We start from the raw sequence: 288358 nt of genomic DNA on the forward strand, positions 1-288358 counted from the left end.
CTTTGAGCTGCCCATACTCACTTCTCAGCATTTAAATTAAAATCGGCCTTTGGCCCCTGGAGTTTTAGATTCTATTTGTCTACAAGCAGTCACTCAACATTGAGAAAGTCATGCCTGAGCTTTTCACGGTCCTTGACATGAGACTCTCACAGGCATGGTGCCCTTCTAACTAACTATATCTACCAGCTGAGCGACTTGCAATAAAAAAGAAACCTGTGGTGGGGGGACGTTTCTTTGGTTGGCAAAGGAGTGCCCCTCCTTACTCTGCAAAGTGGGAAGAAGAAGGTCCCCCCCTTCTCTGGTTCAGCCTCCTTTCTCATCTGTGTCGGTTAGAACAGATGCTGAAGAATCCGCCAGTGATAGGTTTTGCTTTAGGAGTTAGTTAAGGTGTGTTAGGCCATGACTTACTTAAGCAGCCCAGGTGGAGGAACTGTATGAGGGATCGTGTGCTTCAAGGAAAGGTTCTGGATTCTGGACACGTTGTGCACAATTGCAGTTCTGTCGTTGTGGTCTGGGTCTGGGTCCTCTGAAACTCACAAAATACCGTGGCCCATGAATCTTTATCACCGACAGTATCTCTGAAGTTGTTATAATGATATGTTCTAGTTGCATAATGAAGAGTCTAGTTGCTCTTTCCCCGAATTAGAGGGAAAGAATTTGCTTTTTCTTCTTTTTTTTTGGCTGGGAAAGACTTGCCCTGAGCTAACGTCTATTGCCAATCATCCTCTCTCTTTTTTTTTCTTCCCCAAAGCCCCAGGACATAGTTGTATATTCTAGTTGTAAGTCCTTCTATGTGAGCCGCTGCCACAGCATGGCTACCGACAGCTGAGTGGTGTGATTCTGCAACCGGGACCAAACCCGGGCTGCCGAAGCAGTGCGAGTGCCGAACTTTAACCACTAGGCCATCAGGGCTGGCTCAGAATTTGCTTTTTCAATTTGCTCTTTAAGCTCCAACCCCACAAGCATGAAATAGTCACACATGTTAAAAAATACTGCTGTTTAATTTTCTAGTCATGTACTTTAAAAAAGCCGATACAATTAGATTTTATCCCCATCTTCTCAGATCTGCCCCTGAGACCACCCCAAAGCTATGCATCTTAATTTTCAGCACTCATATATATGGAGGAGAAACTGCTCAGAGGAAGCACGTGAGGATTTGTCCCGGTGGTGGGCACACCCGAGGGTCCCTGGGTGTCCAGAAAAGTGAATGCAACCCTGTGACGTTCATGGCTGACTTTCTGCCCTTACATTCTTTTTCTGTGAGGAACAATATGATTACATAGCACTGAAAACAATAAACAGAAAAACTTGCCCTTTTCTTTCTTGCTCTTTCCATGTATATTTCCATTCTTACTATTGTCCACACCAGCCGACCCATTTATACCCATTACCCATAATGGAAAATGGTTCTCTTGCCATTTACTGATCCTTACATTTAAATACAAATGACAGACTCTGTAAAACAGCTGCAAATAAGATACAATGTTCATCGATACAATACGTTCCAACCACAGGTATGTTGAGCACACTAGCAATCCCTGTATTTTATTGGAGACATTTTATTGAAAATGCGAAAATAGGAAATGTATTATAGCCTAAAATAAATTACATAACATATACAGTACATATTTATATCTTTAAAATATTTTTTGTGTTTAGGTTCTTTCAGTCTAGGATTTTTGACTAAATCAAGAATTTAGTGAACCGTGTCCATGATTTTTTTAAAGAAAAAACCCGCTTTCCAAAACTTAGAAAAATATACTGCACTAAATGGATTTCAAATGTGTCATTTCAGGGAATATCATATAGTGACTTTGCTCTTGTTTATAAAATGTCTTGCTTTGTTGTGTGGCGTGAGAGGGGAGTACCGAAATTCACTCTGGATTACCTGTACCGCATGGTTAGGACTAAGAACGGCAGACCAGGTAATAAATCTACTTCAACAGTTACGATACGGCAACCTGGCGTTAGAATGCTAGATTATGACTTAAAGCTTCAGTTCCCTTTAAAAACTAAAATGTAAAGTTAGAATGCTCCATTTCACTTGCTCTAGTGCCATCTTCAGGAAAGGTGAGCAAAAAACAAGCCTTCAGGGGAAGTCATGCCAAGGAGGCTGAGGTGTGGAGATGCGCTTTTGGGACAACTTTAAAAAGTTAGCTCATGTATGTATACGGCAGGGCATGAAAAGCAAGCGCTCGCTCAAATCTAGGAACATGTGAGGCGAGGTGAAATGCTAGCGTTCGAGCGTGTCCGTGCGCTACTCCCATGGCATCTCAAACCTTCCTACGGGAGATTATTTCCATCCGCCCGTCCAGCACGTTCCCAAAGCCATTCCTCAGTGTGAACGGCCACTTCGGGCTGTAGCCTGTCGCTGACCCACGGCACATGGGTAGCAGACAGTTTGTGACTCCAGGGTGGAAGGCCACTGGGGTTACATCTCTTTGTACAGCCATGTTACCGGGAAGCCAATCAAAGAAAGCTGAGTTGATTCTTAAGAGATGCAAGGGGACCGGGTAAAGTCCGTGGCCTGATGGGCAGTGGTGGCCGAGGAGTGGTGGATGGCACAGCCTAGTCCTTTGGTTCCAAGTGGAGATTGTCCGAGGGAGGAGGAGACAACCTGGACTATGAGGCAGCGATGTCTTCTGAGATTTCATGAAGCAGGGGCATGAAGTCAATTGTTCTGTTTGTTTTTACAAAGCGATGGCAAAGACCATTCTTTAGGTCCCCACATCAGTGTGAGCATACCCAGTATGCCAGAGAGTTTACCTGAAACCTTTAGATCAAGGCCTCTTTCATCACCAAAACAGAAACAAAACCAGAAACAGAACAAAACACGATGGGAGAGGAGATGATGCTAAGTGTCATCTCAACGTCCCTGCAGTGCCCAGGCGTCCCGTGCCTTATTCATTTTCCTCTCTCATTTCCACGACGTCTGTCCCCTCCTCCGCTGGAGGTATGTCTGTCATCGCAGAGTCTTCCCCCTCAGCGGCTGTCTCGTTCTCCTTCTTCTTTTTCTAGACCAAAGAAGACTCATCAGCATGGGGCTGTGACAGCAACACAGCATAGTGGAGCCAAGAGCAGGCAGAGGCTCCTCGGGTCTCAGGGGGCCTCTGCAGACCTGGGTCTCGTTTATGGTTGGGGTGACCTCACTGAGGCTGCATCTTAGTTCAGCAGATGCCTTTCAGATCTGTTACTCAAGCACTGGCTGTGCGCCTGGGACTGTGTTAGGCACTTTGGGGGATGCCGTCTCCCACCTCCTGCCTGACAACCCTCCCACATGCCCTCTGGAATGCACGGTGGGCTGATGGAAACCTGCCTCTACCTGAAGACACCACTTCCCTGCAGCCCTTTCCAGCGGTGGCTGTGCTCTCGCCCCCCTCCCATCCCCATCCCTCCTCCTCAGGGCCCAGAGCATTCCTTGGGATCTCCTGTTATCGGATCTTCTTCCCCACTAGGCCAGCCCCAGGTTTGCCGTCATTCTCTCCCAACCCGCTTGTCGCCTGTCCTAGTTCCTGGTGCCTGCACTGCCACGTTGGCTGGCCTGCTGTAACTGGCCTCTCCATGCTCGGACCTCTTCTCCTTCGGGAATCAGGTTCTCCAGTACCACCCCCGCCGCTCGTGGGCTCCCTGGAGACCTTGTCATATCAACACCTCAGCACCACCCACAGGCCAACTCAGGGACACCATCCTCCACCTCTAGTGGTCTGGCCCCGCTCCAGGACCCTGCCCCCACAATCCATGGACCATCTTGTCCCCTCTCCCCTCATCCATCAGCTTAAATGAAATGCTCAATAATTATACTCACTTCCTTGCTCCTCTTTTCTTTCATCCCATTTGCCAGGCAAAATCCCAACCGTGGTGAGGTCCAAATCTTGCCCATTTCAGCCCCTCCACCCCCGACCCGGCGGCCACGGCTGGGGGAGCCCACACTGGTGCACCCCAGAAATCCATGCTTGGACCTCTTCTCTTCTCTGCCTCCACCCACTCCCTGGTTAATCTCATGCCTTCTCTGTTGAAGTAAGCAAGATGGGGCTCCTGCTCCCTGAGTATTCATAATCTTAGAAAGGAAAGAAATATATCCCCCAGTAATTAGATAACCCTGCAGGATAAACTAATTACATGCTAACAGGTATGGGGTACGTACATACTGTGTGTGTGTGTGTGTCTGTGTGGTGGGGGGTTAGGAAAGGCTTCCTGGAATGGGGTGGGACCTGGGGCAGAAGGGGGAAAGGATTTCCAGAGGCAAAGAGTGGGGAGAGAGTGTCCTGATCACCCAGTATTTTCTAGATTGTTTATTCCTTAGCAATAAGTCTGAGTTTTTAAGGACTTAGGGGAGGAATTTGGTTGCAAGGGGAATCACCTTTTCAGGATTTTCTTAACACGGTCAAAACTATTATTTAGTTTCTACATTTTTTTTAACTCTCTAGAGGCAACAATAGGAGACAGAATGGTAGACATGTATCCTTTCAGTTGTCTCTCCTGAGAAATACGACTGCCTTTTGAAGCAAAGCAGAGTGTAAGGAATAAGCTACGTGATAACCATAAGGGATCCCCTTGTTATTAACCCTGACCAAGGGCTGAGCAACTTCGGCTGTGAGGATTGCGTGATGTGGAGTCATGGTGAGCAGTGCAAGTCCAGCTGAAGGACGAGATGAATGTGGGGTATCACCACCATCATCCCCCACTGGGGGCCCTCAGGGAGCCGCTCAGGTCTCCCCACACCTGGGATGGGGCTTTGCAGCCACGGCAGGTGTGCGGTTCTGTTGCCACATCTTACCTGTTTCCGATAGACGTAGCATGCTGCTATTGCGACCATGGTGGATTCCCCCACAAACCCCGCGAGGAGGGAGCCCACGCCCAGGGTGGCTCCGTGTACCCTGGGGATAGGAACACAAAGGCCATTTGTCTGTGAAAGCCACACCGAGACACAAATAGAGTCAAAACCCAGCTAAAATCCAGGAAAGGTGTAGACACCAGAGGGACCAGACAATCGCATTCGAGATCTGCTGGCGAGCACTGCACCTAATGGTCCACCTGCACGGGGAGGGGACCTGGACTCTGAGCTGAGCCATCTCCCACACCCGCTCCAGGTCTCAGCTCAGCTCAGAGGACACTGGGAGCTCCTGTAAACAAGGGTGACGCCCTTCCTCCCTCTTATTTTTCACTTTCCCATGCCTGCCAGGCCTGGAAGGTGCTCAATGAATATTGTATATGGGCATCACCTTGAAAGTACTTTTCTAGAATGGATCTCAACAGCCTCCCACCTAGTGCTGGGGAGAGAAACGAGATGTCACCCTGCATTCCTAATTCTCGACATGCTTGAGGATTTCACAGGAAGAAGCAGGTTTAAACTTCTGGACAGAGTACTCAAGTGTCAGAAAGACCCACAGCCCCACACCCCCCGACGACATACCCCAGGTAGGGCAGGACCACGAGGCTGGTGATGAGGACGATGATCCGCAGCACAGAGCTGGGGGCCAGGACAAAGGTCTTCTTCAGTGTCATCAGCCACCCGGTGAGATGGGCCCTCACAGTGACTGAGGGGAGAGCAGAAGGCTCGTCAGGCAACATCCTGCTTCTCTTGCCCTGCAGCCTCTGGCCCCTGGGGCCCTGGGCCACACATCGAGGTCCCGGGTTGGCTGGCTGGGACCCAGGCCTTGCTGCTGCTGCCCCAGGCTGCTCACCTCATCTTCCTGCCAGAGCTCCTGATCCCTGCGTTTGGGCCTGGGGTAGCCCCATCCCCACCTGGGCTCCTACCTCATCACAGCCCTTAGGGTCTAGATGGTAGGTTGTGGCAGCTTCCTTTCTCCACTGTGACCACCTGCTCCTGGGACAGTCCTGTCCACTCCCGCCACCTCCACCCCCAGCCTCAAGCTCTATCATTCCTCGCTAGCAGAGAAAACTCTGAGAGAAGCAATCCAGTTTGACTCTGGGTGAGGAGAAAAGCTGGACTGGAAGCCCAGTCTTCCCCGCTGACAGCCTGGGGGAGGCCAGGAGACTCGAGGCGTCGGTGAAGAGAACGGAGCTGCTCTGCTCTCACTTCTCTATTTCCTCCCCAGCAGTCCCTGACCACCGGACAGCGGTCACCTCCCTCTCTCCTTCCCCGCAGAGCGCCCGCCCTTGTTTTGATATGTCGACATTTCACAAAGACCTCGTAACATATTCTCTGTACCGGGCTCCCCGTCCTGATCTGTGGACCACAGGAGGGCGGGGCGCCCGGCCTGAGCGCAGAGGAGGGGCTCAAGGGACGGAGTGTGAGTTACTGACTGACTCTGGTTTTGGGGGGCAGGACACCCGGTCAGTAGGAAGTGCCCTGAATGTTTAGATGTGATCTGAAATGGGGAGGGGTTTAAAGAAACGTGAGGCCAAGTCCTTTATCCCACGTGGGGCAGCCCCAGGCAAAGACCTTTGGAGGGAGAGGAAGCGCTCCCTCCTGGGGTAAAAACATGTGTCCAGGGTGCATTTGGAGGAGAATCTGCTGTCTTCCTGGTCTAACAGTATGCCCTGCCTGCCCCAGGGTGGAAGCATGGTATGTATGAGACACAGACACACACTGGAGTTTGGCCAAGGGAGAGGGTGAGGGCACACAGGTGGAATGCTAATCTGATTGGCCCAAACCCAGCAAGCTGCCAAGATAGATGGGGCCTGATGGCTGTCTTAGTCTGTCAGGCGAGGAATGGGAGTGCAGAGTAGATTAAAGGCGAGTCCCATCCTAGTCCTAGCTGGAGTCCTCTGAGACCTCCAGCCTCTCCTCTGAGTCGAGACTGGGGAATGAATGACATGTGCCCTAATCTCCAGAGAGTGCAGCCTACTCTAGGCGGCGTCACTTCCAAAGCTTGGCCCCTCCAGTGCTCCCCGACAAAGACCAGACACCACCCCATGGCTGTGATCTTCCGATCCTCCATTTCTGCCACAGCCGGGAAAGCGACACCCGAGAGACCCAGCCTCCAGCAATGCTCGGTGTCTAAGAGCAGGGGCGGCTGTGACTCAACTGGGGGTGGCACGGGGCTGGCGATGCACCACTGGCCTGGCCTTGACTAGCTCCATGGCCCCTTTCTTAACCTAATTGTGGTTTTGTAGCTTCTGGCTTCTCAGCTGAACAATTTAGGTGGATTGTTCTGGCAATAATGTTTTGAATAGGCAATGACATGCACTTGGTACAGAATTTAAAAAGTGCAAAAGGGAATCCAGGACAAAGATCCTCTTCCCAGGCCTGACTCTCCAGGCCCTGGTCCTGCCTCCCAGAGGCAACCAGTCTGGTTACCAGTTTGGTGAGTTACTTCTAGAAACAGTACATAGACATGCAAGCACTTACCATAGACTTATATAAATAAATATCATATACAGATATACATATATATGTGTGATACATTTGTTATAGAAAAGGGAGTATACTAATTAACCATTCGGCAGCCTACTTTTCTCATTTAATCCAGAACCACCTCATTCTTGTATAGAACACCTCATACTACTCTATCAGTTTGGGAATTTTCAAACTGGCTTCTATTCTGGCTATGGGCCTTTTCCTTTCTGGCCATTGCCATCTGGCCTCACCTCTGCCCTCGGATTCCCCTTTTCTCTATCAGTCCTTCTCCTTCCTTGTTTTAGCAGTCTACTTTCTTTTTTATTTTTCATTTTACTTTTTAAATTAACATACCATAAAATTGACTTCTAAGTGTACAGTTCTAAGAATTTCAGTACATGCACAGATTTGTGTAACCACCACTACAATCAGGATACAGAACAGTCCTATTCTCCCCCAAACTTCTCATGCTGTCCCTTTGGGTCTACTTTCTTTTTACTGTGTTTGCAACCGTTGTCCTTTAAGAAACAAATTATGCCTGTTTGATTCATTTCTTGAATTTACAACCTACTGGATAATGTCTTTGCATCTTTCTAATATTGTGAAATTTTACATTTTTGCTTGGGACGGGATTGCAAACATTTCCAAAGAAAGAAGACTGAATTGGGCGTGAGAGTAAATAGGGAATTTTTCTTTCATTCTGTTTTTCCTTACCTGGAACCGGGAAGAAGGAGAAGATACGCAAGGGGACGACACAGAGTTCTGCGAAGGCAAAGTCCACTCCAATGATGTCTATCAAGATTTTCTCAGAAACGTTAGGGGTCCAGAACATGACAAAACAGAGCTGGGGGTGGGAAACAGTTGGCAGGTTGTTAGGAAAAGGCATAAATGAGTGAAATGAGAAAGTCAGGTGTTTCATGATCCTGAGGAGCTAGGGAGAAGGCTGAAACTGCCCCATGGGGGGGTGGCACACTTGTCCTCAAGCTGCCACCACCCTGCTTCGCTCTCACCTGCCAACACAGGCCCTGGCCCATTTGCCACATGTGCCCCAAAGGGACGCCGGCAGTGGGGCAGATGTGGCACACTTCTGAGCGGGTAACCGGGCCAGTGAGGGAGACCACTGTGCTCTCGTGGAAGGCTTCACTAGACTGCTAAACAGCTCAGTCAGTTCAAGGTGAACGTGTTTATTAATGTAATTTTTACAGCTTTAGTCAAATAATAAAAAGTGACCTGAAAGCATTTGGAAGTATGTAGAACCACGCTGCATCAGCACATCTCATGAAAAAGGAAATAGTAATACTTAGATTAATTACAGGCCTGGAAGCTTTTCAAGGTCTAGTTAAGAGAATGAGAGACAACAGCCACAAAATGTGGAACTTTGGAAAGCAGATGAGCCAGTGGTGAACTGATGTAACAGACTCAAGAAAATGGAATCTGAAACTGACAGGGGAAGGTGGAGCTGCCTCCCACCCTTCCCCTCCACACAGATCAGGGAAGGTGGCGACAGGCCTTTCTGGAAGTGGAGGTGGAGGCAGGGCCAGAAGCAGGCAGGTGGAAACTCTAGCTAGTAAGCACTTTGTCCACCGTTCCCCTCGCACAGCTGGTGACTATGCCTCCTCGAACTGGGCAGGGTGGTGGAGTTTAGTCTCTGGACAAAGTAAAACCAGCACAGTTGAGGGCAGAGTTACTACAAAGAACATGGGGAGGATTAAGGGGAGGATAACATATCCAAGGTCCCAGCCATCTTCCTCTATTCAGCTCCTGGTACACAGGAAACTAGTTGATTCCCCCTCAGGCAGGATACCCAGAGTGGTCTTTGAGGAATCTCACCAGCACAAAAGAGAAGACCTGAAGTTCCTGAAATTAGAGGCTCCTAATGAGGCAGCCCTGCTAGACGAGCCACCAGCGAGGCCCACAGGGGATAAACCTCACCCACATGTGCACAGCTGCCCGTCAGCTTCTAGTGCCCCACCTATAAAAATGAGGAGGCAACCAGGGATCACCAGACTTTGAGGAAGGCCTCTAAGATGAAGAGGCTAAAACAAACAAAGAGAAAAAAGCTTGGAGGAAAGAGAGACAATGCAGAGAGAGAGAGAGAAAGAAAACTTTTTCCCATTGATTTCTCAGAGTGATGGGAGAAGATACTGCATCCGTGAAACAAGAACCGAATGGAAATGTTATAAAAAAGACATTTAAAGAACAAGAAAGTACTTTTGGGAATTAAAAAGATTAAATCAGAAATGAAAAATTCACTAAATGACAGTAAGATAAAGTTGAGGAAATCAACAACAAAGATAGAGCAGAAGGACAAAGATATGGGAATTACACGAGAATGGATTTAAAAACTATAAATAAAGGATGAGTCTAGGAGGTCCAACATTCTAATAACAGGAGATCCAGAAAAAGAGAACAGTGAACATCTGAGAGCTGAAAGATACAAGTTTTAAGACTAAAAGGGTCCATCATGTGGACGTGGCATAGTGGATGAAAAAAGACCCATTGGGCATGGGGTTGAACAATACTGGGGGCAGAGACAAGCTTCTAAGAGCTCCCGGCTTTAGACAGCTAGAAAGCCAGCATTGAGAGAAGACATTGAGCAATAGGTTAGGAGGGAAAATGATTTCTATCCTAGAACTTGAAACCAAACCGTTAATCAAGTGTTTAGAAAAAAGACATCTTCAGATGTTCAAGGCCTCAAAAAATTTACCTCCCATGCACACCTTTTAAGATACCATTGGCGGTATAACTCTGCCAAAGCAGGGAAGTCAGATGAAGAAAAAGGAAGATATAGGATTAATCATGAGAAAAATGCACAGGGAATTTCTGGGGTGGGGGTAAGGGGAGATCCCAGGAGGGCCGGGACAGGCTCATAGGTCAGCTGATCCACACTGGAGCTGGTCGGAAGGCTCTGCGGGACACTTCTTTGAGAAGGTGAAACAGACAGGATACCTAATGTGTTTGAACACATGAAAAGGGATTTCTGCATGAAGTGAAAATGTGGGAATAAATTAGTGGTAAGTACACAGAAGCTAAAATAATTATAATTAAGACAATGATTAAGTCCAGGGAAAACGAAACATTTTTTAAGAAAGTAAGGGAATGAAGGCTCAGCTGTCAGAGTTTACTATAGTCAGAATCCATCAAGAGTTGAAGAGGGTGACTCTCGGAGCAGGGAAAGGAGAGAGGGCAGGTTGGGAGAATGGCTATTGTTGGTAACGATCCTTAGAAAACTAACTTTTTAAACTTTGCGCATGTATAATTGATTAAAAAACCCTGAATTTAAAAATGAAATGATACCACTTTGGAAGAGAATCTTAAAAACATGCCAGTTCCATCATATGTTTCTCTCCCTCTCTTAGGATGCAAGTGACTTTTCTCTAAAATGAAAGTGAATACATTATAAAATGATTTACAGTTGTGTAAAAACAGAACGCTGACATTTTAGAATATAACATCCTTTAGGCTTTGGGTCAATTAAGTTTCATGGAATTTGGCTGGTCCTATCTACTCTGCCATGTTGAAATATTTTTTAAAATACCTTGGAGGATCCATTATAAATATGTTTCACTTTATAAATGTGATGGAGCTTTTATTCTATCATGAACTTTTCAGCATCTGGGAGCAGTATCCCACTGGTTTTCAAAAATGACAGAGGTACTATCATGAACCCTAATGCCTGATGCCACTACTCACACCCCATCTTTGACATGAAGAGAACAATATTTCTTTAGATCTAGCAACTCAGAGCTCAGAGACTTTATCACCTAGTGGCCAGGACAAGTGGCCCTGTCATCTTTTCCCACTGCAAAGCTGCCGGCCTGAAAGGGTGAGACATCACTCACACCTATAGCCCAGGTATGGTTGCAATTTCATATCATGACTTTAAAAGGACACTGAGCATGGCACTGGGACACAATGGATTTCCTGGACAAAGAGATCGATCATCCCTCCTTCCAAATATTTTCCATAACAGTAAAACTAAAGAATGAAGATAAGTGAGCACTGCCCCAAGTCTGGACTTGATTGGGGCCTTAGGACCTATGGAGGGTAAGTCATCCTGTGTTTCCTCAATGGTTGGAGTACGAAACCTGGGCCACATTCCACTAAAAACTGAAGCTTCCTGGAGAATCACTGGCATGCTTTATTTATTTGTAGCCAGCGATTATCTGAATGTGAGATAATGTCTCATGCTGCAATCTCTCTGTGCTTTGCAACATCACTGTACAATGGCTTTTAAATTATAACAAACCAAGGAAAAAGGAGGGTATAATTGCATGTCAGAGAGGATGGTGCAAGTCAGCAAAGCCAAATTGTCCCTTCTGGCTTCTCCACGTGGATAAGGTTCACCTGGAGGGTTTTTCCTGCCTTGGAGAAGATGATGACTGACCTTCGGAGGAGGGAGTCTGATATGAGGACACAAGGATAGTGAGCATGCACAAATCATTGAAACATTTACATACATATCAATTAACCTGGGTGGATGACCACAGTTATGGTCCCTTGAAAACAAAATGCTCAGGTTTGGTGGATCTCTAATAGAGGTTCCCCAGAGGATGGCTCGATGTTCCATTGCTGAAATTCCACAGAACAATTTGACTTGGCACCACTAAACCACCCTGTTCTCTGTCTGCTCTGTCTGTGCCCAGCGGACCCGAAATGCTCCTGTCAAGGCCACAGGCCACTGAGGAGCTTCTTCGGAGTCTTCAGCCACGCACACCTAGTACCTAGATTGGGTCTTCCGCAACAATGAAAGTGGAAGCTGTCAGTCTGGTCTGGGGCTTGAGCATCACAGGTAACTATTTAAAGGGAAGGAATACCACAGGTATTGAAGCCTCCTTTCTTTTTCTCCTTAAAGTTTCTGAATTCGACTCTTTGCCTTTGCCATGCTTCCAGTATGAAAATGCTCCTCGCCTTCCAGCAAGTTCCGAAAAAGATGACTATTTCCTGCGTTGCCCAGAAAGGAATACATGCAACTTAGAAGGAAGTATATGGTGTTGGTTAAAAGCTGCAAAACGTATTTGCAGGTCGACGTTCCCTAAGAAAAGTATTGAGCCCTCACATAAAAATCAGACCAAATTTAACCAGTCTGTTTCAGAAAACAAGAAGCTTTAGAAATTAACCTAACAAAGAATATTTCAGGAAAAGTGTCATCTAATGAGTTCACCCAGAGTAGTCTTGACTCAGAACATGCCCTCCCGGTTGACCATGACATGCTGTGTTCTTCAAATATTTGCAGAGCCTAATGATATTGACTTTTCCAAACCAGAACACAAACCTAATAAACTACTGACAATGAACATGATTTGTTCCTCGGAGCAGCTGCAGGGTTGGGTTTTCTGCTGCAGAGCCTGCTGTCAATATTATCTCATTAGGAAGCAGCCAGCAAAACAGAACAACCCACTCGGTGTCCAGATCTTGGTTTTTCTATTTATTCTCTAATGAAAGAGCCCAGGGCTTCTTGGAGAAATGGCTTATTCTAGGACTAGGGCAGGAAATATATAAGATGATCAGCCTGGGGTAATATGTCAGAGGATGCAAGAGCCCAGCAGAAAGAGCTCCCAATGGCCAAAGCTGGAACAATTTGAGCAAGTAGTAGTGAATTGTGACCCACAGTATACAATCAATACCCCTGAATTCATACTGATACAAATAAACAAATAGGGAGAAATCTCTTACACAGAATTCCAACTAATTTATGTAGATACTCCCATCTCAGGGAAGTGGAACACAGCTCCCCACTGCTGAAGTGTGGGCTGACTTCCTTCCAAAGAGCCCACAGTATGGAAAGGGGGAAAAGTACCTTTATGGTGGAGAAACCCGGCAAACATCATCTCGGCCAGGTGATCAAGGTCAACATCATCAGTGATTAAGTCATGCTGATGGCATTACTCTTGATAAGATGCAATGAGAAGGGCACTTGACCTATGTGGTCTTCCCCTCCAAAATCCATAAGCCAGCCTAACCACGAGAAGAACCTCAGACAAACCCAAATTGAGGGACAGTCTATGCAATACCTAACGAGTATTCCTTAAAACTGGCAAGGCCACAAAAACATGCAAAGTCTGAGAAACTCTCCCAGACCAGAGGAGGCCAAGGAGACAGGATGACTCACTGTAAAGTGGTAATGTGGATGGGATCCTAGCACAGAAATGGGACATGAAGAAAAAGCTAGTGAAACCTGAATAAACTATGGGGTTTAGTTCACAGAACCGTACCAGCGTTGGTTCCTTAGTTGTGATGAACGTACCACAGTAAAGTAAGATGTGAGTGAGGGGTGAAGGGTGTGTGGGAACTCGGCAGTCTCTTCACAATGTTTCTGTAAATCTAAAATAATTCTAAAACAACAAGGTTATTAAAAAAAGACGACGACAACCCATGACCCGCTCCTCTTTTGTTTGACAGACTGTTTCTTCTTCTTCTGAGGACCAGAGCTGACCATGAAATTTCTACTTTGAACTTTGAAATGCTTATTTGTATTTCAAGATATATGCATCTCTAGGAGAGTGTAGATCACGCCAGACAAACCTGCATTTGCGATCATTGGTATTCTCTTTTCTTTAATTGTATTAGCCTCTTTAGAAACCTTTTCTTCACAATCTTAATATGCAGTTTCCGGTCAGTATATGTGCCCCAGTCACATTTCTCATGATGGTTTGGTTGGGCAGATCAATACATGATTTAACATCTTCCTTAGAGGCAATCGTTAAGCAGGCTTCAACCCTATGCAGCGGTTCTGCGTTGGGGGCAGTATTTAACCTTTCATTTCTAAATCCCTATAACAATGAACTAAGTTACAACAGTTTCACCATATATTAGAATCCCCAAATAGGATTATAGTGTGCAGAAAGGAGGAAGGAAGCCCCAAACCTTACAGAAATAACATCCCTGCGTCTAAGATGCTACAGTCTGAGTCAGTGAGACTAGAACCACAGAAAGGGCTATCTTTCCCAAGACTTGCTTCCTCACCCACAGAGTCTGTTCCTGACCCACCCTGGGACAATCCAAGTCTCTTTCCCAAGAGTTTGGGATTGGAATTTGAAGAAGCCAGTCGTCTCCGTCAGCATTTGAACTCAGAGACGTGCAAACCCAGCCACAGTGAGACAGCCATTTCTGCATGTCCTGAGAGGATTCCATTCCACAAAGGAACATTGACTAGAGCTCTGGTTTTGACTTAATTTCCAGAAGCTGTTGACCATGCTTTTGAGGAACTCACAAAGCTGTCTCCATTATCCTGAATAATCAGGCTTAGCAGTAAGTCAGAGATTCTAATCCCCTGCAGTTACAAAAAGTAAAATACATACAGTCGGCCCTGGGCATCATTTTTATTTGGAGCTTTTACTTAGAAAGAAAAGTTCAATATATGTTTAATGGGTTTAAGTCTCCACTGGGTAAACCAGTAGTTAACCCTCAACAATACCACATACAGGAAGATGGTTACGAGCTTGGCTCTGGACCGTGACCTTGGTGAATACACTGATTGACATTGTGGTGCCAGCTCCTTAGTGCATCTTGGGTGACCACACCACTGGCACATCTGTGGCCCATGATGTGGAGCCCGAGCTCTGTACAAAATGCTTCTACCGGGCTGGGCACAGTGATTGTGATCCATCAATCTTAGCTATCATTATCGTAAAGGTTTCCTGGGGCTGTAATAAAATGTCAACAGTGGAGTCATCTATCTGTAAGTGGTGAGATGAGGACTGATTTTATTTTCCTCTTTGTACTTTTCCCTGTTTTCCATAAAGAGCATGTATTCTTTTTTCTTTATCAGAAAAACATTTTAAAATAAAAAGGACCCCTGTATCTGTCTTCCCAGATAAAGTCAATCTTAATATGTGTTTACGATAGGGATGTGAGAAGTCTTGTTTCAGAGGGAAGACCAGCTTTCAGAAGGTGATTAACAGCTCCGTTTTCACAGCCAGCGTCTTGGGAAACCGAATCCCATGTCACTCCTGAGGAAGGCACACTGATTTGATTTGTGTTGGGGTGCAGGGGCCAAAACAAGGCAGGACATTATCAGCTAACATGCACGCCTATCTTTCTGGAGTTTTCAGAGAGAGCTGATGTAGACCTAAGGAACCTTTCGGCCTTTTGATTCTCAGCATCAAATTGCGCTGGCACTACTTATGTGGTGGGGGGAATTCACGAAGTTTTGTGGGTGATGGTCAAGACTGCGGCTTTTACTCCGAGAGAGACGGGCGCCATTGGAGGTTGTAGGTGGAGGAGTCACGTGGTCAGATTGCCATTTTGACAGGCTCTCCCAGGCGGTGTGAGAACGGACTGTGGCGGGCAAGGGCAGAAGCAGGGAGCCCGGTGAGGAGGCTACTGTAACAATCTGGGTGAGAAACGCTCTTAGACCAGCGGGACGTGAGAAATGGTCAAATCTGGAGGTGTTTGCTTTTAGCACTAACAGGAGGTGCTGAGGGACCAGCGTGCGGCATGGAGGAGAGAGAGGGATGCCATGTGAGTGAGTGAGCATTTCTCTCCCCTCAGGCTGGAGGCCGGGCTGCTCTCTGGGGACCCTTCTGGCCTGTCTTCCCCACAGGTTCTCACTCTCACTTGCTAGCTCCCACCTGAGCTAGATGGGGTCATTTCTAAGAGCCTTCCCAATGCTAGCAGTGGTTCATGAGAAGTCACCACATCCCAAATGGAATGGCACAGCATTCCATCACGACTGACTCTTAGAACCCTGGTGATTCCTAATTTTAAAGAAAAAAAAGTATGCCGTTCTATGAGAGTGGAAATGCCAAAAACACAGACATAATATATAAAAGTGGCCAGTGAGCCCAGTTTCTGGGGATCAGCATTGAAGAGGGCGACAGGGAGCAAGCCTGTAGTAACTGCCAGAAGAAATGGGCTGTTGTCCTGCAGAGCTGCCACTCTTGGGGACTCTGACTCAGCCTCTGAAGGGTGGCTGAGAGAAAAGCCACGTGGGCGGCCACAAAAACCAAGGGACAGCCCGTGAGAGGGTGATGGGAGAGGACCACATCTGTGTAGGACAAAGTCAGAGGTAGGGAAAACCTTGTGAGGAAGGATCAGGATATTAGGATAATACACAGTGAGGCGATGCGGGGGACTTATGTGAGGTCAGGTGCGCAAACATTTTAGTCGGCTGAAAGGGATGGAGTACACTACCTCTGTTACTGAGAGAAACAAAGCTTGGTGTTCTGTTAAGCTAGGCAGCTTGGAAAAGCACATTACAAAGTGTTTATGTGGCACCTGATATTCTCAATGTGGCTTGTTGACAGTCATAATCATTGCTACACATCTATCTGGAATGCTTCCATAAGGGAGTTGATGCAACCATCAACTGTTATGGCACATTCATGGTAAAAAATGAACATTTTCAGATGTAGTTTTTAAAATCAGATTTTTTTTAAGAATATGAAAACTGAATCATCCCTGCTATCATTTAGATTCAATGAAACTGCCCCAAACACACCCTTCATGAGAGCACTCAGTGCGTCCTTCAGATCTAAGGAGACTAAATTCTTAGCAAGGCACAAAGGGTTGATTGAAAGAAACAATATACTTCCAACAGCAGAGGGCGCCACACTCCAAGCCCGTAGAGGTGCTGCGGGTGTCCAACTTCTGCCAATTCCATCTCTCTGCACAATGTTTCTTTCCTAGTCTTACTTACCCGATTTGAAGAACATTTGGAAAGTTCCAACCCCAGCTTACGTTTAGCCTTTACTTTTCTTGACTGTTAATAGTCAAATTGGAACTTGCTGGAGGCTGGGGACGGGGGGGATGGGAAGTTACTGTTTAATGGGTACAGAGTTTCAGTTTTGCAAGATGAAAAGAGTTCTGCAGATGGATGGTGGTGATGGTAGCACAACAATGTGAATGTACTGAACTGTACTCTTAAAAATGGTTGAGATGCTAATTTTTATGTCAGGCGTATTTACCACAATTTAAAAAAATTGGAACCTGCTCATAACACAATACGCTTATTCATTTGCTAACTGTTTTAAGACTGCACATGTGGATTTGGACTGTCATTCTGAGGGCTTAGGTGGAGTTTGGGGGACCAGTCTTAATTGTTTTAATCTCCCTCGCATTGTCCCGAACAAACCAATCGACCCCTCAGATCTACAACATGGACTACTGCGTGATGACTTAAAAGCAAGTGCGGGATTACTGAAACTTTGGGGGGAAGTGAGAGGGGAGGGCAGAGGGGCAGTAGGAAGGAACTGACTCTCATCAGTTACTTTTTATACACCAAGAGCTTTCCATAGGTTATTTCATTTAATCTTCCTGATGACCCCGGGAAAGTGGCATTATTTTTTGCTCCTCCACCGAGGAGGACACGAGGGCCTCGAGGAGCTGTGATTTTCCCCAGGTCACCCCATCGGTAAAGAGTGGGGCCAGGATTTCAAAGCCAGCCTTGGGGACTCAGAAGCCCTGCTCCCCATATATCCCTGGGACGTCTAAAGGGGCGGTTTCTTGGTACGCAGCACACTGGCACTGTGAGGGGCGCCAAATGAGCAAGTTTTGAACTCAGTTTATTCACCTTTGGTGCTTTTGTCTCCCCCCATGCACAAGAGAGTCATTTTCTTCTCCTGGAGACTGTGAACAATGGGAGGGCAGTCTGGGGCGCGGGGGTGGGACAGCCCTGCAGAAACAAAGCCACAATCAGGCCGTTCTTGTTGAGACACAGGGTCAGCGTGGTACCGCGGCCGGAATAAGGCCTGTAGTGTCCGCCGCTGAGTGACAGCTCGTGGGTAAGTTCAGCCACAGAAGGCGAGACTGGGTCTCCATTCTCAAGAAGCAAACTTTAAACTCTGAAAACAGGGCCGCCCAGACAAGGCCCCGTGGGATAGCAGCTTCTTACTATTCATCAGCTCAGATTTTGCAGCTTTCTAGCACACAACTGAAGGACTCAGGACTGACTCGCCTTACTGAGCTGCAGCTCTGAATAATGGGACACAACAAAAGAAAAAGGAATTCTTGATGTGCGTATCAGATGTTGAAACACTAACCCATGAAGCAGCAATAGAGGAGAACTGACGTGCTGACTACAGCAATTGAGACACTATCCATTACATGTGGAGAGTAGATGGGGATGGGAGCAGAGGAGCTCATCCTGAATGGCAAGATGCAAAACTGGCCCTTAACTGATGAAGAAGTCTCCTAACTGGGGAAACTGAGGCAGTGACAGGCAGTGCTGGACCAGACTCTACCTGCAACTTGTAGGCAGGCATTTTCCTTCCCTGAGACTCTACCTTTTTCTGCCAGCGGCGCCTCAGACAGCTGCTCAGACCTTGAGAGGAGCAGGTGGCCGGAGCCTGGGCGCTGGTGGGGATCAGGGGCCTCATAAATACTGACCTTGTCAGTAACCTCGCTGTCCTTCAAAGGTGGTGCTGGCTCGGGGTGGGGGGAGGGGGAGAGGCAGAGCGGAGTTCCTGTTTATATCTTTGGGAAGGACTTATCTAGTGTGAACAGCATAAAAAGTATTTTAAGATTAGCTGAACCTCATCGAGAGAGATTATCTCAGCGTGTCACAGAGAAATCAGGTGACCGTGCAGTTGTTTCTGACTGCTTCCTTCTCTGATGCTGCCAGTATTTGCTTTCTTTGCCTCCTGGGAGGGTCCCTCTGAGGCCTGAAGTTCTGAAGCTTTAGGACTAAAGTATTTTAGATACCAAACATTTTCACCTTAAATTCTGCAGTGGCCTCCACTCCTCGATAGCTTGTATTTTCCTCCTGGCCTCGAGGGCTCTGGCAGGCAAGGTGCCACGGAGATATCCAGCTGTGTTGCAATTCCATGCCTGATTTCTCCAGATCACTCAGTTACCCTCTCCACTTTCCAGCAGCCTCCAGCCTAATCCCTCCCAGACAAGGCTTATCTCAGGAAGCTGGGGACCAAGATGAAGGAAAGCCTCATTGGATGGAATTCTGATGGTCTAGGAGGAGGTGGTCGTTCACAAGCAAGAGAGTGACCAGGTCCTCATCGAGTTCAGGGGGTACTCATGGTGAACTCGATGTACTCACTGGGTTCATGGTAACCAGGGAAATGAGAAAAAAAAAAAGGATTAAAGAAAACGGATTTCAAAATTTGTGGAAAAAAGGCGAGTATGATCTAATAGCATCAGAGATTCTGGAAAGCTCTCAAAAGAGAAATTCTCCCTCTACAACTAGAACAGAGGAGGAGCACAGAAGGCACCTGAAGATGTCATGGTGGGTCCCCGGCGGCTAGCAGAGGGCAGGCGGAAGAGAAACGTGCCTGGGAGTGAGGGGGTGTCTGTGGTCTCCCCGCCTTCGTTTGCCGGCTCACAGGCTCTCTCTTACTGAGTTCCCGGTAAGCCCGGAGGAAGTCTAAGAACTGCCTGAACTCAAAGGCTTGAAACCTCATGGACAAATAAGATCAGGAAGACGAAGCCCGAATATACTGAATGGGTGAAACTGCTAAGATCAAGAGAAAGAGCTTTAAAAAAATATGCTCAAAATAAGAGGAAAAAAAGGCAAGAACCGCCAGGGGCCGGGGGTACATTCCAAACCCTCCTCTGCAGCTGCCTTCTCCATGAAGGAGGGTCATCCTAAAACTGGGGTGGGTGAGCAAACACGGTTAAGAGGGATTTGAAGACCAAAACTGATGAGAGGGAGCAAACCATTTTGTTATAACTTGAAATGTGTGGAAGGCTCAGATCACTACCTTGTCTGTAGGGAAAACAGGCATAGATGTGGCGGAGAAAGCAGAGAGAACTGGGGAGATGCCAGGAGCCTCAGGGTTGACAAGTATCCTGAAGATGGATTCTAGAAGGGGCCAGACCCTGACTGTCATGAGAACATGGCCAGCTGGATCTTAGGGTCCTGTGTTTCACATACTAACAGTGCCATGTGGCTAATTTAAAAAGCCAGTGTAACCTTAGGCTGCATTAATGAAAATTATGAAGTCAAAATTGGACAATTCTAGTCCACTAGATTCAGCTGAGGTCAGAGCTGGTGGGCAGTTTGTGCCCCACATTCTCAGAGGAGCATTGAGAAACTGGAACAATTTCAAGGAGCAGAACCAAAACCCCACAGGCTCTGGAAGCTAGGCTGTTAAAAAGCTATAAAAATGGGGCCGGCCCCGTGGCTTAGTGGTTAAGTGCGTGCGCTCCGCTGCTGGCGGCCCGGGGTTCGGATCCCGGGTGCACACAAGCTGCACCGCTTCTCCGGCCATGCTGAGGCCACGTCCCACGTACAGCAACTAGAAGGATGTGCAGCTATGACACACAACTATCTACTGGGGCTTTGGGGGAAAAATAAATAAATAAATAATTAAAAAAAAAAAAAAAGCTATAAAAATGGGCTTCAGTTCTTTGAAGGGCTGCCATGTGGAAGAGGGATTAGATTGACTCCATAGCAAAGAACATAGATGAGGATGCCCACCTCATCATCCCTCGGTCTACGAGATGTTACATTCTATCTTAACCTCCTCTTCCTCTCCCCAGGAGTCCAATTTTAATTGCTTCTATAGTTTTGATTCTACAGTGACGTGCTGATTCCTGCAGCAATCTGTTATTAGTCTGTTACTAAAAGAACATGCTTTATAAATGTATTCATTCAAAAAATAATTACTGAGCACCTGTCCCATGCCAGGCACCATGCCAGATGCTGGGCATACAAGGGTGAACAGGGCAGAGATGACGTCTGCCCTGATGGAGCCCCCATTACTATAGAGCGCTACATGTCATGATGGGAGACTTGGGCATGGCAGGGCAGCTGGGTTGGGGAAGGAGGCTGACAACATCTAAGTTGGTATCTGAAAGTAAGTCAGAGTCACATAAGCTGGACAAGGAGGGCAGGGAGAGGGTTTCAGGCAGAAGGGACAACATAGGCAGAGGCCTGGGCTGAGAGAACAAAATGGTCCCTCAACTCCAGGTGCTTTGTGTGGCTGGAATGGAGAGAGGGAGGACACTTGACAGGCCTTGTACTACTTGTTAAGGGTTTGGGTTTACACTGGCACTGGAGAGCCAGTGAAGGTCCTTACACTGGCTGCACTGGAAGGATTGGTTTGGAGAAGTGTGTGGAGACCCATGAGGGGCTGTGGTGCCAATTGAAGGGGGAAGCTATAGAGGCCTGAAATACGGACATGATGGTGAGGAATGGAGAAGTAAGAGGTCTGAGAGGATTTAGGAGGTGGCTGAATAGGACTTTGCTATTGAGTGGACATCAGGGCGAGAAAGAAGGCCGGGCCAAGGATGACACCCAGCCTTCTGGCTTTGGCAACACCAGGCAGATGTCTGTGCTAGTCATTGAAATAGGGAATGGGGAGGAGAAAGAGCTTGGGGGGGGGGGGGCGCAGGTCATGAGCCCCATTTAGGACAGGTTGAGTTGTCCATGCCTGTGGGAAACTGAAGTGCATCTGTGCAGTAGACAGTTAGATGTTTGGGCCTGAAGCCCAGGAGAGAGAACTGAGTCAAAGATACTGCTGTGAGAATCAGCCAAACATGGCAAGGGAAGCCATGGCCCTGCAGGAAGACGGTGTCGGGAGGGAGATGGGAGGTGGCTAGGACAGAATTCTGAGGCGCACTTGTAGTCAGGAAGAGGGACCTCCCACCAAGAAGCCTGTGAAGGAATACTCAGAAGGGAAGAAGGAAAACCAGCTGAGGATGGTGTCACAGAAGCCCAGGGAAATGAGCATCAAACAGGTGAGATAAGAACGGGATGGTGCCCACTGGAGTTGGGGCAGCGAGCCAGTGGGGACCAGGGCAAGCTCTATAAGGAGGTAACAGGTAATGGTGGCAAGAAGGCAGATCAAAAGAATGATTTTGGGAAGAAGCTGGGCCCCTCCCTCCCCGAGAAAGGAGGCTATAGGCCTGGAGTGGGGGCAACAGATGGCCGTGGTGAACCGTGCAGGAAGGGGGGTGCTTTCAGGTAATTCTCTCAAGAAGTTTGGATGGCAACGAGAGGAGACATGTAGGGGGCCTGCCAGACTAAGACATGATTTTTATGTTTTCTTTAAGGCTGGGAGCCTTGAGCGTACTTAAAGACAGACAGGAATGAGCGAGTCAGGAGAGGTAGATACCAGAGAGAGAAAGAGAAACTGAGGCAGTCCCTGAGCGGAAAGGATGGATAAAGCAGCACAGGTGGATACACACTGAGATCTACTTAAACACGGAGGGGTGTGTCCACCACAGGCCATGGCTACACACGCACAGGGAGCCCTGGGCTGCTGGACATTCTGCTGACATGTGACTGTGTCCCCTCAGAGGGGCCTTCCCTGATCGTCCCGCCCAAAATGGCATCTCCCACCCTCCTTCCCTTTACTTTATTTTTCTCCAAAGCACCTGTGACTACTTGTATCAGGGTCATAATGGCCACCCAAAGATATATTCACTCCCTAATCCCCAGAAAAAGTAAATATTTATTACTTTATATGATAACAGGTGTGATTAGATTAAGGATCTTGAGATAAGGTTATCTGGGGTTGTCTGGGTGCGTCCTAACTACCATCACAAGCATCCTTATAAGAGAGATGCAAAGGGAGACTGACGCAGAGCACAGAGGAGGAGGAGATAGAGAGAGAGATCGGAGTGATGTGGCCTGGGAATGCCCGCAGCCGCTGCAGCTGAAGAGGCAAGGGGCAGATTCCCCTCTAAAGCCACTGGAGGGAGCACGCCCTGCTGGCACCATGATTTCAGCCCAGCGGACCGAATTTCCACTTCTGGCCTCTAGAACTGTGAGAGAATAAACTTCTGTTGTTTTAAGCCAGCAGGTTTGTGGTAATTTGTTACAGCAGCCACAGGAAACTAATACGCTACCCAACACCACAGTATGTTTATCGCCTGCCTTCTCTATGAGATTATAAATTCCGTAAGAAAAGAGACTCTGTGTGTTTGTTTCACTGTGGTAGGCCCAGAACCTGGTCCCTAGCAGGGGCTCAAGCATTTGCTGACTGACTGCGTGAATAAATATGCACGTGCTCTCTCTGGGGAGCTGTGCCTGTAAATTGAGAATCCCTACGCATCATCAACGCCCCTGAAAGTGTCTGTTCCATTGCCCAGGCTTTAGATAATTTTGGCAATGCATACAAGTGTGGTTTAAAATCTTTCCTTACTGGCATTTCCAAGATTTGGTTGGTGTGTATAGAGATATCAGATGTCTAAGGCAGAGGACTAAATATATCAATTTCTCTTTCTGTGCTCTCTGCAGTTTGTGAGTAACCGACATCTCCGAATTAGCAAGACAACTGAGGGCTGGAGTGAGTGCTGTCTGCACCTGGGGGTGGGGGCTATAAACAGGAGGGTGTACGGGACATCTGAAGAGCTTTCCCAAGCCTCTGGGAGAAAAATGGTGCACACATCTGTGTCTTGTGTATGCATGAGGTCCATCTATAGAAGGTATGTATAAATCTATCAAAAGACTGATATTTTAAAACACTAAAAAAAAATCCCACGGAAAGTTGGAAGGATATTTTATATATACATAAAACTAGAAAAATTCATAAAATTATTCATTGGCATCAAATATACCAATGGCCGTTTATTCACACAGCCAGCCATCTTTTTCTCACTTGGAATCCCGCGTGTCTGGGGACTACCCAACGACGAGAGCTGGCATTCTTTGCTTACAGCATGCCAGGCACCAGACTAAGCTCCTGTCCCTTTGAAAAGTCTTATACGGTGGGTATTCTTAGCATGCCTGTGTGGCAGCTGGAGAAGCTGAGGTTGACAGTTTTAAGTGACCTTCCCAAAGCTACTTCCCAGGTGGGGAGTGGTGGAGCCAGGACTTGAACCCAGGCCCCGTGGCTTCAGGGCCCACGTCCATTAGCACCATGCTGTGTGGCCCTGAATTCAAGCTTGAGCTAAATCTCTTTCCCTCGCCCCTCCCCTCCCCTCTCAAATCAAAAACCACGCAGAGGACAGTCAAGTGCCATGAAAGCCCCACGGCCATTCGGTGCATCAGAACCGTCTCCAGTTCAGAGGGGTCGGCTCCAGCGTGGGCACCATGGCTCTCTGGAAACTTCTTGGTTTTGTTCTGTTTTGGTAAGGGCCAATTCATTCTTTAAGCCACATGGGCTAAGAGCTATCTCTCAGGGAGGATGAAAGACAGGCCCTTGAAAACGGTCTGGCACCTGACTAATGGGGAGTAGGTGGTCCAGGCGCCACTATTTGCCACACGTGCTTTTTCTCAACGTCACACTGTGCTTCTTTCAGGCTTGCCCTGGGCTCGAAGGCATGAAAAGATCCCCAAAAACTCTTATGGCACAATTCAAACGTGTTTAGTTCACTGTGCCTGAACGAGTGGGCCGTCTGACCCAGAGCAGGAAATGCGGTAATAAGATCAAGAACGTTTTGAGCAAAGGCCATGTATCCGTTGGCTAAAGGCACCTTTACTTTCCAGGTCACTTTCTAAGTCTGCCTGCAGGTGCAGGAGACACCTCAGTGCTGGGAGAGCTAAACTACTTCCGTGTGACCAGTGTATTTTTGATGGTATTTTTTGTTCCTGGGTCCGATGGTCTCCGGCTTCACTAAACATACAAAATGACCATTTAGCATACCAATCGGTGTTTTATGTCCTCACTGTGCTCATTTCCACACTGCTTCATCTATTTAGTTTTTCTTGAGATAATTTACAAAAAATGGGATGTTTTGCATGGGCTTTGCTGGACTCCCGACATGTCGTAACAACGTAAGCCAACAGGACATCAAGAGTTTCAGGCCACCAGGAAGGTGCTCAGGTTCAGAGCCCAAAGACCGTGGGAGGTATGAGCAGGTGTGGAAACGGGAAAGCCAGGAAGCCACGAACGCCACAGCCTTTGGTCCACGCGTCTTACCGTGACTGCTGTCGGGAGGGTCTGGACTACGCATCTGGTCAAGCTGGTGTCTGGGTCCTACACACTGTAACGTGCCCTCCGGGTAAGAAGAAAAATGCTCCCCAGACTGGTTCTGTCTTTAGGCTGAGACTAATAAAAATGATTTAAAAAAAAAACCCACAGAGAATCATAAAATATAACTCCTGGAAGTCTAGGATTTAATCCCCACTGAGTTACTTTGCCATTGTGTGGAACAACAGTTCGTGACTGCCATCTCCCTCCGACAGATCTGCTTTCACACAAGAGCCTCAGGGTGGAGCCTGGGACCCACAGCTTCGATGCCAGACTGTGGTCTGGCAGCACTTTGCACGTGCAGGATCCATGATCACACTTAACTTCCCTAAGTGGCAATCAGGCCTCTTCAGCAGGCCCCAGGGAAGAATACGGTGTCTTCCCTGTGGTTCTCTACCTTGTTCAGGTGGCAGCCCCACACGTGTTCTTTGTAGAACGCAGGTGTGTACTGACACATTAAACTGAAGCTACATAATTTTTATAATTTTGTGCCAAATCAGATACCATTTATAAGGCTCAAGTAAGAAGCAGTAGATGGGATCAAGGTTTTGAGACAATTTGGGGGATAAAGACAACTGGATGAAATACTAGCAACCTAATTTGTTCCCTGAAAATCGGGGACATGTTTTGGCCTTTCAGTGTTAGTAGTGACCGTGGGCTCTGCAAGGGCCTGGCTGAGATGCATTGGATTATTCAACTAATGGGAAGCAGAACAAAATCAAAAAGTAAAGTAACCTAAATCTAACACCGGTACTTCCAATGGATGCTATGAGGCCAATAACCTCCTCACACACACACACAAAAACCCCATCAGCAAAGATATAATTAAGCACATACATTCAGGTACAGTGCTGACCTGCACAAACAATATTTCTAAGCAAATCCTACACTCAGATTCTCACATGGAGAATCTGGAAATAGTATAATAGAGACGTTTTATGGAATCACTAAATGGAGAATTTAAAAAGAAAGTCAGGGGCCGGCCCGGTGGCGCAAGCGGTTAAGTGCACGCGCTCCGCTGCGGCGGCCCGGGGTTCGCTGGTTCGGATCCCGGGCGCGCACCGACGCACTGCTTGGCAAGCCATGCTGTGGCGGCGTCCCATATAAAGTGGAGGAAGATGGGCACAGATGTTAGCCCAGGGCCGTCTTCCTCAGCAAAAAAAGAGGAGGATTGGCGGATGTTAGCACAGGGCTGATCTCCTCACAAAAAAAAAAAAAAAAAAAGAAAGTCAGTCAGTTGAATAGTTAGGTCTGGTTAATCAATCCATGTGGCCTTAAATGATGACACGAAGATGCTTTCTTTCAGAAACATCAGTGTATGAGTTTGCTGGGGCTGCTGTAACAAAGTACCACAAATTGGGTGGCTTAGAACAACAGACAGTCATCATCTCACAGGTCTGGAGTCCAGATCAGGCTGTAGGCAAAGCCATGCTCCCTCTGAAGACTCTAGGGAAGGATCTGGCTTCCAGTCCTCATAGGGCGTTCTCCCTGTGTGCTTGTCTGTGTCCAAATTTACTCCTCTTATAAGAGCACCAGTCATACAGGATTAGGGGTCCACCTTACCCAGCGGGACCTCATCCTAACCCTATTTCCACATAAGGCCACATTCTGAGGTACTGGGGGTTAGGACTTCAACCCATAACAATCAGAATAGAAGATTCACGATTGAGTGCAGATTCATAATTTCCCTTTTTACCACCCATTGACATCAAAAAGCAAGGCTCAGAAAGATCCAGAGTTAAAAACTATTTTAACTTTTTTTAAAAGGACATGGCATAAACTGAATCTGGGAGTGTGAAGCCAATTCTGGAGAAGCCTGGCGAGACTCCTGCCCCACACCCTCTTCCTGAACAGGCCAGTTCACCAAAACCAACCTGTGGAATGGCCTATTTGGCCAAGTAACAATTTGTCAAATTTACTGATTTCTTAAAAACTTGTCTCTTTTTAACTCTTCTAAAGTTTACAGCAATTTGTACTAGGAGGACTGGCAGGGCCTCGGAGGGCTGTGAGGGCTCCAGGGGTCTCTGGGGCCTTCACATTCTCCCATCTGTCTGTACCCACCTCTGCATCTTTCTCTGACTCTCAACCTCCTGTTTCTTTTGCTGACCCAGTGTCTCTCCCCTTCTCGTCTGAACTGCATTCTATTCTACTCCACCTTTCTGACATCCAGTCTCTCCTCTTTCCCTGATCCTTGCTCCTCCCCTCCTGACTCTCTCTGAGTTCAGCATCCAGAGGGCGCTGGGTATGACTGTGTAGGTTGTTCACTGCACAAAAGTGTCCTGCCAGCTCTGCCTGCCAAGATCCATCTGGATGGATGCCCATTTCCATTTGTAAAAAGGGGACTGACAAGGCCTCAGCAGCAGCCAAGCCTGTGCTTTGCATGGATTCTTCTCCACCTCTCTTGCAGCTGAGGGGCCCCTCTCTTGGCACCAGCTCCCCAAAATTAGAATAGCAGGGAGCTTAAGAAAACACCAAATGTTCTTACAATGCCATAGTGAAGTGAAAATGGAAATTGGTCAACTAAAATCATCCAAAGCTGTTAAAAGCTCCCTGTTTAATATGATTTTCTATGAACTTTAGAAAGAGTTAAAAAAAAAAACATGTTTGGCCTAAGTTGAAAGGTTGGTAGATTTAGTAAGCTGATCCACTGGTTTCACCAAACTGGGCTAGCATCCAGGAATAGGGAGGTCCATTATCTTTTGGGACACTTCTTCCTCACCAAAAGGACTGTCGAAAGACACATCCCACCCCGGCTGGTGGTTTCTATTTTACCACCAAATCTACAATACAGGAGGGAGGGAATCATGATAAATCCCAAGGGGTGTGCAAGACGCTGAGTTTCTGTACATTTAGTGTTACCAGTTCCTTTCCCCAAGAGGAAGGAATGCTGTTCCTGTGCCCTTATTACAAGCTCATCGCCTCCACCCTCCCGTCCGTGATCACCACGATCGTCTACTAGACAAACGCAGTCTTTTAGAACATACTATCATTGTGCTTTACAGTCGGTCACATAAATCATGGAGACCATGCTGTTTGCTTCTGCCCCCAGCACCAGCCACAGCCTTGTTCTCTGCGGTCCCGCCTTCTCCCGCACAGTTCTGATGGCCGCACAGTTCTGATCGCTGGTTGGCTACGTTTTCTCCTCTGCATGGCCACTGATGCAAGCTTCCATGATGCAGCACACCCTTTGAAGCTGTTCTTCCAAATCCATTTAAACTGTATCTATTTTCGAACTGCGTGATCCTTCACCCCAAATAGCAGCTTGTCAGGCTGCAGTCACCTTGCTAACCCTGGTTTGCATTATGTCTGCTCCCTTGTTGCTATTAAGGGGATTAATTTTTTTTTTTTTGGTGAGGAATATTGGCCCTGAGTTAACACCTGTCACCAATCTTCCTCTTTTTGCTTGAGGTAGATTGTTGCTGAGCTAACATCTGTGCCAATCTTCCTCTACTTTATATGTGGGACGCTGCCACAGCATGGCTTGATAAGCGGTGTGTAGGTCCACACCTGGGATCTGAACCTATGAACCCCAGGTCACCGAAGCAGAGCACGCGAACTTAACCACTACACCACGGGGCTGGCCCCGCAGGGATTAATTTTTATCTGACAATTCTCCCATTTTGAAGCTCATCTTTTGGATGGACTAAAGCTCCCCCTTTTCTCAGCCTCACTCCCATGAGATGGTCTAAGGAAATCAGTCCGTGCTTCCCTGAGCATTCGTAAAGGCAGCTCTGAAGGAGGGAAGGCAAGATGCTAACAGGAAAATACTTCTACTTTTCTACTCTGCGCTCCTCCTAAACCCATCTCCTCTTCCAACTGGGTAGAAGACATTTGCTTCTTTTCTTGAAGCCCAGTGGTTCAAAAAAACTCCTGGATAAAAGCGTGAGGAAAGAACCAACTTTTGGAGTAGGAGATATTCTAAATTTAAATTGAAAGTCTATACTAGAAAATAAATAAATATGTGCACTGTAGCATGCTGAAATATTAGTCTCTTATAAACTGTCCAAGGTGACACAGCCGGATCCAAGGCAGATGCTGAACCCAAAATGTCAGGACCTGAAGAGTGAGCCCACTCTGATGGAAAGATGAATTTTTGTTCTGGACAGTACACGTTTTCCTTTGAAAAGCAGTTAGCATCGTTGGGTCATTGAGTGTTTGCAGGATCCGTGGCGTCAGCTCTTCTGAAAGACCCAGGGAGAATAGCTAGCTTGCCCCAAGCAGCTGGATGCAGGACAGTGCTCCAATCCTAGACCATGCAGAGAAAACTGTGGAACCACCAAAAGCTCGTACTTTGTATGTAATATCATCCACTGGAATGGATGATATAAACACGAAGCGTGCTGCTCTTGACTGTTTCCATGACCTCTGCTATGTTGATTTCCTGACGCTAAGAAGTTTTAAAATTAAAAAAAAAAATGAAAATAGTCAAGAGATTTACTCTTAAAAGCTTTGAAAGTAGGATAAACTGAGCGTAAATAAGAAGATTCTCTCTCACGGGGTGGGGGGTGTCATTGGTGGCGCCATTTCTGATCCTTATCTCATAGTTAAGAATAACTGATTCACATGTTTATTAACCATTTATTGTGCACCTTCTGTGTCAGGCAGGATGCTAGGTCCTGGAGATAAAAGGTGACTAAGTACATTCCCTGCCTTGAGAAGTTCAGAGCCTACGAGGAGCAGCAGATGTAAAGAAGGAATACGAGAAGTGCCATGGAAAGGTATGTACATATTACAGTGACAGCTTAACATCTAATTTAGAAGAAAAAAACAACACTTACATTTTTTCTATGCATCTTTTTTTTAAAAATTTTATTTATTTTTTCCCCAAAGCTCCAGTAGATAGTTGTATGTCATAGCTGCACATCCTTCTAGTTGCTGCATGTGGGACGCAGCCTCAGCATGGCCAGAGAAGCGGTGCGTCGGTGCGTGCCCGGGATCCGAACCCAGGCCGCCAGCAGCGGAGTGCGTGCACTTAACCACTAAGCCACGGGACCGGCCCTCTATGCATCTTTTAATGACAATTCCTCTAGCCAAGATGTTGGACCAATCGATTGAATCATGATAAGGATAATGTATGGGAGACACTTCATACACAGCATACTCAAATACTACTGTTTTTCGTGTTGAAGAAACCCCTGTTTCAAGCATGGCAGCAAGGGCTCCAGGATGGGGGCCTCAGGGCCAGATAGCCTACTGGCTGGAAACAGGGCAGTTCAGAGGAAAAGGCCCTGGAGAATGAGCCCAGAAGGCTGGCTTCCAGCTGGTTCCATTACTGGGTGCTTGGGCAAGTCACCTATCCTCTCTGAGTCATTTCCTTTTCTAAAAAATTATGGGTTTTGACTAGTTCAACCTCAAGTTCCTTTCCAACAAAGGATTCTGAGTCTCAGTTTCTATGGTGATAATCTACCCTGAGACAGTTCTAGTTCCAGATGGTTTTTAGATCTAGGATTAGAATAATTAAACAAACAAAACCTCTACATGGGAAATCAAAGCATTTTTCTAGATCTTAAGTGGTTATCATTTCAAATAAACTTGTTGCTCTTGTTTTAGAGGTACAGAGTATTGCCTGTTAGCTGAAGGAGAGAAGGAATATCCTGAAACCCAATCTGGTGAAGTTCTCTATTGGACTCAACTATAGCTGTGGGAAGATGTTTAAATGGAGCAAAGGAGATAGAGGAGGTCAGACCCCAGGGTGCAGAGCCAGCAACAACCCAAAGCTTCTAGCTTTCCACGCTGATGAGGTCCAAGTCACAGAACCTGGCATCTGAATCAACTCGACTTTCACCTTCCAGTCATTTAACACAGTCTCCAAAAGCTGAGGTCTATTCTTGGAATAGAAGCCTTCTCTGTTTTTCCTAAAATCCTCTTAAACAGTTTCAAGGTTGTTCAGGGTTTTGTTAATATTTTAGGGAACTATGGAAAAACCATAGAGAGAAATAATGCAAACAGGGGAGCAGAGTTGCCTGGGGTAACCTGTTCTGACTCAAAAAGGCATGCGATCAGCAATTCCTCCCCCGTGAGGTGGCGCCCAGTTTCATGAGGGACGGACTGGTCAGAAGGGCTGGGTTGGGGTGACGGGGTGGCTGAGGACACAAGGTCATGACTCGGGTGGCAGAGGTGTTCTGTGATGGACTATTTGTCTCGTGCTGCTCTTGTTACAATCTATTCAGGTGTTGGATCATTGGATCAAATATTAAGCTGTGGGCTTTGAAAAAATATCCATTAAAAGTTTAAAACAAGTGTAGGGCTTGATTTTAAAGGACCGATACCAGGACGCATCAAGCTGAATGGTTCTTGTGATCCTGGCAGGAAGGACAACAATTGCTGTGTTTCTGTCATCAGCATAACCCAACACCTTTCACTGCCTCAGGTCCTTGTGATCGGTCATTATGATGGGAACTGCACACACCCAGTCATTTCTGTAACATGCTTATACTGTATTATATAAACGGAGAATTTCTACAGGACCCAACAGGAAATGTGTGGCCACAGCAAACAATGAAAACTGAACTGAGTTCAAAAGACCCATATTTCTTTTTATCCTCTTCTCATCTCTATCTTTAGAATCCAAAGGGCACAGTCTATAACGTAAGGGTGTTTATAAATTTTATAAACAACCTTAAATTATATACCATGTGCTTTGGATCATAGAGCATGTATTTTCTCCATGTTTTTTGAACATTATCTTGTGCATGTGAATTACCCATGGGAGTGGATAAAGGAAGGATGGTGCTGTTTATTTAAGGCTGTGCATGGAGTCACCGATGGCATTGTCAATGCCGCTGTGTTATCCACTTGTGTTCACAGCTGTATCCTTGAAGAGGGCCCAGGGCTTGGGATGTAGTAGGTGTTCGATAAGTATGTGTTGAATGATGAATAAATAAGTGGATACATCAGCCAGATGTAATTAGCAAAGGAACTTTTACCGGGGAAAAGGAAATATCACCAATTGAATTTGGAAAAGGGGCAGGGATGGTTGTACAGTTGACTCTGGATATTTAAAAATGGGCTGGAAATTATCTAGCAAGACAAGAGTATTATTAAATTTGAAGGCAAAGTCTGCCATTCTTCAGCATTTAAGAAGTCCCAAGGAAACTTGACCCTTTATTCTTAGATTCAATGACCTCCTCGAATAACAACCGTTCATATTTTGGGAAGAAAATGTGTTGAAGAGGCTGTTCCTTAATCTAGTATAACATCACATTTTGCAATACCAGACCTCTCCCTTTAAAATGACTTTCCCCTCCTTTCCAAAAACAAAAACAGAGAGAGAATGAGAAAAAGGGAGAGATGGCGAGAGCGAGCGTGTGTGTTGGTCCGTCTCCTTACCGTCAGCGATAAGGCCATGCAGATGAATGTGAACTTCTTGATGTGGGCTGCTGCGACTGTGCTGCTGCTGTTGGCCAGCTTATTGCTGGGGTTATTCTAGAGGGAAAGAAAAGGACAACGATGACTGGCCTCCGGTTACCCTTGGCTGACCACATGAGCATCTCGTTTCTGTTTTACATGATGCGTCAGAAGTCAAGATGTCAAGTGACAGCCTGGAAGACGGCTGTCACGTTAAGTGTCTCTCAGACAGCTGTCAGGTTTCTGGACGTGAACATTAACCAGAGGGAGCTCCGGAGTGAACGCCCGGCAGTGTCTCCTGAATCCTCCCCTCCCCTTCGGGCTGGGCGCCCACCCAGCCCAGTTTAGGGCCTCAGCCCGGGTGCTCCCCCCTGCGCACCACAGACATCTCCCTGAATACCATGGCCCTGCTCGTTGACCTACAGGGCCCTCTCCTCCCCCTAAATGGACTATAAGCTCGACTGGGCATTCAAGGCCTATTGCCCTGACCCCGACTCACTTCCCCGCCATACCTTCTTGACCTGTATCCCAAAGGGAAGCTCTTGCTCTTCCCCTGGCACACTTAGAGCTTTCCCGTTTCTGTGCTTTTGTGTATTCTTCTCTCGTTGGATCTTCTGATCTCAAAAACACCCCTCTCTTCAAGGCCCACCATCCTCACAGCCCATCTGTTCCTTAAAGTCTCTCTGATCTTATACTTCCAAACTGCCCCCGGGCCCCCGTTCCTGTACGGTCCACCACCCGGGAGCTCTCTGCAGGCAGGTAGGGTATCCTGTACTCAGGGGGCCTGTGTCAAAGCCCCTGTGAGGTGTGCTCACTCTCTGAGATAAAGGACTGAGTGTTGCACCCTTCTCTTTAGCTCCTGCAACTTGGCACAACACTTCTTGCGTAGAGAAGGTGCTCAAAAAGCCTTTGTTAAATCAAGTTTTAAGCAAATTGGCTTGGCTGTCCTCCTACACATCCCTGAACCTGAGGCTTTGCTGAAGCCATCCTGGTGTCACTGCTAAGTATGCCCATCACCCAATCAAAACAAGTGCCAGGCTCTTGCCTGTGACAACCAGCAGAGAAAAATAACCCCAGCCTTGTTATGGATCCAATTAGTCCCAGAGATGACTAACAAAAATCACCCCTGAGTACCTGGCTCCTCATCCAGTCTAAGGAGAGCCACCCAAGCAGAGCTATTAGAGGTTCCACTTGGAAAAGAGCTTTGATGGTTCCTTTACTTCAGAGGCCAAAGAAATCTCTTAAATCCCTTCCCCTTATAGATGCCACCAGCACAAACCTCTGAATGGGTTTACCTTTTCTTAATTCCAGTCTCTGAAACATATCTGCTTTTCTGAGTAACAGGCTGCCATAGCAAAGTGCAGATCACAGGGAGTGGGACATCTCCCCCTCTGTACCCACCCTGAGATCTGTGAGAGTGGCGCCCTGGTGGGCTGAGTGACAAGGCGGCCAGGCTGCAAAGAATCAGGCAACCTCAAAATGCAACCGTCACCTCTGGTGACAACAATGTGCCATAGCGCCTTCAGGTGCACTTTTATTTTTAAAATACCAAATATTTCTGCAAGTATGGTGGGAATAAACTAGCTTGTATCATTAGATTAGCATCTGGGTTTTGTTTTGTGTGCCCAATCTGCTTAGAAACATACTCTTTTGCAGATGAGAACTGAACATTAGAGAGATCTGGTACTTGTAGAAAACTCTCCCAGTCCAATATTTAGCTAGAACCCTCAGAGTTATGCAAGAAATTTTGAATCTCTTCTTCTGGAACCCACAAAGAGGCTAAGGATTTCAACTGTCAATGCAGCAAATTCTGGAAGTCCACACGGAGGTGTCTAAGATTTGGGTGAATAGATGGCATTCATATAAATGGCCTGGAGCAGCTCAGTGGAATGCTTGGAAGCAGTGGGTGAGGTTTCAAAAGGATTCTGAGTAACTCCAGCTTCCGGCTAGAGATATGTTCGTTAAAGGAATTTTTTCGTAGCAGCTAACCTCTGTGATCACGAATAAAACAATGTTTTTCTTGGATGCTCCTGTTGAAACTGTATAGGGTAGTATTGTTAAGTTTTATTATTTCAAGGTAGCCAAAAACAATTTCAGAGGAGACTTTCATAGCCAGGAGGTTCTGAAACTTTAGTATCTGCTATTCTCATCAAGTTTTCTTATATAATCTGGCATATTATATATGCCAGAAATTTAGCAGGAAGACTTATATCCATTTTGGTTTTCTAGGATTTACTTCTATATACACGTTCCTTGAAATGAAAACAATGATTTCTATCAGTAGATTGGATTAAACCCATTCAAACACAGACCGTCAGCTGTCTCCTGGGAGTGACTCACGACTTCTGAAGTCCACTCTCCAAGTTCTGTGAAGCAGGACTCAAATGCATTTTTCAGGAGATGCTCTGCATCCTGATGTTGCAAGTGAATGTTTGAAGTAGGTGGTAGGTCCAACTAACAGCCTATTGGGGAAGTTCCACACTCAGTAAAGAGTTCTGGGCACCACCACTCTCTCTCACGTTAGGCTGTGTGGTGGGAATCCTTGAAGGGTTTCGAGGTGAGGTGCTGAGCATGGGTGTGGGAAAAGAGGAAGGTGACGGTGACACAGAATAGCATGGGGGATGGGTGGGTGTGGAAGGATGCCGTGGACGGGGAGGTGTGAGCAGAGGGGTTTGTGCTTGCAATGAGCATGCACACTAACACGTAAATTCCGCCTATGGGCCGCAGGTGTAGAGAAGGAGGTGGACCCACAGTGGACGATGTCTTTCCAGCCTTTATCCTCCATCTGCACCTCATCCCTGTCAGAGATGCTCAGGGGGTGCCCTCAGGTCAGGGCGCTGGGTGGAGGGAAAACCTCTCCCGGGCCCCCACTCCACAGGTCTTGCCCCCTCCCAGGAGCCCACAGACAGTTTAAAGGGGAGCATTTCAGAAGCTGGCAGGTGTGAAGGAGTAAGATAAGCTTACAGCCTGTGGCCTGGCCTTGCTTTGTATAGTTTCCCTGGGTTTCCTATACCCGTGGGGTCTGGGTGGGGGTGGGGAGAAGGAGGGAGGAGGGAGGCCAGCCTTAGCCAGCCAGAACCCAACTGCCCATGCTGCCAGACTTGATCTGCTGGGACCCCGGCAAAGAGGCTTCCTCTTCTCTCCTCCCAGGGCTCTTGTTGGGATAAGATAAAATGGCATTGGTGATGGCTTTGAGCTAGTTCTATAGCAATTCGAGACCAAACTTGTCTTCTATCAAGAGTACAAGTGGCAGGTTGGGTGCTTCTTTCCTATTTTTCATTTAAAAACACTGCACACTATCTGTTTTGGGGTCTCTCTTACTACTTATTTGTTTTAGGATAAAAGTCTACAGGTTCAAATAATTAAGAATTAATCAAATTGACATTTATGGAATGATCGGTGGGACAGCCCTGACCCAGCCATAGGCTACAGGTCTGAGGGGTTACGTGCCTCCCTCGGCCGTGTGAGCAGCTGCAGGAGGACAGAGCAGCTGTTAGCAGAGGCTTTCAGCTGGAACAAGTCTGCTGCACCCAAACCAACCTGGACCCGAGCCTGCGGCACAGACAACTAGAGCGTGCACGTACCACAGCACACAGGAAGAGGGCCGTAAGCTCGTTAGCTCATGTACACAACTTCCTGTCTGTACCTTCACCTCTGCCATGAGGTGAGGAAAGTATTAGTTTAATTTAAAAAAAAAACAAACCACAGAAACAAAATCCAACGTATTAAAAATTTTTGAGAGTATATTTTCCCTTTTGCAAATAAATACTGTCTCAGTAGGAATAACCTAAAGGTGAATATCAGTTTGGAGAAACATTTTAGAATCAGCATCAAGGTGAGCTTCAGTCGCCTCTGCTATTTTCTGAGGGAAGTGTTCCACAGTTAGCTGCAACATCCCCAACACCACATTAACCTTACAAAGGGAGGGGAGATGGAGGAACACAAAGTGCTCCTCACCGGAGATGCCTGTCTATCAAACGCTCATTTTCAAAAGTGTGTTTAAGACACCACGACGCACAGGTTCTCACCTTGTCAAAAGCAGGGTAGACAGCGCGGATTTCCGTCAACCAACCATATGGCATGTGGCCCACGGGGTACGTGGCTGTCAAAATTGCCACTGCCTACAAGAGGAAGAGCCAGCAGAGTGAGCGTCGGCATCCGCAGAGAGCATTTCCAGTAGCTGCCGCTGGCCGCGTGGCAGAGCAAGCTGTCTCAGGTGCGGCCCCCACTGACAGATCACTCCACACTGGGTGACAAGCATTGGCCAGCCACAGGATGGCCTGGGAGTGGGAGAAAGGGGCAGCACTCCACCGCGCCCCTGGGAGTGGGTTGTGTGGGCCCAGGGAGGACACCTGAGACCAGGAAGCTATGGCTTGTTTTACACGAATCCGAGAAACAGGTTCAGGTGGCTGGCTCAGAAGCCAAGATTCCAACCAGGTCCACCAGACTCCAGAATCTTTGCTCTTTCCATCGAGCCAAACCCAACCCTCTCGTCTGGCCCAATTCTTGAGGCTCAAAATGTGCTTTTGAGCCCTCTCTCCTCTCCGGAGGGTCTTCCCTCAGGATCCACCTCTACGTCTGCATGCTGTCCCTCAGGGTGGCTGACGGTATGGGTTTGTCGATGGCTTTATAGTACCATCCTTCTAACTCAACTCATGTCCAATCTGTTCCATCAGCATAGCCCAATTTTGATTTTTAATTTAAGAAAGCTAAATAAAGATTTCTTACAGGAAGCCAAAAATGTTCTTTCATGAAAATGAGAGTTTCTTTTCTTATGTGAATGCAAGGAAGGAAAAGGAAAACAAGGCATCTAACCCTACATTTTGGCAGAGTTCAACTCCCTAACTAGCTAGTAAAGGAGGAGTACAGGCTTCATCTATTTTAATTAACGTAACAGTGATGCCAGGAACATGAGATAAGTCCCCAGCTGGGTGAAGACACTACTGTGAGGAGTGGGGTGGAACAAAAGAGAGTGCTGGAATCAGGTGCACACGGACTCAGACCTCCCCTTCATCACCTACCAGCTGTGTGAAGCATGAGCCCTCTCAGCCCTCCCTTCCCCTTCTCCAGCAGAGCCGTGAGACTAACAATACCTACCTTGCAGGGTTGGTGGGAGTCAATGAAATGTGCATTAAGGCCGACACATTAGACGATTGATAAATGCCAGTTCTGTACCCCACATGCTGTGTCTCTATGCCACTGAGGTCGATTTAGAAACATTCCTAATACATAATTTGCCTTGTTTTTCTAAGGGGAAGATGGAGTTCTAGCACACGGGTGATAGGGGTCACATACTTTTTATTGGGCAACATAAACTGACGTGGGTAAGTGAAAAAGCTGTGGTATTATAGAAGCCATGCAAAATGACATTCATGAGTCAAAAAACAAAATCCAGGAACAAACTGAGGCAAGAAGGAAGCATTCTGCTCGTGATTTATGGGCCTCTTTTTCCCAGCCAACATGAGCTGCTTCCCAGGACGTGGAAACTGGCAGGAGACCCCAGGCAGGAGACATGCTGACAGCGCAGTCCAGAGCCATGTGTAAACAGGAGGCCCTAACGAGCAGCCACCAGCCTTCCTGAAGGATCAGCAGTTCCAGAGACAGAATTAATTCTCCAGAGGGCAGCGGGGGAGGCAACAAATGAAGTAATTCTATTTGTTCATACCATACTTGAAAGATGGAAAAGATGATTCAACTCTTTCTTTGGAGTAACTGCCAGTTTCCAGATAAATTTCTGGAGTTGTGAGTGAGTAAATAATGGGGATCCTCATTTGGAGGAGGCAGATTGCCAAAAATCACAAAGCCATGATGGGTTGCGTGGTATATGCAGAGGTGAGAAGAAAGAACAGGTGAGAGTAGGTGGATCAAAATGGAGGCACCTGCCCTTCCCCCTCTGGGTATTTCCACTTCTGCTGCTGCCCCGTGGCACATTCCATCGTCCTCTGCAGCTACAAGGAGGAGGCATCATGCTGACTCCATGGACAAATGGAAAGGCTGTTGGGCGGATTAAAGAAAATCTGTGTTCTAATTTTAGCCCAGCTTCTTGCTGGTTTTGTGCCCCTAACCTTGTGGTTTTGCCTCAGTTTCCTAATATGATCAATGAGAAGGATGAATGAGATGTTTTCTTCCATACTCATAAAGATACAAAATTACATGATTATAAGTCACTGAATGAGAGCCTCATGGCTTCCTAGTGTGAATGCGTCACATAATTTAATATCACAGCATTACTTGAGCCCTCAGGATGAATTGGAAAAAAATTTGTAATCTACCTCCCCCATCCCCAATCTTTACAAGGTGACTATGAGTGTCTACATGCCCGGAAACTGCCCTACCTCCGTAGCTGCAGAACTGCCACCAAGGTCCCGGGAAACAAAGAGGTTGACAATAGGCCTACTGATTCTCTGTGTAGCCAAGATGAGAGCCAAAGGCCACCAGAAGCTCAGCATCTTTCTTACTGTTGCATCTCCCTGCATCAAAAAATGGAGATAAAAGTTCACTGAACTTGAGAAGCAGAATAGAAAAACGAATTCAGAGCCAAAGCCTTTCCTTTTGATGTCAATCATGAGTCAATTTACTATACTTAAAAATAATATAGGGAAAGTCTTTGTAGACAAGCCAAGTTGAATTAAAGTAAAATGTACAGTCTTATTAGAAATTAACTAGGACAGTTGGCAAGCTACTGTGAAATCAAAACACACATTTAAGCTTGATGGATCCAATTATTTTCCAAAAAGGACAACTCTAACCAAGGCAGAACCCAACTCCATGGCCTGAGAAACAGGTTGGAAATTAGTTTTTGTTTAAGTCATCAAACTGACTGGCTAGAAGCCAGGCCAGTAAGAGGTAACTCTTAGAAGTAAAGAATTATTATAATTTATTTTGGAATCAGTCAGCACACAAATGAGCTTAATTATTTGGGCACTGTACAAATCTACTATAGCGGTTCTTACTCTCAAAGCTCTAACAGAAGTCATGTAAATGTTTAGAAGCATAAGCAAAATAAAAGCATGGTAAAGAAAAGGCAATTTACTAAGAATTCTACAGCAAAGATGTGTGCTATCTTTAAAGCCTATCTTTAAAGGCTTTCATTATTTAACTATGCTTTTGATTCTTCATGAAGGTAAGAGTTCCACTGTGGAACCTTCTCAGCCACCTTAACTTATTTCTCTTTGCTGGTGGCTGAATGTTAAGAGATGGATTTTTATCATCAAGACCAATATGATGTGGTTGTCCTAGTGATGGAAATAACTAGATCAGATTTTATCGATGGCCTGACCTTGGATCGAGGTGTGTGGTCAATACAATTATTGCTGTGACATGATTAAAGTAGCATATGGTCAAAGGTGGGATCAGGGGGTGAAGTGTGGTGATTTATTCAGACATTATCATGTACATCTGCCTTATAGCTAGATGGAAACAAACCCAAATGATGTCTAATACCCAAGGGTAGAAAAGATTAGCATACATATAAATCAGACTACTTATACTTATGATGAAAAGGATGCTTTGGTCATTTGCGTAAGATTATACCTTGCTTGCGTCTTATTCAACATTCGATGCACCTGCCAAGCTCTGCCTCCATCAAGGAGGCATTTCAGACCACATCACTATCTTCCTTCCAGCTTCAATGGCTCTTGTGTTCTCACAGCAGTCTATGTGTGTCTTGGATTCATGTCTAACTGTTGCTTCTGTGTTGGTCTTATCTGCCAAATGGGATGTAAAGCTGCTGGAGGGTGGAAACCATATCAAAATTTTCTGCGTCGCCCTATGGTACCTAAATGCTCTGCTCACTCCATAGAAAGTACCTGAATGAGCAATTGAGATTGGCTAGTACAGAAAGTATGAACAAAGCCTGGATCACTGCTGTGAAATTAAAAATAATCAAATGTGAATTCAAAGGAATCATGGGTCCTAAAATCTTTGTTGACTTATAGAATAACTAATTTTCGGACAATAGAGAGTAAAAAGAGCCATACATATTGCATCTACTCCTCGGCCTGACATGACTCACCGTGCCTCAGTCTCCTCCTCTGGAGATAAGGAGGCTGGATGGAGACCTCTAAGATCTTTTCCATCTCCAGAGTTCATTAATTCTCCAACTGTCTTTCCCTGTGGACAGTACTTGGCACTTGGCTTTTGGGTACGACATCCTAGAGCACCTGCTGATTATAGTGACTTCTCATTTCACATGGGGTGGGGTAAAACTTTACTCCACTGGAATGTACAGACAGGCTGTCAGTGAGTTCTAAGGACATACCCCCAGCTCTGGTCCACTCCTGTCGGGGATGATGTCGTGGATGTTCTTGTAGTAGCCCAGGCACAGGGTGGTGCAGCGCACAAGGGCACCCATGTACAAGGAAAGGATCGGGATGAGCAGGGGCTCTCGGCATTCCAGGTGACTGTGAAGCAAAATGGCTACAAAAACGACCTGAGAGATGGGAAAACAAGAACAAGTCAGAGGGGAGAAGATGGAACCCATCGATAGAAGCACAGCTCGACCTCTTGCACCTGGATAAGACAGATCTCTGAGCGAAAACCTCACGGCTGATGAGAAAGAGAACAGAGACTTGGGCTACAGCTCAATGCTGCTCTCGTAGAATTCAGGGTCATTTGAAATTCACTGGAAGAGCACACAATCATTTCGTTATATCCACCACTAAGATTATTTTAAGGCAACTGCACATGTGGCTAAGGTTATCATTAAAAAATATCTAGAAACTTTGCCTCCCCAGACCCCAAAATATGCAAAAAAAGTTTTTCCCTTTTGAGGCTGGATACTGACGAGCATATGAAATCCACACCTGAGGACCTAAATTACCTTCCACAAAGGAAAAAACAGTGGTGATCAATGACGGTATAGAGAAAAATGGACATTAACATCTAGAAGATGGAATTCACTAAAAATGCTGCAAAAGGCACAAATGTTAATTATTATAAAACGAGCTAAATTAAAGATATTAACTTATAAAAGTGGAATAGGTCGAAAAAATACGTAGTCAAGAGGGATTGAAATAATAAATTGTCAATCTCCATTGAACAGTACAGTCTCTAAAGCAAAATTAACAATGTATTTGACCTCCTGTCCTGTAGAAATAAGAGAATCAGCCCAGCCGCAGAGTCCTCCTGGGATTTACACATCCAGAAGACATTGAGGTGTACTGAGTGCAAAAGCAAGGTAATAGGGAAGGGGGATATTCTCTGAGCTACATCGACCTTTATAGCCAAATATCCATGGAATGAGAGAGAGGCATTCAAAATATACCACCACTGAGTGATCCTGACTAAAGGAGGCTTATCTTGATCACTGCACCATCAAGCAATCAGTGATGTGAGAAAGTTGAAAGAGAAGCTGGAGACTCACTGAATGAGTACATTCCATTGCTGCAGGGGACACAGAAAAGCAGGGCCATCCAGAGAGACTCTTCTGAATGAAATAAAAGTATTTGATGCCAGAGGAGGTTCGCTTTTAGCACAGACTGACATCTGTGCCTGGCTGTCATTCTCAAAGCCAGGAAATGAGACTGACCCTGTCACAGATGTCTTCAGGGGAATGCAGAGGACAGAGGTACTGCTCGGCTGTGTGGACACAACCAGGCTGCCCGGAGCACAGGCGACACTGAGTGGACACAAGTTGTGTGGTGCTCACACTAATGCTCACTGAGGATAAAGTGGAGCCCAGTGATGGAAGCAAAGGTGCAGGAGTGTCTCTATGCCTGTTGCTTCCCAGGGGTACAACTGGAATGTATTAACTCAAGGATCTGGAGACCAGCTGGGGGAAGCCTTGTTAAGAACACACTGTGTTTGGAACAGAAGATTGAGAGTTTCGTGATGGAGCCAAGATGCCCATTTATTTCACTAACTAATTAGAGGCCTCCAAGGTACCCTAATGTGCAAACCCAGATTAGTATGTCGGCAGCAAGCTTAACATTTGACATCAACAACCTATGGTGTAAACTAAGATGATCATGTTTAGAGACCGAAAACTCGTTGTAGGAAAAATGAATAAGTGAAGACCAACTCCTCCTCTGCCAAGTCCAGGAAGGCTGCCGGGGCTTCAGGACAGCTATGCAAGATGAACAGGACTAAGGAGGAGAATCTGGACTTGAAGGGAAAGAGAGACACGGGCAAAAGAAGAGCAGGTGTGGAGATGACAAGGAGATGGCCTGATTTGCAGAGTGGGCTATGGCGGGATGGAGGGAGGGCAGGATGTGTTCAGCCAGCAGTGCTCCCAAGGCCAAAGTGAAGATTTTGTCAGCTTCCCCTGTATTTTTAAAAGCTTGATGCTATGTGGTCCAATACTTATGATAGATCTTACATCTTCATTGTGGATTGTATCATTTATCAATTTAAAATAACACCTGGGCCTTTTGCATTTCAATCCAGAATTATGATTTCAAATCTGATATAGCCATCAAAAACGTTGGATTCTTTTCTGAAAGGAACCTACTATCTCAGTGGTGAGGACCAGGCTTGTGAAGGAAAGAGGGTGGTGGCTCTGGGAGAGCCAGGCTGTGGGGTGAGGGAGGGTCCCCCATGCGGAGTGCTGTCTGAGCTGGGACCTACAGGCTTGGCAGGAGCCAGCAGCGGGTGGCAGGAGTTGCTGGTAGGTGGGGAGAACTGTGGCAGAGCATTTCCTTCTGGGCAAAGGGATCCAGGCCAAGACCCCTAGCGGGAGGGGGCTTGGCCACCGAGGCCCTGAAAGGAGGCCCTGTGGCTGGAGACCAGAGGGCGAGGGGACGAGAGGAGAGTGCAGGGCTGGGCAGGAAGCAGGACCCACAGGTCTTCAGCACCTTGCAGGCCATCACCTCGCAGGATTGTGGCTTTTTATCTCAACAACATCAGGAAGAAAGGTTTTTAGGCAGGGGGTGAAATTCTGAGAATTTCACTGAGAACAGATCACCGTGGCTGCAGTGGGGAGGGACGGAGGAGAGCTAGTGCAGACTGGTGAGGCGAATCAGGAGGCAAATCTAGTTCCAGGTGGGAAGGGTGATCCCTTGGACCAGCGCGGGGGGGCAGCAGAGGTGGGGAGAAGACGACAGATGAAAGATGTATTTAGGATTAAAATCTACATGGCTGGTGACGAAGAGGGACGCTCCTAGGGTGGTTCCCAAGTTTCTGATCAGAAGGTAGTGCCAGTGATTCATTCAGAAATGCAACCATTAAGATCATGAAGATCATGGACTGAGGCTTAAGATGCCTTTGAAGGATCTGAGGGGAAATATCACAGAGACATTTAGAGAGCTCAGAGGAGAGGGCCAGACTATAGATAATAACTTGGGGACCATCAATCATGTTATAGATGGTATAAAGCTAGGACATGAATTAGATTCTTCATGAATAGAATACAGAGTGAGGAGAGGGATGGGTCTTCAACATTTACATGTCAACAGAGGAGGCTGAGCCTTCAGAATTAGAAGAAAAACCAGGACTGTGGTGGTGAGAGCCAGCAGGAAGGAGCATGTCACTGAGGAGGGAGCAGTCAACAGCGTGAAGAGATGCTGCGACAGCCAACAACTTAACTGAAACTGTCCCCTGGACTTAATGGCACGAAGGTCACTAGTGAGAACTAGTTGGGTGAACTGATGGGGGTAGAAGTCAGCCTGGAGTAGGTAAAAGAATGAAAAAGAAGTGGAAAAATGGAGACTGTGAATGGAAACCACACTTCCAAATGTCTGGCTGTCAAGTAATGAGAGAGAGTATTGTAGCTAGAGAGTTGCGTGGGAGCCAGAAAAAGCTTCTTGTTGTGCTAAGATGGCAGATATTTGAGCATGTTTACATGTCAAAAGAAATGACCCAGGGAACAGAGAATGGATCACTGATGACTTACTGAATAACGTTCCCGAGAAAGCGGGACAGGACAGGATCCAAGGCACAGGGTGAAGAAGTGGCCCTGGACAGAGGAGGTACACCTCCTCTCCTATAATGGGGGGAAACAGAGATGACGCAAGAGTGTGAAGGTAGGCCTGTAGGTTTGGTGGCCAGAAGTTGAAGAATTCGGTTGCTTCAATTTTCTCAGTGAAGTGGGAAATGAGGTCGTGTGTTGGGAAGAGTGAGGTGGGTGGAGACCCTCTGAGATCCGTAGCTACCAGAGTCAGGGAGGTGAGTGATGAGACTATAAATTCATAGCTTGATCAGTTTGTCCTGTTGCGTAACTTTTTGCAGGAGCACTTGCTCCCTGGGTCCAGGTTGGTGAAGGGGGCACCCCATGGGGTGGGTCAGGATTGGGATCTTGCCAGAAGGCTGAGGTGAAAAGGTGGGAGACCAGGGGATTTACAGTAGAGCAGTAAGATCACTGGACTGGGATCTTGGGTCCCATACCTGGGATCAACTGACTTCAAAGGCAAGAGCTGATGACAGCAGAAAGGTTAAAGGACTGGGGGTCCCGGTGAGGTCCAACAACCTCAAGAGAATTCTCATTTTGATATTGAGCAAGCTAAGAAAGTCCAGGTGATCATGAAATAAAACAAAAACAGCACTATTTTTCATAAATCCCTTGGCAATCTGATTGGAATACATGGCTATTAACAGTAACGGTGGCAAACAAAAGCATTGCACGTTTGAACCAAACCAAGAGCTTTTTTGTAGTACTGTGTGAAATCAACTTGCTTAGTAAAACTTTTAAAAAATGAGAGTTGCCACTAAAACTCAAGGCATTATAAACAATTTTCATTTTATCATTGGTGATTACTTGCTAGCTTTCTATGCCAAGGTGGTATATCAAAGGACTGCCTAGGATCTACTCCTCGTTACCAAATTTGGTAATTCACAAATGCTCTCAAGTAATGAGAGGAATGAAGATGGGGTGGGGGTGGGGTAAAAGACTTAAGAATAAAAATCGAATTTATTCCCCCAACCAAACTGTGGTAGGAACTCAGAATGGAAGGTTTAAAATAACTGCTTCACCAGGAATAGCCCCAGGCCAGATGGCATCTAAGTCTAGCTGCCATCACTCCCACTAACCAGATATGCTTAGCGTGAATTTGCGAGTTCTCCCAACAGGCAGGGGCCAGGACCAGGTTTAAAACTGAGAAGGAAAATGGCTGTAGGAGTACTGGCAGAGCATTTTTTAAGGATATGGTTTCTTCTACCCTTGGATGCTTACTATATTTATTTTAGGCAAAGTTAAGTTTTTTTGCCTTTAAGAAAAACATGTATCTATAAATGCTCGCTGAGTTGCTGATGCCAACGCTGAAAATGAGAAGTGTTTCCTTAATTCCAAATTAACTGATTAGAGTGAATAAGGCAGTTTAGTTCATCTCTCAGAGGATGAATTAAAAGTAAGACCTGGACAAAAATCTCTAATAACTCACCAAGAAAATTAACAAAGATATACCAAAGAATGATATTAGCTAGTATTCAGCCACGTGTACGTGCACGCAGACACACATAGTGTTTGCAGGAATTAATTTAAATTACTTTTAATAGTGATCCATGGAGTAAATGCAATTAATTTGGAAATTTAATTCTTGGTCTTTAGGGAGGTACTAACAGTTTAACAGTAGATTATTTCAAAAAGGTGGCTAAAAGACTAGTGTGTACAATAGGAAAAAACTAGGAAGAAATGCATGGAAATGTTCACAAAATGGAAGTGAGAGTGGGGAAGGGAGCTTAGAAAACAGTCTAACTTCCTCCTCCATGAAGATTCTCCCCAATCCCTGAGTGTAGGGACTAAGTCTAATTTATAGACAAGAGGAATTAAATTAATTTTCTGCTGAAATTTTTCACATGGTGTCCTTGGTGGAAGAAAGGAAGGAAGGAGGATGGAAAACCAGGGCTGGTGCCAGACCGCAGGGAACTGGACTCAACAGAACGTGCAATGTAGCCCTTTCCAGACAGCATCCGACTTCCTGGTTCTTTTTAAATGTGGGGAAATGACGTGTGAATGGCAGCTTTGCATGGCAACAACATGAGAAACATTTAAGAATAATTCCTAAGAGCTCTCTCTAGAAGCGAGTGACAGACCATGTATTGTTAGGCCGCACGGAGGGCCAAGCGTATAGCCAGCCAAGTGCACATGACCTATGACCACCCAAAAATGTATTGGCTGTGACTTCATAGTCCTTTCACATGCAAGCTCTTTAAAAACAAAGGTCAAAACCTCTGATACTAAATTTAAATTCCTACAACCCTCATCCTAGCGAGATTATACATACTTGTACTGCAGGAGGTTTCGTTTTCTCATTCCTTTAAAAACTCTTATTGAAGTCCACATTGGATTTGGGTAGCACAGGAATGCACCGCAGAGTGAATGAATGCAAAGGAGGCAGAGTCGGTTCTGTCACTCACCAGAAAGGGGCTCTGAGGAGCTCTGACCGACACACAGACCATATTTACCTGAGCTATGACATCTGAGATGGAGGCACATCCCACCAGGAAGCTGTATTTGTGTTTTAAGAGAATGCCAGCATGGGTCCACGCCTGCCAGAAAGAAAATAATTTGGCATGAGATACACCTTCAGGATTATATAATGTCTGTCATTATGATTTACTGTGCATTCCTGAAATAGACTTTATACCTCCAAAAACCTGAGCACAGGTTTGATAAGTCTCTGGTTGGTAAAATTACTGTAACTTGGCTTGGTGACTAGATCCACGTTAGATTTTTGAGTGGAGTCAATGACTGCGCAGTATTTATTTAGTACCAATTATATGCAGACTGTGTAGTTGTTAGGTTCATGCGCCCGGCAGGAGATCTGGGTGAATACCAGAATGGAGGAAATCCACTCTCTTTCTCTTTGAGCAGTCTGCATCACACAGCAGCAGCGTCCTCCTTACACGAAGCAGGTTATAATGACTCTAATTTGGTTCTGAGTTATTAGTCATTAGAGGTTCTCAGTGACTGGCTAGGGCTCTACTATTTCCTTCTCTGACACTTTGTGCCTTTGAGGGAAATTAAGAGGGTGGTCCTATAAGGGGGGCAGACAATGAAGAGCCCAGGGGAGGGCAGGTTTGAAGTTCATGATAGGATCTGTTTAAGGATCAACCTTCTAACCTTTCAAGATCTGGACTGACGCAGCAATAACATTTCATCTGTGCTAACCACAATCAGCCAAGTATGATTTATTCCCTAGGTCTGTGTCAAGACTTTACATAGCAGCTGCTACCTCTGCTTCCGTCCTCAGCTCAGGTCTCCAGGTACCAAATGTGAAAAGAAATGCAAACTGTAGATAACACCTGCAGAGAGTGGCCTGTGGGCAGTCTCTGTTGACCAAAAGCCATCTGGATGATAAGCTCTGTGGTTTTCAAATATTGTCTCTCCAACCAGCATATCAGGGGCATGCTGCAGGGGTGTGTGTGTGTGCGTGCATGCAGGTGTATGTGTGCGTGCATGCATGTGTGTGTTTGCGTGTGTGTAGGTGTGTGTGTGCATGCAGGTGTGTGTGTGTGCATGCAAGTGTGTGTGTGGAGACGACCTGCTCTTTATAAATGTTCATTATTTTGGCTTTTATTAGTAATCTCTTACTACTGGGTCTTTGGGGAGTTGATAGATGAAACATGGAAGAAAAGGGTGCCACCACAAATGTTCCGGTGTTATATTGAGTTTTACAAATTCTCTCATGGCAAATAAACAAAGCTGAAGGGAAGTGGAATACAGGGCACTTAAGAGTCTGTGATTCACTTTCGGTCCTGAGGTCCCTGAATTCACTGTATAATTGTAATTCTTCTATGTGTTCACAGAGTCCCAATACAGATGGGAGGGCAGGCAGTAGAGCAATATCATGGACTCTGTCTAGGAAGCTGGGCTGTAACTTTTAGGATGTGAAAAAGCTTGCTTCATTCAGGTCTCTAACTGAGTTGAAGGCACTATGGTACCACCGCAGGCCAGCATGGGTACCGTGGGGAATCTGGTTCTATGGACTCCATGCCCTTTGCCTTTTTTGAGGTATGTGTCAATTACCACAGTAAATACACCCAGCGATAAGTAAGAAAAAGAAAACCCAGGTACAAGTGTCTAGATGGCCAAGTCTTCCCACCTAAAGTGATGTCATGACAATTGAGAACCAGAACCTTCGCATCAAAACCAAGAGTGTGATATTTAAGGCTACCATGCAAACCAGTAGAAAGCTGTCAGAGATTCAGTGAGGCCGCACCCCTAACCTAACTACAGGCAAACCGAGACTTCTGATTACATTTGAGAAGATGGACCACATATGTTTTTACCTTGCCTCATTCCTCCAGGGATTCAGGGCGGCTGCCTACCTCAATACAGACATTCACTTAGCTCACGTCTAACAGATATAACACTTGAGGTAAGGGGTGGTAAAAAACTGTACAGATTGACATATTTTTAAGTCTCCTTCCAAGGGTAATTTAAAATGGAGCCCAAATAAAGGGTTTATTTTCCAGCATTGGACATTAGAAGAAATATATATATATTTATTTATTTTTGTGTGAGGAGGACTAGCCCTGAGCTAACATCTGATGCAAATCCTCCCCTTTTTTCTTGAGGAAGATTGGCCCTGGGCCAACATCCGTCCCCATCCTCCTCTGCTTTATACGGGATGCCGCCACAGCATGGCTTAGCAAGCAGTGCATGGGTGCGCACCCAGGATCCAAACCGGCGAACCCCGGGCTGCCGCAGCAGAGTGTGCACACTTAACTGCTGCGCCACCGGGCCGGCCCCATAAGAAATATTTTTTTGGCTAAATCTCTTTTATATCCATAACACAGATGAATAGAGAAAAAGCATTGTCTGAGAACTCTTCAGTATCATGACCAACAATTTAATCTATGGAAGTGAGCTACGCTTAGTTAATGTGGTAAAGCTGGTTATTAAAGTGATAAAATCCTAGCAGTATATTCTTTGGGTGCTTTTACCACACAAGTGGTAAGTTTATCAGAAAGCCATCCTGATCCCTTGATCCTGAATATATCAGAAAAGAACTTTATATTTGAATCAAAATGTTCAAATGGGCTCTCTTGCTTCCCACCACATCTTGTGGCAAATACAGACAATTCTCATAAATAAACTGACCAGATGGACTGGTTAAAAGTCAGTGGTCAATTGGAACCCTTCTGCACTGCTGGATGTAAAATGGCACAGCTGCTGTGGAAATCAGTATGATGGTTCCTCAAAAGGCTAAAAACAGAATTATCACATGATCCAGCACTCTACTTCTGGGTATATACCCAAAAGAATTAAAGCAGGGACTCAAAGAGATATTTTGTACATCCATGTTCATAGCAGCATTATTCACAATAGCCAAAAGGTGGAAGCAACCCAAGTGTCCATTGATGGATAAATGGATAAACAAAATGTGGTATATACATACAATGGAATATTACTCAGCCTTAAAAAGGAAGGACATTCTGACATATGCTACGGATGAACCTTAGAGACGTTATGTGAAGTGAAATAAGCCAGTCACGAAAAGATAAATACTGTATGATTCCACTCATATGAGGTCCCTAGAGTGGTCCAATGCATAGAGACAGAAAGTAGAATGGTGGTGGTGCCAGGGGCGGAGGGGAGGGGGAACAAGGAGTGTTTAATAGGGACAGAGTTTCAGTTTCACAAGATGAAAAGAGTTCTGAAGATTCAAAACAATGTGAATGTATTTCATGCCATTGAACCGTACACATAAAAATGGTTAAAATGGTAAATTTTGTTATGTATGTTTTAGCATAATTAAAAAAAAAGGCAACCATCTTCTCTACTCACCATTGCATCCATGAAAGGGAAGGCAGCAAGATACAGGAAGGCCCTTCTCGTTTTGTTCCCCACCGACTCATCCACATGGTGCAGTTTATTGATAATGTAGTAGCCTAAGTCACTATAAGCTGCAAAGGGTCAAAAAACACATATGGCTACACTTAGAAAAAGTTATCTTCATATGCTTTTTATCTCATGGTTTAAAAAACAATTTTAAATGCAATATGTGTCTTTTGTAGAAAAATTAGAAAATTTAGATGAACAAATAGAAGAAAATCATCTACAATCTCATCCTTCTATCCAGAGGGGGTCACGGTTAACACTCTGGGTTCTAATCACCCAGTTCTTTTATGGGGGGGGGTGTGGTGGGTGAATGTGGGGTATGCATGTGTGTCTTACCATAAAAATGGGATCACACTATAGATATACTCTTTTGTAAATCATGAACATCTTTCGATGATACGCTTCCACATTGTAATGGTTGCACTGAATTCCTTTTTGCAGGTTTACTCAGCATCAACTTACTCAATCTCCCATTATTGTCCATTTAGGTTATTTCCATTATTTTGATATCATAAAAGAATGCTTAATGGATAGGTTGGAAGCTAAATGTTTACACATATTCTTAATTATTTCACAGAAAATTTCTAGATGTTAATATCCCTTTTCAATAAAAATGTTAAAGCTAGCTTTTCACCACTTGACATTTCTTTTGTTTCATTTTTTGAAAGAAGGGTGGCAACTTTGGGTATAGTCCTGCCCAGTGGAAATATGATATCTCTGAGGTGCTTTTGAAGTCCCTCCAACATTGGGATTTGTGACCAGTGTGTGACTGGAACATAATGGCACTTACCCAAAATGTACCAAATGAATGTGTAGGTGCCGGATAATAAAAAGGAAGAAAGAGAAAGGTCTTCCTAACGAATTAGCTACATTAGGTATTATTAGCAAAGATTAAATAAAATATTAAGCTATTTTCTACCTCATTGGTACACGTTTAGACTATATAGGAAAATAATCATCTTTGTGTTTTTCATAGTGTTTTACATAGTGCTTTAACAGTAGTGTTCCTGCTGTTTTCATTCTTTTATAAATATAAATATTAATGTACTTGACAACTACAGGAACAGCTTTGAAATCAGAAAGGAGATAGAACACAGTGAGAGTCCCACTTTACGTGAAATAATAAGAATCCCTCCTCCCATTTCAAAGTTTGGGGATGACTTATTACCACATTAACTGGGAAAAAGAAATAACTCTCCATCCTTTGTTGGGATTAGTCTTGAATTGTGGGAATTTTGAATCAAGTGAGGTCTTCAGGATGACATCAGGGATATTTAAATGCACAAATGGGGGAATCTCAGTGGGGGCAGAGGTAAGTGATTTCCAAGGGAAGGGCGCTGGATGGGCTAAGACATCCAGAGAAGAAGGGGGTGGGGGAGGCAAATGCAGCAGGAGAGGTCCAGGTCCTCTGAGTGGGGGCAGAGGTGGAACCTAAAAGGTGAGGTGCCAGGTGAGAAACGGTGTCAGGTGTGGAGTGCGGCTGGACCAGCAGAGCCACCGAGGCAGCAGGAAGAGAAACCCAGGAGGGAGGGGGACACACGGCAGAAAGAGAAAAGACGTGGGAAGGTGGGATTAGCTAAGGCAAGGGGACAAGGATGGAAGGAGGCAGCTGTGATGTCCCTGTCTGGATCAGAAGGAGCACAGCCGAAAGCGGATTAGAGGGGCCTTGAGCTGACCGGGGAAGGCAGGCAGGGAGAGCTCCAGCCCGCCTTTGCAGCGAGGTAAGGAGAGCAGTGGGATGTAAGATAAGCCGACAGAAACACAAAGGCAGGATGAAGCTGTTACTTTAAATCTACAAAGGGTCTACTTTGGGTGCCGAACCTTGGAAATTTTGTCTCAAAGTTTATTGTTGCTGCGGTTTATTCATTTTCATCCAGTCAGGAAACGTTCACTGAGCTGAGACCTGCAAGGAGACAATTCTGACCCTGGCCGCTCCACTGTCCCCACCCTGGCAGAGGCCGCTGGCAACGGTCAAGGCAGCCAGGCTGGGTGAGCAGAGCAATGCAATGCTAAGTGCAGGAGCCCGGGCTGGCTATGAATAGTTCATGAGCTAAGATTCCCTGGTAAAGGTTGGAGTCGATATAAAAAGCCGGCTGAGTGGACCTGACCATGTGGCCAAAGCTGGGACTGAGAAACTGGTGAAAGGCCGAGATCAAGAGGGCGGTGTTCTGGGCTGAACTGTGTCCTCTCAAAATTCCTGTGTTGAATCCTAGCCCCCAGTACCTCAGAATGTGACTATTATTTGGCAACAGGGTCATTGCAGATGTAATTAGTCAAGATGGGGTCATACTGGAGTAGAGTGAGCCCTAATCCAATATGACTGGTGTCCTTCTAAAAAGAGGAAATCTGGACGCAGAGATAGACGCGCACAAGGAGAACGCCATGTGAACGTGAAGGCAGAGAACAGGGTGACGTGCCTCCAAGCCAAGAACACCACAGATGGCCAGCTACCCGCCAGAAGCCGGGGAGAGGCCTGGAACAGATTCTCCCTCACGGCCCTCAGAAGGAACCAACTCAGCAGACACCTCCATCATCCAGCCTCCAGAACTGTGAGACAATAAATTTCTGTTGTTTGAGCCACCCCGTTTGTGGTACTTTGTTCCGACAGCCCTAACAAACTCAGACAGGCTGCTTCTGAGAAAGGGAGAGCGTGACTTTCCTGTGAGACTCTGGGGTAGTGGCAAGAAAAGATGGAACATATGAACTCGAGCAGGCGAGAGCAAGGCGTGCCATTTGCTTGCGTGGGCTGGGGGGGGGGTGCAGAGATCAATAGAGATAAGCTTCTCTACCCTATGTAAATACACCCACTTATTAGAATATTTTAACTAAAACATAAAAACGATGTGTTTATGCAGAGTAATGAATTGTAAACACTCAAGTCTGACAGGGTCTGAAGGAGTGCGGGTGAGGAGCCCACCCAGCTTTCTCACTCCGCCAGCATGCGCCCCCCTACCCCCACCTCACTTTTTCCAGCCTGCAGCTCCCACAGGGCTCTTCTTGGGTCCCCAGGTTCCAGGTACTTTAGGACCTATAGGCCCAAGGCTACTTTTGTTTCTTTTTACTTCTTTTCTTCTTTCAGCTACTAGAGGAAAAATCTGGAGGCCAAGGAAAGAGGCTTTTTCTCCCCATTTTTCTTCTGGTCTGATGATAACTACTGTACAAAGGTTGCTTCCACCCTGTGAGGTTCAGTGTGAAATCCCAGCAGCTGTTTTTCACCCCTCTCTCCTTCCCTCCCTCCCCTCCTCTCCCTCCCTCCTGGGCCTGGAGCTGTTTCTGGCTGGAGCTGTTGGCTGGGGTGATTTGTTTAAAGTGCTTTGCATAGAGTCCATAATTACCAGGCTAGCTGCCCTAACAGCATTTAATAACCTTTGAGTTCTATAAACTGCCTTACCAAGATTGTTCTGAAACAGCTTCTATTCCTTATGAAGAGCAGAAAATTAAAAAGAAAAATTAAACAAGGTTTTTGAACAGATATAAAGGGATTTCCTGATGTAGCCACAGCAGGGGCACATCGACCTGACCTGTTCACAGGTAGACAGCTTTGACCCTGCCCAAACAAGAAGAAACCAGAAGGGCCATTCAAATCCCTAGCTCCTCTGACCTCAGCCCACCAGGTCCAGGGAGCCTTTCCAGAATCAGTGGTTCTCAAGCTTGGTCATCTAGCAGTTACTAGCACTTGTTGCAAAATGCCACGAAATATTAATATTAATCAAAACAAGTCTATATACCTCTATTTTCCCATAGAAATTGAGAAGAAAGCCCTCCTCCCATTTTAGTCACAGGACAATATGTATATTTCCAAGAAGCAAATTTGAGAACTCTTGTTCTAATTCAAATTCTCAAGTTCTCATGCACAAGTACTGTCGATTGTCCCACTATCTTCTGTTTATAGGCTTTTCACAGGAGCAGGTAGCTTCACCCCTCTGTTTCTAACGTATCATTTCCAAAGTGTGTGTGTTTGTATGGCTGATATTTAAATCAGTTCAGCAAATATGGTTGAATGACTTATAAGCATCAGGCACTGTGCCAACTAACCCAGCTGTGAAGAGGCTGGTTCCTTGCATGAGGGCTGGTACACAGACATATGATATACTCATCTATAATCTACACCGGGCAACATTTATCTGGAAGATATGCAGATGGCGGTGCAAACACTGCCTAGGCCTTGGAGAGATATTATAACCCCTGTACAAAGAAAATAGAGTAAATGTCAAATTTAAACACAAGAACATAAATTCTACCTCATTGGTATCAAGACTCGGTAGAGTGGGGTTCGTAACAATTTATGGGACAGTATCTGCTTCTTTCTAGAGAACATGTCTTACTCATCTCTGAATTCCAAGGATCTAGCCAGTGTTTGCCGCGTAGTAAGTGTTCAATATATACTGATTGAATAAATGCATGAGTCTGTAAGCCCCCCAAGAAGTGACTGGGGTAGACTGCAGGAATGTCCCCACTTCTTCTCTCCTCCTCATATCCCCACTCTGCAATGTGACTTTGTAGCTCCTCCTGTAAAAGTTGGAGTCTATTTCCCTACCCCTTGACCCTGGACTGGCCTGTGATTTGTTTTGGCCAGTAGCGTGCAGTGGCAGTGATGGTGTGAATCTGGGCCTCAAGAGGCCTTGTGTGTCTCTGTCGTCTCACTGGAATATAGCCACGGCCGTCTAAACAAGCTTGGGCTACACTGGTGGAGGATGCGAGACTATGTGGAAGAGAGCTCAGCTGTCCCAGTAGAGGTCATGCAGACGAGCCTACAGTCAGCTGACAGCCCCTCAGTGAGCCCGCCAAGATAGCAGAGCCTCCTCCTGACTCTTGCTGACTATAAAACCACGAGCATAGCCACATCCAAAAGAACCACCCAGCCGACCCATGGTCTGGTGAGCAAGAATAAATGCGTGTGTTTTGAGTCACTGAGTATTGGTGGTTTGTTACATAGTGATAAATTACGAGACTATACTGAAACTGCCTGTTCGTTCCTGGCACCCTTGTTGGTTTAAATTATATCAAATTGTATTAAGTCATCCTTTACACGGCTGGTTTACAATCCATGAATAATGGACAAGTTTGTTGACAAGGGAAGACTGGCAGACAGAACCACTCTAGAAATTACTTCTACTGCTCACTGTAGGAGCACAAGAACCCGCAAAAGTTTTGTTCCCCTGTGCTCTGTTGACTGCCCAGGCTGCTTGGAACATGGAACAGTCCTTACGGGTCATTGTTGAGAATAAACGTGTAAAGAAATAAAAAACCCACAGCAACGGTTTCTATACCTATGTGAGTTAGGAGGTCGGGCAATACTAATTTCCATGCAGGTGAAATCAACTTGGACCCAAATGAAACCAAATACAAGGTCAGCAAGTTTTCCTCTCTTTTACAGATTAATTGAGGGAGAAGTAGGATAACACCTGCACCTTGACCGCTGGCCTAAATTAAGGTCTGGTGGTGGCAAACCCCATGCCCTGCAATTTAAAAAAATGATGTCTCAGAGACAAGTCCATGACAAGAGTAGTGGGTACAATTTAGCTTAAAAAGGAACACTTATGGGCAGTTGTCCAACACAGGCCAAGAACAAAAAGCCAGAAATACTTCCATCGAGTATCTAGAGCCAGGCTATGGGGCACATAGAATAGACATGAACTATGGGGCCAGTGGACCTTCTAGATTTCAAGTCTGTCAGTCCAACACAATTCCAAGTGTCTACTCATTTGACTTCTTGCATAAGGTTTTGGGGTGGGGGTTGCTGGCTACATTTTCTAGAGCTCTTTCCCTCACAATCCCGACCATGCATTCCAGGGGAACTGCCTGTATGGTCAGTGGGGTCTGCTCTAGCCATGTCTGGGGAAACTAATAACCATGTGTATGTCTCGCAAGGAAGGAGAGGAGAATGCCTGGCTCACCAGTGGGGTCCAAAAAGACAAAAAAAAAAAATCAGAGAAAATGAATATGAAACATAGGAAGAAGAATTCTTTACAGAAAATGTAACGAAAAGGACCCGGTAAAAGGTTCTTTCCTTTATTGGGGCAAGCACCATTAACAATGGGTGACACTATAAAAGAGCTTTTAGTGCTCTCTGACCTATGCCTATTTCAAATGTCCGACTATGACCCTTTCACTCTAAGGAGCTACATCTGAAACCGGTTTTTCAAAGCTGGAGATGCTCACATTTGACATCCTTCTAAGTGAAGAAGAGCCTCCAGCGATTGGTAGATTATTAGTAGATACTGAAAAGTATGGAGTGTCAAGGTTCATCCACAATGGGAAAAAAATCTAAGATAGAGAAGATCATGCTGGAAATCAGGATTTCTCTAATGCCTGGAAGCATCAGGGAATACACAATCTATGGGAAAAAAAATTCTTAAAAGTACCTAACCAAGGCACTAGTTCAGAACCAAGGAGATGATGCAGAATGGTAAAATACATCTAACTTTTCTAAATATTAAAAATTTCTTTAGAGACCATGAGGTTATAAAGAAGCAAATAAATAGAATATATAGATCTTTCTTGGTTAAAGCTTCATTAGACATACTTACATGAACACTACAATAAATCTGCTTTATTCAATATGGTTGTCCCTGAGATGTCACAAAAATTCCCACTGGTGTCAAAGGATCTCCAGGACACTCAGATACAACTGTAGGGCTCACTGCATAATGCCCTCCCTGCCTGGTCCTCTTTCTGCATTGTACTTCCCTCCTCCCCCTCCCTCTCTCTCCTCCTCTCTTCCCCTTTTGCCATCAGAGTTGTCCACTGAGCTCTTGTACAGTCTCAGGCTCCACACCTCCTTCCCCTGTTATCTGCCCCGACCTAGCACAGGGCATCCACTGTACCTGTGACATTCAACACTGAACTCTTTCTTGCTTTACTTTCCCCCTGATTTATAAATGCGTGGCTACTGTGTGCCTCCCACATCTTTTCCTCACCAAGAGCTCCCTCTTGTCTGTTTTCTTGCTGTCGCTCTGCTCTCTCTAGTCCAGGGGTGGTTTTTAACTCCCCCCATTTTGACTTTGGTTTGCCTCTACCATCTCTCAAAAGCTCTCACTGGCTGAAAACAGCTTTTGCCAATGTTTTTCTAGAAATCAGCGCTGAACATGCACAACTACATCTACTTAAGGAGAAGGGTGTATCAGGCCCCCATATCCTTTGTACCTCTCTCAGCTCTGTTCCCTTCTTTTGATCAGTAGGACCTGGAATGACATGCACATACTATTTGTCCAATAAATATTTTGTTGGACCACTGCCAGGACAGATGGGGATGGGATTATTTTAAAAGTGAGTTAAACAAAGGACAATTCTGACTCTCACCCTCCTTTAGTCAAAGCCCCCAATATTCAAAGCAGGAAGATCAGCTCTATTAACACCAGTAGTGGATCTCTTTACAGTTAACATTCATATTAACAACATCATAAGGGAAAACGGATGGATTTTATCAGTGTTTGAGAACATCTAAAAAGAGAAATACATTCATTAAATGTACAGAAGGCATCATGCTGGGAAAAGTAACTAATATTGTAAAGAATAAAATGAATAAACAGGTGAGGTGGGAAACAAAGCAAACAGGAGCCAAGAAGAGCTGGCCATGAAACTGAAAAACACACAGAACGCTGGAGTGGTGTTAAAACCACGAGTCTGATGCCAGACTGAATTAACAGAAATGTAATAGGTGAGAAGAGTCACCATTTGGAATTTTATATGGTTACAGCAAAAAATTAATTTAGAGCACTGGGTCAAATTCTCGACTCCATCTTATATCAAAGATAAGGGAAAAATTAGAGTTTTGCTGAAATACACCATGCTTTCAGAGGCAGTTAAGAGATGACGCACTCCATGAGCCCTTTCAGAACCAACCCCCAAAATAAAGACTCTTCCCTCTTTACGCTCTCACATGTCCTTATATAAATGCCATTGAAGAGTTAGAAGTTCTTGATCAAAGAAAGAAATTCATTAAGGCAATGGGGAAATAGCACCTAAAAAGCAAGTTTAAGGCAATTAGACTAGTTTTGCCTGAACAAAAGAATACAGAGAAATTAAGTTTCAAGCCTAGACGACTCAGGTTCATATTTCCACTCCGTGAGTTAAGCATGGTGAATATGTAATATACGGCTTCCTGCCCTTACTGCAGGCCCCTCAAAAGCTGATCATGCAGGGAGTATATATTCATTTCAGTATCAGTCCAAGCGGATATAATTAGGAAGACTGCCTGATAGCATACAACGGTTCCTCAAGTCAAATGTATTAGGCATAATTGCTTTTTTGGTTGATCAATGTCACTGTTCCCCTGTCACCAGCATAGTTATCCCAGAGCTGACCATTTACGTAGAAACCTAAGTAGCTGTTTTCAGCATTACTAAGACGTGAAAACGGATCGAAGAGTCTAGTGTAGGTGACACACAAAGTAGAAACTGATGTGGAGGGATGTTGACTGACGGTAGGAGAAAGTGGGGCTGGAGCAAGAGCAACACTCCATCTGGAGCTTCTGGTCAAGATTATGGGAAACAAAGAACAGGCAAGATCTGGGTAGAGAAAAGCTTACAGAATAACTAAATAAGGAAGGAAGAAGGTGAGCCAAGATGCCCAATGCAGCAGAAGGCAAGAGAGAGAGAGATTCAACAGTCAGGCAGAAAACTGAAATGAGACCAACAAACTAGAAGATGACAAGTTATTAAAATCTGAGTTTTAAATGTTCAAAAGAAATTGATATGTGCTTTCTTAGCAATTGCAGAAAGCATGCTTGGGAAAAAGAAAAAAGCTATAACTGTAAAAATTTCAAAAGTGATAAAAATGATTATTAAATATATCTTGGATGTAGAACTGTTTTGATTCAAATTTAAGATTTTATGATTCCAGGGGCCGGCCCCATGGCTTAGCGGTTAAGTGGTTGTGCTCTGCTGCTGGCGGCCTGGGTTCAGATGCCGGGCGCGCACCAACGCACTACCTCTTCGGCCATGCTGAGGCCGCGTCCCACATACAGCAACTAGAAGGACGTGCTACTATGACACACAACTATCTGCTGGGGCATTGGGGGGAAGAAAGATAAATAAATAAAATTATAAAAAAAAAAAAAGATTTTATGATTCTGTTTTAAAATTGAAAAACTTAGAGTTAACTTAGAAAATGATGTTGATTTTTATTTCAATGACCACAGGTTCCTCACAACAATTTCAGTAACACAGTACACTCAGCTTTTTTCCTCCATAATTACTGAGAGCTAGTAATTAGCTGTTAGTCCCAAAGTCTTATTTAACCATGACTAAAACAGGGAATGTGAGGTTTACTTAGAAATCCAAATAAAAAGACTAGTAGCTCAAGAGAACTCATTTACCTCTTTAGACAAAAATTTATGTGGACCTATTCATTTCATGTATGGAATTTTCTCAAATACTAAAACATCTTTGAAAATGGCCCAGATCAAATCTGGCTGCAGAAGTTTTCTTCGAAACTCAGTGGATAAGTTAGTATTCAGGGCATCAGCTGAGGGAAAGAAAGGCTTCTCCTCTCTACCCCATGCCCTGAAGCTCCAAACCCAAATTAGATGATCAATAGCAACACTGTGGCTGAATATTTGGCGCACCAGTAGCATCATCTCTTCCACACTGTTCTTAACACAAAATTCTCTGCTACATTAAGAAGGAAAACCACAAAGGCCTCACTCCATTAACTTTTAGACTCACAGTTATATGAGTAAACATTAGCTGCCATCTGAATACATTGTCCATTGTTTGGGTTAATCTTCTGGCTCCTTTATTCGACACTGACATTCACGGTTCTCATACAACCAGTGCCAATTTTAAGGTACACAATGGATTAAGAAGTGTCGTCCACAGGTTTTATGCAACTGGGTTCAATAGATGTGCCACTCAATTTTGACACCAGGTAAGCAGAGCTGTTTCGAAACCAAGTTCTGAAATCATGCCCTTGGGGTTTTATCACCACTGAGAAGGCAGCAGAGGGAGAACTCCAGCTCTAAAGAAACATGCTTTTCCAAGGTCTTGGTGAAACTGTAGGCAGTCACTGTCTGTATAATATAGCTCTTATTTTTTCATGGAAAGAACGTTACACAAAGAGTATTTAGTCTCATCTTTGAATAAAATGGAATAATGAGACTCTAAAATAAGGTAATTTTAATACATAAAATACTCTGACATTTGTTATGACTGATAATAAACATTAATTCTATACAACAATCCTATTATTATTCTTAAGATTAAATGAGTCTGTACAATAATGCATGTCTCTAACAAAAGCACCTGCCATTTTGTTGACCTTACCGAATGCTAATTCTAGATCTGATCACCTATTAATGAAATCTCTCCCTCTCTGACACCAGGTTTGGGAATCAAAGAAACAAAACTACAGCTTCCCAGAGAAAACACATTTTCTTTTCTTGAGCTAGGAGCACAAACTCCATTCCTTCCATCCCTTGAAATTTTCATGAGAAATATTTGATAATTATTGCAGAAGTCACTTATTATAATAAATACATTCAGATAAATTAAAAGGAATAAGAAATTACCAATGCTAGATCTTTAAGTGATGGTCAACAGCCTTACCTATCAGGGTGTGAAAGATGGCAGCGATGGCCCCAGCCACCACCATGCACAGGACAGCTTTGGTCCTGTCTCGCTTGCTGTTCACAAACACCAGGCCCACATTTTTAAAGTCACTCATGGGACCTGTGAAGAACTTCATTAGGGAGTACGCCAGCCCGTAGCTGGCCAGCATTTCCACTGCATCTTCCTTGACAGCAGCAATGCCCCGGTTCAAGGCCTGCGGAGGAGAAGAGACAGCCCACAAACAGCGTTAGAAATGTCGTCTCAACTCTGGAGAATCACATTTCCAAAATAAAACTCAGTAGATCATGTTTCTATAGAAACGCTAAGCAGCTTATAGGGTAAATCTTACTGTAATTTGATAAAGGTTATTAGTTTTCATTTTCATCCATATTAACTTCAGTTTCAAATACCTTCTTGTGGGGGAGATACCTGTCCATTGGGGTTAAAGTAATAGAATAAAACCCAACAAGCATATAATGTTAATATCAGAAAATAATTCTAAGAAGTTCTGGTTAAAAACTTAACATGTTAAATTTTATTTGTAGGCTGAATCTACATAACAGTAACAGGCATTCTGGAAATGAGTCAATCACTTCATATGGAGTGGGTTATGGTTTCCTTTTTCTTTAAGGAAGGTGTGTGTGTGTCTGTGTGTGTGCATCCACATGCATGCGCACACATAACCTGAAATGCCTTGTATGTGTTATGTAGGTATCCTTCACAGCATAGAGTGAGTTCTATGCTATGAGAAAAGGTACTGAAGGAATTTAGTACACCATCAGTGGATGCTATTCACCTGATTCTTACTGTATTTTAACTTGAAATATATTCCTGAGCTCTGTGCAGACAAATATGAAAAGAAAACTTCAAACCAAATACACTGTTTCTGGATAATCCTTGCTCAAGAAGATGCAGTCATAGACTATTCTGATTATTTTAATCATCCTCCATGAGGGACCCTCTGAAGTACTGGGAGGCTTGTCAGGATGGCATTTCCAAACTAACTTTCCCATCTACTAGACAAATAAATTACACTGGAGATGGTGGGAACGGATATCCAGGTGGAGAGAACTTTACTAAAAATATGTCTCCAGAACATTGCTTCTGAGCAGTTTTAGGTTCACAGCAAAATGGAGCAGAAAGTACAGAGAGTTGCCATGTTCCCTCTGCCCCAACGTGCACACAGCCTCCCCCACTATCAACATCCCGCCCCAGAATGGTACACGTATTACAATCGATGAACCTACATTGATGCATCATTATCAGTCAAAGTCCATAGTTGACATTAGGGTTCACTCTCAGTGTTGTATATTCCAAAGGTTTTGACAAATATATAATGACATGTATCCACCATTATATAGTTGAACATTCTATGCAAAGCACTGTTAGCAAAAATGTATTTACAGGAAAATACCAATGTGTAAAATGATTTTAGAAAAATCTAGGGGGCTAGCCCTGTGGCTTGGTGGTTAAGTGCGCGCGCGCTGCAATGCTGGCGGCCCGGGTTCGGATCCCGGGTGCGCATCGAGGCACCACTTCTCCGTCCATCCTGAGGCCGAGTCCCACATGCCGCAACTAGAAGGATGTGCAGCTATGACATACAACTATCTGCTGGGGCTTTGGGGGGAAAAAATAAAATAAATAAAATCTTTAAAAAAAAAATAAAAAAAGAAAAATCTAGATTAAAAATGTATCATAGCTGTCGAGTTTGAGTATCATTCTTCTGACAAAGTTGGTATTATATAAGCTAGTTTATGACAATGGTTTCCAATTATATCTCTAATTCTCTTTTCCTTTTTCCAACAATAACTTAAAAAATTCCATAAGAACCTTCTCAGCCTTTGCAGAGCATACCTGCCATTATGCCATCCTTAGAAACAAAATTTCCTTCTACCAAAGCTGATCTAATACCTTAACACCCTAAAGCAAAATAAAAACCAACTCCCTGATGATATTCCTGTGTTCAGTAGGCATATCGAGTCAGAGGGCTCCTGCTGTGTGTCAAAACTTCTCACTTGATAATCTTCCGAATTAATTTCCTTTTGAACTTCTATAATGGATGCTGTCGGCGTCCCACCCAGATCCCCTTTACTGGGCAGTGCACCCATTCCCAGGGAGCCACACCCGACCCCCAGATAACATGCAGCTAATGCCTGGCTGACACAGGCCTACAAAAGATCAGCTCCTCTGCTTCAGTGAGGGATCGATCTGGTACAATTCACGCCCCAGAGGCTCCCCTGGGATCAGGTGGAAGCTCGTCTCCAGTGGAGACCACATCCTTGCTTTTCCTCACTGCCCACTGCTTCCCTCTCCCCTTCTCCTGAGAGCACTCGCTCAATAAATCACTCGCACAAGAATCCCCAACACAGGTTCTGCTTCCAGAACACCCAACTTAGGACAACTTCTAATCATCTTTCTCTCAGACACTGCGAAGAGCGTATGGTGTGTCCTTTTTCCTTCTCATCCTTCCCAAAATCTATGACTGTAAATTGTTTACTTTTTTATTGCTAAAATGTTTGTTCAAATTTAAATGATATGTATTATTTAGCACAAGTTGAAAAAGCATCTAGGAGGGCAGCAACATGATGTAGGACTAGACTTTTTATGTGTCCTGTTGGCAAAGCTTGTTTATCCTTTGCTAAAACGACATCAGCCCTGGCTGGGGCATCCACTGCAATGCTTTCTATTTCCACCAACAGTTCCTTGATGGAGTTCTACACCCAGGGCTGAGGCAGGTGAGAAGAAAGAAGGACAAGGGAATGATGGCTCTGTCAGCAAGACTGAGTGTGAAAGCTTCACCGAGCTCAACAATTATGATAATTTGAGGGAAGAGCACAGGGTTTAGAGCCGTGCAGACTTGAGTTGGATCTGCTTCCATCACTTAACTACTGAGTGGCCTGGGCCAAGGTACGTATTCTTGCAGAAATAACCCAACTGACCTTAGATTGGCTATAAGTAGTGTGCAGGGTGCCAAGCACTGACTGGCCTAGAGAAGGCACTAGAAACCAGGATTTTTGTCTATTTTGTTTACCACTCTACACCTACCACCTTGCTACATCATAAACACTAAATGTTTGTTGAATGAATGAATGAACTTGGTATTTTCTACCAGGAACTTTAAGGTTCATACTAATTTTTATGAACTTAAAAAAAAAATCACATTTTGATTGTAAGATGTTATTACTTATAAAATACACTATTAATTTAACGTTTTTAGTGACCACATTAAATGTACACCATGAACGAAAAAGATATCCTGATTTCAGGAAACATTAAAATGCAAGGAAAAAAGAGCTTTAGAATTGAGGATATATCCTATATTAACATTATTAGTTTTTTTACTATTCCTATTTGTAGCAAGCATTTCTCCCAATTTGTTCACATCTTAATTTCATGATTTTCTTTTAATACCAGGAATATGAAGTTATGATGTAGATGATCAATCATTTCATGGAGTTCCTTTCCATATTTTGACTTTGCCATTCTTACCCATCCATAGATAAGGTAATTTTGTTCTAGTTTATGATTTCATTTGCACACTTAACTTTTTAATTCCTCCTGGAATTTATGCTGTGAGATATGGTTTAAAATTAATTTTCTCAAAATAGTTTATTTCTTCAAAATCAATTTGCATAAAACACCCATTGCCCACGTATTTGTGATGTTTTCTTACCCACCATTAGTTCTTATATGTCCTCGGGTACCTCTTATTTGCTTCATCTCTGTCTCCATTTGCTTACCCTATTGTTCTCCATAGCATGTTCATCGCCTGACATTATGCTGTCTATTTACTTGTTATTCGTCTTATTGTCTGTCTTCTCAACCTGAATCTAAGCTACAGAGAACTATATGGTTCACGTTACACCCCAGGACCTACAACATGGTAGGGGATCACAGGATAGATGATCTATAACTATTTGAATGAATGAAGTAAAATGTACACAAGCAGTATAAACATTTATTGTGATAGGTACTGAAGAAATGAAACATGCTACTGAGCCAGGGACTCATAGGAAGCTTAGTCAGATGGATTAGACGAGGAAACCCCTCCAAGGAGGTGACATTCGAGCTGGGATGAGGAGAATAAGAATGAACCAGCTGTATGAAGAGCTGGAGGAAGGTACAGGCTTGCAGGAGGGCTTGGTGTTTTTAAGGAATAGAAAGGAGGCCAGTAAGAGAAGTAGAGAGGAGGATAAGGTGAGTTTGGAAAAGTAGGCAATGCTGAGGTCATCCCAGGTCACGTGAAGAATGTGTGCTTTGTTCTACAAGCAGTGGAAAGCCATTAAAGGGTCTGAGCACAGGCAGGACCGAGGCTCATGCTGGCTGTGGTGATGGAGGTGGACTGGAGAGTGAAAGGCAGAAGCAAGAAGCCAAGAGTTTTGTGGTACTCCAGGTAAGAGAAGGCGATGGCTTGGACTAGGGTGGGATAGTGGAGAGGGAGAGAAGTAGATTATTTGAGAGCTTTTTGGAGGTGAAATAAATGAATCTGGTGATGGACTACATGGTGGACATCAGGAAAAGGGAGAAATCTGAGCTGACTTTTGAGTTTTTTGGCTTGAGTCACTGGTCAAATGGTATATGTAGCTATTTACGGAGATGGTGAGACTGGGGAGAGAAGGTTTGGGAGGAAAAAGCAAGAATTCCACTTGGGAGCCCCTTACTGGGTTTGAGATACCCAGTAGAATTCCAAATAGAGAAGTCAAGCATAGTAATTGGCTATGTGAGTTTTGAGGTCAGGGGAGACATCTGGGCTACAGACATACATTTAGAGGTCATCAGCATCTAGACAGTATTTAAAGGTAGAAAACTAAACGACATCATCCAGATGGAATATAGATAGGAGTCCAAGATTCAGCCGGTAGCACTCTAGAAATAAATATGAACACATTAAGGATGTGGCAAGCCTTCCGTGTTATACCAGCATTGTAACTATACTGTAGTTTAGTGTTAATTAGCTAGCCAGTGCTCTTCTGGCCTTGTCGCTCCCAAACACTGCTGCATCTCTAGCCGAGACCAGGAGGAACAGCTGCAGAGGAATAGCTATGGTCTTGAAATTCAGCTACAGAAGTGTCTCAGCTATCTTCGGAATGAATTAGGCCTTGAGTCAGAGTTCTGTCCCAAGATAGTCTTAAGTACAGAGATTCACCTGCTGTTTAAAGGCAAGTTTCTAAACTTTCACGAGCTTCCCAAAGTAGAGACACTTTACTTTAGGTTAGGGTCAGCTCTAACAATTTTCCAACCATTGTAAATATGGAGTTGCCCTTCAGGCACACCCTAGTTCTGGTCCCAGATGGCGTGGCTCAGGGCCCTCCTCACACTTCAGATCAGTGTTCTCTATGCTGTGGACACTCAACAATGTGGAACATCTGACTTAAGAACGTATCTGGGTTCAGAGGGAGTTTAATGGGTCCTACATGCCTTGGTATCTCCCAGTGTTGCAAGTTCCTGGTGTTCTGTTGCCTGATTTTTTGTCCCCAGAAAGTTAGCAAAACTACAGGATATTAAAAAGTAAAAAAACACAATCTCCAGGGAAATGGTTAACAAATCCCACAGGTGATCTCCCAGGTATGAACGGTCTTAGATCTTTAAACCCTAAAAGAGATCCTGACATTTCAAACTTGGGCTCTAGAGACCAGAAACATGTCTCTATTGCAGACTCAGATTCTTCACACCAAGAGTCACCAACTCACCTGCAGCCTGCCAATCACTTCATGCCAAGGTTAACAGCAAGCATTCCTTGCTAGCAGGGAGGAACGTTGTATCCCCTGAGGAACAGGTCCAGGAGGTGTCCCCTCCACCCTGAGAGCAGGTCTGGTGCACAGGCAGCTTATCTCCTGTCTGGGAGATCTGTGAGGCTCTCTCTGTTTCTGCCACTGCATCTGTTTTAAACTTCATTAAAGTTGGCACTCTCTCGACTCCTCTCTACCTTCTCTCTCTCAGCTCCTCCTGTCTGTCCTTCCTCAATCCTCTAGCCTACATTTCATGGTCATCACTTTAACCACACCCCTGTCAATACCCACATGTCGTTGTTTGCAAATCTCTGACCTTGGATTCATGCAATTATTTACCTATTCCACTCATCTATGTTTATAGACTTCTACTTGGGCTTTAAGAATGGCTGGAATCAAATATACAACAACATGGACTATTGCCCCTACCCCCGTCTCCATCCTCAACTGGGCTGTTAGCTGCTGTTATCCTTCCATCTCTCCCATTCCCATCTCTCAGTATTCCTAGGCTGCCTCATTCCCTGTTACTCAGCAGATAACTTCACCTCTTACTTCATCTGGAACATGGAGTCCATCAGGTAGAAACTAAATTTCTTGTTGCTTCTCTCCCTAAAACAAACCTCAACAAAACACAGTTGTCCCAAACTCTTCCTCACCTCCTCTCTCCTGTTAGAATGGAAAGGCCAGTCTCATCTGGCTGAGGTCAGGCGAGTCTAGGGTGATTTACCTGGTCTCTGCATTTATGTCCCTCCAATCTTGTCAGGAGCCACCATCTTCCTCTCCTGCTTGTCTGATCTTTGCTACTTGACTGGCTCTTTTCCATCAACATTTACACATGCATAAGTTTCTTCCATCTTAAAAATAAACCTTCTCTTGACTCCTCTCTTCCTCTAGGTTCTGCCCTCTTTCTCACCTTCCTTTCATAGATAACTTCTACAAAGGGTTACCTGTTCTCATTATTTCCACTTTTGTTCTTCCCATTTACTCCTCAGCCTGTTGGAATAGCAGCTCCAAAAGTGCAGAACCTTATGTATATTCCAGAACTACAGCTAGAACATGGTCTGGTCATATTACAGGTGGTCAACAAATTACTTATGCGAATACACCCAGTGAGTTCTGGCTTCTGTCTTCCCCTGCCCCACATATGCTCTTCCTGCTACCAAATGGGCACTTTTCTGTCCCCATCTTTCTGACCCTCAGCAGATCTGACCCTGTTGGCCACTCCCTCTTTGAAATGCTCTTTCCCCCTTGGCTTCAATGACATTGAGGTTTCTAGGTTTTCCTCCTATCTCTTCTATTTCAGCTCTTTCTCCTTGATGGCTTCTCTTTCTTTGTCTCTTAAATATTGGTGTTCCCAGGGTTCTGTCTGGGGCCCTCTCCTCTTCTCGCTCTCCACTCTCACTCAGCGATCCTACCCCCTCCCACAACTTCAATTACTTTCTGTCTGCTCAGGATTCTCAGATCCATTTCTCCAGACATCTCTTAGGCTCTAAACCCACATATCTCCATTTGAATGTCTGACTGGGACCTCACACTCCACATTTCCAAAACTGAGTTCACCATCTACTAGGCTACTAGGGTTCCTGCAGACGCGGCTTTCCTCTTGGGTTACCTGTTTGAATGAATGCATCCAGGGTTCCCACCCAGCAGTCTGAGGATCTCCCTGGATGCCTTTTATCACTCACACCCACAGATTTCTTGGTCCCATCCACACTCCTTCCCTAGTCATTCTTGAATCTGTCCAGTTCTCTCCAGCCCCACCTTGGGTCAGGTCACTAAAGGTCTTTCTGTCTCCACTCCCTCCTTCCGTCCACACTGTGGTCAGATCACAAAAATCTAAATTCCTAAAAGTGCATCCAAGGTGCTTAGGGCTGTACCCTGTTCATAGACCATGGGTTCCATGAACATTGCTCTAAATGTCTATAACAGCGTCTGGCACATGGTTAGAAGGCATCCAATAAATATCTGTGCAATGAAAGAATCATTACAAAGGCCATTCAGGATCTAACCTTGTTTGTCTCTCTGTTCTCAACTTTCTACACTTTCCCTTGTACTGTGTGCTTTATGAGGCCTAAACTATTTGCAGTTTTCTGGATATACCACCCTCTCTTTCATCTAAACACCTTTGCTTAAGCTCTTTTCTCTACACAGAATCACCTTTACCCCTGTCCCCACCCCTTTTACCCGGTAAACTCCTAATCGGTTTAGGAATCACATTTTCTGGGAAGCTGTCCCCTAAGCCCAGCCCCTCCTCTGTGCTCCGCAGCAGCCTGCATGGACCCTGGACCCATTACTGTGCTCATCAGGATGCACTGTGGCTGCGTGTTTACTTGACCGTCCATCTCACCAGGCTACCTGGGGCAAGGATTGGGCTTATTTGTCACCAGTTTTCCTACATCTACTCAGCGCAATGCCTAACGAAAATCAATACATGAACAAATGAATGTGTTAACTGTAACATACAGCTTATATCTGAGTGTTCATAAACAAAATCCTCCAATTGTAGGTTTGGTTTTCTGGGTAAATAAACCTATTTTTGGTAGAATCTATGTATTTAAAATATGCAAAGTGATGGCAATAGCACTGTACACCTTCTTGTAGTTCTGATATTTTCTCAAGAGACAGGCAAGGACTTCCACTGCTATTTCTACTGTCACACTGGGTACCCAGTAGGTATTGGATAAAGTTGGCTGCTTAACTGTAGACACACAGGCATAAATAGAATGCGACATGATTAACATCGTAAGTGTAAAGCTTAAGCAAATATTTTTTGCAATTCCCTTTCTTTCATGTCCTTTGGATGTCAACTGGGATACAGGACAAACTGTTCCCCTGTGGAGTCAAATACTGTAACAGAAGTTAGCTGCTGTGAGAAGAAAATCAGAATTTTATATTCAAAGGATAAGAGAACCTTCTCTGCCCAGGCCCTGGAAAAGCTGAGAGAACCCTGCTAAGAGCTAAGTGTGCCACTGACAGATAACCAGGGTGGCAACACCAAATTCCAAAAGACGGTGCTTGTAAGGGCAACAAGGCATTGAGAGAGATGGCCACGCAATTCAGGAAATGCCAAGGGCCGTCAAACCCTGGCCTTGTAACTGACATTCATGGCAACAAGGTAAAAAAATGATCACATTGCTCATATAAAAATGCCTTTTCAAATTCTTTCACAAAAAGGTGTTGAATTGGAAACTGGTATTATTCTCTAAAACAGCAAGAGATTATTATATGAAATGCTCAAAGTCCTATTTTTTTACTTTTAGAAAGATGAATACTTCCTTCACTTGCCTCATCCTGGATTAGAAAAACCAATGGGACACAGAGCTAGGTAATAATTCTGCCTTGCTAGACTGTCATCTAATCTCTTGGAAAAGAGACTACTCCTCTGTCTACAGTTTCAACAATCCTGTTACACCTTTTATGACATGAAGCAAACTCACTATTGTTGCAAAAGAAATATAGTTTAAAAATCTTTCTTGGGGCTGGCCCCGTGGCGTAGCAGTTAAGTGCGCGCGCTCCGCTGCTGGCAGCCCGGGTTCGGATCCCTGGCACGCACCGAGGCACCGCTTATCAGGCCATGCTGTTGCGGCGTCCCATATAAAGTGGAGGAAGACAGGCACAGATGTTAGCCCAGGGCCAGTATTCCTCAGCAAAAAGAGGAGGATTGGCATGGATGTTAGCTCAGGGCTGATCTTCCTCACAAAAAAAAAAAAAAATCTTTCTCAAACCCAAGGTCTTCAGAAAATTTACATTTATGGAAATTCAGAAGTACACGTGTAGGCAAAGCTACCTACGGGAATAGCTTCTTCCAATGACATGGTTTATCAGTATCTTTGGATTTCAATCCTCTCAAGGAGTTGGGGCTCCTGTAATTTTCCACTGTTATTGTTCTGTTTGTATTTTAAACAGTGGTTTAGGTTAAATTAGAACAGTTGTCTTCCCGGTAGTTTTCCAGCCATATTTTATTTTCCCAAGGATCTATACCCCTCTAAATGAGACACCCTTGCTCTGTTTAGCTGGAGATGGAGCCAAGGACTTGACACCCACACATGAGGTTGTGGTTTAAAGGGAGCCAGGGTAAAAAGAAGCCAGGTCTCTTTAGCAGTCAAAGTCATTGCTCTGGGCAGTGCTGTTCATATTTAGTGCTTTCTGAAAACCTGGAGACAACACTGGGCGAGTCCAAAATATGACATTGTTTTCTTCTGTCACTTCCCACACCTGGAGAGGAGTTTCTATAAAGAACAGAGACAAACTACCAAACAGGTACAAAGTCTGGCCAACTCAGTTTTCTCCTGTTGGTTTCCTCAAGATTTCAGAGGAAAGAAAAAGCATTTTATTTTTTGACCTCTTAATCTGGAAATACGTAAGTCTATTAAAAGATGTATTTTACCGATGTAGGACCCTCCTCATATCTTATTTATCTTTCATTTCAACATGAAGCTTATTCCTCTGGCTAATTTAACTTTAATTCAAGACGGTGGGAGGCATGACAAAGAAAAAATATTACTGTAGAATTCTAGTGTATTTTAAAAAACCAAAGCTTCCTGTGCCATTTAAGAATATTTTCTTATTCCTCACCTTGATCTCACATCTTTACTATTACTGGAATTCCCATATTTCCTATACATTTTTTTATAATTATAAAGTTATACCATCCTTACATGATGATATTTCTTGGTTAATATCTCAAGATCACATCCATTCCACTTCTGAACTGAATTTAAAATACTGATATTAAAAACAAACAATTCCTGGGCCGGCTCCGTGGCTTAGCGGTTAAGTGCGCGCGCTCTGATGCTGGCGGCCCGGGTTCGGATCCCGGGCGCGCCCCGAGGCACCGCTTCTCCGTCCAGCGCGAGGCCGAGTCCCACGTACAGCAACTAGAGGGATGTGAACCTATGGCATGCGGCTATCTACTGGGGCTTTGGGGGAAAAAAAATGACTAAATAAAATCTTTAAAAAAAAAAAAAAAAAAAAAAAACCAATTCCAGGGCCGGCCCCGTGGCTTAGCGGTAAGTGCGTGCGCTCCAATGCTGGCGGCCTGGGTTCGGATCCCGGGCGCGCACTAACGCACTGCTTCTCCGGCCATGCTGAGGCCATGTCCCACATACAGCAACTAGAAGGATGTGCATATGACATACAACTATCTACTGGGGCTTTGGGGGAAAAATAAATAAATAAAATTATAAAAACAAACAATTCCATAAACAGTAGTCTGGAATAAAAGATTAACTCTGGGATCTGAGGAGTCTTTTTACTAACTCTCATACTTTCTCTCTGCCTACATACTTACACGCCCTGCTTACACACATACTCTCTTCCTGCTTAGTAACAGGTTTTTTTCTTGATTACGCTAGCACCTTAAATTTGGCTGTGGATCACTGAGCGGCTCGGAGGCTCCGTTCCTTTTTCTGACTCAACTGTAACATTCAGATGCGTCATCCATTGCCTTCCACTGACATTTATAAATGTATTTATACCAAGGCAGGAAAAAGTGAATGCCTATTTGCATTTGGACCTTATGAAACCCAATGACCACAAGAAGGATGAAGATGAAAATACCTTAGCAGCTAACATTTACTGAGTGCTTGCTTTGCGACAGATGCTGTACTAAAATCTTCTCCAACAACTCTGTGAGGGAGGTACTATTATTTCAAAGCTTACTGGTGAGGTAACTGGTACCTGGAGAGGCTAAGTCTCTTGTCCAGGGTGACAGAGAGCTAGGAGAAGAATCCAGACATCTTGACCTCAGGGTTTAAGATCCTAACCACCACTCTATCAACTGAAACCAAACCCTCCTTTCACTTTGAATGAGATATCGCAGTTGGTGCCAAATGCTTACTTTAAACAGAGAGGATTAGATGATCAGACCAAAGAGAATTTTTAGATAAAGACTATTTTTATGAAAAATTCCAGAGATCCTAAAGTAAAGATTATTTTCTAAACAGTACTGTGTAGCAAGCACTCCAAGTGTGCACATGGAGGATGAACGGATGGGACTGAAGTCATCATATATCTGAGCCATGCCAAGGAAAACAGGAGAAAAGAAATCAGGTCACCTATGTTCTGCAATCCGCACTACACAGCACGACGATGAAGACAAAGGAAACCTGTGAACACAGCACCATGTGGGCTGTATGGCTAAGCACAGGCACCTACTCCAGCATCACCAGTGTGGTAGAAATGCTAAGAGGCTCGCGACAGGGGACTTCTAAAGACGTGGACAAGAATGTTTATGGGCTTCTTTTATACTTAAGATAATGCATCATCCCAGTATCTTTAACTTGTCTGACGTTTTTATTCACTTCTCAGCTGTGGGATTCATTTATTTCTGCATGAGGTTTAGCTCTGACTCACTGCTGGGATTTAGATGACTGGCACACACTAAGTTTTGTGAAAGATTTCTAAAGGTCTGGGGCTTTTGATCTGATTGTTTTTAGGAGGCGAGTGAAGGGCGTCAAAATTAGTCATTAAATAGGTTAGTCCATCCAGCCCATAGAAGTCTACACCGTGCCCTACACACACATGCAAACATGCACAGATGTGCACACACACACTGAGACAGGAATCCCAACAGAATTTGCATAGCCAATATTTCATGTGATAAAGCCATCTTTAGTGTGTGCTTGCTGTGTATAAGTAGGTTTGTCATTACCTCCCCATGCTCCCACTTCTATTATTAATTTAAATTATTGACCCGATTTACGATATTCTAGGTGAAGTAAAATCATCTCACTGAATATGCTGTTTAGAATACAATACAAGTGAGGACAGAGGGTACTACTGCAGCACAAGCAAATTAGGAAAGCGTCAAATGGTGTCATTGATTGTAGCAGGGATTTAAGAATTATATACCCTGAATTTATTTTGTCTTTACAACTATAACCATGCTTTATGCCTAATATTTTTCACCAAGAAAACGGATCCGATAAAGTAACAAGCTACAGAACGATGTGGATAAAATTAAAGTGCTTAGAAAATTTCTAGACTAAAGAGAGAACAAATATGATTTTATCACTTACTATTTCTTATATATAATACATGAGCTAGTAAATGCACATGCTGAGCTTCATTCTGTAAACCCAAATGCACTATGATTCAGGTTTGAATTTTTGAAAATTGGAGTTGGCTGAAGAGCATCTGGCTCCAGCCCCTTCACCTACATGGACGAGGAGATGAAGGGGGCCCAGTGAAAGGAGACATCTGCATCCTTCTCCACTTGGCCCTCGGAGCCCTGGAAGGATGCTGCAGCCACAGAGGCATATTTGTTACAGTATACAATAATTCATTCAAGAAACATTTATGGATCACATGAAGAATAACAACTTCTCACATATGCAGTACAGCAAAAAAAGAAAAAGAAAAAATATACGGCCTTCACAGTACTTTATTGATTTTATCTAACAATGCTACAACAACAGTCTAAGTACTGAAAATTTTCATTTTGTAAGAAAGGAAACCGAGGCTCAAAGAGATTCCATGACTTACCCCAGGTTCTTGGTTAATAGACAGTGCAGCCCAAGCCAGAAGCCAGTGAGACCATTAGCCTGGCGCTCTTTTGTCCTTCAACACTAGACTGATGATGGTGGAGGGGTGGGGTGGGATAAACACGTCTCCACTATCAACAGAGCAGGGGAAGGGGTGTTATTTTTATGTAATGGCTGCTAGGTTTGGGGAACTGAAGCACCCTGATAAAAAAGGTATGTTAGGTTGAAATAAAAACTTCCTAAGGCTTTTCCCTTTGAAAGGTGCAGGCCCCCAACATTTAGCGATGCTGCCATAGGTGGCAGAGCACAGGCCTGCTCAGCCTCCACCCTGCAGTCTGGGCGAAGAAGTCCTACAGGACAAGCAGCTTGGGAAAGCCCCTGGACCAAAGTTTCCAGGGAGATCTCTGTGAGCACCTGGGAAGGGCATCTGTTAAAGTAGTATAACCCCAATCACAGCCCTAATGATTCCAAACAGGGGAGGATCTGTGATGTTGTCCCCTCTGCCAGCGGGACAGTAATTCTGGCACCACCTGACTCCAGAAATGTCTAGGTCACGCCCAGTGCTCTTTCAGTGGCTCCAAGATACCATGTGAAATCTTCCAAGTGTGCTGGGCTTGGGGTTTTTCCTTAGTTTCTGTTCATCTTTCTGACAGTCGAAGGCTAATGCAACTGTCCTGGTACAAACCGAGAAGAGACAGTGAAGCTCCCCTAAAATACCCACTGCTCAAATGAGGCTATTTAAGCCATTGTAAGTCCTGTGAGATTCCCACCAGACTAGAGACCCCACAGCCAAAAGGAGTAATATATAGTACAAGTACTAAATCTTACCATTTGAAATTGAAATTATTTTAAAGCATCATTTAGGAAAATATTAATATAGATGAGTAAAAGAATAACTCTCTAATTAAACTCCTTATTGTATGTTTATTATTCAAAAATAATGTGTCAAGAAAAAAATGAAAAGCCTGTTTTCCTTCTTTGTTTCTGATGGCACAGTCTGTGTCTTATTAGACTAATAAATTTATTAGACCAATATTAGACTAATAAACTGCCTCTCTCCCATTATAAGAGAGACAAAACTATAAAATTCTTGGGAATAAATTCAACAAGGAGTATAGTTCCTAAATGAAGAAAACCACAGAATTTTCTTGAATTTCATAAAGTAAGACCTGAATAAAGGGAGGGGCACACTATGTTCCTTGATGAGAAGACAATGTTGTAAATATATCAGAGATCTTTCTGAATTCGTCTGTAAAACGGAGTTTCAATCAAAATTCCAGTGATTTGGGTTTTCATCGGGAGCTGATAAAATAAAATGATTTTCCACTTTATATGGGAGAAGAACCAAGAAAACATGATAAAGGAGTCTAGTGAGAGGGCGCTTCCCTCACCAGATATTAGAAGTTACTAGAGAGAAGGTGACTCAAGAGAAGAAATGGTAATGGAGCATATCCACATGAAAAGATGCTCTACCACAAGGGTAGTCAGGGAAATAAAAATGGAAACAAGACTGCCATTAGGACTGGCCCGATGGCTTAGCGGTTACGTGCGCGCGCTCCACTACTGGAGGCCCGGGTTCGGATCCCAGGCGCACACCGATGCACCGCTTCTCCGGCCATGCGTCCCACATACAGCAACTAGAAAGATGTGCAACTGTGACATACAACTATCTACTGGGGCTTTGGGGTGGGGGGAAGACTGCCATCAGATTAAAAAAATTAAAATGACTGATAAAATTCCTTTGCTGGGGAAGATACAGCGCAACGGGAAATTTCATACAGTATTGGCTAGAGTGTAAACTGCTATAATCTCGTGCAAAAGGAATATGTCAAGAGATATTAAAATTAAAAGTGCACCAACTCCTTGATCCAGTAATCCTCCTTTAGAAATCCACCCAAACAAAACAGAGTTGTAGTACATAATATCACACATACAGAGATATCATTAAAGCGTTCTTTGTAATGGCAGACAGCTGATGACAATCTGGCTGTCTGGCGATGCGGAAAAAGCTAAAAAATGATGGTGCATCCATCCAGGGGAATGTTGCACAGCAATCATCAAGTGTGAGGTGGAACTCAATGTATCGAACCAGAAAGAAGCCCATGATACAGTGTTAAGTAGAAGTAAGTTGCACCTTAAGCAATACAGTGTCTCCTCTACTAAAAAAATAAAAAGGTAAGACCCTCAAAAATGTGCAAATATATTTGTACGAGCAGAGAGAAAGTTGGAGAGTGAGATATACGAAACTGTTAATCCTGGTTATTTTAGGAGAGGTGGGAATAAAGGGGCAGGAAGGGGAAATTATTAACTCAACACACATCTGTATTGTTTTACTTACGACAAAGAGCATATGTTACTTTTACAGTTTAAAATTTTAAAAAAGCGCAACTTTGTCAATGCACACACAATGAACAAGATGCCTAATTCCTGGGGTGCAGAGCCAAATAACCACCCCACAAAGCAGTTGTTGATATGTTACTGGCATGCTTTTCACAATCACTTATGATGACACCTCTTAGAAGAATTCCCTCTGTCATCTCACTTGAAAAATGCTGTGATTTCTGACAGTTTTGAACACAAGGATGAAAACTAGAAGTTGTGTGCTGGCCAAAAAGACAGTGGTACGTCTCCAAAATCTAGACCTCTGGGCATGAGAAAAGAGGACTCCTCTCTCTGGTACCTCATCCTCCTGCTGCCGCTGGGTTAAGCCCTGCATGACTTACGTCCACCCTTTTTGACTTTGGCACCTAATCATGATTTGTTTACAAATAGGTAAAATAACAATTATAATGCGGTCTGCCTAGAGCATAAAGGCAATAAACCCTGTCTGCAGGGTCAGAGAAGACCTCTAGAAGTCCTGTAAACTCAACAGGTGATCAATGCTCCCCTTGGTAAGACCCCAACCTGTGAATTTCCTCGCTGTGCTGTCTTAATCCCAGCTGAAATGCCAGCATCTTCCTCTTATCTTCTGCCCATCCTCTGAGAACAAGATCAAGGCTTTTGTCTTCCAGAAACCCTTGTCTACCCAGCCTCAGCCACATGATGGCTCCTGTCACAGGTATTATCATCATCATTTATTTATTCATAGAACTATTGCATTCATTCTAATCTACCTCGTGAATATGGCGTATTTGTCTGGCACCGTGGTCAAACAGACTGTTCACTTTCTATGGCCACCATGTCATGCACATTGATCAATAAAGAGCACGATGCCAGGCAAATATGCCACACTCGCTGAGTATATCTGAATCTTCCTTTACATCCCTCACGAACCTTAGCATTAGGGGCTCGTATGAATAGTTACTCACTGATGAACTGTCGTAAGGATTAGGGCACTTTTGTAAGACAAGGAGGAGGACGGACTCAAAGAGCTGAATATGGAACCCGTGGTGGTGGGGAGACGGTAGTTGGAGAGAGCCACACAGAGGGGCTACCACTGAACAAGCGCTAAGACATGAACACCGCGGTACAGCTACCCAAATTGTACAGAAAGGATAATAATTCTAATTGATCAAATGAGCGGAAAAGGAAACTTGAGAAGAGAGGTGTATAGAATGTGCCCTAAATAGCTGTGCAAAAAGAAAAAAACGTAGTTTGGACTCTTTGGGCATAACCACATCTAAACTCATTTGGCATTACGTCTGAGAGCATTTATATAACAGCTTAAGAATCGTTCCATCCTCAGTGTTGGAATTGTTTTACCAAGTTTCACTCTTGAGCTTCCTTACGGCTTAAATGCACTTCTTTGAAAGGAAATTTAATATCCTCAGAACACATTTAGGTCCAGTTCAATTATCCTAAACTTATGTTGTGCTTCCAGAGTGGCAGTGATGAAAAACCCAAGCTCCTTTTCTAGAAATTCTTTGAAGTGTTCAGCATTTTGGCTTGATAACCTCTCCTTAACACTGAGGAATAAACCAAAGTAAACATTCACAAGTTAAAATGTATTAAGATTTTCCCCTTGGTCTTTCTAAAAAACCATTTCTACAGAACAAAAGATGTTTTTCCATAATTACTTACTTCTGTGTGAAGATGAGAGTACAATCATCTTTTTAGATAGAATCTGACATAAACTATTATATCACCTAATTTCTAATCCTCTCAAACATGTATGGAACTTAAGACTAATCCCACATGAGTGTTCTGCATGTTCCCTTGGCTGATGCAAAAATTGAAGAATGCAAAGAGAAAAACACGATCAGGGAAAAACAGGAAGTCCCAACTTTGAAAAACACTCAATCCACCTTTGATGCAAACCACAAAAAGATTAGACAACTGAAGTATTTGTTGACATTGGCTGTAAATTTTGAAAAGGGATAGAACCTTAAAATATATCTGGAATGAGACTCAAATCACTGTTTCACTTGTTCTTTTCTTTTTGTAAAATATATATATATATATTTTTTTAATTGAATAGGCAGTGAGATTTGCTTTTTTTTTTTTTTTTAATTTTTATTTACTTATTTTTTTCCCCCAAAGCCCCAGTAGATAGCTGTATGTCATAGCTGCACATCCTTCTAGTTGCTCTATGTGGGACACAGCCTCAGAATGGCCGGAGAACCGGTGTGTCGGTGCGCGCCCGGGATCCGAACCTGGGCTGCCAGCAGCGGAGCGCATGCACTTAACCGCTAAGCCACGGGGCCGGCCCTGTAAAATATATTTTAAAGGAATTGCTAAGTAGAAATCTAAAATTATTTTCATATTTATCCCTGTGTAGATGAGCAGAGTTGTAAGAAGCTCCAAACGTCTTCAAGTACCGTCCTCACCGTGTATAGGGGTCTGTGCTGGGCATTTTCTCATGAGTTATCACATTTCATTTAATCCTCCTGAAAACCCAGCAAGGTAGACATCTTAGCTCTTGTGAAAGTAGGGAGACTGGGGCTTACAGAGAAAAATAATTTACCCAAGGTCATAAAACTATTAGTTGCAGAAATGAGACTTTGGCCTCTAAATCCAGCAAAGGAAGCTGGAAAGCATGTGGCCCATCAATTTAGATCTGAGTTAGTGCTGTGTTATCTTGGGCACATGACTTGACCTCTCTGAGATTCAGTATCCTCAAAGAGGAATGCTCACCGCAATCTGTCCCCTGTAGGGCAGATTTTAGGATTAACTGAGATTATGTGCATGAAAGTGCTTCGTACCAAAGGAGGCAAATCATTCCCCTCTCTTCTTCCGCAAATGTGAACACTAGGGATACCCTTGTTTGGATGTCTGCACTGACCTAAACCAGAGGCCTTGGCACATCAGGGACTCCCAAGACACCCCTGGGACCTGAGGATGCAGTTTTGGTTCAGGGCAGACTAAAAATTAGTCCTGAAGACCTGTGGCAGGTCTAAATGTGTTCTGGCATTTACTTGCTTTTTAGAATAGTCATAGGCTGTGGAGAGATTCAGGCCAGCATTTAGTTCCTTGATCCTCTGGGCCACGCCCACATGGCCCCTTCGTGTGGTCTGCTGGGGTGTGTGAAGGACCCTAACTCTGGGTGGATGGATGAGCTCAGTCTTCCAGAAGTGACTATGTGGACCCCAAGTGCCTGAGATTTAACAACTCTCCCGTCGGTGGGAGGAGAGGAACAGCAAGGAGAGGAACCGTGGCAGCTGCTTTGTGATTTCCATAAAAAATGCAAAGATACAGGTTCAGTGAAGTAGCTCCGAAAGCATCTTCTATACCAAGTCCCTCGCTGCCTCGCCAGGCTCCTCCAGCTCTAATAACCCCTTTCTGCTTCTCGTTTTCTTTTTATAAACATGGTTCCCTTGCTAAAAAAAAATGAGTGGAAATTGGTTTTGGATAAATTCAGCCACGCAGTCAAAAGCAGTGGTAGTTAAGCAAAATCAAGCAAACTTCTCATTACTCAATATTTACCCTCATTAATCCGACAGCTTTAGAAGGAGATGTGCACAGTGTGTGTAATGAAGCTCTGGTTCTACATGTTCAGAAGCAGCTTTCAGTGATACGTCATTAAGTCAAAAGTCTACCCAGGCCTCTAGCTGGGGTCCTCCCAACCCTTACCTTCCATGCCAGTGAATCTCCGCCACACAGATGCTCATGGAACTGCTCTGTCTGGCAATTGCTTGATTAGGAAGTATTTGTTCAGTATCTATTATGTGCCTAGTGCCACGAAACATACAAAAGAGATTTAAGATGAAGTCCCTGCCTTCAAGGAGGTTACAATGATAACATGGAACAAGTAAAGGGTGATTAAAATGCTAAATGCTGTACTGTGAGGACTAGCAGTGAAATCGACTTGACTAGTAAGCTCGTGTGCTGGGGAAGATGGGGGAGGGTTCTGGGTTGGCAGAAAGGAGGGTGGAGGGCTATAAGCGGGGTGCAGAGAGTGACCGGGTGCAGCCTGCCCTGGGATCATGGAGGAGAGGCTACTCAAAGGAGGGCTGGGGAAGGGGATGGAGGGCCAGGTGGGGTCACGTGATTCTAGAAGGAGAATTTAGATTGGGAGTAATAGGCGATAGGAAAGATCGAGAGCTTGTGAGCATAGAGTTTATGAAGACTGATCTAGTTGGAACGTGCGTAATGGACTAAATTGGCAAGAAAATAGAGCCAGAAAACCACCTCTTGTCTCAGTACCCCAGAGAACTGGTGTCCAGTCCAGGATGCATGGCGTTGGTGTTGGGAAAGGATCACAGGAGCCAGCATTTTTTTTTGATACAAGAAATAAGATCTGTTTCTCATCTGCCTCGAGTACCCCCTTCTGGGTCAGTTTCCGTGAAGGCGGGGCCTGTGTCTAGGCTGCCAATCAATATGGGTGAAACAAAAGACCGATTTCAGGGTTCCTAGCTGAGGAGCAGCAGGGGTGTCCCTGCCTGGAACTGGAAGACACAAGCTGAAAATGCTACTCGGCTATCTGTTCTCTAAGCCACGTAAAATAAAACAATACTTAGTTACAACGGAGCCTAAAATAAAAGAGAGGTGATGCTCTTGCCTAAGTTTAAAGAGGATATGATTCATAGGGAAGGACATTTGGCCAGAGCCAGGCTACCTTAGACTCTGTCAGCCTTGATCCTGATATCTAAGGATCCTGGACATGAAACATGTCTACGAGATAGTGTGAGTTGCAGCAGACACAACGAGGACTTTGCTCTGTCAGCTAGCCACACACTGATTCCAATGGTGTGCAGAGATGGCTCTTAGGATCCCATGTATCCCTGGACCATGCATGGCCACAGACCTAACCCCTAAGTGCCCCTTACCTCTGGTGGCCTTGCCCAATATCTTATGAGAATGTCTCCCACTCTCTGAGGGGTTGTGTCCACACAGAACTGGTAAGGTCTGCAAGGGAGATCTCACTGGCCTCCCAGGGCCAGTGAGACAACTGGACATCCAGCAGCACAGTGCCCCAAAGGTACAGCAGGCTAAGTGACTGGACTTGCACAGAGCATGAAGAGCCAGCATCAACGGGCAAAGGGCCAGGCAGCCAGAACCAGATTTACAGGACCGGAGGACACAGAGTAAGATGACAGGACAGGTGGTGGGCAAGAAGGGACCCTGTTGCTGCTCAGCTTTACTGCCTCAGCCCCTCACTTGAGAAACCCAATCCCAAGCCAGTTTGCCCTGGAAGTTTGCGGGTGACACCTAGTGGCCCAGCCAGCTGGGTGACCTTGGGAGGGCAGCAGGCAAGGCCCTGGCAGGAGCAGTTTCCTGCCACATCTGCTCTCTTGTGGGGCAGTAAGACCTCTCCCTCTTCATTTGCTGTCACTGCTTTTCTTTGTTGCTGACTATAGAGCAATGAATGGGGTGACCGCCCACTGGGGGAAAAATGTGTTTCTCTAAGTAGAAGTCATGCTAACCAATGATGCCTTGGGGTCTGGCAAAGCAAATGTGTTTGCTAAGCTAACACTTATCTGATGGCAAACTTCTGTTGGGATAAACAGAAATATCACTAGGATCTGTTTACACTGGTGAGAACCAAATTCCGTTGGATGTAGACGGAGTCAATATAATTGCAGAGCTCTAGTCTCTCCAGCAAAGGATAAGGTGGTGCGTGGACCCGGGGAAGTCCTAACAGTTTCAGGCAGGAAAGCACTGTCAGGAAGCATGCTGGGAAAACCAGCCCGCTCTGGGGCAGCAGAACCCATTTTCTTTTTTTTTTTTTTTAAAGATTTTATTTATTTATTTTTCCCCCAAAGCCCCAGCAGATAGTTGTATGTCGTAGTTGCACATCCTTCTAGTTGCTGCATGTGGGACGCGGCCCCAGCATGGCCGGAGAAGCGGTGCGTCGGTGCGCGCCCGGGATCCGAACCCGTGCCGCCAGCAGCGGAGCGCGCGCACTCAACCGCCAAGCCACGGGGCGGGCCCCAGAACCCATTTTCAAAGGACGCTTATTTTAGCCCCAGTGGAGACCTGGAAAAGGCTCAATTATTCAAGCTGGAGGCGTAACCTGCAGGTTCCTGTGCACCCAGCCCTGACCATGAGCCCACAGTGCAGCTGCAGTGGGGATGCACAGGAAGGGAGAACTGGAGCTGCAGAGAGAGGTCCAGATCGTGAACTGAACCCAGCCGGTGCAGCACTGCGAGGAGGTTCATGGCGCCTTGGGGGATGTTCTAATTAAACGCCTTTTTGCTCCCTCTCCTTTCCTCCTTCTCACCCTAATTACTTAATAGTTTTTCTTCCACAGAAAATCCTTCTGATTACTGTTAGATCAGTTTAAAGATAAATTTTCCCAGCTTAACTCACTGCTCTAATTTGTAAATGTGCTGTGGTTAAAAGCTGACGCCCCACAGGCAGATCATCTCTTAAGGTACAGTTTAATTATTTTTCCCACGGAGGTGATAACCATAATACACAAATGATAGAGTTCGCTACAAATCATATAATAAGTCTGCTTTTTAACAGACATGGCCGTAAGATTTGTACACCAAGGTTTGGAACTGACCAGTCTTCTCTTCTTGGAATTAGGATAAGGTTGTATTCAGCACTAACATTGTCCTAGGACTTCGAAGAAATATATATTGCATTTGCTTCAGCACCAGGTGAGGCAATAGAAATAGACAGAATTCCTTTTGTGCTTTGGGAGGTGCGCTTTTGTGTTTCCCTTTGCTGTACTGTATATTTTCTGAGGTCATGGAATGAGAAGGCAGTGCAGAGAAACAATGTGTGCTCTATGCTACTTGGCTGAGTGATACAAAAATGCCTGGACTCAAGGTTGGTCCAATGCTTATCCACTGCACCTCAGTCATCATACACTGCTGCAAGCAGCTGCTCTGTTCTGAAGCTGGCTTTGTCATGTTTGTGCATGGAAACATTTACCATTTCCTCTGTAACACGCTAATGGTAGCACCAAATTTGGTCCCTGATTTGAAGCCCCTACTATGAACCACCAAAACACAGTCAGCAACAAGAGGGTGGAAAAACTTTACCTGCGATGATCGTAAAATCCAATCACGACCTACTAAACATCGTTGTTCACTCTTTGAACAGGCAGCATTTTCTGCATTTGGAAAAACAAACAAACCCAGAGGCAGCTTTTCCCCTAAACTAGAAGAATCCCCTTAACAATATTTTGTAGTTCTTAAACTCAGTTTAAGTGAAAATAAGTCCAAAATCATGTGAAACTGATTAATGAGATATGAAAAAATCAAGAAGGAAAATGCTGGATTCTTTAAGCAAATGCTCACCCTTTTCAAATGAGAACTGTACAAGGGATGTTACAAAAGCAGACTGTAGCACAAAATATATAAAAGAAAATATCCTGAGACAAGCCCAGAGACTGGGGAGCTGGTTAATTATTCTTTCTGTAACGTGACACCTTATTAGTGTTCTAGTCCTTGGAGCCGTTTCTAGTCAAAATTATATCGGACACTTTTGGATTGTCAGAGTGGATCGCAGCTGAAAAAATTTTTTTTTTTTGTGGCGAGGAAGGTTAGCCCTGAGCCAACATCTGTTGCCAATCCTCCTCTTTTTGCTGAGGAAGACTGGCCCTGGGCTAACATCCGTGCCCATCTTCCTCTATCTTATATGTAGCATGCCTGCCACAGCACAGCTTGATAAGCGGTGTGTAGGTCCACACCTGGGATCCGAACCCCGGGCTGCCAAAGCGGAGCATGCGAACTTAACCACTACACCACCATGTTGGCCCCATGAAAAAATTCTTTTTCATGTGATATTTTTATAAAGAAGTTTATATCTGCACCTTTGGAGTGTGATTTGATGTACATATCTTAGAATATTTAACAGAATCCCTAGACTAAAAGGTTTTTTATAACCAGGTTGCTTCATTTACCTCCTATAGGATCTAATAGGACCCTATTAGATGCCTTCTTTAAGTCTTAAATCCTCTATGACCTTCCTAAAACAAATTCCACTGCATCCACTTTCTCCCTAACCTGGTGATTAGGCAACCAACTCTGAAATACCCTAGGTTTGGAAATCGACAACATCACACAATGTTTCTGAAAGTATGTTCTAGGAACACTATTTCTTCCAGATGTTATTAGGTGCTATATATAAAAAGTGTCAGGCATGCAAATAACTTTAGAATACAAAGTTAAACTTTTTTTTTTTTAACAACAGAACTTGTCAAAGACTTTATATGCCAATATGTTATAAATCTCCAAGGGGAAATGGTATTAGAGTTTCCCAAATGTTTTTGCCTACAGAACCCTATTTTTGAGGTGCATGTCACACTGCTGACTTTTCTAAATAAGATATACTCTTGCTAGGTGTGCACACATAGCTGAGGAAATGAATACTGAGTATAGTATATTTTTTGAATAGGAGAATAAAGACTCATTATCAGTGTTCCACACAGGGTGATATGTGAGGAGCAGTAGATGGAGAATCAGCAGAGAAGGCTTATTAGGATCTAGTTCCCTCTCTGGCACAACTGGCTTTGGGATACTGGAGAAGTCACTGAGTCACCTTGTGTGATTTAGATAGCCTCTGAGGTCCTCTGATTGTGTGATTCTCAACGTATTTGTATGATAGCCTGGGGTAGCTGGAGATTATCAAGGTTCTACTTTTTTGATTGTTAGTTTAGCCTTTTTTTAAAAAGCTATTTTATTGAGGTCATATTGGCTAATAACATTGCGTAAATTTCAGGTGTACATTATTATATATCAGTTTCTGTATAGACTACATCAAGTTCACCACCAATAGTCTAGTTTTTATCCATTTAGCCTTTCTTGCTTTAAGTATTCATTCTGAGGTATCTAGTTTGCATAGAATCTGCCTGACCTTTCTTAATGACCTTGCTGGTGTCTACAGACGTAATCCATACATTCCTTTCTGTACTAGATAATAACTCACATTGATTAGTTGACATATGTTATCAAAGCCGGATGTATAACAACTTTGTAGGTGGTTCCAACTGACGGCAAAAATATTCCCCTTCCCTTCCCACGCGAAGATAAGACAACACTGTCCTTAGATAGCACATGCTGCTAGCTGTTTACCTAGATAAAACCAGGCTCCCTACCTAACCAAGTGTCACTCAGTAGGTCATTTTGACAGTCTTCCAGCTCCAATGGTCTGTGCTTCTACGTATTTGGATTAGCACTGAGCTAGGTGTTTTGAGAAGATACATATAAAATTATTAGGTAATTTCTGACTTGTTCACAATCTAGGTGGGGAGATACAGTAAACATACAAAATGTATACAAGCATACACGCAACAAGTTATATGCAACTTGAATATGACTTTGTAATCATAACTTTCAGTTCTTCCATACTTATGCCATGTCAGTACATTTATGTTTTGAAAACACTAAAGGGACAAGCTGCCTAATTCAATAGTTGTTGAATAAAATAGAACAATCAATCATCTAAAGAGAATTATCTCCCATGTAGCACCTCTTCCCCCTCATTTCCCTCCTCCTGCCCGCCCACCCCCACCCCTGCAAAACAACAAAACTCTAAACATCACATCCTAAAATATATTTGGGTGGGGAAAAAACTCATCTACATAAGCCTACTGCTTGAACAGGGTTAAAACAAGGGAATTTAATGTTTTAAATGGAATGCTCATCACAATTAGAGTTGCCCAAATGTTTTTGCCTACAGAACCCTGTTTTTGAGGTGCATGTCACACTGCTGACTTTTCTTTTAATTGTTACCACTTAATAATTATCTTGGAGTCCAACAGAACACTCCCCTTAGGGCAGTGTCTGATGAGGCTTTGCTATTTTCTTGTTGGTGCTATGAACCCTTTTCTCAGGAGGTCCAGGAGGGCTTGCTGCGGCTACGGCAGGAGGTCACCCTCCTGCTAGGAGGGCAGGGATGACTCTGTAGACCCCCAGGAAAGAGCAGGGTGAGTTCCTGTGTGCATTGTTCTTGCTGGTCTTGCTAATGAGAAGGGGCTGTGGCAGCCTTCTATCAGATGGGGTCTGTCCTTGGGCATCATCTGCTTTAACTGTCTTCTTGTGACCTCTTCTCAGTATAAAAAGGAAATGATGGAAAAGACACAGTGAATCCCTGAACTGATATCTGATAAAGGAAAAAGGGAGAAAGGAACAGCATGCGGTGCCTTTGCTCTGGAGAATTCTTCACTTTAGGAAGCCCACGTTATTTGGTGTCAGGAATTCAGAAAATATAGTTCTACTTAAAAAAAAAACTCATCTTTGATTTTTTTTATTCCATGTGATGAAATGTTTCTTTGTGCCTCTTCCTTAATAGCCCAGCATTAAACCAACTGCCACAGAGTCACAGCCACACAGTTATCCTTCAGGGTTCGTCACAATATCCCTTCCTTTGTCATGGAGTCAACACACTGGGTTCACGAGGTTAAGAATTGTAATATTTCTTGGTAATTTAGGTACAAATTCTTAACCTGAACCAATTGTGAGAAAGATAAGCCTATTAAAATATTTTCAGTTTTTGTATGTATTTCTTTATATGTACCTGCACTAGGGTCACCTGTTTTAGATTATAAATCTCTCAAAAGCAGGCACTGTGTCCCCCTACAGTAAGTCTATATGCCAGCAAAGGGGTACAAATGAGGGAGAGCGTTTAATGCTTTGATGAGATGTGTACCCAGCACAACAGAAAGCTCTGATTTTTTTTCCCCATGGTTTTCTATTTCTCTTTGAAATAAAGTGTTCATGGGATGAAATGATGCCTTTCTATAGAGATGAAATGCAGAGGTAAGTACGACCCACAGATGTTCAATTCTCATCCTTCTGAGTCTTCCAGACTTTCCAGGCTGAGGCCAGGGACCATTTGGATGAGAAGGCTCCAAAGAAAACTCTGGACCCACAGGAAGTGGAGTGGGTGACTCAACAGGAGAGCTCCTTCCTCTGAGTCAGCCTGGTCGGTCTCAATGTGACCCTGGAGTGGGCACTGGGCTCCTGAAGCCAAAACAGAATTAAGATCTGAAACCAAGCTTTTGCTCACAAAGGAGCCTAAACAGGAAGCTAGTTTTTGGATGCCAGCCGCATTGCAGCCACAGACATGGACTCTGTTTTCGTTCTCTGGTGGCATTGCTGCCCGTTTTTCTGACTTCTCAGGGGCTGTGTACCACCAACAGCTTCTGAATCCCATCGCAGGGAGGGAAGATGCAAGATGCAATTCCGAATTTCATGGGAGAGGAGAATAACTATTATGAAAGCATGCAAATTATTAACTTTTAAAATGTAAAGTAGAATAATAATGAGCATGTTTGTACTCGATGTCACTGATAAGTGAGTCTAGGATTAACTTTCATTGATTTTGAGTTTAAAGTGACAAGACTAATTACATTAACCGTGAATTCAGTGCCTGGCCATTTACCCCAGCATTGTCAGGCTTCAGGAATCTCCTGAAACACTAAGAAACTAGAGACAACAGCCTGTTGAACTTCTTTCTGTGCCCTCAGGAGCCACTACTCGTCCTTGGCTCCCTGACTTATTATTCCATGGTGAACTTTCTAAATTAAAAAGTCAGCAAAAGAAAAAAAAGATTCAGTAGGAGATCAAACCTTGGGTGTCACTGTCAAGGTCATGCTTTACCTTTTCTACACCTAGACTACCGGATGGTATAGTGCATTCATAAAATTCCAGATCCGATGCTATCATTTCCATGGCGACAAAATGGCATTTTACAGAGAATTATGACTTCAGCAGGGCACCGTGGGGTGAAGATGGTAGGTGGGAAATAAATGGACTATTAAAAGCAAAAGATATATCATGTTCCTGCAAGTACAGCTCATGAATCCCTCCGAAACAGCCCACACAGCCTTCTCAATAAGTGAACCTCATTGCCCCGAGCAGCACGTTGCACTCTGAACACTTTGACTGGTAACAAAACAGTTACTCAGCTTTCAAATGTCTCAGCTCTGTCAACGACATAAGCCCAGCCACTTCATGTCCTAACTCATATGGAAGAAAAGGGCAGGGGTGATTAGTAACGACAGCCCAGAGACAGTGAAGGGGAAAAGAGGAGAAACCCGGGGTCTTGGGCAGTAGCACTCTTCTCCGACTGCTCCACTGGCCGCCCGGATCAGACACATTAGACTTTCCAGACGAAGACGCCCCCATGCGCATGTGCACAACATCAGTGGGAGGCAGGATTGCTGGTTTCAGCTCATAAAACCCCAGTATACTGTAGCTCCTTTTGAATTGCTCTGTGGGTGTATGCTGTTGGAACTAACAGCTTAAGAGCATTCTGATTATGCTACACATTGTCCCTGAATGCAAGCAAACAATTAACCTTGTGTGATAAAACAAGAAAGAGAATACTGAAACTTCGATTTTCAACCCACTGAATTTTTAGTTTACTAACATTCGAACATATTTCTATTTCAGAGGAAACCCCTTTATTTTAGTTCTAGGTTTTAACTCAAAGAGGAACTTTTACTACTCTCTGCTAAGTGCCTGTTTTCTGCTAAACAAATTCTTGACTGCAATTAACCCATTTCTAAGTTAAACAATCAAATCAGCTACGGCAACAAGGCCCTAGGAACATCTCATTTGCTTTTTCATAAGGAGTCCATACTTCATATTATCCATCTTACTCAATTTCTTCTATTCTTTTTTTTTTTTTTTGAGGAAGATTTGCCCTGAGCTAACATCTATTGCCAATCTTCCTGTTTTTTAGCTTGAGGAAGATTAACTCTGAGCTAACATCTGTGCCAATCTTCCTCTACTTTACATGTGAGACACCGCCACAGCATGGCCGGTGAGTAGAATAGGTCTGCACCCGGGATCTGAACCTGCAAACCCGGGCCGCTGAAGCAGAGTGTGTGGAACTTTAACCACTCGGCCACGGGGCTGGGCCCTCTTCTCCTATTCTAAATCCTTCAAGGTCTGAAGACCAGCAGGAAAAGTATATGGCACTATCGTGGCTCATTAGAAGTCTTTTTTCAAGTTTGAATGTAGAAAATAATATATTTTTCTGGTTCAAGTCATGGTACCATCATAGTCCTTTCTTCTCCCTCTTTTCCTATACATTTCCCTCTATAAAATTCTTGATTAGATACTTTTAATCATTTGATCCTGAAGGTAGTTTTTTTCTGTTAAGAGTATTTATTTGCCTTTTAAAAAATAAACCAAATCAGGGGCCGGCCCCGTGGGGTAGTGGTTAAGTGCATGCGCTCCGCTGCTGGCGGCCTGGGCTCAGATCCTGGGCGCACACCGACGCAGCGCTTGTCAAGTCATGCTGAGGCGGCGTCCCATATAAAGTGGAGGAAGATGGGCACGGTTGTTGGCCCAGGGCCAGTCTTCCTCAGCAAAAAGAGGAGGATTGGCAGGGATGTTAGCTCAGGGCTGATCTTCCTCACAAAAAAATAAAAAATAAAAAAATAAACCATATCAAAAAGGCCTCACGTAGTTTGAAAACTACCCAGGAAAAACAGATTTTTCTTTAAGGGTTAATGTTTCCTCAAATTAAAAGTAAAACCAAAAAGTCATTTTGTATCAAAATGTAAGTAAATGGAATAGCCAACATTTGGCCAAATATTCCTGATTTGGGCCATGCTTTCTAAATGCCCCTTTCCTCCACCCATGTGAACGTACTGGCCACCTTCTGCCCCGAGAGCCCCTCAACTGTTACACTGAATCTCTAATGATGCTTCCTGCTCTGGAAACAGACTGCATAGCGGCGTCACAGAACTCCTGCCACACACACATAACACTACATGTTTTCCAGTTTTTTTTTTGTGAGGAAGATCAGCACTGAGCTAACATCCAAGCCAATCCTCCTCTTTTTGCTGAGGAAGACTGGCCCTGGGCTAACATCCGTGCCCATCTTCCTCTACTTTATATGGGATGCCGCCACAGCATGGCTTGACAAGCGGTGCGTCTGTGCGCGCCCGGGATCCAAACCCGGGCCTCCAGCAGCAGAGCGCGAGCACTTAACTGCTGCGCCCCCGGGCCGGCCCCATGTTTTCCAGTTTTAATACATCGAACAATTAGTTCTGGGGATTGTAGCTGACAAGACTCTGTCCTTGATCCAACATTAGTCAGACTCCTCTGAGCCTTCTTCTCAACTAGGCCTTGTTGACCTGGGGCCCTGTTTTTGGCCTGCCTCATCCATTTTGTAGCAAAATCCCGTGAAGTCAGTTTAGAGAGAATCCCCCACCCTTGATATCTGGTCACCCTCAATGTCTGATCAAGTTCCTCATCCATACCCGGGATGTCTAAGCCCTTAGCCTGCCTTTAGCAAGAATCCTGTTAGGTCAGTTTAGCAAGAATCTCTCTACCCTTGATGTCTCTTCTTGGTAACTCTGCTTGTTGGCTATAAAACCCCACTTGTCCTTCCTGTATTTGGAGTTGGCTTGATCTCTTTCCTCTATTACAATAGTCTTGTCCCCTATCACACAGTCCTGAATAAAGTCTTCCTTACCGTTTTAATAAGTATCAGATTAATTTTTTCCTTAACATGAGAGACAACCAAAAGATGAATAAAGTATAGTTCTTGCCTTCAAGCAACTGACAGTCTAGATGGGGAAACAGACATGTAATATGACCAATGTGAATACAAGAGAGCAAGAAATGAGTGCTACGGACAGTACAAGCAAAACGCTGTTTTCTTTTTATTCAGGGTAATCATTTTTGTCATATGCATATATGGCTAACTAGGTCTTGATTAGCATAACCCATTTTCAGTGCAGGTAAAGGTCTTAAGATGTGACAAGACAGTGTTAAAAATAGGTCCAGAGATACTCACAGAGTATGAATTTCAGCAAAAATACTATGTAGATTAGTAATGCCAATTGACACCTGAATTCCCTAGGAAAATGCCTAGTTCAGGTGGCTATTAAAGAGGTATTTTGGACAAAATGTAAATACAGAAGAGCCACAAGAAGGAGAATTAAATTAAATTACAAAGTGTAACAGTGTCCTCAGCTTTGAGGATTAAGATGAGCACAAAGTTCCATGTGATTCTGGAAACTCCCAATGAGAAGAGGATCTGTATTTATGTGGGCCAGGATGACCATCAATGCCTAGATCCTTTCTGTGGACCTGTGGGCAGGGCATCTCTCAGAGGCTGAGCTCCACTGGTACTTGGCCCCTAATCAATATTTCTGCCACAGCCTATCAATTCCCATTCTAATCTCTCAGCTCTCCAATTGCTTGTCCACACTGCTCCACAGTCGTCTTCTTAAAACATGGACAAGATCATGCCACTTCCGTCTTCAAAACCCATTAAGGATTCCCACTGCCTACAACATAAGTCTAGACTCCTACCTGTGGATGATTTGTGCCATATTCTTTTCCAGCTTCTTCTCCCACTGTCTTTCCCTGCATCCCGTGTTCCAGCTCTCCCCAACTACTCACCAGTCCCTGAGCATCACACTTCCCCTCTACTTTGCTTGGACTGGTTGTCAGGCCAGACTATCCTCCCTCCTACTCCCCCCCTTACCCCAGTCCTCTTATCCTTCAAGGTGCAGCTCAGGTACTAAGGTCCTTGAGATGGTGTCCCATCTCTCACATCAGAATCAACCATTCCTTTTCCAATGTTGCTTCCAAAGACAATTGTTAGTCCCTGCATGACATTTATTTCATTCATATATAGTTTTATAAAGTTAGTTATTTATATGTTTGCCTGCTCCACTAGATCATAAACGATATGAGGGCAGAAGACTGCATGTGTGGCGTGTGTGTGTGTGACATCAGTCAATATGGCTTTGCCAATTCTGGCAATATCAGCTATCTAAAAATGTAAATGAGTGTATCCCAAAGTGGAGAGATTAGGTCAGATCCCTTTTTATTCCCAAGCTCCATAGTCTGTTTCCGACACTCTGGTGCATTTTATGGCAGTCCTTGACTCAGACTCAAGGATACACCTTGGATCTATCCAAGAATTTATCTGAACAGCTCATACTTTCAACCTATAACACCTCCTGGGGTCATTAAGTTCACTAATAGTCGCCCAATCCAGTTCTTTCTCTCCTTCCCTTCCTCTCCTCTCTAAATAAAATTTCACTTCCTTCAAATTTCACAGGGGGGAGGAGGCCTAATTCCAGAATGCTAATGTTTACTAAACAAGGCTATTTTTACTCTACTCAGACTTGAAAATAGAGTTGGAATATCTAACAGAGCTTTTGCCTTTCTAGTCTGAACAGTCCTAAGCTTTGAAGTATGTTCTTACACACCAGCATCTTATCTCTGTGCCTTTGAACATTTCACTGGGCCCTTTCTGGAAATTCTGTAATTCTATATAGACAAACTATGCTCAATATTCTAGAACTGTGGCTTTCTAGAAAAGTAAGGGAACATTTTCTGTTTTACTTTCAATATCCTCCACCTAATAATACCTACTGGGTGGGAGCAGGACCTCTGGGCTGATGTGTTCAAGAGAGATTACACGTCTCCTCTGTTGTGCCACATGCAAGGATTTAAAAATTGAGGACCATTGTGCTGTAATTGGAGGGATTTTCCATAAATTTATTAGTTAATAGGTGCCCATGCTGAAGCTCATCTGTATGCATGTGAATATGTATGTGCATGCGTGTGTGTGTAACAAGATCACAGCCACAACCTTGAAATTTCTCATTAATAGTCACTCTCGTCATTTGCAGTCTTAGCTGTTTCACCATGTGCTTCTTCCCACAGATCATTATAAAAACATGAGTGATCTTGATTTTCCATGATTCCACATCCACTTGACTTCCAGGGAGGCCCATGGGTTCTACATTTCCCTAGAAATGTGCCAGTTCTTTGTCGGTCTCGTGCCTAAATCAGTTCTCATGAATGGCAAAGTATTCAGTAGCCCCTACCAAGGAATATTCTTTATATATAAGATAATAACCACAGCTTGGCCATTTCCAGACAAACAGAAAAAGGAACATCACATGTACACAAAGAGACAGGGGCCACAAGGCAGACAGAAACAATGACCAGAGAGTCAAAGAGCACACAGGCACTAAATGAAAGCTGGAAAGGACTCCGAATGTTGCCTGGTTGAATCTAGCCACTCTGAAAACCAGCCTGCTCATACTCTTAAGGTAAAGATCAAGGGCTCCAGCCAGTAAGCCAGCTGCAGCCCAAGGTGGATGGGTTATTGTTGTGAATGGCCAATTCCAAGTGTTTGCATGTCCCATTCACTAGACTCCCCAGTCGTGATTTCCAGTTAAAGGTATTTTTGGCAAATCTGTTTGGAAAGCACTGAAGATATGGTGGTGAAAAAGTATTCCTGACCCATAAAATGTCCCCAGTTGTTATTCTAATATGAAGAATATATTATGCTGAATTTCTTTCTTTTCCCAACTAAAGACATTTTACGTTGTTGACTTAAAGTGGTTGAAGGAAGGAGGTGGTTGTCTTAGAAGAGAACATTCTAACTTCTGGATCTGCCATATCTGAGTGTGTTACACTCGACAAATACCCTCTCTGGGCCTCAGTTTCCTTATAAACAAAATCAAAGAGGGTTGGTTTGGAAGCTCTAAGAAAAGAGAGAGGAGCTACTTTAAATAGGTCTAAGTTTAATTTCTTCTAAACCTCAAATAGTTGCACTAGTGATTTTTTTCTTACAATGTTTTCACTCCCAACAATCTAATTTAGCACCAGAGAGTGATCTGGGGCATAAGAAGGAATGGGACCCAACAAGAGAGGGAAAAGAATGGTTCAGATTGGAAATCGTCAAATTTAGAAGAGGGAATAAACCAGGATTGTCTCACAAAGGAGATTGAAGTCTTGTCGATGACTCGTTTCTCTCTCACAAAAGGTTTTTATTCAGGTGTCAATATTTTCAGGAGGCCCAAGCGTTTCAGCTGTCTTTCTTGGAACATGAATGTCAAGTACACCTGACTGATCCTCAGTGGAGCCTCTGTAATAGGTTGGTCTGGTACCAAGAAAAGCTTCTTAAAAATTCACCCAACCAAGAGGCAGGGCATCAACACTACAACCCAGGGCGCTGGCCAGTATACAACGTGATGGCAAAACAAACACTCCCACAGGGAAAAGAAAAACACTCACTGGAGATGTGAAGAAAGAGAAATCCATGGGCCCAGAATGCATGTCTTTATCTGATTGGTATTGCCATGAGTTTCTGTTGGATATCTTTTTTTAAACAAAAAATAATATAAAAGTTTTGATGATTCTGTGGCATGATATTTTCTAAATTCAACACTGGGTCAAATGCTTCAATTCCTTTAGACATGGACTTTCATTTTTCTGTTGTTTTTGCCAAATAGGCAGATGGAAAGGATGTATCGTGTAAGAGTCTGGGATTGGACACCGTGGGGTAGAAATGATGAATCAAAGCTTACGGATTCTGTTTGGCTTTCCGTGGTGCATTTTGGCAGCCTGGCATTACATGTGTCAGAGGCTGTCTGACTGCATGATGCTGGTTGACGGTGGTAGGATTCTGTGTGACGCTAAAACATGAGGGAACAAACAGTGGAAACTGTTAAACGTGAGTGGAAATGAGTGAAATGCAAGGATGAAAATAAGAAGAACAAAAAGAATGAAATAAAAAACAACGTGCCCACATGAATGCAAGGAAGAGCATAGATATTTCTGAACTACTATGAGATGGGACACATTGGTAGTGTTGAATTAATCCTCCCCCAAGTATACACTCTGCATTCACCAGAGCCTGTCCAACCAGCTTTCTTCTCACTCCTCTGCCCTCCCACTGTATTTATCTTATATACAAAGAGTCAAGAGGACAGACTTGGCTTTAGAAAGCATGACACCTGCCATCACTTTACATGTCTAGCTTCATAAGTGCGAAGAATCAAAAGGTTGCTTATTCCTTCAGGTATTTTGTCAAGAGAATCATTCCCAGGTGGCAGCTATGTCTCAAACATGGCCACTCACCCTGTAACACCAGCATCCAGCATAGATAGTGTTCACCTGGAGCGAGTTGTAATCTACACTTTCATCGGTAAAAAATAGTTTGTTATAATAATAGCATTAAAAGTTAAAATTTAAAAGTGGACTAAAAAGATCAAGATTTAAAGAAACCAATAGCTATCCAATTAGTCTCCTCTTAACGGTTATGACTCATTATACATCCTGATGAAATCTTTTGCTTTGTTCTCTCACCTACTTTACTCCACATGGAAGCCCAATTTTGCCCATATTCCATATCTAAGTCTTTATTGCTCTCCAGCAGAACCAGCAGGGGGAGAAAGTTGACCCCATCCCACCACCATCTACCCCTCTTTGAACTTTTCTAGCTTTCTAAAAAAATTTTTTTAATGAGGCAGAAGCAGAGAGAGGATCATATCCATGTAAGTGCGTGCAGCTATGCAAACTGGCTGCCATACTACCCCTAGTCTCGTGGTTGACAATTTTCTAATGGGAATGGAGCAATTCTGCTCTGGCTTCTTTCACAAAGAAATAAAAAGCCTCACTGAAATGCTGTCCTTCTGTTCTATGACTTGTTGACATATGCACGCAATGGACACATAGTAGAAGACCCATCAGCAAAGGTCTTAACAAAGAACTTATATTTAATTGCTCTGCAGAGCTACTTTCAAAAACAGCTAATTTTTTAAAATCATGAAATACCTTATTCTAAAAACAAACAGAAGTTTATTGAGGTTTTAACATAGAGATGGAAAGTGGTTTCACTATAAGGCTCAACTCTGAATAGGGAATTAATGATCAGGCCACTGGCAGGAGCTGCCCTTGTCTGTCACAGATGGGCATGGTGGGCCAGTGTCCTGAAAGAGTTCATCTAGTCCTAGGAAGTGACTCTCTGGGGAGTTTCCATAGTTATCTTCAGAAAAATGAAACACAGAAAGTACATATTATTTTGCTTTCTCTCTTTCTTTTGCGTAACTTTTAACTAAACATTGAGGAAAGATATTCTGGCAGGAAACAGACTGATACACAAGTCTATGCATCCATATCTTACATGGGACTACAATGTTGGAATGCCATCATGGAAGCCTGCAATGTGGATCTGGACTCTCTACTGAAATAAGACCTCTTGATGGGGCCCAGCATTTATACAAGGAGGTCATCTCTGCAGTGAAAGCTGTTCTAAGGTTACAATGTCATTCTTCATCACCTTCATTTTAGTATGCCTATTTTTGCCATAGAGAGAGCCACTTTCCATGAGAACTCTCACTGACTTCCTGCAAGTGGATTAAAATAAATTAAACCTAATCTGCAACAACCTTTGTGATTCAGTAGAGAACATCACTGGGAGATACATGCTCATGTATTTTGGACCAAACACCGTGGTATAAATTAAGAACACTTTACCCCTGTAGAAACAGTTAAGACTAGGGAAATTCAGTATTCTATAAAGCTTCAGGCCAGTTTTTACACTTTGGTTGTAAGTATAATAAAATGTCTACGTAATATAATAGTAACAAATAACGATCTTTCTAAATAATATGAATTTCAATGCTAACCATAGGCTTTACTTCAGCCTGCCTAAAGTAGTGTCATTTTTTTGTTGGGATGAAATAAGAACTTATTGTGTATCATTATAAAATCGTAATACATGGGTTTTCAATGCAACATATCGATTATTTTGTTAAAGAAAAAAGTTATTCTGACACTTGTTAAAACACTAAGGAAGACTTTATTCAGGACTACTGCAATACGAGGTCAACGCTATCGCAATGAAGAGAGAGATTAAGTTCAACTCCGAATACAGCAAGGACGAGTGGGTCTTTATAGCCAATGAGCAGAGTGAAGGGTCAGTGGATGGAAAATTACTAAGAGGGGACATCAAGGGTAGGGGGATTCTTGCCAAAGTGGCCCAACTGGTTTCTTGCTAAAGGCAGGCCAAGGACTTATACATCAAAGGTGGGGATGAGGAATTTGATCAGATATTGAGGGTGACCAGGTATCAAGGGTGGGGGATTCTCTGACATAGCAGGATTCTTGCTAAAGGCAGGCCAGGCAAGGACAGACATGGAGGGCCAAGATCAAGGCCTAGTTGAGAAGAGGACTAACTAAAATTTGGTGAAGGAGAGAATCTCTGTCAATTTCTACCATGCAAAAAATTTAAGTTATTAAACTTCAAAAACATGCAAAGACTTTATGAAAGCCCAAAATAAAGAGGATGATAGATTTGTGGGTTTGTAGACATTCCAAGTTAATGCCAAGCATATGCCTCTATTACTAATCCCTTGATGGAAATAATGTAGCAAAACCTCCATCTCCAATCAACAGTAATAAACTCAAAGGTCATAGCGTCTTCAGAATGAGGGCCATCTGGTTGGCAACAACTCTTTTAATTGGCCACAAAGACAAAGCATGTTATCACCTCACTTAGAATTACAGTAATAGCTCTTTTATTCTGAAAATGGAATGGCATAAAATAGCCCATACTCCAGAGGAAGCACTGAGGGAGGAAAATCACCACAAATAAAGACTCTGTGACTGGTTCTGGTTATGAGTTAACATTAATCGTTTTGGGTAATTATGGCTTATGGTTGCTCTAAGTGAGGGCTTCAAAGCATTTGGAATGGCATTAATGTGCCATTTTCCCACTGACCGTATCAAATAAAAATATAAGCATTCATTAAGCAAAACTTCCACATTTTCAGGACAAAAGCCCAATACAATACAAACAACCGTTAGTTGAAAAGTACATGATAACTAAAGAATGCATTATGACTATAACTGGAATCTTTAATTTCTACCGCATCGTATCCATGTAGCTATGGCAACAGCAGACCCAGATAAACGAGTGAGAAAACGGAATCCTTTACATTAAGGCCGTATGATGTTGAATTTTAATTTCCTTTAGGAAATGACTAACATTAGATCAGTGGGGGGTTTTTCCATAAAAATAAAGTCAACTCGGCTACGGAGAAGCATCTGGCCTGTACAAATAACCAATTCAGAAATAAAATTATATTTTCCAGAAAGTCCAGTCAACATTTTTCTTTTCAAGGACTGACATTTAGTTTTCTGCAAATGAGCAGACATTTCACATGATCCCTTTCTTCCTCCTATCTGAAGCTGCAATCAAATGATTAACGGACTGACTTTATGAAAACATCAGACCTGGGTTGTCCAATGCAGCAACCACTGCCCACAGGTGGCTACTGAGCACTTGAAGTGTGGCCAGGCTGAACTGAGATGTGCAGAATGTGTAAAATACACACTGGATTTCACAGACTTAGTACAAAAAAACAGTACCTCACTAATGATTTTAGTTTGATTACATGTTGAAATGATAGTATTTTGGATATATTAGGTTAAATGAAATATAGTACAAAAATTATTTTCACCTTTTAAATGGGGCTACTAGGAGATTTCAAATTACATATGTGGCTCATGTTACATCTGTGTTGGATAGTGTTGCATCAGATAGTTCTTTGGGGAGGCTGTTTTTCCTTGCCATCTGAACAGAATGAATATTTCACACTTCAGAAATAGCACAGCAGCAGAATCACATAATGACCCTACAATGGGCCCATCTGCTCAGACACTGACATAACTCTGTTATATAATCTTTTCACTGTATATAAAAAGGTAGTGGCCTTCATTGTTCATGATATACAGCATGCAGTCAGAAGCAATGCTAACCACAATAGTAAAAACTCTGCCAATAAACAACAGAAATTTCATGATCGCAAATGTTCAAATCCACGAAATATATGAAAACCACGTGTGCCCTTTTCTTGTGCCCTAAGTACCTGCTATTAAATACCACTATTACTGTACTTTTTAAAAATTATTTATTTATTTATTTTATTTTTTTCCCCCCAAAGCCCCAGTAGATAGCTGTATGTCACAGTTGCACAGCCTTCTAGTTGCTGTATGTGGGACGTGGCCTCAGTATGGCCGGAGAAGCGGTGTGTCGGTGCGCGCCCGGGATCCGAACCTGGGCCGCCAGCAGCGGAGCATGCGCACTTAACCACTAAGCCACGGGGCCGACCCCACTATTACTGTATTAATTTGAGGTTATCCAGGCTTGGTCATATTAAGCACACCATTATGAAATTTTACAATACTAAATGAAACCAAACTTTCAACTACACATCTGATAGCGATTATATTTGTTGCAAAGGGCAAAGTATGAACTTTCGAGATTACCGCTAACAGTTGCTGGGGCAGTCAGAAAGCTGAATCCATATTATTTTACACCTATATGATAAGAAAATAATTTGAGTTCATTTATTTTATTGGTCCTAAGTGCTTTGACCTGTGATTCATTTAAATGTCAGCATCTCTGTCTCCCAGAAATATCAGAAATAACAAGAGCAATAATTAAAATATTTAGGGGCCGGCCCAGTGGCATGGTGGTTAAGTTCGCGCACTCTGCTTCAGCAGCCTGGGGTTCAAGGGTTGGGATCCCGGGAGCGGACCTACACACCGCTCATCAAGGTATGCTATGGCGGCATCCCATATACGAAGTAGAGGAAGATGGGCACAGATGTTAGTTCAGGGACCATCTTCCTCAAGGAAAAAGAGGAAGATTGGCAACAGATGTTACCTCAGGGCCAATCTTCCTCACCAAAAAGGAAAAAAAAATAGTTGCAAGAAAAAAATTTAAGAAAAGAAGAGAGATCCTGTTTATGAAAAGCAGAGTTTGCTGTGGAAATGAACAATTTACGTTATATGGCAAGAAAGCAATCATAGTACGGAGTTTGAATGGGTGATTCTCCTACAAATAATTTAATAATTGGGAGACTGAGAGAAAAAGTGGATTCTATTCAAGCAAAGTGGAGATCAAAACTAACAAATGACTTTCAAGTTCACAGCCTCTGACGCATAAGAAGTCATTTCCACATTTAAACTTTCCTTTCTTCCTGTGGTGCTGTTGCCCAGATAAACAGGCAGCAGACAGAAACCCACTGAAGAAGTAGGTGGTAGCAAGAATATCTTATACTGACGAAGAGTCTGCAGAACCTTCAGACAGCCTCGACTGAAGAAAAACACCCTCTCCATTACATTTTGTCTCCACAAATATAGAGGCTGAAACCATCTATTTCCAGCAGGACCATCCTTCCTTAAAAGAGGAAAAAAATAGGTTCTGATAAAACATGAATAGGAAAAATCTAAAAAGTGATAGAAAATTGATTTTTTTCCCAGATTTCTCATGGAAAGGGAGAATCAGAGTTGAGTAGACTTAGCCTAGAAATGGTTTGTCTGCTGCATATAGCCTATTCTTGTTTAGAAATCAAAACCAAAACTGGACAGGAGCCTAAAGGGCAATAATGATTGAGGGATTTGTCCAAGAATACAGATATTAAAAAGTGTGTTCTTTTTTTTATATTAAAATTGAGCTGCATTGGAATTAGGAATGATATTGCATGTCTATGGTCATGAAATCCAAAACACAGCAGCCCAAAGGCAAAGGAAACCATGAACAAAATGAAAAGACAACCCACCAACTGAGAGGAAATATTTGCAAATCTCATATCCAACAAGGGGTTAATTTCCAAAATATATAAAGAACTCATACAACTCAACAACAAAAAAATAAACAACTTGATAAAAAAATGAGCAAAGGATATGAACAGACATTTTTCCAAAGAAGATATACAGATGGCCAATAGGCACACGAAAAGATGTTCAATATCACTCATTATTAGGGAAATGCAAATCAAAACTACAATGAGATATCATCTTATACCTGTCAGAATGGCTATAATTAGCAAGACAAAAAATAACCAGGGTTGGAGAGGATATGGAGAAAAGGGAACCCTCATACACTCCGGGTGGGAATGCAAACTGGTGCAGCCACTAAGGAAAACAGTATAGAGCTGTCTCAAAAAATTAAAAATAGAAATACCATACAATCCAGCTATCCCACTACTGCGTATTTATCCAAAGAACTTGATATCAACAATCCAAAGAGATTTATGCACCCCATGTTCATTGCAGCATTATGCACAATAGCCAAGATGTGGAATCAACCCAAGTGCCCATCAATTGATGAATGGATAAAGAAGATGTGGTATATATACACAATGGAATACTACTAAGCCATAAAAAAGGTCAAAATCATATCATTTGGAAGAAATGGATGGTCCTTGAGGATATTATGTTAAGTGAAATATGCCAGACAGAGAAAGACAAACACCATATTATTTCACTCATATGTGGAAGATAAACACATGGATAAGGAGAACACATTAGTGGTTACCAGAGGAGAAGAGGGTAGGGGGGAAGGGTGAAAGGGGTAAAGGGGCACATATGTATGGTGACGGATAAAAACTAGATTATTGGGGGTGAGCACGATGCAGTCTATATACAAATTGATATATAATAATGTATACCTGAAATTACACAATATTATAAACCAATATGATCTCAATAAAATAATTAAATAAAATAAAAATAAAACACAGCAGCCCAATGTGCCATAGAATTAAAAATACCCTCTATATTAGCTCACGGAATGAGAATAACCATGTTATATTATTCATAATAAAAATATGCAGTCATTTCCAAACAGGGCCAGCTAATAAACACAACGAAAAGTTCTGCAGTTTGTGGAATCATGTAACCAGCTGAGAAGAGTGATTGCCAACACTCCTGGGTCCTGAGGTGTTATAAAAGCGTCCCTGGCTCTCAAGGATGAGGTCCCAAGGCCAAAGTCCCTACTAAATTACCAATGTTACAGCCCAAGAAGTCGGCCCGGGATACTTCCATTTTCTGCCGGTCTGTGACTGGAGCTTGGCCTGTCAGAGCTCGCCTCAGTGCTCTGGTTACACACCCTGTAAGAGGAGCAATGTCACTTTCTCAACTCAGTGGCAATTACATTGAAGAACAAACGTGATAAGGAATATTATAACTTTGCCCAGTGGAAAATACTTTGAGATCTAGAGGTGAAAAGCAGAGGATTATCACTTGCTGGTAAAGGACAGATCAGATGGTTAGCATAATTTCTCCTCATGTTTTCATATAAAACCAAAACAAGGCAGCACGTAAAAGGAAAAAAACACATGGCCACAGAGCCAGATATTCAGGAGGAGGTGCTTTCCTCATTCGGCTGCCACCCTGAGACGTTTCGAAAGGCAGACGAGGCCACAAACAACTGGGCAAACACCCAACAGTCTTGTGGCTTGGCCAAAAGTGTTGAAGCAGATACGCCGGCACACAGAAATTCTAATTACTTGGCTATTCCATGGCCTATCCAAACCCTTTGCACTATTACACATCTGCTGCTTCCTTCTGACACCTGTTTAAATCTCAAATTTTCAGGGCTCTTGCAAACATATCTTAGTTCCATAGAGGGACGTGAAATCTATGGAATTGATAAAGATGGCAATGAGCTGACTCATTTTAACTGATCATGCAGAATCTCTTAAGAAAATAAGTCTTTGATTCAAAGACCAGTCTTTACACCGCCCACCCATAAGGGCTCACAGAATTAGGCTTTTATCTTTTTTTTCTATGATGTTATACTAAAAAAATTAAAGCACACATACTTGTGACATCCGGTTATTTAATGTCTGTGATTAAAATATTAACGGCAGGGGCCGGCCCAGTGGTGTAGTGGTTAAGTGCGCGCGCTCCGCTGCTGGCGGCCCGGGTTCAGATCCCAGGCGCGCACCCATGTACCGCTTGTCAGGCCATGCTGTGGCCGTGTCCCATATAAAGAGGAGGAAGATGGGCACGGATGTTAGCCCAGGGCCAATCTTCCTCAGCTAAAAGAGGAGGACTGACATGGATGTTAGCTCAGGGCTGATCTTCCTCAAAAAACAAAATTAAAAAAAAAAAATATTAACCACAGATCCAATACAAGTAAGGGACCTAACTGAGTTTTCAAGCAATATCTAAGTAGATATCAGAGGATCAGACACTGAAGCGACTTTTCCAGACTAATACAATGCATGCATGGTTAACCTGATGATAAACACAGCATGTTTAGCTAAATAAATAAATTAAGGTAAACCAAAGGATAAAGTACACACCCATGTGTGTTTTTCCATGCACATGTGTATTAGATTTTCTTGACAAACCACCCAGCTCATGACAAATTAATGGGTGCTGTATCAGGTAGAGTGAACACCCATATTGGATTAAGCCTCTTCTGCTGTATATCTGGATTTGGTCTCCCTAAGTAGAAAACAGAGTTGACCACTATAAGCTTGCTCTCTCCCAAATTTTGTCAGGTTATAGATAAAAGGGATAGAGAAAAAGACAAACTAGTAACTTGGTTAATTCTGTTAATCCTGTGATTCTTTATCAATTCATATTTTTTTCATTTGGATTAACAGCTTCACTGTAATTCAGTTTCTTTACCCACAAGATGCAGACAGTTCTGGTACCTACCTCATAAAGGCTGTGGTAGGGACTAAATAAACTAATTTCATCCTATTAAATAAGATGAAATAAGCATGTAAAGTGCTTAGTATTATGGTATACAATAAATGCTCCACAGATGTTAGCTTTTATTATGATTTTATTCAGAAATGATAATGTAGCTGAAGTTCTGCATGAACATTAGAATTTGAGTGTTGTGTACCAAAATAAGGGAGTAGATTTTCTCATTAGTTCGTAAAATTAAACTGAAAAATGCATATGCTTCACGGTGAAACCATAAACCAAAGTCAAAATTATCAATTTTCTATTGGTTTAATTCATGTTCTGACCTATATCCACGTTCTCTGCTTCCTGGGCACATAGCTAAACTACATTTCCCAATTTCCTCTGCAGTTAGGTGAGGCCACGTGACCAGTTCTGGCCAATGGAATGTGAGAGAAGTAATGAATGTGTAATGAAGCCAATAGAATGTTGGAGAAGTAGTGAAGCCAATGGGATGTGGGAGAAGGTCTGGTCCCTAAGAATTCCTGAGCAAACAAACCTTCTCTTCCCTCACCTGCCACGTGGATGCTGAAAATCAGCGAAGAACTCAGAGGCCCTAGAATATGGCAGAACTATCATATACTAGGAACCTAGATTCCCAGATGTCTGCATGGAGCAGAGCCATCTCATTGACAGGGGCTGTGGCACAATCAAGAAAGAAACTTTTATTATGTGAAGTGACTGAGATGGCAGCGTTCTTTGCACAGGCGGTTAGCAGACCCTAATCCATGCATTTTCCTTCCTGCAGGCGTGCCTCTAACATGTTAGTCACAGTAACAGCTAATACTTTGATCATGTGCCAAACACTGTCCTAAGTGCTTTACATATATTAGCTCTTTTAATTCTCTCAACAATTAAAATACCTGTGAGCCAGGTAATTTCTCAGACAAGGAAAGGGAAACACAAAAGTTTTAATAATTTATCTAAGGTACATGGCCCAGGTAAGCTGATGCACTAGGATGCAAACTCCAGGCTAGCCCTAGACTGGTATTCTCAACCACTGGTCTAAACTGCCTTTTAATATAAATGTACACATATTACACACACCCGTCTTTGGGATTATTCACCTGGGTGTTACATACGGTCAGTCCAGGGAGAGCTGAGAAGAAGGCTGGTTGTCAATGAAGGATTCCCAAAGCCCTCTTTCATAGTACATCCTATTTTCTCTGTTAAGTGGGCATGTCCTCATTCCTCTGGCTTCCTGGGGCTCCTAATTTAAGGATCCAGTGTGGGCACATTCCATAAATTCTCTGACCTTTGGATCATCTTTCCTTATATCAAAACTACTCTGTCGTAAGACTTATTTTTCTTTGGGTTCTGCTCACTGAGACTTACCACTCAGCAACTTGAAACATTCCGTCAAGGTTCTCCTTCTCACAGATTATCTTTTTATTTCAACAGAGGCCTTCAAGAGACAATGCCGTAATCTGAAATGGTAATTTGACTGCCGATAGTTTCCAACATGTCCAGGTAGGTGTAGGAGCCATATTTGTTTGGATAAAGAGGAGTATTTGGCACACCTCAGATCACATCATATGGACACCTACTGTATCACAGGGTAAAGAAGATTAACTACTGACAGACTGTCAAACACGTCCCCTTGTTTCTAGGCTGTTGCTGCAACACCCTACTTCAAGCACTACCATCTATTTTACGCCATTTAGGAAAAGGAACCATACAAATCTCACCAACAATTAAAGTTGTCCTTGGCAGATCAGCTTGGATACCATCCAAGGACATCTTCTATCATGAAAAACAAGCTTGTCTTTACTGCAATGCAGTTTGGGCCCACATCATGGAATAAAAACCATCGGTAATATGCCCTTCAGGGAGGAGCTCATTATAAGGAAAATTTACTTGTGAAATCTTTCATGACCTAGACTAGCCACACTAGAGGAAAATGTCAGTTAATCAAAATAAGGCACGTTTCCTTGCACCGTATCCAAATCAGAGGGAAAAGAAAAAGTTAGCAAATGACTTTGCCCAAGTCAAATGTACCTATCTTCAAGATCTGAATTACTCACGGGAATTCCTTATAGGGCCATCATTCAGAAGAAACAACTTCAAAGCATGGACCTTTACCACAGTTTTAGTTAACTGATGACTCATCGTACATTATGACAAGAAAGACTAGAATCCAGAAGAACTTACTCAGCATCAGGCTTTGTACTAAGCACCCCACATGTTTTATCTAGTCAAACCTTCACTATGACCCTGTGAAATATGCTTTACTATCATTTCTTTGCCAGCCCTTTACAGTGGAGGAAGCAGGCTGGGACAGGTTAAGTGACTTAACCAAAGTCACATCATTAGTAAGTCACAAAGCCAGTACTTGAACTCAGGTCTATCTATCAGTATTTTTAACCACTACCATACTGTGTAAAACCAGAAACACTTATTTTGATATACAGATGCCCGAGGTCCCTCTGTTCTCCTTCCTCAATCTTCGTGGTCAGATTTCTAGAAATAACCCAACCAAACAATCAAAGCTGAACATATTATACAGTTAGGATTTAGCTTCTACCAGAAAATGTCCAAGTTCTAAAGGGCTTCTCTCTGAGACATAAGAAGAAAAGTATCAAATCCCTACTTTATAAACAAACTACCAAATGGTTAGGAAGAGCGTACTTGGGCAAGTTGCCTGTTCTCATGCAACAGATCAATATGTCAGGAATGCCTCACCTATGATCTAGAACTCACTTCTGCCAGGCTAGTGCAGCCCAACCAATACATATCGTGTTGTCTTAAGAACCAGTCGTTGGAAAAACCTCCTCTCAAAAATAAAATCTCATAAAAAAAGAGTTGTTGCACATTTCCTCTGTTTTAGGCAGGGACCTGAGACAAATATAAGCTGTTTATTCTATCCTCAGGATCTACAAAAGATGTAATACATAAAATAAGTTCTGTGTCTTCATCAAAGTTCATCAATTCTTAACTGAATAATAATTTCAGCCAGGAAAACATCGACCTAGGCTCTAAAATAATCCTTCACAATAATAGCACCATGTCAGGGAATTATTAATGCTTGATTTCTAATTCTGGTTTTGCAATTTTTGGATTTGGGGAGAAAAAGTCACCCATCCATTCTTTATCTGTAAGATGGATGGAGGGAAGAATTAATGTCAGAAAAGTACAGTGTTTGGGCCGGCCCTGTGGCTTGGTGGTTAAGTGCGCGCGCTGCAATGCTGGTGGCCCGGGTTCGGATCCCGGGTGCGCATCGAGGCACCGCTTCTCCCTCCATCCTGGGGCCGGGTCCCACATACAGCAACTAGAAGGATGTGCAGCTATGACATGCAGCTATCTGCTGGGGCTTTGGGGGGAAAAAATAAAATAAATAAAATCTTTAAAAAAAAAAAAAAAAAAGAAAAGTACAGTGTTTTAGGTTGAAAAGCACCTCATTAAATGATACCCTGAAATCACCATGACAGATTGAATACATACTTAAGGCTAACTACCAAGTAACGTTTTTAAAAATGGGTGTGGCAAGCAAAATTGTTAGGCAGAAGTCTTGTGTATTTGTTCTGCCCTTCAAAACCTCTTGTGCCTGGGCTCGTTGGGTAAATGTGTTTTCCTAAGGCAGTGCCATATCATGCTGAGAGCAAACGACTTTGGCTAGCCCCCAGTGTTGCTGCTGCCCCGTGCCCAGTTACATACACCCACACAGGCTGGAATAACTCAAGGTGGGGATGACACGAATAGGAAAGCGAAGAGAGTGCTGCCCCTGTGCTCAGAGAAGAGGCCAAATCAAACACACCACGGGGCTGTGGAGAAAGGAAGTGGCCGGAAGATATTCCCTCATGGCTTGGGATACTTAAATGTTGTAGGTTGGGGATGTGAGTGTGTGTGTGTATGGGAGGGGAGTGAGGGGGAAGACGCACGTGTGCAGCTTTAGGGATAAAAGCAACATTGCTAACTTAGAAAATAATTTAGTCATAACTGAAAGGTTACAGCAACAGCAAACACAGGCATGTTAGCAAAGAGCTGCTTAAGAGCCCAAGGTTGTGGGTCTGTTTTCCCAAACTGCCTCCCCGCTGGCCATCTTCACAAACATTGACTAGGAAGCATAGCCCTTGAGCTTGCCCTGCTGGAAAAGCACTGAATTTGATGCACCACTTTACCCCCCATGTAGCCTGGCGCCTGGCATTCAGAAGGCACCAGCCATCCTGGTTTGCCCAGGACTCGCCTGGTTTAGCACTGAAAGTCCCGGATCCTGGGAAGCCTGCAGTCCTGGGCAAACTGGGTCAGTTGGTCACCCAAAGGTCCCTCATATTGACTCCTCTTCTCAGTACGCCTTCATGGAAAGGTGGGTCAGTTGTCCTTTTTCTTTTTAAGGACATACTTTTAGATGAAGTGACTATTTTCTGATAAATAGAATATGATTGAATGGAAACTATAATTTTGAATATTCCAAATGCTGGACTACACATAAGGTGACAAATCCAAACTTATTTAAAGCTGTTTTCAAAGTCATACAAGGTAATCTCATGCATTTTCTTTTTACATTGAGATATACTATTTAATAGTACTATTGATGGTACACTTAAAAGCAATATTCTTTCAACTCAAATTTGCACAAAGTTTTCCAAGTTGTAGTTCGAGAGAACTCCTCCCATAGAGATGTAACCCCAGGAGGCCACTGAGCCAGGCTGTACCTCCCATGTAGAACTCTGCCCTTAGAGGGGGGACAAGGCAGGTGTCAAGAGAACCCATGTCTAATTCCCAATCTCCAGTCTCCCCTTACCAATACTTGACCCTATCCTTTCTCCATTCTCCTTCATGAAATGTTAGATTCCCATACTTGCTTTCTCAAGGGAGAGGCAAATGCACAATGATAAATCGAAGACTCTAGCAGAGAGGGCAGGAAAACGCTGAGGTCAGGGGCTTTCCTTCCCCTCATGTTAAGGCTCTCGATGGATTATATCTTTGGATGTCCCAGAGGCAGGTGAATACTTGTTCCATTCTTAAATCATAGCATAGCCATATATTTTGGAAGTTCTACCAGAGAAGATTGAACAGAAGAACTGGCTTGACGTGCTCATTAAAAATGAGGTATCTGTCTTGACAGCCAGCCCTGGTGGTCTAGTGGTTAAGATTCAGGGCTCTCACCACCGTGGCCCGGGTTCCTTTCCTGGTCAGGGAACCACACCACCTGTCTGTCGGTTGTCATAGTGTGGTGGCTGAGTGCTGCTGTGATGCTGAAAGCTATGCCACTGGGATTTCGTTGTGCACCCACCTGGCCTAAATTCAGCATGTGGTTCCCCTTCCACAAATTTCATAAGCATTATTAAAGTACAGAGACAGAAGACAGTGATTTTATACAAAATTTTAAAGTACAAGGGAAGAAGGACTGATGACTTGGCAAAGAAAATGAGCCCTACCGTTGTCCTGTCGGCACAGATAAGAACTCCACTGTGTGACTCGGGGTAAGTTATCTGCTGCCTGAGACTTGAGTCTCCTCTTCTGTAAAATGGAGATAATAACAGCAGCCACATCACAGGGGGAAGCATCCATTTAAAATGCTTAGTCTTTGCAAGATCTAGAGTAACAAGCCCTCCATGGATGGTGATGGCTACTATTATTATATTGCTAATTACAGTAAAGGCAAGCATGCTCAAAGACCACAGGGAGAAAAGGACAGTGTTAGGAGAAAAACCCATATATACTGCTGATTTACTAGGAAATTTCTTGAGATTCTTAAAAAATATAAAGATCTACTGTGTGGTCTTGGGCAAGTCACCTATCTTCTCTGCATCTTAATTTCCTCATTTGGAGAAAGAGGATGATAACAGAAGCTGCTTTGCAGGGTTATTTAGCAGATTAATGAGTTAATATACATGAAGCACTTATCTGGAACATAGGCAAGGCTATATATAACTGTTATCATTACCATCACTAAGAAAAAGAAAAGCACTGATCTCAAATAAGTCAACCAAAGTAGGAAAGAAAAGTTTATTTATTTCACTAACATTAATGAATCAAGCAGGATTAATCATTACTTTTGACGCTAGTACAATTAATTTTAATTTTTATGGTGACATCTTTACAAGTTTTTTTTTTTTTTAAATATAATTCTGGACTTGTACAGAGCTTGTTGAATTTCAAAGTGCTTCCACATATATTTTTAATTCTGTTGAGACTAAGAGAGATTAGTGTTGCTAAAAGAGATGAACATGCGCCTCTGGTTAATCATTAGAATAATTTGTCTCTTGGAAGAGTCTGTCCCATTGTAAAAGGAAACCTTAGAAAAACCTGACAGTCATGCCCACGGCCAGCTCGGTACATGTTGAAATGCTTCTCAGGTCCAGCACTACTGACTTTGAAAACCAATTTTTACAATCACACTGTTAATCCTTTCCATAGCTTGCCGTGTTGGTGAGAAAAAGCAGCATGAGTCCTACCCTCTACCCAAACAAGCGTCTCAAACTGCTTACCATCATTTAACTTCAAGCCTTCGGAAGATCCAGAAACACCGATACAGTGTTACTACGAATTTTTGACTTGTGAGATTCTGGCAGATTGCTCCTGCTGGCTACAAATTACTTTTCCTGTTTCATCTTTCTGCTTAACCAGTCACCCTCTTTGTCCGCTAACAGAATCATGCTCTGGGGCAGTCCTCTCCATCTCCAGAAAACCACAAGTATCTTTTACTCCAGAGCCATGCTCTTCCTCTGTGCAAGCCTAGAATTAGAAAGCTCCACTGCGGGAGGCGGAGCTGCAGCTGTAGAGGGACCACTCCCCTGCCCGATGTGACAGAGGGAGAGGAAACAGGAGGGAAGACAGAGGAGGGGAGAAGCTCCAACACAAACAACTGGTCCCTGAGGGGCTGTTGGCTTAATTCCAGTGGCATTATGTTATTTTGGAAGATGACTCTTTGCACACTTTCTGATAAAGGAAAGTTTAGAAACAGCTTATTTTTTCAATAAATCACTTAATGAGCATAACAAAACACTCCACAGTGTGAATTTTTCTGCCAGTGTATACAAACTGCAGGTGTGCCCAGGCAAAAACCCAGCCAAATCCCTCTGGCGCCCTAAGGTGTGCATATGCTGGCCGTGGAACAGAATTACTATCCCACGAAGACAAAGAACGCCAAGAGCTTGCACAACGCGACTTGGGTGTTTGTAAACAACACGAGAATCTCTTTGAACAATAAGCCAAGTGAAAAACTATTCATAAACATCCCAGCAAAGATCCTCAAAGTGATTTTGACCTAGTTATCCGAATAGATCTTTACTTCACTTTCAGCAAACTGAGCCTAGCGCCATGTTAGTTTAACGAGGGGAACGGTCTTGAAAGTAAAGCTAGGTTATGTATGAGTGAGTTGCCATAGCAACCACAGCGCTCACATTTTTCACTTCCTGACTTGCATTTTTAGGTTTAAACCTAAGTGCTAAATTGGGAAAGATAGAGACTGACTTTTCACTTTTGGAAAAGGAATATTATATTACTTCATTCTAATCCTTAACATAGAGAGTAGTGAAGACAGGTAAAAAGAATGTTAACATAGGTAAGTTAAAACTCTGTAACTTGAAAACACACACACACACACACACAGTTCTGGCGTACTGACTTGGTCCTCTTAAAGAACAGTATACCAGTGTATTCCGTCAAGGTTAAGCATCTCTAGCCTCAACCACTTAAGTTTTATCAGTTAAGAACAAAAACTAGAGAGATTCCTTTTTTTTAATCTTTAGTATAAAAAAGAGCTTTTGTTTGGTTTTGTTTTCAAAGCTGGCTAGATTTTGATCAGTGTCCAAACTCATATTATCTTCAGGCTGAAATCAAGACTAGAAAATGCCAAGCCCCCGATTTTTGTTCTCCTAGAAGAAACTACAAGACACTGGACAACAGAATGAAAGTCCTAAGGGCACTCACATTTGAGTCTTTCATTCTCAATATTCTAATTTTGTACCATAAATAAGACAGTTGATGCATGTCGTGGATGTCTGTGGGACTCAGTGTTTATTTTGACCCATGAAGGAACGTGAAGACCAAACAGTCGCCACCAGAGGTAGGAACTCTGCTTTGACCGTGAAGCACCACGTAACCAATCACAGGTCGAACCAGAGAAAATTACCAGTATGTGACCTTTTTGTGATCTAACATAATGAACGTCCATGCTGGCCTTGTCTAAGACATTTAGCCACACCCCTATCTGAATGTCACAGAAGTCTTCTGAGAATAAGCAAGAGAACATATGAGAAGTGCCTAACTGCTTTAAAAGGGAGGCTCTTGCCATATAAGTGATGGGGAATAACATTTTGCTTCCATCCTACCACACCTCCTATAAACAGGTTTGCTCATCAAGAGCGAGACTCCAACACTCTTTTATTCTCAATGAGCAGAGCGTCTGGCCAGGGTGAGGAATTCCCCCAATGCTTTTTTATAATTGTTTATTTTTTCCTCTTTTTATATCCAAGATATGGTTCAAAGATTTTTAAGAAGTTATGGTATCTTACTCCAGCAGGATGTATGTGTCCACCATTTTCCATTTTGTCCTCGGACAGTCCACATTCAGAAAGTTGTTTCTGGGGGCCGGCCCCATGGCTTAACGGTTAAGTGCACACATTCCGCTGCTGGCAGCCCGGGTTCGGATCCCGGGCGCGCACCGACGCACCACTTCTTTGGCCATGCTGAGGCCGAGTCCCACATATAGCAACTAGAAGGATGTGCAACTATGACATACAACTATCTACTGGGGCTTTGGGGGGGAAAAAAAAAACAAAGTTGTTTCTGCTACAGTTTTCTAGGAAGGAGGTGACTGTTAAACATGACAAAATCACAGACATGGATTACTCTTTTCTAGATTCAGAGCTCAACTAAATGCTGATTTTTCTAACTTGTTTTTTTTTTTTTTTTGTGAGGGAGAGACTGGCTCTGAGCTAACATCTATTGCCAATCCTCCTCCTTTTTTTTAATTCCCCAAAGCCCCAGTAGATAGTTGTATGTCATAGTTGCACATCCTTCTAGTTGCTGTATGTGGGACACGACCTCAGCATGGCCGGAGAAGCGGTGCGTCGGTGCACGCCCGGGATCCGAACCCAGGCCACCAGTAGCGGAGCGTGCACACTTAACTGCTAAGCCATGGGGCCGGCTCTCTAACTTGGTTTTTACCATCTTAAATTTGTAATCTAGTAATCCAATTCTAAGGTAAATTGAGCTGTGCATTTTCTTGATTTGTGAAGGTTATTCCTTTTTTATTACATTTTTTTCAAATGTATTAAAAAAAATTATTTTTTTCTTTTCCCCAAAGCCCCAGTAGATAGTTGTACGTCATAGTTGCACATCCTTCCAGTTGCTGCATGTGGGACACGGCCCCAGCATGGCCGGACAAGCGGTGCGTCGGTGCGCGCCCGGGATCCGAACCCAGGCTGCCAGTAGCAGAGCACACGCACCCAACCGCCAAGCCATGGGGCCGACCCTAAAAAATTTTTTAAAAACAGCTTTATTGAGGCATATTTAATGTGCATATTTAAAGCATTCAATTTGATGTTTTGAGATATGTCTATAACAGTGAAGCCATGACCACACTCAAAAAATAAACTTATCCATGACCCCAAAAGTTTGCCCCTACTTTTTTTGAATTGAGTTATAATTGACACATTACATTGTATTAGTTTTAGGTGTACAGCATAATGATTTGATATATGTATATATTGCCAAATGATTACAACAGGTTTAGTTATCCATCACCACACAGTTATAATTTTTTTTGTGTGTGATGAGACCTTTTAAGATCTACTCTCCTAGCAACTTTCAAATATACATACAGTATTGATAACTACAGCGTGACAGTTATTTTAATGGTTTAGTTGCCTGTTTCAAACAAAAGAAGATGCTTATGAATTTGCTGCATAAGGTGGTTTCTATAAATGACAAACGATTTGATTTAGTAAGTACTGCATTTTCAAATTAGCTTCAAAACTCTACCGATTTATGAGGTTAAATGAGTCCCCCGGCTTTCTAATGATGCCCAGGAAGCCTCACTCAGAGTCTAAAAGGAGAAGGTTCTGACACCTAAAGACAGCTAAGGTGTGTCCTAGAAGGTGACCCCAAGGGCATCTATGACAATGGAAAATGAATGGAAAACAGGAAAGTTCTGTTGACTGGGGGCCTCAGAAAAAGAACTCACAGCTGCTCCAAATTAGTGTGCCTTTTGGTTTTATACTACTTGACAGGCTAAGACCTTAATCATGATTTTTTTCTTCTTCATCCTACAACACATGTCTGGAACAGTCCTGAAAGTTTTCAGATGGAATGTATATAACTAACATGCATGAGGATACTACCTGTCACTGCTGGAGAGCTGAGGTTTTACATTTATTAGGTAGACCTAGGCGAACAAATGTTTAGAGGGATGAAGAGCTAACACACAAAGGTTTGTTAAAAAACAAAAGAAAAAACTTAGGCCTCTTCAATCTGAACAAACAGGGGATCCAAGGGAAAACAATTAAAGCATAAAATATGTGATAATTTTTTAAATTTATTTTTTAATTGTAATAAAATATACATAATATAAAATTTACCATTTCAACCATTTTTTAAGTGTAAAGTTCAGTGGCATTAAGTACATTCACACTGTACAACCATCACCACCATCCATCTCTAGAATTTTTTTCACCTTGCAAAACTGAAACTCTATACCCATTAAACACTAACTCCTCATTCTCCCCTCCCCTCAGCCGCTGGCAACCACCCTTCACTGTCTGCCTTTATGAATCTGAAGACTCTAGAGACGTCTCCTCATATGAGCGGAATCATACAGTATTGTCTTTTTGTCACTGGCTTATTTCACTTTGCATAAAGTCTTCAAGTTTCATCCATGTGGTAGCCTGTGTCAACATGTGATAATTTAATTTACCGAAAATCCTAGAATTCCAGAATTAGGTGTCCATTCTGAAGCTCAAAGGAGTTAGTTTTTTTTTTTCTCTCTCTGAGGAAGATCAGCCCTGAGCTAACATCCATGCTAATCCTCCTCTTTTTGCTGAGGAAGACCGGCTCTGAGCTAACATCTATTGCCAATCCTCCTCTTTTTTTCCCCCCAAAGCCCCAGTAGATAGTTGTATGTCAGTTGCACATCCTTCTAGTTGCTGTATGTGGGACGTGGCCTCAGCATGGCTGCAGAAGCGATGCGTCGGTGCGTGCTCGGGATCCGAACCTGGGCCGCCAGTAGCAGAGTGCGCGCACTTAACCGCTAAGCCACGGGGCCGGCCCAAGGAGTTAGTTTTTTTCAAGAAAAATCAAATGGATTAGTGCTTTACAAAGGAATAATAAACACTGAGCAATTTCTACCCCCCGGAAGATAGTAAAAGGCTAACTAGATCAATGCTTTCACTAAAATTAGATGAATTCCTAGGTAACAGCTACCTAGGAGGCTTGTTATTGTAAGGAAATTTAAAATATCATTTCAGCCTGCTTTGTTTAACGGAGAGATGTAAACAGCTAATTGGTGTCCTCAATAATACTGCCCTCAGCTGACAGCCGTTTGAGGATGGGGGTATGGCTTCTTACATGGCTGGTTGTCTTGCCAATCATTTCTTTCCGTGCCAGGTCTGGAGACTGCTGGTGTGTTTCAGGCGGGAGTGAACCACACCAAAAGCTGAGCTCACCAGCAGATGAAGGCCAAGCACAGAGACCAGCTCCGACCAAGCAACACCCCCGAAGAGACTGGCCTGGAGGGCCCACACCAGACCAGCAACGTCTTATGCAGCCAGGTTGCTCAGTTTTGGCTAGCATGGTTTGGCCTACAGAATACACAGGTGGTTCAGCCCCTTCTAAGGCCTTCCTTAAGAACTAGCTATGTCTCCCTCTGCACAAGACATGGGGGAACTAAAATGAACTGATCGTCCAGGCCTGCAGCGTCCAAGCCTCTAGTTTGCAGCATCCTGAGAAAACACTCAGCTAAATGTCTTGGGCTGGACTTGAAACAGATGGAACTGGCAGGGGCAGGGACTGCGAGTGTTCTTCTGTCTCATCCAAGTCTGAAGGACAAACACTGAAGAGTCTCCTCCGTTCATGAAGTGCTCAGGAGCCATGACTGAGCAATCATGTCACCACTGCATGCAGATTTTCCTCCCTTTCTTCTCTCCGTTATAGAGCCTAGGGCAGAATGTTCTGGACACGGAAGGCAGAACACATGAAGATTCCCAGATAGAACACTTGCTCTACCCAACCATCTCCTATGTCCGGCATGCTCTGTTCCCATTGCGGTTCTGCTGTAGGACAGCAAAGCCTTGTTGAGAGCTTCAAAGAAAGCCTCTTCAAGGGGCCTCTAAGTTGTGGCTAGAGCGCTGGAGTGATGAGAACACGCACAGACATTGCTTCCTGAGTAGGGTAATTGCCTACACCTCAGCGGCGGGGAGCCTATCTCCTGGGCCATTCAGCTCCTTAACAAAGGAGTAACCAGGGTTCTCATTTTTCTATAGCACACTAGACCCCAACACAATTGATAGCCCCATCCAAACAAGTATGGGGTTGGCCAAAAAAAAAAAAAAGGCCATCAGGTAGTAACAGCAGAGGTGAACTAGGCAACGCTGAAGCAAAATCGGATTGCCAGGCCTGGTCAGAAGACCCAACCTGAGGAAGCAGGAGACTGGAGGAAACTCAGGTGTAAGGTAGGTTCTTCTCCTACTGCCTCGTCCTAGCAACCCTCCGGATACTTCCTCAACCTGCCGTAGCTCTTGCTGTCTGCGCTGGGTAGGAGGGTATGGGCCATCACTAAAGGAAGATTGTGTAAGAGAAGCGGTAAGGATAACCTGCAGGGTTAACGAAATCCCGACTTGCAAACCGACTGCCCCGAGAGCACCATCACACACAGCCGGCACACAGTTCACATACTCAGGTACGTAAACATAACTGTGATCTGTTTTAGGTGACCTTTTCACAATGGACATGATACTTTTCTCTTCCTCTTGTGAATCCCCAAAGCGGGGATGCAAGGGAAGAATAGAATTTTCTTGCATCATCTACAGATTCTGACTTGGAGAAGTTCATAGTCACAGTCAAGCAAATGAGTCCCTTGGCTGCAGAGCAGAACAACTTTATTAGTTGGGCTGTGGGATTTGTCTTTCTCTCCCTCATGCCTTACTTCCCCTGATTTTAGGAATAACATAAAGCTTTTTTTTTTTAATATTCCCAAGGTTGGCAGTCTTGGGACAACTCTGATGTCTTATGTTTCTCTCCTCTAGTCCATTCTTTCTCTGCAAAATAAGCAAACAGACTTGCTTATTTCCTAAATGCATAATTAGGTTTCACTTGCCAAGATTCCCTGACCTTACTTTAGGCCTAAGGTGTTTCTAGCTACATGTAATATTCCAGTGCTTTCACTAAACTTCTTGGCTATGCTCAAAAGCAGCAGTGAAACTTTAATTTAGAAGAGGTCCTTAATCTAAAGAAAGACATTAATGCTGTTTCTAACTCAATGCAACCTTCTAACTCTTCACACAGGCTCTCACTTGGCTGAGTTTTCACCGTGGCTGTTTAGATTTTATTAGGGTGTTGTAGCTACAACTCAGAGATCTGGAGAAACAGCGAAGGTCAAAGATAACTTTATGTTTTCTCTATTTCCAATTGCACATGGAAGCCAGGACATCTGGACTCAGGCGGCTGTATGAAGATGGGCCCCTTCCACTGCCTGTAACATTCTGCTTCACAGCAACACAAGAAAGGCTGCAGATTTGGGATTAGTTTGTTGGATTTTAAGGATTTTGTATGTTTGTTTTGAGTTTGAGAGTTATTTCTGTCTTTCATGTCCAGCCCCCTTTCTTTACGTAGAACAAGCTCTTTGTCTGGGTCCTAGAGAACTCTGGTGCTCCTAGCACTGTCTTCCAGGGAGCACTGGGGCCATGGGGCTGGTGTCAATTTTCTACTTAAAACTGTTTCCCGCAGGGGGAGAAATTCCTTACCAACCTATCATATTATCAACTTGTTCCTGCGCTTCTATTCCTGTTTACCTGAGCACGCAAGGGGAAAAAAAGCTCTTTCTTTACAACTGAACTTTCAGAGAAGACTTTAATAAGATATCTGACCATTAACATCCAGATGAATGGTGTTGACAGCAACATGCTTTCCAATAGCTCCTCCATTTTGCTCTTTTGGCAAAGAAACAAAACTGAGTATTGTTTTACCCCTTTACCTAATTAGTGAATACAGTGAGAGTCTAGTTTGGATGAAAAAATGAGTCCAGAGCTGTCTTTCCTCCCTCTATTCTGCACCTGAAGCCACCATCCTGAGGTTTGAAAGCTTCATTGTTGGCAGAAGAAAATATGAGGGTTTTTGTTCTTTACTTTTCTGTTTTCATTAAGAAAGGACAAGAAAAGAAGACAGTATAAAGTAATCAAACAACATGCTGTGTGTGTGTGTGTGTGTGTGTGTGTGTGTGTGTGTTTAGGGATGTGTGTCCAGGAAGGGCTATTTTGAGAGTTTCTCATAAGATTTCAGTGACTCCTGCCCATATAGTGCCATAAATTTACAAGTCTTCTGAATCCCTTACACAAAGACTTGGGTTGACAGTGACTTGACAGGAAGTTACTCTGGGTCCAGCCCTAGGAGAAGCAGCACAGGGGAGCTGGAGTTCCCCTTGAATTCCAGTCCACCGAGGGAGCCAGGCGGAGCCTCATTGGACTCTCCCCACACTGGGCTCTGTGGGGAACCTTTAATGTCCTACAACACTGGTCCATGACCATAAGTGCAAGGTGACCTAGGGTATGTCTGACAAGTGATGAACCAAAGGTAATGGATTAATTACCCCAGTACTACTGCATACTGTGACCACAGGAAATCCCCATGAAGGCTTTTCACAAACTAAGAGATTCTAGTAAAACTCTTAATTTTTTTTTCAGGAAGATCAGCCCTGAGCTAACATCCGTGCTAATCCTCCTCTTTTTTTGCTGAGGAAGACTGGCTCTGAGCTAACATCTATTGCCAATCCTCCTCCTTTTTTTTTTTTTCCCCAAAGCCCCACTAGATAGTTGTAGGTTATAGTTGCACATCCTTCTAGTTGCTGTATGTGGGACGCGGCCTCAGCATGGCTGGAGAAGCAGTGCATTGGTGCGCACCTGGGATCCGAACCCAGGCCGCCGGTAGCGGAGCGTGTGCACTTAACCGCTAAGCCACGGGGCCGGCCCGGTAAAACTCTTATTTTGACACAGCCAAATTCTAACCCTCTGAGGATCTTTTGGTAAATCATGCTTAAAGCACCATGTCAAACTGCTGGGAAGTAGTTATAATTTTATTTTATTTATTTATTTTTTTGTGAGGAAGATCGGCCCTGAGCTAACATCTGCAATCCTCCTCTTTTTTACTGAGGAGGACTGGCCCTGGGCTAACATCCGTGCCCATCTTCCTCCACTTTATATGGGACGCCGCCACAGCATGGCCAGACAAGCGGTGTGTCGGTGTGTGCCAGGGATGTGAACCGGCTTGCCGCAGCGGAGCGCGTGCACTTAACCGCTTGCGCCACCGGGCCAGCGCCAGTAGTTATAATTTTAAAAGTTTAAAGACTGTTACCAAAGTGTCTAAGATGACTATTTCCATGATATACGTGTTTAAGAAGGCATTCTCACCACTTTCCTTTAGTTTTCCATACAACAAGCATGCCATGACACCCTCCCACACAGAGCCATAGGGAAAAAGCATTATTTACAACTCCATTTACCTGTATTCAGTGAAATAGTCAGTAGAATTTGGACTAGGACAAGAAGTGGACAAGATTTATTTAATAATCAGTTTTATGTGCTTTTTAGTCATTCAGCTTTTTAAAGGATTTCTTTTAAAATGATTTCATATGTGGGCAATGGAAGGTAGTTCAAGAGTAAATGATAGCCATAGATAAGCAACTGGTTATTGTTTCTTGGGCTGCTGAGACCTACTTTATGTTATCCAGTGCAATCCATCTGAGCGAGAACACACACATTTGACACATTGTGAAATGTATTGCTAAGAATGAATCTCAAGTTCGCTGCTTTTCAAACTGCAGTCTTGCAGGTTGTCCTGTAAGATGAAGGGCTCTTCATCAAAGCAGTGCATTGCTCTCAAGGAGAAGGGAGCCAAAAACCGCTAAAGGCACAGTGTCAGTGGACAAGTACAAAATCTTTATTGTATTATTTTCATCCACACTAGGGGAAAAGAAAAAGAGGAAAAAGTAGGCACCTCGGAGTGAATGATTATGTGGCCAGCAAAGAACATAGAGATCATCAAGGGAAAAAAGGACTCTTACTAGTTTTGAAATAAAATCGTCTTTGCTGTGGAGGCCGCCACTGCGGGGCTCTGAATAACAGCTGTGCACGAGGAGGCCCTGACCGAAGAAGAAAGGAAGGTATCCTGTAATCCTTCGGGACCTGCATGTTTCAGCAAAGAGAAGCCACAGGTTCACAGGGCTGCTAAGTGAACAAAAGGGTCGTAATCAAGAAGGATGGTGTATCAAGGGCTTCATCTGTATTCCTGTGAAGCACCTCTGCACCGGGCTGATCCTTTCATTCTAGCTGTCCTTTGGATGCACAACAATGGCTTGGGGCCACGCCAACTGAGGGACAATCTACTGCTCAGGCTGCCAAATCACATGGATGGGCAGTGTAAGAGTCTATTTATTTCATGCCTATAGATATGGACCCAGTCTCCCTAGCAATGTTAAGATAAAGATAGTCTCCTACTCAATACGGGAGGACCACATGCTTTCAAATAACCACTGCTCATTATGAGACCCCACGAAAAATGACAGTTGAAAACTCAATAAGGAATTTTTTTTTTTTTTTTTGGTGAGGAAGATCAGCCCTGAGCTAACATCCATGCCAATCCTCCTCTTTTTTGCTGAGGAAGCCTGGCCCTGGGCTAACATCTGAGCCCATCTTCCTCCACTTTATATGGGACGCCACCACAGCATGGCCTGACAAGCGGTGCATCGGTGTGCGCCCGGGCTCCGAACCCGGGCCGCCAGCAGCAGAGTGCATGCACTTAACCACTATGCCATGGGGCCAGCGCCTTAATAAGGATTTTTAAATTTGCTTTTTTTTTGGTGAGGAAGATTAGCCCTGAGCTAACATCTGTTGCCAATCCTCCTCTTTTTGCAGAGGAAGATTGGCCCTGGGCTAACATCCGTGCCCATCGTCCCGTACTTTTTATGTGGGACACTTACCACAGCATGGCTTGATAAGTGATGTGTAGGTCCGCACCCAGGATCCGAACCTGCAAACCCTGGGCTGCCGAAGCAGAGCGTACGCACTTAACTACTATGCCTTCGAGCCAGCCCACCTCAATTTGCTTTTTTAAGTTTTACATTCTGTTCTACGAAGAAAAAAATCTTCAAGTGTCATTATTGTACACTTGCCTATGATAAAGCAGTAGAAACTATTAGGAAGAAAATGATATTTTATTATGAGGAGAGTTAAGTCATAAATTATTTTTAATGATCTATTGAAAGAAAAATAGTGATTTCTTTCTTTCCACTCTCCCCCTCTCATCCCACCACCCTCCCCACCAAACAAAAACACCTCAAAGAGGAGATAAAAGAAGACAAATGCTTTTATGTCTAGGAGTTGTCCACCCCTGGAAAAAACAACAGCACATGCATGAAAAGGTTATTTCTACATTTTGGGAAACCACAATGACAGGTAGACTATAGGAGCCTAGAGTCACTAAAAGATTAACTGTATGGTACTCTCGTCAAGTTGGGTTGTAGGCTTTATTTTCGAAGCCCCACTATGAGGTTAACGGCAAATCCATGCTTTACTTTCTACAGGTTTTATTTTTTGCTTTCTTTTTCTTTTTTAAACTAAACTCCATCCCATTAAAAAAAAAACTGGTTTATTTCAAACAGCCTGTAAACATTTTATATCATGCTAAGGGAAACTTCCAACAACAGAAAACTATCAAAATGTTGCCAACGTTATGTAATCAACGATTTAACAACCTCAAAACGGAAATAATTGTAAACATGTATAAATCACAGTTCTGGGTTAAGGAGGACAGGGTGATAGTTTACAAAACAGCATTGTGTTTTAAAAACCTCTCACTCTTTATTTCCATCCTTTTCCCTTTGGACTTGCACCTCAACCTCAGTTGCTAAGGAAGCAGCCACATTAGAAATCAAACTTCCTCTTTGTCAACTTTGGACGGCAGGTACTTCCCAAACGCATTTTCTCTTCCATCTTCTCATCCGGATTCTGGGGAGGGAAAGCATTCTAGTTCTATTTTTGACCATATTCTCTCCCTTTGTGTAATGGTAAATGATGTAACAAATTCAGAACTCCTGCAGCAAAGGACTTTCCCTTCTTACAACGTTAAATACAGTTATGCATCGCTTCACAATGGGGATATGTTCTGAGAAATGTGCCGTTAGGCGATTTCGTCGTGCGAACATCACAGAGTGTATTTACACAAACCTAGATGGTACAGCCTACTACACACCTAGGCTACGTGGATCTAATCTTATGGGACCACCATTATATATATGGTCCGTTGTTGACCGAAACATCATTGTGCATCGTGTGACTGTATATATAGATAGTCCATAAACTATAATTGTTAACATTATTTGCATAGAAAATTATTACAGGTTATTAGGGTATATATTAGAGAGAGAGATGGAAGGAGGCTGGGAAGGCAGGCTTAATAGCAATATTGTTTGCTGGTTATTAAATTACTATTACTACAGTGTTACTCTCTGTTCAGATCCCATGCTATGACATGTAATATAATATGGCTGTTGCTATGACAGATAATACGGCACCTAAAAGCAGTTTGGTTTGGCCACAGCCCACTCTGATGATCAAAAGTACAAAATGCAGAATGCTCTTTACTAGGAGGTAACAGCTAATTAATAACAACTCTTCTCACTAATGTTGCTCTTGACATCCGGGTCTATTCATGGTTGTGCATGATGATTCCTCTGCCCTGGATGAAGATACGCACTTGCCAATCAAACAAGTTTGCCATCCACTAAGATACTGCTTTAATGGCCACGTGGATGTGCCCCTCTAAAGAGAAGCTGGTCTTTTTGGTGGCCTCTCAGGGCTAGAAGTGGTCACAAGGGCCTCCCCGGCACCCCTTTCCCCTGTGCTCTCACCTCCCTGAGGCGACGTGTCCTGTAGGGTTAACACCTTCTCCTCACCAGGGAGCACCTCCATAGTACCCAAATCACCCTGACTTTTTTCCCTCCAGTGAGATCACCTCACACAAAAGGCACGGTTTTGCATGTTTTCTTTCACTAGAAAATGATTTCTCACCCGACCACAAGAGAAATTGTTTTTCAAGGCTGTTGGTCTCACTGGCGTCTACATTCCAACCAGCTGACAAACCCGAATATCAAGTCCATGCCACTAGTAACTCCCTCCCTGACATGGGTCCAGATTCAGCCTTCGAGAGGAGCTGCCTTCCTCTCTGGTGGGGAGGGAGGTCACTCTGGCTGCACATTCATGCGTGGGCATCTTCCTGGCACACACCTCGAGCTAAGCACATGTACAAGGTGGTGTGCTCAGGAAGAAATCTAACGAACTCAGTTTGTGGTCCCTCCATTTAGAGGGACAGATGTGCTTCAGCTGATAGACGATGGGGGGCATCTGCACGAACCTCGAGCAAATCGTATTTGTTATGTAGCTCCTATTTTCTGGCATTCATTCACTTCATCCATTGCTTTCATTCAGGCCCTTCTGGGGCTCCTCCTCTGTGCTGAGTGCTATAGGGAAGGGAGTCAGGAGGCGGGCACGGCAGGTGGAATCACACACCAGCCCTGCCCTCAGGGGTTCGTGGTTGGATGGGGAGACAGATGTGTAACTATGGAGATGCGATGGACTGTGGAGATGTGATGAGGCATGGATGGCAGTAACCCTGGCGCCTCCCGGAGGGGTGGAACGAATGTGACTCTCCCTGCCTCTTCTGCAGCCAGCTGCCACGAAAAGGCAAGAAATTCATCACAGTAGAAACCCGGGGAACCTAATCTGAAATTAATGAATGCTTGGAAGGAGAAAAAAAATCTTTAAGAAAAGACACCTGATTTATGAAAAGGTGTTGAAAAGCAAGGGAGACTGTAATGTCTGCCAGAAGATACAGCCAATGAAAGCCCAGAGAACCCACACTGAGGATTTTTCTTCACCTGACGATATGATTATAAGAAAGTGACAGGGCCGGCCCCGTGGCTTAGTGGTTAAGTGCGCATGCTCTGCTGCTGGCGGCCCGGGTTCGGATCCCGGGTGCGCACCGACGCACCGCTTCTCCGGCCATGCTGAGGCCGCGTCCCACATACAGCAACTAGAAGGATGTGCAGCTATGACATACAACTATCTACTGGGGCTTTGGGGGAAAAAAGGAGGAGGACTGGCAATAGATGTTAGCTCAGAGCCAGCCTTCCTCAGCAAAAAGAGGAGGATTAGCATGGATGTTAGCTCAGGGCTGATCTTCCTCACAAAAAAAAAAAAAAAAAGGTTGGACTCCATACTCCTCTGCACTCCAAGAGGAGCCCTGCTAAGAAGCACCATCCATGGCGTGGAAGAAGATGGAGCTCACCTGGGAAGAGGGGAATAAGGGCGGCCGGGGCCGGTGGGCTCTCACGTCCTCTACAGAGGTCCGCTGGGGGTGGCCTCCCTCTCCTTCTAGGCAAGGTTACCTTATGTGCCCCTGGATTGTGGAACAACTATTACACTAAATGAGAACATATTTTACAAACTGTGAAGGGCTCTACACGTGTGAAGCGTGCACCAGGCAGGGGAAGGAGCAATGTCCATTGTGTTGTAGTTCTCTGAAATAAGATGTCCACTTCTGCTGAACTAAAAAGAAAAAAAAAATGGGGTATTGGTTTTCCATACCCTCAATCGAAGACAGTTGTCTTACACTGGAGATGACATAGTTGATTCTCAAAAAAAGAAAAAAAGGAATGTAGGTGGATGTAATGTATATATAATTAGAGATATTCCTTTTACAATATGGATATGGTCCAATTATAAATTCTCATCTAAATGTTGAGCTTCCTAGTAGCTTATGGGTCTCCTACTATTAAAAGCCTCATTTTGCATTATTTTTCAAGAAGATATCAATGGAACAGAGGCACAGGTAAGCCTAAATCAAGAGATACAGGTAGGTGTTTTTAAATTTTACCCTCATTGGAAAACACAGCAATAATATACTTAAAAATAGAATCTGAATGCCACTTAAGGACTAATTAGGGGAAAGGAAACACGAGATGGAAGTGGCGAGGCCCTTGGAAATTAGCCAGGCACGTAAGACATGGTTAGGTCACAATAAATTACAGGGCAGGGAACAAGAATCTTTTTTAAGTCTAGGTAGCTACTGACTGTGACTGGTAGAACAAGTATTTCTCTAACTCTAAAGAAATCAGAGTTATTTTTCATGTGAAAACATTTAAAACTGCCTTCCACATTGCTTGAGAGGCAGAGAGCTCACCACTACCATACTTTGGACTACAGCAAGTTACAGGCAATGACGTCACTCACAATGGCTGAAGGCACATTATCTTCCTTCTACCCCATTCGTCACCCCCAGCTGCCCCAGCTGTCCTGGGTCCAAGATGCCCTTGGAAGCTGGAGTCCTGGAGCAGCCTGAGGGGCATCCAGCCTCCTGCTCCTCTGTCCCTTGGCCTCCCACAGTCCCCCCAGGAGAATTCACCCCAATCCCACCTGGTAATTCCCCCGGGCGAACCTGTTTCACATCACCCTCCTCTCTTCCAAATCTTGCCAAGTTATCCCCCTGGAAGTGCATGATACTCTCTCATTTATGAGTTTTCAAATTACTGTCATCACAGCCGATGAGTCACGTGCAACCAGAAGATATTTTGATTTAAATGAACCCCCTCTCTGAGGCCCGTGGCACCAAGCTCCTCTCCTCCCAACTGCCATCACCGTCCTTACATTGTTCAGCCCATCGTACTTAAGGAAGACAAATAATAATTTTTAATATTACTATTTTCCCCAATTACTACTATTCTAACAATGTGGTTTTCTACCACTCCTCGTTGCAAATAGGTAATATTTTAACAATATTAGGGGTTATATAACTTTGGTAGAGTGGCCTGGAAACCGAACCACAATTTATAATATTATTTCTACAGCAAAATGTATTCTAAATGAATTTCATGAATTACAATCGGACTGTAAGCTGTAGACAATACTAAAAAAAACCCAACAACATAAAACCATAAAAGGAGCCCCTCTAAGGTTAGTCCATTCCCTACTGTTTACACAGTAAACATTCAATATACAGAAAGACAAAGCAAGCCAAAGGGCCTCATCAAATTTAATTCCAGATGGCATCTCTCTGCTGACACCAGGCACCTGGTCCAAATGTAATATTATCCTTAGCAGAGCGAGATGATGATGCAGATAAAGTCCTGATGTATTCCAATGCCAAATATTCATAAATGTTTTTGAATTTTCCATTTCACTATTTCATTAAGGCAAATGGCTGAGAACTCACTATTATAATACAGCATTTTTACACTTTGAAGGAAAAAAATGAATATTCATAGTATTTGCATTTAGGTAAAAATACAAAAAGCTTCCATTTACAGAGAAGGTAATGAAGTTGCCCCAGAAAGAGAGGGAGAGGGAGGGAGATAGGGAGGGAGAGGGAGGGAGAGAGATGGGAGAGCGAAGGAGAGAGATGAGAGAGGGAGGGAGCTCTGTTCAGATACTAAGTATTTATTGTAGCTCCCAATGTTATGCATAATTTGTATTCTCTCTTAGGCAAGCAATTTAAAACATTTTATTAAATCTATTAACAAATTAACATGACTGAAATGGAACTTATTATCTTCACTCCAAATCAGCTCTTTTAAAGTTTGGTGGCAACATCATCCACCGCATCCCACCATCCCATCAGTGGCCAAGTCCATTTAATTCTAGGTCATTTTTCTCTTTCGGCCCTCCCTCCCTGCCCCCAACCCTAATCTAGACCACCACCGTCTGTCTGGTGGCTACCACAAGAGCCTCTTAATTGGTTTCCCTGCCTCTGGTCTCGCCTCCCTCTAATTCATTAGCCACAGTGAAACCAAAATTATCTTTCAAATATGCAAATCCGAGCACACCACACCCTGGCTAAGAACACTTCAAAGTTCCCCACTGCTCTCAGGGTCAAGACCAAACTCCTTACTCTGACTGGGTTCTGCTCACCCTGCCACCTGCACCTCCTGTACCTTCCTGGTCCTGTTCCCTGTTCCAATCATACTGAGCATCTGTCACTCCTCACCTGGAACTCTCTTGCTTTCCAGAACAGGGACACACTATTCTCTTTAGGTCTCAGGTCTCAACTTGAACTGAAAGCTTCCCTGACCCTTAGGATGGGTTAAAGTTTCCTCTTATAAGATCCCACAGTAACCCTGTTCTTCCTCTATTTCAGCCCTGATCACATTCTTTGGTAAGTGCCTGCCTTACCTTTCCAGATAGATTGCTGCACATCCCAGCCTCAGTCCTTTTTCCTATTCCATCTTTAGTGACTAGCACTGTACCTGGGACACAGTAGATGTCCAAGAAATTCATTCGTTGAATGAATACCTTCATGAAGACACTTGCCCTCTGCGTTCCATATTCCCCATTATTTAACAGTGAAAACACTCCAAAACAGTATATTAAGCATCCAGGGAAGCAAGTTACAACTTTCAGCTCATTAAGCAGCCACCATACTTTGTTTCAAAACACCCTGGTGTGTTACTGACAGAATTATCAACAAAATTGAGAAAGGCTTGGTCCCATTTATATGTCTAGACCAGAGAAGGAGTCAATGGTACATGTGGCAACCCTCCCCCAAACCCAAGTCAAACAGCAGCCTATAATTGAAAGAAAATTAAATTTAACCTATCATTTCAAAAAGCACATGTCACCTAAATCCTGGTAATGCAATAAAAAAAACACACACCAACAAGCAAATTCAGCCTTAAACGTCTTTTCCCCAAAGTGCAAAAAAAAAAAAAAAAAAAAAGAAAAAAACAGCAGCAGCATTGCTGACACACACGCTGTGAAATCCAAGCGTTTTCCAGCATCTGCCCTTTAGCATGCTTCGGCGTGCCCCTAACCCAACTGGCTCTAGTTTAAGAAATCTCCTTAATACAAGTCATTGAATAATGGAAAGCAAGAAAAATCAGCTAGTCAAGAGTGCATAAAAATAAACAAGTGTAGGGCCAGCCCGGCGGCGCAAGCGGTTAAGTGCGTGCGTTCCGCTGCAGCAGCCCAGGGTGTGCCAGTTCAGATGCCGGGCGCACACCGATGCACTACTTGGCAAGCCATGTTGTGGCGGCGTCCCATATAAAGTGGAGGAAGATGGGCATGGATGTTAGCCCAGGGCCAGTCTTCCTCAGCAAAAACAGAGGAGGAATGGCAGATGTTAGCACAGGGCTGATCTCCTCACACACAAAAAATAAATAAATAAAAATAAACAAGTGTAGCACCAGCACAGCCGGCTCAAAGTTTAGCAATCCTACCTTACCTAGGAGTAGCACTTCATACTTTTCAAAGCATTTTTGAGTCCAGTCTCTGTTTGGTCTACACCTCGAAAAGAAGGTACGTAAACCCTTTATCCCCATTTGACAGTTGGGAAAGCTGAAGCCCACGGAGGTCAATTTCTTTGCTCAAGGTCATACAGCCAGTGGGTGCAGGGATGGAGGTCAAATCCAGGTGTCTTGACTGTCAGGAGTGGGTGTTCTTTGTCTCAACCATGCTGTGGTCAGCTTGCAGCACTGGTAGAAACTACTGCAGCAGAGGAGGTGGGGGAGCAGAGGGGAAGCCACAGGAACTCAGTGCACCTCTGAATGAGCTTGAACCGTTGCCCCTCTCCCTCTGCTCTTGCCCCTTTTCTCCAAGGTGGACACCAGGTTAAATGGAAGAAGTATGGTCAGAGTGGTAGAAAAGAGAATATTTTCTCCTCCAGTTCCTGTAAATATCACTAGCTTTGTATTTCCCTAGAACACAGGCAACACCAAATATTCCCCTATGAGACTCTTCATGAGCCATCAGTCAGAGGAGCCTGGGGCACCACTGAGAGGCTGAGTGACATGTCACAGCTATTCAATCTATTCATCTTTAAAGTGGAGAAGGTGACCTGCCCACCGTGTACGCCCTGTGCCTAGGGCAGGGCCCGGCACCTAGGAGGTACATTTTTTGTTCTCTTCCACATGTTCACCTGGGAAGTTGTGGGAAGCAAAACTTCTTGAGCATCATTAAACTCACTGAAAAAGGCCACTTTTCTCTGCCTTGAAACCTGAAAGGACAGGTAACCAACACAATCCTTTTCGTCCTTGCACTTATGCCTAACCCTACAAGGGGTATGTATTTGGCCCAAAACATGCTTATTGAAAAGAATCAAAGTCTTGAAACAGTTTTAGAGTATTACATTACGAAAAACTGAACTGATGTCTCAGCATTAAAAAAATAGTTTTAATAAAAGAAACCATTTGAAGGAGTTCCCCCACCATGTGGCTTTGAGAGAACTAGAATGCAGATTCCTGGTGGCAGAAGTCACTGGACAGTAAAACAGCATCAAGAGAGGGAATGTCCCGTGGGGCCAGGCACATGGACACATCCAACACGGTGCATGCTGGGTAAACTGGAATAATTTTCTACAGAAGTGCAGGCCCACACAGCAGAAAAGGTGCACACGTGTGAAAATATTTCTAGTATTAATCCAAAGTAATAATCAGACTGTACAAAGATTTCTGTACAAAAATATTTCAGAGCATTATTAATAACAGAATGAAACAGAAACAACCTGCACATCTAACCAGAGAGGATTCAATAAATTATCTGTGTGAGAGAATGCTAGGAAGCCAGTAACCTTCACGTTTTAGATGCATACTTAAAATCAAAGGAGATTGCCTATGATATAAAATGGAAAGAGGTTACAATTTGGTTTTAAAATATATGCATAGAAAAGAGATGAGAAGGGGCCGGCCTGGTGGCTTAGCGGTTAAGTGCACGAGCTCTGCTGCTGGCGGCCCGGGTTTGGATCCCGGGTGTGCACTGACGCACCGCTTCTCCAGCCATGCTGAGGCCGTCTCCCACATACAGCAACTAGAAGGATGTGCAGCTATGACATACAACTATCTACTGGGGCTTTGGGGTAAAAATAAATAAATAAAATTAAAAAAAAAAAAGAGATGAGAAGAACATGCATTCAAATAAGATACAGCCATAAACTACGTAGTAGGTTTGCATACGATTCTTATTTTCTTCTTGATACTTTTATTTATTTTCCTTCTTTTTATAATGAAAATGAATATCTATAACTAGAATGAAATTAATGTTTTTTTAAAAAGAGAGATCATCTTCAAAAGCCATAGGCTTTCTCAATAGCTTATGATGTTAATTAAAATTTTTTATTTTGATAAAATATATATAAAATAAAATTTATCATTTTTACCATTTTTAAGCATACAGTTCAGTGGCATTAAGTACATATTCATGATTGTGCAACTATCACCACCATCCATCTCTAGAACTTTGTCATCCCAAACTGAAACTCTGTACCCACTAAACAACAATTCTCCATTCTCCCCTCCCCCTAAATCCTGGCAACCACCCTTCTACCTTCTGTGTCTATGAATCTGACTATTCTAGGTGCCTCACATAAGTGGAATCATAAAATAGTTGCCCTTTTATGTCTGGCTTATTTCACTTAGCATGACGTCTTCAAGGTTCATCTGTGCTGTCCCATACTTCATAATTTCATTCCTTTTTAAGGCTGTATCATATTTCATTATCTGTATATACCACATTTTGTTTTATGATGTTAGTTTTTTTAAGTAGACTTTGAGTTTTAAGCATGCCTGAACATCAAAATGATCAGCAGTTCATATAATTGAAGGATAAATATCATTAGAACAATTAAAAAAACCAAATAGTACAAATTAAGGGAAAAAGTTATTTTACACAGAAAGCCACACTCTCCACCTACCTAAAATCCACAATACTGAGCCATATTTTGCAACAAGAAAGAATAACAGTGCTATACACTGTAATAACAATGAATGGTCCCAAACTCAGTTATCCAGGACCAAATACATGTGTGCCATTTTGCATAAGCAATTAAAAAGGCTTGCCATAGCAATCAGAATAGTGGTTGCCTCTGGGGAAGGGGCAGCAGGGAACATTCTGGGCTGATGGAAATGTTCCATATCTTGACTGGGGTCTGGGCTACACATAGGTATGCATCTGCCATTTGTCAAAACTTATGGACCTGTACGTGTAAGATGTGTACATTTCACTGTATGTAAGTTATATCTCCATTTTTACAAAGGCTTTGAAAACAGGCTCACCAGCTCCCCCTCAGAAAGAAGACATCTTAAGCCTAAAAGGAATTAGAGTAAATAAGAATTTTAGAAAAATGAAAGTGGTTCTGCAGCTCAACTATTGATGCTCACGGCCACTGCTTTAGGGCCCTAGTGGGTCTCTACTGTCCCTGGAACTAAGTCTGGTCAAGACATGGTGGACTAACTACCACCAATGTTAGCTGGGGAACCTACTCAAGTCTGGTAAACAGCCCAACAGGTGTGAGGCCCAGGTGGCGTAACACCAAAAGGTGCGTGCCTCTGTGTGGGAGTAGAAAGGAGGCACATCCTGACTGCTTGTCTCCAGGTGATGCAATGCAGCACCTGCAAAGGGAGGGGATAAGAACCACAACCCAAGAAGAAACAAGGTCTCCGAGAGCGCCAGGGACCCACATTCTATGTGAAGCCTGGAGCCTCTGATTCCCTTCTTTTGGATCAGGCCAGCTGCGGAGTGTCTTTTCCAGCTGCTTTGGCACTGGACTTGGATAGAATCATGAAGAGGTGCAAGTCAACTCTTTCTTAAGTGTGGTTATTTGTTACTCTCCTCTGTGCAGTTTGTCTTTATAACATGTCAAGTTTAGGCCACACATCGTGGGAGGCCTTGGCGTCCCAGCCATGGTAATTTCCTGCCAAACCATTTAAAGCACTCAGACAATTTTTTTGTAATCTGCTATTTTAGATTCTCCACACTACCATTCCCCTCTATTGAAATGCATAACCCAGTGGCCAACAGATCTTTGGGTTGTTTATGGAGCAGCATTCAAGAGCATACAGACTTCTTATCATCCTAAAAGCAGCTTTGAAAACAAAACAGCCACACCTAAGCCAAAAGAGCAAATTAGATAATGAGAGTCAGGGACTCAAAGACTTCCTTAGACTTAATGTGACATTTTTAGAACACTGAGCAGGAATTCTGAAAGGCTGATTGATGTGGACTCAGTATCCTTTAGTTAAGACGATAACTGGAGTGACCAGCTCTCATAGCATAAATGCTCTCACAGGACTACCAAACCCGAAAGCTTCCCGCCCCAAGCCAGTCCTCTTTGGGTCTTCCATGATGTAAGTTACCTTTAACTCTCACATCCTAGGAAGATTACGGCCACAAAACCATCATCTGCCCCTTCCTGTTCTTGGCTCATCTTGCTCCCTAGAAAAAGTCTCATTCATCTGCCGGTAGACATTCTACTTTCCAGCCATTTAATTCCAACTACATGTCTCGAGGAGCCTCAGCCTCACCTTGCAAGTCACCTTTGAAAAGTCTTACCCAGGAATTCCCACTTTTGCTTTTAATTTCCTCCCAGCCTGGAGTCAGAGGTCCCCACCACCAGCCGTGGTCTCCATCCAGGTGGGATGATGATGGGCAAACTGCAGACACCGATGAGGCGTAGGAAGTAAGCTGGTGAACGGGGGTGTTTGGACGTGTATGGGGCGCGCGCCTCTTGTCTCCTTTAGCTGGAGGATAAGGAGCCACATCCACATAGCCCCTCCTCCACCCCTGAGGTTGGGGACAGTGATGTTGACCCATGTTAGTAAGAGGAATGCCAATTCATCCCGACACACCCATGTGAACAGAAAGGCCATCCTCTAACAGTGCCAGAGGTGTCAGACTCATGGAAAGCCTCACCAATCTCATGATATCAAAATACCATAAAAAAGTCTAAAAACCAGCTAGGACCTGTGAGCTAATGTAAACCAAAATGTAGTCACCCAACTGGAAACGAAGCTGGTCCCTATATCCCTATGGACCCTGTGGCATTTCCTGAACCAGATGTGCTGGCTGTTTTTTGATAACTCTTTACCTAGGGGAATAAATATCCTTTGCCCTGACAAATAACCAAGTTATTTCCCTTCCCAGGATGGACTTCAAAAACATTTTTGGTATGAAGAAGCAACCATGTGGGGGAACCAGTAAGTTGTGAAGTACAAGATCTTCTAATCGTACTGAGATAACTACTAGGTGTTGTCTTTGAAACTGTAAGCTCATCTGTTCTCATAGCATCGTGAGTGGTATTTGACTATTCAGTGGTATCTGAATAGGAGCTGAAGGATCCCAAAGCCAGAGAAATAGCAAAAACAAAAACACAAAATCTGGGTTTGTGTGGCTTGATATAAAGTCTGCTAATTTACCTATCTTAGGACTCTGACTTCATCTTTGCAAGTGAGTGCTATCCACTCTGATGATGAGCATTTAGAGAGATGGAGACAGGGCTACAACCCCAGATGAGAAGAACCACGTCTAAACAGCTTGCTGTTTCACGGCCCCGACCGCAGACTTACCGCTCTACTGCAATCACCAAGCACCTTGCTGGGTGTGATCATAAACTGCACTGTGCAATTACACATTTTGCTCTGTGCGGCTCTGACTGCAACAGTGTTTCATGTATGTTTTCTTAACCAGGATCTAAGCAATTTGAGCTCGGGGTCTGTGTCAAATACGGCAAAGCTTCCTTGTTCAAAGGTCATTTACCTGACATTGACTCTAGAATCTCTAGAACAGAAATGAAATCAGAACAGGGCACGAAAGCAGATGTCACAAAGTGTATATACTTTTTCCCAAAGGAGGCCTCTAAAATGATTTATTCTGCATTTTTCACGGAATTCTAACAAATTTTAGTTTCTGGGGCCCAGAGCAGATTCAAAGCAGAAAATTAAAAAGCAAGTACTCAGCAAGTATTAGCTATTTTTATTAATTATTATTTTATTATTTTTATTTTATTGGTCAGTGCCAAACTCTTTGTTGGGTATTCTGAATACCACCTGTCAGTGGATATCTCTGATCGCCCAGCACATTCACAAGCCACCAAAAAACGTGACATTATGTGTTGCATACTATATTTAATAAGGTAGAGAAATATACAATATAGATTTCCAGCGACAATAATTCTCATACAAAAAAAGAAAAAGAAAACCGACGATTTGCATTGTAAAGGATAAGCTTCAGTTATCAAGAAAATGCACTCATACAGGTAGCTTGTATCCAGATAATGCTGCATAAAACAGAGTTTTCTATATTTCTATTGCATCTTCACAGCAACTAATAGAGTCACAGGTGTTAAAAAATACCAGATTGATTTTTTACATGTAGACATCACCCAAGTCACTCTGGTATGAGTTTAATGAGGTTTATTTATTCCAACTCACATAGGACATTAAAAGAATGATCTTCCATCCATGATCTCTTGTCCTCCCATGAACAATCTGCCCCACTGCCCCAAATCAGGCAAGGGAGAGTGAAGAGACATGGAAACCAAACGACTGACCACTGATACAAAACTGGCTTGTCACATCTGAAAAGTGAGACGGCACCATAAATGTGTTACTCGGTACCCTTTAAAAATTGCTTTTAGAGAAGCTGACCTGTTACTAGAAAGAGATTTAGATATTGTCTTGATGCATGAAGTATTTGATTATCTTTTGAAGGATATGATGCTTGGAAAGAAGTATTCTGACCAAGTAGTAGTTAGGTTGGTCATGAAACCACCTCAATAAATAAATGAGTGAAGAAACCAACCGCGGGATTAGACCTTCGTGGCTTTAGAAATAATCTGCTTACCTAAGTGCACTGAAAGAGAGGTGCTTTAAACGGAGATGTGCATCTAAAGAGAACTGGAAATACGGTGGAGAAGTGGCATCAACTGGACTAAGGAGGTCACAGTGTCCTTGACTAAATATGGACTGCCAGAAAAGAGTGACCTCATTTTCTATGTATGAACGAGAAACTGAAATAGGCACCCAATTATGCCAAGCATAAAGCCCAAGGCAGTCAAAGAAAACACACAATCTACTTATGACACCAAGATGCTCACTGAAAGTTTATATCGCAAAAAAAAAACCTCACCATTTAAACAATAGGGGAATATACAGCAAAGGGAATTGCAGCATGCTCATATAATCAAATACTACACTGCTATTTAAAATCAGACAAATACTTTTAAGTGGTATGGGAAAAAATACCTCTGTGTTCTATGACACATACACACACACGTGTGTGTGTATATATATCTTCTCAATTATGTTTAAAAAACGTTGGCAGGAGATATACAAAATGTTAATGCAGTTTTTTCTTCAGAATGGAATTAGAGATATTTTTACTTTTTTTTTTGGTGAGGAAGATTTGCCCTGAGCTAACATCTGTTGGCAATCTTCCTCCTTTTTTTTTTGCTTGAGGAAGATTAGCCCTGGGCTAACATCTGTGCCCGTCTTCCTCTATTTTGTATGTGGGATGCCTCCCTAGCATGGCTGATGAGTGGTGTAGCTCCTTGCCCGGGATCGGACTCCTGAACCTGGGCTGCTCAAGCGGAGTGCGCAGAACTTTAACCACTCGGCCACAGGGCCGGCCCCTAGAGGTATTTTTACTTCTTTCTTCCATTTTAATCCTTAACCAAACTTTAAACAGTTTGCATACATTACTTTTATAATTAGAAAAAAAACACGTTATTTTGAAATTTATTCCATTAATATAAAACAGATTGGAGGGAAAAAAAGTGTCCCCCCTACGGTTACTTAGAAACTTAGCTTGGGATTGACATTTCTGTCTTGAAGTATTTTGGAAAGTGGAACATACAATGGACACTTTATTATTACTTAAAGCAGGCTCTGCCTGGGGAGGTCTCTTCCATCATTTAGTGACCTTGATGAAGAGTCCTTCCCAACAGTGGCCAGCGCCATACACTACATTCACCCTTTCTTATTCTTGTACCTCCTAGTCTAACGAAGACTTTTTTTGGGGGGGGTGGGAAGGAGGGGTGCATTTCTCTACTTAGTAGACAGGAAGAACATTTATTAAGCTATTTTTCCTGGGCTTCTTTTTTTCCATTTTGTGATATTAGTAATTTGAGACCCTCTTATACTGTGGAAGCCTAACTCCAGGTTTCCTAAGTCAGAAAGGGCTTTCCTAAATTACAAAGAGGGGCTGGGAAGCATTTCAACATTCCTATTACACATCTTACTCCAGTAATTCTAACAATCCATATGCAAAACTCTTCAGTAGCAAACATCTTGGGTCTTTGAATTATCATATTGGACCCAACCAAATTCAGTGAATCATTCAGGACTATCTGAAATACCTAGTTATCATTTGAATGTGAAAGCTGGGTTACCTGGCACTAAGCAGAATGCATTTCTCCTTAAGAGAGAACAATTTCAACTTTCTTTTCTCTTTTAAAGTCTTTATAGCACCATTGTCCTTAACATTTTAAGTGTCACGAAGTACCTTAAAAAAAGGTACTGATTTATTTTACATAATTTGGTGACTTTGGCTTTTAAGGAATGCAGGAGCTTTGTAACAAGTTTAGTTTTAAACAGAAATAACAGTCCTTTGAACATGGGGCGGTCAAATGGACATTTGCAGATACTTTTGAAGAAATACATTGTTCAAAATCTGTCTTAGCATCCTCCTTCTTTCCTTAGCAATCTGTATTGCTCTAATGAAAAAGAGTAAGTGATTTCTAAATAATTTTACTGTGAAGTATCAGTTATTTCTCATCTTTTTTCCTCCCATTGACCAAAGGTTGTGCTAACCTTGTCAAAATAAGATACTGTGTTGATTTAATTAATTATCTGGATCATTCAGCTCTTTGTACATGAACTTGGTCACCATCTCCCTTTCCTGGGAGCCCTGTTATGATTGTCCTATATCTGTTGAGTCTTTAGAATTCAAAATATGACAGCTAAGATTAAATCAAAACCTAGGCTGGGAATCAGAAGAGCCAGAACTTATTCCTATGTTTCTAAGAACTCCTGGGTGGATCTCAGTGCACAAGCTTCACCGCAGGAGGCAGAGAGCAGAATGGCGAAGGACCAGGTGGATCTGGGCCCGAACCCTGGCTCTGCTCTGTACAGCCTGTGTGATCTTGGGCAAGGGACTTAACATGCCTAGGCCTCTGACTCTTTCCTAATATATAACATGTGCTGAGATGTTACAAGCTCATACTAAGTGCTCAATGAATAGAAGCAATTAACATTTCTGATTCTCAATCTGTAAAAATACAGATAAAATGATAATTCCACATGTACTGCAATTATCATTAAGTGTTCTACACAACTATAGGGTTCTATAAATATTGTTTTAGTTTCTGCAATAATGGATGTATTCTCATTCTTTTCTATAGTGCCTATATTTAATATTAAAAAGCAATCATTCTATTCCATATAACTTTTTTTTCAGTGTAGAATTCAACTCCCCTGCCCCCTCAAATTACTGCCACCACCAACACTGAAAAATGTGATAATAGGTTCTGCTAGTTTTGTCAGAATAAATACTCCATAATATTTGGGTTTCCTCCCTGACTGAGCTATAAAATTACAGGAGATCTATATATAACAGATAATGTTCACGGAGAATATCAAGAGGCTCTGGATGGACTGTTGCAGGCTTCTTCACAGCCCCATCCCCCCTTGCACTAATAGCTCTGAGATAATTAATGTGTAATTCCTTTTCAGTCACATGTGTGCTGCTTACTCAAATTTCAGTGGAATCTTCTATGTAGCTGCATTTCCATTTTAAAAGTTCTCTGCATATTTTCTACAGAAACAACAAACTGTGATGTTTATAATCATAAAAAAAACCCTCATTTCAGAAAGATTTAAAATGACTTTATTATCCTTTTGTTCTTGACAAGTCAGAGACATAAAAGCTAATGAGATACTTTATTTTTTAATTTTGCATGTCTTGATCATCTCGAAAGCATGCAAACTGGGGGCTGTTTTGATCTTGTCCTCCTATGCCATCTCCCTGTGTTAGGATTAGTCAATTACTGAAATATGAATCATTGTGCACTCACTGCAAGGTGTCATACACCTGCCCACTCTGAAAGAATGGTGGAGACCTACCTGTGTCCGCCTGTCTAGGACTCAGTAAAAATTCATGCCAAGAGCTGCATATTTTCAGAAGTCTAATGTAGACCTACTTTTGCAAATAGGTTCATTTCTCCTCCTAGCAGTTGGGGTAAAGTGGTCTTCTATTCATTACCCACACAGGATCAGGTAGCTCACTGTCAATCTTTCCCTCCAGTTTAATACTAAGAAAAAGTAAGTTCTGTTCTTCTCACCCTGAACCATTCTGCAAAACAACTATCATCTGATACAAGAAGGCAAAGCAAGGTTTTGAAAACCTGTCAATTTCTTCCCCCCATCTCTCCACCCCTAACTCCGATACAATATCTCCACCATCAGGCCTATAACTTCATAAATACACTGGTGTTTAAAGGATAAGAATCTCAAACAAGACTTGTTGATAAAACTTGCTTCTGTGCAAAAAGACAACTCTTCTAGTACTTTGCTTACATCAGCTATAATACTGAGGTTAGCAAAGTCTTAAGGATGAGTTTGAATTATTACTCCCACTAGGATAAACCATCTGTATAGTTGTCTCTTATGTCTAGCCTCCCTTTTGTAACCTCAGGAGATCCTTTCCCTTACACTAAAATCAAATCCTTAGTTATATCAGCCTTGTATTAAATCAAGCAAATGAGAGCCAATACGGTGGTATGCTTCAGGCCATTTAATTAAGACAAAGAACACTCTTATTTCCTCCAGCTATCGCTATATAATTCAAACACACACACACACACACACACACACACACTTACACTACAGCTCAGGGAGATCAGGTGAATAGCCTGGGCTTTCTGACAACCTCTGGGGCAGCTCCAAGAAGATAAGCCTTAAAATAGTGAAAGGTTCAGGTGAACACACAGCGCTTGACTCATCTAAAATGTACAATATAGTTAATTCAGGTCTAAAAACCTTTCCACAGATGATAGGAAATGCCCAAAGTCACCAGTTAATCATGCAAGAAGGGAAGGTGGGCGGGAAGGAGTTGGAGCAGCAGAGAAGCCCTTCGAGGGCACTGGTGAAATACTGGCAGGAGCGGAGTGGCAACAGAAAAGCTAAAATATTTCAACAAAGGAAATTAGTCGTCTTACTAGCTAGACAAAGGTCTCCAGAGACTATGCTACGTGGTGAATACTTATCGGCAATAAAATTCCAAGTAAAAAGTAGCTTACAATGTGGGCTAAGTATTAGGGAGTTTAGAGAGTTGCAATCAATCAAAAGTTCTGAGCACAGAGAGACAAATCCAGGCAGATATTCATCAACTGGAAGAGTCAAACCCCCTTCTGAAAAACTGTTTGGTTTTTTAATACTAAAAGTGCATCAAAATAGGTGCATTTTCTATATAAAACATTCTATTAAGTCTCTTGACTTAAAGGAAAAGAAAAGAAACAAAGTACTACAACACCAGGAGTGTTGCTCACCACACGCCCTGGCCAGTTTCCACACCTGCCCATCAAGGTGGCGTGCTGCTGCCCCCTCCCCCCATCCTCTTCCTGCCCTTAAAATGCAACTGCATCCCGCTGGAAGCCCTGCGAAAACGGTCCCCAGAGGCAAAGTGCAGAGCACCAATACCCCGCTGCTGGAGAGTCTGCAGCGCTAGATTTGCAATGACGCCACATGGGGAGAAACGGGGAAAAACATGAAAAAGAAACAACCACGAGAAGGCAACAAACAAAAATGTGCTCCTCTTCTTCAGTGATCCAAGACAAAAGAGACCCCAAACTAGAGATGGCCAATGGTCGGCTTATCGGGACACATTTGGACACCCCTAATCCATACCTGGGCTAAAAAAAAAAAATGGAATTACCTGGGAAATCAACTTGGACACATTGTAATACAAAATCTCCCCATCATCACCATCACCATCACCACCAACCCCGGACAAACACCCAGCACTTGAGCTATTAGAAACATTTTACTTACCGACCTGAGGTTTACATAATAACAAATTACATAATACTCCTGCTGTGCACTAAATACCCTTCTATAGGTGCAGCTGCAAACCCTCTGGTCTTTTAACATTTTCCAGAGAGAGCTGGAAAAGTCTGCTGAATAACTGGGGGGTGGGGGGAAAGGAAGTGCTGGAAACTCATCCTTGACAAGCTGCAAACCCAACCAAATGTTCCAGAATAAAAAGGGACTCGGAGCAGGTGACTCCCCTCTGCACCCATCCCCTGGCGCCCGGGTGTCTAAGGCCAAGGCAGAGCGAGCGGGGCGCATGGGGTGCGGGGTGGCGCTGCCCGGGCCGGGCTGGGGGTGCGGCCGGGGCTTACCTGCTCCCCGAAGTCGATGGCTATGTTGGTGATGCCCAGGGGCACCAGGAACCGGATCAGGGGCCAGTAGTGCGTGAGCGCCGGGAATTTCACCATAGTCCCCGCCGTGGGCTGACCCCACACACATCTGCCGCCGCGAGGGGACTCTGCCGGGAGGCGTGGGGCGAGCGGGCCGAGCGGGGGCGCGGGCGGACGGAGGCCGGGTCCGGCGGGGCCTCGGGGCGGCGGCGGCGGCGGCTCCTCCTCGCGGCTCCGGCGCCCTCTCCAAGCGCGGCTGCTCTAGCAGGAGATCCGCAAGCTCAAGTCCATCCCTGCTGCCCTCCCACACAACAAAGATCTGCCGGGAAAAAAAAGAGGAGGGACGGCGGCGGCGGCGGCAGCAGAGGGTTCTGCTGACAGCGGCTCCATTATAAGCGCTCCGGGCCCGGAAATAAATAAATAACCGCGCGCACGAGGCGCTCCCGCCGCCGCCGCCGCCGCCGCCGTGCGGAGGAAATCAGGGGCGGGCGCGGAGGCGCGGACACCGCCGGCGGCCCGGGGGGCGGGCGGCGGGCTGGGGAGGGGGCCGGGTCGGCCCTGGCGGGCGGCGCCCTCCCTCCCCCGCCGCCTGCGCTCGGCGCGGCCGCGGGGGGCGCTGCGCACGCACAGGCCGCGGGGCCGCCGCCGCTCCGCCGCGTCCGGGGGCGCGCGGGGTGGGACTCGCCGCGGTCCCTGGCCGGCCAAGGGGCGGCGGCGCGAGCCTGCGGGGGAAGCTGGGCGGAGGGCGGTGCGTGGCCCGGAGCCTAAGGGCGCGGCGTGGGGAGGCCGAGGGGCGGGGGCACCGAGCCATCCGGAGGCCCCGGGGCCGCCCGGGCTCTGCGGGGAAGTCCGGGGAAGGGCCAGGGCGTGCGGAAGACAGGCAGCCGGGGCAGGCGACCCGAGCGCGGACGCGCAGGGGGGATCGGGGCGCACAGGGACCGGGAGGGAGCGGGTGTGGGACGCCCCGTGCCCCACCCCGGCGGGCGCCTCGCGGGCCGGGTCCCCCGGTGGCCGCGTCGAGGCGGGCGGGGACGTTCGGAGGAGGCAGCTCCGAACCGGGGCTCGGGGTCTGCTTCGGGCCCACCTGGGGAACTCGGGGCTCGAGGGGGATGGAGGTACCGCTCTGGGCGGGCGCGAGAGACCGAGAAAAGGTCGCCGCGAAGGGAGCATCTCTCTCAGGGTGTCCAGGGGCGACGGTGACCCGCGTCCCCGAGGGAGAATGCGCAGAGGGCCGCAGGGACCGGTCCCTGCAGGCGCCGAGGCGGGGCCGGCCGCCTTTTCGAGCGCTCGGATCTGTCTCCAACACGGTTTGCTAACAGTGAGCCGAGATTCTCTTCAGTGCACCCCTGTTGTAAAAAACCAACAACCTGAAAAGTCTATCTCTTTTAGATAAACAAGGGGAAAGAAAGAAAAGTCTGTTTTATAATACTGTACCCAGTGATTTCAGGATAAATAATAGCTGTGCGGAGTGTTTTACCTAAAACTTAACAGTATGCAAAGCCTGCATCCATCTCTGCGCCCAGCGCACAAGGACAGAGAGTTGAGGTCTCGGGGAGTGAAAAGCGCCTCACGGAGGCAGGGGGTATATGGGAAATCTCTCTACCTTCTGCTCAGAAGGACCTGTGTTTGCTTTAATGCGCTGCTGTTGCCCTCTTGAAATTCGTAATTTTTAGAGGGGCCGGGCAAATTATGTAGCCTGTCCTGCTTATATTATTTTGCACTCCCTCCTCACACATGCATCTTTTAAAGTTTGCTTAGCATATTAAAGTAATTTATTATATTAAAAGTCATAACGTAATTTTGCACCTAAAAATGAGCCTTTTACTTCGCATTTATCTTTGTGAAGCTTGTGTTCATAGTGAGCTTGAGACCCCCAACGTCGTGGTTTCACGTATTACACAATTATTTGAATTTTTATGTATTATTATTATAATTATTTGAAAGTATTAAATGTTTCCCATATTTTATGCCTTTAAAGAGACCTTTTAAAATTCTACACAGTCTGAACAAGGCCTTGAGAAATAGGAGGCTAATTTACCTTGTAGCTCTGTTGTAACCTCAAATTGCATCCCATATAATTAAAATGAAATTTTAGTAATTATTTTTTTGTGTTAAATGTGTCAGATAATATTATTTAAAAGACGTCTCAGCAAAACAGGAAGTTCTTGTGTACAGGACTCTCCTCAATAGCAAGTTCCTGAAAGGTGTGTTTTAATATAGTCAAATCTAACTTTAAATACACCGAGAGCTTGTTATTTAAAGGAATGCTCTGGGAAGGAGCTCTTTTCTTAAGCAAATATCACCTTATGGTTTATCCATTCTGTTAGTCTAGGTTTCCGCCGCTCATTTTACTTAAAGCAATCTAATTTTGCTGACCTTTGTCTAGAATGTGGGGTTGATGAGGTCCTGGATCAATCCTCATCAAGTCCAGTGTGCTTTGGTTGGTCCCTGGAGGAGGACCCGCCACATGGCTGCTGCTGATTGATGGAAACACACACCTTCAGTCTTAAGGAGGAATGCTGAGAAAGTTCTGGTGAATCAATGCAAGGTCATCGTCCTTGTTTGGGTATTCTAAAAGTATTTTTTTGATGAGTGATTTAATAGTGTGATCTTTGATTATGGCAAAGAGCACTTTTTAGATTTGAAAGGCCTCTGAATTTCCATCACATGATGGCAACGTGGAAGTGAACTTCATAAATGACCAACAATATACTATTTTGATGCCTGAAATTATTAACTCCAATTTTTGAAGAAGCTAATGCAAAAAGAGAAACTGAAAGTTACGTACAGTCTGATTTACTTTTGTACTGGAATTGATCTTAAATTATTATGTTCAAGTTACCCCCAAGGAACATCTGCTGCAAAGAAAAGAATGAAAGATCATGTTTAAGATCATCCAGTTCTAGAACTCTATAACTCAGATTTCCTTGACTTGAGGAGCCCGGTGGCATCAGATTGGATTGTAGCAATGGACACGGTCTGGAAGCAGACGCCAGGAAGATTTGTGTGGCACTGACTTTATGGAGTTATCTACACTGGTCACACATAATTATCCTATATCACGTATTTAGTATAACCAACTTATTAAACAAATAGTTTCGATGGAAGATTTGGCCCTGGCTATTGGTGTCTAGTTTTGAAATGAGTACTAAACTCCCCAAAATAGAGTAGACTAGATATTAATTCAACCCTTATGATTCTACATCTGGACCTAGCGCAATTTTACTACATGGCTCATTGGGGATGTGGTGAGGGGAAGCCTCTGATTCTAGACTATTTAACTGTGTTCATATAAATATTGTTCTATTTGATGAAGCCATGATTTCTGCCCAAGCTTCCAGAGAGCAGAAAGAAAAGTTGTTTTCTTTCCCCCAACTGCAAGTTTTGCTTTTGCCATTTGAATCTGTGTCATTCCGGCGCAAAGCCCAGTTATAATTTGCCTGGGCCAATTATCAAAGCCAGTTTTTATTCTCTCAACACATCCCAACAGTTGGAGGTAGGAGGTGAGTGGCATGGGTAAATTATCCTGAAATTGAACATTTGCTGTAGATAAGCTAGAATTAGCTAGTTCAATTCTGCCAAGAGTTATCGTTCTCACTTTTAACGACTTATCTAATAGTATTTTTAAAGGGACCACACAGATGCTTCAAAATGTTGTGCTGTAAAGAGGAATGGGGACGGTATCTGCATACTGACATGGAATGATCTGCAGAAAATTTTAGTAAATGAAAAAATCAAGGTGCCAAATTGCTAAATGGTATGTAATTTGGGGGGTAAAATGGGAAAAAATATGAATATGGTTCTGTGTGCACGTGTTTGCTTACCTTTCTGAAAAGACACACTGGACATATAAACCAAAAATTAATCAAATATTTATCTAGGGGGAAGAAAGAGAACACGGTGGACTAGGGATGGAAGAAGGGCTTCTCTGAATGTCCCTTGTTATCTAATTTTGTCTTTGGAAACATTCATGTTTTACATGTTGAAAGCATAAAGTTAAATCGAAAGAAAACAATTATACACAGCAGACTGTCTGTAAAAATGTGTGACTGAAAAAAATGTGTATTTTTTTCCTGTTTATTCCTCTTTTATTCTGAGAAAAGGATTTGAGGCAGCTTTAATCAGAGCACAGATATATGCCTTATGCACTTTTATAAATTTTGATTTTTCTATAATTGCTAGACAATAAAATATCAGGGGATCCTCTTGCCAGATCAATTGTGTAACCTGATGGCATTGTATATTGGTAACTTTTAACTCACTCCTACATCTGAAAAGTGACCTAAAAAACAAAAGTAAGTTTTGGGATGGATCTACTCATGCCACTCAAAAATACCACCACCACCTGGCTTGCAGGATTCTAGAAGTAATGTACTTTATATAGGTGAGCATTTGATGGTTTGCTGACCTATATTTGGCTCATTATAGTGAGCACATGTAATTTATCCTGGCTCTGCAAACCTTAGGTCTGGCAATTCTTAATGAATCGAATGGAATGAGAGATGTAACTGAGATTAAAATGTAGCTACTTTTCTTTCCCCTTTTTCCTCTCTTTCTTCAACTTCTGCTTTTGCTTGTTTTATTTAAATGACCAGAATAACATAAAATGCCTGTAATTGAAAATATTTAATAAAGCTTAAATTTTTATTATTGCTACCTATTCAAGATCTTTTTTTTAAAGCTCTTTTATTTATTTATTTAATTTTATTTTCTATTTTTTCCTGAGGAAGATTCACCCTGAGCTAATATCTGCTGCCAATCTTCCTCTTTTTGTATGTGAGCCGCCACCACAGCATGGCCACTGACAGATGAGTGGTGTAGGTCTGTGCCCGGGAACTGAACCTAGGCCATCGGCGTGGAGTACGCCAAACTTAACCACTAGACCATGGGGCTGGCCCTAAAGCCCTTTTAAAATATCATGTCCTTCACAAAGATTTCAGGTATAATTCTAGTTCACTTTGACATTTTCTCTTCCATTTTATATTTTGGCAATCAGAGTCAGGGCTGCATTAGTCTCTGTTTCTAGGATATAAGTCTGATATCTACCACAAAATATTAAATTTCCTGAGGTTGGGAACTATTTAAAATACTATTACATCTCCTTTCACCCCTACTTCTCACCTCCACTCGCAGGACAATAATAGACACTAAATACAGTCGTGTGTCGATTAACGATGGGGATACGTTCTGAGAAATGCATTGTTAGGTGATTTTTTAGTTGTGTGAACATCAGAGAATGTACTAGCACAAACCTAGATGGTATACTACTACACACCTGGGCTACATGGCATTAACCCTATGGGACCACCATTGTGCTCCGTCGTTGACCGAGACGTCATTACATGGCGTGTGACTATGATGTGTTTTGAATTGAGTTTTCCATAAGGTTTTTATGTTTAATCTCCAAGTTTACAAGTGTATTTCCCTTTCCATTATTATACAGTTAATACTGACTGGCATTTTGATGATATATTGAAATCAGATTCTCTAGCTTCTCAGGCTTTACTATCTTGGCGAAGAGGTAGACAATGGTTCTTTTAATTGTTACTGCATTTTAACCAAATCTATTTTCCCTTTTCAGTGTTACTAATTAGATTAGAGTAGGTATTAATACATCAGACAAATATGTAGTACAGTGGCACCTTCACATTAAGTATAAGCTTATCCCTAAATTTCTATATCCCCATCAGAGCATTTTTATCTTTGAAAATGTTCCTGATTTCAAAATGGTATCCTGCTACTTAGGACATAATTTTAGTTGTGACTCAATACATTGATTGGTTGGACAAGGTGTTAATGAAACCAATGTCATTTTAATCTCTATACAGATCAGTTAACTTTGTTTTAATTCATTCAGAAACCTCTTTTGAGTGCCTGCTGTGTGCCAGGCATGGTGCAAGGTGCTGGGTATATAGTATTGAACAAAACAAACATAATCCCCCTAATTGGGAACAGTGCAAGATGTGTTCTCTCTCTCCCTTTACTCAATACCATAGTGGAGGTTCTGCCAATGCAAGTAGACAAGTAAAATAAATAAAAGGCAAACACATTGGAAAGAAAAAAATGACTTTTTATTCAGAGATGACAAGATAGTTTACATAGAAATTTCCAGAGATTCTATAAGAAAGCTACCAGGGGCCGGCCCCGTGGCTTAGTGGTTAAGTGCGTGTGCTCCGCTACTGGCGGCCAGGGTTTGGATCCCGGGCACGCACTGATGCACCGCTTGTCTGGCCGCGGTGAGGCCACGTCCCACGTACAGCAACTAGAAGGATGTGCAACTATGACATACAACTATCTACTGGGGCTTTGGGGAAAGAAAAAAAAAAAAAAAGGAGGAGGATTGGTAATAGATGTTAGCTCAGAGCTGGTCTTCCTCAGCAAAAAGAGGAGGATTAGCATGGATGTTAGCTCAGAGCTGATCTTCCTCACAAAAAAAAAAAAAAAAAGCTACCAGAACTAATATGTGAGCTTAGCAAGGTGATGGTATACAAAGTCAATATACAATAATCAATTGTATTTATATACACTAGCAGTGAAAAATTGGAAATTGAAATTAAACAACTGTCATTTACAAGAGTATGAAAATCCATGAAATACTTAGGGATAGATCTAACAAAACGTGTGCAAGCTTGTAATGTTGCAACCTACAAAACATTAGAAGTTCAAAGAAAATCCAAATAAATGGAGAGGTGTGATGTGTTGATGGATCAGATGCCTTAATATTATTAAGATACCAATTCTCTCTGAATTGGTCTACAGATTAAACAGAATCCCAATCAAAATCTTTGGGAGGGCCGGCCCCAGTGGCCTAGTGCTTAAGTTCTGCATGCTCCGCTTCAGCGGCCCGAATTTGGTTCCAGGGCAGGACCTATACCACTTGTCTGTAAGTGGCCCTGCTGTAGCAGCCGTTCACATACAAAAAGGGGAAGATTGGCAACAGATGTTAGCCCAGGGCGAATCCTCCTCAGCAAAAAAAGAAAAAAAAATCCTTTGGAAAAAGAAAATGCATGGGACTGAGGATAGCCAAAACAATTTTGAAAAAGATGAACAAAACTGGAGGACTCAAGACTACCTAATTTCAAGACTTACCATAAAGCTACTGTCATCACCACAATGTGGTTCTGGTGAAATAGACATACAAGTCATACAAGTCAATGGAACAGAATAAAGAGTCAGAAATAGACCCTCACATATGTGGTCAATTGATTTTTCACAAAAATGCCAAGGTAATTAAATGGAGAAAGAATAACATTTTCAACAAATGATGCTGGGACAACTGGACATCCATATGCAAAATAATGACCCTTGAGCCATACTTCATGCCATATACACACATTAACTAAAAATGGATTATAGATTTAATGTAATAACTACAATACTTCTAGACTAAAACATAGGAGAAAATCTTTGTGACCTTAGGTTAGACAAAGATAATTCCTTAGATACATATCAAAAGCACAAACCAAGTTTCCTTGGTACAAAGTACAAAAGTACAAAAAGTTTCCTAAATTGGACTTAACAATTTAAAACTTCTGCTCTTCAAAAGCTATCATTAAGAAAATTAAAAATATTAGCCATGGATTGGGAGAAATATTTACAAAACATGTATCTGATAAAGGGCTTGTATCGAGACTATATATATATTATATATATATATATCTTTTATTTATTTATTTATTTATTCCCCCAAAGCCCCAGGAGATAGTTGTATGTCATAGCTGCACATCCTGCTAGTTGCTGTATGTGGGACGCGGCCTCAGCATGGCCGGAGAAGCGGTGGGTTGGTGTGCACCCGGGATCCGAACCTGGGCCGCCAGTAGCGGAGCGCGTGCACTTAACCGCTAAGCCATGGGGCCGGCCCTATACATAGCTTTTCAAAATACAATAATATAAATACAAATAACCCAATTAAACAATGGGCAAAAAAATTTGAAAATGTACCTCACCAAAGAAGATGTAAGGAAGGCAAATAAACACATAAAAAGACTCTCAATCTCATTACTTACTAGGGAAATGCACATTAAAACCACTAAACACCTGTTAGAATGGCTAAAATTTACAAAAACCCCAAAATACGTAATGTTACTGAGTGCTGGTGAGGGTACAAATACAGAGCAAGTGGAACTCTCATACATCGCAGGTGGGAATGCAAAATGGTACAACCGCTTTGGAAAATGCTTTTAAAGTTTCAATAAACATAAATATACAACCCAAGCAACCCAACAATCCCACTCCTAGGTATTTACCCAAGAGAAATGAAAGATGTCCACAAAAAGACCTGCACGTGAATAGCAGCTTTATTCATAATTACCAAAAACTGGAAACAACCCAAATGACCATCAACTGGTGAACAGATGAACAAATTGTGATATATCCATACTGTGGAATACCACTCAGCAATAAAAGAACAAACTACTGATACATGCAATGGTGTGGATGAATCTCAAATGTATTCTAAGCAAAAGAAGTCTGAGTCACTGTCTGATACTAGTTATATGACATTATGGAAAACATAAATTGTAGGGATAAAAATCAGACCAGTGGTTACCAGTGGGTGGGAGCGGGGCAGAAGAGCCAAAAGGATTGACTACAAAGTGGTATAGGGAGACTTTTTGGGGTGATGGAGATATTCTGTATTTTGACCATGGTTGTGGCTGCACAACTCATAGAACTGTCTATCTGAATCTTATTATATATGTTATATCTTGATAAACCTACTTTTTTATTTATTTATTTTTTTGTGAGGAAGACTGGCCCTGGACTAACATCCATGCCCAACTTCCTCTACTTTATGTGGGATGCCGCCACAGCATGGCTTAACAAGTGGTGCATTGGTGCACGCCTGGGGTCCGAACCGGCGAACCCCGGGCTGCTGCAGCGGAGCGTGCACACTTAACCGCTTGTGCCACCTGGCTGGCCCTATAAACCTACTTTAAATAAAGCATATGTGTACATTAAAGCAAAATAAAAGAAAACATAATCCTTTCTGTCATGGGGCAGCCATTAAACAAATAAGCACACAGATAAATATACAGTTGCCTACTGCAGTCAACAATACGGCTGGCCATCTCATATCATAAAGAAGGTCTGGATAAGGAACTCTGCAATTTATGTTTGAATATTAACCCAGTTAATTTGCTTTAGAATTTGGTATAAAGTGTTCTATTTACTATATTACTATTAACAGCTAATATATATTGTAATCTGTCTGTATGCCAGACATTGTGCTAGATTCTTTCTATGCATCATCTCATTTAATCCTCACTGTAATCCTACGAATTTGCTACTATTACCTCCTCCCTTTTCTTATGCCACAGAAGCATAAACACGAAGATTAAGCAAATTATCTAAGGTCTCACAACTAATAAGCAGCCAAATTGGTACTCAAACCAGATATGCATGACTTAAAAGATATGAATCCCCATGCCAGGGCTTCTTAAAGTAGATGCTTAAAATGCAGAGTCTCAGCGCTCACCCAGAGACCATGATTCAGACTGAAGGGTAGGAGTAGTCTTGGGGGGCTGCATTTTCACAAGCATCCCGGGAGATGCTGATGCAGCTCCCCCTATTCTACCGTCTAAATGGTCAGCAGAGTTGCGTGGATCATGAAAGAGACTCAGAATCGCTAAATAGTAAGGCTGCAAAGAGTTTTAGAGATCATTCAGCCTAACTGTGTATCTGTGCTATGGGCTTCTGGAGCGAGAGCAGCAGTGCTGGTAGTTTCTCGAAAATGGGGAAATGAGGGATGGCTTGGGAGTGGGGTCTGTGCCACAGGCTTGGGAGAAGAGACAGTGGGAAGTCAGGGTTTCTCAAAGCTGGAGTCAAGGGCGCCAGCTTGAACAGCGTCAGGGGCTGCCTTGACAATAATTGTACAAGTAGCCTCTCTATGACGCTGCATTGCTTGCAAAGTACTTTTTGTATAAATAACATTCGTTTCTCACAACTAATCTGTGAGGTTTGTTAGTTGAATTCCTTTGGTTGAATGTAAGAGAAATCAGCTTAAACTAGCCTAAGCTGAAAAGATAGTTTTCTTATAAAGATATAGGTACGTCTCACAGAACCCAAGCCAACAGCAACATGGCCTTAGGAAGGGACTGGAAACAGAGGCTGAGCTGTTGTCAGGACTCTCTCTGCATCTCTCTCTCTTTTTTTTTTTGTGAGGAAGATCAGCCCTGAGTTAACATCCATGCCAATCCTCTTCTTTTTGCTGAGGAAGAACGGCCCTGAGCTAACATCTATTGCCAATCCTCCTCCTTTTTTTTTTTTTTTTCCTTTTTCTCCCCAAAGCCCCAGTAGATAGTTGTATGTCATAGTTGCACATCCTTCTAGTTGCTGTATGTGGAACGCGGCCTCAGCATGACCGTAGAAGCGGTGCGTCGGTGCGCGCCCGGGATCCGAACCCGGGCCTCCAGTAGCGGAGCGCGCACACTCAACCGCTAAGCCACGGGGCCGGCCCCCCCTCTGCATTTCTAATCACTATTTCTCTCTTTGTCTCCCTTCCTCCCACCATCCCTCCCTCCCCCTCTCCCTCTGTCATCCTCTGCCTTTCTGGTGCAGATAGTGGGTAGAAAATGCCCATCCATAACTCCTGAGCTTAGATATTAGGTCCCTTTTGCTCCCATGTCTGTATTTCAACACAAGGGACCCTGGGTGGGCCAGCTTGAGTGAGGTGCCCACCCTGGTTCAATCAGATGAGTCAGGGGATGGGGTCTTGTTGTCCACAATGGAGCCCCAGAGAGGAGGAGCTGGCAGACAACTCAACAGTGTCTAGTACATGGCCCCCTGCTGCTTGGCTATGTAACATATGTACACACATCACCCAAACATACAATTTTTCAAAAATGGCTCTGCCTAATAAGGCCCAAGTATTCCAGATGCAACTGCAAATGTACACTCTTTCCCCAATAGAAGACAACTCAAGGTCATGTCCAGCCACTCTCTGCACAACTGAGGCCTGCAGTTCATAGACAATCTCACCTTTTGCAGCATAAGGCAATATTCACCCTTTTGCCATATAAGGTGATGTTCTCAGGGAGTCTGTATCCTCAGATGCCATTATTTAATCTATCACAAGTAGCTTCATTAAAAAGGTAAATGGAAACAGGACAATTAATTTTAACAACATATTTTGTTTAGCCAAAAATATGTATCCAAAATATTACGAAGACAACATGTCATCCACATAAAAATATCAAAGAGATATTTTACATTCTTTTTTCCTACTAAGTCTTCAAAATCCAGTGTGTCTGCCCAGGACCGCTGTTCTCTCCGTATTTTGTGGTGAGGCCTTGTTGGACTGGGGTACAGCTGCACACACCATGGGGTTGTGCTCTCTCTGTTTATTGGGGAAGGGTGGCTTTGCCCAAGGGAATAAACATTGCTGGAGCACTGAGCCAAGGTGCCAGCTGTTTAAAGAAGGTCTGGGAAAGGCCACCTGGAGACCTGAAGTGCCCTTGTCCCATGGGACGTAGAATTCAGGTGCAGCTCCTTTCTCCGGGCGTTGGGGGGATGGTCTGGTAGGACTGAGTCCTTGGACCCACTACCTTGTTGCCAGGAAACGGAAATGCAGGAAAGCATCCACAGTAGTTCATCGGGCAGGCCTGCTTATCTGCACAGCTGAAGATGGTGGACGCAGGATTTTCAGTCTCGCTGATTCCAAAGCCAGTCCTCCCAGCTACTATTCTCTTTTGCTCCATCTGGTTGGAACATCTCCATGCAGGCTTTGAGCCGGAGTCACTGCCTGAGGTGGACTGAGATGGAGATTGCTTAGGAAGGCAGCCCCAAATTGGACTGAGCTAGGGCGGCCTGCAGGCGGAGCCGGGATCCGTAGCAGGTCAGGAATTGGGACACACCAGGGTGTAGTCTCCGTGGCCGAGGGTAAAGACTGAGCATCAGGAGAAGCCTGAGTGGCCCGGCCCGAGGTGGAGGCAGGGGTTGGAACGGCTCACAGAGAGACTTGTTTTGGATGGAGGTGAACTGCTAAATTGTTTGTTTTTTGGTGAACTGCCCCACCCAAGAATGTTCCAGTCATGTCTTAAAAGGCTTAGCCTCTCCGAAGAGGGTCTGGTTTTCCTGAGTCAGTGATTTTGTCTCCTTCTGTCTAAGAACGCTGCCAGTTTGTCTCCAAAAAAGTGTTCTGCCCTTAGGGTGGATGGGGGCTTGCTCAGGTGGCTCTGGACTGAGACAGTCCTCTTAGCCTTTGAGTTAGTAATTTTCCAATTCCCTCCTGGCCTTGGGGCTACAGATGGGTGTTTGACCTGAGCCGGACTCTAGCTAACGCCATCAGCTCCAATCACCAGGCTGTCTGCACAGAACAGGTATCCATGACAGGTCTTATCTCAGAGTGGCTTGGCTGCCTACCAGGCCAGGGGAGCTGCTTGCCGGAGGCCCCATCCCAAAAGTAAAGAAAAACATCTTGTCCTTGCCCAGTGTTTCTCAAGAACTCCACTTAGTGCTTTTAAAGCATGTTTACTTGATGTGCTACACATGGGCTCCCCCTCCCTGATGCGTCCATGTAGAACATGTGGCAAAAATCTCAAAAAATATGTAGATCAATAACAAGTTAGATATTTTTTAGTGAGATGTAATTGACATATCTTAGTTTCAGATGTACAACATAATGATTCGCTATATGTATATATTGTGAAATGATCACCATAGTAAATCTAGTTAACATCCATCACTACACATGGTTACAAATTTTTTTTCTTGTGGTGAGAACTTTTAAGATCTACTCTCAGCAACTTTCAAATATATGGTACAATATTATTAATTATGGTCCCCATGCTGTACATTACATCTGCAGGACTTATTTATCTTATGACTGGAAGTTTGTACCTTTTGACCCCCTTCACTCATTTCATCCACCCCCCACTCCTTGCCTTTGGCAACCACCAATCTGTTCTCTGTATCTACGAGCTCATTTTTTTTTTTTTTTGATTCCACATATTAGTGAGTAGAAAGTTAGATTTGATGTAGACCTGTTGTATAACAGCTTCCAATGCAAATTATGGGACAAGTTTATTTGATTTGCTTTTTCTGGGACTTACCTAACTTTTTCCCGCAAAATTCCCCATACTTAAATTTATACAATCTCCAAAACAGCATAATGGTCCTTAAAGGTAAGATTGATTGTGCTTTCTGAACCCCAAATACTATTTTTGGCTACTTTTCAAAGACAGTCTGGGGGGTGTAATTCAGAGGTGGAAATATTTAAGTTTTGGCTGGTGTCTAAAAACGACAAAACACATTATTGGGATTGAGGCTGTCCAAAAAAATGTCCAGGGCATTTGATGGCTATACTTGAAGACAGTTTAGTCCAACCATCCTCCTTATGTGTGTATCTGGCAGAACCAAATCTGGGACAACAGTAGAGGGTTAGCCAATGACATTCTTTCCTGCCACAATAATCTCCATTTCTTTCTTCTTACTGTTCTTGGGTTCCAGTGGAGAGGTCTAAGCGTGGCCGTGGGCGGTCTAAAACGTTGAAGGGCCAGGACGAAAGGCAGGGTGTGTAAGGCACCTAGACAAATAATAATTAATAATAAAAACAATACAGCAGTGGGTAGTATTTATCAGTTACATACTATGCCTTGCTATGCAGGGGCTTTACGGTAGCACCTCCTTCACTCATTCATTCAGTTGTCCAACATTTATTAGCGTGTCAAGCAGCATTCTAGGTGCCAAGAATAGAGCAAGGAAAGAGACAGAGTCCTTGCTCTAGTCAAGTGACACACAACAAACAAATACCTGTATGATGCAAAGTAGACAAGTGCTAAGAAGAAAAATAAATCTGAGCACAGGATAGAGGGGGGCAGAACGTGGCCAGAGGAGGTTGTTCTGTTGAGTAGGTACCCTCTCTGTCTGCTCTGCAGACAGAGGGAACAGCAGTGCCCTGAGCCTGGGAAGGGTTGGTATATTGAAGGAGAGAAGTAGAGGGACAGTGGTTGGGGATGAGGTCCATGGGGTAGCTAGGGATCCAAGTGGAATGGGAAAGCCATTGGAGATTATTGAGCAGGGACGTATTTTGACATAGGTTTTAAAGGAATTGCACTGCTTGCTTAGTGGAGAAAAGGCTGGATTAGGAGTAAGAGTGGGAGCAGAGAGGCCAGTTAGGAGGCTACTGTAATTGTCTAGGAGGGAGGTAGTGCTCACTTGCAGCCATGAGCTAAAATTGGAGGAGGTGAGAAGTGGTGGATTCTGTAAATACTCTGAAGTTAGGAAGGCAGTATTTGCTGATGGATTTGGATGTGAGAGCAAGAGAAGAGGGTGTTTTGACTTGAGCCCAAACTAGTGGTGACATTTACTGACGTCGGCAGCATGGGAAGTGGAGCTGACCTGGAGATGAAAAGCAAGACTTTTGTGTGGACATGCCAACTTTGTCATGCTTGTTACACATCAGGTGGAGATGTCATAAAGAGAGTTGAGTGGTCAATTAGTGTGGAGCTCTGAGAGGAGGCTGGAGATTTACATTTGGGTGTCATCAGCCGAAAGGTGCCATGTGAAGTCACAGGCCTGGATGAGCCATCAAGGAAGTGAGAAGATAAGAGGTCCAAGGTACTCCAACATTCATGCATAGGAAAGGGACAAATGCTGAGGGGAGTTCAAAAAAGTGCGAGGAAAACCAGGAGAGAGTGCTTATTTTGACAGCAAATCAGGAAAGTGACCAACTATGTCAAGTGCACTAGTAAGTTGAGTAAGATGAAGACAGACTTGACCACAGAGTTTAGCAACACATATTTCATTCACCTCAAAACCTTATGTGGTGGGTACTATTATCCACACTTTACAAATGAGGAAGCCAAGACTCAGAGAGGCTTAGTAACTTTGTCAGGGCTCACACAGCCAGTGACAGAGGCAGGGGTCCCACCCAGGCTAAGCCCAGAGGCTCCCAGCTCTGTGCCCGGGGTTATCCCCGGAGACGCACATTCCCCATCTTACTTCCAGTTTTTGAATCCTTGGCTTTTTATCTCCTGGGTGAACAGTGACAGTGCCCCAGGGAAGAAGCCTATCTCAGCTCCATTGGGAGGATGACAGATTATTGCTGCATCTTCTGACAGAATGATTCAAAATGAGGACAGAGGGAGGTTAATACCGAGCATTTAAGACAAGCCTGCCTTTACCACTTATCCTCGGTTTGAGCTTGTGATTGCTTTAAAAATTTCTTATTAGCATGAGAGAGAGAAAAAAGAGGCTCAAAATAAAAAGTGTTTATACCAAAAATGTAGTGGGGGATTTTCAGGCTTTTCTGACAGATTGCAGCCTACAAAACAGATTTGTGGGTGAAATCTAAGCTCTTTGTGTTCGTTCTTTTTCATCTCCTCTCTTTTATACTTAATGCCCATCAAAGAAAAGCTAATTAGGCCACTATAGGAATAGCATAAGTAACCCTCATCCCTAAATAATGTTATCTATTTATTGACCATGAAATATTTTGCATGAAAGGCATTTTCTTTTTTTGAGAAAAAAGTAGCTAATACATTGCCCTACTTTACATGTATTATTTTCTGACTGTATGTTCTTAAAATTAGTAATACTCTGAACATAGATTTTCAAATCTGGGTCTCCCAATCCAAAATTGAATGGATTTAGAGTATGTAAGTTTTTTTTTTGTTTTTTTTTTGTTTTGTTTTTTTTGGTGGGGAAGATCAGCCCTGAGCTAACATCCAATGCCAATCCTCCTCTTTTTTTTTTTTTTTTGCCGAGGAAGATTGGCTCTGAGCTAACATCTGTGCCCATCTTCCTCTACTTTATATGGGACGCCGCCACAGCATGGCTTGACAAGCGGTGCGTTGACGTACGCCTGGGCTCCGAACCTGTGAGGCCTGGGCTGCCACAGCAGAGTGCGCTCACTTAACCGCTTACGCCACTGGGCCAGCCTCTAGAGTAGGTAAGTTTTATAGGCTCTAGATGCCAATACAGTTTTTAGATGATAGTTACAAAATGAAAGATTTGTAATTTCAGTGAATTAGCTTCCTAGGGATGCCCTAGCAAATCACTACAAACTGGGTGGCTTAAGACAACGGGAGTTCATTCTTTCACAGCTCTGGAGGCCTGAGGTCAGAAATCAAGGTGTCAGCAAGGTCATGTTCTCTCCAAGGCTCTAGGGGAGAATCCTTCCTTGCTCTTACAGCTTCGGTGGCTGCAGGCATTCCCTGGCTTGTGGCCACATAAATCTAATCTCTGCCTTTGTCTTCACATGGCTGCTCCCCCCAGTTTCTGTGTCTCCAATCTCAACCTGCCTTTCTCTGATAAGGACACTGTGATTGGATTTAGGGCCCACCGTAAGACCTGTATGACCTCATCTTGTGATCCTTAACTCAATCACATCTGCCAAGACCCTTTTCTCCAAACAAGGTCTCATTCACAGATTCTGGAGCTGAGGATTTGAGCATATATTTTGGGGGCCTCTTTTCAATCCACTACACAATGTTATGGCCTAAAGTGGTGGGAAGGAATCAGAGGCCTGGGGTGTAGTCTTCCCTCTGATGTCTACTTTTCTAAGTTTGTGTACAACACTGTGTTCAAGGGAATATAACAAATGTGTGTGAGTAGTTTACAGAAACAAATGAGAGAGAGAGGAGGAGAGGGCTCACTTGGCAATCCCTCCTCGCAGGCCTCTGAGTCCCACAAAAAGAGAATGTGCTCTGGATCAGAGCCACCTCACTCTGCCAGCTTCTGGCTGTGTGACCTTGGCAATTTATTTAGCTTAGCCTAGGTTTCTTCATTTGTGAAATGTGAGTCGTAATGTTACTGAGCAATGGTCCTGCTCTGCTCCCTGCGATCTGAGCCAATTAATCATAATGAGTTCGGGATCAAGGAAGGAAATTTTAATTCCATTAGCCAGCATAGTCAGGAAGATGGCAGACAATGTCTCAAAAAACTATCTTCAAAGATTACAGAATCTTGAGGCAGTTACGGAGGGAAACATGGGCAGTAAGGAGGGAGTCCAGGATGATGGTTCTCCAGGCATGATGGGCTCCAGGCATCACATTGTTCCATTCTTCTGTCAGCTGTGATGGATACCTTGTAGGTGTGTTTCCTGCCTGTGGTCAGCCTGTTCCTGGAGAGAAACTCATAGAAGAAAGTTTTAACATATCAAGCTTTCATGGAGTATATACATAAATCAGGCCATAAATCAGGAGAGCATGTGAATTTTTTAGAGTACATGCAGAGCAGTACTCTAGAGGAGGGGCTGCGGCCATTTAGCATAACAAGATGGCCTCACTTATGCTCATTTATAGTAATACTGACCTCGGAGTGTCACTGAGAAGATCACAAGAGGTGGGAAATGGAAAGCCTCTAGCACAATGCCTAGATGATTCTATAAATGTCAGTGATCTCCTTCTCTCCATGCCGAGCCAGGGTGCCCATATTCCCTGCCTGATGCCATTCAGCATTCCAGTTTTTACCCTTGGAGCTCCCAGTTACACAAGGAAGTGGGATCCCTGGTCTGGTTCCTCATATCTTACCTCTGCCAGCTAGTCTGTTCAAGCTCTCTGTTCCCACAAGATGCTTCCAATTCACTCAGTCTTTTCTCCTTTACTGTCTTTGCATCTTGCCCAGAGACCTGGTATTCAGGTTCAGCTACTCAATTCAACTCTACAAACACCAGATAGACTTGTGATGACTACAGAGATGAATCCAATGGTCCTAGCACACAGGACTAGGTGCCCACTTCACATGTTTCTGAGCTAGCTAACTTGGAGACCCAGAGCTAGGCTTCTGGTGGCCATCTGTGAATTAAAATCAGCAAACAGTAGGCTTGTCTGGCAGTTCAGAAGCAGTGGACTGAATGGGGCTGCTGGGAATGGGAACAGAAGTTAAGGGTCTGGAGATAGGAGCATCAGGCCCTGCAACTGGTCTAGGTGGGACCATCTTCTCAGTTGTGGCAGATGATGCACTGCTCGCCTTAAGGACGGAGCCCTGGACTTGGAACCTGAAGGCCTGTGTGTGAACCCAGCAAGTTAAGTAATGTCTCTGAGCTCCAGTTTTCTCCTGTGTGAAAAAACAGAAGTTATAGATTGTTTGGGAATTCAAATAAGATTATAGGCATAAATGCAAGTAAATATGATTAAACTTCAAAGTATTGTGTAAGTAACCTAATAAGGCAGTTATAAGTTACACACCTCAGGGGTAGAACCCTTCTCTCTTTTCCACTACTATTATTTAATGCATGTAGATGAGCAATGAATGCCATGAAATGCAGGTAAAGTTGACCCAAGTCAATAGAAAAGGTTTTGATGCTGGTCACTTCTGGTCCAGAGGTTGTCTTTTACTTACCAGGAGTTAGGCTAGGGGAGTGCTTCTCGAACCTTAACGTTCTTACCAGTCCCTGGGGGTCTTGTTAAAATGCAGTCTTCCATTCAGCTGCTCTTGTCTGGGGCCCGAAATTCTGCATTTCTAGCAAGTTCCCAGGTGATGCCAATACTGCTGGGTGGAGGACCACACTTTGAGCAGCAAGGGGTGAGATAACATCCTGGAATCCAGTCCCTCAAATACTCTGGTTTTCTTGAAAGATCTATGCTCAGGATTTCCTGAAAACTATCAGCTGGACCTTCTCTTTCTTTTTTCACTGAAAACTCATCTTCTTCAGGTCAGAATTGGCAGAGAAAAATTTTCTTAGGGCAACCCAGGAAGAACAGAGGCAGTAAGGCAGAGGAAAATTGCTGTTTTGATAGAAGCCATGTCTTTAATCAATAAACTTGCCGACCCAAGATAACAGGAGGGACTTTCGTCTGCCAGACTTGAATCTGCACATTTTAGGTATACCACTTCAAGTTGGTCTAATTCTCATCTAAAAGCCTAATTGATACTAGGTTTTTTCTTTTTTCTTTTCTTTTCTTTTTTTTTTGGTGAGGAAGATGGGCCCTGAGCTAACATCTGTTGCCAATCTTCCTCTTTTTGCTTGAGGAAGATTGTCCCTGAGCTAACATCTGAGACAATCTTCCTCTGTTTTGTATATGGGACACCACCATAGCACAGCTTGATGAGCTGTGTCTAGGTCTGTGCCTGGGATCCGAACCCACAAACCCCAGGCCGCCAAAGCAGAGCATGCGAACTTAACCACTACGCCACTGGGCCAGCCCCTCATTTTGTTTTAACTTTATATCCCTTAAGGTTTTGCTCTGATCCCATCTCTTCTGAGAGGACTCTCCTTATTATTATTTTTTTTTTCCCTAACTCTCAATTCTTGACAAGCCCCCGTGGCTTCCAGTATTTGTCTCTATCCTCACACTGGTTTCACTGGATGTAGCCATCCTTTTGTGGGTCTCTTCCTTTAGACTGTGAGTTCCTTGAAGGAAAAGATGATGACTCTGTGTCTTGGAGGTCCTGGACAATGTCTGGCATGTTAGTAGACACTCCAGTTCTAGTAACAATTGTAGATACAAATGATGAGTTTGTTGAAACAAAAACTTTGCTAATCCTCATTTAATCCTCATAACAACTCTGATTTTTTGCTGTCCCTCCATTTCATAGACACGGAACAGAAGCTTAGAAAGGTTAAGTGATGAATCTAAGGTCACCCAATTGTCAAGTGTTGGAGCTGGGCTTTGGGTGAAGGTGTGTTTGGCTCTGTGGTCCAAGTTCTTCCTAACCACTTTGGAATGACTGAATGAATAAAGGCACCCACGGTGAACTTTTTATGTTTACCATGACCTGCAAAATGTGGATGGCTAATCATAGTTTTGGCCAAACATGCTGACATCCAGAGTTCCCAAGTGCTGGTCCATGGGCCAGTGGCAGCTCAGGAGCAAAGGTTCACCAGTCTTTGATATGAGGAAAATATAAACATAAAACTAAATTTATTCAGTTAAAGAACGGCCTTCATGATGAGATCGTGTCCTTTCTTTTCTGATATTCAAGTGACTTTCCTTTCACAAAATAATGGCAATAATAATTGGTATTTATTATTATTTTTTTAACGTTCTTACTTGGCAAAGTAGACTGACTATACTGAGCTGGAATCCTGTTTTTTTTTTAGACTTCTGTGCAGTCCCAATGCCTGGGAATGACTGCTTTAGAAAATTAAGAAATGAGGCTGGCCCGGTGACATAGTGGTTAAGTGCGCACACTCCACTGCTGCCGGCCTGGGTTCGGATCCCGGGCACGCACCGATGTACCGCTTGTCAGGCCATGCTGTGGCGGCGTCCCACATAAAAAGTGGAGGAAGATGGGCACAGATGTTAGCCCAGGGCCAGTCTTCCTCAGCAAAAAAAGAGGATTGGCATGGATGTTAGCTCAGGGCTGATCTTCTTCCAAAAAAAAGAAAGAAAGTTAAGAAGTGATCAACAGCAGAGCCTCTATTTGAGGGCAAAGAGGCAGATGTTCTTAGTGGGTGATTTTGAGATTGCAAGAAAAATTGCTGCTCATAAATATCCTCTTTCCTACCATACCCAGCTGACTGAGCAGCCCTTGATAATAAGACCCTAAATCTATGAAAGGAAAACCCCTTTGATTTGAGCAAAATGTTGCCAGCTTTCTCTTTTATTTATTTATTTATTTATTTTTTTTGAGGAAGATCAGCCCTGAGCTAACATCCATGCTAATCCTCCTCTTTTTGCTGAGGAAAACTGGCTCTGAGCTAACATCTATTGCCAATCCTCCTCCTTTTTTTTTTTTTCCCCAAAGCCCCAGTAGATAGTTGTGTGTCATAGCTGCACATCCTTCTAGTTGCTGTATGTGGGATGCGGCCTCAGCATGGCCGGAGAAGCGGTGCGTCGGTGCGCGCCAGGGATCCGAACCCGGGCCACCAGTAGCGTAACGCATGCACTTAACCGCTAAGCCACGGGGCCGGCCCGCCAGCTCTCCCTTTTAAAGAGTTCTGTTCAGGGCCGGCCCTGTGGCTTGGTGGTTAAGTGCGCGCGCTGCGATGCTGGTGGCCCGGGTTCGGATCCCGGGTGCGCATCGAGGCACCACTTCTCCGTCCATCATGAGGCCGAGTCCCACATACAGCAACTGGAAGGATGTGCAGCTATGACATACAACTATCTGCTGGGGCTTTGGGGGGAAAAAATAAAAATAAATAAAAAAAATCTTTAAAAAAAAAAAAAAAAAAGAGTTCTGTTCAAATGGGCACTCCGAGTTGCATGGAGAGCATGCATTTCTAAAGACGGAGAACAAGGCAGCTAGAATTTCTGGGTGGGGTGTGAAGAGGGGTGAGGAGAGGGAGCGGAAGAGGGCACTGCCCAGGAAGGCCAGGGTGTTTGGTTGAGGGAACGGGGCTAGTGAGAGAAGTCTTGAATAATAGGCATACTCAGAATAATGCTGAACATGTGCACAGAGAGAAGATTAAAGACTGGGGAGGTCAGAATTTACCTGTTAATCTACCTCAAAGCAAAAAACCAAATCAAAATAAACACAGCAAGCAAAACTCCCACGGTGTCCTCAGAAATGGGCCAGTTTCCACATGGAAGCGTCAGGGGAGCTGATGGAATGCTTATAGTTTCTCTTGTTCAGGAACAATAGAGTCGTGTGGGATCTCTTTCTCACTGTGTTCATATCACTGTCTGGTGATTAGAAGGGCTGATAGGATAAATACAGGTAATTACAGTCCTTTGCTTATGCACATTTCACAACACTCAGCCCTACTTAACAGAAATGATCTGTACCCACACTACAAAAAGGATATTCTCGTGTAAAGCAGTAGATCACAAAATATAACACAGTTAGGCATGTACCATGACCCTAGAGAGGGCTTGGTGGGGGCAGACCTCATTTTTATTGTCCCCTCGATGAGTCATGAAGCACTGCACCCAATAAACTCTTGACACACTTTCCAGGTGAGCGGAATTCACTATTCCGATAGTAAAACCACCCCTCATTGCTAAGCAGCTGAAAAGTTAAAAAGCTGCCTTTATGAGGTAACGAGCGTTGGGTCAACATCGGAAAGATTGCATAATATTAGAACAACTGGAATCATCTTGCCGTGTAATGGATTTACTATGTCAGTTGTAGAATTGCTTCTTTCTGAACCAGATAATGTTGAAATTAGCAAGGGTCAAGAATCAGATCTGGTGGTATTTCACATTGGTATTTCTTTTTTAAAGCTTCAGCGCATGGTTGTATATCCTAGTTGTTTTTTTTCTAGTTCTCTATGTGAGTGCCACCACAGTATGACAACTGACAGATGGGTGGTGTGGTTCCATGACCTGGAAACGAGCCTGGGCCTCTGCAGTGACAGCGACAAATCTTAACCACTAGACCACCAGCGCTGGCTCGTAAATTATTTAATAATTATAAGAAGACAAGAACTTCTGGCTGGCAAAGGAGAAAATGGTCCAGGAATATTTCTCCACTATGAGAGACCTGACCCAAAAATTGAGCCTGAATTTATATTATGTCTTTATTGATTTGTGGGTGAAGGTGGGATTGAAGTATTTGTAGAAGAGGATTGAAAAACATTTGGTATTTTAGTGATTAAGATTAGGACACATCAAGATGTAAAGAAGTGCATTCCTGAAAGCTAAAACAGCAGGAGTATGAAGGCACAGGGCTTTCTCCATGCGGGTAATCTGGGGCAGGTGGGATGGATGGCTCCTAGCGATGAGCAGTTAGGTTGGAAGACAAGATGGGCCTAGGTTGGAACTTTGAAAAGCAGACTGCAGAGTTTGATTTTTATTCTGTATGTGATTATTGCAACAGACACTGTTGCTTGCGTACCCAGCAGATATTATTTACTCTCTTTTCTTTCTCTGCTAATAGAGCCACAATGATCATAAACTTTGCATTTTATAGACCATCAGTGTTTATAAAATGGTTTCGTAGGTGTTTGACCAGAGGAATGGGGCTTGATTGATCAGGCCTTTATATGGACAACCCTGGAGAAGGGGTGGAGCAGGGAGGAGGGAGAAAGACCTGAGGCAGCCAAACAGACAAAATGAAGGCTGTGAAGCATAGTGGCAACAGGATGCGCCCGAAAACCTTCTAGAAATAGAAATGTACAAAAGTCGCTTCATAAAATACTGGGAGGGCAATAACCTCGTAGCCACTCTGGAATGATAACAACACATTTATTTTGATGTGATTCCTTCTAATGGACAGCTTAATTCCACAAAGAGCTATAAGGTCCGTGCTAAACAAGGGCAGTGGCAGCCAGAAGGCTCTCACGTCGTGTTTTGACTTGTGCTGTCGGCAGACTTTCCCGCCCCTCCCCGCTCCCCAACAGTATCAGAAATTATGTTAAACACGGATGAACTGTAGTGGATTGAATTGCGTCCCCCCAAAAGATGTGTTCGGGTCCTAACCCCCGGTACCTGCAAATATGACCTTATTTGGAATTAGGGTCTTGGCGGATGTAATCGAGTTAGGATGAGGTCTAAGAGAGTAGATCCTAAGAGTTCTCATAACAAGGAAAAAGTAGTTTTTTCTTTTTTTTATTTATATGAGCTGATGGATATTAACTAAACTTATTGTGGTAATCACTTCACAATATATGTAATTCAAGCCATTATGCTGTATACCCTTAAATTTATACAGTGCTGTATGTCCATTATATCTCAATAAAACTGGGGGAAAAAAGTTAAGAGGAAGTCACACAGGATTAGGGTGGGCCTTAAATCCAATGACTGGTGTCCTCAGAAGAAGGGGAGATTTGGACACAGAGATAGGGGAGACCCGCAGGGAAGAAGGCCACGTGAGGCAGGGTCAACGGGGCACATGGGCTTCATTCTGCCACAACCCAAGGAATGCCAGGAGCTGCCACAACCATCAGAAGTTAGAACAGGCAAGGAGGGGTTCTTCCCTGGAGACTTCCAAGGAAGAGACTTCCAGACCTTTGAGAGGATAAATTTCTGTTGTTTTAAGTCACCCAGTTTGTGGTAATTTGTTACAGCAGCCACGAGAAACACACACACAGACCAATCATTGCAAAAACAGATGAAGACTGTCATGTTGGAAGAGAAGCAGCCTGTGTGCTGTTTATAAGAGACACACTTTAAATAAAAAAGATGTAGATGGGGTGAATGTATGAAAGTGGAGGGTAATACACCACGCAAACACGCCAATAGAAGGCTGTTGTGGCTATGTTAGTATCAAACCAAGTAGTCCGTAAGCTAAGGTCTACCAGGAAAAGAGGGACACTTCTTACTGATAAAATAAACTATTCAAAAGAAACTACAATCCTAAGTTGTATACACCTAATAACATCGCTTTAAACCGTATGAAGCAAATATTAGCAGAACTAAAGGGAGAAATAACAATTCACGTTACAGTCATAGATGATAACAACGCACATCTCTCTGTAACTGCTAGAATAAGCAGGAAAAAACTAGTAGACATAAAAAAAATTTGAGCAACACAAATTTCCCAGCTTGACTTGAGCAGTGAGTTCAGCAAGTGCAGAAAATCCACTCCATCCCCCTGGCAGATAGGAAGCCGACAGTCTTGCTTCTCTCCCTTGAAGCAGGGGAGAGGCGAGGCTGTAAAAAGGGAAATGAGATAAGGAGCGGGCCGTGGAAAATTATCAAGGCTGTGGAGTACAGAGGTTAAGAGTGTGGACTTTGGAGTCACACTGCCCGTTTGAATCCAGCTCCACCTCTTACTAGCTGTGTGACCTTGGGCAAGTTACTTAATGTCTCTGTGCCTCATTCCCCCAACTGAAAGATGGGAATATCAATGGTACTAGATTATAAGGTTGTCTTGAAGATTAAACAAGTTGATAAGGTTGTTGTGAGGGTTAAGCAAGTTGATAAGGTGGTTGTGTTCCCAGCATACTATTCATATGTTTGCTAATTCTGCGAAGAGGCATGTCAGGGAAACTGCCTTAGTTGTAGATGTCTGAGCAGTTGCAAAGGTGCAGGGCAGGGCAGAGGGTGCCTGGTCAAGGACCTCTGGGCTTTTGGACCGTTTTGATAGCATCAGAGAGAGCCCTGAGGCAGGCGACCTCTGGAGGGCTGCAGGGCAATGAGTAAGAAACTCAGGTCTGGGAAGCAGAAGTGCCTTTTGCCTAGACTTAGCAGTGTCTGCCATCACACTTCCTTGGAAGTCTCCAGGGAAGAACCCCTCCTTGCCTGTTCTAACTTCTGATGGTTGTGGCAGCTCCTGGCATTCCTTGGGTTGTGGCAGAATGAAGCCCATGTGCCCCGTTGACCCTGCCTCACGTGGCCTTCTTCCCTGCGGGTCTCCCCTATCTCTGTGTCCAAATCTCCCCTTCTTCTGAGGACACCAGTCATTGGATTTAAGGCCCACCCTAATCCTGTGTGACTTCCTCTTAACTTTTTTCCCCCAGTTTTATTGAGATATAATGGACATACAGCACTGTATAAATTTAAGGGTATACAGCATAATGGCTTGAATTACATATATTGTGAAGTGATTACCACAATAAGTTTAGTTAATATCCATCAGCTCATATAAATAAAAAAAAGAAAAAACTACTTTTTCCTTGTTATGAGAACTCTTAGGATCTACTCTCTTAGACCTCATCCTAACTCGATTACATCCGCCAAGACCCTAATTCCAAATAAGGTCATATTTGCAGGTACCGGGGGTTAGGACCCGAACACATCTTTTGGGGGGACGCAATTCAATCCACTACAGTTCATCCGTGTTTAACATAATTTCTGATACTGTTGGGGAGCGGGGAGGGGGCGGGAAAGTCTGCCGACAGCACAAGTCAAAACACGACGTGAGAGCCTTCTGGCTGCCACTGCCCTTGTTTAGCACGGACCTTATAGCTCTTTGTGGAATTAAGCTGTCCATTAGAAGGAATCACATCAAAATAAATGTGTTGTTATCATTCCAGAGTGGCTACGAGGTTATTGCCCTCCCAGTATTTTATGAAGCGACTTTTGTACATTTCTATTTCTAGAAGGTTTTCGGGCGCATCCTGTTGCCACTATGCTTCACAGCCTTCATTTTGTCTGTTTGGCTGCCTCAGGTCTTTCTCCCTCCTCCCTGCTCCACCCCTTCTCCAGGGTTGTCCATATAAAGGCCTGATCAATCAAGCCCCATTCCTCTGGTCAAACACCTACGAAACCATTTTATAAACACTGATGGTCTATAAAATGCAAAGTATATGATCATTGTGGCTCTATTAGCAGAGAAAGAAAAGAGAGTAAATAATATCTGCTGGGTACGCAAGCAACAGTGTCTGTTGCAATAATCACATACAGAATAAAAATCAAACTCTGCAGTCTGCTTTTCAAAGTTCCAACCTAGGCCCATCTTGTCTTCCAACCTAACTGCTCATCGCTAGGAGCCATCCATCCCACCTGCCCCAGATTACCCGCATGGAGAAAGCCCTGTGCCTTCATACTCCTGCTGTTTTAGCTTTCAGGAATGCACTTCTTTACATCTTGATGTGTCCTAATCTTAATCACTAAAATACCAAATGTTTTTCAATCCTCTTCTACAAATACTTCAATCCCACCTTCACCCACAAATCAATAAAGACATAATATAAATTCAGGCTCAATTTTTGGGTCAGGTCTCTCATAGTGGAGAAATATTCCTGGACCATTTTCTCCTTTGCCAGCCAGAAGTTCTTGTCTTCTTATAATTATTAAATAATTTACGAGCCAGCGCTGGTGGTCTAGTGGTTAAGATTTGTCGCTGTCACTGCAGAGGCCCAGGCTCATTTCCAGGTCATGGAACCAGACCACCCATCTGTCAGTTGTCATACTGTGGTGGCACTCACACAGAGAACTAGAAAAAAAACAACTAGGATATACAACCATGGGCTGAAGCTTGGACCAACTGACACTCCCGCTAGTAGTGTATGGGATATTCGCTGATTTTAAGGTCCTTTAATCGGATAAGACTCCTAAGTCACCCCGCCTCTACTGCAAATTTGTTTTCCCTGGTCCTCCAGGCCTATTTTCTTTTCGATTTCCTCGAGCGGTAGTTTAGACCTCAGGAAGAGAGTGGCTTCTGGTTGGAAGACAGGCATGGTGAGCGATTTCCCTAATATTTGCTCCTGTGGGAGCCTCAGAGCCAACCTCCTCCCTGTGATGAACTCAGTCACTTCCAGTCACTAGGTTGAGGTCCAGTCCTATTACTGCCCACCACCTCCTGCTCTGTGACTAACACATATACAGCAGTCTTCCTTCATAGAGGAAAGGCAGCCTGTCATTTTGTAGTTGTTGCTGTCTTGTATCAACAGCAAGCCAGTGACAACACTCTCAGCAAAAACACAGATTCAACCTAAGTGGCTCTTCCTTTCTAAATGTGATAATCCAGTCCTGATGTTCACTGTGGCTGGAAAAATCCCTTCCATATGGGAACACCTCTCTGTATCTGAAACTGATTCTAGCTCAGGGGCTATTGATGAGTATCAAATGGTTCAGGAGAAGAATTAATGGTTTAGTTCTAGCCATTAATTGGCATGTGACATGTATTTGTTACAGCCCACATATTTGCTTCTAGGATATTTGTAGACAGAAGCCCCAACCATTTTGAAGGAGCCTTCTACCTTGTGATACTGTGTTACTTTTAAACTTACGTTGATAAAACTACAAAAATTATTTGCACGCTCAACTGTCACTGTAAGATTTCCGTCCATTCAACGTTTTAAAGTAAAAAAGTAAGCTGCCTCCCACTGCTCCTGGGATAAATAGCCACATCCTCACCATGATCCACAAGCCTGTCTGGTCTTATTCCATGCAAGCTCTCCCCCTCAAACCTCCTTGACCCTCTTTCCAGACCTCAAACACAGAATGCTCCCTCTGACCACAGGGCTTTTGCACATGCAATTTCCACTTTCTGGAATAGTCTGCCTCCTTTTGAAAATTATTCCCGACCCAGCAGGTCCCACCCCAGGACCCTCCTTTGCCCAGTCTTAGTGTAATCCTTTAGATGAGCTCAAAAATGGCATCTTCAGGAAAGGCTGTCCCTGATACCCCAGACCACATCCGGACTCTCTGATGTATGTTATCACAGCATCGTGTGGTTTTGCTTGTGATCCTTGTGGTTTGCAATTCAATGTTTATCTGTGTCATCTTTGTTTGATGTCTGTCTCTCCCACTGGTCTTTGAGCTCCACGCGGGAAAGAGTGGCTTTTCTTACTGTAAGCATGGCTGCCAGCACAATGCGGGGCAGATAGGTGCTGAATCAATGCTTGTCAAATGAATAAATGGATACCGGCGTAATACGACTGATGGCTTGGCTGGGTTGGTGCAGTGCCTGAGTATCGTCACATGCAATTTCCTTGCAAGGGGATGAATTATTTCTTATGCCATAGAAGACTGTCATTCAGAGTAGAGGCTTCAAGACAGACAGGGTAGTTTTTCTCACCTGCTAGTAGTGGGACCTTGTTACAAACTTTGCCTCAGTCTCACTTAAAAATGGGGACAATATCTTCACATTCTCTCCATCCTAAGACCATTGACTTTAAGATGAGCATCACTTCATAATAACCTTTCAGTAGAAGAAACCAAACCATTCCATATTAATAGTTTTCAGACTTAGGGCAGACACAGTCCTTTTATATTTCTGTCATCATATTTTATAAGATACTCTGTGATGTTACCTTTCTACTTGTAGGTTAAGAATTTTATTTTCCAGACAACTTTTTGTAAAGTGTCTTGCTCCTATTTTAAATCTTTTGAAAGATGCTAAATATTCTTTGCTAATTATTTTATCAATTATATTGCCTTTTTTTATAGCTTTAATTAAATAATTGGTTTTATGACTAAAAAAAAAAGAAACCAAACCATTCCAAAAAAAAAAAACAACAACACTGCTCTAACATTAAATATATATATTGATTGTAAAACACACCCAATTCCTGGACATGTTAACATGTAAAAAAAAATGAACATCTTAGAATTTAGGCAAAATTTGGCATTCTCTACCACAAAGCGTGGTTGTGAATATTAAAAGAGATGAATGCGTGTTAAGTGTACTGTTAAGTGCCTGGCAGACAATGAGTGTTTAATAAAATGATACTTATTATTAAGTTTATTACTATTAGTATTATTACTATCATTTTACTTTGAGAGGATTAACTTAATTAGCCTGTGGGTTATATATCCCAAACAACATTAAAAGGCCCATGTCTTCTATTTTTTTTTTTTTTTTTTGGTGAGGAAGATTAGACCTGAGCTAACATCTGTGCCCATCTTCCTCTATTTTGTACATGGGACGCCGCCACAGCATGGCTTGATGAGCGGGTGTGTAGGTCCATGCCTGGGATCCAAACCTGTGAACCCCGGCCCGCCCAAATGGAGAGTGAGAAGTTAACCACTATGCCACTGGGCCGGCCCCCTGTCTTCTATTTCTTTATAAATTTGATTCCCCCTAGTATTTAGTAAGAGACAGTGCACATGTGGCAGGCATTAATAGCGTAGATTAACTGAGGAATGTGAACCGTGAACACCAAAGCTGTTTCGGACCCTGTCTCCTGCATGATCTAGAATGGAGAGAAAGAAGCCAGAGGGTGGGGCTCTGGTCTTCCTTAGACCGTCAGTACTCAGCATCCAGTTCCTTTTCTAAAGAAAAGCCCCTGTTTGGTGGGTCTGCATTTGCTGTCTCTCTATTATGGTCAGGATGTTATTGTTGTCTTTTCTGTGTTTTCGTGAAATAATGTGGAAGCGTGTTTATTCTAAGACATCATGGTTGGGCATTTCCAGTCCCACTGCCACCCCCTGGCCCAGACAGTCATTACTTCTTGCTTGCCCCTGTGCAGTCACCTTCTGCTGACCTCCATACTTCCCTCCCTACAGTCAGCCCAATTTAGTTCAGTTCAGCATAAAGGAGCAAGGTACTCTCACTGGCGTCATCCTTCTAGGTTATGGACATGCTCTTCTCACTCCCCTTGAGTGTCTGCATACGCTAAAAAGTCCCGTAGCCATGTAAAGCATTATTCTTATTAACACGTAGAGAATAAAGTCAACCCCCTTCGTTAGTCTGGTGGACGAAGCTTTCCCAAGTCAGCTCCATCCTAACTTCCCAGCCTTCCTTCTTCTCTGCCCTCGTTAGTTCCTGACTCCCTGCCAATCTCATCTTTTCAGTCAAGCCAGTCTCCTCCGCTTTCTGGAATAATCTCCCTCACTCTGACCTCCCTTAGCACCCTGTCTGGGCTTATCCTACAGCACAAGATTCTGGGTTTCTAGTGTGGAATGCAGTCAAACTCGCAGATAGCTGGTTTCCCTTCTAGACTGCAAAATCCTTGAAGCAGGAGCTTCATCTTATTCATCTTCATATTGTGGTTTTTATATATAGTAGACGTGGAGTGAGTAAATTACTTTTCGGTTACTGAAACATCAAAAAGAAGAGTAATGAGGTATCCATTCTGTGTCACATAAATTAAATCCGCGAAAGAAAAAAGGTGCCTAGTGAAGGAATCTTTCTGTTGCAACAGTCATTTCTTCCTTCCTGGTGCGTTCTTCCTTTGAACTAATTGAACGCTGCAAAGGGGCTTTTCTTTTCTCTGACGGGCAGAGGACGGAGGTCCATGTTGACAGATTATGCTATTTTAGCTACGTGTCCATTCAAGCGTGTATCCCATGCTCAGAACGCAGCCAGTATACATTGTTAAGTCAACACTGGTGCTTTACTGTACGAGGGATGGGTTGCATTCGGACGTGAAGACCAGGAGCTGAGGCTGGGATCAGCGACCTGGATTTAGGGCACAGCTGGGCAAGGTCATGCCTCCCGCAGCGGAGTTCCTGGGCACAGAGTAGCCACTGAACACTCTTGTCCTTAAGAGCTGGGCTGACTCTACCAGCTTTCAAGAAAGTAAGTGTCGTAGGGAATTATTGTAAGCCAATGACACATGATGTCTGGAAATGGAAGGTCATAGCGTTTTAGGGCGCCCTAACAAAATAATTTTGTATGCGACACAGCCTACCGGGCTTTCCATATTGTGTTTTACGGCTCCTTTGAGTTTTAGGTGTTCTTTTGAAAGTAATGATTTTTTGTAATTTTAAAATTGCGTGCAGATATAATTTCTAAATCCAATCCCTTTTCTTTTTCAGTTACCAAATTATACTCATATCTTTATTTTTGGATATGTTTCCAAGTGTCAACAAGCATTGAACAATAAAGTCAACAATATGGTTTTACTGATTGATAGATGATTTTCAGATTTCTTTTACCTACCAGAAAGTCAAAAGAGCAGTTCTGAATTAACCAAAAAAAGTCAAAGAGCCCCGGTAAATGTTGGAACAGGCTCAGGTGTTGGGGTAAGTGGGTTCCAGCCTCAATCTGGAGTTGATTGAACTTGGTGATCTTGAGCAAGTTATTTTCTCCTCTCGTTGTCTGCCTCTCCAGCTATATAGCAGAGACAAAGATAATGGCCCTTCCTCCCCCAACCAAGAGATATGAAATAAATAAAATAATGTGTGCAAACATGTCCTTAGACTAAAAGTTCATATATACCCTTTAATTAAGCAGTGAGCCAAAAACGTTTGTAGGTGCTGTTATTTCTATGTAGATCCCTTATAAAGAATTTCTAGCTCGGTGACAGGTGACAAGTTGCTCATCTGTCATAAACTAGTCCATAAAAATCATTTATCTTTTCCTCCTTCTCTGCATTATCACCTTGATTTTCAGGCACTACAAAAATGGCCTTATTTTCAATGACAGACATCATCTCAGTGGTCATTCTGTCTGTGTATTCCATGTCACTCCTATCCCATATGAGTTATGAGCCAGAGCTGGGGAGGAGGTTCTCTCCACAGTGCTGGCCTCCCAGGTAATGGTCAACCATAGAACTGCCCCAGGACGAGAGGTTTTAGGGCAAGATACTCCTGAGCCTAATTTTTCTTGCACTATTTTAACCAGGTGCTAATAGAAATTGACAGGTGGGTGACCTCTCATCAAGCTTTGGGAAATCTCTTAGGTAGAAACTGTTCAACCAGAAAAGTCATTCTCTGGCTCTTCCTAAGTCTTGTGATTTTTATCAGAATAGAGTTATTTGCCTTAAGGATTTTTCTAAACCCATTACTTTCCTACGAAAGACTTTCAATTGAAATAATACATTTCTCATTATGTAGTTACTTTCATTGCTGGAGACTCAAAATACTTGAAAAGTATTTTAAACTCCTATTCCAGGACCATTTTTGCCATTGTGAAAATCACACATGGTGATATACAGCGACTATTTTAATACCTTGCTGCCATATTCATAAAATCCAAACATAATAAAAAAAGAAAGGATCATGTATCTTAATAATATTGCAGTGCTCTTTTGGAAATGCTGAATAATCACTCTGGCTGGAATTGGAGAGGCAAGGGCATTCCTTTATTTGAAGAACATCATATGATGCCTAACGATCATGCTTTCTATCTTACCTGAAAGGTACCCCTCCTTCAGATTGGCTTTGTGGGAATAATGCTTCTTAAGGCCATATTTCCTCATTTGCCTTTTTCTTTCACTTACATGAAAGATGCTAGCTTTAGGGTAAATCTCACATAATCACTGGTGGCATATCTCAGCCCCTTTCCCCTAGATTGCAAAGCCCATCTTTGAAGGGTTGCAACCTTATCTACTCACAAGTTGGCTTAATCCATTGGAATTGCCAACTTGGCTGTGATCCAAAGGCTTATGTAACTGGTGCTTTGTAGACCACTCTGGCCTCGCTAAAATGCTACCATCATTCAAAACAAAACTTTGTAGAATTTCAGCACCTTTTATTTAAAATATTTAAAATTGTTTTGTAGTGGGTAATTTTTTAGTCATACCTGTAAAGTGAGAAAACCACATGGGCTACGACAGTACCTGCTGTATGCTTAGAAAAGGCATATCCACAAGGGCTTGCTCTAGAATTTTAATTTTAATTAAGGTTAAAATTAAAAGCAAAATGGGCCTTTCTAGAACTAATATATTTTTACTTAAAAATAGTTAATAAATCAATGATTAATTTTTCCTTCCTCCCCCTTCATGGGAAGGATTTCCCACATATTAATACTATTTTAGGCACTCCTAGTTATTTTATTCCTAAGATGTCAGTACTGAAGCAATCCATTTCAATTGATAAAGAAAATTTCCCTCAGGTGTAGCAAAAAGGGGTTAAGTTATTTGCTTAAAGTTGGGATAAGGTTAATGGTAATTGCGTCACAGAAATGTCAAGAGTCCTTTATGTTTTTATCGTGCATTTTAGCAAAGGATTCATATTCGTCTTAGGACTGTTGCCCAACTGGTACATGTTTTGCCCTGGTGATGAAATAATTGGTTGCTAGTGGGTCAGGAGAAAATACCTTAAAATTCCTTTGCAAGTTGTCTTTCAGCATGTGGAGGGATAGGAGTGCAGAGTGCACTCACTGTACAAATCATGCCAGCTATCTGGAACTGAAATGAAATGTCTGTCAACATCAATTGCGTCATAGATGGTGCTGCTGCCTTTCCCGCAAACTAATGCTCAAAGGAAAACTGTGACACATGCATAATGGAATACAGGTGTGTTGAATGATAAAAAATCTTTTGTTTCCTGAGATCATATTTATGTTTGTTACGATTTCTTTTTTTGAGGTATCTGAACAAATAGACAGCTATTCAGTTATATAAAAATTATCCTGTGAATGAACCCATTATTATGAAAGCTTGCTAACCAATGGTGATAATTGCTCTAGGTTTTTTCACTTTTTTTTGGATCCCTTTCTTACCAATACTCTGCATTAGCGAGAGAGTAGATCTTCTAGAAGGTTATGGTCTACAGTGGTATTTCCCTAGCTGATTCCTCTTCTTCTTGCTGTGTCTCACAAAATGGTAATAGTTGTTTCATGAAAAAAGAATTTTCCTGGCTCTGTTAGTCAGGGTTCTCCAGAGAACAGAACTGATAGGATGTGTACATATATATAGAAAGAGATTTATTGTAAGGAATTGGCTCACGTGATTATGGAGGCTGGCAAGTCCAAAATCTGCAGTGTGGGCCAGGAGGCTTGAGATCTAGGAGAGTCTGGTGCAAATGAAGTCTGAAGGCATTCTGCTGGAAAATTTCCTCTTGCTTGGGGAAAGCTGGTCTTTTTGTTCTATGCAGGCCTTCAACTGATTGGGTGAGGCCCACCCACATTGTGGAGGGAATCTGCTTTATTCAAAATTTACTAATTTAAATGATAATTTCATCCCCAAACACCCTCCAAGTTGACACATAAAATTAACCATCACAAGTCTACCCTCTTATCAACATGGCACCCATATGCATCTCCTTAAACCATACTTAATCTCCAAATAAAGATAATAACAAGGTCATACTTCTGCCTAACATGATACAACAATCCCACGTACAACCAAAAACACACCAACCCTTTCTTCAGAAGAGGCTGCAAAGCCCTTGGATGATGTTCACTCTTCTTCTTGATATCCTGTCACTTAAATACTGTGATGTAAAGTTAAGAATACTTACATACTGTGATCAATACATCTTATGTTACATGATAAGGGATAAGTGGGAGAAAACAGAAATATTTGCTTAATACACGCACAAACAGCATATTCATAGCAAAATAAGGAGGAAATACTCATGACAATTATAGTCCTTGTTTCTATAACCGGCCACGTGGTTATAGCTAGTATTTATAACTACCTTCTTCTCCTACTCATTCCATATTCTCTTTGCCTTCAGCAAACACTTCAGCTGGTTGTGGTTCTTTACCAGGTGGGGTTATCCAAACGTACATTCCTGTAGGGTTTGGGCCATTACTGGTCTTGCCTGAATTGGGTTGTTGTAGTTTTCCACTGACTTTAACCATAGGGCATGGTCATACCAAGAGATGCCCTAAGGGATCTCCTGTATTCCAGACAAACTCTTCCTTACCTCCATTGTGGAGTAGCAGCCCAATTTCTCCTTGGTGGTCACAATCAATCACCCCAGCCAGCGCAGCAACTCCCTTCTTTGCCTGTTGATTCAGAGGCATAAGAAGCCCAAAGTGGCCAGATGGAAGTCGTAACTTCCAGCTCAATGGAATCATTGTTGTGTCCCCTGGTGGAAGCGTTTCTCCCTTTAACTAAGACCTCTAGGCCAGCAGGCCTAGAGTATAAGGCCGCGGGGACAGGCAGCAAATACTTTGATAGTGGGTCATAGGGGTAATAGTGAGTGGTGCCCCTCCCGTTTCCACCCCTTGATTCCCAGACCTGAGAATCCTGGCTATTGGAGAATCAGCACCGTATATTGGACACTGATTCAGAGCATATACAGCCTTCTGGGGAACTTTGCTCCAGCCCTACAAGGTATTGCCACCTAGCTAGCACTGTAACTGAGTCTTTAAAGGGCCATTCCACCATTCTACTAAGCCAGCTGCTTCAGGATGGTGGGGAACATGGTAGGACCGGTGAATTCCGTGAGCCTGGGCCCATTGCTATACTTCATTTGCCGTGAAGTGAGTTCCTTGATCAGAAGCAATGCTGTGTGGATATCATGAAGGTGGATAAGGCATTCTGTAAGTTCACGGATAGTAGTTTTGGCAGAAGCACTGCATGCAGGGAAGGACAATCCATATCCACAGTAAGTGTCTATTTCAGTAAGAACAAAATGCTGTCTCTTCCATCGTGGAAGTAGTCCAGTGTATCAACCTGCCACCAGGTAGCTGGCTTATCACCTCACTTCTGGTACAAAAATCTGTATTAGTCATGGTTCTCCAAAGAAACAGAACTGATTGTCTCAGGCAATTATAGAATAGGCTGATAAGTCCAAAATCTGCAGTGTGGGCTGGCAGGCTTGAGATCCAGGAGAACTAATGATGCAGTTCCAGCCTGAAGGCTGGCAGGCTGAAGACTAAGGAGAACCAATGGTGCAGATGAAGTCTGAAGGATTCTTCTGGAGAATTCCTTCTTGCTCAGGGAGGTCAGTCTTTTTGTTCTGTTCCCTCCTTCAACTGATTGGATGAAGCTTGCCCATGTTAGGGAGGACAATCGGCTTTACTCAAAGCTGACCAATTTGAATGTTAATTTCCATCCAAAAACACCCTTCAAGTTGACACATAAAATTAACCATAACTGTGGTGAAAAATAGGAAAACAAAAAATTGGGGGAGGGGCCGGCCTCGTGGCTTAGCGGTTAAGTGCACGCGCTCCACTGCTGGCAGCCCAGGTTCTGATCCCGGGGGCGCACCGATGCACCGTTTCTCTGGCCATGCTGAGGCCGTGTCCCACATACAGCAACTAGAAAGATGTGCAGCTGTCACATACAACTATCTACTGGGGCTTTGGGGGGAAAAAAATAAATAAATAAAATTATAAAAAAAAAAAAAAAAAATTGGGGGAAAGGAAACTGCATGTTACAGTCCCCTTACAGAGGGAGAATCACAATACATATAAACATAAAGGCTCTGAGAAGTCCTGCAGTGGAGATGCCTTTTCATATTGGTGTAACTCTGTCTTTCTTAAAATTATTTGCTCGTTGGAACGCCATCCCATCATTTTTTTTTGGGAAAACTTACTGCCGTCTTGCTGGATACCAGTGTTTAGAGACACACAATCGGGTAACAAGCTGGTCTATGGAATGGCGTCTATTTAAGCAACTGGCTCATTTGGGGAGTAAATTGATGATATCACCTTCATTAACTGGCTTCATTAACTGAATCTAGTAGCCTAAGCGGGTATTTAGGCATTTGATTTGTTGGATGCTGACTAGTGGCTCTGTTGGCTGAAGCATGGTACCAGTGAAGGGGAAGTGAGGTGGAGAGATGGAGGTGGGAGCGTGCACTGTCAAAATCATGGACATACAGGGGGATGTCTAAGCAGATCGGGAGAAGGGGGCCCTACTGCCACTTTTGCTTCATTCCCTGATGAAAACCCTGGTTGAGCAAAGGACGGTAGCAGAGAGGACGTGACGGCTGCCGCCAATTCAGTGTATAAACAGGGCCCCCGCACAGGATTCCACACACAACTGGTAGGATGTGAAACCCCAGGTGCACTTATGATTATCGTCAGCACTAACATGAAATCACCATCTGAGAAAGACAGAAGAAGAAAGGGAATCATAAGTCAAAGAAACCGACGCAGCCACTACTTTTTCTCCACTTGAATATTCATAGGCTTATGATTTCTTTTGTAACTCGAGGAAATAATGCATCCTTAATCCTGTTGTCCTGGGAAACTTGATGAGTCAGTGTCTGAGTGAAGAAAGACATGGAAATATGGGTATTATTTGACAAAAACTTCCTGAAGTCTGCATTCAGGAATGTGACAATCCTAGGTGGATCACAGGAAACCGTCAAGCTGTATAGATTCATATGAACCTAAATGGGAAGTTTGTCCAGTTAATCCATAGGTGGTGATCAGGTTGAGATAGTAATCTCTTCACCACAAGTAATCTCTTTGCCACTTTACCCCTTTTTCTTTTTACCCAGCCTCAGCCGTCAACCCTGGTCCTCAGTGGCAGAAGGGGGCCTTGGAGAGAGGCAGGCGGAGCAGAGAGCAGAAAAGTGGGGAGTAGATGATCAAGGGCTGCCAGGTCTTGATTTGGAAAAGATGCCATTGAAAAGGACAATCTCTGTGAAGGTGACTTGTGTGCTAAAATATGGAGCATGGATTTTACCCTCAAAGACCTGGAGAGCACTGAAGACATTTAGGCAGGAAGTGATGTGAATAGTGATATGAATATGCATTTTAATGAATGCATTAAAATCATTCCAATATCCACTGAAGCATAGATTAGTATGGGGGGGTGGTTATGGGAATTCAGGTGAGAGTAAGTCTTGGTATGCTTTGTGGGTATCCATCTCCTATGTTTAATAAGAACCTAGCTCCTGGAGGACAGGTCATGTCCTCGTTTATGGTCCAGTCTGTTTTGCTGTGATGTGGACTTCTGGGACACGAATGAGCTCACATGAAATTTATTAATAAGAGAATAATGTCAGTACTGAACCCAATTTTGGCACCTTTCCAAATCTGCTCCTCCCTGCACCCCCAGTCCCCTCTGTGATGGCTCATGCTGCTACCTGATCTCCAGCCAGTTGTCTCGGTCTCCCCTCGGTGCGATAGTCAGGTTTTACAGGCTGTGGTAGCTACAGCGCCCATTCTGCCTGACTGGACCCTCAGAGCATTCAGCTACTACCCGGGCTAAGGGTGGGAGCTGTAACACACCTTGGAAGTTAGTGGACATCATGCACCATGAAGGACAGGAGACTAAAAGAAGCTGGCAGAGAAATTGCCTGCACCACCCCCCATCTTTCCGGAGGTGCGATGGTTCCCTATGACCTTCCTGGAGACGTCCCACGTGACCCAGAGTCAGGGGTGTGTTTGTGAGGCTGTGGCCATCTTGGTAACACACAACCTTAAATTTCTTCTTTCCTGCTTTATCTTCCTTTCCCTTCACTCCTGCAACCCCTATAACGGTAAGCTTTGCCTCAGGGCTGTGTTTTCTGGGGAAGTCAGTGAAGACAATGCTGGTATAATAAAATGGAAGTCATTTGGGTTCATACGTGATTTTTCCTACACAAGGAAACCCAGAATAGATAATGGGAGTGGAATTATAACCTTCATCAGGTGGAGGAAAAGCCTTCCACCCAGCTACTGCCCAAGCAGTAAGAGCCCTTTGGCTGCATTTTAAGAGAATGAAAACGGGTGCCTGTCTCTGGGGCTCCCTCCCTTGAGAGACTCAGGCTGGATGTGTGTGGCTCCGGGCTGGGTCAGATTGAGCTGCCTCCTGCCCATCTTCCGGCACCCCTCCAGCTCAGAGCTCCCCTCCCAGCTGCATTGTCAGCACCCCCCAGCTCTGCTCTAACTGGAGTGTTGCTAATATTTTCACCCTGTTGTTTCTGGGCATTTTTAATAACCCAGTGGCAGCCTCCAGCTGGGCTGAGCTGCCTGTCTGCTCTGTAAAGTTATCTCCCCAGGAACCAATTATTGTTTTTGGTGAGGAGTCCAGTTACAAAGTTGCATAGGTTTGGACTGGTCTGCCTTACCTTATTTTTCTCATAAACTCTGTTATTTTAGTGTGTGATCTTTGAGAAGGTGAGGTGTGTTCAGGTATGCATATGTTGCAATCTAGCAGAAATGTTGGTGTCTCCTTTCAAGTAGACATGAAATAAAGACTTGTTGAATGAATAAAATGCATTAAAATATTTCTAGGGATGTGGCAAGTGACTTATCCTCATAATAGAATGATTATTTTTTTAACTTTGTGTTTATGTCAGGGAAGATGGAAAGCCCTCACATTGCTAAAAACCCAGATTTTTCCCATGGGCAACTGTGTATCACTGGATAAGGGGGTAAGCATACTTCGCTGAATATCTTTCTTTGCTCCCTCGGAATCTGCTCTTCTCTCTTCTCCATCAGGTTCTGTGCCCTGGGAGGCTAGACTTATTGGGCTACATCAATGGTGACTCTCTTGCCGTCTGGCCTCCTGTTGGCTCCAGCCAATGGGATACAAAGGAGGGGATGGGAGGGTGGGAGACAAGTAAGGTGGATGCACACGCCTTTAATACTCTCGGTTTGTATGTGCCTCCTAGTGTCTGCTGTGATCCTGATGGCTAAACAACTTTCTTTAAAGATTTGTGTATTTTCCAACCTTCAGTAGATGAATGAATGAGGCAACTTCATTAACTCTTGTTATATTCATCCCCGACTAATTAGAGATTCACAAGAAATAAGGGGAGAGATTTCACTACGTCTTCAAATAAAAGTAAAGAGTATCTCTTCCTTGGCAAATGTGTATTTAAAAAAATAACACAGTAAAATACATTTGAAAAAGTGCCATTTAAAGCATAATTCCATCTGTTTTTTGATGATTCAGAAGATACTTCAGTAGACAGCAATGTCTCAATAGCCATGGTTATGAGTAACAATTATAATTGTACTAAAGATGTATGGAAAGTCTGGCTAATAGAAAACTAGACAGTAGGATTTTCGAAATTTTGGGTATAATAATCCTCTATGTGTCTACTATAAAAACTTCCTAGGAAGACTGCTAAGTTACTAATAAAACAGAGACCCAGAAAAATGACCCCACAATAGGTTTTATACTTTTTAAATAAAGCCAGAAATATTTGTCAATTGTTTCCTATGTTCCAGACACTATTATGGTGTGTTTATCATATTTTCTTTCATCTTCAGGGAAACACAACAAATTGGCTTTATTATCTCTGTTTTATAGATGAAGAAACAGCTTGGAGAAGTTAAGTAACCAGCCTGAGATCACAGACCCAGTAGGAGGCAGAGCCTGGATTACAGGCATAGGCCTGTTTGATTTAAAAGTCCATATTCTTACACTAGACCAACTGCCATTTCGAGGATTGTTGAGTGGGAATTAAGAATTCACAACTTGGCTTTTCTGAGCTTTCATGGTTTTGAGGGATCCTAAAGATGTTAATGCCAGCTGGTGATGGCAACTAGTGCTTCTCTTTTTGTTTTTTCCTTCTAGATAGAACTGATTCTTATGATTTAGGCATCACTGTGTGTCATTATCCAGTGCAATGGCATAGTGCACCAACATTAGCTTGCAAGACAATCCTTCATGGAAATGGCCAGCAGTCACTACACTGCGAGATCCTAGGATTGAACTTTTCACCCGAGGAAATGGTAGGAAGCCATTCTCTCCGGCAATCCCTTACGGTGCTGTGCATTGAATCATAGTTTTCAAGCTGGAGGGGAATACTTATGATGAAAGCAATAATTTTTACTTTTGAACACCTGTCTCAAAATAGTAGACTACACTTGGCAGGAAAAAGGCCAATCTTTATTTTTCATATCCCATAAACAAAGCAATAAGCTGTACGTGAGAAGGTGGAATAAAGGCTTCTTTTTCAATATTTTATGTTCCTCAGACCTATGTTCCTCAGTTAAATCCTGAAGGGTGACCCAGTCCTGGAAAGTTAATTCGGGCCGGTCTGGTGGACGTAGGGGGCAGTGGCGGAGAAGGAGGATGACACGCTAGAATGAGGTGTGTTGGTGGGTATCTACAGGTCCTTTACTTGGAGCCTGCTGTTGGTTGACAAGCCAGTGAAGCAGCAGAGTTTTTAAGAGCAAGGGCTCTGGAGAGAGACTGCCTGGTTCCTATCCTGACCCTGCCACTTATCTCTCTGTGCCTCAGTTTCCCTGCCTGCAAAGTGGCAACTACAAGCACATGCATCTCGAGGGATTATTTTATTTATTTATTTTTTTTATAATTTTATTTATTTATTTTTTCCCCCAAAGCCCCAGTAGATAGTTGTATGTCATAGCTGCACATCCTTCTAGTTGCTGTATGTGGGACGCGGCCTCAGCATGGCCAGAGAAGTGGTACGTCGGTGCGCAGCGGGATCCGAACCCAGGCCGCCAGCAGCGGAACGCGCGCACTTAACCGCTAAGCCACGGGGCCAGCCCCGATCTCGAGGGATTATTGTGAACCTTGAGTCAGGTCATGTATGTGAAGAACTTGGATCAGTGCTTTGTACAGGCTAAACCATATATGTGTTAGTGACAATTATTATAATTCTCATTTTTCAGAGGCTCAGAGATGTGAATCAACCTGTCTAAGGTCACACAGCTAGTAGTGAGTGAATTGGGATCAGAACCCAGGTCTGCCAAATCCAAAGCTGTTTCCTCTCTTTGGGGCAGAAAAGAGTGACCCAGGAGAGCTGCTGTAAAAGTTAATGATGCTCAGCTGATGTCCCCAGGAGTCTAAAGAGGAATGTGTCTAAAGAAGGAATGCTCTGGAGGAGGCAACCCCCCGAGCTGCTTGGAAGAGGTGGAGGGTGTGAGCATCCCCATTCCGGAACTGCCCAGGGGACCCTGATGTTAGACTAGGGGAAACCAGGGACAAGTTTGTGGTGCCAAAGGCAAGAGTCAACATTGAAAACCAGACCCCTGGGAGACCCCACTCAAGAGAATTCTGCAGACACGTGGCTGCGATGCAGGCCAATTTTGAAATATTCTTCTTTTCTGAGTCCATCATTCATGTGTTTAAAGCATTTAGGAGCTTGCTCTGATGAGAAACGTGTGGGTCATGAAGGATAAAGGCATTCACAGTCTCTTCAATGTTGGTAGTGTTCTGTCTCCAGCTCTTAGAGCGGTGCCTGGACCGTATTTGGTGCTTGCTGAGTATTTATTAAACGAATGGGTGAACGGATGGAGGGAGGGAAGAAGGAATGGATGAAATGATGAGTAAACTTTTTGCATGATGGAGGAGGGCAGGGAGGAGATTTAATGAGGCCCACTCTGTGTCCTCAAGGCTGGGGCCATATGTGAACGCCAGGGCAGTTGGCCAGAGACCAAGCAGGGTGTGTGAATGGGCGGGTTATCTACAAGCCTCTGTGTGCTTCCCCTTCTCCTCCTCTCCCCAGTGGGCGTTAGTACTTGGAGAGGGATCCACCCACACAGGACCCATTGGGTTTTCAGGACGCACAAGGAGAGTGAACCCCCGGCATATCCATTTTTCACTTTCCTGGGTCAGAACGGCTCCTGGAGCATTAACAAAAAGCACATTGTGGCTTCCATCTGGAGATGGGGGTGGAGGAGTGAGCTTGGCACAGTGAGCCTGGTTGGGATGCTGTCTTAGTAATTCAGGTGAGAACCGGTGTGGGCTTGCATTCAAACACAGGTGGTGAGAATGGCCTGGAGGTGATATGTTCTGGAAATATTCGTAGGGAGGATCGTTGGCACTTATTGGACTCATCATATCCTGCCCTGAGGCCTTAGATGTCCCCAAATAAAGCGAGTTTATAGTTTCCAGCTGAGAATGCTGGCCAGATACCAGCTATTGCTAGGAACTGGCTTTTTTAGAATGGCCTCTATATTCATTGTTTTTGAATTTCTGAGTACCATCTGTTTGGTTCCACAGTGTGTTTCTTTCCATCTTAATAGAGACCTATTTTTTTTTTTTTAAAGATTTTTATTTATTTATTTATTTTTTCCCCCCAAAGCCCCAGTTGATAGTTGTATGTCATAGCTGCACATCCTTCTAGTTGCTGTATGTGGGACGCAGCCTCAGCATGGCCGGAGAAGCGGTGCATCGGTGCGTGCCCGGGATCCGAACCCGGGCCGTCAGCAGTGGAGCGCGCGCACTTAACCGCTAAGCCACGGGGCCGGCCCTAATAGAGACCTATTGAAATCACATTTAATTCAGAATTTTTGCACCTATGAAGTCACTGTACCTTTTCCTTCTGCCTAGTATTGCAGCCTTTGTCTGTCTCTGTCTTCCTGTTTCTCTCTCTCTCCCCAACCCCCGCCCCCCGCCGTCTTTCCTCTCAGCCATTACTGGTTCCACACATTGCAGGAACACTCTACCCTATAACTTTGATTCTAATCCCAGGAAGGGAAAACTTTTGTAGCTCAGAAGCATCACTAAAATGCATTCACGCTTCCCTCGCCCCTTATCCACAGGGTCACAGGAGGTGGAGGTTCTGGCAGAGAAAGGGCATGTCTGGTGTCAGGGCCCCATGTCATTCTGAAGGCAGATTCTTGCTCGTCCCTCTGCTCCTCCCACGAATTCCTTAGTTCTTTTTTTTTTTTTTTTTTTATAATTTTATTTATTTATTTTTCCCCCAAAGCCCCAGTAGATAGTTGTATGTCATAGCTGCACATCCTTCTAGTTGCTGTATGTGGGACGCGGCCTCAGCATGGCCGGACAAGCGGTGTGTTGGTGCGCGCCCGGGATCCGAACCCCGGGCCGCCAGTAGCGGAGCTCGCGCACTCAACCGCTAAGCCACGGGGCCGGCCCGAATTCCTTAGTTCTTTACCTGAACAGGGAGGCTTCCCCAGGGATTTGCTGTGATTGCTAACAGCTTCAGGGCCTGTCCTTGCTCTGGTGAGTAACACCTGCCTGCCAACCATTGTCTGCCACACCAGGAAGGTTACTTCAAACAGGTGGAGGGCAGACCACAGTCAGCCCACCTTTGAGGATTCACTTTGTGATGTTCTCTGTGGACCTGCCTTCTTGCTTTTACCAGTTTTCTGTGCTCTGTTTCAACCTCATGGCTCTTCTGATCTGTGCCTCCCTGCTTAACCTGGACCCCTGGGTGCTGGCTTCCTGGCCCCAGCTTTACCCAAGTTCAGACCTACCACTCACTGCTTAGCTTGGGCCTCTGGATGCCGTGTGCAGACTTGGAGTCTTCTCTGCGCTCTCTAGTTTGGTCTGGGGACCCGGGCTTCATCTTGCCATTGACCTTTCCCCGTTGGTCCTGTTCTGTAGTGCTTTATGCCCCTGGGTGGCAGTGAAGCCATTGGCATGGCTGTCCTCAAGCCAAACTTGAACCTGTTTGGCTAAAGGAAGTTGTCCCCTAGTTCCCGGTGTTGTTACATAGGACATCCCTTCTGGGCACCTTTCAGTCATTCCACATTTGGACCTGATTTCTAAGTTCTACCTCTCTCATCATTCATCAGAGTTTGAAAATCCAACTTCTTGGCCAGAAATTTCCTTCAATGAACCTAACTACCTTGATTACACCATTTAGATTTAAGCTGTGCTCATTAGTCTGCTTTTAAGGAGTGTATCTGCTTACCCGGTACCTTCCGTTTTGTGTCTTGGAGGGCAGAAGGTACTTTTCTGCTTATATTACTTTGTTATGTAACCAATGCCACTGGTTATGTTGCAATGCATCCAAGAATACGTTTAGAGAAAATTAATGCTGTTGATGATTAATGAAAGGTTATTTCTTTGCGAAACAGAAGTAATATTAGGAAAAAAAACTATGTGCTTTTTCGTCTGCACTTCTGGGTATGTTACTGTATCTCTGACTGGCCCGACATTGTTGCTGCCAAACGGTAAGCTTGAGGTTTTTGCTGACAGGGGTTTCGCTGAGAGAAGATTTGCAAATTAGCATATCAAGGTCTGAAACCCAGCCTTTCTGTACCTGAGTGGTTTTGGGATGAGGAAGGGAGAGAAAGGCCCGGAAAAGAGAACAAATAAGAAGTATAGTCTTCTTCTCTCCCCAGCTTTATTGAGAAATAATTGACAACTAAAAGTTGTATATATTTAAGGTGTACAATTGATGATTTGCTATATGTAAACATTGTGAAATGATCACTGCAATCAAGATAATTAACATATCCATCACCTCACATAATTATTTTTCTCTTTTTTTATGGTGAGAACACTTAAGATCTACCCTCCTAGCAAATTTCAAGTGTACAATACAGTATTGTTAACTACAGTCACATTGTTGTACATTAGGTCTCCAGAACTTGTTCATCTTGCATGACTGAAACTTTGTACCCCCTCGACCAACACTTCCCCATTTCTCCCTCCCCCATCTCCTAGTAACCACCATTCTAGTCTCTGACTATTTTAGATTCCACGTGTAAGTGAGATCATGCAGTATTTGTCTTGCTGTGTCTGACTTATTGCACATAGTGTAATGTCTTTCAGGTTCATCCACGTTGTCACAAATGCCCACATTTCCTTCTCTTGTTTAAGGCTGAATATCATTCCGTTGTACATATATAACTCATTTTCTTTATTCATTCATTTGTCAGTGGACAGTTAGGTTGTTTCCATGTCTTGGCTATTGTGAATAATGCTGCAATGAATATGGGAATGCAGATATCTCTTCAAGACTCCCATTTCACTTATTTTGGGTATGTGCCCAGAAGTGGTATTCCTGGATCATATGGTATTTCTATTTTTAATTTTTTGAGGAACCTTCATATTGTTTTCCATAATGACTGTAGCAGATTACATTCCCACCAACAGTGCACAAGGGTTCCCTTTTCTCCACGTCATCTTGATCATGTCTTTCTGGGGGAGAGTCCAGAGAAAGAAGGGGTGTCATATAAGGTGAGAAGAATGCTGAGAGCATGAAGCTTGGGCTCCAACTTTATATTTGGAACTCTGGGAGGAGACTGTCTTGCAGGCTGCTGCCTCATGAACCTGGAGACACCCCCACTGAAGTAAGCTAGGAAACACAGAGTGGGCTGAGATTTCACTTGCCTGAATTGCTCTTGCTTCTGGAGGGCGTGAATGGGACCTAGAATTTCCCTTGTGCTCCTGGTGTTGACACAGAAGGTAGCTGAGTTTTGGGCCAGGTGATCAGCCCAGGTCTCATTGTGTTGAGAGGGATGGTGAACCGTCATCGGAAGCCAGGATGGACCATTCAGGCTAAGAGCTAACAGAGGACGTGCTGGAGACTCGGGGCTCCAGGGCCTGAGGGACAGGGAGGCCAGGTCAGCCAGGAGGGAACACCTGACCAGGTGTTATTAATGATTTATTTTGACCTGATAAAGGAAGATTATAGCAGAGTACACACAATCACACTTTCCTTAATAACAAAACCTGAAAGGATGTGCTTCAAGAACTCGATGGTGGTCGCACTCGTGTTAGAATTATAGATAATCTTGACTTTTTCTCTTCTGCTTCTCTATTTTCTAATATATTTTGTTATGAGAAAGTGTTAAGTTTATAAAAGGAAAAAACAAAGCTGTCTTTAAAAATAAAAAACAAAGACAATCATACTAACCACATCACTCCGCAACTTTTCTTATAATGCTGCAAAGCCACGCCTGTAAGTCTATAGAAAGAAATCTCCTCTTTCTAAGTTCTTTAACACACAAACATAATTTTACACAAACAGAATCATAGTTAGTTCCATCTCCTTCTTCCTTTTCCTTCTACCCTTTCACCTCTGTCTGTTCCACCCCTACCATCTACTTCCCCAGGTAAAGTGTTAGTAGCATACTGTGTGCGCTGTAGTACTTTTTTCTATATAACCATGTACACATACATATGAATATGCATACAGACATGTACACATCATATACATGCATACAAACATTAGACACATAGTATGTAAATACATTTACAAGTGTTTCTGTGTATGTGTGTGTGTGTGAGATGGGATCATACTACGAACACGTCTCTGGATTTTGTCTTTTGTGCTCAGCACCATCTCCTGGAAAGCCTTGCTGGTCACTGGGCATAACTCCAATTAATTTTTTAATGGCTCTATAATAATCTAAGGTGTTGTCGTATTACAATTCATTCATCCATCTGTGAGACTCTTGGATATTTCTTTTTTTCTTGATTCTTAGAGATAATGGCTATTTGGCCACCGTTATTTGAAAGCTTATTGTGTGTTGTATATTTCAAATAAGTTTAGCAATTAAGTTTTATTAATCTTATAATGTTAATACACCAAGATTTTTATCTACTTATTTCTAATGACATTCAAATATGTTATTCAATGTTAGAACCAAGACCATAGTCTTTGGTTAATGTGAGTGGTATGGAGTAAAATTTTTGGGACAATTAATGAAGAAATATTTGAGAATCTCTATTATGTAAGATACAAACCTCACTGTAGTTAGTAGTTTGCCACAAAACTCTTTTTTTTTTTTGAGGAAGATTGGCCCTGTGCTAACATCGGTTGCCAATCTTCCTCTTTTTCTTTTTTTTTCTCCCCAAAGCCCCAGTACATAGTTGTGTATCATAGTTGTAGAGTTGTAGCTCTTCTATGTGGGACACCGCCTCAGCATGACTTGATGAACGGTGAGTATGTCGGCATCCAAACTGGTGAACCCCAGGCCACTGAAGTGGAGTGTGCGAACCCAACCGCTGAGCCACCAGGCTGGCCCGCCACGAAACTCTTTGATAGAACTTGTGTGAGGGATATCTATGGAGAGATTAAAGCTGGGCCAAAATCAAGAAGACTTCTATTTGGATTAATCAGTTGTTGGAAAATGGGCTTGATCTTCAGAAAGCAATAAGGTTTTTACAGTTTTATTGAAATTTTCGTTTCAGTTATTGCATATAGTATTTGCATTCAAGTGTAGATGATATCTGATTTTTAGAGCTTAGTAAAATAACATTAGCCAGCCCTGGCTGATTGTTTCCTGGTCAGGGAACCACATTACCCATCCGTCGGTTGTCATACTGTGGTGGCTGTGTGTTGCTGTGATGCTGAAAACTATGCCACTGGTATTTCAAATACCAGCAGCGTCACCCATGGTGGACAGGTTTCAGCGGAGCATCCAGCCTAAAACAAACGAGCAAGAAGGACCTGGACACCCACTTCTGAAAATTGGCCATGAAAACCTTATGAATAGCAGTGGAACATCGTCTGATACAGTGCTAGATGGTGAGAGGATGGCGAAAAAAGACCCTGTATATAGGGTTGCCAGGGGTCAGAGTCGACTTGACAGCACTAACAACAACAACAAAGATAACATTAGCTTTTTATTGCCAAACTCTCCTTGATCTTTCTAGGAATTAGCTTACGGTCAAAAGATTTGCGTTATAGATCACCAATACTTAACCGAGATAACTCTTCATTATATAAGTCCAAGTTTTTGAAAGGTTTTGTACATCTAAATCCTCATTTAATTTTTTTTGCCTTTTTTGGGTTGTGACTCTCATTGTTTGACAATGGATAAAGATTACACTTTTCATTTTAGTTTTCCAAGAGGTTTAAATCATGCCACCTAAGTGAGATAAAAGCCAAATTGCTTAGCTTACTTAACTCCGATGACAGCTGATAAATCGCTTCCTATTATTTTAATCACAGGAAGGAGAGGTTGTTAACCTGTTATATTTGCTTTAAATGTATAACTGTGGCTTCTATTACAAACAAAAATTGTGAAACATCCTCATCCACTGTCATAAACTTTGACTATTGAAAATAAATACAAAATAAAACTTTTTATTCTTAAACTTAAGTTTAAAACCAGGTGTGTAGGAGCAGAGGTTTGCTAACGCAGAATACAGGTCTTCAGTCACATGGACAATTTGTAGTACATGATGGGTAAAGTTGTTTCCTGAACAAAAAGTTTGCCTTCTTCTTTGCAGGAAATAGAACCAGAGTTACCTGAGAATCTGCCCAGTATTCTCTTTACTCTATCAGTCATTTGACTCCAGACAGAAGTCAGGGCACCCTTAACACACAGTCAAGAGACTGAAGTGGAAGGGAGATTGAAGCTCAGGTAAAGCTAATGGCCTGTAGAGAGTAGTGGGGTCCCCTTTGTAATAACAAGGCTTAGTCACCACGTTTGCCTTCTGAATGTTTCTCCTCTACTGCATCTCATCTCCAAGGATGGAAAAGGTGGAATGCAGGCAGCTGTGGTGAGAGACTTAGTGTGAGAGAGTCTCTCCACCACCCACACATCCTTACCCAGTGTGGGCTGAGTTCCGGCAGGCCTGCCTCTCCTAACCTCCAGGCTGACTCACCCTGTGCTTGTAAGCTAGTCATATCCCCCGTCTCTGCATTATGTGTCCCACAGGCAGGGCTGGCCCCTGGCTCACCAGTATTGGGCAGGAGCCACAGTCCTCTCGGGGGCTTCAGGTGCTAGAATTAGAAGAGAGCTTGGCGGCCATCCCCTCAGTCTCCTCGCTTTGCTAGTGATGGAATTGAGGTCCAAGGAGATTGAGTGTCTTGTGGTCAAATGTGAAGTGCGTACACATTTATACCCGACTGGGCTCACTCCACTACTTAGCTACGATTCTCCCTATTGGAGACCTTTGGAATCACTGGAGTCCTATTCAAGTCAATTACCCTTGGGAGAAGTGCAATCTTGAGCAACCTGTGTGCAAAATTGTCAGAAATCTATCTTATCATGAAGATGGCTATAAGGGGGCTGTGGGTATGGGACTTTTGTTAAACGAGATAATAAGATTTCCTCCGGGGCATGAGGTGCTGGCCTATGATGTTGCTGAGAGCATGAGGGACAAGCTGGAAGCTGTTCGTTGGCCTGTGTCACTGTTTCTTCTGTGGCATTCCTCCATCCTATTCTGCCCCAATATCCAGTGCCCATCGTCAGCTGTCACCGCCTCAAGTGCTAGTCTGTGCATCTCAAGAACATTTAGGGAGCCTAAATGTTGTGTCTCTGACTACATTCAGCTTTGAGCTTCTTGGCTGAGAGCTGCTCCATGGAGACAAAATATTATTGGTATTTTTGGATCATTAAGACTTCCAGCTGTATTAACTGCTCAACTCCTTTTAGCCTCTCTTGTCCTGCAATATTTTCATTACCCAGATGAAAGAAAGTTGACTTCTAATTCTGGATAATGTCAAATTGTGACAACTCTGTCAGGATTTAGGTGGAATTACATTTCTTTATAAATGGTTTGAATTCTGAATGGGCCTAAACAACTTCTGCATGCTTTTTATTTACTTCAAAAAAATCAGAAAGTAAGCTACATTTTTACCTCTTCTGGAGCTTTCCAAAGAAAACTTTAGGTACACATAGTGAATGAAATAAAGGATCTTTCAGAAATATAGAGCCATTATTGTGAGAATTAATGACTTTGTTTTAAATGAAAGATGTAAGCAAACCTTAGCTAGAGGCAGCATCCAAGCTTCCTTTTCATCAGTGTTATTCACTGATGGCTTCTTATCTAAGTGAATCTTTTAAATTACGTTCAAAATTTCCCTGTTGGATTCCATGAGATACCATAGCTTATTCTGTAAAAGGAAATATTAGCCATGATTTTTTTATCCTCTATATTGCCTTTGAAAATTAGACGTCAGAAGACTGTTTAACACATGTGACTTCTATCCATTAACAACACGGAGAGAGCCTTTTATTGGCTTATTTGACATGAATGCTCTCTTTGAAGATCACTGATCTGTGCTATGTATTCTGTCTCTCCATTTCAACATATATTAGTCATGTTATTCCGTGCATTGAGTACTAACCAATTACATTACACAAACTCACTTCCCAACATCTATAGCTGACAGAAGAAGTTTAAACAGAAAAATGAAATATTGTGGTAGCAAACTCAAACTTTGTCTACTGTATATGAGCTGAAACAAGAATACTTTGCAGAGAATATTAAGCACCAGTGTCTTTGGTTTGTATAAAAATTTTTCAAGATAAACTATACATTTCAAAGCAGCCTAATTCATGATCATTCAAATATTATAACATCAGCATTTCACATCCCTCCCTTTACTATGGTGTACCTGTAAGAAATAGGATTATCACAGTACAACACTGCATTGGAAACAAAGTATTTGAATTTGGAGTATTGCATAGTTGTTGAGATCCTGGAATTTCATATAACGAAGTGAGTTCAGATCCAGACTCCAGCTACTTACTCTCACTTTAAGCAAGTTTTTTGACCTTACTAAGCCTTTGTTTTCTCATGTATAGAATAAAAAAATCAGTAGCAGATGTCTCGAAGGGTTTTTCCTGAGGGTGAAATGTACAGTGTTTTGGGCAGTGTCTGGTATGCAGTAAATGGCCAGGGTAGATTAGCTATTTTTATCAGTTACTATTCATGCTGCCTCTTCTATCAGGATTGGATTTAGCAACATTCTTCTTTCTAGCAGCATATTAAAAAATTAAAAATTTTTATTTCCCAATTTGTTTCTAGCTCTATTAAAACGTTTACAAATCTCGATTAAATTTGGGATCATCGCTTGTAGCAACACAAGCTATTATTTTATCTTAACTTCTGTTAGGATTTAAGAGTGTTTTTTGATCAAATGATCTTGGGAAGTGGTGAGATAAGCTATCACGTACCTATACTAAGATTAAAAAATTACCTAATGCAGTAATAAGATTGAAAATGACTTTTCTACGGCATTATATACCATACTTGATTTAAACAGTTTCATATAGTTGGACATTTGTTTCTTACTTTTTGCTACTGTAAATAGTGCAGAACGTGCATAATTCATAGAAAACAAAATTCAAAAATTATATTGGTTGAAAATCCTTTCTAAACGACTATAAAATAGACCCCAAAACTTAAAGATATAAGAAGTGTGACTCACACATTGCTAGTGGGAATGTAAATGGTTGAGCCATTGTGGAAAGTATGGTGGCTCCTCAATAAATTAAACATAGGGGCTGGCCCCGTGGCTTAGCGGTTAAGTGCGTGCTCCGCTGCTGGCGGCCCGGGTCCGGATCCCGGGCGTGCACGGACGCACCGCTTCTCCGGCCATGCTGAGTCCACATCCCACATACAGCAACTAGAAGGTTGTGCAGCTATGACATACAACTATCTACTGGGGCTTTGGGGGAAAAAAATAAATAAATAAAATTAAAAAAATTAATTAATTAATTAAACATAGAATCACCATATGACCCAGCAATTACACTCCTAGTATATACCCCCCAAATTGGAAACAGATGTTCAAGCAAAAACTTACACATAAATGTTCATAGCAACACTATTCACCACAGCCAAAAAATGGAAACAACCCAAATGCCTACAAAGGGATTGCAAATTGTGGCATATCCATACAATGGAATATTACTTAGCCATAAACAGGAATGAGGTACTGATACTTGCTACAACACAGATGCACCTTGAAAACGTTATGCTGTGTGAAAGAAGTTGGACACAAAAGTTCTCATAATGTATGATTCCATTTATAAGAAATATCCAAAATAGGTAAATCTATAGAGACAGAAAGCAGATTAGTGGTTGCCCGGGGCTGACGAGAAGCAGAAGGAGTGTGATTACTGAATGAGTAGGAGGTTTCCTTTTGAGGTGATGAAAATGTTTGGGAACTTGATAGTGGCGATGGTAGCACGACATTGTGAATGTACTAAATGACGCTGAATTGTATGCTTTAATCTGGTTAAAATGGTAAATTTTTATGTGATGTATATTTACCACAATAAAAAAATGGAAAATTACTCCCTGATGCTCCCAAAATACCAATATGTGAAAAACCGTTAACTAGAGATGTGCTTTCAAAGACTTTACCTTCTTGATCTAGTGGTCTCACTGAAATTGCTTTTGGTCAAATTATTTTCCTATTAAACTATTTCTTACAAGGAGCTAATGGTATTAGGCATTTTTGCCCCAACCTCCTGGACTGGACTTGATTAAAAGGTGTTTTGACAAAGATAAGAAATTTGTAGTTTAGTTGAGGTGCTGTCAAAGAAATCCATTTCCCAATAGATACCTCTTGTTCATATTCTTCTTCTCATTTCCTCTTTTCTTTTTTGCCCTCCCTCTTTGCATTTCCCCTTAACTGTTGCTTATATTTCAGGCTTTCTAGGAATATGGAAGAACATTCTCTTGGTGGCACTGAGAGTTGGGGGTGGTTGGTGGTCTTGCTTCTTTGTTAGATTGAGACAATCTAGTCCTGAAAAAGACTCAGTAGGCATATGGGCTCTGATAAGGAATTTTTCATGTTTGGATTCACGTCAATATGTGTATTGTAAACATAACATTCTTCTTGAAACAACAGCAGGGGATTTCCTCTATTTGTCCTCTAGTTTTGATCAATTCCTTTGACAATTTACTGTCAGATAGCTTTAAAAGAGACATGTCTATCACTTTTTAAACTTTTTGTCCCCGAAAGTGATTTTTTTTTTTTTTTGGTGAGGAAGATTAGCCACAAGCTAACATCTGTTGACAATCCTCCTCTTTTTGCTGAGGAAGATTGGCCCTGGGCTAACATCCATGCCCATCTTCCCCTACTTTGTATGTGGGATACCTGCCACAGCATGGCTTGACAAGTAGTGCGTATGTCTGCACCAGGGATCTGAACCTACAAACCCTGGGCAGCTGAAGCTGAGTGTGGGAACTTAACTGCATGCCACTGGGCTGGCCCCTGAAAGTGGTTTTTTAAAAAGCTAATAGGATTGATATTTAATGTGAGAGGTATGAGAACTAGGAACATTGGACTGGAATTTAAGAAATATACTATTATTTACCAACAAAGTAATGGCTTTTTTTAAATTGGAGTGAAATTCACAAACCGTACAATTAACCATTTTAAAGTGCACAATTCAGTGGTATTTAGTACATTCACAATGTCATGCAACCACCACCTACTCTAGTTTCACAACTCTGTCATCACTCCAAAGAACAGCTGTACATTAAATAATCTCTCCCATTGCCCTCTCCCTCAATCCTCTGGGAACCGCCTATCTGCCTCTATGGATTTGCTTGTTTTGAATATTTCATATAACAGAATCATATAATATATAACCTTTTGTGCCTGGCTTCTTTTACATAGCATAACATGTTCAGGGTGCATCTATGTCGTAGCATGTATTGGTACTTCATTCTTTTATTATGGCTGAAAAATATTTCATTGTATGGATATACCATAATTTATTTATCCATTGATCACTTTATGGACACTTGGGTTGTTTCCTCTTTTTGATCATTGTGAATAGTGCTGCTATGAACATTGATGTACAAATTTTTGTTTGAACATCTGTTTTCAATTCTTTTGGATATATATCTAGGAGTGGAATTGCTGAATGACGTGATAAATTTTGTGTTTAACTTTTTGAGGAACCACCAAACTGTTTTTTCACAGAGGCTGCAGTATTTTAAATTCCCACCAGCAATGTATGAGGGTTCCTATTTCTCCACAGCCTTGCCAACACTGATTATTTTTATTATTGTGTTTTGGTTATAGCCATCCTAGTAGATGTGAAGTAGTATCTCACTGTGATTTTGATTTTGATTTCCTTAATGACCAATGATGTTGAAAATCATTTTATGTGCTTGTTGGCCATTTGTATATGTTCTTTGGAGAAATGTCTATTCAAATTCTTTGCCCAGTTTTTAATTGTTTTTTTTGTCTTTTTGTTGTTGAGTTGTAACCATTGTATATATTCTAGATACTAAGCGTTTATCAGATATATGATTTGCAAATATTTTCTCCCATTCTGAGGCAGGTCTTTTTACTTTCTTGATAAAATCTTTTGATGCACAAAATGTTCTAATGTTTATGAAGTTCAATTTATCCATTTTTTCTTTTGTTGCTCATGCTTTTGGGGTCAAATCTAAGAATCCGTTGCCAAATCCAAGGTCATAAAGATTTACTCCTGTGTTTTCTTCCAATAGTTTTATATTTTTAGCTCTTATGTTTAGGTCATTGATCAATTTGGGGTTAATCTTTGATTGTGGAGTGAGATAAGGGTCCAACTTTATTCTTTTGCATGTGTTTATACACTTTTTCTAGAAACGTGTTGAAGAGACTATTCTTGCCCCATTGAACGATCTTGGCACCCTTGTCCAAAAGCAATTGGCCATAGATGTTTGAGTTCATTTCTGAACTATCAATTCTATTCCATTGGTCTATATGTCTATCTTAATGCCAGTACTATACTGGCTTGATTACTGTAGACTTGTAGTTAGTTTTAAAATCAGGAAGTGTGAGTCTTCCAACTCTTTCTTTTTCAATATTGTTTTGACTGTTTAGAGCCACTGCAATTCCATATAGATTTGAGGATGGCTTTTCCATTTCTCCAAAAAAGGTCATTGGAATTTTAACAGGTATTGTATTTAATCTGTAGATTGCTTTGGGGTGTATACTGCCATTTTAACAATACTGTTTCTTCCTATCCATGAACACTAGATGTCTTTTCATTTATTTAGGTCTTCTTTAATTTCTTTCAATAATATTTCATAGTTTTCACGTCTGTGGTTAACTTTATTGCTAGGTTTTTATTCTTTTGGATACTATCATAAATAGAATTTTTTTGTGTGTGTGTGTGTGAGGAAGATCAGCCCTGAGCTAACATCCGATGCCAATCCTCCTCTTTTTGCTGAGGAAGACTGGCCCTGGGCTAACATCTGTGCCCATCTTCCTCCACTTTATGTGGGACGCCGCCACAGCATGGCCTGACAAGTGGTGCATCAGTGGACGCCCAGGTCCTGACCCGGGCCGTCAGCAGCGGAGCACGTGCGCTTAACCACTATGCCATGGGGCTGGCCCTAGAATTGTTTTCTTAATTTCCTTTTTGGGTTGTTCATTGCTGATACATAAAGCACAGCTGATTTTTTTTGTATATTGGTCACTTACTTCGTAACTTTGCTGAATTTGTTTATTAGCTCTTGCAGTGTTTTGGTGAATTCTTTGGGATTCTCTTTGTATAGAATCATGTCATCTGCAAATAAATATAGTTTTAATTCTTTTCTAATTTGGATGCATTTTTTAATTATTTTTTCTTGCCAAATTACTCTCTCTAAAACTTTCAGTACAATATTTAATAACAGTGGTGAAAATGGGAATAAGACAAAGATGCCCCTTTTCACCATTGCTATTCCACATTCTACCAAAGGTAATGGATTTTGCAGGACATTTTTCCTTTATTTCATTCCACGAACTAAAGCCAGTGGTTTAATAATGCCCCACTTTTTCTGAGTTTAGGGTTTTCTTTTCGCAAATTTGCTATCTAGAACATATCTGAGAACATAGAAATATTGAAATAGTCCTCTTAGTAAGAAGACAATGACTGTCACAAAGCTATGTGCCTTACTTGACTAGATCTTCTTTCTGATGAGCCCATTGACTAAGAATCATTTCTAAAATTAGGGCTGCTGATTTAGTAATCTTGGTGTTTTCCTTAGAAACTTGCGGTTCTTTCTGGTTTATAACATATATTGAATTAAAAGCAGTGAGGGAGAATAGGGAGCTGACAATAGTTGACACTTGGAGAAATGAAAGTTGACAAGAAGGGAGAATGTGGAAGAAAAGCAGAGTTAGAAGGAATTCAGTGAAAGGGCAAGCCAAGTGCTAATTATTTCAGTGGCCATATTACCTACGACCTATTCTGGGATGTGAGGCCAGACGAGGTCAACCCCAACCAATTTGATACTGAGTGTGGCCAAGGCAGAGCTGCTTGAGGGGTTTAGGTCCATGCAAAGACCAGGCTGAAGAGGAGCTGGCTTCCATCGAGATCTTTTGGGGCATTCTCACACTCCCCTCAAACTTCATACCAAAACAAGGCAGCCTGGGACCATCTCAGTTTCACCAGGGCTCACACAACGTGGGAAAGTCTTAAGATTTGGCTGTCACTGGACTCATTTCTAGAGATTAGCAGCAACTTGAGCAAGATGACCCTTCTCATTAGGAATAGTTTTACTCCCTGCCATTTTGTTGATAAGTAAATTTCACAGCAAAGCAACCACTACCTAATAAAAGCTATTAAATGAACATACTTATCAAGTGAATGTCATTTATGATTCCAAGGGCTAAAGGTAATGATGGTTAAAAATCAGAAATGATTTAGTTTAGCTCAACACGGTAAAAGTTACTTGTCTGACTTCAGCAGAACCTTACCCATGATAATCACTCTCTAGAATGTGATTGTGAGTTTGCGTATCCCTACGATGAAGACATAGAGGATAAGGATGGTGTGATGAGAAAAACAACTTTTGTTTTTCTGAATCACTGTCTAGGCATTTCATAGTATGATAACCCTGCTCACAGCCAGAGGCTGGACATTTAGATAAGGACTTGAGTTTAGGGTGCCCGCTGTAATTTCCACTTTGCTTTTCTCGGGGCACGTTTTAAAATAACCACTTAGAGTTAAGCCCAGGAAAAGTTACTGACCTTTGCTCCAACCACCTTATAAGTAACAGGTGCTTGCTACCCTGCTCTCTCTCTCCTGCTTGCTTGTGACCTGGGATGGAGGACTGCCTTTCCCCTGGCTCATTGCGTGCAGCCAACCCCATGCCCCACCCGATTTCTAGGATCTGTAAGTACTAAATCTTGTGACTTCCTTTGTGTGAGTGTATTGAAGCTGCACCTTCAATCAAAATGACCCCGTGGGTTTCACTTCCCGAAGTGGACGCTCGGATGCCCAGGGAGCTCCCTGCCGGCCCTGTGTCGGTAGCTTGTGCCCCCTCATTTAGCAGGTCGTAATCTGCATATGCTTAATTCAATACACCAGGTCTAGCTTTTCAACATAGATGGCTATTGGAACAGTGATAAAAGTAATAAGAATCATCTATGAGCATCTATTATGTACTAGGCACAAGTAGTTGGCCTAAAGTAACACGATTAAGTTAACAGCAGTTAGAAGCAGAGCTGAAATGAAAAATTCATACCCGTTCCTTCTGCTGTACTGGACCCCAATCCACAGATACAGTAGACAATAGAAAAAGCACTGAGATACAAATCAGGGGACCTGGGTCCTAGTCACAGATGTTCTTTAATAAAGGCAGGTCATATGATCTCTCTGAGTCATAGTTTCCTCGTTTGTTGAAGGAAGTTAATACAGGTCCTACCTGAATCCCAGGGTGGTGGTGAACATCAAATGTGATGCATAGAAAGTACTTTGAAAATACATTTCATGGTATAAAGCACTGTGATAAGAAGATTCTGTCTCAATCACACTTGTATCGTGACCTTTAGGAAAAATTCTTTTAGCTCTCTTTGATTCTCTTCTTTGTACTTAAATGTGCAAAAGACAGGGAGAAAAAGGATCTTTTTCCCCCTCATGCATCAGGCATTCGTCATAAACACTTCTCCAAATGGTTTTTCTGGAGGTGACTTTGGCTGGATACTTTAGGAGTTGTTTGTAGGTATTAATTTCTATGTCGATAAGCACAAATCTGAATGCCTTTAAGGAACAGAAATCTCCAACCCAAATTGATTTAAATGTAAGGAAATGTAAAGAACTTTTTCATCTTGCTTAACAAGAATTTCATAGGTGGGGCAGCTCCTGCTGGGGTCTCCATATAGGGTATCAGCCAAGGAAGAAAGGGAAACTATTCCCCAAAGTTTTGGGGCCAGGATCAGATTGGATGCCACCTCTAAGCCAGCAAGGGAAATGGGATCACCATGGCCAACTATTTGGGATAGAATGGATTTGGGGAAGTCAACCACCAAAACCCCTGTAATAAGGCAGATTGGAAAGATCAAGTCATTTGACACTAAGTAACTTCCAGGAAAACTTTTCAGAGTAGACTCTTTATAAGGCTGCTTCATTGAAAGAGATGGCAAAACATCTGCCATTTTGCACAAGTTGTCATCCAGGCAGATCATGACCAGTGTGAAGAAACTGATAGGATAGTCCCTGTTCTGTTGCCACACAAATTGGTTTATTCTGAGGCTTTCTGGGGAGGTATGCGAAGCAAGGAGTATACTCCCTTTTTTCCTATTGAGTACCTACCCCAATGCAAATCTATTCATTACAATAATTTGCACACAAATTTGAAGGTAGGCCTTTTGGGAAATTATTTCTTAACTTCCAGAAATGTATGTGAAACTCTAATATGTTTCCAAGTGCTAATATTAGCAATATTTTGTTGATGTTGGCATTCTGGAAATTTCAAAGAATGTTGATAATAATATGGGAAGCCACAGGAACAGCATTTTGTAGATTCCTTTTTTCCTTCTTTTATTAACTCACTCAAAGTAGTGCATCAAAACTGTTAAAAGTTGGGTGCTCTGGAGTTAGTGGACTTGGATTCAAATCTTGATGTTCCATCTCTTCCCAACTGTATGACCTTGAGCAAGTTATTTAGCTTCCCCACACCTCAGTTCCCTCTCTGGAAAAATTAGTGTAATAATAATATTGCTTCATAGGATTGTTGTGAAGGTTCGATTAGATAATGTATGGAAGGTACTTAGCCTGGCGTCTAGAAAGCAGATGTTAACTGATCTTTCTAATTAATTTTTCCAATTAATGTTAATTACTCCTACTCTGACTACTACTGTTACTACCACCAGCACCACTACTGCTGTTTTGTACCAACAGGTGCACTGTCCTGAACAACAAGAAGCATAATGTGAGACCAGTGTATTCTTATACTGTGATTCGGTGGGGCAGAGGGTAGAGAGAGAAAAGTGCTAATTTGCTCTGCATCACTATCAAATTATTATTTCTTTGAGGAAATAAGAACAAGAAACTGAGATGGCACCAGGGAATGTAAGCCTTGTTTTCATCTGTGGATAGACAAAGTCCTGTAGTAATATGTTTTAAACCATGCATCCATTGTCTGTTTTTCAATTAGACCAGTCTACAGTTCCAGTTGAAGTCATTGAGATGAAAGAAAGTTTCTACTCTTTTTGGATTGGCAGGGGAAAGTCACAGTTGAAGTATTCCAAGGGGAGATTGACTGTACCTTATAATGACTTTTGCAGAAAAAAACTGAGCCTCAAGCTCTTGGCAGGAGAGAAATTGTATCTCTGACATCCTGCATCTCTGTCCTGGGCTATTCGTTGACTCCGTGTTAGCTGCTATTCTTGCACTAGCCTGTAGTCACTCGGAGTAGAACACTACTGCCCATATCAAAAGACAACTAACTAGTCAGGACGCATTCCTATCAGTTCCTTGATAAAGGAAACAGTTCTTATCTGATGAAAAAGGAATAATTAGCAAGACATTATCTATGTTTTGATGTAATGGAAAGTGCTCTTCCTGAGGAAAGCTTGTTGGAGTAAGACATTAAATCCTTATTTATTTTGTGTCTTCATCTACAAATCCACGATGGCAGCTGTTTATAGTGCTTATAATTAAAGCCATGCCTGTATGAAGAACGATTCTTATTATTCAGTCCCTTGAAGGAAATATTTGAGAACCCAAAGCTTCCAATATCAATTGAGATAATCTTCTGGTAAATTCCTAGTCTGGACAACCTAACTAAACTGTTCTGTAACTTGTCTCCCCGGATGACTGGAATCTGTTTAAAATATCATGTGCAGCCTAGCCTCTGCCTTTCTCCTTTACTGACTTCTGTCTCTTTTCTTGTATTTGAATGAACATTTGATATTGTGGCAGGAACAACTCATTATGCTTATGACAAAGCACAAAAGCCGTCTAGAAAAATATCTACTGATCATTTAACCATAAACCATGACTAATAGTTATCTAAATGGAATTAAGGGTAGTGACTCCAAGAAGTTCATAGGAAAAAAGTGCTCAGCATTTCCTAGCAGTAACAATTGAACGGGATTTTTTTCTCTCTCTTTTTTTTTAATAGAAACCTTTACCGTTTAATCTCAAAATGCTTAGCAAAAACCCTTTTATATACCCTGGAATAGTTCCTTTTGAAAAGCCTTATAATCTGTCCTCAGAAACATTATATTATAGAGAAATGAAAAGAATAAGCTTGGGGTTGACCAAATTAGTCAAAAGAGATGATTTTTAAATGTTCCTAACTCAAGTCCCTGATGTCATCAACTTTTCCCCCGTCTGTTGGGAACAGTAGCTATATTGTGTGCTTTCGTGAAAATATTTTCTGAAAGTTCAATTTCAGGGCATGTTTCTTGCCTTTAATTTTTGTTTTTAATATGGTCAGAGAAGGCAGAGATCTCCGATAGAGACTGTTCTTCCATTATGCTTCGGAATTAAAAAAGATAAAAGTGGTAGATATTTCTTTCATTGGCTGCAGTCATCTCTTGTGCTTTATATTTAGCATCAGGGGAAAATTAATTCCTCACAGAGCACATTTTAGCTTGAAGGTACAAGGAAGTGAAGTACCTGGTGTAATATCCTGAAACAGGTACCCGGGTGCTCTGCTTTTTCCCAGCACCACTGTGCACAGATGAAGAGACCTCATTTAGCTTTTAAACCCATCTCCTATGCTTATAGACCCAGGGAGCTTGGAGCCATGGAATACGTTTTCTTCATTTTCTGTGGAAAACTGAACTATCAAACCAAATCAAATGTTCTTTTTATCTTAGGCATGGTTTCTGGGTTATCTTTTTACATCTCAGCATATATGATGGTTCAGCAGGATAGAAACTGTGACCTCAGCTTGGTTCAAAAATAACCTTCTGAATTCATTATGCCGTTCCTATTTAAGAAGCAGGATTTGAGAAAAAGGGTGATTTGGTATATTTTAATTCTGTTAAGCACCAAGCAAAAATAAAAATAAATAGTAGTTAAGACAAACTGAAAACCTGAAGTCTATTTGACAGTACAAATCAAAACCCTCATATTCATACAAGTCTTTCCTCTCGATGTCACGGTCTTGGGAGAATTGCATGATCTCTAGATATTCATAGGGGCAGGACCTAAAGGATTACCTGATTTCAAATCCCAAACCTGACAGCTACTTACATCTGTCACATTAAATACAGTTGGGTTTCTTTACCTTACTCACCGATGTGACATTTATCAAATCGTCATATGAAAGTGTGGGTTGAGAGAATGACAAGATCATATTATTTAATAGATTCCTAAAATGGACTAAAAATAATGAAGTTTAACTTTAGATGTCTTTCTTTCTTTTTTTTTTTTTTGTTTAGGGCTCAAATGAATGTTGGCCAATACGCACATACACCATTTGGGGGGTTTTACATTTTGCGAAAAGGGTTATTATCTGAAGTGGTTTGCATTTTGAAATATTGGTATGAAAGGGAATTTTGTTCATGTTGAATTTTTCATAGAAATGACAAGATACTCTATTTAATCAACTATAAATGATGTCCCTGAAGAGAAATAGTATAGCTTTAAAAACACATGCATTAACTAGACCCTATAACCAAACATACAATGTTGCATTTAAAGTTATATGGTATAATGCATTGTTCAAAATTCTCATTTTCACCAGTCCTTCCTTATTTTACTATAGCAATGCATCAGATGAATAAACAGATATGTCAGGATCATGGAGCCAAGAAGGGCTTCCCTGAGGAAAATTTCTCAGGTAACTTTGATTATTCAAGCTGCCACCACTGCTTGCTTTCTCCTGATATTGTACAAAGCCTATCTGTTATTTACACAGAATTGTTTACCTTTTGGTCTCTCATTGTTTCTTCTAAAAGTCAGAACCTCCCTTCTACTTAAATGATGGCTGACTTTAAGGTACACAGCATTTAAAGTGATCCTCCATCTCCCAAGCAAAGCTTTCTGTCTGACTCAAAGGCCAGCATAGTACCTTCCTAAAGTACAGTTGTCATTAGAGCTGTTCTTCTTTTGTTATTTATGATTAGAGAAGTATATGACTTAAGCCATGGGATTGGTTTTAAACCATCATAAAAATAAATGCATCCGTCCTCAAAGTGGGCATTGTTTTTGTTCAAATAATAGAACCCTTTGGGAATTCCCTTGAAAGGTTTTATTGCCCACACAAGGGAATGAGTCATCACTCCACATGAAGGTTCAGTCTCTGGTTGTCTCACCCTCTCCCTGTGTCACTCACCTGACCTTCACCCAGCCTTACCCTTTCATTACTTAGTTACTGGCCACTTTAGTTACCATTCATGAGTCTGTGAGCAAGCCGACCCTCTCTCTGGACCCTTCTAGAATCTCCAAGCAAAAACTTCCTGGGCACTAAATCAATCTTTTCCTACAACTCAGTCCAAGTCAAAGATCCAAGAGAAAAATTTTTCTCCTCCACTAATCAAACTATCTTCTCAACTCAGTTTTTCTAAAGGTCTTAGATTTCCTAAAGGTCACAGGTTTCTCTCTGGCAGCCCCATCTCCTGTGGTTTATCCACCCAGGGAGGTGACACAGACTCATGCGTCTATATCTACATCTCTCCTTGCCTTCTCTAGGAAAATATTAGGGTTTCTAAATCTCAGTTATCATTACTTGGTTAACAGCCAAACTGAGAGTACTTATACTTTATATAGGATTGCTTTTCTGCTGTATGTTGAGCTTGTTCATTGGCATCTTTCAAACATTGTATAGCAGTCACCATTAACATGTGGAACCAACCTTAAATAATAATAATAATTAAGAGCCTTAGAATGATCCCCTTCCCCCCATGTCCTGTCCCCTTGTATACAAAATTAATGAGATCTTTTTTAAAGATTTTATTTATTTATTTTTCCCCCCTAAAGCCCCAGTAGATAGTTGTATGTCATAGCTGCACATCCTTCTAGTTGCTGTATGTGGGACGCGGCCTCAGCATGGCCAGAGAAGTGGTGCGTTGGTGCGCGCCCGGGATCTGAACCCGGGCTGCCAGCAGCGGAGCGCGAGCACTTAACAGCTAAGCCACGGGGTCGGCCCAATGAGATCTTTTTTAAACTGAAAGTGTTTGAAGGGCTTTCACATAGTTAAACTTCACAGGGAGCTTTTGGTTATCTTATACTTTTTAAGATTGTCTTAGAGTGTTATTTCCATGAAGTCAACAGTTGTGTCTATTTTTGCGTACCATTCTGTATTCCCGTGCTTAGAATAGTGTTTGGCACTGCTTAATCACTATGCAGTCTGCCCTTCAACTATTTTGCGAAATTCAAAGATGTTGATAGTGCTGGTTTGTGAACCTGTGCATGGGAGATGAGGCATTCCATACCTGGTCCTGAGTAACTGGGAACTTATAATCATGTTGACCACATCATGCTCAAAATGATTAAGGTTGGAAGCTGTCTAATGTGTCCATACAGTGAGAAGTAAATAGGGGGATTTCGATTCTAGAACATGTTAATTGGACATAGGTTTTAAATTTTGCCCAGAACAATTTAAAATGCCTCTGGTTGAAAAATCATATCCTGTGCAAACATTTGCGAAAATAGAAATAAAAATTTTCTTCCTGTTTATGACCATCTGACCAATTGGATTAAAAGAATTGTGCTGGTTTTGGCTCCACTTAAAACTTCTATTTGTTACTGGGCACTACTTTATTCACTGAAAAACAAAGAACCAAAAGTCGTGGGCTTAAACAGCACATTGGCCTGGTTGAGGCTCTAGCAGAGGGAATACAATCTTAGGTTCTCAAAACATGAGTTCCCTGGCTGGGAATGAATGAAGAATGGCTGCTTTACAATATGCCCAGTTAATATTCCAGTATGTGTAACAAAGCATTGGCATATGCCATCCAGCGGAGGGCACCAGGACATAGCTCCGCTTTAGAGCCCATGGTATCAATATTTGGATATTTTTTTTTTAAGTCACTTTAAAGGATTCACCAGAGTATCAAATAACGTTTGCACTGTGAAAGCCTTAGCGACCATCCAGTGGTATATCCATTTTGCAAAGACATTAAGTGCTGATAGGTTCCATGAGCTGGCCGGCACCAAACAACAGGTTAAAAACAGGTTTAATTCAGTAGCATTTTCCCACTATACTCTTATCTATTTCCTTCTTTACTCTCTCCTCTGAACATTATTTATCCAGACACTAACAACAAGAACTCATTTCCGCTGTGCAATGTATACAAGCTATGTTGGAACAGCCAGGGTGAGGCAAGGGTCTTCCTGTGAGGGATTTTGCCCTGGAAGTCTCGCCCTTCCCAATGCCACAATGAGCCTTTGTGGCGTTTCTCAGGGAAATGGTCAAGATGCTCGTTTCCATTTCTGAGCCATTGTGGTGCTTCAGGTAGCACTGATATAGTGAGGAAAAGATTTAAGATTTTAATTCTTTTTGCTCAAGCCTTGATGTGATGTCAATGGGCCAGGAACAAACAGCACAGTTTGTTTATTGTATTATGTAGATTTCTTCAGGGCATTTGGAAAATGTGGTGGAAAGAATAGAATGAAACACAAAGTAGCAAAATGTCATTATAAATGAGCAAAGAAATGGTATAATGTCTTTGGAAGTAGTTTGAGCTTCTGTGTACTCCTCTAGCCTTCTAAAGCTCCCAATTCAAATCCCAGGCAAAATCAACCCTTTACATAGTCCTACACCTATATATTTTTGAGGAAATAACTGTCTGCCCCTTCACATTTACTATTGCTTTTATGCAATGATAAATGCACATTTTTAGTACATTAAAAAATAAACTTTTATTAAAGTATAACAAAAGTAAAGTATGTATTAATTTTCACAAGGTGAACACCAATTATCAATGCCATCCAGGCCAAGATATAGAACATTTCTGATAAACTCAGAAGCCTTTCTCAGGACCTTTCCAGTAAATCCTCTCCTGCCCCAAAAGATAACCAATATTCTGACTTCAATCACAGATTATTGGTTTTGCAAGGTTTCAACTTTTATATAGATGAAATCATATAGTAGTTACCCTTGAGTGTCTGGTTTCTTTCATTCAACATTTGTCTGTGAGATTCATTTATGTCATTACATATAGCAGAGTTGTTCATTCTCTCTGCCACATAGCATTCCATTATATGAATAAACCACTATCCATTTGCTGTTGATGGACTTTAAATTGTTTCCAGTTCCTGGTTACTACGCAGAGTGCCTCTATGAGTATTCTTGTACATGTCTTTTGGTACACATATGTATCATTTTCTTTTGGGGATATACACAGGAATAGAGTTCTTGGTTGTAAGGGAAGCATATGTTCAGCTGTAGAGGATATGGCCAAACTGTTTTCAATTGGTTGTACTGATTTACACTACCAACAGCAGTCTATGGAGAATACAGTTGCTTAATATCCTCACTTGAAGGTGGTGTTCTGGTGGGTACAAACTGGCATTTCATTGTGGTTTTATCTTGCATTTTCCTGATGACCACTGATGACCACTTTTTCATATATTTCACGACCATTTGGATGTTCTTTTTACAAAGTGCCTTTTAAAGTCTATTGCCTATTTTTCTATTGGATGGTTTTCGTTTTTTTTTTTTCATTGTCTTGTAGGTATTTTTACATATTCTGGATATGAGAGCTTTGTTGGATATTTGTATTGCAAATAGCTTCTCCCAGTCTGTTTGCTTTTTCACTTTCTTTTCTTTTTGACTTTTAATTTTCTTAATGATGTCTTTTGATGAACTGGAATTCTTCTAAATTTAGTCACATTTACTCATCATTTTATTTTTGTTTGTTGCTGTTATGTCTTCTTAAAAAATTTTTTTTGCCTACCCCAAGGTCATGAAGGTATTGTCTTTTTTTCCCCCTAGAATCTTTATTTTATTTCCACCTACTTCTATAGCTACAATCCACCTGGAGTTGGTTATTGTGTATGGTGTGAGGTAGGGATTTAAGATTTCTTTTTCTTTCATATAGATTCCCAATTGCACCAGTGAAATTTATTGAAAAGGCCATTTTTTCCATACTGGACTAAAGTGTCACCTTTGTAAAAAATCAAGTGACAGTTTCTTCACTTTCTATTCTGTGTCATAGGTCTATTGGTCAATTCTTGAACAAATACCACATTCTTTTAATTGCTGTAGTTTTATAATGTGTCTTGATATCTGCTCAAGTAAGACTTCAAGTTTGTTTTTCTAGATTGTCTTGGCTATTCTTGGACCTTTGCATGCCCACATAAATTTTAAATCAGATTGCAATTTTCACAAAAATCCCTGCTGGGATATAGATTTATTTGGTAATAGTAGACACCTTTACAATATTGAGTCTTTCAATTCATGAGCATGGTGTAGTTTTCCACTAAATTAGATTTTAAAGATTTCTCTCAATATTTGTAATTTTCAGTGTAGATGTCTTGCAAATCTTTGTCAGATTTATTTCTAGTTATTTTTTTTTTGCTTTATTATGCCAGCTAAAACCTCCAGTTGTTTGAACAGAAGTGATAATAGTGGCATATTTATTTTATTCTCTATTTCAGGAGAAGATCTTTTCATATTTCACCATTAAGTGTGATGTTTGCTGTATAGTTTTTGTGGATACTCTACATCAGAATAAAAGAAGTTTTCTTCTACGCTTGCTAAAAGTTTTCATTTTTGTTAACATGAGTAATTGTTGAATTTTATCAAATGCAATTTGTACATTTATTGATATGATCATATGACATTTCTTTTTTTTCCTGTCACGTGGAGAATTACATAATTAATGTTAAACTAATCTTGAATTCTATTCCTGGAATCAACTCAACTTGGTTGTGTGTATTGTTATTGTTATACAGGGTTGGATTTGATATGTAAATGTTTGATGAGTACTTTAATATCTGTCAATACCCTCCAGCCAAAGACTACTAGTTGAACAAGTTGGGTTTATTGTTTATTGAAATGAGGAAAACTGCACACAATGGGAATCATGGGGCATTACAGTAAGAGGGAGTTAAGAAGGATTTGTTATAGGATTTGGTGTTTTTAGGGAGGATTTAAAGGAGAAGAGCTTAGCTCCAATCATGCTGGCAGGGAGCAGGGGCATTTCTATAATTGAGTGTCCTAACAAATCTTATCTGTAAGGCAGGAGGAATGCATTAAGGCTATTAGTCAGGATAGGGGACGTGCGTTTATTCGTATTTGTGGTTTGAATAGTTATCTTGGTTTTGTTTGTGTTCAGACATGATTATGGAGTCTTAATTTGTCTTGATCCAGCACAGTTACAGAATGACCTCACTTGATGCTGGTGTTCTGTGGGATGGTTTGTGTTCAACAGAGTAACACCATGGCCTAGCTGATAGTACCAGCCAGCTTGTGGATGTCTGGGGCCTCTTCTCTCTTTCTCACGTCCATGTTTGTGAGAGAGACTGGTGTGCAGTTTTTCTTTTTTGTTTTCAGATTTTGGTATCATGTTTATGCGAGCCTCATAGCATAGACTAAAACAAGTCGGGAAGTGTGACTTCTTTTTATATTCTGTAGAAAATTTTGTATAATACTGGTATCAAGTATTCTTTTAACATTTGGAGAAAGTCCACTGGTGAAGTTGTCTAGACCCTGACAAAGACTCCTTGACCAAACTGCAGTCAGGCTCCTCTGAGCCCCCTCTCAACTAGGCTTTGACCTTGGCCCCCATCTTTGCTCGGCCTGCATGGTCCTGTTGTAGCAAGAATCCTGCTAAATCCGTTTAGAGGGAATCTCCCATCCTTGATATCTGGCCACCCTGGTCTGACTTCAGCAAGAATCCTGTTAAGTTGATTTAGCAGGAACCCACCTACCCTTTATTTTTCCACACACTGGCCCCTCATTCTGCTCGTTGGCTAAAAATCCCCGGCTGTCTTTACTGTATTCAGAATTGAGCTCAGTTCTGTACTGAGGTCTCTTTTTCCCAGTTGCAATTGTTCCTGAATAAAATCTGTTTTTACTGCTTTAAGTACTGCCTGGTTCTGGTTTTTTTCTAACAGCCTGGAGATATCTTTATGGGGTTAACATTATGATTACAGTTTCAATTTTTAAATTAGATATCAATTTTTCAGATTTTCTATTTATTCTATTCTCAGTTTTAGGATTTTTAAAAAATGAATCTGGGGGCCGGCCCGGTGGCACAAGTGGTTAAGTGCACGCACTCCACTGCGGCAGCCCGGGGTTCGCCGGTTCGGATCCCGGGCGCACACCAACACACTGCTTGGCAAGCCATGCTGTGACCGCATCCCATATAAAGTGGAGGAAGATGGGCATGGGTGTTAGCCCGGGGCCAGTCTTCCTCAGCAAAAAGAGGAGGATTGGCAGATGTTAGCTCAGGGCCGATCTTCCTCACACACACACACACACACACACACACACACACACACACACAAATAAATAAATAAATAAGTAAAAAATAAATAAAAAGGAATCTGCCTCTTTCATCTGCATTTTCAAAAAATATTTTTGGACTAAGGTTAGTAAGATCCTCTTAAGATCTTCTTACGTACTTGTAGGATTGTCAGGGCTAGGAAGACAAAATGGGATTGTCTCTTTTTCCACTCCTGTATTTATATTTTATAGCATGTCTCTTTCTTTTAATCAGTCTTGTTAGACGTTTATTAACTTTGCTGATAGTCTCTATTGTACATTAATTTATGCTTTTTGTTATGTTCTTTCTTCATGGTTCTTTGAGTTTAATTTGCTCTTCCTTTTCTAACTTCCTAAGATAAATGTGTAGGTAATTGATTTTCAGTCCTTCTTTTCTAGTATATATTTAAAGATATGCAATTCTCTCTAAAGCACTGTTGTAGCTGCATCCCCCATAGTTTGATATATCATTTTCATTACCATAAAAGTAGAAATATTTTCCAATTGCCATTGTGATTTCTTCTTGCGTCCATGGTTATTATCTTGGATTGGATCCTTGGGAAACAGATTCTCAGATGGAGAATTGTATGTGGGAGATTTATTAGATTTAGTGTAGTTCTCAAGAACTACACTGGTAGGAGAGTGAGATAAAGATTGTTCAGAGGGAGAAATTTAATATTATATATCTGCAACAGAAGTCTTAGCCAATCTCTTGGGGAGGTCTGAACCTGGGATGGAACTTCAGGGTTGTCTGATGGAGACAAGGGCTTTTCTACTGCTGCACCCATTAGTCATTGGATGCAGAATGTCCTTAGGGAGGGGGTGTAACTTCAGGCAAGGCAGCTGCTCTTGATTTAGGGAAATTTCTGACAGGAGTCTGGTGTCCCTAGCAGCTGAGAAAATAAATGTTTGGGTCCTGAAGTGGGAGGAGCTACACCTACCACAATAGTTATTTAAAAACTTAATTTCCAAGCAGTTAGGAATATTCTGGTCATCTTTTTGTTATCGACAGCTGGACTAATTCTACCATGGTTAGAGAACACACTCTAATTTGTTTCAATCCTTTGAATTTGTTGGGATTTGATTTGTGGCCCAGCATATAGCTCATTCTGGTAAATGTTTAAGAGCACTTGAAAACAATGTGCATTCTTTCATTGTTAGTTGCCATGCTTTCCATATATCAATTAGGTCAACCTTGTTAATTGTCACATTAGTATCTTTTATATCTTTGACATTCACATCTTTTATATCCTTACTGATTTTTTTCCCTTTTCTACCAGTTATTGAGATAAGTGTGTTAAAATCTTCCACTATATTGTGGACTTGCCGATTTTTGCTTTTAGCTTAAGAAATTTTTGCTCTGTTATTAGAAATGTACAAATTTATAATTGTTATATTTTCTTAGTGGATTAACCCTTTTGTTATTATGAAATGTCCTGCTCCAATTCTAGTGATGTTTCTTGCCTTAAATTGTACCTTGTCTGATATTAGTATGGCTACCTCAGCTTTATTTTGGTGTTTGCATGATATACGTTTTCTAACCTTTTACTTTGAGCTTTTGTGTCTTTTTATATTTGACACATGTATCATTACATGTGTCATTAGTTGGGTTTTTCTATTTAATGTAGACTGACAGTCTTTGTCTTTTGTTTATACTATTTAGACCACTTATGTTTAATGTGATTATTGGTAAAGTTTTTAATCCACAATTTTACTCTTTTTTTCTTCTTGTCCTATATCTTTATGTTCTTTGCTGTCTTTTTTTTTTTTTTTGCCTCTTTTGGATTAATAAACTGTTTTATAAATTATTCTATTTTCCCCTTTGTTAGCTTTTTAAATTTTTTTTTAAGATTTTTCTTTTAAGAAATTCTTATGTTATTCTTTTGGAAGTTATCCTAGAGTTTAAGCAATCATTCTTGACTTATTCAAGTCTAATATAAGTAAGTTCTTTACCCCTTGTAAGATAATGCTAAGTCCTTAGAACAATTTAACTCCAAGTATCCCCTTTTTCTTTATGTTATTTTTGTCATGCAGTTTAATTCTGTACATATTTAAATCTCCATAAGACATTATTATTACTGTTTTGTACAATTAATATTCATTTAGATTTACATAAATTTATATGGTTCATTATTCCTCTATGTATTTTTGTGTTGCAGTCTTCTGCCTGACACATGGGAGAAAACCATTGCTCAGTATTGGATTCTTGGTGCTTTCCTTCTCACTGATATCTTGGCCTCTCAAGGCCACTTTTGTAGCCTCAAATCCCACTTTGTCTTCCTAGCCCTGTAAAATTGCTTAAGCTCTGCTGGCTTCTCTGCCTCTTTGAGGATGCCCTCTTCCCAGCTTCTCAGTCTCTAGACTGGTACCAAGAATTGACATGGGCCTATAAGGTGAAGTTGGGGTGCAGAAAGTTGGGCTCACCTCTCTAAGTTTTCCTTCTTTCTTGGAGCTGGTGCCCAAATTCTGCCTGGTTACCTGGGTAGCTCTCCCATGCCTTTAAACAATTGAAAAAAAAAAGATTTTATTTGTTCAAGTTTTTCTTTAGCTTTCTTTAAGCTACACCATCACAGCCAGAATCAAGAGTCCTATAATTATACTTTTACTGCATATATTCTCTGGTATATGGGAAGCCTTTGGTCATTTAAGAAACCAACTAGTTTGAACCAGCCCTGATGGCCTAGTGGTTAAAGTTCGGTGCTCACCGCTTTGACGGCCCAGGTTCACTTCCCAGTCATAGAACCACACCACCTGTCTGTCAATTGCCATGTTGTGGTGGCAGCTCACATAGAAGAACTAGAATGACTTACAACTAGGATATACAACAATGCACTCGGGCTTTGAGGAGGAAAAAAAAAGAAACCAACTGGTATGTTGTCTTAGTCCATTTGGACTGCTGTAACAGAATACCATACATTGGGTGGCTTGCAAACAACAGAAATTTGTTTCTCAATGTTCTGGAGACTGGAAAGACTAAGATCAAAGTGCTGGCAGATTCGGTGTCTGGTGAGAGCCAACTTACTGGTTCATAGATAGCAGTGTTTTTGCTGTGTCCTCACATGGGGGAAGGGGCAAGGGAGCATTCTGGGGTCTTATTTATAAAGACACTAATCTCATTCATGAGGGCTCTGCCCTTATGACCTAATCACCTCCCAAAGGCCCCACTTCCAAATACCATCACATTGGGGGTTATGTTCTAACATATGCATTTTGAGGATGACTCATACATTCAGTTTATAGCATACGTGATGGTTAACATATATGGAGAGAAATAGTAGAGAGATTGCCTTGTCCCAGTGAACCCACTGACAACTCTGGACTTTCTTCTGAATTGGCCTATAGTATGGAGTACAAATAGCACCTCACTCTACATGAAGCTGTATGTCACCCCAGCTGCAGCTCCCTGGTGACACAAATAATGCAGGGAGTGACTGCCTAAGTGTGTTGTTTAGGAATCCAGGAGGGCCCTCCAGCCTTAAAATGCCTTCTTACCTTCCCCCACCCCAGCCTGCCATTGATGCCAGAAATTCCTTCAATAAGGAACAGATTCCATAGCTAGAGGAAGTTTAAACTTTTCAAAACTCTGAGAGCCCAGGGTAACACACCAACTCTGGTGAATGACAGATATCAGATTTTCCTTAGAGCAGGATTGGAGCACCAGGAGAGGCATGCTACAAAACATGGAAAGAGGTAGAAAAGAGGAAAATAGTCTACCAATATTTTGATCATGTCTCTGGCAGTGTCTAGAGGACAGAAACAAGTGACTCCTTCCATTGCCACCATAACCACAGGGGCCTGGTGGCTGGATAGTCTTTATCTCCTACGTGGATTCATAGTCCTGCAGTACATGGGTAACTGCGAGGTAACTGATGTGTTAGCCAATCTACTTTCTGATTATCTTTACTCCTGCACCACTACGTCCCAGGCTCCAGTTTTGGCCCAGGGGAAGTCAGGTGGCAGGAAAAATGGCCCCATTTTATGCTCCTTTGATCTCTGGGATTTTCTCTTACTAATAATTTGTCAGGAGCACAGCCCTTCCAAAAAAATTGATGATTACTGAAGCTTGGTGTGTTTTTCATGTATAAATATCCTTTACCTCATCTGTTGTCTGTTTGTGTAAGGTGTCCTATAAATACATTAATTGGTGCCACTTTTCATTTAACTGTCACTGCTGTCTCTTTTTTTGACAAGCTTATATTAAGCTCTCTTACAATGGAACAAAATAAAACCACCCAGTCATAGGGGCCCATTTTGCCAAAAGAGGAATGTAACAGGAAGAAAATTTGTAGTGTTTCGTGGTGGGGAGAAGACTGTTAAGACTCATCAGTGATAGCTGGTGTGAAAAATTTAGAATACAAATTCTTTCCTAGATGTGGATTGAAAAAAAAAAAACCCCAAAACCCTCCAGGAAACTACTGAAATGAGTCAGGTTAGGTGGAATTATCAGAAGAGCAGCTGCAATTTAGGAAACGGGCTGAAACTAATTTCAACTTCATTTTAACATTCATCAAGTCATGCTTATTTTAGTTGACTTTGGTTTGGTAGCGTTTCAGAAACCATGTTCCCTATGTGTTCCTTTGGTGCCTTGAAAGGCTGCAGCCATTTAACAACAATGGAAACCCAACTAGTGCAAGTGCCAATTTCAAGTGTCTTCAACTTAATAGAAATTGGGATTAACTAGTTGTGCAAGAGAGTATCTTCTTACTAACTCCCATATACATAGCAGTTAAGGACATGGCTGCATTTTAAAGGTCTGCTACTCTGTGCTATAAAGTTTATAAAACCAATGTTTCGGGGTTTGTCACTGACTAAAATTTAGAGTATAACGAGGCTCCTTATTTCTAGATGAACTTAGATTGATACCATCACAGACGAGCTGATTGGTATATCAGGATTCCACTACTGAAGCAGAACCAGCAATTGTGGTGGCTCAGTCTGACATCACAAGCACAGGCCATCAGCAAGAGCAGTCTGGAAACTCTCAGGCAGGAGCCGATGCTGCAATCTACAGTGAAATTTCTTCTTCCACTGACAAACCTCAGTTTTGTGCTTGAGGCCTTCGGTGGATTGGATGAGATTCACTCTCATATTATTGAAGGTAATCTCCTTTCTTTAAAGTCAACTGACTGTAGACATTAACCACATCTACAAAATACTTTCACCTAGACTAGTGTGTAGTTGAGTGACTGGGTACTGTAGCCTTACCACATTAACACATAAGACTAACCATCACAATTGGTCATGAAAAACTCCTCTGGTTTGAAAGGAATTATCTGGAAGTGCCATTCAGTGTATTTTTCATCAGTGGCATCAGCCCTGAGAGGTCTGGCCTGCATGGTCTGCTCTCCACCTCCCAAATGGAGTCCATCTTGTGATGTGAGAGAAAGCCAGATCACTCTGTCCTGTTCTCCTGGTTCCTCATACTTTGATAGGGGGCATGTACTTAGGAAACTAGACTCTAAGGCAGCATTGTCTTACTTTTCATGAAAGCGGTACAGAATGAATGTCCACTTATCTCTTTGCCTTTGCTTCTGGAGAATAGGGTGTAGGGAAAGGCCTTTGAGAATTCGTATTGTGTTTGGTTTTGAAGGATGCTTAATTCAAAATATACCAAAACATGGGGCCAGCTTGGTGGCATAGGGGTTAAGTTCATGCGGTCCGCTTTGGCAGCCTTGGGCTCGCAGGTTTGGATCCCGGGCGCGGATCTATGCACCGCTCATCAAGTCATGCCGTGGCAGGCATCCCGCATATAAAGTGGAGGAAGATGGGCACGAATGTTAGCTCAGGGCTAATCTTCCTCACCTAAAAAAAAAAAAAGATACCAAAACAAATACAGTTTCTGCAGGTAAGTCTCCTTTACTTATGGGTAATATTTCTTTTTAGAACAAAGAGGATAAAATGTACCAATTGATATTTATTCCAGAGACACTTTCATTGTTGTGTCATATTTTTTAAAACTGGAGTAGTTTAGTGTTAACTAAAGAAGTGTATAGCTTCTTTAGTTTGCTTAGTGATTTTATACTTTTAAATATATATTATGCTGGAACATACAAAATGAATGCCATGAGAATGAAAGTAACATGCATCCAGTAAGAAAGAAAATAGCTTGGAACTTAGGTCTAGATTCTATTCCTTGGTCACTAAATATTGACCCCTCGAAAGTGAAATACAAAGGAGAATAATTACCCAATTTATTTGTTAAGTGCAGGTTGTCAAATAGGATTATAGATATTCTCATTCTTCCCCCAAAAGCTTTTTTGATCCCTTCATCTCTTGGAAAGCCTTCATTTCATCAAATGTAACTTTAAAATACAAGTTCTGTTGATATGAATATATTAAACACACACTAAGATGCTTTGTTGTTTCTTCAGCATGACAGATATGCCTTGTAAAACCCTTGGATTTTTATTTTTTTAAGGCATCTAAATTCTATTACTGAGCATGAAGAGGAAAAGGAAAGTTTTAACATTTTGATTTTTATTTTCACAATAAAATTATCTTGAGAGAATTCTAAGAAAAAAGAAAGCAACTTTGCAATATTATTTATTGCCTGAATAAAAAGCAACGTTATCCACATTTTTTGCAAATGGGAAGTGTCCCCAGGGCATGTCCAGCGAGCTAATAAGAGCAGGACTCATGGGGAAAGCCATCTGGGGGCAGTGAGGGCAGTCATGCTGCTAGACCAGGGCATCCTTTCAACTTGTGGTGGTAAAACTCACAGGTTGGAACCTGCTGCATGGAAAGGAAAATTTTTACCCTACCCTTTTCGTCTTGATTGAGGATGAAATATAAAAGGGAATGTTTGTAGTTGAGCCTCTTGTAACCATTTTCTTGGAATGTAATTCCAAGTGTTTTCTTAAAACATCATTTGCAATTGCAGACGCGCACTGTGGGGCTCATTAGTTTGTCGACGGGTGGTCTTTAGAGGCTGGACTGAGGCTGGGTGTTTGAGTGTTTGCCTGTGTGGGTGAGTGAGGTGTGGGTAGGCCTGGACACGTGATTCTGAGAAACCTTGAAAATAAGCCCCACGATTTTTCTGCTTTCACCTCCTTTCAACCCCAGAACATTTGACCCCACAGCATCTCAGCCAGGCCACACTTCAGGGAGTCACGGTGCTAGGGAGGTCCCTGTTTGGCAAGGACAGGCTCACTCTTGCCTCCGAACAAAACGCTCAATAAACATTTTGCTGAGAAGTTAAGCCAATATGAGCAGTTCTTTATCTGTAGGTGAAAAATTGGCAATCACAGGTTTAGGTGGAGCAGTCTAATTTCTACTATAGTAGCTTTCAAACTTTTTGATTACAAAAGATCCATTGTACATGGTGGCTTAGAACACAACTGCACTTGTGTATGTGACACACACTTGCACACAAAACTTAAATAGAATTTTCACAGAGCAGTTCTCCCCTCATTATATGTGATTGGTTCTGATGTTTCCTATCCTATCCTATCTACCTTATCCTATTCTATCCTATCTTATCCTATCGTATCCATCCTATCACTTCTATCCTATCCTATCCTATCCTATCCTATCCTATCCCATCCACCTATCCTATCCTGTTCCACCCTATCCATCCTATCCTATCCTATCTATCCTATGCTATCCTATCCTATCTTATCTTATCCTATCCATCCTATCCTATCCTTTCCTAGCCTATCCTATCTTATCCTATCCTATCTTATCTATCCTATTTTATCCTATCCTATCCATCCCATTCTACCATATCCTATCTTTTCCTATCCTCTCCATCTTGTTTTATCCCATCCTACCCTTTCCCTGTCCTGTCCTATCCTATCCTCGCCTAGCCTAGCCACATCCAAAATACTAGTCATAACTCATTAAACTGATTTTATGACACTTTAATGTTTGGTGGAAAACACTGGATCTACTTCTAGAAAATAAAATCAGCTATGGTGCAGCTTCATGAGCATTGGCGATGAAAGAAGCTCTTCTGTACTGAACAATCTGGGGCCCACAGATACACTGATTTCTGACATACCCAGCCCTTCTCCTCCCAAGATCAGAAAGATAAAAAGGAGAAGAAGTAAAGGTACATTCTTTCAGTATGATACAGATACACACCGGGATGTATGTATTCTTTATTTTTTTTTTGTGAGGAAGATCAGCCCTGAGTTAACATCCATGCCAATTCTCCTCTTTTTGCTGAGGAAGACTGGCCCTGGGTTAACATCTGTGCCCATCTTCCTCCACTTTTATATGGGACGCCACCACAGCATGACCTGACAAGTGGTGCATCCGTGTGCACCCGGGATCTGAACCCGGGCCGCCAGCAGTGGAGCCCGGGCACTTAACTGCTACCCCACAGGCCGGCCCCTGTATTCTTTATTTTTTAACCTTGTGTAGTCCCCAACTTGACTTTCCTTTCCCTGAAGTGGGATGGGAAAGAAGAGAATCAGTGTCGGTTGAAACTGGACAGTGCATGGGTTGGTGCTGTGAGTAGGGACTCTTTTTTCAACTCTCATACCTCATCCAAGCTAGTAGTAAACAGAAGTTACTACCAGACAGAACTTTGAGTAGACTAATTGGTGATCTGCGTTAATGTCTTGATGTGGCATTAGTGTGTTCTCCATGGTCAATTCTGGTAGACATTCTAAAAGCCCCTAGAAGGGAAATTAATTGCTGCTTTTCCTGTGATGTTAATGGTGCTCTCTTGGGCTTTCAAAAGCAACTTTCAAAGGAGAAGGTGATTTGGTCCATAGTTCTGTTTATTTTTGGTTTTCCAGTGTCTGGACTTCTTTATTAAAGGTTGTCAACCTAGAGTTTTGACCACAAAGATTTAGCACCATGTTTTTAAGAAAAAGAAAGTCGAGATCGGGGTTAATGAACATTAAAAATCTTTGAATCTCCCTGGAGGTCTCCTGTGCAGACACTTGTTTTGCAGCCGTCTCTTGCCTGGGTGCGCCAGGTCTTTGCAGACCAGCTCGACCAAGGAAAAACAGAGTAAACATTCCCAATGGTGGCTGTCGTAACCAGCAGCCTCCTTTTTTCTTCCTACCAGACAAACCTCCTTTTTTTCCCCCTTTAAAATTTTGTCTGTATTTGACATTTTTGAATCACCCCAGAAGGCGGAATATTGTTTTTGTTAAAGCCACAGGGTGAGCATCTCCTACCCACTTTGTCTGGAAAAAGCCTCAGACATCCCCATCCCATTTGCCCCTGGCCTAGGAAAATACTGCTCTTCCTGGCCTCTGTGGGTCATGACCCTGAGGTCTGTAGCTCACGTGGCCCCAAGCCTAGAGAGGATCCAGTGTGGAGACAAACACCTTAGCCAGGGTACCTAAGCATGTGGAGTCGAGCTCACGTGTTGCGAATAGCCCTGAGACCTGGTCTAGGTGGACTGTGCACCTGCACTGGGCCTGCCTGGATGTTAAAGCTTGGATGAAACGAAATGCTCTAAACTCTGAAGATGTTAGTTACACAGTAAATGAAAATATGGAGATTCTTGGAGGAGGCAGTGGTTGAAGTATTAGAAGCAGACTTGTCATAAGAAAAATATCTGTCATCTTTGCTTTGCCCAATGGATAAGTGGGTACTAGCATTGAGATATATTTCTTAGGCTGCTTCTCTGTCCTTATATCTCAAAATAGTCACCGTCTACTTTCTGGTTTTCCCAAGAGTCAACTCCAACACTTTTCTTTTCCTGTATATCCAGTCTCTTCTTTTAAAATGGTAGTTCTTTTCCTTGTAGCATGCAAACGTTAAAAATCTCTCCCGTTTTGGATAACAAAACCTTGCCTTGACCGTCTTCCTCTTCCTTCCACCAACACTTTCTTCTCCTTCTCTCCATTTGTAACCTTCTCTAGATCTGTGCATCTCAAACTTTGGCATGCACTAGAATCGTCTAGAGAGCTCATTAAAGCAGAGTACTGGGCTTCATCCCCAGAGTTTCTGATTTAGTAGGTTTGGGGCAGCATCCAAAATATGCATGTCTAACAAGTTTCCAGGTGACACTGACAGTTGGGGACCAGTTTGAGACCCACCACTCTAAAGAGCACTCTACAGTTTTTGGCTGCACTTGTTCTTTTGTCATTCGCTACCCAGCATTCTGCAACCTGGCCTCTGCCCTGCTGTGACTCACATCCGTATGTCAAATCCTTTGGGCACTTTATGTTCGTTCTTACTCGAGCTCTATGTGACAGTGATCACCCAACCACGTCCCTCTCTTTCCTCATTTGGCTTCCGTGACATCACTCTCTCTTCAGTTGTCTCTTTCTTCCTGCTTGCTCTTTTTTTTTTTTAAAGCATTATTTGATTTTACATAACATTCTTTTCTACCTACTATGTTTCTTTTTTTTTTTTTTGTGAGGAAGATCAGCCCTGAGCTAACATCCATGCTAATTCTCCTCTTTTTGCTGAGGAAGACTGACTCTGAGCTAACATCTAATGTCAATACTCCTCCTTTTTTTTCCCCCCAAAGCCCCAGTATATAGTTGTATGTCATAGTAGCACATCCTTCTAGTTGCTGTATGTGGGACGTGGCCTCAGCATGGTCAGAGAAGCGGTGCCTCGGTGTGTGCCCGGGATCCGAACCCGGGCCGCCAGTAGCGGAGTGCGCGCACCTAACTGCTAAGCCACAGGGCCGGCCCGTACCTACTATGTTTCTTAATTAGCTTGTCTATTCTTTGCAAAAGCAATCTTCTCCCAATTTCTACATGTAGCATTAAAATTATACAATTCTCTGAAAACTTATTCTTTATTTTTAATTCAATTGAACAAATCTTTATTAAGTCCCTTAAATTAACACAAATTGCTAGATGCAACATTCAAGGAACTCACAGCCTAATGAAAGTAGAAAATTTATTTTTAAATGATATATGTTAGAATGCATTCCAAAAAAATTCTGTAAACAATGGTAAGTTTCTAGGATGTCATACACTAGTATTTACCAATGAAATATAGTTGGATTTGTTCCTTGCCTTTTACTCTTTTTTTTTTATTGTGAAATTTTTGTTGTACATTATTGTTTATCAGTCACCATATAAGTGCATCCCTCCACCCCTTGTGCCCACTCCCCACCACCATAGTCCCTGGTAACCACCAAACAGTTCTATCTGTGCATGTGTTGGTTTATCTTCCACATATGAGTGAAATCATGCCCTGTTTGTCTTTCTCTTTCTGGCTTATTTCACTTAACATAATACCCTCCAGGTCCATCCATGTTGTTGCAAATGGGACGATTTTGTCTTTCTTTATGGCTGAGTAGTATTCCATGGTATATATATACCACATCTTCTTTATCCATTCATCAGTCGAGGGACACTTGCATTGCTTCCATGTCTTGGTTATAGTGAATAATGCTGCGATGAACATAGGGGCACATAAGCCTCTTTGGATTGTTGATTTCAGGTTCGTTGGGTAGATACCTGGTAGTGGGATAGCTGGATAATAAGGTATTTCTATTTCTAATTTTTTGAGGAATCTCCATACTGTTTTCCATAGAGGCTGCACCAGTTTGCATTCCCACCAGCAGTGGATTAGTGTTCCCATTTCTCCACAGCTTCTCCAACATTTGTTGCTTTTTGTCTTGGTGATTATAGCCATTCTAACGGGTGTAAGGTGTTATCTTAGTGTGGTTTTGATTTGCGTTTCCCTGATGACTAGTGATGTTGAGCATCTTTTCATGTGCCTATAGGCCATCTGTATATCTTCTTTGGAGAAATGTCTGTTCATTTCCTCTGCTCATTTTTTGATTGAGTTGTTTGTTTTATTGTTATTCAGTTGTGTGAGTTCTTTATATATTACGGAGCTTAATCCCTTGTCAGATATACAGTTTGCAAATATTTTTTCCCAGCTGGTGGGTTCCCTATTCATTTTGATCCTGGTTTCATTTGCCTTGTAGAAGCTCTTTAATCTAATGAAGTCCCACTTGTTTATTTTTTCTTTTGTTCTCCTTGTCTGAGTAGACATGGAATTCAAGAAGATCCCTTTTTGGCTGATGGCGAGTAGTGTACTCCCTATATTTTCCTCCAGGAGTTTTATAGTTTCAGGTCTCACCTTCAGGTCTTTGATCCATTTTGAGCTAATTTTTGTGTATGGCGAAAGAAGGTGGTCTACTTTCATTCTTTTGCAAGTGGCTGTCCAGTTTTCCCAGCACAATTTATTGAAGAGCCTTTCCTTTCTCCACTGTATGTCTTTAGCTCCTTTGTCAAAGATTAACTGCCCATAGATATGAGGTTTTATTTCTGGACTTTCAATTCTGTTCCATTGATCTGCATGTCTGTTTTTGTACCAGTACCATGCCATTTTAATTACTATCACTTTGTAGTATGTTTTGAAGTCAGGGATAGTGATGCCTCCAGCCTTGTTCTTCTTTTTCAGGATTGCTTTAGCTATACAGGGTCTCTTGTTGCCCCATATGAATGTTAGTATTTTCTGTTCTATTTCTGTGAAGAATGTCCTTGGGATTGTGATTGGGATTGCATTGAATCTGTAGATTGCTTTAGGTATTATGGACATTTTAACTATGTTTATTCTTCCAATCCAAGTGCATGGAATATATTTCCATTTCTTTATGTCATCATTGATTTCACTCAATAATGTCTTATAGTTTTCATTGTATAGGTCTTTTGCTTCCTCGGTTAAATTTACCCCTAGATGTTTTATTCTTTTTGTTGCAATTGTAAATGGGATTGTCTTCTTGAGTTCTCTTTCTGTTAGTTCGTTGTTGGTATATAGAAATGCAACTGATTTCTGTAAGTTGATTTTGTACCCTGCCACTTGGCTGTAGTTGTTGATTATTTCTAACAGTTTTCCAATGGATTCTTTTTTTTTAAAAATTTTTATTTATTTATTTATTTTTTCCCCCAAAGCCCCAGTAGATAGTTGTATGTCATAGCTGCACATCCTTCTAGTCGCTGTATGTGGGACGTGGCCTCAGCGTGGCCGGAGAAGCGGTGCGTTGGTGTGGGCCTGGGATCCGAACCCGGGCCGCCAGCAGCAGAGTGCACGCACTTAACCGCTAAGCCATGGCGCCAGCCCCCAATGGATTCTTTAGGGTTTTCTCTATATAAGATCATGTCATCTGCAAACAGCAAGAGTTTCACTTCTTCGTTGCCTATTTGGATTCCTTTTATTCCCTTTTCTTGCCTAACTGCTCTGGCCAGAACCTCCAGTACAGTGTTGAATAAGAGTGGCGAGAGTGGGCACACTTGTCCCTGTTTTCAGAGAGATGGCTTTCGGTTTTTCTCCATTGAGTATGATGTTGGCTGTGGGTTTGTCATATATGGCCTTTATTATGTTAAGGTATTTTCCTTCTATACCCATTTTGTTGAGAGTTTTTATCATAAATGGATGTTGGATCTTGTCAAAAGCCTTCTCTGCATCTATTGAGATGATCATATGGTTTTTATTCCTCGTTTTGTTAATGTGGTGTATCACATTGATTGATTTGCGGAGGTTGAACCATCCCTGTGTCCCTGGTATAAATCCCACTTGATCATGGTGTATGATCTTTTTAATGTATTGCTGTATTTGGTTTGCCAATATTTTTTTGAGGATTTTTGCATCCATGTTCATCAGGGATATTGGTCTGTAGTTTTCCTTCTTAGTGTTGTCTTTGCCTGGCTTTGGTATCAGGGTGATGTTGGCCTCGTAGAATGTGTTGGGAAGTGTTCCATCTTCCTCTATTTTTTGGAATATGTTGAGAAGGCTAGGTATTAAGTATTTGAATGTTTGGTAAAATTCTCCAGAGAGAAGCCATCTGGTCCTGGACTTTTATTTTTTGGGAGGTTTTTGATTACTGTTTGAATCTCTTTACTTGAGGTTGGTCTATTCAGGTTTTCTATTTCTTCTTGATTCAGTTTTGGGAGGTTGTATGAGTCTAGGAATTTATCCATTTCTTCTAGATTGTCCAATTTGTTGGAATATTGTTTTTCATAGTATTCTCTTATAATCTTTTGTATTTCTGTGGTATCTGTTGTAATATCTCCTTTTTCATTTCTAATTTTATTTATTTGAGCCTTCTCTCTTTTTTTCTTGGTGAGTCTGGCTAAGGGTTTGTCAATTTTGTTTTTCTCAAAGAACCATGTTTTTGTTTCATTTATCCTTTCTACTGTTTTTAAATTTCAATTTCATTTATTTCTGATCTGATTTTTATTATTTCCCTCCTTCTGCTGACTTTAGGCTTTGTTTGTTCCTCTTTTTCTCATTCTGTTAGGTGTAGTTTGAGGTTGCTTATTTGGACTTTTTCTTGTTTGTTAAGGTGGGCCTGTATTGCTATGAGTTTCCCTCTCAGGACTGCTTTTGCTGCATCCCATATGAGTTGGTATGGTGTATTTTCATTTTCATTTGTCTCCAGACATGCTTTGATTTCTCCTTTAATTTCATCAATGATCCATTGGTGGTTTAGTAACATGTTGTTGAGTCTCCACAGCTTTGTCACTTTCCTGGTTTTTTCCTTGTAGTTGATTTCTAACTTCATGGCATTATGTTCTGAAAAGATGCTTATTATGATTTCAATCTTCTTAAATTTATATAAGCATGCCTTGTTTCCCAACATATGGCTATTCTTAAGAATGTTCCATGTGCGCTTGAGAAGAATGTGTAATCTGCTGTGTTTGGATGGAGTGCTCTGTATATGTCTATTAAGTCCATCTCATCTAGTTTTTCATTTAGGTGCATTATTTCCTTATTTATTTTCTGTCTGGATGATCTGTCCATTGATGAGAGTGCGGTGTTAAGATCCCCTACTGTTATTGTGTTGTTGTTAATATCTCCTTTTAGGTTTGTTAATAGTTGCTTTATGCACCTTGGTGCTCCTGTATTGGGTGCATATATATTTAAAAGTGATATGTCTTCTTGGGGGAGTGTCCCTTTTATCATTATATAATGCCCCTCTTTGTCTCTCATTACCTGTTTTATCTTGAAGTCAACTTTGTCTGATATAACTATGGCAACACCTGCTTTCTTTTGTTTGCCATTAACTTGGAGTACTGTTTTCCATCCTTTCACTCTGAGCCTGTGTTTGTCTTTAGAGCTGAGATGTGTTTCCTGGAGGCAGCATATTGTTGGGTCTTGTTTTTTAATCCATCCCACCACTCTGTGTCTTTTGATTAGAGAGTTCAGTCCATTTACATTTAGGGTAATTATTGATATACAAGGGCTTGTTGTTGTTATTTTATCACTCTTTTTCTGGTTCTTTTGTATTTCTTTTGTTTCTCGTCCCATGCGTTTCGGACTCCCAATGCAGTTTGGTAGTTCTGTATGGGTGTTTTCTTAGTTTTCTCTTTCTTTATCGTGTGTGATTCTGTTCTGATTATTTGGTTAGTGGTTACCATGAGGTTTGTATAAAAAATCTCAGGGATATGATAGTCCATTTTTTGATGGCCTCTTATTCCGTTAGACTAAGTCGATTCGATCCCTTTCCTCTTCCCCTTCTATGTTATTGTTGTCACATCTTATTCCTTCTTGTGTTGTGTATTCGTGTTTAACATGATGGGGTTATGTTTATGCTTGGTGCTTACCTTCCCTTGATCTTTGGTTTTATAATTAAGTGTTTTAATCTATTTTGATAGAGGACTGCCATTTTTCTGGTTTTGTCGACCTATTTTCCTCCTGTTCAAAACTTTAAATCCCCTTTCTCTTTTTTTCCTCAGGGATGAGGGCCTTCTTGAGCACTTCTTGTAGTGCGGGTCTTGTGGCAATGAACTCCCTTAGCTTTTGTCTATTGGGGATAGTTATTATTTCTCCATCATATCTGAAGGATATTTTTGCTAGATAGAGTATTCTTGGCTGAAAGTTTTTGTCCTTTAGAATTTTGAATATATTGTTCCACTCTCTCCTAGCCGGTAAAGTTTCTGTCAAGAAATCAGCTGAGAGCCTGATAGGAAATCCTTTGTATGTTATTTTTTTCTGTCTAGCTGCCCTTAATAATTTTTCTTTGTCATTGACTTTTGCCAGCTTTACTGCTATATGCCTTGGAGAGGGTCTTTTCGTGTTGATATATTTAGGAGATCTATTGATTTCATTCACTGGTATTTCCAGCTCCTTCCCCGAGTTTGGGAAGTTCTCAGATATTATTTCTTTGAACAAGTTCTCTTCTCCTTTTTCCCTCTCTTTTCCCTCTGGAATACTTATAATCCTTATGGTGGATGTCCTAATTGAGTTGGATATTTCTTGGAGAGTTTCTTTCTTTCTTTTTGTCTTAGTTCTCTTTCCTTCTCCATCTGGAGCACTTCTGTATTGCTGTCCTCAATATTGCTAATTCTTTCCTCCATATTGTCAGCTCTGGTGCTTAAGGCTTCCAGATTTGTCTTTATCTCCTCTATTGTGTTTTTCATCTCTAGGATTTCTGATTGAGTTTTTTTAATAGTTTCAATCTCTTTTGTGAAGAAACTCCTGATTTCACTGAATTGTCTGTCTGTGTTTTCTTGTATTTCATTAAGCTTTTTTATGATAGCTATTTTGAATTCTCTGTCATTAAGGTTATACATTTCTGTGCTTTCCGGGTTGACTTCTGGGTGCTTGTCATTTTCCTTTTGGTCTGGAGATTTAATATATTTTTGCATGGTGCCTGTTGGTGTTGGCTTACCTTTCCTCATAGTGAAAATATATGGTCGCAGTTTCCTCTTGCTGCTGCTGGGTGGGGGTCAAGGGCTGTGTATTCTGGCCCGCCTCAATCCGTGGGCACTCTTGTTGGCCCCTGGCTGATCTGCGGTGTGGCTGAGTGGAGGCTGCTGGGGGGGAAGCGTGGAAACAGCTGGAGCTGGAGCTGAAGCAGCTGGGGCTTGGGTGCAGGTGGGTTGAAGCAGCTCCAGCTGAAGTGCTGCTGGGCCGAAGAAGCTGGAACTGGAGTGCGCTGGGCCGAAGAAGGGAGAGCTGGAGCACTGCTGGGCCAAAGAGCTGAAACTGGAGTGTGCTGGGCCGTAGAAGGAGGAGCTGGAGCGCCACTGGGCCAAAGAAGCTGGAACTGGAGTGCGCTGGTCCAAAGAAGCTGGAACTGGAGTGCACTGAGCCAAAGAAGCTGGAACTGGAGTGTACTAGGCCAAAGAAGCTGGAACTGGAATGTGCTGGGCTGAAGAAGGAAGAACTGGAGCACCACTGGGCAAAAGAAGCTGGAACTGTAGTGCGGTGGGCCAAAGTTGCTGGCACCAAGTCATCTGGAGCCTGTGCACAGGCCAAGCCAAAGCAGCTGGAGCTGGGGGGAGAGGGGGTGGTCAAGCCGAAGGAGCTGGGGGTGGGGAATGTTCCAGCCGAAAGAGCTGGCGCTGTGGCACGGTGGAGCCGGGGAAGCTGGGGCTGTGGCTTGGTCCAGCTGGAGCAGCTGGGGCTGTGGCGTAGTGGGGACTAAGCTGCTGCTTCCTCTGGTGCGGGGGTGCAGGCTCGCCCCGCTGCTGGTTGGGCTGGGTGCCTGGGGGCTGCTGCCTCTGGGGACGGGGCTGAGCTGAAGCGTTGCTGTGCTGAAGCACCAGTCTGGTGGGCCAGGTGGGGGAGGGGCGCTTACTTTCCCCTCCCCGATCTGAGAGGTTTCTTGCCTCACTGTTGCTTTCTGCTCTCCTGAGGGGCTAGCTTGTTGAAACTTCCCTTGCAACAGTTCCGCTCCCTCTGTAGGGGGATCTCCTCAGGCTGTGATGGGTCCTGGAGAGCGCCATTTTTCACGTGGTGAGCCGCCCCTCCCCCTCCTCTGAGAGCCACATGGTCTCAGTCTCTGGATCGCAGTCCTTGGGGAAGGAAGGGAGCACCTCTTAACTCCTTCCACTTACTCTGGAGATTCCAGCACCTCAGTCCTTGGGTGTACGGCTGCCTGGGTGCCTCAGACGTCCCCTGTGTTGTGTGAATAGCTTCTGTTGGATGAATGTCCTTTTTGTTGTGTCTTAGAGGGGGAGAGTTCAATGGGGGAAGCTCACTCCGCCATGATGCTGACGTCACCTGCTTGCTCTTTTTGAGTTGCCTTTTCAGGAACCTCTTCTCCTACTCATGATGTGTTTCAGTCTTCCTCAGAGCACTGTCTTGCTCTCTGCTCTTCTCACTCTATATTCTTCCTGAGATGCCTCACCCATGATTAGAGCTTCAACCAGCATGCCAATAACCCCAAATCAACTCCTCTACCACCAGCCTCTCTTCTAGCTCCACATCTGTGTATCCACAGACTCTTAAAATTAAACATGTTCCCAAACAGGCTTATTATGTTTACCCCCTCTTGTTTTTTTTTTTTTTTTTGTCTCCTTGAATGACACTCACTTCTCCTGAGCTAGAAATCTGTGTGCCATTCTTATGTTTTTTCTCCCTTATCCTTAATCCTGACATCCAGTTCATCATCAAGTTATCTCTTATATCTACCTTTCTTTTATTTTCCATTGCTAATGCTCTAGTTCACTACTGTTTGCTAATGTTACTGATACAGCATCCTAACTGTTAACTCTGTTTCTCAGCTGGGAGAGTATAGGGGTAGTTCATGGGATTAAAGAAGCAAAGGCACAGATGTCAGCTTTCTGGTGCCTGTAGGCACTTTTTAAATACTAGGAACATATGGGTCCCTCATATCACGTGACGTTTTGCTATACCATAAATTCTGGTCTTGCCACTTGATGCTCCACCATTTTATACAAGGAGAGTTTTACTAATAATACCACTCATAATTCTCACACATTTGCAGCATATATAGCATTGCTGTTCATTTGTGGCAAATCTATAGCTTTTCTCCAGTACAATGTATGCAAACTTCTGCACTGTGGTTCTTGACTTGGCTGTTTCTGTCTTTTTTCATGAAGTATCCCTGCTGAGAAGGAAGAGGCTAGAGAGACTCTACCCCAGTTTGGATTCAGTGCTAGGAAAGGCCTTTAAATACAACAATGCAGAAAGTATGTGTTCTTAGCTCCATTTCACAGATGAGGAAACTGAGACTCTGAGAAGATAATAGAGATAGAAAACAGTGGAGCCAGAGATACAAACCAGGGCTGCAACCAAGCATGTTGTAAAACATGAGAAATGTCTAGCTCCTTCTGGTAGAATCTGCAGAGTGTCATTTCATTGTATGGTTGAGGTGCTGTAAATCTTAATAAACTCAAACATCCATATAATAAAACACAAGTGAAAAAAGTATTAAAGCCCAACATAATCTGCTGACCATTTTCCATATACTATTTTTTTCTGTGTGTTTATAGTTATATTAAAATTTAAAACTTTTTATTTGGAAGTACTTATAGATTCTCAGGAACTTGCAAAGATAGTACAGAGATTCTGGGTACTCTTCATTCAGTTTCCTCCAGTGGTTACCTCTTACATAATGATAGTGCAATATCAAAGCCAACAAGTTGACACTGGTACAATATGTGTAATATGATTCTTTGCCATTTGGTCACACGTGTAGATTCACATAACCACCACTGCAATAAAGATGTGGAACTATTTGTCACCACAAAGATGGCCCTTGTGCTCCCCCTTTATAATCACCTCCCCTCCCCCACACCATTCCTAACCCCTGGCCACCACTCATCTGTTCTCCATCTTTATGCATTTGTCATTTTGAGAATGGGTGACAGTGGAAGTCTGGGCTCCCACTTGGCCTTTGCTGGTGGAAGAGAGAGTGGGGCCATGTTGTTTCCGTGGTGTTTGGGGTAGGGTGGTTATTGTCTCAACTTTTTCTTTTTTCCTAGGTTATCCCTTTCCTGGTCCTTCAAATAGAGGGAACAGCCTTTTCTTGGGGCTTTTTTGTCTGTACCCATTGTCACTTTTGAATTCCTGGCCTCTCCAGTACTCTGTTTGGAATATGTGAGGCAAAAGAGAAACCCAGGGGACTCAACAGAGTGTTGTCTTCGAGTCTCGAGGCCCCTAGTCAATTTGCCTTTTTCTCTCCACCTTCAGACTCTTCTTCGGTTTATTTTACACAAAATGTCCAGGAGTTTTAGCTCTACTTCAACTTCATTTCTTTAGATAAGATGTGACTGTGTTTTCTTGAGAATGTTTCCCAAACATGTACTAATGATCAGTGAGTGCTAAAATATATTACCACTTCTCCAGGCTTCAGACCCTCCTAGGCATCTATTCTTGAATGTCCTGTAGACATTTAACCTCAGCAAGTTGCCCTCAGATTCCTTCTGCTGTTTTCACTATTTCAACTGGTGATACTACCATTGACTCGGTCATCTGAGGCCAAAATTTGGAAGTCAGTTTAGACCTCTTCCTCACACATGCGATCATTCATTGTGTCTGACTTTTACTGCTTCCTAAATCTGAACTTAACATCTGCTGTCCATTCCTTTGTCTTTATTTGAGACTTCGTCGTCTCTTGCCTGGGCTGTGGCATAACTTCCTAATGTATGTCTTTGCTTCGACCTTGCTCCCTCCAAGCAATTCTCCCACTGTTCTGAAATGCATCTTTCTAAAATGTGCATTTGGTTGTTACTCCCCCTTCAAGTGTTTCTGTGGGTTACCCAAGCCTGTTAGCCAGTGGGCAGGCTCTTGTGATTAGGTCTCAATCTCCAACCTCATCCTCACCCTCACTCATACTTTTGTGGAATGTTCCAGCATAGTACCACTTGTTGCTCCTCATATCTGCCAAGCTGTCTCATGCTTCTATCCTTTCCCCTGGGCCATAGCACACACTTTTTCTTCTCTTGGGAATGCCTCCATTTACTCTTTCTTTCTTGTCTATCAATCTGATCCTTAAGATTTAGTTAATGAATCATTTTATTTGTGAAGCTTTCCTAGATATTATAATTCTATAATTGTACTTAGTACGAGGTATTGCAGTTATTTTAGTTTATATATTTGCCTCTCCTAGAGACTACAAATATCCTTCTGAGAGGGGCTTTTAGCTGACGACAGCATAGTATAATGCTTAAACAAGGACACTAGAGTCCTGAATTTAAATCTAGACTTCTGTGAATTAATTCTGTGATTTCAGGTAGGTTACTTAACCTCTTTGTTAAGACATTTGTTACATGTGAAAATTTGTCATATGTGAAATGGGGATTATCGTGAAGATTGGCCAAGGTAATATGCCTGAATTGCACAGCACAGTGGCCAGCACAAAATAAACTCTAAAGTTGTTAGTTATTATTATTTTTTTAATAAATTTTTTTCTTTAATTTTATTTATTTATTTTTTTCCCCAAAGCCCCAGCAGATAGTTGTAGGTCATAGCTGCACATCCTTCTAGTTGCTGTATGTGGGACGCGGCCTCAGCATGGCCTGAGAAGCGGTGCGTTGGTGCGCGCTGGGGATCGAACCCAGGCCACCAGCAGTGGAGCGCGTGCACTTAACCGCTAAGCCACGGGGCCGGCCCTAAATTTGTTAGTTATTATGATGATGATTTTTACCGTAATTTACTGAACCATCCTTCTTGTTGTTGAATATTTGACTTTCTTCCATTTTGTTTCCTTTTTGCTATTGTAGCCAATCCTGGTGGAAAATGTAAATAAATAACAAGAGATGACTAGAATTGGGATTACTTCTATATCTTTGTATCTGAAGTTGACAAAATTGACATAATTTTCATCTATGTTTGAAATAGCTGCTGAAAAAATCTTGGTATTACTTGTGATCTTTTCCATACCACACAGCTTTGCATCTTTCAAATTAATTGAATGTTTCTACTCTGCCAAGCTACTGGAAGAGAAAAGCATCAAAAGAAGCGTGTAACAAATGAATTTATACTTGAATAATGGGTAGGATGAAAGGATTATAATTTTTTTTCTCTGTTTGGATGGTTCTGCTCTTAGATGGGTGTACTTGAGGTTTTAAAGAATACTTTGACCTTGTTTCTGCTCTACCTTTGTCTCTACCCCAAATAGCCTGGTCTGTAAACTCAGATCAAGTGAGACGCACAGTTTCTTCTGGGCTAAGGGAAAGCTCATTTCAGGGGTTGAGACTCTGCTTTCACCATTGAAGTGAGACTGGCTTTAACCTCTGTCTTAGTTCTTTCAGGCTGCTATAACAGAATACCATAGACTCTGTAGATTAAAGATCATTTATTTCTCACAGTTCTGGAAGTTGAAAAGTCCAAGATCAGCGTGCCAGCCAATTCAGTTCTTGGTGAGAGCTCTCTTTCTGGTTTGCAGATGGCCGCCTTCTTGCTGGTCCTCCCATGGTGGAGACAGATCTTCTCTCTCTTGTCTCTTCTTATTGGTGCACTAATCCCATTTATGAGGGCCCCGCCCTCATGACCTAATTACCCTGAAAGGCCCCATCTCCGAATATCTTCACTTTGGGGACTAGGTTTCAAAATGTGAATTTTGGAGGGACACAAATGTTCAGTCCACAGCAGCCGCCTTCAGAAGGTAAGGGGTAGGGAGTTTTCTGAGAGGAGTCATTGAAAGTGGAAATGTGGCCTCCAGAGATGATTGCATTTTCAGAAGGACACCATTTGACTTCAGCTCAGGTCACCAAGCATGTTATATTTACAACTGGAGTTAAGAGGGCCTGCCAAAAGTGTGTTGGGCCTCTACCCTGAGGGTACTTATTAGCAGAGCCGAGTCTTTCTCTTCGTTTCCCATTCTTATTAGTGAATAATCCCCCAGTGTTTTCTTCTGCTTAACCAAAATCTATCTCATTAGAATTCAGTGGTTTTGCTTTGCGTCCTTGTTAGGGTGGAATGGGATGAGGAGAAAGATGAATGATTCTCAGCTTCGGTAGTTCCCTTAGTGTGCTCTTTCTTTATATGAAGAGGATTATTAGGAAGTGGTTCTGTTTCTCCAAGGTAACTAAACGCAAACTCATTTCATCCACCTACCAAGTTTCAGTGTTAGACCCATGTCACGGTCTGTGACTCTCCTATGAAGTCCATCATTTGATCTTGGGCAGTATTGTGGATCTCTGCTTTTCCAGATCAGGTTTGCAAACCAAGTCCTCAGAATGAATAGCCACTTTTCAATTGTATGTAGCACTGTGGGTAGATTATCTTTCTTTGTCAAGAATTATACTGGGAAAAGTTCTAGCTGTTTCCCTGGGGCAAAAACCCCTAGCTGAGAACATGCCTGGTCTTCAAGGAACAGGGAGCGGGGCAGTTGGGGCTGGGGGTGACTTGTAGGAGGGGAGATACTGTGCCCGGGGGCAGACAGGGAAGGCCTGGATAAATGCAGTCAAGGTAGTTAGTATAAAAATTTAAGTAAATTAAGTAAAATCCAAAATGTGGGGTACATTTAATATTTACGTGTGGACTGTGTTTTTACTCCCTACTACTTCTTTTTTTTTTTTTTAAAGATTTTTATTTATTTATTTTTCCCCCAAAGCCCCAGTAGATAGTTGTCTGTCATAGCTGCACATCCTTCTAGTTGCTGTATGTGGGACACGGCCTCAGCAGTGGTGCGTCAGTGCGATCCCGGGATCCAAACCCGGGCCGCCAGCAGCGGAACGCGCGCACTTAACCGCTAAGCCACGGGGCCGGCCCATACTCCCTACTACTTCTCATCTGTTGATGAGGTTAGCTCATCTGTTGAAAAATCCAAAATCTTTATTCATTTTTGTTTTTGGCAATGACTAACAGCCTATAACTCTCCCTAGACTGTGGTATTCATTATATAATATTTATTGCCTCACTTAAAACCAAACATGAGAAATGACTCCTGATGAGTTCATCTTTAGATTATATGCTAATGCTCTCCAGAATTCCATATCTTTGTATAGGAAAGATAAATAAAAATTCATTGATTTAAACAACATGAGTGAAGTGTATATTTATTTCTGTCAAACATCTCAACATTTTAAGCAGATTTCACAGCTCTATGAGACAGTGATTTTGCTTGCTAAGCTGCTATGGCAGAGGTACATTTCTCAGCCTCCTTTGTGTTTAGAATTCATGTGACTGAATTCTAGCCAATAGAATGTGAGTGGAGGTGAGGGGCATCATTTCCAGGCCTGAGCCATAAAATCTCCAAGCTCTTTCGCTTTTAAGAGCAACCTTGGAAGGAAAACATGGAAGGCAGTGGAACCACAAGAGAGAAAGGGCATAGGCCCCTGAATTACTGCTTGAAGGAGATATGTTGATCAGAAACAACCATTTCAGAATTTTCATGAACAAAAATAAAGCTCAGTTATATTAATCTGCTGAGATTTTGCGGTTTATCTGCTCAGCAGCTGACAACTCCTTAACCAATATGATAGCCCTAGGATTTTGACTCAAATTTAGTTCTTTTTTTTCTGAGGAAGATCAGTCCTGAGCTAACATCTATTGCCAATCCTCCTCCTTTTTTTCCCCAAAGCCCCAGTAGATAGTTGTGTGTCATAGTTGCACATCCTTCTAGTTGCTGTATGTGGGACGCGGCCTCAGCATGACCAGACAAGCGGTGTGTCGGTGCACTCCCGGGATCCGAACCCCGGGCCGCTGGTAGCAGAATGCACGCACTTAACTGCGAAGCCATGGGGCCGGCCCTCAAATTTAGTTCTCGTTTTCAGTTCCTAGAGTAACACAGCTGTTAAGACCATGAGCTTTGAAATCACATAAGCCTAGGATGGGATCCTCTTACTAGCTATATAGATATTTTAACTTTTCAGAACCTCAGTTTTTTTATCCATAAAATGGGGATACAATACCTACTATTTAGGATTATTGTGAGGATTAAATAGAAAGTACTTTGCACAGTGCCTGGCATTTAATCAATAGGCAACCATAGGATAGGAATTATATTTTATTTTTATTCTCCTCACTTTAATGAAAAATGGTTCTGATTTAGTGGATTTTAACTATTTTCTCTATCACTGGTATATTATTTGTGTTCAGATAACATGCTATGTGTTTCCATTTATATGGCTATTTTCTTCATCTCCTCTCTCTCTAAACATACCTTTCTTCTCCTGGAAAAAATTCTCATCCTTCAAGGTCTAGCTCAAAGAGTATCTGCTGTGGCAGCTTTTACTTTCCAAAAATGGCCACAGCAATAGCTCCAACCCCATAAGCTCTTCCAGAACTTCACCATTTCCCCATTAAGTGGTAGACTGGACTTTGTGACACTGTCAATGAATAGAATGTGGCAAAATTGATGTTGCCTGACTTCTAAGGCTAGGCCACAGGTCATATGTCACTCTTTCTCTCAGGAAACTCACCCTTAGGACCCAGCCACCACATTGTGAGGGAGCCCAGGTAACATGGACATGCTACGTATGGGTGTTCTAGCTGACAGTCCCAGGTAAAGTCCCAGGAAGGAATCAGCATCAATCTCCAGAAATGGGAATGAATGAGCCTTTGGATGATTTCAGTTCTGAGCCTTTGAGCAGCCCCAGCTGATGCTGAGTGGAGCAAAGATGAGCCATCCCCAATAAATCCTGACCAAATTGCAGATTCAGTAACAAAATAAATGTCCTCACTGTCTTAAGCTACTAAGTTTTAGAGTAGTTTGTTAAACAATAATGAGTAGTGGAAACACTTCCTCTATGAATCTACCTTTATAACCTCTTGGTTCTCTCCCTTGCCCAGAACTAATAGCTTTTCTCTGTGCTCCCTTAGCATTTTATTTATTTCACTAGCACCTAACAGTTTGTTGAAGTTTGTGAAATCCTTGAAGGCAAATGTCAAAGCTTATTCTTTTTTGTATTACTTGTAACATCTAATACAGTACCTGGTATGGAAAAGGTATTGAGCAAATTTTATTAAATTATGGTTGAGATTATGTTGCCTTTCTTTGTCAGAGCTATTATGCCACGTATAGTAATTTCCACTCTGTATTAACTCCTGGTGTGAAATGCATCCGGGGCACAAGCAAGTTGCATGAAGCTCAAGGATGGCGGTGACCAGCCCAGAATTTGTATCAAGAGTAGATGGGAAAAACCAACAGTATGGCATGAAAGAACGTCTAACAGTCATTAAGCAATATTCACCAGCCGTTTCTGTCCTCTATAAAGCAATTTTAACAAGTGGTCATTGCTGTTGGGGAGTCTAAACATCAAGGAGCCCTTGATTACCCTTATCAGAATATCCTTCGTAGAAAGAGGTCTTAAAATTTTTATAAGCTTGCAGTGACTTTCAATGACTCTCTTTAACTAGATCACAAAACTGTGCCACAAACGTTCTGATATGCTTAGAAGGCATAATTCTCATTTTATATATCTGTTTTCCACATTCTATCATTAGCAGGTTTGGTACAAGGAAACATGTTTGTTTCAAAAGCTTCAAGGTCACTTATATCTCATAAATGGAAAGAGAACTTAGCCTAACGTCTAGAGATCTGATTTTTCATTCTTGCTGTGCAATCAGCTGGGTGTGTGATCTTGGGAAAATCCTTTCCTCTTCTTCAGATTTCCATTTCCTCATTTATGAAATGAGGATTGATGGCCTCTGGGGCCATGTCCAAGTCTGTTGCATTCTATGAGCAAAATGACAGCACAAAATTTTTACAGATGTACAGATGGAAACTCAAAGTGGTTAGAACTTCCTGACCCACACACAAAATGAGGGTGTAGGGAACATTAGGATTTTGAAATTATGACTCCCTTCTTTTTTTTTTTTTGTGAGGAAGATCAGCCCTGAGCTAACATCCACGCCAATCCTCCTCTTTTTGCTGAGGAAGACCGGCTCTGAGCTAACATCTATTGCCAATCCTCCTCCTTTTTCCCCCCCAAGGCCCCAGTAGATAGTTGTATGTCATAGTTGCACATCCTTCTAGTTGCTGTATGTGGGCTGCGGCCTCAGCATGGCTGGACAAGTGGTGCGTTGGTGTGTGCCCAGGATCTGAACCCAGGCCTCCAGTAACAGAGTGCGCGCACTTAACCACTAAGCCACGGGGCCGTCCCCTATGACTACCTTCTTAATGCCTGCACAAGACTAACGTATTCATCAGCTATCATTTTTGTGGTTTGGAACAATACATTTTAACCGCTAAGAAATGGTTATAGAGTGGCACTCTTCTGAAGAGGAATTCACAATAGTGGGCAAGTGTTTGATCTGCCCTATCAGATTCCTCTAACCGTGTACATTCACTGTGTTGTAAGATTAAAGAAGTTTCTATGACCCTTTTAAAGCTAAATTCATCTTAGGTTTGTCCTTAAGAGAGACTGAGAAAAGGTTAAAAAATAACCCTAAGGTTGCATTTTGACACAATAAGAATACTCAGCAATATGATATAGATAACAAGTGACAAGAAGGATTACATTTTTTTGTTCTGGTATGTTACCTGGGGGTATTCTATAGTAAAACAGAATGGAGCTTGTCTATTTACAACATTTTTCAATTTTTCTGGCCAGTCAGTAAAATATAACATTGCCACCATCATTTTTTCTCACCTGATCTAGGAGATTTTTCTTTTTGTCATTTTTAATGCTTTCCCCACTATGAAAGGTTTTCACCTTTTGCGTTTGGCAATTACCAAACATAGGAAATGAATTTTCAATTTTTCTATAAGCCATCTAACAAGAGCATCTTAGCAGGATACTAAATGATTAAATACATGGCAGGTTGCATGGCATATATTTGATGGTTTTGCGTGACAGTAAACAATTTCAGGTTTCATCTTATACCTTCAAAATCAGGTCATCTTTGCCCCATTTCTATTTCCTCATTGCTCCTGTGCTATACAAGTTTATGGAATATTTGTGCATATTCTAGCAGTGACAAAGATTAAAATAGTTCAGGCTCCAAGAACAAAATTGAAATGGTGTTTTCCAGGACACAGAATGCCTATCTAGTATTGCGATAGTGCCATGAGCACAGTGAGCTCCTTTGTGCTGAGGACCAGAGCCTCACTTATCCTGCTACTTCTTCCTGTTTTATGATCTTGTAAGATTGACCTCTGCCTATCTTGTGTTTATTTTTTCAACAAAAATAAAATTCTTAACTGGGCTCATTTTCGTGACTGACTATAAAATTTTTACTTTCAACCCCACCTGTTAACAGAGGGATACAGCCCTTCCTTCTCCTCTATATTTGGAAGAAATGGAATAAAAAAAACAAACAAGATAGCTACTAGAAATATTGGACCAACTAAAAAAAAAAAAAGAAAATATTGAGTCTAGTCTTAAATTGTATAAGATTCTCAAATAGTCCTCAAATATAATCCTTAATATAATTTTAAAAATACTTGTTTTTCTAAAATACTTTTTCCTCTTCCTCAAGCCTTCCACCACTGCCCTGGAATTTCTTTATAATGGAGAACTTTCCAAGGTAGAATTGTCATAGGATTCATTTTAGATATGGGTTATTTTGGAACAATGGCAGATTAATTGCCTGGGGCAATCTTTATTATTAGCATTGTTATCCTTAAATACTTAATAGATAATTTCCTTGAATAAATTTGTGTGTTAAACACAATAACTTTGATAAACATTGCAAGAGAATACAGTAATGCAACCCTTTTAGCATTGCAATATTTTGTTTGAGGGGATTTGTTAATCAATAAAGATCAAATTGGTCCTCAGAGATGCATGGGCAATTCCTATTGATTTGTATGGAATTCTCATGTATTTTTAAGAGTGATGAATGGTTTACTGTGGTTGTTTAAAAAGAAAATTGCATTCTTGGGGTGGAGATTTCATGCTGGAGAGAGAAGGTATATAACAGATGAAATTGGTCATGGGAGTCCATGAGGTCTCCTGGATGACCAAATATTCCTGAATGTTTGGCTTTTGTTTCCAGGATGAATAATGTTTCCCAGTGATTCTCTATCACATGCACTTTGGTGTCCCTACATCCTGGACAGTGATACAGTTTACTGCTGTCAGACTTCTAATGAGTTATTATATGGAGGTTTTTAGAATACTGTCTGGCACAGAATAAACACTATGTCAGTGCTAGAAATAATTATTACTAATCATTCCAAGACCAGCTCAAACAACTCACCAACCAGGTAAGATGGAAACGGAAAGTATGAATTAGATCAGTGTCAGTAGGAAGGAAGGTGTATCAGTTAGCATTTGCTGTGTAACACAGAAATCCAAAATTGAGTGTTTCAAAAATGACAACCTTTTATTTAGCTTATTCTATGGGTCATCAAGTTGGACTACACTCAACCTAGCAATTTTTCTGCTTTTGGCTCTGTTCTCTCAAGCATCTGTGGTCAGCTGCTAAGTCATCTGGTGCCTGGCTAGTCTAGGATGGGCTCAGCAGGAATGGTCTGTCTTTGCTCCACAGGCTAGCTTGAGCATGGTCTCATGGTGAAAACAGAGGAGTAAGTCACAAGCAAAGTCATGAAGACCCAGCCAGATTGGTCAAAGAAAGCTATGAGTCCAACCTAGCCTCACTGAGTGGGGAAATAAACTCTACCTGTTGATGGGAGGAGGTACAACATCAAGTTGGAGAGAGTGTGGATAGAGAAGAGTGAAGGATTTGGCCATTTTTACAATCCACCACGTACGGTGAGATGGCTGATGTGAGAGATGAAGCAGAGAAGGAATTAGATGACTTGGATGTGTGCTTGTGTGTGTATGTGTGTGTTCATCTGTATGTGCAAGTACTTGCATTTTGGGGAGGAGAATTTGTGTCTGGCGTAAAGGAGGGAAGAATAAAAAATAACTCCAAAATCATGATTTTGGATGACTTAGAATGAATACAGTGGCACTCTATAGATAAATAGAAAATATAGTAGGGGAAGCATTCACATTTGAATGTATCATGTTTGAAGTAGAAGTGAGATGTTTGGGAGAAAGTATCCAATAAGGGGTCCAGAAAGCCAAAGAAACACCAGACTTACATACTTAGGATGTGAATAGTTGTAAACAACAACAAAAACATGTTGTTTTTCCCCAGGCTGCATCTACCCCTTTACTCTGATAACCACAATTGTGTGGTTTCCTGTGGAGTTTCCTTTTGGGGACCTCCCTTTCCCACTCTTAGCTCATGTGATTTGGATGAGGATAACCCCAGCCACTTGCCACCCAGGCCTGGCCAATCAGCCCATTCCGTCTTTCTGGTCACAGTGATGGGGTTAGGAATGGCACCTGACCAAATGGGGTCTGATAAAGCTAAATCTCAACACTTTTGTTGGAGCGATTGGAGATTTCCTTCCACTGGAGCAGCTGAGCTGGGAGGCCATAGAGCTGCTGAAGGCCATCTTACCAGAGTCTGCCTAGGAGTGGTGCCAACAGAAACAAAGGCAGAACTTTGTGTGTGTGTGTGAGTGTGAGGAAGAGAGAGAAGAAAGAGGAAGAGAGGGAAGAGAGACAAAGAAAGAGAAGAGAGAAGAGACAAGAAGAGAAAAGAGAGAAGAAATGTAATTTAGACCTCTGGATCCCGTTGAACCCACAGCCATACATACCTCTAAGCTTTTCCTTTTTATTTATTTATGTATGTATGTATTTATTTATTTTTTGTGAGGAAGATCAGCCCTGAGCTAACATCCATGCCAATCCTCCTGAGGAAGACCAGCTCTGAGCTAACATCTATTGCCAAACCTCCTCCATTTTTCCCCCAAAGCCCTAGTAGATAGTTGTATGTCATAGTTGCACATCCTTCTAGTTGCTGTATGTGGGACGCAGCTTCAGCATGGCTGGAGATGCGGTGCATCGGTGCGCACCCGGGATCCCAACCCGGGAGCCAGTATCAGAGCGTGCATACTTAACCACTAAGCCATGCGGCCGGCCCCACTTCTAAGCTTTTCAATTTCAGGAACCAATAAACTTTTTTTTACTTGAACTGGTTTTTTACTTGAACTAGTTGAATATGAATTTCTGTCATATGTTACTACTATGAAAAGAGAAAAGAATATAAACTTAGAAAACACTTAATTTAGAGGGCTGAAGAAAAATTATAGAGTAAGTAATAAAAGCTTACAGAGACAAGAAGTCTAAGAAGTGGGAGATTAACAAAAAGGAGGGGTGGGCAACAGCGTTGATGCCTTCACATGTCAAAGAGCAAGGGCTCTGCACAGAAGCCTTGACTTGGAGGCCAGGGAAAACTTTGAGGGAGCGCTCTTGGCAGCGAAGGGGTGGAGAGGAAGGTGCACTGCCAGGAACTAAGGAAAGAGTGGGCGTTTTCCTTCTGCCATAAAAGGGACTCCTAGTCACTTGGGCTTGAAACCCTGGCATCAACTCTTCTGCCTCCCCCTGCCACAGCCCACACATCCAAACAGTCATCTCATCCTGTAAATTTTCCCTCCACAATTGCTCTTGGATTTGTACCTTCCCTCACATCCCCACTGCCAACTACTTGGTCCAGGTGCCTAGTATTCGTGTCCTGGAACCTGTAAAGCCCTCCTTGCAGCTGCTCCCGTGCCCACACTCTTTCACCTACGTCATCTGTTTTTTATTCTATTGCCAAATTATTTGTTCTAAGGCTCAGTTCTGATTGTGAAATAACCACACACAGTGAGGGAGCTTTGAACTGGCAACCCAGAGCCAGCTTTGACTGGCTATGGGATCTTTGGAAAGACTCTTAACCTCTCTAGGTGTTGGGTTCTAATTTTTGAAGTGAGGGATTGAACCAGGTGCTCTGACATTTGTTGCCACTCCACTGCCTGTGAAAAAAACTCTAGCCCTGATCTAACGCTTTTAGCCTTAACTCCTTTAAAATGCGTATACATTAGCCATAATAAAATACTTCTTGTTCCTGAATGCCTCCACCCCCCACCTTGTACATTCCTACCTCTGTTCATTTCACCTGTTGATTCTTACCTTTGTTCATTTCACCTGGAATCCTTTGTCTTTCCATATGGAAATCCTATCCATCCTGCAAGGCAAGTTCAAAGGTTGTCTGTGAAGCTTTCCTGAACTCCCAGCCCAGAGCTGTCTTACCCCATCTTCTCTGTCAGGATGCTTTACTATGTTCTATTGTTGTTTGAGCATACATCTTACTTCTTACCAAATTATCAACAACTTGAGGATTGAACCTCAGTCATATTCATCATTGTAGCCCTCAAGGCATCTAGCACAGTAGTTACTTCTCAGTAAATGGTTGAATGAATGAAAATGCATACTTTATTACTGTGTGGCTAATTCAACCATCTTGCAAAACTCCCCCGAGCAGTCTGACATTGTAGGTCTGCTGAATGGGGTTATGTAATAATAAAAAAAGGACCTTTGAACTTCATGGTAAATATTACTGGAGCAAGTGCTGACCTCACGCCAACCCGGGCCAGGCATGTGTCAGCAATGTGAGTGCTGGGTGAAAGTCTCATTGAGGTCCCTTCTATAGCTCCAGGTTGAGGCCAATCTAGCCCACCTTCTCCTTACTGTTTGCAAGATAAACATATTCTGGGCAGAACAGAGTGGTCTCCCTCTGGGACAGCTCTTTACAATGGAGAGTAGTGTGGACAGGCTAGTCTAGAAGAATAAAACAGAAATGGAGAGAAGGAAGAAAAGTCTAGGATAAATGGCAGTAAATAATGGGGAGTCTGGAGAAGACAATGGTCCCTATAATCCTTTTTATAGCAAGATTATCAACTCCAAATCTGTCAACTTGTTGACATGTTGTGGTGAGACTGAGTATTGACAAAGCCAGTGCCCATAACCAGGAGCTAGAATTATGTGGCTCTCTCCTACCTTAAACAGCAAACCTTGAGACCTTCCTCTGGAATGCTTGTTTTTCTACAGGGCTGAGGGGAAATGGGCAGCTGTACTTGGGTGAACCTTTGCTTCCTCCTTATTGGCGTCCCCTCTCCACCCACAGCAACTTAAATCATTAAAATCCTGTATAATTAAAATTTCATCCAAGTTACTCCAGTTTTGTTTGCTGGCCACATTGGAGTGTATAAATATCTTAGAAAGGCATAAAGACAGAGGCTGCTTCCTGCCTGCGGTTTTGCCCTTGCACAGGATGCTGTCTGCTACTGTGTGTGCTATCAACAGCCCGGTGAAGCCTGAACTCGTCGCCCCCACTAGCCCTGCCCTGACTAGACCCTTGTCCCATAGATTTATTTACATGGCTCGGGTCTAAGGGCGACACGTTGGTGATGGGGGTGAATGACGTTGCTCTGCTCATTATAGGACTTAAGCTGTCTTTCTCTCTTTCTCTCTCTTCTTTCTTTCCCATTCTTCTCTCTCTCCATTTAGAATTTGATCTTTTGATTTTGAATATACTTAGATTAAAATATCTAAATAAATGCTTCATTCTTTCATTTAAATGGAAAACGGGAGTTTATCTCCCTTCCCACCTATCCTCTAGGCCAACATCAGACTGGTTTCTTTAAAACAAATTTGTATTGCTATTTCATTGCTCAAAACCCCACAATGGTTTTGCATTGCTTACAAGATGATGTTAAAAGTCTACTTTATGTTCATTCACTGAATAACCAATTTTGAGCACATGTCACATGCCAGGCACTGTCAGGAGCTCTCTTGTCATAGATGCTCCAGCAGCTCCAGGGGGTCATGAAGGGATTGGCTTGCTGCTCAGTCCCTAGCATGGGGTTCTGGAGTCCTGTGATAGTGGCCGCCTGTGTGGTGGCATTGTGTGTGTCTCTAAGTCATGTAATACTTTACTTGATATGGAGTATCATCACAGTAGTGGTGACTTTGCTGTTGGATCAATTGAGATGCTTGTGACAGCTTTGGGATCAGTGTGTGTCTTGGTTTGGGTTCCCATATAGCAGACCTTGAGACAAGGATTTGAGTGCAAGTAATTCATCTGGGAGATGGTCCCAGATAAGTGAGACAGGAAGCGAATGGAGCCACTAAAGATCACATTATCAAATCAGTTACCTGTAGGTGACTGGAGCCCGGTTCCTCCAGGGAACTCTGGGAAGCAGTGTAAAACATGCCTCAGAATGGTCCCAGCTGAGCCTCCGGTAGCTGAGTGTCATCTGTCTTATGTTCCCAGACATCATTTGTTGAGAGCAGTTCCAGGGGCTTGTACTTCCTGCTTGTCTGCATGTCCTGCAGTCAGACAGAAGACCTCAGCGTTGCTGCCATTGCACTGGGCGGCCTTCCACACATAGAGGCAAGGGCTGTGGGGATATGACAGAGGACTGACTGATTTGCTACAGCAGGGGAGATCCCTGTTTTGTGCTTGTAGAGCATCATTTGTGGTAGTTATGTTCCATAAAGTCACTATGAACACCACATTAGAATGCAAAGTCACTAACGATTGCTCCTAGAGGAAATACAGGGTTACGTACTTAGAAATATGACCTGGTTTGAGAATAAGAAAGGGAAGCAAGAGATATTAATTCATACAAGTAAGAGAGGATGTAAGAGACAAAATTTGCATCTGTGTATGACTATATTTATATATGAAAATAAAAATGTTTGTATATAAATATATATTAAACATATATATTTTATATGTAAGCTAAGCCAATTAAGGCTGAATGCTATATTTGCTGGAAGCAATGGAAAGTATCCGGCAAAGGGAACTAGGTTTTGTGGCTGACTTTGGCCATCTCTAAACGGCATATTGTTGGGTGAAGTTGAATAGAGGATTAGAGAAATGAAAGTGCTAAAAATGTTTCCGTTTCCTTTTGGAGGATTTTTGGTTGCTTTTGTCTGCTGTCTCTCTGGGTTTAATTATGGCCAGTGTTTGGTTATGGCATGGAAATAATGAAGAATTATTTCTGGAAAAATTTTGAGGATAATATGATAATAAGTATCACATGATATTAATGTGTGATAATAAACATCACCTGTGAGTTTCTGTTCACAGAAAATCCCACTAAGAGGCAATCTTTCACAGTATTTCAAAATGAATGCATTCATTCATTCCTTCACTCATTCATTCATTGATCATATCCTGATGCTCACTCTGTGCCAGACAGCCTTCTGGGTATTAGGGATACAGCAGTGAACGAAACCTGTAGTAATTGCTGACCTCATGGAGCTTACACAGCAGCAAGGTGAGACAGACACTGAATAAATACATTCATAAAACAGAATTTCAGATGCTGGTAAGAGTGATGGAGAAACACAGAATAGGGAAAGGACATGGGGCTCCCTTTGTGCATTGCTTCAAGTCTTCACAGTCCTCCCTTTGACTCCAGCTGCTCCTGCTGAGACCAGTTCCTGGCAGACTTTGCTAGCTCTGCACAGAGCTGCACAAAGCTCTGGGGCTTCTCTGATGCTGAGCCTGGGACGCTGGAAACCAGATCTACACGCAGACATGCACAACCCCAAAGTGAGAACAGTTAGTGCCTCGACGGGCAGGACGTGGTCAATAAACGTTTCTTGTTTATGTTTCCCAAAGAGATGGTTCTGATACACATTTCCTAAGCTTCCTCAGAAAGAGTCTGGAAGGATGAATCATCACATGGAGATGGCCAGCTAGATTGCACATCCTTGATGGCCCTTCCCTCCTTGCCTTTCACTTGCCCAGTCCTGCCCTTCTGCTCCATGGGATTGCATTCTCAAATAGCTTCCTGCATGTAAGCCTTTGTTCAGGTTCTGCTTTGGGCGACCCCAGGCCAATATCGAGAATGCAGCTGGTTGGGATGGTGTTGCAAATTTAGATGGGGTTTCCAGGGAAGGTGTCACTGAGAAGGTGCATTTGAGCAAAGACCTGAAGAAGGGAAGTAGTGGTCATGCAGATAATTGGGGGGGAGAGTGTTCCAGGTGGAGGAGACAGTAGCAAGGGCAAAGGCCCTTTTATCAGTGTGGCTGGGGTGGAGAGGGTGAGGAGGAGTAAAAGGAGATGCAGACAGATTACCAAGGGAGACCCAGATCCCATCCCGTGGGGCCATTGTTAGGACCTGGGGTTCGTTCCAAGTGGGATAACCAATTTATTCTCAAAAATTCTGCGTGCTCTGCCCATTTTATACTTTACTTTATTATTTTATATTTACGTGATACACTTGGATTCCCATTTGATAGGCAGGTGAGTTGAGTCTTTTAAAAATATTGTTTACTTGATGAGAGCTGTATATTCTTATTCTCAGCCTTCTTGGGTTGCTAATGAAGTGGTAAGTTCTTGAGGACTGATATTGATGTACTATCTTGATGGATGTTGATCCTACAGTATCATTCCTAACTTCATCTATGGAACAAACATTTACTTGGTACCACAACGTGCATGGCACTGTGAGACAACAGGAAGACACAAGACTCCAAGTACCTGAGAATGTGGTAATGTGTGATGATTTCTAAATGAGCCTAAACACAATTCCTGGAAGTTTTCTAATTAAATATTCCATATTCAATTTGTAATTGGTCTCTTGCCCATTATTTCCTTTCTTTTTGTTCTTTTTTCCTTTTGCTTTTTACGGGAAGAACTTTCCTACATCAAACTATATTCCTGCTTACTTCACATCCCATAAGTCCCACATCTCTTCTCTCTTCTCTTTATCCCTACTGACTGACTACAAATTTAATTCTCCTTGGGTATATTTTTTGAGAAAGAGAGGGAGTGAGAGAGGGAGAGAACACTAGCTTCAGAGTAGGAATTCTTCAGTGGAAATAAAGGAATAACGTGCCATGACTTAAAGAATATGGAAATTGAAGGAATAATGGAGATTAACACCCAATTCTTCCACTTACTGTGCTCATTCAATGTGACAGGGGCTCTCTAAGGGGTGGACATGTCTGAGAATGTCCATCTTGCTCCAAAGAAAGTCTCCTTTGTAGCTTTAGACTTTTTCGCCAGTCTCACCTTGTCTTGGCTTTGGCATCTCTGGCTCTATTTTTACAGGTCTTTTTAGGATTGCGCCCTTTATTGTGCAGAAATCGTTTGTGACTATGTTGTGTGATTTTCGTTTTCCTGGGCTTCACTTTCCTCTTGATCCATCTTAGTCTGAGGGATCCTATTTCTCTTTCCTTGGAGACTGTTGGGATGGGCAGCAGGACAGGAATCTGAGCATGCTTTGGATCTCACAGCTCTTAGAAGTTCCTCATTATTTAGGAGAATCACGTCGGAAGTACCAGCTCCTTTGCCATTTCCTTTTCTTTCTGAGAAGTGAAATTGTAAGCCAGGCAAGTTAAATCCAGCCATTTATCAGATGACCCGATTTTCAGATGGAAATTTCCAATATTTCTAGGTAATTGAAGTCTCTCCTTACTTCCATAACTTGTAATATGACAATTTTATGATCAGTGTCAGGAGTACATTAACCAATTTCTTTAGCCCATACTTCCATTACGGTACTTCCTTTGTTCCTCTCTCTATATTAGGCACACCTATATATGTATGTATGTGTGTGTCTGTATATTTTACCATTACCCAGATTTCTCTACTAAAATTTTATTCTCATATTGACAGATTTCCCTAAAGGTTAGAGTGACCATATGTCCCAGTTTGCTTGAGATAGTCCTAGTTTATCTGTTGTTCCTGTGGTAATTAATAATTAATACTTTCCTCTTTTGTTTTCAAAAGTGTGCTAGTTTAGACTCTAAATTACATGATCACTCTATCAAAGTTTCCTTCTGGGGCTGGCCCGGTGGCGCAAGCGGTTAAGTGCGTGCGCTCTGCTGCAGCTGCCTGGGGTTCGCTGGTTCGGATCCTGGGCGTGCACCGATGTACTGCTTGGCAAGCCATGCTGTGGCAGCGTCCCATATAAAGTAGAGGAAGTTGGGCATGGATGTTAGCCCAGAGCCAGTCTTCCTCAGCAAAAAAAGAGGAGGATTGGCAGATGTTAGCACAGGGCTGATATCCTCACCAAAAAAAAAAAAAAAAAAAGTTTCCTTCCCATATTCTGTATCCTCTCTCAAAGTCTGAATCCTACATTGGAAATAAAGATAAAAACAACATCTGTGTCCCCTGGCCTTTTAATTTCCTGACCAGCACTTCCAGCTCTTGGGGATTTTTCCAGTCACATGCTCCTATCTATGTCAAGTCTACATATGGCTGCACTGTGCCATCCACCCGGATGGGTTTGTTTCCTCTTGGGTCTTTAACCTCTTAGTTTCAGCATGTTGGTTCCTCTGATTCCTTCTTGCAGGGTGTGCGGTCGTAGCTAATCCTCAGCAGGTCTGTGGATTCACGGTCTGTAGGAGGATGGGCTATACCTGTTGGACAGGTGAACTGGTTCTGAGTGTCTTCTCTTCTTCTTCCTCTTCTTTTTCATCAATCTGTATCCTGAGAATCTTTGATTTCCTGAATTGTTATTTTCTTTATTTTTTCCAGGAACCCTTTGTTGTGTATAACAAGCAGGCATGAAGACAGGGGTTGACTCTAGCTTTTCACCTGCTCTTCAAGCAGGTAGACCAGCTTGGCCAATTGGTGGCCTCCAGCAGAAAAAGAAACCCAGCAAAGCCCCACAGGACATAGAAACAGTCCTCTCTGCTTCTCTACTTTTTTGAAAATAAGGTGTAATGAGTATCAAGTCCTTTGTTTCTCTCCTAACACCTCCTGGAGTGAGCTCCTTTTTGACCTGTTCCAGTTGAAGGGAGGCAGCACATTTCAGTGGTCAAGGTCACGACCTTGGTGTCGGCTGGCTTTGGGCTTCATTCCTCACTCTCTGGCCTCAGGCAAGTTACTTTATTTCTGAGTCTAAGTTTCCTTGTTTATAAAATGAGAATATCAATTCTTGTCTTATTGGATTTAGGGGACAGTTAAATGAGGTCATGTACAAAGTATGCTGAGCATTGTGCTTGGCAAATAGAGTATACTTAGTAAATAGTTGTTATTCTCATAATAATAATGATTATTGTTAGTTTTAGTGTCAGAATTACAGTTTAGTGTCAGAATAATAGTGTTAGAACAGAACTCTCTATTCATCAGGCTCTATCTTATGAAGGTGACAGCAACCTCTGCCACAATGACACCAATCATTGGGCCAACAGTGAGGTTCCAAGGGCAACCCTGTTCTGTTCTCTTTGGCGGCTATTGGTGTCTGAGAATGCCAGAGTCAATCAGCCAGCCAATAAACTATATGATGGAATAAAAATAATTCTCTATGTGTGAGTAATTGGGTGGCTTTGATTTTTGTTTTACAGAGTCCTCCGCTTTTAACTCAAAGAGGGATAACGTCCACTGTAGCTTTTCTTTTTGAAGAAGGGTAACATGGAAGGAATGAAGGTTGGAGAGAAACCAAGATCTCAAGTAGATCTTGAATTCGTTGCCTGACCAAGTGGGAACTCCCAAGAAGATCTATTAGTATGCCTAAGAGTGCGACCCCTAATGAAATTTGAGTGCTTCTGCTCAATTTCCTTCTGGAGGTCAGGGGCAAGACCCCCAAATTTCTGACCCTCCTCTTAACAAGATTCTTGGCTCTTTGATTTTCTTCCCATCATAAATTGTTTTCCAGGTACTATCTCTGTTGGTACCCATAACCAGACGAACCAACACTTACTGGAAGCGTCTTGATGACTCCTTTCAGTTGGTAAAATTATTGAGAGGATACTGTTTTTCTTCTGTAGCCATTATTACCCATTTCACAAAGCCTTGTACTCAATGATATTATTTCTTTTTAGAGCCAAACTTATTTCTTATTCCACGTTTCTTATTTCACATCAGATGAGCTGATTATTTCTGAGCAACCTCTCTAGGTAGGAAAAAAGTGGATAAACTGAGGCTCATAATGCTTAAGTGACTCTCCTAAGATCTTATGATGAGTCAGGGAGCAAGACAGGAATAGAAACCACGACTGTAGTCTGCTAAACTGTTTTTCTGACCACTAGACCACACTTCCTCTCCAGACTATGAAACACTGGAAAATGGGAGTCTGGCAGAGAGTAAATATGGAGGCGAACCCACAGAAACACAATTTTACTTGTACCCAAATCATGTCATTTAGTAAAGGAAAACAGAGAAACACCCCAGCCTCTTTGCTGTCATCAAAATTATAACCTAAACCCACAATGGATATAGAATAGGAAATGAGTCTGCCCTGAATTGACATATTTTTTCCATTTAAAATAAATTTGAAGAAATTATCCATTTTTCATTCCTGGTGTGTTTTTCCCTTGTACAAGAGGAGAATCTAAATATTCAGTTTTATTTAGATTTAAGAGTATATAAATAAAATACCTTCATTACTCTCATTCTTCACACACTAAAGACCTAAGCAATAATTATTTATTGCATGTTTAAGGCTTTGTGGAAATGGTAGGTTTATTAGACACCGTCAGTGTCTTTAAACTTAAAATTCAGTTGGAAAGAGACTACATAAACCCGTGAAGAGTGGAAGGCAGTTGATGGTGAATATCAAATGAGCAGAAGTGATTAAGAAGCAGTGTATGATGTGTAATATCAAAAACCAAAGCAACATTGTGTGAAGACTTGGGTTTAGTCCCAACTGTACCACTAGCTAACTTTCCATCTTGGACAAATCAGATCCTATGTGTTGACAGGGAGTGACGGCAATTGCCTGCCTTGTCTTCCAACAGCATTAGTGTGGAGATCAACATGAGAAAATGCATGTAAAATGGGCTATGAGCTGGAAGATGAAATATAGGAGACATTCCAATCATGAGAAGTATCAGAATTGTGCCAGGGTTGCATAGGCAAGCCTTTCTTCTTTGTATGTAGAATCTCCAATGATACAGCTTTCAAGCGCTCTTCAGCATGCCCGAATGGAAACTAAAATAAGAAATTAAAAACAGGCTTTCTTTGGAATTATTTTTGGCTGTGAGAACAGAAAATAGTATGATATTTTCCCTTTGGTAAATAGCTCCTTGCCTCACCATCAGCGAGCGATATCTGAACATCTTGTGTGAAATCTGTTGATAATGGTTGTGAAGAGAGAACATTTCTGTTTGGAAGAACAAGGCATGCAACTGAGGGAAGCCGAGTCCTCTGTTGACTGGGACAGAGAACGCCAGAAACCCTTCCCACCTGTGGTTCCCAGGAAGCAACAGCAACAGCATTTCATCACCGAGACAATGTGGCAACCAAGAGGAATCCTTGAATGACCCTTTCAGGAAAAGAAGCCTGAAATTGTGTTCAGGGCTTCCATCTGTGGGTAAAACTGGGTATTGTTGATATGGGAAACTTGAGAAAATGCACGAATTTACTTTTAAAATTAAGCAGGGAAAATTTACCATAATTATTGTTAAATTATAGTCTGCAAGAACATTTTAATTCCAGGAGGTCATGTGATTTTCTTAATCTAGGAAACAACTAACTGTAAAACATGTCTAAGATTCCTTGACTAATCTCTACTTGTATCAAGTCACTTTTTTATAGCAGTAGTTCATTAGACTTTACATTTAGCAAAAAATGTAGATTTCTTACGCTGACTGTGTGACCCTAACTATGATATCAAAAGACAACTGTTTAAGCTGTCTTCTATCTAAAATAAAGCAATTGGAATACAATCCCTGTCTTTTTCTCGGGGTAGTGCATGGCTTAGTGTAAGGAGTACTGTAGAGTCCTTGAGCCAGAAGCAGAATAAAAGGCAACATTTAGAAAATAATACCCTGGCGCCTGCCAGCCCTCAAGCACATTTTTTATTGTGAAATTTACATGAAATGCATTGTGGGTGGGTCGTAATATATCAGCACCATCTAGTGGTGATGGGCAACGCTGTCTTTCTTCACTACCCCCTACCCCATCTCCACCAAACAAATTATAGCCAAAGGACAGCTGATAGAACTCTATTTATAGCCTTTTATCTAAATTCGTTGTCACTTTCCACTTTGAAAGTTAAAGGCGCTGTACAACTGGAGTAAAAAGATGGAGGAGAAGTTTGCAAACCTATTGTAATAACAGCAATAATAATAATCGTTAACGTGTATTGAGCACTAACTACATGATATAGACTTTGTACTAAATGCTTTTTATAATCATTTTATTCAATCCTCACAAGACTTCATAAGGTAGATATTGTTCTTATTATTGCTATTTTATGGGTGAGGACAGTGAGGCACGGAGAGCCTAAGTAACTGGCCTAGGTTACATATGTGGTATTTAGAGGACAAAAAGCTCCCTTGTCTCATTGACACTGAATTTTCAGGCCTTTTCCCATTGGTGCCATCAGATGCACCTCTGCTAGGATGTTATGAGTAGCTTGGGAAGCAGTAGGGCATACCGATTGAGAATAGGTGCTCCAGGGTCAGACTTAGAACTGGGTTTGAGTCACAGCCCAGCCAGTTATTCCTCCCGGGTCCATGGTATCCACTCAGAACCTCAGTTTCCTCTTCTGTAAAATGAGGATAATAACCCCCTACTCGCAGAGGAGTTGGCAGGGTTGGGTAAGATGTGTGTGCATAGAGTGTGGCTCGTAGGGGATATCCAAGGGCTCTGACTAAATTTCTGTTTTAATTTTTTAAAAGATTTTGTAGATTTCTATTTTAATTTCATTGAATGCTGAAATCATACAGTGATTGGAGTCTCTACCTTCTTCCAAACGTGTCAAAACACTCATTTTGTGGATGAAATAATGGGACAAGAAGGCTTTGTTGTAGGGTTCAATAGTAAACCTGGGGTGGAAAAGAACATAGTGTAACTTCATTCCTAATTTGTCATCTACGGTGGAAGGAAGGAGCGGCTCATTCACACCACATAGGGTTGCTGCCTTTGGCAAGTTTGCTCGCACATGGAGCCCAGAGAAGTTCACACAGAGGGCAAGTGTCTCTTCCAGCCCGTACAGCGGCTTCGGGTGGTGGAGATTGGGAACGGCTCCTCTCCCCTCTCAACTGTGCCCTTGGGGCTGGGCTTTCATTTTCCATTCTCAGGGTACTGCAGGTGATCATCATGGGTGAGCAGAGAAATCTCTTCCCTTGGAGCTCTTTTTTCTTCTCTGTGCTCTGTCTCTGCTCATTCAGCACAGTCTGGGTTTGCTGCTGGAGGGGTTGAGAGTATGGGATGGGTGAAGGCAGAATGTAGATCTGGAGGATGGAAGATAGGAAGTCAGTGTAATGGGAGGGAGTTGGCCTCAGTGTGGCTTATTTAAAAGAAAAGCAGACTCTTCCCACTGCCCAGGCTCAGCTAGGAGAGCTTGACTCCTTTTTGCTTTGCTTGGCACGACCATGGTCCCGTTCCTGTTCTGTCATCCTGCTCTTTCTATAGCTCTGAGCTACTTGAATATAGAGAGAGACTTAGGTTAATATCATGATGTCATATCACCTCTGTAATACACTCTCTGCCCAGCAGTCAGAGATGTCTTTTATAAACGCAAGTCTGATAACATCACTTCTTTGTCTAAAGCCATACAGTGGCTTCCCATTGCTCTTACTAAAAAGTGTGAAAGCTATCTCTTGACTTACCAAGGCCATGTGTGATCTGGCTCCTGCCTACTTTTCCATACTCATCTTCAGCCTCATCTCCTGCCCCTCCTGGTTTCCTTCTTGTATTCCAGACACTTTGATTCCAGAATGCACTAAGCTACTTCAGACCTCAGGGTCTTCTGCATGCTGTTCCTTCCACTAAGACAATCGTGACCTTAGACTTGTGTTCCCAAACTTTGCCCCACATTAGAATTGCCTGGGGAGCTTTAAAAAATCCGACTTCACCCTACACCAGTTCAATCAGAATCTCTGGAGATGAGACCTAGGAAAAACGTATTTTTTAAAGCTACCCAGGTAGATTTCAATGTGTAGCCAAGTTTGAGAGTTAGTTCTTAGATTAAACGTTTTCTTTTTATGGATGCCTAATTTTCTAGTTTCCCAGTCTAGTTTGGATTCCTTCATTACATGTTCTTATAATACTCTGTATGTTTCTGCATTTGTTAATTCTCTCTCCCACTAGACTGTCAGCTCCATGAGGCTGTGTCTATTGTGTTTACTTCTCTATTCCCAGGGTGTAGCACAGAGCCTGGATTTAGGAGGTACCCAATAAAACCATGGAAAGAATGAAAGCTGGAATCTGGATTTATAAGTTTCCCTGCCACTAGAAGCTGGCACGCTCCAAAGGATGGGAAGCTGCAGCTTGACGTGGCTCAGGCATATGTACCGACCTGGTGAGTCAATGAAGCAGCTGCTAAGAAGAGGAGGGCACCCTGCTGGGAGGCGACCACAATTCCATCACCTGGGTAGAAGGCTTCTTTGCCTTTGGGAGTCCATCTATTGCTGGGCCATGGCAAGGACCAGAATTATCAAGGATTACGTTTGATCATTGGGCAGTCTTTCCACAAAGGTATTGGCCTATTAACTTATTTTTAATTAATTGTCTTCAGCAGTGAGTATTTACCAAGAAAAACAGTCTCAACACTCAACAGTAAAAGGATACTTCTATTTGACTGTTACTCAAATTGACAGTGTATTCTTTGGTGAACATTCACTGGTATGGACAATAAATTAAAAATAAGTTAACAGAGCAATATACTTGTATGAGAGCAGCCTAACAGTATCAGTATAACCCCAGAATGTACTTTATAGAGACCAGAAATAGGCTTAGTTTATGACCAGCAATATGCACAGATATTGCACAGTAGGATAGATAACACAGATAAGTGCGCAGAAGGATAAAAAATTAAAGACATATTTTCACATATAATGAACTGTATAATTAAAGTGTGATGACAGAACAGTCCTGACATCCATCTCAATAGTTTGTATTTTCTTTTCTGCATTCACTTCTACAGATTTGTTACATTATATCCCAAACACGGAAAAATATCTTATTGAAAGGGAATGTAAGAAGTAGTAACATCTAATGAATAGACATCCGAACTAGCATTTACCAATAGATTTTGCATCCAACCCTTTCTACAACTGTGGGTGATTCATTTTATGGTAGCATCTCAGTTTCTCCACCCTTAGAATCAGAGTAATAAAATTCGCTTTTAATTAAAGTCTTTCTTTTTTTTAAAACTCTTGGGAAGTTGGGTCCAGTGGAAAAATAAAATACTCGAGGATATTACTTAGCCTGTGCTAGGAATTTTATAGGCAGTTCACCAAGGATTTTTTTCCGAGAGATTTGCACCATACACAAAATGTATTTTAAGCCGAATGTCTCCGACTGGAAGCCGCGCACAATAACCTGTCCCAAAAGCAATTATCACATCAGGACACACCCTTTGGGATTCAACTCTCCTATTTAAAGTCTGTCCAAAGACCACAGCCCACATGTATAATGGCTTTGGCAGAAGGGTGAGAATCAGCATCTGCGAGAGCCTTATTTAACCGAGCAGGAAATGGATGTTTTCTGAACCAAAGTTTTAAAAGTTAAGAAATACCTATTTTGTGAACAGGATTTATGGTTTCATTCCTATGAGAAGAAGACGTAAAAGCAAGTGGACAAAATTTAATTCCACAAAGAAATCAGAGCTCTGGAGCCCATTTTCCAATGTGAATTGAGGGTGTTTGCGGAGCAAGTTGGCTTAAGAGGTAATCTTCTTGAAACACAGGGACTTTCCTAAGCATGTAAAAATATTTTGGTCTCTGTAGCTCTCTGAGATTTCAAGTGTAAGATTCAGTCCAGGCATTGCCTTTTCTGTGAAGTCTTCACTACTTCATCCCCCTGCCCTCTGGGTTAGAGGCTCCCCTTTTATGCTGCATATCTATCACTGGGTTTCCATATTGTTTTGGAATTGTCCTCTTCTCCATTAGATTGGGAGTTGTCAGTGACCATGGATGCTGCTTCATTCATCTTTGGTCCTGCTGTGTCTAGCATAGCGTTGTTCAATAAATGATTGCTGTACCCATGAATAAAGGAACAAGTACTGTCATTACCATTATAGGCTTGGTGCAGTGTAGGTGGTGATACTTGGAACCCAAGCAAATAAAACAGGTCAACGGGCTCTCTTGTTTGCGCATGACTAACTTGTGCCACTATCTTGCGTCATATGAAGGCTGAGTGTTCAGCATGTCAGGAAGCCCTGTGGTTCCATTTAGTCAGTGTATTTTGGCTCTTCAGAATTCTTGTAGTTGCCTGCTACAGTGATGTGGGTAGGTAGGGAGGGAGGGATGGAGTGAAGCCCAAGGTAATTTCTCAACAATCAAAGCCTGTCTTCTTCAAGGCTTCTCTTTCCTTACTTTTTCTTACTACCTTAACACATCATTCCCTTAATCACCTTCTAAGAGGAGAGAAACGTAGAAAATCACTTAACGAAGATGGTCAAGAATTATTCTGGTTCAGTGTGATTCTAGGGGAAAAGCCGTCTTGGCTCAAGGCCTGGGTGGCCTTTGGTTTTCTGTGGAAGATGCGTTTTACAAGTCTCAGAGTTACAGGTGGAATGTTTAGACCAACCAGGAAAATCAGCAGGTGGGTTCATGTGGATTCTGTAAGAGGCAGGCACCTAATGTAATAATCAAAGGTGATTTGATGAGCAGCAGAAGAAAGAGGTGGAATCCTGAAAAGCCGTGGAGTGAACTTGAGAAAGGAGATCTAAGTTAAAATAAAAAAGCAATAAAGATGACTCGGTCTCTTGAGCAAAGGAAGTGTGATGTGTATTTTTTTCCTCCAAGGAAAGCTTAAATTAGCTAGAAAATATGGCTGGTTTGCATGACAAAAGTGCATTAAAATTATCCCCAATTCTTAGAATACTAAGGTAAACTTTTGTGAGAGAAGAGTGCCTTTATTTAAAACTGTTGCTCCTCCAAATTATGCAGAAATAGGTGACTTTACAGAACCGTGGTGGAAATGCCCACTCTACACAAGAGAATAGATCCCATAATATCCATGGATGGCCGAAGTCCACCCAGCTTTATCTGTGGTGATTCAGTTCCTAGGGCTTTAGACCCAAGAAACATCAACCTTTGTAACTCTATTTAAAGACCCTATCTCCAAATATAGTCACATTCTAAAGTACTGGGGTTAGGATTTCAACATACAAATCTTTGGGGAGACACAATTCAGCCCATAGCAAGCCTCCTGGGTGAGAAACATGAACACCAGGCCTCCCTTTGCGGGGATGGTGAGCAGTGCTGTCTGTGGGGCATTGCAATTCTGGGCAAGGAGACTCAGAGATTCCAACCCCCACCCTAGTCAAGGAAGCTGGAAAACCTCATGTCTTGGTAAACTGATTGAAAATTCAGTCACCACTTGGATTTCAATTTTCTTAACTCAGTTATCACAATAAAATTTTGATGTGTACTTTTGAAAAGAAAGACTCCTTAAAAGTCATTATGAAAATAAAACTTCAACCCTTCATAAGCATTTAAAGCACAGTAACAAAGGAAACTAAAAATGAGGTGGAGTGAAGACATAGATTTGTAAATGAAGATGTGTTCACAAGCTACAGTTCAGCAAATATTCTTCAAGGGCGTGCTGTCACAGAAGCACCAGGCGAAGCTCCTGAGATACGGAGAGGAAACATGCAGAATCCCTGCCCTCAAGGCACAGATAGGGAAGGAAGATGAACAGAGAGCTCCAGCCTGTGGGATGTGGGCTGTCTTAGAGATATGTTCCAGAGCACCAGGAAAGTGAGCAGGAGTTAATTAAGCAGACATGGACAGGTGGGTGGGAGTGCTCCAGGTGGAGGCCACAGCACAGGTAGGGGTGTGGAGGCAGGACAGGGCCTGCTGAGGTCTGGGAACCGTGAGTGCTTTTGGCCTAATTGGACAAGTAGGGGTTGATGGAGGAGAGGTGAACTTCAGAACTTGCAAAGGAGGGTAGACTTCATGCTGTAGGCAAGGGGAATCATTTAAAGAGTTGAAAGCAGGTAGTAAGAAAGTCATAGTGGTATGCAGAAGGACTGACAGGAGCAGGGTAAGTGTGGATGCAGAGTCTATTTAGTAGGTTATTACAAGAAATAACATGAAGAATGAGAAAGACTTTGACAAAGTTGTTGGAGATGGAGGAAAGAAGTGAATTAGAGAGACATTAAGGAACAGAAATAGGGGCTCAAAGTGGAAAGTGGGCAATGCGAGAAATGGAGGAGTCTAGAATGTATTCAGCAACATTTATCTAACCAAGATGTATTAAACTCCTATCACATGACAGATACGGTGCCAGACGTTGAGTACACAGTAGTGGGTAAGATCAATCAGGTTCCCGCTCTCACTGAACTAAAGTCAGGAGAGGCTGGAAAACAACTAAACACGCAGTTAAAATGAAGTGAGATAAGCATGGTGGTGGTGGAATGCCTTCCAAATTTCTATCTTGGTGTCTGCTAGGACTTACTACCAACCAAATCAGAAAGTCCAGAATACAGAACAGACAACGAGGCTGGTTTTGGACATGTTGAGTTTATGGTAGACTATACAGAGTATGATACATTATTTCCTACTGCCACTGTAAAATAGGAATATTTTTCCAGAAAGGAGTCTTCTTCTTATTCTATTTATATATATGTTAGGTGAATATTATATGGCAGTCACTTTCCTAATCCCTAGTTTAGTGCAAGAGTGAACTTTCCTAGTTTAGCATGAAGTGACTGAAGCAGACAAATCTGGGAAGTGTGGATCATACTTTCTACTAAAAAAAAAAAATTGATCAAAAAACAACAAATAAGTAAAAAGACACAAAGTATGGAGGGGGAATTTGGATTATGGAAGCCATTTTTAACAGGCTGTCCAGGGAAAGCCCTTCAAAAAAGAGGACATTTTAATAAAGACCTGGAGGAAGTGAGGGAGAAAGTCATGCAAATATTTGGGGGAAAGACTATTTCAAGCTGTTGGAAGGATAAATGCAAATCATTTACATTCATGCAGGACTGGTGTTAGAAGAACAGTATGGGAGATCAAGATTTGGCCACTCTGAAATACATCTCTTTACCTTGATAGTTTTCTCTGATGCACATTTGACCTCCCCCACTAACTGCCTAAAGAATTTGACATAGTAACTCCTTCCTGGAACAGATCTTCTATCTGATGGCTGTAATATAATGTAAAATAGAAGTTACAATAGAAAAGGTACCAACAAGCCCATCTTATCTGAAGTTCTGTCTCTGGCCACATTCTCTAGATGGCCCTTCGAGGAGTTACCAGACAAACATTTACATTTATAAGGGAAATCTCCATTTGTAAAGGTATCTCCCTCTCTGTATTGGGAAGAGGGGGGATGATGACCTCACTTCTAGAAACTTATCAGTGTGGACGGTGAGGCCTTAAATCTGCATAATAACCTTACTCTTGTTTACTGTGCTTTAGTGGTGATCTCCTGTAACTGACTCCCCCCACCCCCAACATCTTCCATTGTCATTGGCTGAACATGGTATTTAAGATGAGAATTTCTGCTATTGGGTTGAGAGACGCAGTGTCCCTGCTTTCTCCCATGTATACACGTTATTAAACTTGGTATTATTTTCTCCTGCTAACTTGTCTTGTTAATTATTTGGCCAGCCATAAGAAGCTTAAGGGAAGGGGCAGAGGGGGATTCTCCCTCTTCCTCCAACAACAGCAAGGAGGCCAGTGAGCAGAGTGAGGAAGCAGAGTAGCTGAAGAGGAGAAGGGTCAGATGCAAGGACAAAAAAGGGACAGGAAGTGGTGGAGAGAAAATCATGGAAGGCCCTGTATGTCATTATAAAGGTTTGCTTTCACTTGGAGTGAGATTGGAAGACTATGGATGGTTCTCAGCAGAGTGAACCTCCAATGTGTATTTTTTCCATACCACAAAACAATGAACTCAATTCTGACCCTATCTACCAGGAGACAGCGTCAGATCCCACAGGTTAATGACTTAGTCCCATAAGATTCCCGACCCGCCCCCCCGCCCCCCCAGATGCCAATCACATGTCCAGGTCATCACCTGTGCTTCTGACCCACTGGCTATAAATTGGAGGTTCCTACGGTGCCCTGATTGGGTTTGATTAATTTGCTAGAGTGGCTCATAGAACTCAGAGAAACATTGACTAATGTTTATTATCAAGGATATTATAAAGGATACAGATGAACAGCCAGATGAAGTGCAATACAGGGAGAGGTATGTGGGACCGGGTGGGGAGCTTCCACCCTCCTTGGGTCCATGACTCTCCGCAGATCTCCAGGAGTTCACCAACCCAGAAGCTCTCAGAGCCCTGTTCCTTTGGGTTTTTATGGAGGCTTCGTTACAGAGGCATGGTTGATTAAATCATTGGCCACTGGCGATTGAAGTCAATCTCCAGCTCCTCTCCCCTTCAGGAGGTCAGGGGGGCTGCTTGAGAGGGTGAGTGGAACTGAAATTTCTAACCTTTCAATCACAACGTTGGTTCCCCTGGTTTCTCTCCACCACTTCCTGTCGCTTTTTTGGCAACCTGCCTGCACCCTTAGGTGCAATCCAAAAGCCACCTCATTAACATAACAAAAGACGCCTTGCTTGCTCTCACCACTTAGGAAATACCATGGGTTTTAGGAAGTTTGTGTCAGGGACCAGACAAAGACCAAATTTATATATCTTACTATAAATCACAATATCACAGAACCCATTAGGTTTTTAGGTTCATGAGTTCACTCCGACTCCTATGACAAGAGTGGAATGGAAAAGAGCCAGGGCAGATTCAGGAAGGGTGGTGGAAGAGTTTGGACCAGAATGGTTGACAGATTTTGATTAGTTCATCTAATTAGCTGTGGGGCTATTGAGAAGTAGTCAAATTCTGGGTATTTAAAGGAAAAGCTGATGAGATTTACCAAAAGGCTGGAAGCAGAGTCTGAGAGAAAGGAGATTTGAAGATGATTCAAAGATTTTTGACTAGCACAATTTGAAATAATGGAATTGCTATTATATGAGGTGGGATAGACTGAAGGGAAAAGAAGTTTAGGCAAAGGACTGAAGTGTGGCTTTGGATGGGTTAATCTGAGATATTCATTAGACAGTGAAGTGGAAAAGTTGAGCGGGTCACTGGAGATGGGAGTCTGGAGCTTTGGAGAAGGTCCAGGCTGCAGATAAATACATACACACATTTGGAAGACTGAAGCATATTGATTGTATTTAAGTCCATTAGTCTTATACATTATGTTCCATAACCTCTTATACAACTGAGACCTTTGTTCTTGCAGCCAAGCATGCTGATATTTCATCTATCTTATATACAGATTATATATAATATATACAATAATATATTACATATTAAAAAATATATATGCCATTCCATTCAGAGTTATACACCAGTTGAAATACATACATCTTTTCACAAAAAGGCATATGCAGGACTGTTCATAACAACACCACTCATAATATCCCAGACTGGAAACAACTCATGTCCATCCCAGTTAGAAAGGGTAAATAGATTCTGGTTAATTTGTACAGTGGAATGCTGTAGAACAATGAGAATGAATGAGTTATAACTACCCAGAGTAATGTGGATGAATCTCTCACAAATAATATTGACCAAAAGAAGCCAGATACAAAAAGTGTATGTTGTACTTTTCCATTTATATAGAACGAGAAAAAAGTGTAAGAAGTCAAAAAGGTGGTTAACACCGGTGGGTAGTGAGTTGAAGGGGGCACAAGGGGACTTCCGAGATTTGGGTCCCGTTCTTTCTCATGAATTCAGTGCTGGTTACACCATTGTGTTCACTTTGTGAAAAACCATCAAACTCTCTACACTTATGATTTGTGTACTTTTCTGTATGTATGTTGTATTTCAATAAAGTGTTTATTTAGACTATCTTTATGACTCAATTTCTCCCTTCAGCTCCTGATGCCGATATTAGTAGACATGGTAGAGACACAGTAGAGGGGAAGAAATTGATGCAACAGGCCAGAGAAAAACATTATTAGAGCAATGTCCTTGAACACACGAGAGGATATAAGAAGTAGTAGACAAGTAGAAGGTTTGGCTGTTGCTAGGAACATGGGCACATCATCCATAGTGTCCAGAGAAAATGGCTATGGAAAACAGTACAGATCTTCCTCAAAAAATTAAAAAAAGAACTACTATTTGGTTCAGCAATCCCACTTCTGGGTAAGTACCCCAAATAATTAAAATCAGGATCTCAAAGAGATATCTGCACTCCATGTTCATTGCAACATTATTCATAGTAGCTAAGATGTGGAAACAACCTAAATGTCCACGGATGGATGAATGGATAAAGAAAATGTGGTATACACATACAATGAAATATTATTCAGCCTTAAAAAAGGACACATTGACATTTGGGACAACGTGGATGTACCTGGAGGATATTATGCTAAGTGAAATAAGCCAATCACAGAAGGACAAATACTGCATGATTCTGCTTATACGAGGAATCTAAAATAGCCAACTCATAGAAACAGAGAGTAAAATGGTGGTTGCGAGGGGCTGTTGGGTGGGAGAAATGAGGAGTTGTTGTTCAACAGATATGAAGTTTCAGTTATACAAGACGAACGAGTTCTAGAGACCTGCTGTACAACATAGAGCTTATAGTTAACAATACCGTATTGTACGCTTGAAAATTTGTTCAGAGGGTAGACATCATGGTAAGTGTTCTTATTACAAATGGGGGGGTGTGTGGCAGGAGGAAACAGTTGAAGATGATGGATATGTCTATTACTTTGATTGTGGTGATGGTTTCTTGGGTATACATGTATCTCCAAACTCATCACATTGTATACATCGAAAAGGAGAATTCTTGAAGGGAAGAAAAGACATTGCGGAATTTTATACATCCCTAGTTTTTCTTTAGAGTATATATTTGAGGAACAATGTCTCCCTCTAGTGTTCAAATTTGTTTCTTTTATTTCATGCTGGGAAGGGTGGTGAAATGTTCCCAAGTGCAACTGCAAAGACAAAAATATATCTTGCGATTTCGGATCTCCGTGGCATATTTATTAAAGTTTTCAATTTGAACAAAGGTAAAAATAGTAGTAGTGCTTTCTTTTGCTTACTAGAAATAGTTCATTAATTGGAGGAAACCAGGAAAAGACCATTTTGAACAGTGTAAGGCTCGTGTACGTAGCAGATCCTTGATATGGAGTCACAGCCAATCTAAGATCCAGTGACAGCCAAACAGTTTACATTGTTTTCAGGAATTTGTAAAATGTTCCAGGTTTCTCTTAATGTGACATGCTAGGTATAAGATATACATACACACACACGCATATGGCAAAATTTTATGCTCAATACGTATAGTTGGAATTTTATTAAAACCATTCTTCCAAAACAAATTTCTCGAAATAAAATAATTTTTAACTTTTTTTCCTCATCTCACTCTGAGGATCATCAAATAAAATTTTATTTTGAGCTCACAAGAATGTTGTCTTCTGGGAAGTCAAAGTCAAGAGAATGAAGGAAGGATAGCAATGTTATTCTCCATTTATAAATTGAGGAGAAGAGCATATAAATTAAAAAATTGGCAACACACAGGTAGGGTTGGTCTGCAGTGTGTGGCTCCCCTCTCCTCTTTTAAAAATTTTCTAGAAGCTGTGACTATCTCGGGCCTCTCTGGCTTGTGAGAAATCGTGTAACACAAATTCACACCACGGGCAGTCAGGCACACCTGCATGAGTCCTGGACTTAGTTTTCCCTGAGATATTGGGCAAAATACCAAACCTCTCTGAGTCTCGATTTCTGTAAATTTGGAACAGTAATCTAATTTATCTCCTAGAGACATAAGAATTAAGTGGGATAAAGTATATAAAAGTGTTTAGCACAGTGGCTAGCACAGTATATGTTAGCCATTAACAAAGGACAACTTGACATAGAAAATACACCCCAGATTTTTTGGAATAGTGAGTCTTGCTATCAAGTAAAAAGGTATTCCAGGATCAAATAAGAAGAGATTTTTGCCTTTGGAGTTATTTTCAGCAATGATATCAATATATAGTCTAGATCCCAAAGCAAATTCTATAACCCAAACTATAAAGCTCTCTCTCTCTCTTGCAGGCAAAGCAGCCATAATTTTTGTTCTCTGAACTGAGCAACTTACTATTTTCTGTTCCTTCCAAAATTGCTTTGAAATTGTTGCCAAACGTTGTGAATCATTTATAAAATCCAGAGTGAACCCTTCCATAAAGTAGATCTCCCCTTCCTCATGAATATTATTACTCTTTAGAAATTCCTTTTGCTTAATTTCCAGTTGATCAATTGTGTAGGATTATCTTCCCATCAAAGTTGGCCTCACCTCTTACCTATTTTTAAATTCTCTATGGACTTTGGAACAAACTTCCCTTTAACTTAAATTTTTCTCTGAGCATGGTCTTCAGTTAATATGGGATGGGGCTCCAGGAGCTGGTTACTAGTCTGATCTGATGTAATGGGCATCTCCCCTACCAAGGACCATTCTTGGAGCTTATAAGAATTCCAGCACGGTGAGGAATGAGATTGGAATTCAGCCTTCACAGCAACCACCAATCTCAGAACTCTGTACAACTCAGGACTCTTTCAGTTGAAAGTTACAGGAGCCCAACTCAAATTTGTTTATGCAGCAAAGAGAATTTATTGGTTTGAAAGACTTAAGAGTCTAGAGTAGATATCTCTTTGGGGATACCTCAAAAAACAAGATCAGAATTTTATCTGGGGCTTGGCAGTTTATGTCCATTGTAAGGAATACACAGTCAGAATTTTGTCTTCGTTGGTGTGTTTTCAGATTCAGTCTCTGCGAGAGCAATGAACCTACTATTTGATCCTTTCCAGCTTTGTGAATGGACAGTTCACCTTGCAGAAATTCCTTGAACACTGTTCATTGTCTGTGGGAGATCTTTAGCTTTTGAGTGTTCTAGGCAAAGCTGGCTACATAATTTGCAGGGCTCAGTGTAAAAGGAAAATGCAAGAGCCCTTTCTCAAAAAGCAGAGAAAAAGTGCCATTTAAGGTACTCAAACATAAACCTTTTCCTTTCTTCTTTGGTCTCTCTCTCCACCTTCCATGGTGGTTTTAATTTTCTATTTAATGCCATACTTCTTTGGGCAGGGGGTTACCGGGCAGGAGAGGCTAGACTTCCACAGTGACTGCACCCCTAGTCCATTCTGTAAGACAAGCAGGAAATAAAATCCATCTGTCAGCCATTTTGACACTCCCCTTTTATTGGCATTCCATTTTGTTTTTTAACAGGGGTTTTGTGTATGTTTTCTAAACCAAGTTGCTGAGTCATTTGGTTTATATTTTTCTAAGTCACTACTGTAGGTTTTTGAAAATGTTGCATATTGTTCCCTAGCTTCTCTCTTGACTTTATTTGACTTGGCCTTGTGAAAGGCATTTTTATCAGTGTTTAGTTCAGCATCTTCTTCTCATCATTTTTTTTTTTTTTAGGAAGATTGGCCCTGTGCTAAAGTCTGTTGCCAATCTTCCTCTTTCTCTTTTTTCTCCCCAAAGTCCCAGTACATAGTTGTGTATCATAGTTGTAGAGTTATAGTTCTTCTAGATGGGACGCTGCCTCAGCATGGCTTGATGAGCGGTGAGTAGGTCTGCGCCCAGGATCCAAACTGGTGAACCTCAGGCAGCTGAAGTGGAACACGTGAACTTAACCATTACACCACCGGGCCGGCCCCCTTCTCATCATTTTTGAGTCAGGACTTTGGGAATGAAAGCATGAGAGGGAAAGAATTTCTGTATTTTGTGCCAATATTGCCATCTCTTGGCAACATTGAGTTTGAGACAAATGATGTGGTGACCCAATAACTTTTCTGTGTTCCAGGCCAGTGCCTTGTGTTTAATGTCTTACCAATCTAACTTTTGGGATTTCAAGCGTGTTGAGTATTTGTGGCTTTATTGTGAGCTTTCAACCTCTGAAGAGAACAATAATAACAATAAAAACATAAAGCATCATTCTTCCACTCACTGGAAAGACAATGTGATAATTTGAGCATTTTTCTTTCTGGGTGGAATCATTGTACTGTCCAGTTGAGTTGAAGGGATAAAGCTAGTTAGATCTCTATCTGCTATTTGTCTGGTCTCAGAATGACTCCAATAGCCAATATTCTTGCCCAGAAAGAATTCCAACCTCTTTTGAGCCTTTGCTTAGTTTTCTATTATTCAGTTCACTGCTGATTGCATGCACATGTTTATATCTTTGTAGTTTCCTGAGGCACCAATAAACTCCTGCACAAAAGCCAGACCCATCCAATGGGCTATAAATCAGGACAGTTTTAACCTACTTTTGTCCTGGTCTCTCTGAAGACCAATTTTCCTCAAACAGATTTTATAAGGCTTTCATGGAAAAATTACATTTCGATTTCACCACTTTCCCCCCTTGTAATCACATATTTTAACTGAACAGTCATGTATTTATTCAACTTATTGGAGAGTAGACAAGGTAATTTGTATTTTGAGTCTTTATCAATTAAACATTAGATATTTCTTTAGATAAAGATTTACAACGATGCACTTTTGTTAGCTTTGTCAAAGAATAATCCTTGAATTCTTGTTTCAAGTGTATGTGCTTCATTTTGAAAACAGAGCCATTCAGAAAACATATGTCATGTTTCACAATGGTGTTCTAACAGCATTGGGAGTGACAGAGAGGTTGTATAAATCAAGTGATGAGAACCCTGGGAGAAAAAGTTTGGAGAACTGAGATCTAGTTAGAATTATGCCTTCAAGTGAGGCTTTTAATAGTTTCCCTCTCTGTAAAATAGGAAAATTAACAGCAATGTCAGCTTCCCAACATCCGACCATGACAGAGAAAGGACTTGTGAAATAAAAGGTAAACATGTTATGAGTTTTATGAAAAAAGGCATAGCACCAGAGTCATCTTCAGATGAATGTAATGGAACAAGCTCAGTAGCTTTTTAAAAAAAAGGATCTTCTTGAAAAATATATCTTATATATATATATATAGTGTGTTTATTTTCTAGGTTATGAGGTACAAAACATTTTCATGGGAAAAGACAAGGAGAATGAGAAAGAGAGGCAGAGGAGAGTCTGTTTAGTGGAGCGAGGCTCTGACAATTCTTCTGCCGTAAATTATCCCTCTGTCCCTCCCTTCATATCCATGAGACAGATTCCTTCCCTTCCCGGAGGAAAGATTGGGTTCTTCAGGTTGAAGCAAAACCTAAAAATAGAAATAGTATGTAAAGGAATCTGGAGACCAAGGGGACCACGCCAGAGCTGCACATACTCTTGGCAATGGGAAAAATGCAGATCTTCTAGGTGGAAGTAATTTTGGTGGAGCAGGCAGAGGTTCATTGGCAGCTATTCTCACAAATTGGATTTTAGTTTTACTTTTGGACTTTTGGGTCACAAACATTTTCAACAATACATTCGGTTTGAATTGAGTTAGTACACTATCGATATGAGTTCCCTAGCTCCTTATGAAATGAGATCGGCCCTTGAAATCCAGGTGAGCAATTAGCATCCCCTTAGGTCAGCCCGGGTCTCTAAAGAGCAGTTTTAGATGCCACCAAGATGCCCAGCATGTCAGCACTTCCAACCAAAGCTGCCAAAGCCAAGAAAATGATTCTCAGGTCAGGGGTGACCGCAGATCGGGTTGCTGTTTAAGGCATTTTGAAAGTGTGAAAAAGGCCTTATCAACCACAAACAATTTCTGGCATATGGAAAAAAAAAAGTGTAAGCCACCCTTCCAAGTGAGTTCTTTCAAAGGAATGAAATTTAGATTTAGTTTAGATCCATGTCCAAGAATAGTGAGAGGCTCCAGAAAAAGCAGATTTCCCACCCTTTTCTTTGTTTCAGTTAAAAACGACTCTTGTAACACTGAGGATGGGTTGCATTTTATTGCTGGCAGTTGTTCTATAGCAGCATTTATTTTCTTTTTGAAGCCACAGAAGGGTCAAAATAGAACACGTGTCTACTTTAAAAAGATATTGGCTTCCGTGTCTCCCGTCATCTGTGTTCTGTTGTCTCTACTACAGTGGTTCTTGATGGGGGGTAATTTTGCCCTTCAGAGGACATTTGGCCATGTCTGGGGGCACTTTTTGTTGTCAAACTGAGGGGGGAGGTACTTCTGGCATCTAGTGGGTAGAGACCAGGGATGCTGCAAAACATCCTACAATACACAGGACAGCCTCTCACCCCTCACAAAAAAGTATCCATCCCAAATACCAAAAGCGCTGCTGTTGAGAAATGCAGTTCTGTTAGGACACTTTTTCTTTATTCTGCTAGACACCTCTTCTGGTAGCCGACTCAGTGACCGCATAAGGAAATTGGCGATGCCAACTGTGTTTTGCTATCAGTAATGGGCTTATTATTTATTATCAGTTTACCTAAAATTAACGTTAGTCAATAACATATATTTATATAAAAGCTTATCTTTTCTTTTTAAATTATCTTTAAAAAAAACTTAGAAATAATAAGGAAGACAACAGAATTTCAAATTTTGTTTAAAATTCCAAAGGATTCTCCTGCCCATAAGGACCAAATTCCAATTAAAATAATATCTAAGATGCTATTCAGTATTTTAAAGGGCATTAGAGTTAATTATGTTGTGTTGCTCATTGTTGCAAATAATGGCACTAAGAGTAATTTGGCGGCCAGTGCCATCTCTGGTTGTGTATAGCTGCCTTGTTGGTGAAGGGCAGTGCTGGAGTGGGGCAGGGGTGGGTGAGGATGAGGCATAGCCACAGGCAGGAAATTTTATTTCTGGTCTCAAGTTACTTAAAAAAATTCCGGCGAATATTGCATTTTACTCCCCAATGTAAGGGTAACATTTTAAATTGCTTATCATTGAAAAAATTTGATGTACAAGGAAGGTGAACTCTATTTGTGTTGGAGCTTGGAGTATCTGAGCATGCTCACGCACACTCCTGGGGGTAAACTCATCTTAGTTTGAGAAGTGCAATTATAAGGGGGAAAACAATACAAGAACAGACAGGACACTTGGATTCCAGTCCTGGCTTCCACACTTACTTACTCTATGGCTGTAAGGAAGATTTTACCCATTCATTTACCTATTGATTCAACAAATACTTCTTGCTTGTCTACTAGGCACCAGGTTTTGTAAGTCAGAGGTGAACAAGGTCCCTGCTTTTTGTGGCAGTCTCTCAGGGAAGACAAAACAGCAACAACAATGAAAAAGAACTCTTATTGAACATTTACTGTGCATTGCATTGTTCTAAGGGCTTTATGTGTATTATTAGTTCGTTAATTCTCACACTAACACATACCATTATTGCTATAATTTACCCGAGGTCATAAAGCTGGTAAGAGGCGGAGCTGGGATACATATCCAAGCAGGCAGACTCAGAACCCCTGCTCCTAAAACTCTACATTTCACTACCTCCCCATAAATAATTAAATGAGTAATTACAACAAAGGGTGGTGATAGTTATAATATGAAAAATAGAGACAGCCATGGGGCCATTACAAAGGGGGAAGGTTTAGAAAAGGCCTTCTGGAAAAAGTTTTCTGAGACTGGAGGACACATAGAAGCTAGCCAAAGAAAGGGGTTAGGTGGAGAGGGTGTTCCAGACAGAGGAGGAAATGCATGGCAAGGCCTGTAGGATGGAGTGTGACGTGGTTTGAGGAACAGAAAGATGTTTAGTATGCCTGGAGCCTGGAGGTGCACTAAGTTGAGGTGGGGTAGGGAGTTGGTGAGGTGGATGTATCACGAAGGGAATTTGAGCCTTTTACATGAAGGGTAATGGGGAGGAGGGGGTCGTTTAAAGAGAAGTGACAGATTCAGCTTTTATTCAAGGAAGGTCATTTTAGTTGTGGCGAGGAGAGTGTGGATGGAGAGAGTGTGAGAAATGTTAAGAAGGAAAGGAAATAAATCAGCATAAGGGATCAGTAGATGCCTTTTGGTGGGTATTTACGCGAGACACAAATATCTTGCAGTGTGAGAGGTTCACACACATATCTTTTCCCCAGATGTACTTGCCGTCAATCTTCCAAACTTGGAAGTCCCTGGAACTTCTGACTTTCAAGTCCCTGACCCTCCAGCCAAACCGTTAGCAACAGCCCCTGAACCAGTGTAGATCCATACCTCTGGTGCCTCTCGCTTCAGTCACAGTGGACAGGTACTGCTCAAAAGGCTGCCCAGTGGAGGATTTTCCTTCATCTCATCCTTGAGTGTCATCCCTGAGGGAGCTGGTAGTGCTGCAGCTTTCTGCTTTCTAGTGGTGCCAGCATGTCATGCTGAAGTTTTTCTTCCTTGAGTCAATTGGTCATAAGGAACACCCTAGGAAGCCATTGATATGAACTGAGAGACGGGAGGCAATTCTGGCTAGAGTTGGCATTGAAGTCTGAGCCACCTGCACATAATCCAGAAGTAGCTTATTTGTACCTTCTGGATTTGCTTGAGCTTGGTTTCTTGTATCAATCAGGACCCAACCAGAGAAGAACCAGTAGGACTTGCTTATATTATGCAATGTGGGAGCTGGTTAAGAGTCTCTGTAAGGCTGTTGTCCTTGCAAATCTATAGAGTGGGCAGTCAGGGAAGGAAGACTACCAAGAGACTGAAACCTGTTGAGCATGAGCTGGAACCCCATGAGGACCAAATAAAACCTCTGACTCTGATGACCCTTTATCACAGAGGTAAAACACACATACCCTGACCCAGAACACCGAAAGGTTAAAGGAGGATGTAGGATAAGATAGAGTATTTGCAGGCCCAGATGCTGCTTCATGCTAATGAGGTGAGTCAACAGATCAGCATCAACTGTATGTGCTCTACAAATAGCTGCCGCTTCTTTTCCACCTTCCGAAGTTCTCAAGAATCTCCCTTGTGACCCACTATAACCAGAAATATACAAGAAAGGGAATTCTGGGCAGTGTAGTTCAGCCAAGCCCAGTTGACACATTGCAAAGCCATCATAATATCATTTCCATTTGACGATAGATCGCTGCCACATCCACCCAACCTTATGGCTAGACGGATCAGGCAACACCTGGTTCATGATGGGAAACTCAGGATGCACGATCATCTGATGTCCCGTGGCTAGGTCTTCAGTCTTTAGCAAGGCCCAGGAACCAGCCAGAAGCGTTTCTCTAAAGCAGAATAGTTCATATCTTTGACTTATCACGTTAACTCTCCATATAAATTGTATCTTAGTATGAGCTTTCTATTTTTTTAATACTTACCTGTGTTTGTTCATGTACCAAGACCTAACACACAATCATTGTACTGTGGTAGCTGATAGAACTTTACAGGTTGTTTTGATATTTGGCAGGTCAAGTTCCTCTCATTTCTTAAATTTTACATTTTCTCTTCCATTTTATAATTAACTTGTCAAATTCAATAAAAGTTCTATTGGAATTTTGATGTAGATTGTACTGAGTTTCTCTGATTTGGTGGATTTTCAAACTCTTGCAAGTATCCTTCATATTTTAAACTTTTATTTCATACCGTTTTTGGGTCCTATACAAAATTCTGAGAGAATTTTCCAGCTCTCTTCTGCAACTTAGTAATTTATTCCTCGTGGGTGCCTGTTTTTCTTTTTTTTTCTTTGGTGAGGAAAATTCGCCCTGAGCTAACATCTGTTGCCAATCTTCCTCTTTTTGCATTAGGAAGATTCACCCTGAGCTAATATCTCTGCCAATCTTCCTCTATTTTCTATGTGGGTTACCACCACAGCATGGCCACCGACTAGTGGTGTAAGTCCATGCCCAGGAACCAAACTCAGGCCACTGAAGCGGAGCACACTGAAGTTAACCACTAGGCCACAGGGCTGGCCCCTCATGGGTGCCTGTTTTGATATTTGAGATCTTTATTTTGATAATCAAGTTCTTTTATTTCCAAGATCTCTAATTGGTTCTTTCTCAAAATAACTCATTTTTATTTCATAGATGAGAAAGCCTCTCTTATAACTCTGAGGTTATTAATTATCCTTCATTTAAAATCCCCTCTTGTTTGCTCTACTGTGCATGTTTTCCTATTTGTTGTCTTTTGTACTTTTCTGTCAAAGTGTTAGTTTTCTTTAAATACTTTCCGTTTCTTTCTCATGTACTCATTTAAAAAAATTGAGATTCCCTGTTTACACATGTGTGATTGTGTTTCTGTCTGCTGCAATTTGCCTGCAGTGATTTTGGAGAAGGGGATAGGATGTGCTCCTTGGTGGAGCATTTGACTACTCTGTCTTCTGGGCATGGGGGCTTCCTGTTTCTCCTATTTGTCAGAAGTTACTATGGCCTCCAACCAGCCTCTCCAACCTGAGTGTTTGAACTAACTGCTACAGCCTAGGGGAAAATGTTTCTTCTGGTTGACGTGGAGGTGTGGAGTGAAGGGACCGTGAAGGCAGGATGGACCCACCAGTCTGCTCTAAATGCTCCAAATGTGATTCCATAGCCCTGATGGTTCTCCCAGCTGCCTGTAACCGTCACATCCAGGCTTAGAGCATGCCCACCTCTGCTGCTATGTTTCATAGTTCCCTTCTCCTGGGCTGAGTTTTACTCCTGCTCTTGTTTACTCTGTCAAACGAACCTCATTTGCCTTCCATCTTTTGCAAAGTAGCTAAATTTCTGGTGTACTGAAAGACCTTTTTTTTCCTAATGCTGGTAAACAATTATTCTCTTGTACACACACACACACGCGCGCACACACACACACACACTTTCCCATATTTCTGGGGACCTGAGACAGGAGAGGAAGCAGTCTACATTCTCAGTCTGCCATCTTGATCTAATTTGATTTGATGTTCTTCAAGTGATTGAGGTTGCCTTTTGTGAGTCTATAGTGCCTCCAACCACAAGTTATCCCAGGTCTGTTCATGTCAGTTGAAATATTCACAGTCTTGCAGCTTAAAGGTGATAGAGATAAAGCTACTGGAACATAATGACTCATGGCAACGAGGTTTCATTCGCGGGTAATATGAACCACCGGGGACTCTTGTCTTTGCTCTGTGAATTTTGGAATGCTTTCACATTGGGAAAACAGGAGGCAGTGGCTGGTTCCTTGGCTTTTGTTCACAGAGTCTCTAGCATACTGTCTACTTGATGGATGTATTTTCTCATTGCTGGTGATAATTCCATAGGGGGTGATTCGCTAGCGAACAGAGGCTGAAGCAGTGCATTTTCCTCCTTCTCTGTATTCATGCTCATTCACTTTGCTGTTCGCTCCCAATGCCCATTTCCTCTACTCAATAAATCACCTTTTGGTGAGAAAAAAGGGGCAAAATATTAGTCATGCGAGGATTTGGATCATGTTTAATTTAGCACCAATGAAAAAGTTTTCTCCTTAATCCAGCAGCTGTCTGGAACCACCGCCTGTGATTGCCAGTGGTTTTGTGCATGCACCATCTGAAGCCCAGACAGCCAGCTCCCAAATCAGCTCGGGGCTCAAAGGATTCATGCTAAATTCCGGCTCTAGGGGAGACTCTAAGCCTGGGGGTTAAGCTGAAAATCAGGAAAGACTGGAAGTAACAACTTTGCTAAATCTAATTTTCTTCCTCTTTCTATTGACTTTTCCATTCTTTTTATTTTTCTCTTCTTCTGTTATTGACCAGACCATCTAGGGTTCAATGTTACACTCATATCTCAGATTAAGGGGTACAGGGGAGAGATGAGAGCACCCAGCTGCCCCATTACTTCTGTAGAGAAGAAATGGATGGACTTTTCTCTGGTTTTAAATTCAATGTTTGCATATTGGGGACCCAGACTATGAGCTGCCACTTGCTCATCTCTGTTTTAGGTCTTGCCTACATACACAATTAGTCAGAGAACAGGTTGATCCTAAAGGTTAGACTGGTGTGTGAGTGCATGTGTGTGTGTGTGTGTGTGTTTATGTATTTACTTCCAGACTTAAGTTAGAGAAATGAGGCGTGAAGCTATGAACCTAGAGTGTATTCGTATTTATGTTGACCAGAGTCTTCATCTGTAGGGCTAAGACCCTGGATTCAAAGGCAAACAAGCTCTGAGGTAGAGTCGCAGATTGGGTTCTCCAGGAGTTAACATGGAGTTTGGGATGCAAGACTTTATTAGGAATCAGCAGCTGGGAAAGAAAGGGGGGGGGTGGGTACTGCATGGCGGAAGCCGTAAAATGGTGCTGTAGACCTGAGAAATCTTGGCCAACTTGGTGGGACCTCTGGAGGGAGCATGCCAGTCAAAGTTGTCCTCATCAGGCCAAAATGGCAGCATCTTCACACCCCTGTCTTGAGTAGTTGCGGGGTGTGGGTTGCTCCAAAAAGGGCATGACCTAGGGAGAAGAGGCTCTCAGCAGCTGAGGCAGAACCTGAAGGATCTGACAGTGGTGGCTGTCTGCTGACTGCACTTCATGCAAACGAGAGCAAGTCCTTCCTCCTTCCTTTAAGGGCCATCTGGCTACCACATCCTGTGTCTGCCTCAAGTAGAGTAGCTGATGGGAAGAACATTTGCCCTGGAAAAGGGGAAAGTGTAAGTGCCCAAGCTTTTTCTGCAGATAGTAGTAAAGGGTCACAAGAGGGGGGCAATTGTGAGTTCTTGATATTTAAATTATTTCTCAACTCAGTCCTCTTTTCTGATCACGTTCCCAGGGAGAAAGAGATTATACTAGGAAGCAAGTCACATGCAAGAGTTGTATTGTTCTAAGCCTTATAAAAAAATGGAAATCAGGCAGCTCAGATTTTGGCCTAAGAGCAGAATTCAGAACAGTAGTAAGATACTGAATATACAATTGGACTATGGCCATACCATACATAAAAACAGAGCTCTGACCCACAATATGCCCAACCAGCCCAGGAAACCAAACCATTATCTATGGCAACTGGCCCAGGAGACCAGCCTGTTATCTATGGCAGACTTGGAGAAAGTCAGACCACTATCTCTAGCACAATTCAGGAAGCCAAAGAACAATTTCTGTAACAAATGGCTAGGACATGATTGGTAACTGACAGCTTTCCTAATATTTGTCCCCACTTCCAACTTAGGGCCAACTGGAGAAAGCCAAATATGCACCCCTAACCAATCACATAGGATGCCCCACTTCTCATTAGCCTGCTTCCAACTTCCCTAGACCAACAGCCTCCATCCAGGGTATACCTGAGCCTCCCCTGTTTTCCCCTATGAAGCTTTCCCACTCCTCTGCCTGCCTTTGAGTCTCTACCAAAACAAAAGTGATGGTCCCTTGCTATAGCAAGCTCTGAATAAATAGCCTTGTAAGAAGCCTAAATAAGAAGGCTGAGAAGCAACGAGACCAGCTTCTACCTGTAGGACTCAGGGCTCAGAGGGAAGGACTCCTGGGCACCACATGGGAAATGCCCTTGGACCAGAGCAGATGGCTTTGAGGCTGTCAGTCTAGCAATTATGCTGCAGGAACTGAGCCCAAGAATCTATTCTTATTTTGAATCTACTGTGCCCGAAAAACACTTCCATCTGGGAAAAAGGTGGGACATACATAGCAACAAACATCTGATTACATATTTATGGAACACTGAATAGAGACCAGGCTCAGTGCTAGGCCCAGGGGACTAAATAATGAACCAAATAGAAATCTTGCAGGCTTTATTTTCTCTACATACAGTGTCTAGCACTAGTAAGCATTTAATACTGTTTTTATAACAAAAAAAAAAAAATAAGATAGATAGAAATGTGTCTGCCGTGTGGCTTTGAGGAGACATTTCCCAACTGAAAATCCTAAACTATACGAGTAGATGCCTGAAGGAAGAAACACTTTCAGAAATTCTAGTTCTTGCTCTGTCCTCTGTGTGTATGTGTGTGTGTGCGTGTGTGTGTGTGTGTGTGTGTGTGTGTGTGTGTGTATGAATACACCTTTGGATAGTGCCTTGGGCTAAATGTTTAATGTTTCTATGCTTCAATGTCTTCATCTAAAAATGTGATTAATAATAGGTCTCCTTTCTCTCATAGATTTGAATAAAATGATAAAATAAATATAGATAAGCAAAAAAATTTGCAGATATTGTTATTTCCCTCCATCCCACCACCAATTGGAAAGCTTGGAGAAGGGTGTATGCACATAATTATTTCCAGGGTGGCCAGTTCTCTGTAGATTTTAGTGGATGACCTTCACAGCCCTATGACCCTATTTCCGGTCCCGTTCGGGTCTCTCCCCTCCGTGATGGTTTCTTACGTGGGTCTCATTCTTTGCTGAGTTCCTACTGCTCTTAGGTTCACTGCCCTGTGGACAGGGGTGATATAATTGAGACAGGATCATTGGACTGGTGTGGTTGGCTGTGGGGTCTACTTCTCCTCTAATTCCTGTGTGTCTCCCTCCACAGCTTGGCCCTGGGAGGAAGAAAACAGAGTTTCCGGAGGAGGAGGGCCATTCTCAGATCAAGGATGTAGAAGCAGATGCAATCCCCAGCTTGAATCACAAAGCAATCTCTTGCCTGAAGTACTGCAGGAACCTCGGACTGGTCTCTCTGAATCCACTCTGCATCTTTCTAACGCATTTTTCCCAGAGTTGTATTTTGCAAATGTAAAACTATTTATATCACACCCCTGCTCAAAATCATTCAATGACTTCTCCCTGCTCTTGTTAGATAAAATGGCAAGGGCATTCCAAAATTTGATCTGGTGTTACTTCAATATTTGTAAAAATTCTGGTTCTGAAAGATAGGAAGAATATGACAAGAACTGAGGACAGATTGAAGCAGTACATAGATTTGTTAAATCTAAACAAATGGAAAGGCCACCTGGATGGGGGTTATAGACTAAACTGACATGCAAATTATGTAATGCTGTGACTCAATTCCTAGCTCTAAAAAGGGCTACATAATGGGACTTGGCTTGGCAGTCAGAGTGGGAAGAGTTGCCCTGGATGGCTGTAGCTCTGGATGTTATAACACCCAGAGATCTGGTCTGGTTGTTAAGCAGTCTCAGTATGCTAGGAAATCCTAAATATTCCCCTGGGAAAGCAAGCTCAAAATTGTTTGAGGTAGCAGGATTTCCCTCTTTTTTATGGCTGAATACCATTTTCGGTAAGATGGGTGAAGCTGGAGGACACTAGGCTAAGTGCAATAAGCCAGACAGAGAAAGACAAATACTGTATAATCTCACTCATACATGGAATTAAAAAAAAAAAGTTAAACTTATAGAAACAGAGAGTAGAATGGTGGTTACCAGGGGCTGGGAGGCGGGAGAAATGGGGAAATGTTGGTTAAAGGGAACAAACTTTCCATTATAAGATGAAGAAGTTCTGGGAGTCCAATGTACAGCATGGTGATTATAATTAATAATACTATATTGGATACTTGAATTTTGCTAAGAGAGTAGATCTTAAGTGTTCTCACCACACACAAAAAGGGTAACTATGTGAGGTGATGGATGTATTAATTAACTTGGTTGTGGTGATCATTTCACTATGTATATGTATATCAAATCATCACATTATACACTTTAAATATATGCAATTTTATTTGTCAGTTATATTGCAATAAAGCTGGCAAAAAAATTGTTTGAGGTGCTATAATTTTCCCCTTAGTGGACAAGCCCCTTCAAATCCAGGGAGGTTTAGAATTAGGTATAGATATGATGAAAATAAAAACTCATAGAAGTTTTGATATAAACTGTATACAGTTGTTAAGCTAAGTATCTGTGATGGTTAAGACCATCTGATGTATTAGAGTGTCAATAGCTTAACCTTGTGATTTCAGTTTAAAAATATGAAAATGAGTGATTATTTTAGGTTTGTGATTTATTTGAAATCATACTAAGCTTATACATGTTCTTGGGACATTCAACAGCCTGTAAGAATCATTGTATTTACAATGTATTTATAACAATTTCTTAAGTACTTTGGAAAATTTGTCAGACAATTGCAAAATTAGAAAAAGTCAGATGATAAATTTATAAATACAGTGTAATGTGTTTGAAGGCAGTAAATTAATTGAGTTTGTAAATGGGGTCAAGCATCAATCAGATCCCTTAAATGATTATTAAAATTTGTTAGTGTTTGAAATTAAACAATAAATTCCTTAAAAGCTTAAAGTGGAACCAATTTTATGACTTGTAACTTTAATAAATACAATATTCATTTAAAAAATGAAGTAAACTCTGGAGTCTAATTTTTGTTCACCAACAACCTCTCATTTCTGAGCTCTTAGAATAAACTCTAAAGCCCGTGGCAATGCCTCTAAGGCTCTGCATTATCTGTACTGGGATTGGATATCCATCTGCATCTCATGTCCTGTTTCTCCCCATAAATATGCTCCAGCCAGACACATGGCCCCATTTATTTACTTTTCAAACGCGCTGAATCCTTTCCACCTTCTGGGCATTGCTCTTGCTGTTCCCTCTGTGTGGAGAGCCTGCCCTAAGACACAGGTGTTTCATTGTCATCCTTCCAAGGTCAACTGAGCTGTCTTTCCCAAAGTGAGGTCATGTTGCAAGGTCATCCTGTTTACCCCATGAGCCCTCCTCTGTACTGTGGATCTGATCACTCTGTTTCTTTCAGATGAATCATCTCAATTTATAATGATTTAAAATGGTTACATTATTTGTTTGCTTTTACCATTCTCCCCAGTAGAACGTACTTGTCACAAGAGTAGGCAGTCTGTCTTGTTTACAGCTGAGTCTGGCAGTTAGTAGGGGCTAAGTAAATATTTTTTCAATAAGTTATTGAAATGTATGTTTATATTTAAAGCAAAATGGGCTCACACTATCCTGTCTCTTCAGTAATTTCTTTTTCTCATCTAACAATTACTAAATAATTTTTTTCCAAGCTAAATGTATATGTTCCTCGTAATTCCTAAAGACTACATACTGTTCCACTATATGGATACATTATAGTTGGAGGAATGATGAGCAAAAGTTTTAAATTTGAATGAAGTCTAACCTACCGTTTAAAAAGCGGATAGAGAAACAGAGGAAAAAAGCATATATTTAAAACAATATATCCCCAAAGAAGAAGAAATATTTCAAAATCACTTATTTTAAGAATCAGAAAAAAGACGTTAGAAAATCCTTTAACATCCTTTCTCCAAAAGGACACTAGAGGAATTCACTGTTACGTAACAGACACAGTGATTCTAAGGAAAATACACACACAGACACATGCACACACACACACAAAACAAAACCAGGCAGAGTTTAAGAAAAGGAAGGGAAATATGAAAGCAGAAATAATTGAGAAAAGAAAATTTTAATGAACTAAATTTATAATACCATAAGTAAAATTCAAATTGATATAAAATAGGCACGGTTGAAAATAAACTTGACAAGCCCTTAAGGAAGAAAGCTGAGAAAATAGTGACAGAAAATTACAAATAGAGACATCCAATGTAAAAACTATAGGTGTAAATCAGAATAACCGGAACATAGCTTCTGTATAAGAGAAAGAATAAGGAATTGATTATTCACCTTAAATGTTCTCACTCTGTATTTCAGGTTAAATAACCAAAGAGAAGTACATACCAAGAGAAATCCTGGTTAAAATTTTGAACAGGGATGGTAAATAAAAAAATTACCCAAGATTCCAACAGAAAAATATTACTCTGAGGAATTGAAAGACTAAAAGACAATGGAGAGAAATCTAGAGGCTGTAGGGAAAACTGTGAGATGAAATACTTTTATGCATGGAGAGGTTGTCTTTCATAGGAAAGGCATCAGAAAGATGCTATTTGGTATGCAAGTTTCAAAGTACAAGTGAAGAACTCAAGAATGTGGATGTCATTTATTCCTGAGTTGAAAATTGAAATGTAAACCAGGAACCCTTGGCATTCTTTGTTGTCTACTTGGTTCAGGCTATCACTGGTGAAACTTGAGACTTCCTTGCTTTCTCCTAGTTCTCTTTTGCTTCTTTTTCTATGTCAGGAATCTATATCAATGCACATCTTTTAACCCACTGTTTAGATTGACTTCTTGACATATTTGATAAATACATAAAAAATTACTGTGCTTTTCAGTTTCCAGCACTTGCTAAGAATGCACCAGCTAATAAAACAGCAGGACACAGTGTAAGGAGAACTGCTGAACAAAAAGCTTTTTTGCCCTCACAAAAGCAGAATTGCACAGAACTCCACAATGGCCATTTAGTTGCCAAGGAATTTAATAATTTTTGGCATCTTGTATTCAATGGAATGAGTCATTTTTTTAACCATCCAATAACAGATATTTTTAGTCATCAAACTCTTGTTCAAATAATAGTCCATTCTGGGTCTGTGTATTACTGAGTTAACTATCCTTAAATATCTATATACGAATTCTTTCAGCTATCATCTCAACCATATAAAAAAAGCATAGAAAGAAAAACACTTTAAGGAAAGTCACAAAACAGTTGCTATCTTGCCAGGATGGAGGTATAAAAAATTAAAAAAAAATTTTTGTACATCATTCCAGCAATTTTTCCTCTCTCCTAAGTGATATAATTTTTTTGTGTTATCTTGATCATATAAGCATGCTGTTGGAACTTTTCCCATTTGAAAAATCTTGTTTTGACCTCATTTCCTACCTAGCTCTCACCCCATTTTTCTGCTTCCTTTTGCAGCAAAACCTTGAGAGAGCTGTCTAGACATGGCAGTCTCCAATTTCTCTCTCCAATTCTGCCTTAAATCAACCCCAATCAGGTTTTGCTTCACTGAAACCTTTCTTGTTGAGGTCTCCAATGACCTCCAGGCTGCTAAATCCACGGGTCAGTTCTTCTTCCTCCCACTTGACCAATCAGCAGCATTGGACACGTTAGCCAAGCCTCCTTTTTCACAGGCTTCCAGAACCGTCCTCCCTGGTTTCTTCCTACATCTCTGTCCCTTTCTGGATCCTTCTTTCCCCCCACACTTTTGCAGTTGCAGGGCCCTGGAGCTCAGTCTTGCATCCTCTTCTCTATGAATATTCACCCTCTTGGTGATTTCATCCAGTCTCAACGTTTTAAATGATATTATACTAGTATCCTTGGACTGCTGTAGCAAACTACCACAAACTTGGTGATTTAAAACCACAGAAATTATTCTTTCTCTGTTCTGGAGGCTGGCAGTCCAAAATCCAGCAGAGCTGGATGTAGTAGTTCTCTAGGGGGGAATATTTTTAAGGAATGATCAGGAAGAAATAAAATCCCCCTTTGAGGGCAACTATAAACTCTGACTCTGAGGGTCTCCAGAAAAATAAACACAGTTCAAGAGCAAACTGACATTGGCTCCCATTTCTCCCTTCGCTTCTGCAGGAAGAGGAGAAGCCAGAGTGTGAGCTATGCAGAACAGGGGGGGCTTTCTCTGCTGGGAGAGACTGCTAGATTCTGCCTCCAGATAGCTGCTGCCCTCAGCATCTAGTTCTTTCAGAGTCTCCCACCAGATAATCCATTTTCATAGTGTATTTTCATTATGTGCGCTGTTTAAAACTTTTTCATTTGTATTGTTTTGAGTCTCACAACAGCTTTAACTTGCAGTTGGTAAGGGTGAGGATTTCTATGGCATTTTCCAGATGGAAAATCTGAACTTCAGAGAGGTTAAGGCCTGTCCAAGGCAATAATAAAGGTAGAGGGAGCCTCCAGTCCTGACATGAGCCTGCTGATCATCCTTCTTTTATGATGTTTCTATATTTTAGGTTGAACCTGAGCACCTTGAGTACTATTTCTGTGTTTTAATTGAGTTTATGGTAAATGTTTGCAAAAGGTCACAGTTGGGAAAATTCTCCTTTTTCCAGCTGCCAATGTTTAGAGTTGCCAATCTATCCATAACACATTTCACCCTGTATTAGCAGAAACCTCTTTATTTTCTGCTTAAATCAAAAAGAAAGCTCATCAAGTAGGTTTGCAATAAGCATGTTGTAAATAAACAGTTGTAAAATGAAGATGTATTGAGTTAAGAACAGTGGGAAATTGATCTGACTGTATTTTATGAATTGTGTTCAGATTTGCAGCATGGATAATGGAAATGATTTACAATTTCTTATACATCGGTATGGAATAAGCCATTGAAGCAGGTTATTTACTTGGATTTTCAAAAGGGTAATATCTCACCCACTTGAGGTCACAGAAACTAGGGACTTATGATTAAATTTTCTAGTAAAGAGCATAGACTATGGAGTAAGACAGAAATGAACTTGAAGCTCAGCTATACTGTGAACAAACAATGACTCTCAAATACTTTAATCCTCAGTTTCTTCACCTGTAAGATGTGGATAATACCAGTCCTTATCTTATAGGAGTGTTAGTATTTATTTATTTATTTATTTATTTATTTATTTATTTATTTATTTATTTATTTATTTATTTATTTTTGTGAGGAAGGTCAGCCCTGAGCTAACATCCATGCTAATCCTCCTCTTTTTGCTGAGGAAGAACGGCTCTGCGCTAACATCTATTGCCAATCCTCCTCCTTTTTTTTCCCCCAAAGCCCCAGTAGATAGTTGTGTGTCATAGTTGCACATCCTTCTAGTTGCTGTATGTGGGAGGCGACCTCAGCATGGCCGGAGAAGCGGTGCATCGGTGCGCGCCTGGGATCCAAACCCGGGCCGCCAGCAGCGGAGCGTGCGCACTTAACCGCTAAGCCACCGGGTCGGCCCAGTGTTAGTATTTAAAGGGAGGGTTTTGGTTCAATTAAATGGTATCGTGGTCATGGACCTAGAATGTTGAATCCTGTCCTGTTTGGGATCTTCCCTTGCCCACATGTTCCCAGGAGGTTTGTAAACACCTGGAACAATAGCAGACTGGTGTTTTTATGTTTTGGCCAGATTTTGTTTTTCTTTTTTGTTTTCATTAAGGGAATTAGTCCAAATGACCTACCCTGCAATTACTTGAACCATGTCTTAGTCACAGTTGTTGTTTTGTTGTTGCTTTTAATGACAATACCTATTTCTGAAGGTGGAGAGTAAAGCCAATGAATCCCGTGTGGATCAGTCTGCAGCTCTGTTTCTTTAGCTTTGAGATGAATTCCTGGGCCAGAGGCAACATCGTGTGGAATACATGTGACGTACAAAGCCTCAGTTAGCTCTCAGATGGGGATACCATGGCATAAGAGATGAAAAAGGCAAATCCGAATGGTTCACCCCTCCATGGCCTAAGAATCTATTTGTTTGACCCAGCATGAAGACTTGTCCCTTTGAGGTGTGGTGTCTTATCTCAGGCCTGGTTAGGTCACTGTTGCTGGAAAATCAGGAACTTGCAGTCAGTGTCACCATGTTGGCTTCTGAGAGGAGACCCTCATCATTATCAAGGCCATGCAGAGTCCACTGGACCATCACAGCTGCTTTGTTCGAGTCCATTGAACAGGAACAGTCTCCCAAGCAGGGGCCAGTTTAACCTAGAGTGGGAAAGGGGGAACAAGGGAGCCTGGTGGGAATTACAAGGGACATGTCTAGTAACTCGTTTCTCAACATCTTCCTAGGGTCACTTATATTCCCTAAATGAAGAATATGAATGAAGAATATTTCCTACATTGGTGTATGGGATGAACTATTTCTTCTGAGCCTCTCCATTGGTGTGAGTGGCTTTGTGCTTCACTGACCTGGTGGTCAGTCAGGCCATTGGTCTCCAGGCATGTAGGGCACTCTGACCACTTTTCCTGGGCTCTACAAGGCTGTCCCTTCTGATATAGCACTGCTTTTTCTGACTTGACTTGGTCACTGATTCTAGTGCTCTCAGTCCTCTTAGCTAATGATCATGACAATACTAATGAATCTATGAGATTTTTCTTGTCTACCTTCATTGCCTGAGGCTGAGAGTCTAATCGGTCGTCAGGAGGGATCCTATGGGTAATCAAGTACACAGTTCATTCATTCATTTTCACTCAACGCATATTTAAAGAACACTTTGAAGGCATTGGGGGTTACAGCAGTGGATGAAACCAGCCATAATCTAGCAGAGAATAAAAATACCAAATAATTAAAAGGGTTATGAGTATTATAAAAGGAAAATACTGGGTACTCTCATCAGAGAGAGAAGGACTTGACAGCTGGTGCTCAATCATTCCCTCATTTGTGTGTTTATGAAAACATATTCATTGAACGTCTACTATCTGCTAGGCACTGACCTGGCTACTAGCACATAGTCATAAATAAGACAAAATCTCTACCTCATGGGATTTATATTAAAACATGAAAAGCAATAACATTTCAATAATTGGATATTGAATAGTTTTTGAATTCAATAAGTGGATAAGTCCTAGGAGGAAAGCAAGGTAAGAGGCAGTAAAATGATGGAAGAGAGGTGTTATTTTTCGTAGTGTGGCTGTGGTGGGCTTCTCTGAAGAGGCGACAATTGATCTGAGCCCTGGTTGAAGCGAGGGAGGAAACCCTGTGAATGTCTGGGGGAAGCACTTTAGACAGAGGGAGCAGCAAGTACAAAATCTTGAGTCAAGAGCGTTCTTGGCATGTTTGAGGAACAGCAAGGGGACCAGCAAGGAGTCGGGGCAGGGAGGAAGAGAAGAGGCCAGGCGTACAACTGGAGACCTAGCCTGGGACGAGATCATGCAGGGCCTCCTAAGCTGTGGAAAGAACTCTGGATATGATTGGCTTTGAGCTGGGGAGTGACGTGATCTGATGTATGTTTTAAAAGGATCATCACGGCTACCTGGTGGAGAACACATGATGTTCTTAAACCAATCTACCACCGTTTGTTTGAAGAAACTATATAGATTTTATTTATAGGCTTGCAAATACTAATTATGATCTGTGAACTGCAGAATAGGTTTAGTTCCACTTTTCCTTTAACCAGAAATTTTCTAGATTGCTATGCCAAGGTGAAGGCAGATTTATTTGCGTGAAATAACTAAACCATGACAATTCCATTAGCAATATCTGATAGGATCTTTATAATGGCTGGGGCTTTCTAAACATAAAAGGACAAAGTGATATTACCTCCTTTTATAATATCTCATATTCTGTTCGGCTCCCATCCATGAACACTTTATTGGTTCTCTTGCTTATAAGGGTATGATAAGAAAGTCAAGTTGAGTCCTCACTATTCATCATAGCCATATTCCATCCAGCAGGTCATGAACAAATGAAACAATGGACCCAGGAGAAGGGAAGACTTTTGCTACATCTGCCCAAACAGTGTATGCTCTAGTTCGACATAAAAAGTGGCTCGGGTTAGGGTTGAGAGCCTAGAGGGGGTCTTGACCGCGTGCTTGGTAAAGAATTAACAAAATGATAAGAGCGTTTTGTTGAATAAGCAAGTACTTTGTCCAAACAAAAGTGCTTTATGAAAAGCAGCTATGTTTTTTAAAAGGGCTGCCAGAAGACATTTTGGGCAGAAGCTATTAATTTTCTTTATATAAGTCACTAAAAGAAGAGTCTTACTGTTCAGCAGAGTGGCAGTTTAACAAATCACAAGCAGCAAAGCTGTGAACAACTATTTATGATTTTATAATTAGTTGTTGACGTAGCAGCTCCTTAGGTTGAGCACTTTCTTTGGATTTGGTTTAACCTGGAGGCACGGCTAAGTTTTACTGAAGGTTTTCAAGTATGGACTAGAATGCATTCTAATAGAGTTCTTGAAGGGGCAATGACAAACATGGAAAGGATGATCAAATCAGATGACCTCTAAGGGGTATTTCAACCCTGAGATTCAATGATTATAGGATAGAATCTTGAATTTGAACTCCACTTTCTATAATCTAATCTCCTGCTGATTCAAAATTGATCTGTAGAACATCTTTCAAGTTTCTACATGAGTTTGAGAAAAGAACGTTTCAGCCCTTGAACGTCCAGTTAAACCTTTTTTTAATGAAAGAAAAATATATGTGCGAAAGAATTGCAAGACAGCAGCTGCCCAAAGAACTGTAATGATAAAAATGCTCGCTATCTGCTGTCGCATTCAGTTGCCACTAGACACACAGGAAAATTGAGAATTTGAAATGCAGCAGTGCAACTGAGAAACTGAATTTTAATTTTTATATAATTTAATTAATTTAAATTTAAATTTACATAGCCACTTGTGGCTGATGGCCAATCAGTTGGGACAACACAGTTCCCAGGCAACCCGAAGAATTGTTCAATACTGAATAACACAGAGGGATGGAAAATTCAAACATTTTTATTTTATCCTAAGTCAAGTAATCATGGTTGTTTACCCACATTTTATCTCCAGTTCTGGCATGTATGTATGCATGCATGTACATATATATTATCTATCTCTCTCATCCATCTATAAGTCTATACCTATCTATCTATCACCTATCTATTTATTTATCTATCTATCTATCTATCTATCTATCTATCTATCTATCTATCTATCTATCTATTTATCTGTCATCATCATCTATCTGTTGTCTCTCTAATGTTTCCAATAGCACATTTTTCAACATACGATGGGAAATGTGAGGGACTGGAGGACAGAAAGAATATAATGAAGGTTCTTTGTGTGCATTCCAAAGATAAAATTATCATGCTTTTTTCAAAAAGAGAAATAGAAAAAAAATCGTCATAGAGAAGTACAAGCACCCTAGCGCCCTACTTGTTTAGTCCTTGACACGTCATTAGGGCAGATCAGCTTCAATGATGCCTGGAAATTCATTTGAAAGACTGAAATCATATACTCCCTAGGAGCAATTCAAGATTTCAAAGCAATAATTTCTAAGTCCTTCAATCTTTGCTAACATTTTGTGCTCTGCAGTGTTTGGACAAAGGTAAGAAAAAAAAGTGTTTGGAATAATTGAGTCCTGCGTTCACTTTTCATAACCCTGATGCTTTTTTGTAATGACTTTGGAGAATGAGAGCTTTTAAAGCGAGGGTAGTAGGAAAGGATTGGTGGGGGAAGTGGAGTTTGTAAGAGTATGTAACAGACTATAGTATTATCTCAGTGGGCATAGAGTAGAAATAAGAAGATTAGAAATTTTAATAAAGGATTAATTTATGCCTTTATCTCCACTGAACATGCCATTATGCAAGGAATCCTCATCTTAAACCCAAACCATTGTATTTATAGTATTTCTCTCCTCCAGTGCGTTCTCCTCATAAGCTGATGTAATGATTCCACTTGGAACTTTAGACGGCTCCTCATTGCTTACAAAATCGAGACACATTCTCTAAATATCTGATTCTCACAATTTTTCATGGAAGTATACTAATGGCAAGTATGTGTACTTGAACCCTGGGAAATCTGGGGAGTGGCTTGAAGCTGACTGCAAGTGGGACACTCTTTAGAAGTTTTGTGATTAATCTTAAAAATTCATGTGTGATTGTCACATCCACATAGTTCTGTATTTCTCTGATTATAAAAATAATATTTTAACATACTTACTTTCAGGAAAGAAAATAAACATGGACCAAAAGTTCAACTGCTTAAAAGCCTGTTTCATCGGGTGGTTGGTTTATGTGTAAAATATGACTGTACCGAATTTATCAATTGCAGAAAATGAGGCTGAACTGAAGAGTGATCAAATAATACACTAGATTTGCCAGATAGGCTATTTATTTCTCTGCTGCTTCTTGGTGTCACAATATTCCAACAATTCAGACTTAGAGAGATATGTAAATATAAATAGTGTTGTTTTTCTTCCTTCTTACAGGAATTTCGTCTCCAAATGTTGCCAGAGAAGCGGAGAAGAGTAACGATTTCGGGCTGCTCTTGGTGGACATTTCGCTAAGAGTCCCTCCCTGAGAGGCACCAGGGGTGAGTAATATGCAGACTGGAACATTTCTGATTCATGAGTCAGATCTCTTCTATTGCCTCAAGAGAGAACTCCTCAGAGTTTTCTCAGAAGAAAGTTGATGTTTTTGATCTTTTACTTTATCACTGATAATTTTTATTTTTATTTTTTTGGTGAGAAAGACTAGCCCTGAGCTAACATCTGCCAATCCTCCTCTTTTGGCTCAGGAAGACCGGCCCTGGGCTGACATCTGTGCCCATCTTCCTCTACTTCATATGTGGGTCGCAGCCACAGCGTGTCTTAACAAGCGGTTCGTTGGTCCGTGCCTGGATGGGAAACTGAGAACCCAGGGCCACTGAAGCAGAGTGAGTGAATTGAACCGCTACACCACTGGGCCAGCCACTATCGCTGATAATTTTAATCAGATTAAAATGAACCACAGTCTTAACTCTTAGTTTCCATGATGTACTTTCTTATTTAACTCTCAAATTTAATTTTCTTTGCATTAAACATTTTTTACATTAAATTTTATAACTTTTATCAGGAAAATACATGCATATGGTAAAACACCTCTGCCATGCTCAGTCATTGGCTGGGAGTAGCCTGTGGGAAATGTGACTTGATGTGACCCTGGGGATGAATTTCAGAGTGCAGGAGCTGTCCTGTCAATCAAATGCTTCTCCTCTCCATGGTAGAGACACTGCAATTTGTTTGACACGCCGTGAGGACTTGTCTCTTTGAAGTGTGGTCTCATGTCTCAGGCCTCTGTAGGTCACTGTTGCTGGACACTCAGAAACCTGCAGTGGTTGTAGTCCCATTGGCCTTTGAGAGGAGACTCATTATTATCAAGGCCATGCAAGGTCCACTGGGCCATCACAGCTGCTTTGTTCGTGAGTTCATTTGACAGGAACAGGCTGAATGAGGAGGGAGGGTGACTAACATTCACAGAGCAGTTCATCCTGGTCAGTCATGGTGGGTTTCTTGGCAGTGGGCTAGGAGGAGGGTGTTATAATAGTCTTCCTTGAAGGTCTCTCAAAGATTTCTCAAACCTTTTCATATAAGGGTTCCCAGTTGGTAAAATGACTCACATCTGGAAATTGTAAAGAATGACAACTGCTGCTGGCAGTATCAAATATTTCAAATGTCCAGAATATCCCTTTTCCCTGGATACTATCTTCTGGAACTCTTCATCCTTTGGCTCCCACCTAGGCTGGAGGGAGGAAGGAAGAGCAGAAATGATTGCTCCTTGTACTGATATCAGTGAACCTCCTTGATCCCTTTTTTCGCTCCTGCCCTCCATCATTCTTGCTCTCCAGTCTCCAAGACTGGAGTGTTAAATCATCTCCTTTCTCTCTTTCCTACAGCCTCTTTTACATGCATTCTTGGCTTCATCTTCCTCAGCTCCTACGAATCTGTTGACATTTCTCAATCCATTTTCTGTCTTCTGGACTAAGTTTTCAAAGTTCCTTGCCATTCCATTGAAGATGTCTCTAAGCACTCATTTTTTTGTCATCTTGTTTGTTCTACCAAATTGCCCGTTTTTACCACCCCATTGAACACAATGAGAAAATCAAGAGGCAAGCACTTATTCTTCGTGAATGATGAAATGATAACGGATACATTTGTTGTTCCTAATGGTCTGGAGTCTGACAGTGACCGCGCCAGCAGTTTTGTCTTCATTGATTTGGCTCCATACTTGCTTTTGGATTCAATTTTTCTGGTTGACTCTATATCTGCTAAAACACTCACTGATCTCCCCCCCCCCCCTCTTTTTTCCTCACCAGCTGTTTTCTATCAAGTATGCTGCAAATTGACATGTTTTCATAGAAGACCACCATTGAAATGACTAAATATTGAGTATTTATTCTTTCAGCCAGCTGTAGAGAACATCAGTTCCTCAATCAGTTTTTCAATATGTCTTTTGAGCATATTAAATGATGCCATTGGAGGTTTACATTGATAAGGATATATTTTACATTTGTTCTCTCTTTTTGGCCTAAAACAGATCTGAAAATATCTACATCAAAGGGCTTTATCAAATCTCTCCTATTACCTGAGTTTTACCTTTTAATGGATTGCTGATGCTACTTAAAGGCAGTATGAAACAACATTTGTTTAATTGTGCTTTACGTTTGTGATGATGCACTAACAGCTTTTCATGATTGATTTAAATATTGCCGCAAAAGTGATCTTTCATGTATTTATTGCTAACAGATTTCTTATATGAGATATTAAAATCAAGTTCATTTGTTATTCATTTACCTCTTGAAGGGCATCTTGATTGCTTCCAGTTTTTGGCAGTTATGAATAAAGCCGCTTTAAACATTTGTATGCAGGTTTCTGTGTGGACATAAGTTTCCACCTCATTTGGGTGAATACCAAGGAGTGTGATTGCTGCATTGTATGGTGAGCCTATGTTTAGTTTTGTAGGAAACTGCCAGAACCGTACCTGGATGTACCATTTTGCATTCCACCAGCAGTAAGTGACAATCCCTGTTGGTCCACATCTTCGCCAGCGTTTGGTGTTCTTCAGAGAGAAGGAAAACGATATCGGTCAGAAACTTAGACATAAAGAAAGGACAAGTGTTAGAGAAGGAATAAATGAAAGTATAATAGAATAGTTTATTTTTCTTATTCTAACTTGATCTAACAGATAACTATTTGTTCAAAATAATAACAGCAACAATGTATTGGTTGATTGTATCTTGTGAAGGAATGAAATGAATGACAACAATGTTATCAGGAATGAGAGGGAGGACTTGGGAATACTCTGTTACAAGGTCCCTGCACTCTCTGTGAAGTGATACAGTGTTACCTGAATGTAGACTTAGATTAGTTGTAAATGTTCACTGCAAATCAAGGGAACCCACTAAAAAATTTGTTTAAAAGATTTTGTAATGCTAAGAGAGAAAATGGAAGTCCCATCTCTCTTACCAAAAAACCCTTCAGCATGTTATCAAATTAAGTGACTGTAGAGCAGAAATACATTTCTAGTTGGTTTTATTTTATTTTATTATTATTATTTTTTTGGTGAGGAAGCCTGGCCCTGA

General features: G+C 42.3%; 1 protein-coding gene across 1 annotated transcript; it reads right to left on the bottom strand.

The window, feature by feature from the left end:
* Window positions 1-980: 980 nt before the first annotated feature.
* On the bottom strand, window positions 981-140361 carry ANKH (ANKH inorganic pyrophosphate transport regulator). The gene is made up of 12 exons (XM_004427117.3): window positions 139918-140361; window positions 60730-60946; window positions 50129-50247; window positions 46801-46884; window positions 40724-40894; window positions 38799-38933; window positions 36492-36584; window positions 32446-32541; window positions 8018-8147; window positions 5414-5537; window positions 4778-4877; window positions 981-3014 (listed from the first exon to the last, which is right to left on the bottom strand). Exons 1-12 carry the CDS (start codon window positions 140011-140013, stop codon window positions 2901-2903), a joined length of 1479 nt encoding a protein of 492 aa, XP_004427174.1. The 5' UTR covers window positions 140014-140361; the 3' UTR covers window positions 981-2900.
* Between the last annotated feature and the right edge of the window lie 147997 nt (window positions 140362-288358).

The sequence above is a fragment of the Ceratotherium simum genome, chromosome 18, assembly GCF_057802395.1.
Source record: "Ceratotherium simum simum isolate JZ-2026a chromosome 18, ASM5780239v1, whole genome shotgun sequence".
Classification (NCBI taxonomy): Eukaryota; Metazoa; Chordata; class Mammalia; order Perissodactyla; family Rhinocerotidae; genus Ceratotherium; species Ceratotherium simum.

What these genes read in the sequence shown, in the direction of transcription:
- ANKH (XM_004427117.3), bottom strand. Translation starts at nt 140,013, where the DNA reads ATGGTGAAATTCCCGGCGCTCACGCACTACTGGCCCCTGATCCGGTTC. An exon ending in TCCCTTTCATGGATGCAATG is followed by an intron (nt 46,885 to 50,128) that starts GTGAGTAGAGAA and finishes TCTTTCTGGCAG; the next exon opens with GCGTGGACCCATGCTGGCAT. An exon ending in GCAGTTCTGCAGCTACGGAG is followed by an intron (nt 36,585 to 38,798) that starts GTAGGGCAGTTT and finishes TTCCTCTTGTAG; the next exon opens with GCAGTGGCAATTTTGACAGC.